Raw genomic sequence first — 275647 nt, 5'->3', positions numbered from 1 at the left:
TTACGCTATACATTTATTTATTTCCACATTTATTTAATTTTGTTTTGCCTGTACATGTTTTTTTGACTCTCAGAGTGACGGTAGCCATTGACTTGCATTGTATGAATCATCAAGGACTACGGTTTCAGCTAAAAATCTTTATTGTTCTACTGAAGAAAAAAATACACCTACATTATTAATTGAGTGTTCATCAGAGGGGTCCAACACCCTATGACTTTTGTCGCACTTGAAGCACGAATACACAAAAAGTTTTGTGGTTGAAATTTTAAAAAGTAATTAAATCCTTTCCTCGCGGGTCAATTTGACCCCCATAGGAATTAATGGAATACGAGGAACGCATAGAAAAACCTAAAAATGCTCAAAATTCAAAATAAACTTTACATTTAATTTTTTATAATGTCTACAGTCTATGATATGAATGCATACTGAAGAAAAACGGACTTTATGACCCAGCGGAACAGCTCATTTGCTCCAAATAGAGCTATAAGGCCATCTAGTGGCAAGAGTCATAAAATATCATGTTATATTATTTTTTTCGGCAAAGACATATGTAAGATATTTTGAGCTGAATTAAAAGGGTTAGGCATTTAAGTTGAAACAATGTGAGGAATGTGCTTAAATTACTATTTATTTATTATTTATTGAATAAAGAAGTAATTTTAGGGCTTCATGTGCATTTTAAGGTGTAGCAGTGTAAACAGTAGCAGTGGCATAAATTATTTGTCAAGGCGATAACAGATTCTTAAACATGAGAATCGGTTTAAATGCTGCAATGAATGATCCACGCTACAAAATGGAAATGCTTATTGTTGACAAAACACGATCACATATTCGAAACGGGAATGGCCTTAAATTTGAAATAATTCAAGGATTATTTTGCATAGTTATTTTGCATGTTACATTTCAATCAAATTCCAATGCAATACTTCTGTGTCCAGAGGCAAATGAGCAATTTAAATGAGCATCAAAGATTGGTTTCAGCAACTTGTTTTTTGACCAATCTGTTCATTTAATGGTTCTATTGTTCACTCATGAAGACAGTAGCTTGTCGCCACCTACTGACTTAATGATGCAAGTTGCGCAAACACTCCCAATGCTGATACTAATGAAATATAACATATTCAAGGACGATATAAGTCATTAATATTTATACAATACTACTATTATGGCATTTTAATTGATAGGTGCTTGTGTTTTTAAATTGAGCTTATATTTTATTATCAAAGAACATTTATATGTGTTAAATAGGAATACATTGTAATAATGTTAATCTCATGGGCACAGTATGCAATATCTGCTCTTCCTCTCTCATTTCCGTCACATTCTCTCTCTCTTCTTCTCGCAATCTCCTAATCTTTACCTGTATATCTTATCTTCCCAAAGCTGAGCTTTGATTGATACAGTCTTTGCAAACTGATTGTTTCTGTTTCTCGTTTAATACTTCTCTCGTAAACAGTTGCTTGGTTTAGCTAGGCTACTTTCATCTCGAAGGCCTGACTCGCACTATATGACCGTTAACTGAAAGCGTGTCGTGAACTCCAACAGGCTAGTTGTAATTTTTTTGTTATATTGTAAATTTAAATGGAATATTTACTGTAATTTTAGATAGACTCAACCTTCATGTGATAGGCTATGCATTAAGCTATTTGAATGAAATGGAAACAAGCAGTCCAGTAGTCTAAAACCAGCCATGTGACTTCCCACACTAGAGGAAAAACAAGATAACAAATGAAGAGTTCAGATGCAAAAGCCTCTATGTGCCATCCGAAATTTTCTTCTAGAATGATCATTTTGATCAAGCTTGTATATTTAAGTTCAATAATTTCACTTAAATGGCAATGCAAATTACCTATTAATTGTCATTTAAGTTAAATTACTGAACTTAAAGGTATAGCAGAGGATCTTTCCTAATTTTAGATAAGACCCGCCCTCTCCACTTTTTGAATAAGTTTGATTGATTCACCAGAATGATTGACAATTAGGAGGACCAATAGTATAGGTGATCCACCCGGAAGTAAAAAATCCTCCGCTATACCTTTAAATATACAAGCTTTATAAAAATGATCATTCTAGAAGAACATTTCGGATGGCACTTCAAATGTGCTCTGAGATTAGTGAGGCATCCACTCTCCACAAAAACATTTGGGAGAAGATAAATGTAATTTAATAGTCACACACCCCACTCTCCTACAAGTGTTGAGTTGGATTTATTTGTTTATTAGCCTTAATTAGCAAAATGTTCATCTAAAATGTAAAACATCTTCATAAAATGAATCTTAAATCTAGATAAAATGTTATAAGATATTAAAATAACAAATATATTCCAAGAACACAACACTTTTTTCCAACCAACATTTTAATGGTATAATAAGATAAAATAACAAATATTATGAATATATTTCAATATTTTCAAGAACACACTTCACATAAAATTGTAATGGTATTTTACAAAACTCAACCAATATTTATTTACATTATATTGTGGCCTGTGTATTTGTTGCTTTGTTTTGGTGGCCAAATGCAATATGATGTCATTGACAGTGTTTCTGAATGCTTGACTAAGTGTTGCCTTTTTGATACGACTGGTGAATACTGGTGATACTAAAACTGAATTGCCCTACGGGGATAAATAAAGTTGTTTGAATTGAATTGAACTGATTATAGTACCCCACTGGTAGATTCACAAGTGAGGGTTGTGTAAACAAGACACACGGATATTTCTTCCGTCTCGTACTTCCTGCAAGAAAACTCCCATGTCCTCTACTCTTTGAAAAGTGAAAAGGAAGGGAGCCCAAATTTCTTCTTCACACCCTTCACCTTCATAACGCATGGAGTTTACAAACAAGTTCAAGTATCACAACATTGTGATAGCCAAAAAGGCATCATCCTTCATCCTTAAGATCTTTGGCAGAGCAATCTTCCCAGTAAAGTGGTGTTGGTTCTCCTCCACCCACTCACAGGCCAGCTGAATGTTTCTCAATCACTGCTGAGTCCTGTGTGCAATATAAGAATTCCAATAATAATGTAATTAATGAAGTGCTGCTCATAAACACTTTTATGAAACAGGAAAGGTGAATACATAAATAAACAAATCACGCAATACATAAACATTCCCTCTACACACATAGATATCCGGTGTTGGGGTGATCTCCATGACATCCGACTCAGGTGGAGTGACTTCCGTGTCATCTGGATTTGGTGGTATTTGTTCCGTGGTAACTGGTTGTGGGACTTGACTGTGGGAAGTGACAAACATTAAAGTGTTTTTAGGCATGCACTGCTTTATTTTTTTCTGGAAATGCACAGTATGGAGGTTTTAATCAAAAGTATAGTTATCAATATCATACCTTGTCAGAGGAAATGTCTGAATTAACTGATAGCACCACCACTTCCTGATAATAGGTATGTCAAACAGGTAAAAGATATCAATTGAAAATCGTTTTTTGAAATTTTGTTGATGGTGTTCTCACAGTCCTTTTTGCTTTACAAATAACCATAAATTGATGCAAACTCACCGCAGCAAAATCAAATGGCTTTGAGAGTATAACAGAGTGCATAAAAATATATATATATATAAAAAGACCACTAACCATCAGCATGAATATCCCACAATCAGTTCCTCCTAGCTGAAGAGGGGCACCCTGTTAATTATAGACAATATACAATTAGACCATATACAATCAATACAGTATATAGCTGTCACATCCGGTGATTGTTTTTTGTTTGTCTTTTGCAATGATTCAAACTAAATAATATAATGCAGAAAAACTATAACAACAATACCAGAAGTGAAGTATTTGAAACTAAGACTTCCCAAAGGTTTCACAACAAAATAAAATATTAGCCTAAATGAACAATGTTTTTAGTTTTAAATGCTAGGAAGAAATTACTATGACATGCAAAAACAGAAATGTTCAACAAACATGTTTTTCACACACAGTATAATTAAAATAATTCACATACCTTCTTGTTGCACTGCATTTCGCACGTGATTAGCTACATGATTTCGGAGCGCGTGTAAATGGGTATTTACGCAAAAGTATTGTCTGATGCATCTGTGCAGGTTAAACAAATATTTAAATAAAATAAATAAAAACTATGATTAATCACACTACGTACCACTTGTGGGGGATGGGACAATGCTAGCACATATTAGCAATCGATAGTGTTTATCGCGAAAGTTAACCTACTCCCGATTAATATTTCAGGGAGTCAGAAAATAACAATAACATTAATAGTCATGTTGAGACACCAATACATGTAAGATTAAGATTTTATATACATATCAAAGTTCAGTTTATCTTTAAAGTACAGAGTTTTCTTACCGTGAGATAGACGTTGCACAGGTAGTTCGAACGGACTATACCTCCGGCCCCGCCCACTAGATACAGCGAGGGGAAGCTGGAGCTCTAGCTCCTCCCATACACTGTAAAAAATTATCGTAATTTTAACGGTAAAAGACTGTAAAAATGCTACAGTGAAAAACTGTTAATTGGTTAACAGAAAGTTTACGTACTATATACGATAAATAACTGTGATAGATCTAACGGTACATTTAATGTAATTTTACTGTAACATACCGTTAAATTTACAGTTTTTGAAAGTGAAAAAACAACTCATTGTATCATTTACAGTGAAAAACCGTAAATTGACATTCCCACAATTCCCTGTGACACTTCACATTTGATGTATTTTTGTTGAAATAACTATGTTTGTTTCTTCATAGTTTTCTTCGTTTTTTCTAATCAGTTATGTACATTAGGGGTTTATGTTACATTTAATGTTGTTAAATTAATGTTTATTACATTTTTAAAATTTCATGTGTTACCATGATGGTGTTCAATGTTTGTGTGAATGACACTGTGCAGCTTCTATACTGTATATATTAGTATTAACTCTCTTGTGGAAGAACTGCTCATGTTGAGCTTTGATTGATCATGTGACTCTCATCTCTGCTGTGATTGGTGGTTATCAGTGAAAAAACAGATATTAATACTTCAATAGGACGGTAAATTATCATTATATCATGTTACCGAAATCCAATGTTAAATATACAGTTTTTTTCCGTAAAAACAACGGGAAGAAAGACCATTTTTTTACAGTATTTTTCTGTTTTTTAACTGGAATTTTCTGGCGCCCCAGCTGCCAGAAAATTACCGTTTTTTTACGGGTTTTTTTTTTACAGTGTACGTTATCAGTTGATATAATAATCATTATGATTCAATAGTGTGTCAACCCTATTAACGCCACACTTTTTTTTTTTTACTGCCCCCCAGTGTCCTCTGGCTAGTACTACACTTTTTTGAAAACCAACCAACATCAACCGATTGGCACCAATGCAGCAACTACTATACATACAAGCCATAAATAAATGACCATTGTGTGTGTCGCCAGTCACAACTGTTAGCTAACGTTACCATTAATCACACGTGTGAGCCAGTCCCTTTACATGTAGCTCATTCACTTAAGTCAGTTGTTGATCAGGTTAACTTCTACGGTTTTAACGTTATTCTTATGACGCTGACTTGAGATATGTTCAATGAATAAACGTTCACGTTAATTACCATTGTAAAATCAAAATAAGCCACGGGTAAACTTATGTTCCCTTTTGCAATCGGTCAGGAATTGATTAACGTCGACATATTAACGTTAACTTACCTAGTGTAAACTAAGCACCAGTTAACATTTTCAAACTAATGTACATGTACTTATCTACCAGAGAAAGTCAGTAGTACGGAGCCCCCCTAGTCCCACTGTGTCAAAAAAATTAATTATAACTATCTCGTGGCCTCAAGATAGTAACTTGTGGCCTCAAGATACTATCTCGTGGCCTCAAGATAGTAATTCGTGGCCTCAAGATAGTATCTCGTGGCCTCAAGATACTATCTTGTGGCCTCAAGATAGTAACTCGTGGCCTCAAGATAGTATCTGGTGGCCTCAAGATAGTAACTCGTGGCCTCAAGATAGTAACTCGTGGCCTCAAGATAGTATCTCGTGGCCTCAAGATAGTAAAGTGTCTGACACATGGACCCTTTGTTATTAAACTGGACCCTGTAGTGCAATACTTCACATTCTGTGCAATATTCTCTGTTTTAATATTCAGTGTGCAATATAGTTATTTATTATTCTATTTATTTACTAGTACTGTAAATCTTGTAAATCTTGTAGGCTGCATATCCATAGTCCTTTATAATTCTTCTTCATATTTTATAGCCTATATTTATTCTTTTTACCTGTATATACTTGTTTATTTACCAACTTCTATTATTATTTATATTCCTTTAAATGTCTTGATGTGCACATCAACTGTGACACAATAGAGTGCGGATCGGCCGAATTTTTCTGTCCGAGCCCAGTCCGCGTGCGACAGAGCAGTAACCGAACCCGACCCGAGCCCAACATGCATAAAGATATTTATGTCCGAGCCAGACCCGAGACCGAAAGTTAAAATCCCGTTTTTTTTCTCATACTAATGACACATGTACGTTTGTTTGTGTGGAAATCCCGCTTTTATTAAGCAACTGTAGGAAGGCATTCAGAAATGTCAACAGGATGAGTGCATCAGCGCGCACGGAGAAACAAGCGCACTTAACACAGGCGCGCATGCACGTGTTTCGTTGTCACGGCTACATAAACAAATTTCCGCACACAGGAAGACAAATGTTATGGTAATATTTTACATGTATTTTAATCACAAAAACGAACGTTTGCATCAAGTGAAAGCACCAGGCACATTGGCTACCTACATAATAAGCTGTTTTAAATTTAAAATGTTCAATGCCTTATCGCGCTGATGTGACCGAGCCCGACATGAACCCGAACATAATTTCTAAATGTCTGTCCGAACCCAACCTAACCCGGCCCGGCCCGTCGGGCTCGGGTCGGGTATCCATCCTGTGTGTATGACACAAGAATGTCCCCCGGGTTATCAATAGCATCAGTAAAGATCAATAAAGTATTTCTGATTCTGATTTTAAGTTAGCCTATAGTGGAGTGTGCATACTGGTTCATTAATTATTGAAGTGTTTCACATTTTGGTAGTTTTGAATGTAAGAAAATCATGTGTCCGTGTAGCCTACAAAAAAACGTCAGCAGAGGGCGTTCTAGGACTTAGATCACGGTAGGCTACCTCCATCTGGCTGCATTTCCATGTGTGTATTTCCCGGTATTTCCCAGTTGACGGCAAGACATTTAAAGGAATATAAATAATAATAGAAGTTGGTAAATAAACAAGTATATACAGGTAAAAAGTATAAATATAGGCTATAAAATATGAAGAAGAATTATAAAGGACTATGGATATGCAGCCTACAAGATTTACAAGATTTACAGTACTAGTAAATAAATAGAATAATAAATAACTATATTGCACACTGAATATTAAAACAGAGAATATTGCACAGAATGTGTACAGTTTTTCAACAATCAAAATTTTTTGAACAGACATTGTTTAATAACAATTATACTTTAGGTCAGTCACCGTTAAGACTAACATTACATACGCTCTGACATGATGCACAGAGGCCCCTCTGAGTCAGAGAACGACAGACGGAGCTGAGAGAGAGAGAGAGAGAGAGAACCACTCTGTGATTTTATATTATAAGCAATTTATTTATATACTTTTAAAGAACAGAATGTTTTTCAACTTTAGTTAAATTAGCAATATAATTATTTTATATATTTTAATTTATATACTTTTAAAGAATAGAATGTTTTATGTAATATATTTTTTATTCTTTTGTTTATCTAAAACTGAATTTTAGTAAGATATTATTGTATATTATTTGTGTGAAATAAAACATGATTAGGGCAACTCTCTTTTTCTCACTTTCGCTGATACCTCAGGAATGTGGAGGGGATCATGGACACGTGCACAAACACAAACAAACACACAGACACATACATCCACACACACACACACACACACACACACACACACACACACACACACACACACACACACCTTACTCTGGCTGGTGAGGCATTTAGGAAAAACAGTCTTTTTCTTCTCACTTTTCCAAAGGGGCTTACAATGTGCTCAGGAATGCGGAGGAATGCTGACACATTTCCTATATATATATATAACAGAGCCTTCAAACTTTCTGTCAAAATCACATGATCTAGGGCTAAAAAGGTTCAAATAGGACAAAACTTTCTGTCAAAACACATGATCTAGGGATAGGTAGGTCAATTAGTACAGATATCTGTAATTCAGTTTTCAATGAATGAAAGTTAAAGATATCTCAAACGTCATTATGACTAGTGCAAATTATTGTGCATGACGCTGCTCTATTTTAGATATCCATAAATAAGTAATTTCCCCTCCCTGCCATTATCAAAGAAGAAGTGGGTTCATTTCCTTATTTCTATGAATGGAAGAAGAAATTAAGAAGCAGTCATGGCGTTGGATGTAATTGAAAAAAACACCAGAAAATGTTTTTTTAAAAAAAAAAAAAAAAATAATGTATATACAATATTTTATATACAAAAAAAAAATGTTGCAATGCTATGTTTATGATCATGCTTAAAATTACGTAGGTTATTGTTGACGTAAGATTTATGCTTTTAAATGCTTTTAAATGTTAAAAGGGCTTGCCATACAAACAAGGCTAGTCACTCACTGACCTTTTCCAAACCATAAAAAAACAGATTTCCCTGCTCTGCCTCTGATTGGCTAGAAGGGCTCTGACCCAGATGGCAACGAGTATTAGCCAATCAGAGGCAGAGCAGGGAAATCTGTTTTTTAGCCAATCAGAGGCTCAGAGAGAAGAAAATAGCCGGAAATTGGAATATTATTAAATGTGACGTTTGATGCGGTACAGAAGATTTTTCGATCTTAAACTGAAGAAAATGCCGAACGCCGAAGTGCAAATGACAAATGGGCATTGTGCTGGCGTAGAAAACACGAGAGAAGGTGCAGGTGGAGGAGAAAATGACTTTTCTCACTTTTGTGACGAGCGCGGTTACTTGAACCTGGTCGACTACATTCTGGAGCAGGGAAGGAGCAAAGGCGACAGGACAGGCACTGGAGTGATCTCTGTATTCGGGACACAGTCCAGATACAGTCTCAGAGGTGAGACAAACGTGTTTCATTAACACTTCATAGCATTTAACTTCATGACAAATTATTATAAATTCAAGTTTAAGAGGAAAACAGACCAGCACAGGTATAAAAACGAATAAAATGTTTTTATGTTATGAGTAGCCTACTTATGACACAACAGAGATTAATATGCCTGTTGTGTTTCTCTATGTCAGAGGCATAAAAACTTGAATGGAAAGCAACAGGTTAATCAAAAATGTATTACATTTCGGATCCTAAACATAAAATAACGGTAACAAAAACGTTAATTTCAAGTAAAATGTCATTTTCTACGGTTAAAATGTGTGTTTTTTTTGTTTTTTTTGGACAAGACATCATCATCATATCATTTGAGAGAAGGCTTTTAGGATTAAAGCATCAACTACTGTTGAAATGTTATCATTATTCAAAAATTTGTTTCATCATGCAGGTCAGTTTCCTTTGCTGACAACCAAAAAGGTTTTCTGGAAAGGCATACTGGAGGAGCTGCTGTGGTTTATCAAGGTACAGTAGGAAAATACTCCAAACTTTTTGTATCTTATTTCTGTATTTCTTTTTTCTTTGGTTTTTGTTCATTTCGCATTTTTTAAATTGCTTTTTGTTCATCCAACTTAGGGTTCAACAAATGCCAAAGAGCTGTCACAAATGGGTGTAAGAATCTGGGATGCTGAATACAATGACATGCACACTGGTAACTATCCATATCTCTCTCTCTAATATATATATATATTAGGCTATATATATATATATATATATATACATACATACATATAGGCTATATATACATATATATATATATTAGTGCTGTCAAAGTTAGCGTGTTTTCTGTTTGACCCGTGGCCCAACCCTTAGTTGGAGAAATGGAGATAGCGATGTTTAGCTATGTTTTCCCTTCAAAAAAGCGCCCAAACCTTATTTCGCTTCTGAGAATCGCCTGCCTCTCTCTCTCTCTCTCTCTCTCTCTCTCTCTGTGTGTGTGTGCGTCTCGCGGCAGAGAAGAGCAGCGCTTTAATTCAGTTAAACCAGAAGTTTCACTCTCAGTAAACTTCCGGCTTCTGAACTGGTTGCAGTTCCACTCTGATTCCATATGAGGGCGCTCACAGGACGAGTGCAGAATGAATGGAGGTCTATGGCTATCAAAATCCACTTTTCTCAGGATATAATTTTTTGTCTAGTAATTTGAATGTTGTATTCGAAAGGAGATGCAAAGAAATTACACATTGCTGGGTGTTAGATTTTTTAGAGTAACTTATTTGCTGTAAAAAGTCTTTTAAAGTGTCAATGACGTACGACCAGAGATACTGCTTTACGGCAATCCTTCAGTCACTTTGGTGCTTTCGCTCTCTGCACTTTCTTTTCTCTCGAGGCATCGACAACACAGCTGACACAGGTAAATACACGTGCTTTTGGTCCTGCATCGGATGCCACGATGCCATCAAGCGGTATCTCTGGTCGTAATCAGTCCTTCACTGACCAATCAGCGTTCATTAGCAGAATGCTAGCGTGTTATGGGCAACAACAACTCAACCTGTAAGAAATCGAAAGGACATAAGTACTCGTTCATTCAACTTTCGACCTATAACCCATGTTGAACTTGCAAAACCTATATTCAAATCTGAGATTTCTAAACGGCAATCGGGTGAAAGAGACAGATTTAGCCGTCTAGCCCCATAGAATCCCATTCATTTTGCACTCATGGGCGATCGCCCCCAGTGGAACTCTGGTGGAACTACAACCAAAATTCGGTACAATAGGACTTAATAGGGAGTGGGAAGGCTCTCCGTAGACGGGCTCTGGTTGAACACAGATATTATGTTGCCTCTGTAATTTTACATGCAAGTATAGCCAAAATCACAACACAGATATTGTCTTTATCTTATGTGTATTTGCTTTCATCAGACGACGGCTCGATTATCAGGATTTTTGTGCAGATTAACATCTTGAAAGGGAGAGCTGGTTATGTCTTAATGGGTCGCGTTTCAGTCACTATTTCATATCATTCCGTTGTTTGACAACAGAAACAGTAAAATATACCAATGAAAACAGTTTTATTGACAATTTAGCTTCATCAAAATGGGCACAGAGACAGACTAACTAATGTAATAATAAATAATAAATGAACATTTAGCATTTTCAGTAGAGCTGCCCTGTCATGCAAAAATCTAAACATGTTTGTGTTAGTAAATTGCTCAGTGCAAAGAAAGAGAGGTAATGGGAACCTGGCATTTCTTTGTTCTTTCTTCATGTGTCTAATAGACATGAACAAGTTCTTTGAAAAACATCTATGATCTTTGAAACATGTCTCGTCTTCATGCTCTATGTTGACTGGTTTCAATAATAAACATACATTTGCATAAAGCATCCATATTTATCCATGCCCATGTTGATTAGAGTATTACAAACTTGAAAAGTATTAAATTAAGGTACATTTAGAACAAATAAAAAATGTGCGACTTATTGCGATTAATCGCGAGTTAACTCATGACAGCCATGCGATTAATCACGATTACATTTTTTTTAATCGATTGACAGCCCTAATATACACTCACCTAAAGGATTATTAGGAACACCATACTAATACTGTGTTTGACCCCCTTTCGCCTTCAGAACTGCCTTAATTCTACGTGGCATTGATTCAACAAGGTGCTGAAAGCATTCTTTAGAAATGTTGGCCCATATTGATAGGATAGCATCTTGCAGTTGATGGAGATTTGTGGGATGCACATCCAGGGCACGAAGCTCCCGTTCCACCACATCCCAAAGATGCTCTATTGGGTTGAGATCTGGTGACTGTGGGGGCCATTTTAGTACAGTGAACTCATTGTCATGTTCAAGAAACCAATTTGAAATGATTCGAGCTTTGTGACATGGTGCATTATCCTGCTGGAAGTAGCCATCAGAGGATGGGTACATGGTGGTCATAAAGGGATGGACATGGTCAGAAACAATGCTCAGGTAGGCCGTGGCATTTAAACCATGCCCAATTGGCACTAAGGGGCCTAAAGTGTGCCAAGAAAACATCCCCCACACCATTACACCACCACCACCACCAGCCTGCACAGTGGTAACAAGGCATGATGGATCCATGTTCTCATTCTGTTTACGCCAAATTCTGACTCTACCATCTGAATGTCTCAACAGAAATCGAGACTCATCAGACCAGGCAACATTTTTCCAGTCTTCAACTGTCCAATTTTGGTGAGCTCGTGCAAATTGTAGCCTCTTTTTCCTATTTGTAGTGGAGATGAGTGGTACCCAGTGGGGTCTTCTGCTGTTGTAGCCCATCCGCCTCAAGGTTGTGCGTGTTGTGGCTTCACAAATGCTTTGCTGCATACCTCGGTTGTAAAGAGTGGTTATTTCAGTCAAAGTTGCTCTTCTATCAGCTTGAATCAGTCGGCCCATTCTCCTCTGACCTCTAGCATCAACAAGGCATTTTCGCCCACAGGACTGCCGCATACTGGATGTTTTTCCCTTTTCACACCATTCTTTGTAAACCCTAGAAATGGTTGTGCGTGAAAATCCCAGTAACTGAGCAGATTGTGAAATACTCAGACCGGCCCGTCTGGCACCAACAACCATGCCACGCTCAAAATTGCTTAAATCACCTTTCTTTCCCATTCTGACATTCAGTTTGGAGTTCAGGAGATTGTCTTGACCAGGACCACACCCCTAAATGCATTGAAGCAACTGCCATGTGATTGGTTGATTAGATAATTGCATTAATGAGAAATTGAACAGGTGTTCCTAATAATCCTTTATGTGAGTGTATATATATATATATATATATATATATATATATACTATATATATATATAGACCATTTACATATAGCAACAATGTATACTGAATTATTAACATATTTTAACAGTAAACTATATTTTAAAGTGCCCCATTATGCTATTTTATAGGTTCCTAATTTTGTTTTGTAGTCTCCTACAATATGTTTTACATGCATCTAAGGTCAAAATACACTATTGACATATTATGTCCCTTTTCACAAGATGTGTTATAAATCTATGATGTCTCCAGAATGTTTCTGTGAAATTTTAGCTCAAAATACCCCCCAGATCATTTATTATAGCTTGTCATAATTTTGCCCTTTTTGGGTGTGAGCAAAATTGATCACTATTTGCACGAAAATATTTCCTCAGACCATATCATGCGCTAAGGCTGTAGTAAAAACATTAAAACACAGCATGCCACATGAAAAGTATTCAAAAGCATCGCATCCACTACAAATATTTTTATGATTGTGATTTATAAATTATAATATTGTAATATAATATAAATTATTTTTATTTTAATATAAAAATGTTGTAACTTCTTGGTAATGATTTCATGTCATTTAAGTGCTTAACTCCATTAATGAGAATGACATTTAATATAAATGTGTATATCAGATGTAGCCTAAAGCATGGTTTAAATCATTATTTTATTTATTTAAACTGTTATTGTGAACATGCACTGTATTTATGATTAGGACTCATAATGAAGATTTAAAGTGGTTTTCCTTCATCTGCCGTCAGTCACCCAGCTCACCATCGGTGTCGCCAAACTGCTCCGTCTCCAAAATGTTGTACGCATGGGTCAGAGTTTGCGTGCAGGTGCGCAAATTTTCCCATCAAGTTTGTTTTTATAAATCACAACTTATGCTTTGGAAGTGGCGTACGCCTCTTTCAGGGCCTGTTTTGTGCGTACGCAACGTTTATAAATGAGGCTCCTGATCAGCGGCTGCGCAAACACAGATCTGAATGTTGCAGAGTGATGATCATACTTTCAGAGGTTAACTATCCTGGCCTTAGTTATAGTTTACTTTGTCAATACTGACACCTTGAGGTCACTTTAAGTAGTACGTCGCCTTTAATAATATATCAGCCATTTTGGATTTTAGAGCTCATGGTGGAGAGTATAAAGGTGCATCTACGTCCATCCTTCTTGTTTTACTCTTGAAACGGCACAATCTGTAAGTTTAAAAGACTAATCTAAGCGGTAAAATAGGATTACATGTATTCTGATAGGTTATGTATATGTTCGAGAGCGATTTGCATGTGACATGTTAAAGAGCATATTGCAGGTTAGAAGACCCAATGAGTCAATGTATAGAAAAATAATGTAGGAAGTAGATTTTCTTTAAAAAAAAAACCTTCTAAATACACTACAGTGGCTTCTGGAGTCGTTTTTGTGAGAAAATTTTACTTCCGCATCTGAAAATGGGCGTGGCGGGCGTGACGTAGCACGAAGAGAGTGCTGCGGAATGCGGAAGAGAAATCCCGTCTCTTCACCTGCACAAATCGCACCCAGGCACGAAAGATAGCACCGTCCCTTTTCTTGTTAGGAAACCGGTGGACTCGATGTCCTGACAGGCTGGAGTTTTTGCAAGCTCCACAAACACAATAATTTACCATGACGATGATAAATTGAAATACAAAAACTACTGAAAACACACTGACTCACGTCCGCTCTTACTGACTACCAACCTACTCTGCACTGAGCACAGTACAGCACACATCTCCCTCTTGTGACGTAAAATGACGCGATGTTGAAAAAAATAACGTTTTTTACGAGCAGTCAAAGAAACGCTCACTTTATCTACTAAATTGGTGTCCTTATGTCGTTTTAAAACATTTTAAATCCTGCATTATCTTTTCATATGATATTTTCATACAAGGTTATATATTCATTTTGATTTTGATTTTTTACCTGCAACATGCTCTTTAAAGGTCCCATGACATGAAAATTTCACTTTGAGGTTTTTTAACATTAACGTACAACACAGAAGTGCTGCGCTAAAACACTATACGTGAACTAACTCGAGGCCCAGAGAGAAGGAAATGAATAGTGGAATAAAGTCATTATTTTTGTTTGTTTTTTGCGCACAAAAAGTGTTCTCGTCGCTTGATAAACTTAAGATTGAGCCACTGTAGTCACTTGGACTATATTAACAATCTCTTTAATAACTTTTCTGGGCCAGCAAGTTTCAATCCCTTAGAAGCTTATGGAGGAGTGATCCAGCTCTCAGATTTAATCAAATATCTTAATTTGTGTTCCGAAGATGAACGAAAGTCTTACGGGGTTGGAACAACATGAGGATGAGTAATTACTGACAGAATTTTCATTTTTGGGTGAACTAACCCTTTAATATGAGTTCCCCTAGGCTGCCTATGGTCCCCCAGTGGCTAGACATTTTGATAGGCGTAAACCAAGCCCTGGGTATTTTTGAGAAAATGAAAGCTCAGACGGGCAAATCTAGAATCTTCCACTTATGTCGTCATCAGGGGAAAGGTCACCTCCCCTTTCTCTGCTTTGCCCGCAAAGAGAATTTGGCCCGCTCATGAGAAAATGAGCTGCGCGAGGGCAAAATAGTTTTTTCCTGGAGAGACATCATGGCTTGCGAACGAGCGAAGCATGGCAGTTGCTTAGTGTTTGGATGTACAAATGAACACAAAAGTATTTTTTTAGTTCCTTCATCCGAGCCTCTGAAGAACCCGTGGGTTATGTGAATTTCTGATGTGCAATTGTTCAAGTTCAGACAGATAATCTTTCTCAAAATCGTTCAATACTGTTTATGCATCAGTAAATCAAGCCAGTGACTAAAATATCAACTTCACATCATTTCTCTTGGTAGGATGAAAATAATCTTATTTAAACTGTGATAAAAATATATACAGAAAGCGATCAAAAAACAATCCCTTTCCAATCTCCAAAGCTGTCAATCACACAGCGCGAGTTTATCTGGACACTTGCCAAAACTCATTATAAAATCAATGACGCTGTTACGCTGCACAACGAAGCTCTTACTGTACTTACCTCATGTTTGCATTGGTGAAAGCATTAGTGAGAGTGCAGACTGCATTGCAATGATAAGATCTTCATTCACGCGATCAACAGGCTGTCATCTGCTCAATGCTCATCACTGCAACCTTTTATGTGATGGGAATAGATCTAAATACTTAAACTTCTCACGATTTGTTAATCCCGATAGCTGTAATAGTAAAAACGTATAATAGCTGTAATATTAAAAGTATTCGAGAGAGTTCCACATGTAATGCTAGTTATTTCATATGCAAGCATGTCAGCCAATCACAGCAGTGGGCGTTTACACTGAAGTCTCACACAGACACGCCCCTTCGAACAGAGTGTTTAAATCAGAGGCTAAAATCAGGCTAGGAAAAATGCCTTTTATTTCTAAATTATTAAAATTTTTGATCTTAAAAACATACTAACATTATAAGGGTACCCCAGGAAACATTATAAAATAATAAAATAATCCATGTCATGGGACCTTTAAATGTAGCCGAGGCACATAATTGTGATGCTTGATTGCTCTTCTTAACACAGCTATCTTCTAAGTTATGTAAGGGTGATTTATGTGCATCTTAAATATTGTTTTGATTTATGTGAACTGAATGTAACCGTGTAAGAGATATTTTTTTTTAATATCATTGTTCATTTGTGTTACAGTTTCACAAATTGGGCTTCAGTAAAGAAAGTTTGACCCTGACAACTGTCTACGACTTAACTAAGCCTTTGTTAAGCTCGCTGCAAAAGCAAGCATAAGCTGAAGGCAGAAGATTAACCAAAGGCCCTTAAGTCTTTGTCTTGTCTCTTTTGTCTTTATACTTTATTTTGAACAAATAAAAATATAGAAACACAATAAGTGTGTTGCAACATACCCTAGAAAAAAACAATATCTATAAATATGATAACATCGGAAGCGTGACGGCCGACACTCTCATTCATTAACATGGGCAGCGACAAAATATGCGCTGTTCATGCTCCGCTGAAGCTTGCCATGTGAAACAGGTGTAAAAAGACATAGCAGAATCATCGTCATTTAGGCATAAGATCGCGAGGGTGTTTGAATCGAGGTCTTGGTCTTAAGGATTAATCGTGCAGCTCTACTTACAAGTGTGAATCCTGAAATGTTTTGTTCACTCAAGAGATTAAAGTTGCTGCTTGAGTATGTTGCAGAGAGTACATTTCGTAGTCTCGTAGCCTCGCACTCACTGAAGCTCGTTTAAAACTGAATGCTGTGTGAACGCAGCCATATTAGACCCAAATTATGGGACTGACAACCATAGTCTAGTGCTGTGTAAAAAAACACTATAATTGTTCAAATACTTACACTGTCATCTCGTCGTCATTATTAGGGATGACCATAAACAGCGTCACATTCCACGCAAATCGACTAATTCACATAATCGATTACATCGCCGCTTCGTTCCAGCCCTAATTCTTAAGGCACATTCTCACCAAGAATGATAACTATAAAATAACTATAACAAGAACTATATTAGAGTCCACACCAGCAGACGATATCGTTCTGTTTATTCTAAACACGTGCTTGTCTGCCGCTTTAAAAGCTTAAGCTTGTTACAGCAGGATGGATTCTGATTGGCTGTCAATGTTTTTATCGTTCATCAGCTTGATAAAATTGTTCTGAAAGTGATTTCAACAATATCGTTTCTCTGTGCCGTTATCGTTATAGCTGTGGTCTAAACGCTGCTATTCGTTAATATCTTCATAGTCATTGCCCTTGGTGTGAACTGGCCTTTACTCTCTTAACCCCTCCTCTCTGAGAGCTTACTCTGCTCTGATTGGTCAGATGGCCCAGTCTGTTTTGATTGGTCTACTGCTTACAGCACATGTTGGAAACAAGCGGCAACCAGAGCCCGTCTACGGAGAGCCTGTCCACTCCCTATTAAGCCCTATTGTACCGAATTTTGGTTGTAGTACCACCAGAGTTCCACTGGGGGCGCTCGCCATGAGTGCAAACTGAATGGGAGTCAATGGGGCTAGACGGCTAAATTTGTCTCTTTCACCCGATTGCCGTTGAGAAATCTCAGATTTGATTGTAGGTTTTGCAAGTTCAACATGGGTTTTAGGTCGAAAGTTGAATGAACGAGTACTTATGTCGTTTTGATTTCTTACAGGTTGAGTTGTTGTTGCCCATAACACGCTAGCATTCTGCTAATGACGTCAGCATTCTGACGTCATTGACATTTTGAAAGACTTTTTTAAAGCAAATAAGTGACTCTAAAAAATCTAACACCCAGCAATGTGTAATTTCTTTGCATCTCCTTTCGAATACAACATTCAAATTACTAGACAAAAAATTATATCCTGAGAAAAGTGGATTTTGAGGGGTATACCGCCATTGACCTCCATTCATTCTGCACTCGTCCTGTGAGCGCCCTCATATGGAATCAGAGTGGAACTGCAACCAGTTCAGAAGCCGGAAGTGTAGTGAGAGTGAAACTTCTCGCCATATTAGACATTCTCTGCGGCAACCTTCCCGGTCTCTCTCTTGAATCACAGAAGTGACTTAAACTGTAATTCATCAACTGGCCGCTAGAGACAGGCTCCAAAAGAGAGTTAATTCCATATACCCCGCATGTTATTTTTTTTACAGCCTGGTAGGGGTGTGCGATATTGACAAATGATTATATTTCAATATTTTCTGGGATTTTCTCTAATGATTATTAGATGATATTTTGCTGAGTGTGTTTATTGTGTTGGTACTTTGACAGGTTTAGGACTGTCGTGGATAGCCGACTCCTAAAGTTTTTGATATTCTTCATACTCTGTGGTGGTCAGTTCACAGCAGTGACAGAAATAATAGATTTTTACCTAATATGGGCATTTTTACCTTTATAAAAAGCCATTTTTTAAACCTAATTAAATGCATGCATCATCTTTTGTGTCAATTTCATAAATTTTATCAAATTCAGTTCTAAAAATAAGACACAATAGGGCTGTTACCAATCAAATGAAATCAGTATCAACAAAAATGAATCTTTTGCAATATTTAATATTGATATTTAAAACAAGAAAATATACTTTAAATGTGAGATTGAAACAGCCAGTAGGTGGCAGCAAGGCACTGTTAATAAGCGAACCATTGAGATTCATTCAAACGGCTGATTCGTTCAAGGAAAGAAGCATTTGACTTAATCTATCTTAATCTATCCTAGTCAAATGATTCGTTCAAAAAGCTGATTCACTCAGTAAGGAAACACTGCTGTGTGTGGCTTTGTTTTAAACTATTTTCGTTGGTGAAATAGAGCAAAAACAGGCAACATGGTGTCTAAAATGTAAGTCACTTAATATTAATTTCTTGTTTATTAAACTTATCAAATCAATATCATGATATTTGTAAAAAAAAATGCACTTGTGATATTTATTGCTAAATGATATAAATAAAGACTAAATCACGCAGTGAAAGCGTGCACTAGTCTAATCTACAAGACTAAATCACGTAGAGTATGCATGCACTCTCTGTGTGTGTGTGTGTGTGTGTGAGGGAGGGATAGGCTATACTCGACAATGTCAAATGCACATCGTTAAAACAACAATTGTGATATATATCACACACCCCTACAGCCTGGTACAAAAAGTGGTTTGTTTCTTCATGACAGCTGTGAGGGGGGTGAATTTTTTTTTAAACTCTGAAAAAGTTCTGCATAATTAAGTGTGTGGCCACTTGAGTGACAGGTGGATTGCTGCTGCTGTCACTACTAGCCTTTTGTCTGCTGTCTGTTAGCCGTCACGTCACCTCAGCTAATCCCGCCTCTTTGCCCATTTTTGTTTATCCGGAAGTGACGCACAATGACTCGCTGCCAGGATGGCAACGGCAGGCTCCGCCCACTTTGGGCTTCAAAATGCTCTTCAGAAACCTACTGGTGATGTCACAGACACTACGTCCATTGTTTTATACAGTCTATGGTTGGAAACAAACCGCCCATTTCCATTCCTGAATTTCAGCTCTGGAGGCTTCCTCAACTTGATACACAGTGATACGAACAGTAACAATGGCGTCAGTTTTACTGTATTAATTCGAGCCAGAGTTCTCTTCTCAAATTGGATTTGCTTTCACAGCGCTCAAAACAGCGTCTTCTCGACAATACAGTGTTTGAGGGCAGGTTCAAAGTAGACATTGTTCACGGGCAACCAAGGAATACCATTGATGGGCATTATGCTAAATTGTTACAAACTTACATAGGTTCATGCAGGAAGTAAGACTGGAATTACTGATGACTCGTTTCAGGCAGCTGGTCAGAATTGGTTCTTTCATTTCGGAGACAATAACTCCATTTATCTGCACTTTGATCTTTGAAACTTTGCAGACCTTCTACATTCACAAACAACTATATTGCAATTCACACTACATGAAAGGTCATATCTGCAAAAGCATAATGGGGCACTCTAAAATTGTTGCATAATTGTTATCAGGGCAGGTCAAGCCATTAGGTTGCATAGTGTAGGTGACTGTAGACACCGATTATTATTCATACAGTATTTAAGACCTCATTAACTGAGAGAAATTTGAAATTTCTTTTAATGTATGTATGGTAAGAATTTGTGTTTTCTTCTCTCTATGAAGATTACTCTGGGCAAGGTGTTGACCAGTTACAGAAAGTGATTGACACCATCAAGTCAAACCCAGAAGCAGTGTTGGGTAAGTTACTTCAAAAAAGTAATTAATTACTAATTACTAATTACATCATCAATATTGTATTTAAAATAATTTTCTAATTACTCTGTCTGAAAAGTAATTGAATTACTCAACAAGTAATTAAACAAATTACTTCTTAAAATCCCTATAAACCTCGACCGGATAGATAGACAATAGAAATGAAACTCTTTTAATAATTAAATATGAGTCAAACATGGAATAGTTTTTCTTTTAAAGCATTTTAGCTTTATTTAACATTTCAGTAACAAATGTAACCTTTAGTTAAACAGAATTCCTCTGCTACATATCTGAATAACAAAAAAGCTTAACTTAAGAGAAGTTAAATGACATGTATCAAGCTGTAAACATGAAACTTGCTTTCAAAACAACGAGTACCATATTATATTTCATACATAATGTATCCTATGTAGTCATGTGTTTCAACAAAATGAACTCATTTCTAATTCACTGTAACCTTTAGTTAACGGTCAGAATTCCTCTGAAAAATATCTGAATAACAAAAAATATAATTACTATTATAATTAATCAAGCTGTAAATAGTTCATATTTCAAAGCAATGAGCAACATATTTCATGCATACTGTATGCGGTCATATGTTTTTCAACAAAAACTAATTTCTACTGCTCAGTGCTCAGCTGACTGTGCTGCCTCCTTTTTGAAAAAGTGGTTGTATCTCATTAATGTAAGTCTCTCAAAACGTTTGCTTGACAGTCGGTTTCTCCTGGGGGTGAGCACAAGATTGCCCAGGCTGAAAAGCCTTTCCACTGGTGCGCTTGATGGTGTGGCTGTGCTGTACCTCAGTGAAATGACCTTAATCCTGTTTTACTGTCTAAGAACACCCAGGTCAGACCTTGCAGATTTCAAATATTCCATGACCTCTGTTTCAGCAGAGTAGGTACAATCCTCCTCCTCAAATGAAAAAAAGTCATCAGTGGAGTCAGCATGCTTGTTGTGATGTTGATCATTATGCTGTTGGTCTTCAAGAGGCAACCCACGGCACTCTGTAGTAAGCATTGCCCTAACAGTGTCTTTTTTCTCTTCTTCTCTGATCCAGCGTAACTTAAATTTGGGCAAAGTGACTGCAGCCAGGAGAGCTTTTTTATTGTCCATCATAGAGGAAAAGCGTATCTTGATAGCCTATGAGGAAAAAAAAATACATCAGACACTTCACATTATACAAGAGTATGACATATAATATAAAAATGGATTTAAGCCATGGGTAAACCAAAAATCTAGCAATTTGTATAAATATCAGATTACCTGAACAATGACATCAGGGAGAGATGATGTCATCCTAAGCTCATCCCGCAGTGCCAGCGTCCTGGACATTAGAATCTCGAGAGTTGGAAGAAGGCGGGTTCCAAAATAGCAGTTATCTTCTCCTTGCAATATGTCTAGCACTACAGTGAGTGGCTTCAACACAATACAATATTCCTTTAGGAACAGATACTCCCGATCATTGAAGCATTTTATTCCAAACTGAGCGCACACAGTATTTAATTCAGCAACTGGAATGTCAGTGATCCTGGACAGGGCATAGTGAAATGAATTCCATCGTGTTGAAGTAGGCACTGAGTTTTTTCCTGAAAAAATTATCTACTAACTCTGAAGCCACAGAAGAACGGTTCGCTTTTGTCCACAGTGCAGAACACTTTGAAATAGCACTTCTGTAGATGACTTTTTTTACTTTCTGAATTATATAAAAAATATATTTTATTTATAAATGAATTTCACTGTATATAGTCTAAAGTATGAAAGAAATGTATGTACAGGTTTAGAATTGACACAACATCATTAAACACAACAATACGCCATCGCATTCACGACTCTCCTGTGATTAAAGGCGACACTTCCGGTTTTCTTCCCACCGGAGCCTCGCTTTCGATTTCAAAATAACGGCTGCGTGAAATCAGCGTATTGACAGCGGCCGATAGTTTTTTCTCCCCAGGACATAGTTTACATTGTACCGTAATGTTCTTGTCTACCTGTGTCAAAAAATTGAAATAATTGGAATATTTCCATTTACTAAAACAACCACTCGCTTCTGCCGACAATTTCCACTTCAGACAACGTAACCAACTACGCGCAACTGCACTACAGCTAACGATTTTAAAGAGGCAGCGTTCACTTTTACCTTTGGCGATACATTTAGATTTTAAATTCAATATTGATTTATGCAAACCTGTTGAACTAATTTACAGTATGTAACGCAAGTACATTATAAGTAACTGTAATTAAATTACCTAAAAATGAAAAGTAATCCCTTACTTTACCTTTTCAGTGGATAAGTATTTTAATTATTTTAATATTTTATATTTTGAATTTGCTTTTATTTGTTTTCAGTTTTCATTTAATTAAAATTTTAGGATGGTAATTTTAAGTGCTTTTATCATTTTTATTAGTTTTTTTTTTATATATATTTCTATTTAGCTTTCATTTATTTTTAAGTTTTTAAGTTGAAGTTTTATTTACCTTTTCATTTTTAAGTTAGTTGCTGAGGCAACATTTTTAATTTTCGTTTGTTTTTCATCTAATATTTTATTTCACTGTTATTTTAGTTATAAAAATGATTTGTAATAGTTTGTTTTAATTTTAGTTGGCAACTAGTATAGTATCTATAGTTCAGTTAGTTGCCAAGGTTTACGTTTTTATTTTATTTTTTATAAAGTTCCTTTTTAGTTTAAGTTTGTCAAATATTTAAGTTGAAGTTTTTTTTTTTACAGTTTTTTTTTAAATAAGTCTTTTGGTGACACTTTACTATGGTCTTACTTACTAAGGTCTTATTTGTTAACATTAGTTAATGTATTAATTAACATGAACTAACAGTCAACAATACACTTGTTACATATATAAAAATACAGTTTGTTCATGTTAGTTCACAGTGCATTAACTAATGTTAACAAATTTGGGTTTTAATAATGTATTAGTAAATGCTGAAACATTAACTTAGATTAATAAATGCTGTAGAAGTGTTGTTCATTATTAGTTTATGTTAACTAAAGTTAACTAATGAAACTTTATTTTAAAGTGTTAACAGTTTTTCATCTAATATTGTTTTATTTGACATGTATGCATGATGACAAAAGGATCCATTTTATTGACAGATCTCCCTATGATGGCATTGCCCCCCTGCCATGCGTTATGCCACTTTTATGTGTCAGACGGTGAGTTGTCGTGCCAGCTGTACCAGAGCTCTGGTGACATGGGTCTGGGTGTGCCATTCAGCATTGCCAGCTACGCACTACTCACCTACATGATTGCCCACATCACTGGACTCAAGGTGAACATATTTCAAAATCTGATGATCTGTAAAAGGGCATCTTCCTGCATACTGTAAATGTAAGGGATAACGTACACTTATCTGGTAATCATCACAAAATCCATTATTATGCATGATTTGATGCAACGTATAATCATTTAAATAGCTACTCTTGTCAGTTGTATATGGACATTTAAAAGGTTATTTCACCATCAATGAAAATTGTTTCATCATTTACTCTCCTCATGTTGTTCAAGTACCGTAAGACTTTCAAGGTCATCTTCAGATTACTAAGGAAGATATTTTATTGATGACAGAATTTTCATTTTTGGGGGAACTAACCCTTTAATATTGTTTTAGGGAAAACTAGTAACTTGGAACAGATATATAGGTATACAGATTAGGGGTGGTACGGTACATGAAAAACATCCGAACCGTTCGGTTCGCTTGTCTTGGTTCAGATCGTGTGTGCGTCGCACGGTTCGACGCATGCGCAATGTAGCCTCGTGCCCGTGCTAATACAATGCTAAATCATAAATCAGATGTATGTAGAATAACATTACGATGTCCAGCAATCGATTTAAATAGTACACTGGGTTTACTTAGACATTTAATAAGATCTACTCCACTATATGTTGTTTTTTCACGTGAATAAATACATAGATCGACTGTTTCACAAATGTGAAATTAATGGTCCAGTGGCAGAACTTTTGCCAAGCGTGTCAGAGGTTCTGAGTTCTAATCCGCACTCGTATATATTTTTTTTCTTTTTCATCAAAACCGATTATGTTTATCAGTGGTTGTATATCAACCAGGGACAGATTTGTGTACATTTTGTTTTGTGATTTCACCGGAACGAATAGAGAGTCTCCTCAACGGATTGAAGCGCGTGTCCGAGTGAAGACTGTGCGGCGTGTGCGCGAGCCACAAGAGAACACTGTATCAGCGCCACTGATCGCAGCGGCAACGAGCACTTTGATCACTTGATAAAAAAACACATGTCAGCGCTAGATTGCTTCTTATTTAACAAATGAACGAAACAAATACTTTGCTAGTTAACTGGAAATGTTTTATTTATTTGTATTGGTACATCCGTGCCGTGAGATGTTTCAAAAGTGGTGGGGACAATATCGACCCTGGCAAAAAGTGGTGCATGTCACACCCGCAAATTACGCCTATGATGACGAGACACGAGGAGAAATTGACAAAGTACTGTCCGACACAGCCCACGTAGCTCTCACTACAGATGGATGGACCTCCAGGGCCACTGAAAGTTTCCTCACGGTGACCGTTCACTATATTACTTCGGAGTGGGAAATGAGAAGCTGCATTTTGCAAACACGCCCCATTTATTAAATAAATAAATAATTAATTAAAAAAATAATCTATATATCATAATATGCTGAAGTACATTTTTGGAGTGTTAAAGATTAAAAGAAAAAATAACAAGAACCATACAGAACCGAAAACCGTGACCCTAAAACCGTGATACGAACCGAACCGTGGGTTTTGTGAACCCCTAATCATGCCACCCCTAATACAGATGTATATCAGTTGAGTTATTTATTAGACCTCAGTATGGAAATTTTGGTTTGTGTACCAACCCTTGTAACAAAAAGTGCACTTAAGCATACTTAAAAAGAGCACTTATTATGGAAAAAAATATACTATAAGGGTGTGTTTACACTTGGCATGTTTGGTTCGATTAAAACAAACCCTGGTGCGTGCCATCCGAACCCTGGTGCCACCAAACAAGCGGATCAAGACTGCTGAAAAGATGGGTCTCAGTCCACTCCCAAACAAACTCTAGTGCGAAGACAACAAAGACATGAAAGCGAACCAAAAGCAGGACTTGATGTCACAAGATGTGACCCTAGAAAGGACAGAATGCTAAAGCATATCTGTTTTTTCTCATCATAGTTGCGATGTTGCCCATCACAGGCACAGGTACAGGCATCAGAACGCGTCTCCTCGTAGCAGATCTTCGTTTGTGTGTGTGACGCTGTTTTGACTCCTTTACACATTTTATAATGTCTTCACAAGACCTCAGCTGGTCAAAATACCATCATATGTAGGCTACGCACACAAATATATGTAATAAAAGCCGACTAATCAGGTTGTGAACATATCCCTATACCTTTAGGTTTGGTATCAAGCGAACCAAAGAATAAAAGAATATTCTTAAGTGGGAACTGAATGTAATGTTTTCTGACAAATTTCAATTAAATGAATATATATATATATATATATATATATATATTAAAATGTCTTAAAATACATGTATAATAAAAACTAGACGACAATATTTGGTTCAAATAAAGTATCGAAAACAAGTAATCATGGTTTTATAGAACAACTCTGTTAAAAACATTATTTACCATACACAATCATCTTATGTTACAGCAGATCAAATCCTTTTTCAATATAAGCCAAATGACTTTTAACTCAAATGGTTATCTAATCTTTTATATTGGCCACTTTTCTATGATAGAAATTGTACAGCCACTGAGCTCCTGCAATTTCTTGAACAAGAATATATGGACATAAAAACATGCAAACTCATAGTGAGGGGTTTAGACTTATTTTGAAATCACGATGAACAGTTTGCATATTTAAAAAGATATTGACTTATTCTCCTGTGTTAACATAGGTTTATAAATGATTTACCTTGAAAATCTGATGAAATGGCCACACTACGTTCCCAGAAATACGTTATAAGCAACCCAAACTCACAGCATATGCAGAGATGGAGTTGCTCCACGCATGTAAAAGATAAGAGTTCATGTGGAACAGCATTTACTGTGAACAGAGCCACTCCGAGACGCACGCAACCTACACGCATATAAATAGAGTGCATATATATATATATATATATATATATATATATATATATAGCACTTTATTAAATCTGTAGGGCATATATTTATGACCGCCGCTAGCGTAGCTAGCGAAAGCGGTCATATAGGGATTGTCAAAGTTTTTTTTTTTTTTTTTTTTTTCGTCACCTTACTGAATTTTTCGTCAACGATACCAGGGACACCGAAACACCGGGGAACATGAAATTTGGTGGGCATGTAGCCCCACTAGACTTCTAAGGAAAAATTTCGTTTGGTCCCCGGGGGCCACTCCCCCCCCGCGCTGGGCCCCCCCAAACCCCAAAAAATGCAGTTTTTCCTAAATAACTACCTGAACCGTGGCACCGAGGATGAAGAAATTTTTATGGTATGTTGGTCTACTAGACTTTTACGGAAAAATTTCGTTTGGTCCCCGGGGGCCACTTCCCCCCCTGCGCTGGGGCCCCCTTAAATTTTTCGTCAACGATACCAGGGACACCGAAACACCGGGGAACATGAAATTTGGTGGGCATGTAGCCCCACTAGACTTCTAAGGAAAAATTTTGTTTGGTCCCCGGGGGCCACTCCCCCCCCCGCGCTGGGCCCCCCCAAACCCCAAAAAATGCAGTTTTTCCTAAATAACTACCTGAACCGTGGCACCGAGGATGAAGAAATTTTTATGGTATGTTGGTCTACTAGACTTTTACGGAAAAATTTCGTTTGGTCCCCGGAGGCCACTTCCCCCCCCGCGCTGGGGCCCCCGTAAATTTTTCATCAACGATACCAGGGACACCGAAACACCGGGGAACATGAAATTTGGTGGGCATGTAGCCCCACTAGACTTCTACGGAAAAATTTCGTTTGGTCCCCGGGGGCCACTCCCCCCCCCGCGCTGGGCCCCCCTTAACCCAAAAAAATGCAGTTTTTCCTAAATAACTACCTGAACCGTGGCACCGAGGATGAAGAAATTATTATGGTATGTTCGTCTACTAGACTTTTACGGACAAATTTTGTTTGGTCCCCGGGGGCCACTCCCCCCCCCCGCGCTGGGGCCCCCGTAAATTTTTCGTCAACGATACCAGGGACACCGAAGCACCGGGGAACATGAAATTTGGTGGGCATGTAGCCCCACTAGACTTCTACGGAAAAATTTCGTTTGGTCCCCGGGGGCCACCCCCCCCCCCCGCGCTGGGCCCCCCCAAAACCAAAAAAATGCAGTTTTTCCTAAATAACTACCTGAACCGTGGCACCGAGGATGAAGAAATTTTTATGGTATGTTGGTCTACTAGACTTTTACGGAAAAATTTCGTTTGGTCCCCGGGGGCCACTTCCCCCCCGCGCTGGGGCCCCCGTAAATTTTTCATCAACGATACCAGGGACACCGAAGCACCGGGGAACATGAAATTCGGTGGGCATGTAGCCCCACTACACTTCTACGGAAAAATGTCGTTTGGTCCCAGGGGGCCACTCCCCCCCCGCGCTGGGCCCCCCCAAACCCAAAAAAATGCAGTTTTTCCTAAATAACTACCTGAACCGTGGCACCGAGGATGAAGAAATTTTTATGGTATGTTGGTCTACTAGACTTTTACGGAAAAATTTCGTTTGGTCCCCGGGGGCCACTTCCCCCCCCCTGCGCTGGGGCCCCCGTAAATTTTTCGTCAACGATACCAGGGACACCGAAACACCGGGGAACATGAAATTTGGTGGGCATGTAGCCCCACTAGACTTCTACGGAAAAATTTCGTTTGGTCCCCATCACTCATTTGTGATTTGCGCCCCTCCCATAAAAAATGAAAATGCAATATTATTCTGCTTTAATCGCCCCTATCTTCAGTGGAGATGTTCAGAACTGCACCATATTTCATGTGTATGATTAACTTGCCATCCTCTGGGGGTATCCTCTGCTAAGTTTTGTAGAATTTCATCAATGGGGGGGTATAAAATAAATTCATTTCTGTGCACATTTAGTGACTGTACACTCATCGGCCTGTAGATGGTGCTGTTGAGCGAAGGGTTGCTGGTTTAGGATGATACTGTCACACACACACATGCAGGAATACAAACAAACACAAGCATGCACACACACTGACATCCACACGCACAGACACACACCCATACACACACATACAAATCCACATGCACAGACACACACACACAAACACACACGCGCACACATGTACGCACACATACATACACGCACAGACACACACACACACACACAGACACACACATACACAAACACACACACATACACACACACACACACACACACACACACACACACACACACAGACAGACATGCACATACTATTACTTTTTTTAGGTATATACATAAACACGCAATACAGCCAAATTACTCCACGGCATTTATTTTTGTGGAAAGCCAGTGCAGGCCTGAGCGGCGGTCATATTTTGTATATCTAGTTATTTAATTGAATCACAGCCATTGTGAGTTCACAATAGCAAGCCCCATGCTATAGGTTTCTTTTTTTAAAGGAGTCATAATGTTGTTTTAACTTTGGTACCCAATGCTCTATTATAGTCTTTCAGGCACTTCTAAAAAAGAAAAGTGGAAAAAAAATCAACACAGACCCTTATTTCTAAAGGCATTATTGTCTCGCGAGATCTGATGCGATGTTTTGGCTGTCGTGGACGGTCATTATAATAATGCAAATGAGGGGCGCGTTGATTGGTTGCAGGAAGGAGGGGGGTTGACACCGCAGGTAACTTCAGCATCATTACAAACTGACATGGCGCAAGTTGTCAATGAACCCGACCCGGCCGCGACATATGGGATTCAACCGTACATGTTTGAGCCGGACTCTGAACCAGAGCTGGAAAGGGAAGATGTAGAGTTGTTGGATGCACGTCTACATCAAGATGTCTCTGAATGGTAAAGACAATCATTTTGACTGAGACATACATTAACATCAGTTCGAGCAAAAACGTGTGTTGCTATTTTCTCCCACATAAATTTACCTTTTATTTAATGTAGATTATATTAACGGAGATGTAGGTTTTTTTTTTTTATCAGCTTACAGTGGTTTTGAGATTTTTACTATCATGTGGTGTTTTTGCCTTGTTTCACGTTGTGGTTATTTAGACATTCAATATGTTTCTTCTTTAGACATGCAACGTGATGTTATACTTGCATTTAAACAGTTTTAGCCACTGAGCATGGACTCCTGTACCGTCACTACTGTAGCTGCTAGTGTAAAACAAAGTGGAAAGATGTGGCTAGCATTCGTAGAGTCCATTCCCCGTGTTTACCTCGAAGGTAACGTTACATACAATAGCCGCATTAGCAGTTAGCTGCTATTTGTTAACCACAGTAGAGCAATAAAAACACAGTCTTACCTTTTCAATTTCTGGCAAGTCCCTGATGGTTGGGATGGCACCTTTTCCCAAACGGAGCTTCGAGGCCAAGTTCGCCTGATATTGCCCCAAATTTGTAAATGATTCCAGTGTAAAATGTTTAGCACACACACCTAACGATACGCCACTTGAAAGAGTTGTTGGGACAGCGTCATTAAAAATGAATTTCCTCCACTGTTCCCTGATAGTTTCGTCCGTTTTTGGTAGATAAAACACATTTGCATGTTGTTTGTGGCAGTCACCCACAGAGCATCTCAAGTGTAGGCTACACTCGGTTTCTCCATCTTTCTCGAGTCGACTAAACTGAATCTGAGGGGGAGAGGGGCGGGCTTCCCGCGGCATAGGTTTGCGGTGTCCATATTTGGTATATCCTCCCCCGTCTTGACGTCAAGAGGGGGAAGAAATCAAAATCTCGTTTTTTCGTGCGCGTGCACGTGGCCTATTTTACAAACCCTGAGGTAAACAAACGCTTCACTTTTAAATATCGGCTTCCCGGCCAGTGTACAATCATTATGCAATCATAACATACATTGATTCTCGTGGAAAAGTGAAATTTCTACATTATGACTCCTTTAAATGGTTATCATCATATGTCGTGTAGCCTTAGAAAATGGTCTAATAATGCGGTTCATGGATTCTCATCTGTGGAATGCACCACTTACGGTATTTTGCCGGTTACTCAACGTAATCGAGAATTTTTTTTGAATCGAGAACTCAAATTTAATTGAGGAATTGTGACAGCCCTAGTATTATAGTTTAAATTTAGATGCAGTTAACTTAACTTTAGAATAAGCATTTATTTGTATAAGTTGTATATGTTAATTTTGCGTACTTTAAGTACACTGATTGCCTTTTATTTCATTAATATTATATTATCTGCAAATGGGTATATCTTATGTACATTTAAAAAAAATAACTATTTAAAGTACACTTCAAATGCACATCAATTACAATTAAACACTCATTTTTCACAAAGGAAGTAAATATATGTGTATGTGTGTATATATATAATATATATAATCTCTATCTCCATTAATCATAGCTTGTGAAATCTGCATTCATACTCTTTTATGGACAGACTAACCAAACTTGAATCACTGAATATATTTTTCACTCATTTTTTTTTTCCCTAGCCTGGAGATATTGTGCATACAATAGGTGATGCCCACATCTATACCAACCACATTGAGGCTTTGAAAGAGCAGGTATGTTTCATAAATTCCATAAAACTAATCTATCTACATTCATCTACAGTGGTGTGAAAAAGCCAAAGTACACCCCATTAAAAAGTGTATTGTGTGTTGTTTTTCCTCTCTCATTTCTCAAAACATTAGGGCATATAGATATTGGAAAGGGAGGACAATTCTTAGTCCATGTAAGAGATTGATGATAAATAAGAAATAACTGTAGGAAGTTACTTCTGGGGATCTACTTATCTTTAGTATCTTTAATAGGCATTTGGATTTCTGTTGGTATTTTTGAATTAAACTTTCATTGTTAAATTATTTCACCTTCACCCATCAATAACTGTACAAACAAAATTCCAATATCAATATTCCTATATATTATAAACATATTTGATACGGTTGTGTAGGGAGGAGGAGAGGTGAGGATCTGTTTGCAACAATAGTTTATTGAACAAACATATAAACAGTCATGACAATGACAATAATCCTAACAGTGAAACATGAATCCAAACAGGGAAGAAGATGATAATAATCCAAATGGTGGAACAGAAACACAACAGCTTCATAAACATGTATGAAAAGGCAACTGAAACACAGGGGTATATGTATACACTGGATAACAAAAGCCTAACAAGGAACAGGTGTGGGTAATAAATTGCCATGGAAACAAACAAGGGTAACTATAGAAACAAAGGCAATCAGGAACTGTCACAAAGACATCCAGAGTTCTTCAAAATAACACATGGAGGACGTTAAATGCCATTTTTATTTTTATTTAAGTTCTCCCAAGCCAGTAAAGTGCAAGGTGCTCACAGGTGCCAAAGCATGAAAAATTTTAAAAGAAAAAACAACAACTTCAATATACAAAAAAAAAAAAACAATAACCTTGCATCAGGTCTAATACTTCAATCAGAGTACTCAGCTGATACAGCATTCACTACCACCAGTCTTAGCCCCACTTGATCACTTAATTATGTGAGAATTTATACACCTGGGTACAACCATTTCTCAGCAATAATCACATGGGGAAGTAATAAAGACCATGAACATGTAATAAATATCAAGTAAAAGTATTATGTGATCAAGTAACTCCATTTCCCTCACCACACAAATTTAAATAACAGTACAAACTTCAATAAGTAAACTTAAGCAATAATTAGAAGAAGTACACATTAACATCAAACAATTCCCCCTCCTTTCCCACCATACTTGGTATCTCCCACTCCCCATGATGCAACACAGCACAGGTATAAAAAGCATGAGAAAAGTCCATTCCAGTCTTTTACCCAAATCAAGATGGCCACCACCATGTATGCTGATCCAGGTGACAATCAACAGTCTGTAGCAAACTTTAAATGTCCTCTGGGTTAGTGCTCAGGTGGCCAGTCTGAGACACAACAGTATAGTTGTAGGTATATTTGTGTGGTTAATCCATCTCTCCTGTTGCTGGTACACCACGGTAAATAAAGAGTCTTTTAAAAACCAAGTATGTTCATGTGTTTTGTGAAAGGGCTAACAAGGGGTCACAAAGAAATGAGGGTAGCTCTGTGACAGGAACAATAAACAGGAAGTGAACAAAGGGATCATTGAAAACATAAAATAGACTTCAAAAATAAAAGTCCTAGAACACACAAGACACAGGGGAAATCGTGACATAATGGTGTGTATACTTATCTACAGTGTAAAAAGAGTGTTTCTAACATGTCCTGTACCCACAGATTCAGCGAGAGCCACGTCCATTCCCCAAACTCAAGATCAAACGCAAAGTTGAACAAATTAATGACTTCTCTGCGGAGGATTTTGAGATCTACGACTATGACCCCCATCCTTCAATCAAAATGCAAATGGCTGTTTAGACTTTATAATCATCTTTTTAAAAATGTGTAAAATAAAAGAATGTTACTTTTTCCTGATTTGAAATATATTAACATGATTTTGACCAATATTTACATAGATTTGTCTTCATTCTATATTTATGCTGACATCCGATTGGTTGTAAATAGCAGACCCGGAGGTGATACTGCCTAGTCAACCAACCTGCCTTTAATGATTTCGCTATTTGTCCAACTGATCTAGTTGATGCATGAGAAGGGTCATTGGGTTCCTACGCACTTTAGAAAAGTATGGAAAAAAACCTGTCACTTTAAAGGAACACTCCACCGTGTAGTAGAATTAATTAGATAAGATTAATTATGTTACTAACCATGAAAATCTGAACTTAGATTTTCATCTTATGATAAGCTTTTTATTACACTTCCCATTTTCTATGTCTGATGGTGACTAACTTTCCATTCCAGATCTAACAATAAAACAGGATAACTTTTACTTCCTTTTATTTAGGATGTAGCCACCAGGCGAACTTTCGATATGATCTAACCTTCTAACAAACTTTTGACTCAATGTAACCTGGGTCGAATGGAACTTTTAGAAAGGACTCATTGTTCTGTTTATTTTGACTGTATTGTGAAATGATTGACTGAAATATTAACCCCTTACAATGTTTTTGATATTTTGCTGATGTAGCTAACAAAGGGTAATGACAAGGGGGGGCTTGCTTTAAACAATTCAACCAATCATATTGATAGCGCATGACATGTTAGTCATGATGATTCTATTTTGATATGTCTGGCTTTACCCTATTGTATTTTTATGTTGGGCCGAGAATCTCTGAGTATTGCTCGAGAACTCCCGGCCGTTTTGAATAAACCATCTGAGGGACATTTACTGAAGTCTGTCTCGTTTGTTTTTATGCTGCGCAGCAAAGAAGTTAGGTTAGTAAACACAGCCAGTTGTCGACTGGAGACGCAAGAGCTAGAGTATAAAGGGTATTAAGTGTCGATTGTAGACGCTCTGTGTCGATGAGTAGACGCAACAGTTTTATTTATTAAGTGTCGATTAGTAGACGCTCTGTGTCGACAGTAGACGCAACAGTTTTATTTTAGATAGTCAGATTTAAGAATTTTCCATCACAACCGTTTTTTGAAATAGGGCTTATTCACCTTCTTTCCTACATTTAGATAGGTGGGCAAATGCATTTTTGTCTCAGTGCATGCATTGATTTAGTTTGACAGGGTCAGCGCTAGCTTAGCTTAGCATAATGAATGGAATCCTTTGTTGCCAGTGTCGTGGAGATTTTAAACTGTATATTAAACTAATCATGTTTTTAACATCTAACCTTATTTAACATCTAACATTGGAACAGGATGTACTGTACGAAACCAATGGAAAACTTGTGTCTTTGACTGTGTGCGTATGTATGTAAAAATAACTTAGTTTTGGGAAATGAAACTAGACAGTCTGTTAGGATCTTGTGATTACAGATGAAGTCACCGCAAGATCAGAGTTTGCTTTACCTAGTAACAGAGGGGTTTGCATATGAAGAGCCAATCAAATAGTGGGGAAATTATGTAATGCAGCCTGACATTTTGTCATACCTCTATACTATAAAAACTGTTGTATATGTGTTTTACGGTGGGATTCTCAATGGAATTTGCAAGAGATCCTCCGGCCTTGATTCTTCTTGGGAGAGTTCTCTGAGAACTGCTCGAAGACTCTCCCGGCCGTTATTAAAGCATTTGGAGGACATTTGCTGAAAGTCTGTGTTATTTCTGCTGCGCAGCAGGTCAGTTTAGGGAATCAAGTAAGTTAGGTTAGTAGACTCGGCCAGTTGTCGACTGAAGACGCAAGAGCTAGAGTATAAAGGTTATTAAGTGTCGATTGTAGACGCTCTGTGTCGATGAGTAGACGCAACAGTTTTATTTTGGATAGTTAGGTTAAGGGAAAATTCCTTTACACCAGCTAGCATGTCCTGAGTAAAAGTGATATAAAAAATAAAAAAAACACCTAATTACTTCTTGTGGCCTGCGTATTCACAACAAGTACAAATAGTTAACACTAGGTGATTTCCTAGGCAGATATTGACTTATATATTAAGGACTATATTAGGGGGAAGCACAGGCGAAGCACTGCTACTTGGGCGTGATATCTCTGAGCCCAAGTAGCAGTGCTTCGCCTGTGCTTCCCCCTAATATAGTCCCATGTCAATATCTGCATAGGAAATCGCCTAGTGTTAAAGGAGAACTCTGTAACTCTAGCGAACTCTAGTCACTTCTTCGCTGATTTTCCCTTTTGTTGTCGCATGTTTTCCCCACGAGCTCCCCCTACAGCTGTGGGGGGGGCGTATATTTCACAACACAGTCGTAAAAACTCACTTGCGGCGGCCTCCTCCCCCTCTCTACCGCTGCTCATGTGCGTTTGTTTTGATCAGAGCAAGCCAACTGTATCGCGTGGAGCTGTCTACCCAGGTGGGTAATCTGGTAATACATCATACATGCGTGTGTGTTTATGTCGAATTGCCGTAAAGCAATTTGTGTTTCGCGCTCGTTCTCGTTCTAGTTCTCGCTTCTCACGAGACTTCCAATTTCTATCTTGCCGGGACGGTAGTGCCCAAGTTGCAAGGTTGGTTTTCTGCCTGGGAACGCTGGGGGGAGCGGGGAAAGTCACCAATATCACCAGAACAGGTTGTTTAACCATCCAAATGATTTCTAGACAGTTTTATTAAGTTAAAAAAGTTACCAAGTTCTCCTTTAATCTGCATCGCTATTTGTACTCGTTGTGAATACGCAGGCCACAAGAAGTAATTAGGTGTTTTTTTTTTTTTTTTTTATATTACTTTTACTCAGGACATGCTAGCTGGCAACAAAGGATTACATTCATTATGCTAAGCTAAGCTAGCGCCGACCCTGTCAAACTAAAACAATGCATGCACTGAGACAAAAATGCATTTGCCCACCTATCTAACTGTAGGAAAGAAGGTGAATAAGCCCCATTTCAAAAAACGGTGGAGTGTTCCTTTAAGAGATAATGCACGGATCTAATACTTTTACAAAACAAGCATTTTCTTTCTTTTGCGTTTACCTGAATACTCGCTGAGATGGCCATTTTACATAATGTGTCTCACAATTTGCCATCAGAGAGAAGAGAGCGAACGCACAGTTGGTATCGGTACTGAAAATGTTGAATATGCCTTAATGTTGAATATGGTCTGAAAATTCTAGAGAGGTTTGGAAATTTTAGCTGGAAAAGTAATGTGTGGGAACCCTGGCAGTGGCAAGAGCTGTCTTTCTACTTTGCAATGTTTGAAATAAACTTTAAATACCAATAAATCATAAAAGGGTTGCATATTTGTACTTTGCAGAGTGAAAATTTGTGTTTTAACATAGCCTATATTTAAAGGGAAGCTATGTAACTTTTTTACCTTAACTGAACAGCTTCGGAGTCAGTGGAATGGTTATATTACTTATTTCGGGTTGAATGGTGGTGGTTTCGCACCCCCCTGGTGCCCGAGAGCGGAAAAAACTCACTTGCAACTTTGGGACGCGGGTCGTGTTCCAGGAAGTATCGCGTGATATCAGGTCTCGCGATGCAACGAATTGCTTGACGGCACTGCACACGTACACGCCCCCATTCAAGCACCGGCTATGTATAAGCAAAGGGCAACGATAGATTGAGTTATGGCTGAGCCTGTAAAAAAGAAGCAGAAAGCTAGGAAATCTTTGTCGGAGGACCAACGAAAGAGGAATCGGGACACTGACCGAGCAATAAGTCAGACTCGAGTAAATATATCGGACCAGCTTTTTCAGAATGGTGAGAACTGAGAGAAACAGAAGCCTGCAAAACGGATGCTGACCTGGCTGCTGTTGCACTTGTAAGTATCTTTGGAATAAACTGTGTTAAACTTCAAGTAATTGTGACCTCAGGATGTTTGCTATTGTCTGTAAATGTTTTTATTATGATCGCTGTCTGTTACGGGCTTACTAGTACGCTTCGTTTGATACTATAACTTTGATGTTAGGCATTGTCATTAGCAAACACGTTTGGTTTCTGTAGTAGTTTGGCCGTTCCTCTGTAGGTTTTATTTGTGTAACTTGCACTTTTATTTTATGTCACTAAGTCAACGCGTCTGATAATAGGCAATAAACATGTAGCACATATCATGATCGAGCTAGAAAAAACGTTCTGATGTTTTCTTAGACAAGCAAAGGTAAACTGTCATTCTACCAGATGAACTTATAGACCATTTCAACGGCCTTTCGTCTGTTTAAGGAAGTGACGTGTTTGGCCCTAGGACGGTTCCGGTTAGTTGTCGAGCGCATTCAAAACAATGGCGGGATGCGCTTGATGTACAGTGGGATTGCCATAATTTATATAATCCTGCTATTTAGAATATCTAAATTAAAATTATGTCCTTGTTGCTCGTTAGTTGGGTCCTCCTTCTGGCCCGAAACGAACTTTTTATTGGAAATTAAAATGTTTAAATTCCTGAAAAACGCGCCTGGATTGCATCAGTGAAGCGAGAAGGCTGAATACGCAACTAGCAATATACAGCACACATTTCGATCCTGGTAAGTAAAACTGTTCTCTTTACTTTTTTTTTCTCTCTCTACTCTTAACGTTAACTGTTTATGTATGCTGCAGCATAATTTAAGATGGCTCTGTTCGTTATTGTTTACATATAAACCTAGCATTTTGACGCGTGTAATTTAGTGAAAATAGGCCAAGCTTTTATTTCCGTCTTTTCCCCTAAATGTTTTGTGGGCTGTAATTAAGTAGGAGTTAACATTTGTTGGCTAGCTGTCTAGTTAGTTGACAACTGCAGTAAGTAACACATTACAGAATGTATACTGTATAACAGTTACCACCTGAATGGTGTGCTGCAGTAGTTTACAAAAGGTAACGGTAAACATTTTTCATCACTTAAGCTTGGCTAATGTTAATTCCAACATTTACTATAGTACACAATAGTAGCATTAGTTCTTAAATATTGTGCATTAACCATATAAAGTTAATAGTTGTTTTTCTGCTTTTGTCTTCAATAGGAAAGCCATCATTTGTAATTTAAGACGTCCAAGACTACTACAGGGAGACAGGAACAACAGCCAAACCACATGTGACCATACAGTGTGGGCAGAATTATTAGGCACCTTGATTTTCTGATCATATTTTGTTTTTTACCAATTCAAAACCACATTAAGCTTAATAACTACTATTCATTTTGTATTTAATATATTTAAGGGATATGTAATTGTACATGAAGACTGGAAATGAAAACGCCTTATATTCAGGTGTGCATAATTATTAGGCACGTTTTCTTTTACAGATAAAATAAGCCAAAAAAGAGATTTAACTCAGACTGAAAAGTCACTAATTATTAAATGCCCATGAGAAGGAGCATGACCATTGGACAGTGAAATCCTCATTGGGTCAGCAGGGTCAGACAAAATCAGGTGGAGAAGAAAAGACACATGTTAACTGCAAAATAATTAAGTGGGAAACCATCAGGAACCCTTTAGTCTCCGGCGCCACCATTTTTCAGAACTGCAACTTACCTGGAGTCTCCAGAAGAGCAAGATATCAGGATCTCAGAGACTTGGGTTCACAAGCTGAAGTGTAGTAAAATACATGAAGATGAAGATGATGTTTTTATAGGCTTTATGGACAGACAGATTGGGACTGACTCTTAAAGGACCAACATCACATCCTCTTGTTCCACTGTTTGAAGAATTCATCTTCATCATTAAGTTTTGGGAGTTAATTTTTAAAAATGAACTCCTAAAACTTAATGCCAGATTCTGGAAGATTAATTCTTCATGTATTTTACTACACTTCAGCTTGTGATTCTTAAGTGTGGGGCATTTTTTAGTATTCTTTACCTCTCTTTTTTTGGCTTATTTTAACTTCAAAAGAAAATGTGCCTAATAATTATGCACACCTGAATATAAGTTTTTTTTTCATTTCCAGCCTTGATGAACAATTCTATATCACTTATAAATTATTAAATACAAAATGAATTGTAGTTAAGATTAATGTGGTTTGGAATTGGTAAAAATGTGTCTGGAAAAAAAATATATGATCAGAAAATCAACGTGCAAAATCAATAATTCTGCACACATATGAACCCCCAGATGTGTTCGAGACCTTGAGGATTGATATTGACCCCCTTTGTTCAGGGACTCATAACTCCATTTCTGTTTGTCAAAAAAAGTCTGTGAAATGTGTTTTATGTTGTTGTCTCAGTTGTTGAAGCAGATTATGTTCATACAAGAATTTATTTACACATTAAGAAATTTGTTGGAAATAAAAGCTGTTAAAAGTGAGAGGATGTTTCTTTTGTTTATGTATTTTTAAATATATACAGTAGTAAACATTTGAAGTGGATAAAAACCTTTCATCAAAGTTAACATTAATTTGGAACAATACCTGTTCTTATCTTATAGGAACTTTTTTGATCCACTTTAAATGTTGACTACATAAATACACACACAGCTAGCAAATCTGTATGTGACTATACTAAATAGTATACCATATAACATTTTCCCTTCAAGGACCTAAAAAGTGTATTCTGTATGTTTTATTCTTAATTTTACAATTATTAATCTTCACGTATACATTTCTCTTAAATGACTAATACAGGTTTATGCATTAGAAAAAAAAAGACAGCCAGCATTACATTGCTTTCACCTTCTGTTTATTTGTGACCACATGAGGGGCTCAGATAGGACATTTAAATCCTCTCGCACACATTTGGAAACGAATGAAATGAGTACTGGCATAACTTACAGCAATTTTTACTGAAGTCCGTTTACTAGCGTACATTTAGCGTTGTAATATACATGCATGTTCTGTAAAGCTGGTCTGAAACGATATGTATTTTGAATAGCGCTGTACAAATAAATATGAATGTTTGCATAGATATGCCAGCAAATGCAAGTGAAATGCCCACTCGTAACCTCCTCGGACAAACCATGATAAGTACGTTTTCGACGCTGTTTGACTTGCTTCATCTTCACCAAACACAAGACAGATGTCATCAACATTTTACGAACGAATGTTCCCAACCTTTCTGTAAGTATCCAGACTGCGATAGGCTTTTATCGCATCTCTCGTGTACACGCAAGCAGCCGCAACACCCAATCGGACTACTCAGGCAAACGTTGTTCTGTGTAAAAAGTATACGCATCAAAGTCTTATTTAAAGAGTCCGGTAATTCCAATCATCGTTTATTTTCAGTTTTTGGAAATACTTTAACTGTTGCCTTTTCGCTAGACGTAAAAGTTACGCGCTTGTTTTCACAGACCGGATATTTAAAAACGCCGCCACCGGAAATGCTTCAGGGCCAGACATGCGCAGTAGCATTCCAACGGAATGTTATTGTTTACATCCTTGAAATGGTCTATAGACCTTGCTAATATAACTTTAGACAAATATTAGCCTCCGATATATATATATATATATATATATATATATATATATATATATTATGCTCATGCCCACTCTCCCAAAACTCTCTCACTCTTCGTTCGTTCCCAGTAAAAATACTAAAGTTAGTATGCATGACAACCTATTTTTTACAGTCTATGATGACAACACAATAAAAAAAAAAAAAAATCGCCATCAGTTGGAAATAAAATATTGCCTTACTTGCCTCGGTAGACATAACTGGTTTTGAAATAGCCGGTTCCTCTGCTCAGCTGGATTGACAGCTGATCAGCTGGGTTGCTCGTGGCGAGGGGGGAGGGACAACAGTTCGTTTTTACGACAGAGTGTTTGAAAGCATTTACTACCAGACACTAGGGGGAGCTTCGTAGAGAAAAAAACACTCAGACTTGCCTGGTGTCCCTTTAATTGAGTTTGAGATTTCATGTAAAAATCTCCCCCCTGCAACGTACATGAGAGGAATCCTGGGATTTAATTGCAACAACATAACATTTTTAACACAAAGTGGTTATATTATAAATATAATTTAATTTAACTTTTTAGAATTAATTAAAACATTTATCTTTATTAGGTCTATATTTTAAGAACTTTTCCCCCCCAAATGTTTTGTCTGTGGTGTTACAACAATGGATGTCAGATTGGACTATTTTCTGTGTGCAAAGGTCATTACGTTGGTTGATCTGTGGGGCGCATGCTGAGTTAATTCATTCTTATTAATTTTCATAGATTTTGCTAAATTTCTAACCATTTCATGTGTAGCACTTCATTAGTAAGCCTATTTCCCTAAAATTATTCAAAATAAAAAATAAAATTTTAGGTGGTGTTTGGCTCGAGGTCATGGTGCAGAGGCCCTTAGGTTAATTTTACTCCGAACCATCCCTTTAAATCTAGTTCATACTTGGGCAAGCGCTTCAGAGTAGAGTTACACATGACAAAACATGCTTAGCAAATTATATATTTTTTTACTTCTACTTTGCTGCCCCCTTTTGGCTTTTAACAATATATTTAAAAGAGCAATGGAGTTCTGCATTATTTTAATGCAATAGCTTTCATAACTAGTGTATACTCAAAGATAAACATAATGCTAAACATTCAACACATTTATAAGCTCATCTACAACACTGAGTACTGGTACTTCAGTACTTTCAAGACTTCATGTACATTATAATAAATTAACTTGCTGATAGACTGGCCCCTTTAAGAGTGTATGGACAATAAAGATATTTTGTAGTATTTACTAAGCATCATGCCATGCATGACTTTCAATTAACTTTTTAGTTAAACAGGTGAGTGACACAAATTACCAAAATCTGAAATCCTGTTGTTTATATGCATCATTTAACAATGGTAGTGATGCACATCACCAAGTAGTCATTTGGCTTGTCAGTATACCAAGTTGTTATAAATTGTACTAAACCTTACAGATTTCATAATCCTCTATACTGCATATCTATCTATAAAGTTGCACCGGTATCACGATAAGACGTGAAATAATCACGTTGGTCCCCTTTGGAAAACGTGTAGATGTCACAGTTTAACTAGCCTGGTAATACCAGACTCTGCTACTTCACTTTGCTTCGTATACAGAGTCTGGAATGGCATAATAGACCTTTCTCACAACTTCCGTATTTGTGACCGGAAATACGCAATCGTCGTGGTAATCTACTTCCTCTGCAGTCAAAGCAACATAAAAAATGGCGCAAGCAACTAGCAAGAGCTATTGACACGCTAATGATGTGTCATTTTAATTAACAGTTCAGTAACAGTTAGCCTCGCTCTCTACTTACCTTGATATTTATGGACAAATTCCGTGTGGAATTTTTTTTACCCTTTATTTCGTTTTTTCTTTTTGGTGATGGAGTTTTCCTCTACGAGTCGTCACATCAGCAAATGTAATATTTGGCAAATCCGTTAATGAAGTTGTGTAGACTCTTTGATCCATTTTAAACTTGCCCGCGTTTATGTTTTTCTGGTGTGTTGACGCTTGACAGGAACTCCGCTTCCACAACCATTACGTATTTCCGGTTATTGTGAAAAAGGTCTATAGAGAAGTGTTTTCTCTCTTACTAGGGGGCGCTTGTCTGACGTTTAAAATCATTGGTTACCCGTAAGCCAATCACATGACGTTTGGTTATGGCGTGTGTTATGCGCATGCTCAGCCGCATCTAACTTCCACTGTAAACACATGTAGTATGATGCGAAAACAAAACCATCGAGCGGAATACCGGAGTGAACATGGCTGTGAACGACTTTTGCAGATTATGTGAAGTAAATCTACGCATCCACGGTACAATCAGCATCCTCGTCACGGCTCTCAGCCCGCCCTCTGTTCGTTGATTGGCCCGGCCGTCTGAAGGCCGGTGGAAAACTGAAAGATAAGCTGCTATCTTATGGAAGGCCAAAAGGGCCAAACGTGTGAAACTGTCGTGTAAACACGTAGTTACGCGTTAACGTATGGAAGGCCAAAAGGCCCAAAACGTGTGAAACTGTCGTGTAAACACGTAGTTACGAGTTAACGCGCAATTTACGTGTTAACACGCGATTTACGTGTCTCAGACTGACTACAGAAGCGAAATGAAATTGAGCGGAAGTAGGAAGTCTGACGTAGTCAGGCTACAGTTTAACGCCCTCAAACGTGAATCTTACACGTACCCTCAAACGTGAATCTTACACGTACCATTATCCCGGGACGTTTGCTAATCCTACCCCAATCTAATCATAACCATTTCTTAAAACTAAGTTACGTAGGCTACAATTATAAAGAAAAACAACAGACAGACAAGTATAATCACAATAATTTATTTATTGAGAAAATGTCAAAATCGGTACCAAAAGTTGTTCACGTGACGATGTGTCGCAGTCCTCTCTGGCAGTGGTTTTCTATGAGGTAACAGAGCAGAATTTTAAGTTATTAATTCAAATCCATGAAAATGTTAATCCGTCTTCGGTTCGGTAGTTCGGTTCGCTCTGAGGGCTGCGCGCTTCATTTCAAATGTGAATGTGCATGACGCAATCTGTGACGAAGCAGGCGAGGTGAGAGCCAATGAGCGTTTGATATTGCCGTAACCATAGTAACCTTGAGGGCGCAATTTTTGAATTTGAATTCATAACAAGCGCGGGGTTTGACGTTTACGGTCAAGATGACGATTACTGGATAAAGAGCTGAGTTTGGATCTTTTTCTTGCAAATAATATATAGATTCTGAAGGTTTGGATTACATCAAGCTAATAAAATTGATGTATTTTGTGAATCGATGTTGTGTTGTAAGGTTAGTATATTATGGTTATTAGGAACGATAAATAAATTATTGTGATTATACTCGTCTGTCTGTTGTTTTTCTTTATAATTGTTGTCTAGGTAGTTTTAAGAAATGGTTATGGTTAGGTTTAGGGGTAGGATTCGTGGCTCAAACTATCTTTTAATGCCATATTGTTCATAAAAATACAATTTTCATACACATATCTGTCCATACGTTTTATCATTTTAATATTGTCCATAAAATGGGTATGTTTAGGTGTGGGAGTAGAAGGGATCTTACATTTAAAATCTATAAAATGGTAAGGAAATTGTACAGATATCTTCAATGGCAAACGTGTATGATTCACGTTTGAGGGCGTTAAACTGTGACATCTACACGTTTTCCAAAGGGGACCAACGTGATTATTTCACGTCTTGTCGTGATACCGGGTTGCAACCACAGGAATGTCTGTCTGTGTGTGTCTGTTATGGGCACGAGTAAGTGCAGTGCAAAATTTGATGTTGTTTGGATTAAAAATGCAAAAGATATTGTTAAATATATGGGTAAAATAAGCACACATTGAAGATGTTTAGATGATGGTTAGAAGGTTGTGGTTTAAAAATAAACATTCTGACATAAACACTCTGTCAGCTAAACATTAACAGCTACACTGTTTACTTCTGAATATTATATTTTATTCTGGTGCGCTTAACATTATCGCTACTGTATAATAGTAGCCTATGCTATTCACACCAAACCAACAATTACTAAAAACACACATAAAAACTGATTTTGCACGGGCACTTTGCACTAGTACAAATTAATAACCCAACTCACAACTAGTATATTCAGTTTTATCTGCATACAGCACACTCAAATAATCAGTTTTTAAACAGGATGAGATGTAAACATCCTTTAAGCACGTACCAATTAAATCCTTGGTCTTGAAATTTGCAGGTACTTTGTTGTTGCAGGATAGGATTGGAATTATGGGAGACAGAAATGTCAATAAATATGGGAAGGTATATGTACGTCATCAGGTGGGCACCCTCTTTCACTGATGTTTCGTGAATGAGCCCATCTCATCTCCAGAGGGCTCAACAGTGATAACTGGTGTCACAGGAACCCACCGGGAGTCACTCGCCGGTGGTAAAGAATTGATGGTAATATGTTTTTCCTCAAGGGTGGGGGCAAGGCTCTTATGACTAGCAGCCATATCATCCTGTAGCTCAAGACTGGTTGCCCACTGAACTAAGCAGAGTTGAGCCTGGTCAGTACCTGGATGAGAGACCTCCTGAGAAAACTAAGTTACTGCTGGTGAGGGTGTTAGTGAGGCCAGCAGGGGGTGCTCAAGTTCAGTAATTAAAATTCAGTAATTCAGTAATTTCACTTAAATGGCAATGAAAATGACCTATTAATTGCCATTTAAGTGAAATTATTGAAATTAAATATACGAGCTTGATAAAAATGATCATTCTAGAAGAAAATTTCAGATGGCATTTAGAGGTTTTTGCATCTGAACTCTTCATATAAACACATAAGAAAGAGATTAATGGTCTAATGAGCATGAACAATCTGAATTTGAATTCAAGAATTTGAACAACTAGTGCAAAATGCCCATGCAAAATCAGTTTTTGTGTGTGTTTTTAGTAATTGTTGGTTTGGTGCCCGTCAAAGAGACTGTGAACGCATTGAATTCAGGGAGCAGGCTACTACAAATGATGGCCGTGAATAAACTATAATATTCAGAAGTAAACAGTGTAGCTGACTGAGTGTTTATGTCAGAATGTTTATTTTTAAACCACAACCTTCTAAGTGCTTCTTTTACTGGTATTTTAACGATATCTTTTGCATTTCTCATCCAAACAATGTCAAACTTGGCACTGCACTTACTCGTGCCCGTAGCAAGACACCTGTCAAGTTTGAACTCTGAGAAAACGCTATGCTTGAGGAAACAGTTTGTGAATAGGCTACTACAAATGATGCCCGTGAAAGAGACTGTGAACGCATTGAATAGGATATGTTTAGTTGGTGAATAGCATAGGCTACTATTACACAGTAGCGATAACTTTAAGCACACCAGAATGAAATATAATATTCAGAAGTAAACAGCATAGCTTACTTTCAGATTCAGTTAACATCCACAAATGAATAAGCGTGTCGATTCAGGGAGCAGTGCAAAGTGCCCGTGCAAAATCAGTTTTTGTGAGCTGATCGCCTATGGAGCTTATAATATGACAAAATGATTTGAATTTGAATTGTGTAAATTTGAATTTAACAAATTGAAATGTTTTTATGGCTGAATTTTATAGACGTATTTTCAAACAGCTAGTTTTTTTGTTCTGAATTCTTATACTGCAAATATTCAGTTTAAAAAAATACAGATTCAAGTTTTCAAGATGAAGAAATTCGGAACTTCAAATTCAGTTTTCTAAAATTCAATCTCAAAAATTCAAACTCAAAAATTCAGATCTTACAGAAAGTAGGTCACAGGTCATCCACAGGGAAGAGTAAAGGATCTCAGATAAGTCGAACGGCAAACAATCATTTTGGCTGCACTGCAGTAGTTTTCTGCCGCAAACGCGGTGGTGGTTCAAGAGAATCCGTGTATCTTTTGTTCAGTCGTTTTTTTATTATTTAATATTAAGAGTAGAAAAATGAGAAAACAGCTTGAGTATTAGATTTCTAATATTCTAGTAATAAAAGTCCGCTGCAGCAGTTGCACGGAGCTTACAAAACCTAATGCGTGTATTGCAACTATAGGCTACATTTCATTTTCTCATCAAATTAGACTAACGAATAGCTCGGTACAACAGAAGAGCCTAGAAAGGGCTTTTTCTCTGTGTAGACCAGCAGTTGGTCTGAATTTGCTATAACCTCTATAGGCCAAAGTCACGTTTTATCATGAAACACGCTGTGTTCTCTTACGAGAGGTCTCTCGTACTGCGTAAGATATCTTACGCTAGGGGAAAATCCTTTTTCCGCGAGATATTGAAGCCAAAAATTATCCTTAATTTTGTAATAATGCAAAACGCGTTGCGGCAGCATGCAGACATAGGCGAGACAGCTCGCGCGCCTATTGGCTGCTCTGCGGCAACTGCAGCAGCCTATCGAGCGAGGCCTGGCGTGACGCCAGACCCAATCAGGGCACTTCGCGCCCGCTGCGTCACGTCCCGCCGAAATGGGCGTGGTCTAGGCCTATAAATACCGCTCGCAGGCAGCTATTATCTGATTTTTCATCCTTCAAGCGAAGCACACGCATCGCTGGAGCCGGAGAAGAAGCCGCGGCTGAGAGAGAGCACCTTCAGCGGGACGAGTCACTGAAGTCGCTGGCCGCGCCGCCTTCCTGCCTTCCTGCTGCGCTTTCCGGCGCTTATATCCTTTCTATTACTCTGTACTTTTGTGTGTGTGTGTCGCCGCCGCGACACACATTCTAAAAGAGCTAGCGTCTTTTTAAAGATGCCTTCCTGCGGCTCGTGCAGAGCCACACTCAGCGACGGGGACCGCCACGTGATTTGCGTTTCCTGCCTGGGTGAGGAACATGCAGCTCTCGCGCTCGCTGACGGCGGCTGCCCTCACTGCGAGCTGATGGCAATGGCGACTCTGAGGACTCGCCTAGCCTTCTTCACCGAGACTGCTCCCCCGCCCGCCGCGGCGTCGCGCCGTAAAAAGCGCCGTGCCCAGCGGGCCCCGGAACCCTCCCTCAGCCGCCAAAGCTCGCCGGTTCGCCCGCTTGCTTCCCCGGCTTCGTCACCCTCGCTTCCTGACGGACAGCGGCCGCCGTCTGCCGCCGCTTCCGTTGACATCGTGGATGAGGAAGCCCTGCTGGGAGAGGATGATTCCTGCTCTATCCTGGCGTCAGGCAGTGAGGATTGGGCGGGCTCTGAGGACTTCAGGCAAGAGAGCGTCCATCGAGACGGAGCTCATGCGAGTACTCGCACAGGCCGCGGCGAGCCTCGGCCTCGAGTGGTCTTCGCCTGAGCAGCCCGCTCACAACCGGCTGGATGGATTTTTCCTGCCTGGGGAGCGCGCTTCGCCTGCGTCCAGACCGGCGCCTTTTCTTCCTGAGTTACACGAAGAAGTCGCCAAGTCCTGGAACGCCCCCTATTCGGCTAGAGTGCGTCCTGCTGTTTCTTTGGCATTCTCCGCTGTTGACGATGCCAAGAACAAAGGATACCTTTCGCTGCCGCCGGTCGAAGAGGCGATAGCGGCCCACTTATGCCCGCCCTCTGCTGGACGGCGTGCTAAGTCGGCCCTACCCTCTAAAGCTTGCCGCACGACGTCAAGCCTGCTCCGCCGCGCTTTCTCCGCCGCCGGGCAAGCTGCGTCAGCGCTGCACACCATGGCAACGCTTCAGATCTTCCAGGCCGATCTCCTCCGTAAGCTGGATGAGGAAGGGCCTGACGCGATCTGCGTGCCGGACTTAAGGAGTGCCACGGACCTCGCTCTCCGTGCTACTAAGTCTGCAGCGCAAGCCATTGGACGGAATATGGCCTCTCTCACCGTGACTGAGAGACATCTTTGGCTGACGCTCTCGGAAATGGCCGAGTCTGAGCGCACCGCGTTCCTCGACGCCCCGCTTTCCGCCACAGGCCTCTTTGGATCCTCCGTCAAGGATTTCGCGGAGAGATTCGCAGAGGTACAGAAAGCGTCACAGGCTATGAAGCACTTCCTCCCGAAGCGCTCCAGCTCTGCAGCAGGCCGTGCGAAACCGTCTGCTCAGAGCTCACAGCCACAGCCACCGTCCACTGCCGCCACTTCACAGCGCCGCCAGGCCCGAAGCGCGAGACCGCGCTCCCGCTCATCCGGTCGCCGCCCCGCTGCTCGTGGTCCGCGACCTAGGATTACGGTGAAGCCCGAGGCCCCGAAGTCGTCCTAGCACAGCTAGGAAAACGACGGTGTTTGAGTCCCGCTGCGGCCAGACTCACACCAAAGTTATTCGCTCGTCCAGTTCCAGCAAATGTGACTGTTCCAGTGTTTTCTGCAGCCAACAAGTCGGTTCTGTCACCCGCTTGCCTGCACACAAATGCCGTTTTCACGGCTACCCAGATAAATCCCCAAAAGAGTGTATTTTCTGGTGTCCCGGCTACGGTCGATGGTGTTTCATGTGTAGTAAGAATGCCCACTGCCCAGTGCCCATCCCTACACACAAGCACAGCCTGTCACACAGGGCTCGCGCACATAAAACCGACTCAGATCGGTTGCGCTTCAAACATGGTGAAAGTGCCCACTACCCAGTGCCCACTAACACCGCGTTGTGCATGTCTCACGGTTTCTGTAAAAACGAAACCAACGTGCACTCGCTTCACGCAAGCGAACGATGTTTTCGGTGTGATAAATGTGCCCGCTGTCCCGCGCCCACATCCACACACAGACATGACAGTTCCCACGGGAACCGCCCAGCCCTCCCCCTCGCGGCTGACCACCGCAGAGGAGTCGAGCGCTGGCAATCTGCCCGCTGTTATCAGCGCGCCCCATGCCTCAAATGTCACGAGCGCGATGCTTGTGTTGCAGCACGCCGAAGCCTCTCCATCGCTGAGCGAGCGGAGCGCGCTTCGTATTCAACCCCTAGCTATCCATGCAGACGCATGGGCAAAGCTGCCCGGGGTTTCGAAGTGGGTGCTGAACATTATAAAAAGAGGCTATTCGCTGCAGTTTCGCCGACGCCCTCGCCGCTATGTGGCGCGCGTCGAGACCACGGTAAAAACAGAAGTAGCACATTTACTTCGAGCCGAAGTGACGAAACTATTGAGCAAAGGGGCCATAGAGCCTCTCTCTCAAGTTCAGAGCGAAGGAGGGCTATACAGCAGATACTTCCTGGTACCGAAAAAAGACGGGGGTCTCAGACCCATACTAGATCTAAGGCAACTGAACAAAGTGCTTGTGAAGCGACAGTTCAGGATGCTCACGACCAGACAAATCCTTGTGCAGATTCGCCAAGGAGATTGGTTTGTGTCAATAGATCTGAAAGACGCGTATTTTCAAATACAGATAGCGTCACGTCACAGGCGATATTTGAGATTCGCCTTCGAGGGCCAGGCATATCAGTACACAGTCCTGCCATTCGGTTTGTCCCTGGCACCCCGTACATTTACGAAGTGCATGGACGCGGCGCTCGCACCCCTCAGAATGAGAGGCATACGAGTGCTGAACTATTTGGACGATTGGCTGATTCTAGCGCAATCTCGCGCAGTGCTCATGGAACACACGACCATTTTACTCGATCACCTCGAGGATTTGGGTCTCAGTGTCAATTGGGCGAAGAGCTCTCTGTTACCCAGTCAGAAGATATCTTTCCTGGGCACAGAATTGGACTCGCTGTCCATGATAGCGCGACTATCACCACAGCGCGCGGTAGACATTCAGCGCACAGCGAACGCGTTTCGCTGCGGCGCGTCTGTCCCGCTCAAGAAATTTCAGAAGATGCTAGGTCTCATGGCCTCAGCATCGTCAGTGCTCCAGCTGGGCCTGCTCCGCATGCGCCCGCTGCAGTTTTGGCTGAAAGTGCGAGTCCCACGCAGAGCGTGGGCATCCGGTTCGCTTCGCCTCAGGGTCAATCAGAAGTGCGTCACAGCTCTGAAACCTTGGAGAGCGAACGACTGGTACCAATTAGGTGTAAGCCTGGGGACTTCCTCGAGGGTGAAAGTGGTGTCCACGGACGCGTCCACCTCGGGATGGGGAGCGCTGCTCGAGGGCAGACCGTTCTTCGGCCAGTGGTCGGAACGGGAGAAGCTCCTGCACATAAACTGCCTCGAAATGCTGGCAGTAGACAACGCGCTGACGCGTTTTTGTCCCCAGATAAAAGGACGCCACGTCTTGGTCCGTTCGGACAACATGTCTGTGGTGTCCTACATAAATCGCCAGGGCGGCCTCAGGTCCAAGAACCTGTACAGGCTGGCAGAACGCCTCCTGGTATGGGCTCAGTGCAACCTGCGCTCGCTCAGAGCAGCGCACGTGCCAGGGCTCCTGAACATAGGACCGGACAGACTGTCCAGGAACAATGTTCCGGCAGGCGAGTGGTCCCTACACCCACAGACAGTCCAACTGCTGTTGAAGAAATTCGGCAGAGCGGAAGTAGACCTGTTTGCGTCTCAAGAAAACGCTCACTGTCAGGAATTTTTCTCAAAGAGCAGGAGCGCGCTGGCCCATGTGTGGCCCCGCCGCCCGCTCTATGCTTTTCCCCCCGTCTCTCTCCTGCCTCAGGTGATAGAACGGATCAGGGAAGAAGGATGCTCAGTACTGCTGGTGGCACCGTTCTGGAAAAACCAACCTTGGTTCCCAGTCGTGATGCAGTTAGCAAGTACTGCCCCGTGGCCAGTACCAGTGAGGAGAGACCTCCTCTCACAGGCCCACGGTTCGATCTGGCATCCTCACCCGGAACTGTGGTCCCTTCATGTCTGGGCCATCAACGGGTACATGTTGGACTCCCTGAAGGAGTATTAAACACGATCACGCAGGCTAGAGCTCCGTCTACGAGACGACTCTATTCCTCGAAATGGTCAGTGTTTTCGGGCTGGTGCACAGCCCGTGGTGTGTCACCCACAGACTGTGGTGTGGCGGAGGTGCTTTCCTTCCTACAAGAGCTGTTGGATGGGGGCAGGGCCCCCTCCACGCTCAAAGTTTATGTGGCGGCTATAGCAGCGTTCTCAGAAACAACGCTTGGTCAGTCAATAGGAAGGAACGATTTAGTCATCCGCTTCCTTAGAGGGGCTAAGAGACTGAATCCTCCCAGACCTCCCTCAGTCCCCGTATGGGACCTTTCTACGGTTCTGGAAGCCATGAAAGGTGCGCCATTTGAGCCTTTACAGTCAATCGATTTGAAACACCTGTCTTTTAAGACGGTGTTTTTGCTGGCTCTCGCTTCGGTGAAGCGCATAGGGGATCTGCACGCGCTCTCTGTGAGCGCGGCGTGCATGGAGTTTGGGCCTAATGACTCAAAAGTTATACTCAAACCTAAGCACGGTTATGTTCCGAAATCCCTCAACACACCGTTTAGGGCGCAGGTTATTTCCCTGTCAGCCCTACCGGTCCCTGATGAGGAAAGAGACGCGAGCCTCCTCTGCCCAGTCAGGGCATTACGAGCTTATGTGTCTCGCTCGTCTGGTTTCAGACAGACGGAGCAGCTCTTTGTTTCGTTTAGCGGACGTTCTAAGGGACTAGCCGCGTCGAAACAGAGCCTATCCAGATGGATAGTTGATGCTATAGCGCTGGCATAAGCCTCCAAGGGCATGCAGTGCCCGTTGGGTGTCAGAGCGCACTCCACGAGAGGCATGGCCTCTTCGTGGGCCTGGTCAAGTGGGATTGCCTTGCAAGATATTTGTATGGCGGCAGGCTGGGCCTCCCCGTCTACATTTATAAGGTTTTATAACCTAGAGGTTCCCGCCCTGCAGGCCAGGCTGCTGTCGGTCTAAGTTTACCAGTATTATCTGACCTGATGCGTCAGCTCAGAATGCTGCGTCTACTGAGCACAGCTCAATGTTCGACAGTAAAACAGTAGCAGCACGAGATGTGCCTGGGCAAACTGTGTAAGACCCACATTCCCCCATCAGTTCAGGCCGTACCCCGCCCTGTCTGTATGATGAAATTCGCGTCTCAGCGACGCTACCATATGTGGAAGAGTGCGGCTTCGCCCCTCCCTCTTCCTGGACTCCCTGTGAGTTCCCTGAGTGATTGTGCACTATATGTACCCCGGGCTTTCGCCCTTGGGTCTTTGGTGTCAGATCTCAGCATGCACTGCGTTTTGCATTGGGTCCCCTAGCGTAAGATATCTTACGCAGTACGAGAGACCTCTCGTAAGAGAACGTACTCGGTTACTAACGTAACCTCGGTTCTCTCTAGAAGAGGGAACGAGTACTGCGTATCTTGCCGTGCATGCACACGCTCTGGTTGCTTCGATGATGAAAAACCAGATAATAGCTGCCTGCGAGCGGTATTTATAGGCCTAGACCACGCCCATTTCGGCGGGACGTGACGCAGCGGGCGCGAAGTGCCCTGATTGGGTCTGGCGTCACGCCAGGCCTCGCTCGATAGGCTGCTGCAGTTGCCGCAGAGCAGCCAATAGGCGCGCGAGCTGTCTCGCCTATGTCTGCATGCTGCCGCAACGCGTTTTGCATTATTACAAAATTAAGGATCATTTTTGGCTTCAATATCTCGCGGAAAAAGGATTTTCCCCTAGCGTAAGATATCTTACGCAGTACTCGTTCCCTCTTCTAGAGAGAACCGAGGTTACGTTAGTAACCGAGTACGATTTATTCCAAAGTGACTCAGGCATAATGCATTTAAAGTCCCTGTAAAGGCAATTCTACAAAAAAATTCTAAACACATTATAAGTGCTAGAAATGTATTGCTAAAACATGTTACAAAGACTGAGAACTGTGAAGTACTAAATTGTGGAGTTAGACCGTTTAACAGTTTTTCACCCTTGCTGTGAGCCGGATTTTTTGGGCGGGGCTAAAACGGGGGCTCGATGACGCACTGCGACCCCCTGAGCTTGATTGGGCCCCTACTTGATGACGCACGGAGTCACTAAGCCTATCGCTCAATCGCGAGTTACTATCAGACAGCCTACAGTTTGCTAGCTACTATGCCCACGGCTCTGGCTATGCCTTCGTCATGTAAATGCGTATTCCCTGGATGCAATCACTTAGAAAACAGATCGGTGTCCTTATTTAAATTTCCGAAAAATGATCATATCAAGAAGAGGTTGATTTAACTTGTGAAGAGCTAACGTTACCTTGATGGAGAGCTGATGATCACCACCACACCCGCCTCTGTAGAGATCAGGATAGTTTACTTTCGTTGGAGACGACTGGAATTCACTGATAATCCGCTGTTACTGGTGAATGGGGCCGAACCGACTATATCCCGCTGTCCGCTTCGGCCTTCATCCTCCCGTCGCGCCGACATGCACGAGCTGTGCGCGAGTCATATTTCCCGCGAGTGGGCGTGGTTTCAGCGCAGCCAGCGGACACGCCCCCAGCGTTTGAGAGCTGAGACTACTGCTCATTTTTTCGAGATTTTGATAGCTTATTTTATTTACTTGGCGGCTTTTTTAATCATTGAAATTGGGCTGGGTGGCTAATAACACATTTTTCGGTGGTATGACAAACTCAGAACACATACTTAATTTTGACTTTACAGGGACTTTAACGTTAAATAATCTAAATGTTGACTTTCAAAAGTAGGCGCGCCAAGAAGGCTATACGCTGCTTTCACGCAGCCGTTATTTTGAAATCGAAAGTGAGGCTCCGGTGGGAAGAAAACCGGAAGTGTCGCCTTTAATCATAGGAGAGTCGTGAATGCGATGGCGTATTGTTGTGTTTAATGATGTTGTGTCAATTCTAAAACTGTACATACATTTCTTTCATACTTTAGACTATATACAGTGAAATTCATTTATAAATAAAATATTTTTTTTATATATAATTCAGAGAGTAAAAAATGAAGCAGGAATGAACTATATACATATCCTATATTGGATATTAACTTCCAATAGTGTAAATCGCGGCAGCAGCTTCAGGTTGGTAGTCCAAGGCATTGTTGTTTATCTGTACTTCCGGGGTTCTTCCCACCGGAGCCTCACTTTCGATTTCAAAATGGCGGCTGCGTGAAATCAGCGTATAGGCTCTATGCACGATCGCTTCCGCGTTTTGTCTCAGCCCGCCCAGTTACATCCGGTGCTGCGTTGGAAGCCGTTTTTGCAGTCGGTGGAGATAATGGTAAATTACACTCGCTGTTTACAAGAACTTCCAGCGGTTAACGTGAATGATGTTAACAATATTGTGAGGCAGTTAGGTGTCACACCTAAGAGTAAGAAAGAGAAGGACTTTAAATTATATATTTCGAGCTACATCGACAACTTTGAGGGTGAGTATTCTCTCATATCATGCGAACTCCAACTAGCGAAATTGTTTCTAAAATCGTTGTCTCCGTTTCTGAGAAAATTAATTTTATGAAAGTTTTGCCGCTAGTACACTTCGCTACAGAACGCGCTATGCGGAAGTAAAGACGCTGGCTGAGATTCTACCGGAAATACGTCAGCAGCGTTCGTGCAAAGAGTGTATTCTCTGTATTTTGGTTCATTTTTGGTGAGCGCCAGAAAGATCTAAAGAGACCGAGATGCGCTAAAGCAGCGCATCATGTTGTTTTATTTATTTTTCAATGGCATGATATTTTGTAGTCATTTTGAATGTACACAAATAAAAATATACATTTTACTGTTTCGAATGATGTCATATTATCTGTATGACTATAAATAACAGAGTATTAAGTTATTTCCCAGCAGTGGAACAAATCCAAGTGATGGCGCAGGATCGTTCAAAATGAAACACAGTCAACCAAACATATAAAAAGTTATTCTGCCTAATTTAATTGGTCTGTTGTACAATATAAAGGGCAAGCTGTGCCGCACACAGTACTTGTTATTCCAAACATTTCCCTTACTGTGAATACGCTGATTTAGCCTATAGGCTACGTGTATTTTGGGACTCGACTGAAGTATGACGCCTTTTTATTTGTATTATAATATAATATATTAAAATACATAATCTTCTGAGTTTTATGATGTAGGCCTTGTGTGTTTTATTTTAATTAAAATGTATTATAATTTAGGCCTACATCTCAAAAGGATGCGCTTTGTGCATTCTCTGACATTACATTTATTTATTTCATTAATATTGAGTATCAATTGATGTTAAACAAAATTTATTTTCTCTGGCAACTAAACTTCCAAAATAAATAATTATTAAAAAATTATTAAAAAAAAAAAAAAAAAAAACTTCCAAAGCAAAGCCATTGTGCGTTCTCTCCGCGCTCCACAGCTTTTCCACACAGATTTTGAGAATTGGCCCGCTAAAAAAAAAAATAGGCCAAAGAAGTAGACTAGACTAACGGCTAGTGTCTGGGAGATAGCAGGTACTGTTGTCTCAAAGTAAACAGTAAGTAATGCACTCCACCGCCATGGCCTGTATGCACGCTCACCACGCAAGACTCCATTACTGAAGAAAAAAGCATGTTGAAGTTCATTTAAAGTTTGCTGCACAACATTTGGAAAAGCCAGTGAAATACTGGGAGAATATAGTGTGGTCACATGAGAGCAAAACTGAACTGTTTGGATGCCATAATACACACCATATTTTGGAGGAGAAATGGCAGTGCACGTTACCCTAAAAACACCATACAACTTGGTGTTGGCTCTTGGACAACTCTTCTGATTATTCTTTTCACTCCTCTATCAGAAATCTTGCGAGGAGCACTGGTCAAGGCAAATTTATTATGAAATTATTGTCAAACACTTAAGTATTATGGCCCCAAAAGTGCTCACTGGACCATTCAGAAGCTTAGAATGGCGCCTATAACCAATGCCATCATTGTGTTTTGCAACAATTAGGTTGCGAAGGTCTTGAGACAGCTCTTTGCTTTTACCCATCATGAGATGTGTCTTGTGTGACACCTTGGCAATGAGACCTTTTTGTAGGCCATCATTTGGGACTGAACCAGCTGTTATTAATTTCCACTGACAGGGGGCTGGATTGCTTTTTAATTACTGTAAGTTTTCAGCAGTTGTCTTGGCTTTCAATGCCTTTTTGCACCTCCCTTTCTTCATGTGTTCAATACTTTTTCCCTGTGTCATTTCACGTTATTACACATAACTTAATTTCTGAACTTATTTTTGTTTGTTTCTTTGTATGAATGGGTACTTGGGTTGTTACCAACATCTGGTGAAAATTTCATGTCAATAGCACCTTTGGAAATATATTTACTGAGAAAAATGATGACGTGTTCAATACTTATTTCCCCCGCTGAATATATATTCACATTGAAACAGCTGTTTTAAAATGTAATAATATTTCACAATATTACTTTCATATATATATATTTTTAATCAAATAAATGCAACTTTGGTGAGCAGAAAAAACATTAAAAATCTTACCGAGCCAAAACTTTTGACTGGTAGTGTATCCCATAAGGTATAATACATTTACAGTGTTTACTGTATATCTTTTTCTCGTGCTTCTATGGTCATAATTACTAACATCCTAATGTTATGTTAAAATACATTCACATAAACCTGCACAACAAGTGAATATCAATTAAAGCTGCTCAGTTTAAGTCAAGAAAGAAGTTTTGGTCAACAGTAAAAAAATATACAAGGCAACCAATTGCATTCAACAAAACATTTAATTGAATGAATGAAATGAATGAATGAATGAAAGAAATACACTTTATTGCCCCCAATTATATATTATATCTGGGAGAGGGTAGGTAAGTTTTCCTTGAATGTTCTGTCTTCAAAGAAACTCGTTCGACTCCTACAGGGAGAGAAAGATGGCAGAAAGCAGGCCAGAAAAGGAATACAAGTGTTCACAGAAGCCATTACATTCTGCCACCGACGCTGTAGGATAATCTGGAGACCTGGGGTCTCATTTATAAAACTGTGCGTAGGATCCTTACTACAAGTGTACGTGCGCCCGAAAGCCAAAAATGGCGTACGCAAAAAAATATTCGGATTTATAAAACCGTTCGTACGCCAGAACCTGCGCAGAATTCACTTTATAAACCCCAGTCAGCGGAAGATTGTGCGCACATGCGTCTCCACCCCGAAATAACCATATATGGAGCTTACAACGCCTAGTTTTACTATGCAGATCCTCATCTGCATATCATTTGCATATGATTATTCATCCACGTGATAACGTTTAACGGTACAAGACACACTACATTAATAAAAATCAAGTAGTTGCCTATCCTTGCCTTGTTTTTGAATACATAAATCAAATAGTGTAAAATACATTTCAGAGAAAGTTTTTCTCACTCTTTTCCACTGGCCGAATTGTATTTTTAATTGATATTTTTAATGGAAACAGATAGGCCTTGGGCATTATTTGCACGAAACTATTTTCTCAGACAATCTGGTATTATCATGATAAGCAATTATCTCTGTGGTTAAAACATTAAAACACAGCACGCCACAGGAAGTGTTCAGAAGCATCGCATCCACAACAAATATTTCTACTGACTGAATTTGAATATAAAAATGTTGTAACTTATTTGGACATTTGTCATGATTTCTGCTATTTTGACTCTATAGGCTACTCCTGTACATAATTTGAAATTAAATGAGAACAAATATATATATATATATATATATATATATAAACCACTATTGTTATCCAAATTGTTATTCTTACACATCAACATTATGGAAGAAGCTGGATGATTATTTTGCTCATCCAACAAATTATGCAAATTAGGGAAAATATAATTTTATATCTTTATTGTATTATGATACCGTATATACAAAGCTTAGCCATAAATTCTGCTTTTCTATAATGTTCAGGATTTTTTATACTGTCATAGAGGTGTAACGTTACATTCATTTACACATTTTAGCATTGAGGTCTTATTTGTGGGGGTGCTGCTGCTGCTGTACTTATTTGCTTTATATCCAGATGTATTTCTAATATTCTGACCACCTCATGTATGTAAATAGGGTTGACAAAAAAACTCTGAATACAATATAGTGCAACATCACATTTAACTATGACTTCAGTATTGAATTTACACATTTCTGACTGGTAGCTAACGTTAATGAAGTGTTGGTCATGTAAGCTAGCTGCAATTAACTATTATCTTCCAATAAACATTAACTAGTTGGCTACATAAATTGCAACTCAATTCATGAGAGGACGGCTAATGCGTTCAAATGTCACAAATACAGTAATTTCTTCAACTTAACAGTGAGCGTACTTCGGAAACACTGAAAATGAATAAGGTTCAGTGCTGGAACTATCAGTGTTTGGAACTATCGGCTGCTCCACGACACGCGTTACTTCCGCATTCCAAAGTTTCCATGGCAGTCTATGGGAGTGTCGTAACTCTGCTCTGGTAATGACGGCTGTCACAAATGAATGAAGCTGCAGTCAGCCAATTGTAGAGTATGATTCAAATATGACAGATTTTATTTATTGTGAACCTAACATTGCATAAGTGCTAGTAATAGATGGCACGCAGTTATCACACTGTTTACTTACATAATTCACTTCTGTTGGGCGGTAATATGACCAGAATACTAGCCGACAGCATAGATATCATATATAAAGGCTAGAGCTGTGTCTGAAATCGCTCCCTATCTACTATATAGTGCACTATTTAGGGTGTCGGCCATTTTGTAGTGGTGTCCGAATTCTGAGTGAACGACATCATTCCCTACATTCGTTCACTACTTTTACCCACAATCCTCTCTGAATTCGAGTGTACATCCGATGTACACTTGCTGAGACACTTGCTGTGTCTGAAACCGCTCACTCGTTCACTCATTCACTAATCCCTACATAGTGAATGGCAGTTGAGTGCACTACATCAGCAAAGAGTGAACGAAAATGAGTGAGCGAATTCGGACGCTGACATAATTATCACGCGCCAGAGAGCTCAGACAATTTCGTCATAAACATTACCTACCCATCTTTAATATTTCCTTTTTTGGCTGTATGAATTGTATGTAACAACTGTATGTATGTATTTTTCACGTTTATAGGCCTATGTCACACTTCCTGCTTCCGGAACGCGGAGTAGGGATTCAGAACTTCCGGTCAACAGTATTTCTCCATAAGGATTCAGATTATCAGCCATAATGTCTAAACCATCCGAGGTAGACTGACCACAAGCTATGAGGTTGTGAAACGAAGGTTTTTGCTCCTGTAGAAGCTATAAGTTCGTATGAAATCAACCTTGTTTTAAGAAAAACATGTTTTATCCGTGATCTTATGAAAAACAACTACACTACCCACAATCCTAAGCGTAGCAGCAACGTCTGCTGATTGGTCCAACTCGCTGTTACCATAGAAACGTTTACCTTACTGGCGAACGGCCCGCCGCTGTTGTTGTAGTGTACCGGGTTGCTCTGCGTCAGGACGTAGACAGCCATACCTCAGCTTTCACGCTTTTCCACTTGAGAGTTTTTATTTACCATCCGAACCACATCGTCATATGTGACTTCAGGCAGGTTGCGGAGAGATTTGGTCCAGCGGTATCTATCGGACTCCGCCATTGTAAAAAGCTAACCGGAAGAGCCGTATCCCTACTAAAAGACGTACTTCCGGTCTTCAATTTTTTCGTGACATAGGCCTATTGTGTTATTTGATAAAAAAAGATAATAAAAACACTTGCTTATCATATTTATTTACTTTTTACATTTATATGTGAAAATAAAAGAGAACAAAACACTACACAGCACATTTGTTTTATTCAAATATAGATATAACGGTATATATATAAATAAATAACCAGGCGTCTGGTCTTATAAATGATTTGTTTTCTATCTCGCGTGCGCCGTTGCCATGGTGACATTTTTGTTTATTTTTCATTCGCGCTCTATCGCCTTATCGTGTTGGATTGTGGGAAATAGTGTCTCAGCAAGTGTACATCGGATGTACACTCGAATTCAGAGAGGATTGTGGGTAAAAGTAGTGAACGAATGTAGGGAATGATGTCGTTCACTCAGAATTCGGACACCACTACAAAATGGCCGACACCCTAAATAGTGCACTATATAGTGGATAGGGAGCGATTTCAGACACAGCTACTATTTCCCACAATCCAACATGATAAGGCGATAGAGCGCGAATGAAAAATAAACAAAAATGTCACCATGGCAACGGCGCAAGCGAGATAGAAAACAATCATTCATAAGACCAGACACCTGGTTATTTATTTATATATATACCGTTATATCTATATTTGAATAAACGAATGTGTTGTGTAGTGTCTTGTTCTCTTTTATTTTCACTTATAAATGTAAAAAGTAAATAAATATGACAAGTAAGTGTTTTTATTATCTTTTTTTTTATCAAATAACGCAATAAACGTGAAAAATACATACATACAATTGTTACATACAATTCATACAGCCAAAAAAGGAAATATTATAGATGGGTAGGTAATGTTTATGACGAAATTGTCAGAGCTCTCTGGCGCGTGATAATTATGTCAGCGTCCGAATTCGCTCACTCATTTTCGTTCACTCTTTGCTGATGTAGTGCACTCAACTGCCATTCACTATGTAGGGATTAGTGAATGAGTGAAGGAGTGAGCGGTTTCAGACACAGCTTAGATGTCTCGTGCGCACTGCTGGCCAATGGAGGTCGACGTCCGCACGTGGCCACCATCTTGCGACAGTGTACTCGCTCACTACTTCAATGGTGCATGTACTTTTAAATAACCATAACTTGCTCATTTTTCTACCGATTTTCAAACGGTTTGGTTTGTTATAAACGTCAGAGATGTAGTTATGACACTGCATACATACACTGCATAAATATGAAAAATTATAACATACATGTTCAAGCATTCGGAATTATAGCCACGTTAATAACGTTTGTAAGAAACCAAACCGTTTGTAAATCCGTCAAGATTTCAGCGAGATAAGAGGATTTGTGTGCGTGCTGATCATTCACCTTAATGCACAGAGCACTGTGACAAGATGGCCGAACGATGATGCCGGAAGTGACTGCGCCATAAGACATCTAGCGTTTATATATGATATCTATGATGATATCTATAGAGCATCACAGTCCCGCCCACAGCCGGTGCCGGAAGTAAAAATTCAATACAATTTCTCCATTGACAGTTGGGGTATAAGCCATAAAAACGTAACCATACATGGTAGACTTAAAACCAGCTACGGCAGTACTAAGCGATTGTATTTGCTCATATAACCGCCAAAAGTTCATGGGGCACTAACCTTGTTTTGAGATAAATGCCTTTTATTCGCGATGTCTTGGAGAAGTACTTCATTACCCACAATCCTAAACAATCCCACAATCCCACAGTGATGCATCTGATTGGTGGAGCTCGTGTAAACCCCGCGAAAGTACGTGAAGACTCAAGATAAATAGAAAAAAAAAAAAAACTGTTGCGTTTTTTTGCACGGTATCACTGATGTGACATTTGAACCGAGGAGTCTTCATATATGGTATGAGTCATATCAAGCATTTTATGATGCCACTGTCAAAACAATATTTAGCTTAGGCATACCCAGAGCCATAGAGAGCTCTTCATGCATTTACTGAACATTTGTGTAATAATTTATGGCAAGTTAATAAACTGAATATGATGCACTTTCTGGTTTGCTGACCTTCACTTTTTAATTTTCACTTGTTGTTATTAAGAAAATACATTAAATGTTATTAAAATTAAGGATGAACTATAACTTCATGAATAAAATGAGCATGGACCACAAGTGGGAAATTGTTGAGGCATTTGTCAGCAACCTGCCCGTGGGCCGCTGAAACTGATGAGCAGAACGCCGCGCGGACTGCCAGATCTGCACCCGTGAGCCGCGGACCGCCAGCCATGCTTTCCAGTCTATTTACACAATTACTACTGAAAGAACTGCTATAAACGGCACAAGAAAAAGTTCGCGTGGCTGTCGTCAGATTTTAAAGTCGCTCTAAAGGCTCTTTCGCGGTTGTGGCTTCAGTCGACTTCAGTGAGGCGCGGTGGTTTATGGGATGAGTAGTTCCTTCGCTCGGAAATGAAAATATGTACACAGTCTTGTACCTTTGACTTTTTTGGATTTTCTCGCCGTTTTTTCACTCGAAATGATATGTTGTATGCCTATGAGTTCAGCCGTAGCTGGTTATCCTCAGACATGCTCTAAAACTCTTTAGATACGGATTTTCGAAAACGTCAATGGGAGAAATGAATGGGAAATTTACTTCCGGCACCGAAGCGCTCTCGGGCTGTGGGCGGGACTGTGATGCTGACAGCCTGCCATGAACGTGATGACGTTTCACGGCCAAATCAAATAACCAATCGGAGGAGAGCTCTCTAGCCAATCAGACGCGAAAAAGGCGGTACCTTCCCCCAGAGCCATTTAGATAAGAGAACCGCGGGAAATTTGAGTATAACGCCACAAAACTCTGAAAGAAGAAGAAATTGGAATATTAAATGTGAAGTTTTGCGCGCTATAGATTTTATCTGCAATATTTTTTACTTTGAGTTCCATCTTAAACTGAAGAAAATGCCGAACGCCGAAGTACAAATGACAAATGGGCATTGTGCTGGCGTAGAAAACACGAGAGAAAGTGCAGGTGGAGGAAAAAAGGACTTTTCTCTGTTGTGTGACGAGCGCGGTTACTTGAACCTGGTCGAGTACATTCTGCAGCAGGGAAGGAGCAAAGGCGACAGGACAGGCACTGGGGTTAAATCTGTGTTCGGGACACAGTCCAGATACAGTCTCAGAGGTGACACAAACGTGTTTCATTGACACATAGCATTTAACTTCTTGACAAATGATTATAAATGCAAGTTTACGAGGAAAACAGGTAAGCACAGGTATAAAAACAAATGCAATGTGTTTTCTTATGTTATGAGTATCTTATTGAGGATCTTCTGTGTGCGAACCTACTTTGATACAACAGAGATAATCAGAGGCATGTATTAAAAACTTGAATGGAAAGCAACAGGTTAAACAAACATTTATTACATTTCTGATCCTAAACATAAAAATAAAAAAAACAGTAACAAAAACGTTAATTTCAAGTAAAATGGCATTCATACATTCAGAGTGACTTAAAGGGAAAGTTTACCCAAAACCAATCGCTACTACAGACATTGCAGACATCCGCGTGCCCTCCATTTTTTTGTGACCGCGCGCGTTTAACTTATTAGGTTAAAACCGCGAAAGAGATGGAAATAACATGGACGCCGAATTTGAAGAGAGGCTGTGCGATGAAGTCCATCGTTACCCGCACCTCTACAATCCATCTTTAAAGGAACATAAAGACAGCCAGATGTGCAATAATTCCTGGAGAGAAATTGGCCTGAGCGGACCTAAGCATAAAGTATAAATACAAGTAACTTAGTCAGCGTCCGAGCTGTGTACGCGTCCAAACTGGAGTATAACGGTGCGTTCCAGGCAACCTGTAACTCGTGTTTTTCCAACCTTATACCCGTGAAGGTGCACTGGAACCGCAGTCAAACCAGTGACTTACCACCCGTGAACTCGTACTAGATCGATGTACTCCCAGTTACGAGCTCTGACGTCACATAGCCCGCGAAACCATACAAAACAACAATGGCAGCCCCTACGGATGCAGTGTTTCTGCAGGGGTACACGGTGAGAATACACTTTAGGACAATATAACGTTGCAGTCAAATTAATAATAATAATAATAATAATAATAAATAAACAAGGAGTAAGCACCTTTGGCGACATAAATTATTACAAATGCGCATAAGGTCCGCCATGCTGGTTTGTTTACATCTAACTTAGCTAACGATTACCACAATTCCTTGCGCTCAGGTAGTTTGGCGTGACTGGCCTGGAACGCTACAAAGTCGTGAGTCGTGGTTTGAAGTCGTGCAGCATAACAGAGACCAAGGCCCTGTTTACACGAGAACGCTCGCGGGTGAAAACGTAAAAATATTTTATCAGATGTGCCTTTCGTTTAGACGGCGACGGCGTTTTGGGGGCTTAAAAACGCAAAAAAGTTAAACCACCCTCCAGAGTGGAAATCTTAAAAACGCTCCACAGTCGCGTTCCCGTCCCCTAGACAGTGAAGGTTGTAAGCTGGTCGTAAGCACAGACAGTAAAAGAAATGGACACAGCGACCCCATTGGAACTCAATTGAGGCAAGTGAAGCCCATTTTTAGCGATTTCTTAGCACTTCCTTTCCTGACGCGCAGACTCAAACCGTGCAAAGCGTTACACGGACCACGTGAGCATCCCGTCTGTCTTCTAGTAGCTGTGCCAAGAGAAATCGGAATCATTCCCTTACGAATCTTGCAGAGACGGAGAGTGTGAGTAGGAGCTGTCCATGAGCTTGGAGCAGGAGCAACTTTTGCTAGGTATTCTGATTAATTATATTGTCATTTTGCCTCCACGTCCCCCCGATTGCCCGCGAGCTTCTCCTCCTGTCCATACGGTAATCTCTCTACTGTGCGACAGAGAGTCGCGTGGTTATGACGCAATCGTTAGCCTACTTTTACAAAAACTGCTTCTACGGGGCCATAACATAAACTACAAGGTAATGGAGCATTTTATACATTGTCGTGTTTCTTTAGAAATAAATAATGGACAAATGGAGTCTTTAAACGCCTCAGATGTAAAGTTATTCGCTGTCAAAGTGACGCCAAAATGAATGGGGTCGTAAGCAGGCGCGCGGACTTGGTGTTGTTGTGTGGCAGTGCTTCACATTGCCACCTAGCCGCCTGGAGTGCATACTACATCGAATTTCACACACTTGGGCGTCACCATATGCACGCAGATTTCCCTGTCTATGAGATTTACCCCTCATAAAGCTAGTCTAAACGCAGAATAAAAAGTGATAACGCAACGCCACTTTTGCGTTTTCTCTTCAGATCGTTTCCGTGTAAACATAGCCTAAATTACACAACTGAAACTTTTGACGCTTCAAATAGTTAATTTAAAGAGATTGTAAAACTAATTTATATGAATTGAGCGGTTTAGTCCACATTTTCTAAAGAGACTCGATCTCTTTCTATGATGAACAGATTTAATTTAGGCTTTTATTCACATAAACATTGATCAGTGAACATGAACATAAGCTCAACCAAACTTGCTTGACACATGAGAATGAATGAACCTCATTGGTTCTCGCACGTCAAGCGAACGAGCTTCCATTACCACAACTGATGTGTGAGTTGATGAATGTTTAAATGTGAATAAAGCCTAAATTCAATCTGTTCATCATATAAAGAGATTGTGCCTCTTCAGACAATTTGGACTAATCCGTTCAATTCATATTAATTAGTTCTGTCATCAAATTATGACAGAATTTTCATTTGTGGGTGAACTAAAACTCTTTAACTCTATAAAGTCTGACAAATTAAATAAATATATATATGTGTATATATGTATGTATATATGTATGTTTTAAATGCAACAATTTATTGAACATTTAGACAAAATATAAAAAGATATCTTAAAAAAAAAGTTTGCTTGTGGTTTTTGTTGAGTATCATATTTGATACATCAGACTTTTATGGCTCATATAATATGATATAGGCTTGTGAGAATATGGAGCTCATACTCAAGGAGGATAAAACCTCGATTTAAAAATCAAAAGAACCAAACTGAGAAAAAATATGCGATTTGATGCAGTTGCTGACATTTTAACAGGATTTTTACAAAAAATGTTGATAATCAAGTAAACCTATGTTGCTTCAGTCCAGTAAGTGTTCATCTTGAAATATTAACTATATATATATATATATATATATATATATATACATACATATATATATATACATATATATACACTTATGCACAAGACGACATCATCATTTCATTTGAGAAAAGGCTCTTTAGGATTAAACTACTGTTGAAATGTTATCATAATTCAAAAATTGGTTTCATCATGCGCCTCGCAGATCAGTTTCCTTTGCTGACGACCAAAAGGGTTTTCTGGAAAGGCATACTGGAGGAGCTGCTGTGGTTTATCAAAGTACAGTAGGAAAATACTCCAAACTTTTTGTATCTTATTTCTGTATACAGTACTTTTTTTCTTTGGTTCTTGTTAATTTCGCATTTTTTAAATTTACTTTTTGTTCATCCAACTTAGGGTTCAACAAATGCCAAAGAGCTGTCACAAAAGGGTGTGAGAATCTGGGATGCTAATGGCTCCAGGGAGTTTCTGGATAAAAATGGCTTTACTGATCGTGAGGAAGGAGACCTGGGCCCAGTGTATGGCTTTCAGTGGAGGCACTTTGGAGCTGAATACAATGACATGTACACTGGTAACTATCCATCTCTCTCTCTCTCTCTCTCTATCTATCTATCTATCTATCTATCTATCTATCTATCTATCTATCTATATATATATATATATATATATATATATATATATATATGACAGTTTACATATAGCAACAATGTATACTGAATTATTAACATTTTAACAGTAAACTATATTTTAAAGTTCCCCTATTATGCTATTTTGTAGTCTCCTACAATGTTTACATGCATCTAAGGTCAAAATACACTTTAAAGGTGACATATTATGCCCCTTTTCACAAGATGTATTATAAATGATGTCTCCAGAATGTGTCTGTGAAATTTTAGCTCAAAATACCCCCCAGATCATTTATTATAGCTTGTCAAAGTTGGCCCTTTTTGGGTGTGAGCAAAATTGCACCGTTTTATTGATCATTATTTGCACGAAATTATTTCCTCAGACCATATCATGTGCTAAGTAATCCTCGCTGTAGTTAAAACATTAAAACACAGCATGCCACAGGAAAAGTGTTCAAAAGCATTGCATCCACTACAAATATTTATTATAATATAAAAATGTTTTAACTTCTTGGTAATGATTTCATGTCATTTAAGTGCTTAACTCCATTAATGAGAATGGCATATTTAATATAAATGTGTATATCAGATGTTGCCTAAAGTATAGTTTAAATCATTATTTTATTTATTTAAACATGTGAACATGCACTGTATTTATGATTAGGACTCATAATGAAGATTTAAAGTGGTTTTCCTTCATCTGCCGTCAGTCACCCAGCTCACCATCGGTGTCGCCAAACTGCTCCGTCTCCTAAATGTTCGTACGCATGGGTCAGAGTTTGCGTGCAGGTGCGCAAATTTTCCCGTCAAGTTTGTTTTTATAAATCACAACTTATGCGTCGAAAGTGGCGTAAGCCTCTTTCAGGGCCTGTTTTGTGCGTACGCAACAGTTATAAATGAGGCTCCTGATCAGTGGCTGCGCGAACACCGATCTGAATGTTGCAGAGTGATGATCATACTTTCGTATCCTGGCCTTAGTTATAGTTTACTTTGTCAATACTGACGCCTTGCCTTGCCTTGCCATATCAGCCATTTTGGATTTTAGAGCTCATGGTGCAGAGTATAGAGGTGCATCCACGTCCATCCTTCTTGTTTTGCTCTTGAAACGGCACAATCTGTAAGTTTAAAATACTAATCTAAGCGGTAAAATACGATTACATGTATTCTGATAGGTTATACATGTTTGAGAATGATTTGCATGTGACATGTTAAAGGTCCCATGACATGAAAATTTCACTTTATGAGGTTTTTTAACATTAATATGAGTTCCCCTAGCCTGCCTATGGTCCCCCAGTGGCTAGACATTTTGATAGGTGTAAACCTGGGTATTTTTGATAAAATAAAAGCTCAGACGGGCGAATCTAGAATCTTCCCTTTATGTCGTCATAAGGGGAAAGGTCACCTCCCCTTTCTCTTCTTTGCCCGCAAAGAGAATTTGGCCCGCCCATGAGAAAATGAGCTGCGCTAGCGCGATACTGTTTTTTTTCTCGAGAGACATCATAGCTTGCAAACGAGCGAAGCATGGCAGTTGCTTAGTGTTTGGATGTACAAATGCACACAAAAGTATTTTTTTAGTTCCTCCGAGCCTATGAAGAACCCGTGGGTTGTGTGAATTTCTGATGTGCAATTGTTCAAGTTCAGACACATAATCTTTCTCAAAATCGTTCAATACTGTTTATGCATCAGTAAATCAAATCCAGTGACTAAAATATCAACTTCACATCGTTTCTCTTGGTAGGATGAAAATAATCTTATTTATACTGTGATTAAAATATATACAGAAAGCGATCAAAGAACAATCCCTTTCCAGTAGCCCAAGCTGTCAATCACACAGCGCGAGTTTATATATATATATATATATATATTTATTTATTTATTTATTTATTTTTATATTTTTTTATATATGTTTTTTTTATATATATCATTTTTCATTTGTGTTACAGTTTCACAAATTGGGCTTCAGTAAAGAAAGTTTGACCCTGACAACTGTCTAAGACTTTTACTAAGCCTTTGTTAAAGCTGCATTCAGTAACTTCGGGATTTCTTCGCTGTATTCTCGCTTTTTGCTCGGAGGTTTCTCTCTAGAGCTCCCCCCACAGCTTCGGAATAGATATTTGACAACACTGTTGTAAAAACTCGTTGGCTATTCTCAGACACCAGAGGCTAGCAGATCAACGACATCAAAGCAGATGGGATATTCTTTAAAACGTCTTCTTCATTCGGGTTCGAACAGCGTGAGGGAGCGCAATAATGACGGCATTTTAGCAGATTTCTTTTGGCCGTAAAGCAATTGTTTACATCGCGAGACCTGATATCACGCGATGCTTCCTGATGCGGCGGCCGGCTGCCCGCCGGCTCAAAGTTGCAAGTGCGTATTTTCCGCTCATGGGCACCAAGGGGGTGCGAAACGACCACCATTCAACCCGAAATAAGTAATATAACCATTCCAATGACTCCGAAGCTGTTCAGTTAAGGTAAAAAAAGTTACTTAGTTCACCTTTAAGCTCGCCTCAAAAGCAAACATAAGCTGAAGGCAGAAGATTAACCAAAGGCCCTAAAGTTTTTGTCTTGTCTCTTTTGTCTTTATTCTTTATTTTGAGCTAATAAAAATATAGAAACACAATAAGTGTGTTGCAACATACCCTAGGAAAAAACAATATCTATAAATATGATAACATCGGAAGCGTGACAGCCGACACTCTCATTCGTTAACATGGGCAGCGACAAAATATGCGCTGTTCATGCTCCGCTGAAGCTTGCGATGTGAAACAGGTGTAAAAAGACATCATAGTCATTTAGGCATAAGATCGCGTGGGTGTTTGAATCGAGGTCTTGGTCTTTTAAGGATTAATCGTGCAGCTCTACGTAAAAGTGTGAATCCTGAAATGTTTTGTTCATTCAGGAGATTAAAGTTGCTGCTTGAGTATGTTGCAGAGAGTACATTTCGTAGTCTCGTAACCTCGCACTCACTGAAGCTAGTTTAAAACTGAATGCTGTGTGAACGCAGCCATATTAGACCCAAATTATGGGACTGACAACCATAGTCTAGATAAAAAAACACTATAATTGTTCAAATACTTACACTGTCATCTCGTCATCATTATTAGGGATGACCATAAACAGCGTCACATTCCACGCAAATCGGCTAATTTACATAATCGATTACATCGCCGCTTCGTTCCAGCCCTAATTCTTAAAGTCCCACTCCGATCATATTTTGAGCTATTTTTAAACATTCTCAGTGGTCTTTAAATGATGATTATGCCGTTTTTAGCCAAAATCACAAAACCTGTGCCGTTTTCTGGGACTTTGCTTCAGCAGAGCGGCAGTAGCTCATTAGCAATTCGCCTCTGTGTTGTGGGGGGAGCCGTTGGCACGGAGACGACCCTCCCCCTCGTTCACACCGCCGCCGACTTCCGAGAAAACGGAGGAGAAGCTGATCATCGCCGTTGCTGGGTTTCCTATCATTATCGGATTAATTGCAGTTTAACCATCAGGGCGGCCAGAGCTTCTTTGCCGCTCAAGTCGGCGGCGGTGTGAACGTACAGTTAGCATTGCAACCCGCTACCGCACATAGGTGTTGAGCCGCCATCATCTTCTCTACTCCTCAGAACCTGAGCCGCGCGGGTGGGGGCGGAGGGGAGTATGAGCTTGTGGCACCGCCCAGTGGAGTTACTACGTCACAACTCCAGTCTATTTTAGCTGGCATTTTAGCGTCTGCTACTGATTCACAGCCATTTGAATGCAGAAATACTCAGAAATACAACTTTGAACTTATTTTTCTCAAGATATGTCCTCTAACATCAGAAAAATGCCACAAGAACATGTTAACACCTAGAAAAACATGATTTTCATCGGAGTGGGTCTTAAAAGGGATACTCCACTTTTTTTGGAAATATGCTCATTTTACAACTCCCCCAGAGTTAAACAGTTGAGTTTTACCGTTTTCGAATCCATTCAGCCGAACTCCGGGTCTGGCGGTACCACTTTTAGCATAGCTTAGCATAGATCATTGAATCGGACAAGACCATTAGCATCTCTCTCAAAAAAATGACCAAAGAGTTTATATATTTTTCCTATTTAAAACTTGACTCTTCTGTAGTTACATCGTGTACTAAGACCGACAGAAAATGTAAAGTTGCGATTTTCTAGGCTGTTATGGCTAGGAACTATACTCTCATTCCTGCGTAATAATCAAGAAACTTTGCTGCCGTACCATGAGTCCAGCAGGCATAATGATATGACGCAGCGCCTGAAAATAGTCCCCAGCTCGTAACTTCCAACGTGACCGGGATTAAGTTTGTCTAACCTATTAGACGTATTTTCAGGCGCTGCGTCATATGCACCCATGGTATGACAGCAAAGTTTCTTGATTATTATGCAGGAATGAGAGTATAGTTCCTAGCCATATCAGCCTAGAAAATCGCAACTTTACATTTTCCGTCAGTTTTAAATAGGAAAAATATCGAAACGCTTTGGTCATTTTTGACTATCTTAATCTATCCTAGTCAACTGATTCGTTCAAAAAGCTGATTCAGTCAGTAAGGAAACACCACTGTGTGTGGCTTTGTTTTGAACTATTTTCGTCAGTGAAATAGAGCAAAAACAGGCAATATGGTGTCTAAAATTTAAGTCACTTAATATTAATTTCTTGTTTATTAAACTTATCAAATCAATATCACGATATTTGTAGAAAAACTGCACTCTTGTTATATTTATTGCTAAATTATATAAATAAAGACTAAATCAGGCAGTGAAAGCGTGCACTCTAAATGCGCTCCTGCACTAGTCTAATCTACAAGACTAAATCACGTAGAGTATGCATGCACTCTCTGTGTGTGTGTGTGTGTGTGTGTGTGTGTGAGGGAGGGATAGGCTATACTCGACAATGTCAAATGCACATCGTTAAAACAACAATTGTGATATATATCGCACACCCCTACAGCCTGGTACAAAAAGTGGTTTGTTTCTTCATGACAGCTGTGAGGGGGGTGAATTTTTTTTTTTTTTTTTTTTTTTAACTCTGAAAAAGTTCTGCATAATTAAGTGCGTGGCCACTTGAGTGACAGGTGGATTGCCGCTGCTGTCACTACTAGCCGTTTGTCTGCTGTCTGCTAGCTGTCACGTCACCTCAGCTAATCCCGCCTCTTTGCCCATTTTCATTTATCCGGAAGTGACGCACAATGACACGCTGCCAGGACGGCGACGGCAGGCTCCGCCCACTTTGGGCTTCAAAAATGCTCTTCAGAAACCTACTGGTGACGTCGCAGACACTACATCCGTTGTTTTATACAGTCTATGGTTGGAAACAAACCGCTCATTACCATTCAGCTCTGGAGGCTTCCTCAACTTGATACACAGTGATACGAACAGTAACGATGGCGTCGGTTTTACTGTATTAATTCGAGCCGGAGTTCTCTTTCTTTGGAAGTGCATGCAAATTGGATTTGCTTTCACAGCGCTCAAAACAGCGTCTTCTCGACAATACAGTGTTTGAGGGCAGGTTCAAATTAGACATTGTTTACGGGCAATCAAGGAATACCACTGGTGGGCATTATGCTAAATTGTTACAAACTTACATAGGTTCATGCAGGAAGTAAGACTGGAATTTCTGATGACTCGTTTCAGGCAGCTGGTCAGAATTGGTTCTTTCTTTTCGGAGACAATAACTCCATTTGTCTGCACTTTCATCTTTGAAACTTTGCAGTAGGGGTGGGCGATATAGCCTCAAAATTATATCACGATATTTCAAGAATATTTGCGATAATGATATTTATGATGATATAGAAAAAATTTGGACAATTTTTAAGAGTTTACACAACACAAGGAAGCTTGATTTCAATCTTTGAATTAAATTGAAAAAAGTAGCAAAAAATATATACAAAATAATTAAAATACAAATAAAAAGAAAAGTTTTTGGGTAGGTCTAACACTAGCATTCAGAAATACTAAAGAAACTGAATAAAGTCCTGGCTAAATTAAAGCTGGTAGGCATCCCTACCAGACGCCTACGATCAATCAACGAGCGACGTCTCGTGGTTCCATCACAGAAAGCCACAAAATCACTTTCCAGATCATTCTCATTCACAGTTCCATGCTGGTGGAACACTCTCCCCACCCTCATCCGGAATGCAGAATCCCTGACAACATTCAAAAAACAGCTGAAAACCCATCTCTTCCATGAGCACCTAAACTCATAAAAAATAAAAAAAAAATAAAAAAAACCTTTCCCTTAAAACCCCACTTATCATTCTTATGCTACTCTGAATAATGCCTGAACTTCGTATTTTGAACACTTCTTGCGTTGTTGTTGTTTTTTGCCTCTTCATGATGACTCGCTTAATTTAGTCCTGATTTGTAAGTCGCTTTGGATAAAAGCGTCTGCTAAATGACTAAATGTAAATACATAGGCTATTAATTCTGATTCCTTACAATTAAAGCTATCTTTTGTTGTTTTGACAACAACAATAATGACAGACACATATGGCTGCTGTCACTTTTAGAGCTAGTGCACGGATCATTACTGTTCTCATTATACTGTCTGTCACACTGTCACGCGCGTTTTAAGCTTATTTCAGACATAACCGACTGTTTACGAATACTAACCATGACTGGAATTTGTACACAATTTTGCGGGGGTTTTTTTATTTTATTTTTTTTTTAAGCGATATAATCCGCAAAAAAAGAACTTTTGTTACTCGCGAGCTGTTTGTGAGACGGCTTTACTGTATCAGTATACTATGCACACAGAGTAAACATCTCTCAGAGAGCGCGCGAGAGTACTGAATAGTTTAAAATCGCAAATGTTTAAACTGATAAGACTAAAAAAAAAGAAGTGAAAATGATAAACTTTAGTTACGATGCAAGTGACAAAAGACAATGTACATGCTAAAGTGAATCAATGTTTGCGGGGGAATTATAAGTGTAAATGATAAATTACGCATTATAAATGGTAGACCTGCGGGAATTATTAAAATACTATTGAAGTAGCTCCTTTTTAGGTACTAAATTGTCATTGGAGGCTGACTTGCTGCTCTCGCGCTCAGACAGGTGTTGTTGTGCGTGCTAGGGAACGTAATGCGCCATACGTCATTGCATCGCTATATCAGTGATGTCGCGATATGACACATTTTTTTTTTTTTTTTTTTTTTTTTTTTTTATCATGTAATAATTTATACCGGTATTATCGTGGACGGTATGATATGGCACACCCCTACTTTGCAGAGCTTTTACATTCACAAACAACTATATTGCAATGCACACTACATTAAAGGTCATATCTGCAAAAGCATAATAGGGGCACTTTAAAATTGTTGTATAATTGTTATCAGGGCAGGTCAAGCCATCAGGTTGCATAATGTAGGTGACTGTAGACACCGATTATTATTCATACAGTGTTTAAGACCTCATTAACTGAGAGAAATTAAAAAATTTCTTTTAATGTATGTATGGTAAGAATTTGTGTTTTCATCTCTCTATGAAGATTACTCTGGGCAAGGTGTTGACCAGTTACAGAAAGTGATTGACACCATCAAGTCAAACCCAGAAGACAGGAGGATCATCATGTGTGCTTGGAACCCCAAAGGTCTCAATCAAATATACAGTATAACCTTCCAGCAGTGTTATTTTAATATAATGTATATACTTATATTGTATCTATTAATATTTTGAATTTGCTTTTAGTTGTTTTCAGTTTTCATTTAATTAAATTTTAGGATGGTCATTTTAAGTGTTTTTATAATTTTTATTTTTTATATTTCTATTTAGCTTTCATTTATTTTTAAGTTGAAGTTTTATTTACCTTTTAATTTAAGTTAGTTGCTGTCTGAGACAACATTTTTAATTTTCGTTTGTTTTTCATCTAATATTTTATTTCACTGTTTTAGTTATCAAAATGATTTGTAATAGTTTGTTAGCTTTAACTATAGTTCAGTTAGTTGCCAAGGTTTAATATTTAAGTTCCTTTTTAGTTTAAGTTTGTAAAATATTTAAGTTTTTTTTTTTTTACTTTTTTTTTACTTTTTTTGTCTTTTGATGACACTTTACTATGGTCTTACTAAGGTCTTAATTATTAACATTAGTTAATGTATTAATTAACATGAACGAACAGTCAACAATACACTTGTTACATATATAAAAATACAGTTTGTTCATGTTAGTTCACAGTGCATTAACTAATGTTAACAAATTTGGGTTTTAATAATGTATAAGTAAATGCTGAAACATTAACTAAGATTAATAAATGCTGTAGAAGTATTGTTCATTATTAGTTTAACTTGTAGTTAACAAAAGTTAACTAATGAAACCTTATTGTAAAATGTTACCAGTTTTTCATCTAATATTGTTTTATTTGACATGTATGCATGATGACACAAGTATCCATTTTATTGACAGATCTCCCTAAGATGGCATTGCCCCCCTGCCATGCGTTATGCCAGTTTTATGTGTCAGACGGTGAGTTGTCGTGCCAGCTGTACCAGCGCTCTGGTGACGTTGGTCTGGGTGTGCCATTCAACATTGCCAGCTACGCACTACTCACCTACATGATTGCCCACATCACTGGACTCAAGGTGAACATATTTCAGTAAAGTATTTTCAAAGTAGAAAATTTTAGTCTAGGCTTTTTATTTATTTATTTTTTTTATATAAATTTTTATATAATTTATTTTTTTAAAGAAAGCAACAGTCAAATAGCAGGGAAAACTTTGAAACAGAAAATTCAACCTGGGAAGAATGTTCATCCTTATTACATTAACCTTGCCTAGAAATGAAATGGGGAGATTTGACCAGTCGGACAAGTCCTGACTAATTTTGGTAATTAAAGGGGTGTAATTAGCTTGAATAAGTCACACAAATCGGGTGTAATATTTATTCCCAAATATTGAAAACCAGAGGGAGCTAGGCGAAACGGGGATCCCAAACCAGCTTCAGGGGGAGCATACAAGTACAAGGCCTGAGATTTCTTTAGGTTAATTTTATATCCTGAAAATGTGCTATATTCTCCGATAATGGAAAGAATTGCATCAACCGAAGTCTCAGGGTATTTCAAATATAATAACACATCGTCGGCATAAAGTGAAATACGATGCTCATCTGAGCCAACTCTAATACCCAGTATGCTTGTATTTGCCCTCATTACTGCAGCCAGGGGTTCGATGACCAAAGAAAATAAGAGAGGTGAGAGAGGACAGCCTTGACGGCAGCCTCTGCCAACAGGAAATCTACTAGATATTAGCCGGTTTGTATTAACTGCCGCCATAGGCTGGGAATATAACAGTTTAATCAAGTTAATGAAATTTTGAGAGAACTCGAATTTAACCCCTTAGCCGGCGGGACACCCCCGATCAATTTATAATCAATTTACTAAGCAACCACTGAATGGAACAACACAAATCGGTATCATTTTAAAGCTTAGAATCTCAGCTTTTTAATGCATCCAATCACTTTGATCAACTCCTAACTAGTGCTGAGTTATTCCTCTAAAAACGAGTGTACCCCCCCATAGGCGCCACCTAGCTGCGAAATTAATAATCATAATATTTTTCAAAAATATTACCTTGATCAACTTAAAATAGATGTCATTTGAAAGCTTAGAGTCTGAAATTTACAATGAATGTAGCCAATTTGATAAATTCCTAAGTAGTGCTGAGTTATTTGTGGATAAATAGAAGAAAAAAAATCATAATTTATAAACTTCTTTTTTGTACTACATACTGCAATATGTCAAAAACATCATACAGCTCAGATAGTCCTGTGTCATATGTCATTTGAAAGGTCTCAATGAGTAGAATACAACAAGCATAATTGTTTCAGGCTTTTTACTAAACTTAACAAGGTTTTTGTAAAATAACCCCTCAAGAGACCCATGGGTAACCATATGGATGCTGAATTTTATGGCGCTTTTCCACTGCATGGTACGGTACGGCACGCTTTGGCGCTTTTCCACTGCATGGTACGGTACGGCTCGGTTCGGTACGGCACGCTTATGGCGCATTTCCACTGCATGGTACGGTACGGTTCGGCTCGCTTTAAATGGTACCACCTCTGTTGAGGTTCCAAGCGTACCGTACCGGTACTAAAATGTGACGTGAAAACACTGAAGATCACTGATTGGTCAGACAGAATCGTCACTACCAGTGTCATTGTATTTGCGACACGAGACCATGCACGAGACAAACCCGCTAGATTTAAATAGCCAGTAGACAACAGCCAACGCTGTAGTGTCTTGCAGTTAAAACGTTTCTTGTAAACTGTTTCTTGCAGTCAGGGGCGGCGCCGGATAATTTTTAACGCATGTGCTGAGGGCACACACACACACATATGTGTGTGTATATATAATATATATAATTAATAAATGAGAAAAACTTGGCCACAAAATATTTAATATTCAATTATTTTAATGATCACAATTAAAGTTTTAATTTTATTAAATTGAACAAGCGCAAAATTCAGCATTCAATCAAATATTCAAAAAGACTTAATAATAATGTTATTTCTCTCTATAGGCGCATTTACTACGAATATGGCGATCGTCAACTTCATCTTTGCCAAACACTGACAGAAAACACTATTTTATAAATAAAAATCAGTGCACGCGTCCCCGGATTTACAAACGCACATCTTGCTTGTTGCACGCACATTATGTCGAAATAACGAGATATTATGTTGAAATAACATTATTATTATTATTAAGTCTTTTTGAATATTTGATTGAATGCTGAATTTTGCGCTTGTTCAATTTAATAAAATTAGGCCTATATATAGCCTATATATATATATATATACTATTAATAAATGAGCAAAAATTGGCCACAAATTATTTAATATTCAATTATTTTAATGATCACAATTAAAGTTTTAATTTTATTAAAACGCGTGCACTGATTTTTATTTATAAAATAGTGTTTTCTGTCAGTGTCTGTGCATGGCAAAGATGAAGTTGACGATCGCCATATTCGTAGTAAACGCGCCTATAGAGAGAAATGCACATAATGGATTACATAAGAGAGTAGCCTATTTCTTTTTGTTTTGAATTATTTCGTTTAAAGACATTTCAAGCTTTGTGTATTTGAGGATGAGATGCGCTCCAGTTAACGTACAATGCAAGTGACCGCTCGGGCGCCTCAATGGTTAAATTGTCTATTTTGCATCTTATTCAATCCAGGCAATTGTTTGATGAAAAAATTATTAAAATTAAGATACAATTTATACAAAACGAAATTCACTTTAAAGAAAACAAAGTGAACAAAACTTAATGAAGTGGTCAAAATTATGTCTGACTCGCTCCATGTCTCTCTACTCGTCTCGTGCTGTTCACTTTTCATAATCAACATAGACAGATGGAAAAAAATAACATAACATTAACATTAAATGCGCTTTTTTAATGGCAGTAGTTTAAAACAGTAGGCTACATTAGGCCTAGACTCTCTATTTGTAAAGATTGCTGCACATTCATTTAATTCTGAATTTTGCACACACAAGTTGAAAGGCATTTGTTCAAATCAAGTTCACGGATAATTGTGCGTGCATTTATTAATCATTATGATACTAAAATCATAAACTAGGCTATGCTATGTACAAAAAATCAGATGAGCCCAGAATATGAACGCAACGTTTAATTACACGTTAAGAATTTTCCTTCCATATAGTAAACCATTATAAGAACGTTTAATTTAATTTAAAAACATCCACATGCCGAGAATCAAGAGCACCATCCCCTGTGTTGTGCGTTTGAAATGTGGCGCGTTTACGATGATGTCATGGCAGTAGAGGCGGCAACTATAACGATCAGTCCCACCCATTTTTAAGCGGTACTAACTGCAATGGAAAAGCAACCGAGCTAAAGCGAACCGAACCGTGCCGTACCGAGTCGAGTCGTACCACGCAGTGGAAAAGCGAAGCGAGCCGAACCGTTCCGCGCCGAGTCGAACCGTACCGAGCCGAACCGTGCCATACCATGCAGTGGAAAAGCGCCATTAGACCCATTTCCACTTGTAACTTAATGAAACATGCTCCGATTGTGGAAAATGACACAACATTACAATATTTACAGCAGATGATTACAATTAAAATGAGTCCAAACTCAACATAATCCATCACTCAGAACTAAAGATATTCCTCATGCAGTTCTAATACACACAAAATCCACAAACGCACGTAACCAAGCAAGGTAGCTTAGACTTGGCCTTTTTACTCGTATCTTCATGAAACATACATCGATCATGAAAAATGACACATCGTTATTTACAGCAGGAGCTCACGATTAAAAAGAGCCCAAACTCAATATATTCCATCAATCAGATCTAAAGATATTTCCTCATGGCGTTCTAACACAAAAATACCTCAGACGCGCTTATCCTAGTATATAAGTTACTCATGAAGCACTCGTGATTGATTTTCACTTATAACTTCACGAAGCATACACAGATCGTAGAAAAATGCACATAATTATTTTCAGCAGACTCTCACGATTAAAAAGAGCATACTCAGCATAATCCATCACTCAGATCTAAAGATATTCCTCGTGGAGTTGTAAACTCACGAACCCCCAAATGCGCACATAGAGCTTTATAATAGATGAAGCACTTATGTCACGTTCTAACTCATAACTCAATGAAGCATGCATCAATTGTGGAAAATGGCACATCATTATTTACAGCAGATTGTTAAGATTAAAAAGAGCCCAAACTCACCATAATCCATCACTCAGATCTAAAGATATTCCTTATGGCGTTCTAACACAAAAAATACCAGAGGCGCATCTATGAAGTTGCAATAGCAGTGATGCTATGTTGTTTTGATGTGACGTTTCAGCTCATAACTCAATGAAACATGCATGGATTGTGAAATATTGAACATCTTTATTGACAGCAGATCCTCACGATTACAAAGAGCCCAAATACAACATAATCCATTGCTTTGATCACGAGATATTCCTCACGAAGTGATGCATACTTGGCTAAAAAACAAGTCTCATCTTTCCGGGGTGCAAAGTGTTTTCCAATTTTCCCGGAACCGTGCGTGCTCGTTTTCAAACGTGGAATAACACAAAATATGCATCATCTTAAAGCTTAGAATCTCAGCTTTTTAAAGCATCAAACCACTTCGATCAACTCTGAACGAGTGCTGACTAGCCGCTCTAAACCGGAGTGTACCGCCCGCGGGCGCCACCTAGCTGCAAAAATATTAATTATTATATTTTTCAAAAATATTCCCTTGATTCAAACAAAATTGGTGTCATTTGAAAGTTTAGAGTCTGAACTTTACAGTGAATGTAGCCAATTTGAAAAACTATTGCTGAGTTGTTTGCTGATAAATAGATTTTTTTTTTTTTTTCATAATCTATAAAATACTTTTTTGTACCATGTACTGCAATGTGTCAAAAACATCATACATCTCATTAAACATTCAAAAATTGTTGAAAATGGCACATCATTTTTTACAGCATATTAATACAATTAAAATGATCCCAAAATTAACTTTATCTATTGCTTTTATGACAAGATATTCTTCATGGTGAAACAATTTTAAAAATGCCCATGAGGGGGTGTCAAGGTCTCAACAAAAAGGCTATTTTGGTTCCAAATGCTCTAACTTTTGATTACTTTATCCAATCAGCACAAAATTTTATTCAGATGCAGCTCACATTTAGGGGTACTTCCCCAAAAAAGAATATTTCCCCTACCGTATTTCCTTCCCGAGTTATTGCATGTCAAACAAGAGAGATATGCAAAATCATAATAAAAATTATATATATATATATATATATATATATATATATATATATATATATATATATATATATATATAATTTTATTTGTATTTATCAGCAGTTTCTCGGCAGGAGAATGCCCAAATGTAATTTATATTTTCAAAAAAATTGAAAAGAGTTCTATCAAACGATACCTACCTTTTGACTCTCCTTGTTATAGTCTTGGAGTTATGAGTCTTTAGTTTTGTGTGTGTCACTCAGACAAAACAACTCGAAAAATGCCTTCAGGGGTTAATTGAGGAATCGTGACAGCCCTAGTATTATAGTTTAAATTTAGATGCAGTTAGCATAACTTTAGAATAAGCATTTATTTGTAATTATACATTTGTAATGATGAATTGGCAATTTAGTTTAATTTAGTGTACTTTAAGTACACTGATTGCCTTATATTTCATTAATATTATATTATCTGCAAATGGGTATATCTTATGTACATTTAAAAAAAATTACTATTTAGAGTACACTTCAAATGCACATCAATTACAATTAAACATTAATTTAAAATTTCTAGTATATGTGTGTATGTATGTGTGTGTGTGTGTATATATATATATATATATATATATATATATATATACTAGTACTAGTTTAACTAGTTTTATTTAACATTTGTGCCTTACAATTTCATGAAGATCATAGCTTGTGAAATCTGCATTCATACTATTTTATGGACAGACTATGAATATATTTTGTACTCATTTTTATTTTCCCTAGCCTGGAGATTTTGTGCATTCAATAGGTGATGCCCACATCTATACCAACCACATTGAGGCTTTGAAAGAGCAGGTATGTTTCATAAATTCCATAAAACTAATCTATCTGCATTCATCTACAGTGGTGTGAAAAAGCCAAAGTACACCCCATTAAAAAGTGTATTGTGTGTCGTTTTTCCTCTCTCATTTCTCAAAACATTAGGGCATATAGATATTGGAAAGGGAGGAAAATTCTTAGTCCATGTAAGAGATTGATGATAAATAAGAAATAACTGTAGGAAGTAGGGGTGGAACGGTACATGTATTTGTATTGAACCGAATCGGTACGGGCGTCACGGTTCGGTGCATGAATTTGCACGGAGAATACACGGTACAAAAATAAATAAAACTCGCGTGCAAATTAATGTAATGTGGAACTACTGTTAGATACGCGGGTTCTTTAAGGACACCTAATTTGTAGCCCCGCCTTAAGATAGGTTTGTTTCGCCTGCCTCCGCAGTGCGAGCCTCTGCTCACCGCGCGCGCTCCTCCCCAGATGGACAAGGCAATTCTACTTCGCGTTCGCTGGTGTACTATTCTTTGAAACGACAGGGTGCGACTCAGTGTAACTGTCATCTAAACCATCAGGAATCAGCGGTGAGAAGTAAGGTACACTCGTGAATGTTTATTTTAGTACAACAACACTTTAGTACACCAAAACCACACTACAAAATAATCGTGTAAAGCAGTAAACCAGATTATTCCTTGACATTAGAAAAAAAATGGATATGAGAATGTAACCTACAACTAAATTAACGTTATCTTACATCATTTCTAAACATTTTTATTTAGTTTTGTGAACCTTTTTATAAAACATGGCCATTTATTTTTATTTAAATTATGTCTGCTATTGTAGGCTCATTTTGTTAATGTAAGCAACTAATTTAGACGCAAGAACTGGGTGCTGGTGTTGTGCCGAATTTCGACCCCGCCAAATTATTACCCCCCTAGCATTGGTAGGTTTAGGATTAGTTGTGGGAGAGGGGTTAGGATTAGGCAATCAGGTACTGTCTTCAACTAGGGGGGTAATAATTTGGCAAGGGGTCGGAATTTCGGCACAACACCGGTGCTGTGAGATGGACATGCTCGGCCAGATTCGGCTCGAAGTCGTGCGTCTTCGGATGCGGAGCCGCGCGCGTTAAAAAGCCGTGCACTGCACACCGCCACGCGAAATGTGGCCTTGCGCATCGCACCCAACGCGCACGACCGCCCACACTGCAATGACGACAATTTTGCCGCGCGCACCCTCGCGCTCGTGCGTCCGCACATAAATAAGAGATGCTTTATTTTCAGTTTTATAGCTGATTGTCTTATTTTGTTTACATCTTACTTTACACACTTCAGGGCAGGCTGTTGCAGCTAGCTCAGGGGAGAGACTGTATGACACTAGGTGGTACAGCCTGAGACATGCACAATAAAAAAAAATGGCCTTCTGCATTTTTGTTTCGCTTTTCCCTCCATTGTACCGAACTTGTACCGAACCGTGATGTCTGAACCGAGGTATGAACCGAACAGTGACATCTGTGTACCGTTCCACCCCTAGTAGGAAGTTACTTCTGGATCTACTTACCTTTAGTATAATCTTTAATAGGCATTTTGATTTCTGTTGGTATTTTTGAATTAAACTTTCATTGTTAAATTATTTCACCTTCACCCATCAATAACTGTACAAACAAAATATCAATATTCCTATATATTATGAACATATTTGTTACGGTTGTGTAGGGAAGAGGAGAGGTGAGGATCTGTTTGCAACAATAAACAGGAAGTGAACAAAGGGAACATTGAAAACATAAAATAGACTTCATAAATAAAAGTTCTAGAACACACAAGACACGGGAAATCGTGACATAATGGTGTGTGTTAGGGCTGCACGATTTGGGGAAAATGTCATATTGTGATAATAGAGGTCAATATTGTTATTGCGATATGAAACCATTTGTTTATTATATCGCATGAGTCAACTTGCTTGGTTCTCAAGGAAAATAAATGCACACACAGATTAGTGATAATCTGCCTAGAGAAAAAAGTTCTTTAGTCAAGAGCAGTGAGTGTTTTTCTCTGTTCCCTTTGTTCTGATTAACTTTAGCGACAGATATAATTAGTGGCTACGGTGTACTGTCCCTTTAAGACCCGCTGCTGCTGTCAGAGACGCGGATCTCACACGCGCCTCATTCTCTCACGAGTCACAACTCTTCACGTTCATCATAAGACTACTCTTATGTTATGAAGATACTCGACAAAAATACATTTTGGCATAATTGTGTGTGTTATTGTTCGTTCAAGCTCGAAAGAGAACTGTATTCTGGCATACTGTTTTGTGCGCACGCACGATATTAGCGCGAGTCTTTCTGTGTGTCACAGTCAGGACATTCACAGGCAGCGCGTTCATTTTGGGCATACGTGTGTTGTTCGTTATACCGCGAAAGAGAACTTGATACGTCTGTCTGTCTGTCTCATTCACTGACAGCGCGTTCTTTTTTGTCTTATCGCACATGAATGGTTTAAAAGCTTTTGCATGAATAAGAGCGGGATCATGTAATGCTATAGCCAAAGGATGGCAAAAATTTACAGATGCTGCGTTAATTGCATTAACAGCACTAATTTGTTTATTTAATATAAAATCGCAGCATTTTGCGTCATATCGCGTAGGCTTGACATCGCGATTGTGATTGCGATACGATTAATCGTGCAGCACTAGTGTGTGTACTTATCTACAGTGTAAAAAGTGTGTTTCTAACATGTCCTGTACCCACAGATTCAGCGAGAGCCACGTCCATTCCCCAAACTCAAGATCAAACGCAAAGTTGAACAAATTAATGACTTCTCTGCGGAGGATTTTGAGATCGAGGACTATGACCCCCATCCTCCAATCAAAATGCAAATGGCTGTTTAGACTTTATATTCATCTTTTAAATTTAAAATAAAAGAGTGTTACGTTTTCCTGATTTGAAATATATTTACATGATTGCCCAACATTTACATAGATTTGTCTTCATTCTATATTTATGCTGACATCCGATTGGTTGTAACTAGCAGACCCGGAGGTGATACTGTCAACCAACCTGCCTTTAATGATTTCGCTATTTGTCCAACTGATCTAGTTGATGCATGAGAAGGGTCATTGGGTTCCTACGCAGTTTGGAGAAGTATGGAAAAAAGCTGTCACTTTAAGAGCTTATGCACAGATCCAATACTTTTACAAAACAAGCATTTTCTTTCTTTTGCGTTTACCTGAATACTCGCCGAGATGGGCATTTTTACATGTGTCTCACAATTTGCCTTCAGAGAGAAGAGAGCGAACGCACAGTTGGTATCGGTACTGAAGATGTTGAATATGCCTTAATGTTGAATATGATCTGAACATTCTAGAGAGGTTTGGACATTTTAGACTGGAAAAGTAGCAATGGAATTTTGAGATTGAAAATGTGTGGGAACCCTGGCAGTGGCAAGAGCTGTCTTTCTACTTTGCAATGTTTGAAATAAACTTTAAATACCAATAAATCATAAAAGGGTTGCATATTTGTACTTTGCAGAGTGAAAATTTGTGTTTTAACATACATATTTAGGAAGAATCCTGGAATTTAATTGCAACAACATGACATTTTTAACACAAAGTGGTTATATTATAAATACAGATTTAATTTAACATTTTAGAATTAATTTAAAAAATTGCTTTTAGGTCTATATTTTAAGAACTTTTTGTCCCCCAAATGTTTTGTCTGTGGTAAACGTTAACAATGATTTTTTGTAAAGATGCGTTGATTCAATGTGTATTATGAAAACGTGCTATCAAAATTAAATTGACTTGATTTTACATAGCAATAATTCTGTCTCATTTCAATTGAAGAATAACCCATAACAGGTGAATCCAAAGCCAGCCAAATTATTATGGGAATTGCCTACCTACAGTAGTTTCTTTAGGGAAAGTTGCAACACTTTTCACCCTACAAATGAAATCATAATGGTTTTCCTGTTTTGAATCCTGAAACTATAAGTAAATGTATGTCAGAGTATGTCAAACCATCACAATGCTTTAACAGTTGTTGTTATCTAGTTTTCTTGACCAAACATTAGAGTCAAATTTAGTTGATTAGTTGTTCAGACAAACCACCAACTTGTTCATTTTGGAAAACCGAGAGATGTGGGTGAAACTCTGCCAGCTTGGTTACCCATCTGCTTCATTAACATCCCATCGTTGGTTGGCATCAATCATTGAACAGATCAGAGGTCTTGTAAACCCCCTGCCAAATGCAGCCATATTCTTAGGACCAAATTAATATTTTAATTGAAGTGATATGTGGTTGAAATGTCTGAATCTTTTACTTTTGACTTATTAGTCAACACCATTTGACTCAGAAGCACCAAGTTGTTGCATCTACGAATGTCATTTTGCAAATCTGCAAAGTCGAGGTCACTTCAGTGGTTTGGGGAAAAGCACGTAATAGTTCTGGCAGAAAGTGATCACAAGGATGTAGTGTAACGACGTCTAATATTTTGTTGGTAGTACCAGTTTGCCATAATTATTAGTTAACACTAAGTTGTCAACACTTCAGAAATAATAATTTGTCGTTACACTACATCCTTATGCATCGCTTTATGCCAGGACTTTTACGTGCTTTTCACAAATCACTGAAGTGACCTCGACATTCGGGTTGGCGGTAGCATGAGCCGTCAGGCAAGTGTTAATTAAACTCCTGATTCAATGCCTCATTTTATGAGTACAGAACCTATTTGTACTACTGTATAATTTTGGTACCATTCTGAGCATTATTAGTAGGGTAATTTATGAGATGCATCTGTTGATCCGTTAGCACCTGCACTAAGCCATTCGGCTGATATTTCTAAATAAGCTCAAACATTAATAATGCACAAGTTTCTCTAAGTCTTGTCTGGAAACAAAGCATCTTATTCTTGCAATATTTTTCAGATGACAGTATGCTGATTTAATTATTGCTTTGACATGACTACTGAAACTCTAGTGTCACACCAAGATTCCTGACTTTATTTTTAGTTGTTTGACCCCTAGAGTGAAGGTATGCGTTCACCTTGAGAATTTCATCTTTGTTTCCAAATGCAATGAATTCAGTTTTGTCTTTGTTTAATTGAAGAAAGCTTTGACACATCCAACTGTTTACTTCATCAATGCATTGGCACAGGGAGTCAATGGGGCTGTAGTCGTTAGGCGATAGGGCTAAGTAGAGCTGTGTGTCGTCTGCATAGCTGTGGTAAGAGATTTGGTTCTTTCTCATTATTTGGCTCATTGGGAGCATATACAGGTTGAACAGGAGTGGTGCAAGAATTGAGTTTGAGGGACTCCGCATGTCATGGATGTCCACTCAGACTTATGGTCTCCTATACTCACATAATAACCTCTCCCATCTAAGTATGACCTGAACCATTTTAGGACTATCCCAGAAAGCCCCACCCAGTTTTCCAGCCTGTCAATAAGTATGTTATGATCGACAGTGTCAAATGCAGCACTGAGGTCGAGTAGCACCAGCACTGATAATTTGCCTGAATCAGTATTTAAGCGAATATCGTTTATTATCTTTATGAGCGCTGTCTCTGTGCTGTGGTGCGGTCGGCCTAGGTTAATTTTACTCCGAACCATCCCTTTAAATCTAGGTCATCCTTAGCCAAGCGCTTCAGAGTAGAGTTACACATGACAAAACATGCTTAGCAAATCATATTTTTTTTTTACTTCTACTTTGATGCCCCCTTTTGGCTTTTAACAATATATTTAAAAGAGCAATGGAGTTCTGCATTATTTGAATGCAATAGCTTTCATAACTAGTGTATACTCAAAGATAAACATAATGCTAAACATTCAACACATTTATAAGCTCATCTACAACACTGAGTACTGGTACTTCAGTACTTTCAAGACTTTTATATCAAGACATTATAATAAATTAACTTACTGATAGATTGGCCTCGAAAAAGATGTAAAATCCCCCATTTGGAACCTTGAGTGTATGGACAATGAAGATATTTTGTAGTATGTACTAAGAATCATGCCATGCATGACTTTCAATTAACTTTTTAGTTAAACAGGTGAGTGGCAAAAGGCAGTTCTCCTCTGGCCAATGAACGAACAGTGTAAGATTATGATTCAAGCAGCATTATAGGTCAAAAGTCAGATTGGATTGGAACAATCAGAATATTATCCAGTTCCATCTGGTTTATTATTAAGGACTTGGTCATGACGCCACGTGTAACGACCCCGGGTGAGGCTGACTTAACACCCTGCAGTATGTGCTTGAGCAGTGCTTGCATCTTCACCCAACCACTGATGGAGATTAGTTGGTGTTGGAATGATGTTTTCTCCACCCTATCCCACCATGTCCACTGTCCTTGTTTACCACAGGAGACTGCCTTAGCCCACCTTGCTGCTTTCTCCTGTCTACGTGTTTCCTCCACCACCATCTTCCTCAGCACTGGTGCTATGGATTTGTTCCACTCTGGACGTCTCGTTGTTAATCCAAGGCCTCCTCTCCCTTGCTGAACATGCCCCACAATGTCCGCATGTTTGATTGCTGCTATCGCCTCCTCCACTGCACTGGCTGGCCTCCATTTACGAGCTGCTGCCAAGACTGGTGTATTGTTACTCAGCACTATGTCTCGTGATTCTTTCAGAGTCATCTGAAGTCTCACTTTAGCGAGAATGAAGGATGAGATGAGATCCTAATGCTAGGAAAGTGGTTATTTATTTTCATCTGTGATTGTCCCAGTAGAGAATTATATGTTTGTTCTGTACATTTCACTGTGGATTCTTTGGTAAATCAGTCACAATATACAGTATATATATATATATATATATATATATATATATATACAGTATATATATATATATATATATATATATATATATATATATATATATATATATATATATATATAAACACATAAGAAAGAGATTAATAGTCTAATGAGCATGAAGAATCCAAATATCCTTTTAATTTGAACAATGATATTACCCCACTATTTGCTTAAGTTGCACTTAGGTTGAGTATGTTATGCACACTTCCTTGTGGATATAATAAATGTCATATTTACCTCATAAAGAACAGACACAAGCATTTGTTACTAATTAAGGCAAACAGAGACATATGTCCAAATGAGCCATAAAAGCAAACAGGTTATTGCACAGGACAAAACTGGATAGGTTATGACTGACACTACTTGACGCAGTATACCAATCAACTCTAATTAAATATATATTAGTGTGTGTGCATAAGCATAATTCTTTTATGGGATTTCTCTGCAGTTTCCAGAATCTACCATCGTCAGACATTCGATTTCCTTTTCCCCTTTTCAATAGACTCGACAGTCTTACAAATATTAAAACCACAATTAGTTTAACAATATGCAACTATTGCATATCAACGTGAAACATTCACTCACAACCGACAATGCTTATTATAGTTGCCTATTTATAGCCAAGAATGCTTTGACGCGATATCACAGTGCATGATTCGTAAAAGTGGACCATCTGACAATTTTTCCAATTACGTTAAAATGTCCAAGTTTGAATTAAAATTACTTTTAAAGGGGTCATGAATTGAGAACAAAAAAAATTATTTTATCTTTTGACATGTGAAATGTCATTGTATTACAACTCAAACCTTCCTCGTTAGTTCAAAACCAGCTTTTTCTTGAAACCATGCTCTGAAAATGGATAATTTTGGATTTTGTCACATTATGACATGATAGTGTGACGAAAGACCACCTTTGCAGATTCTACATCATTGCTTCTTTGGCCCGGCCTATTTTCATCTATGAATGTATCAGTAGAGCATCATTTGTGTGTTCGGTACATTTAACTGTGGATTCTTCGGTAAATCAGTCACAATTTCGATACAGGTCTTGCAAACAGACTTTTACTATAAGATATGGACCCGACAGTAATCCCACAACATGTAAGTTACCGTGTTAATTGTAATGCCTGTTAGAATTACTGTGGTCATTGATTTCTTATATGTAATGATTAATGTACAGTCAGACGTTCTTTGTCTCAAAATCGTTTCAAATTCAATCTGTTCATCATATAAAGAGATTGAGTCTCTGTAGAAGATTTGGACTAAAGCGCTCAATTCATATGGATTAGTTTTACGATCTTTTTATGAACTTTTTGAAGTGTCAAAGTTTCAGTTGCGTAGCTATCAATGGAGGGACAGAAAGCTCTCAGATTTCATCAAAAATATCTTCATTTGTTTTCCGAAGATGAATGAAAGTGGCTAACTAACCCCTTTATACCTCCCTATATACAAGTACAGTACACAATTATAAATTACTGTAATTCACATACTATTTCAGTGAAAGAAACTGCTTCAAACGATTCAGCGCGTGGGTGAGCTGTCCTAATGAAACAGAATCGTAAACAATTTTAGACCTTTTTACAAACAGATTAGATGAGAGTGATTCCTTCGCAAATCGTATAAATTACGTCATATGCTCTCATTGACAAATGCGGAACAATTAGTTAATGCGTTCATGACATCAAGGCTAGATTATTGTAATGCTCTACAGGGTGGTTGCCCTGCACGCTTAATAAACAAATTACAGTTGGTCCAAAACGCAGCAGCTCGAGTTCTTACCAGAACCAGGAAGTATGACCATATTAGCCCTGTTCTGTCAACACTGCATTGGCTCCCTATTAAACATCATATAAAGTTTAAAATATTGCTGACTACTTACAAAGCACTAAATGGTTTAGCTCCGCAGTACTAGAGCGAGCTCTTAGCGCATTATAGTCCTTCACGTCTATTGCAATCTCAAAATTCCGTCCAGTTAATAATACCTAGAATATCAAAATCGACCGCTGGCGGTAGATACTTCTCCTATTTAGCACCAAAACTTTGGAACAGTCTTCCTAACGTTGTCCGGGAAGCAAACACACTCTGTCAGTTCAAAGCTAGACTAAAAACACATCTCTTTGACTTAGCATACACATAATACATTATAGACTTCTATAATTCAATGTCAGGCTGCATAGATTAGATCAGCCGGAACCGGGAACACTTCCCATAAATCCTGATGTACTCGTTACATCAAAGAAGAATGGCGTCTACACTAATATTAGTCTCTCTGAGGTTTACCGCAGTCCGCCGGATCCAGGGCGTATCCAGATCTGATAAAGGACCTGCACCTGGACGCGACGACAACGCAGTCCTGAAGTGTCAACTAGTCTCTCCCTTGTGATGGCCTCCTTACCTTCCCTTTACCTCTGTACAGATAAAACGTTGTCGGGATAATTCCGGTTTGCGTGGCTACGCCGAAGCAATACAAATTCTGTATTATAAATTTTAAGGCCAGACAAGTAGTTTGTTGAGGGTTGGTTTGTAGAAGAAGGACTACACGCCTGCGCACATATTTTCAAACGCACATACCTATAGACTGAACTTGTAATATGCATGTGCACGCCATCAGCGTTCTCACGGGTTCGCGTTTTTGAAGTATGCGCAGTAATTTATGATAAAAGTGCTTGAAACAGCTCTGCGGGGTTTGACGCACAATGTAATGACGAACATGGTTGCCCAGCCCTCTTTGTTTGAACCGCGAGAGGCGTCAATTGCCGTCATTACGTTGTGCGTCAAGTTCAAGGTTTACCCTTGTGGTGTAAATCGATACGTACGGCCGTCTGCCGGAAGCTATTATTTTAGACGATAAAGTTTTAAACATGGATATTTTTCTTACACGAATGCTTCACTTCAGAAGGCCTTTATTAACCCCCGCAGAGCCGTTTCGAGCACTTTAAGCATGATGCGCTTCTAAAATCAAACAGCCATTCACTCCCATTATCAGGCTTGGAGCCAGGACATTTTTAAATGTAACTCCGATTGAATTTGTCTGTAAGAAGAATGTCATATACACTAGGATGGCTTCAGGGTGAGTAAATCATGGGCTAATTTTCATTTTTGGGTGAACTATCCCTTTAAGTTAAGATGCTTTTGCAAAACAGCCTGTAAGATGATTCTTCGATCTAAAGTCACCATGAAATCTTCCCTATTGTCATTCTTCTCTATTGTGACGTATATATCAAAAACGGCTGCACAAACAACAACAAATGTAAGATAGGATTTGATTTTGTCTATGGGGAATCTCATGTGAGTGACAGGTTGCCCCGCCCTCGCGCCAGTAGAGAGAAGAGATGTCAATGCAAGAGGGAGAGGAAGTTATTTTAATTAAAGACCATGAGGACACATGTATTAAAAAACAATAATAATGATGTACACGGATAAAACATTTATAATAAAAAATTACAGCAGTTTTCCATAAAAAAAATAAAAAAAAATAACAATTGTCCATTTTGACTTCATGGTGACTTTAAATCATGAAGCCTATATGATTTTTAACACCTTTTGAATCATATGTTTAATGTGCACTGAAATGAAAAAAAATTATAAAATTAAACTAAATGGAATTAAAAATAAACCTATAAATGTTTGATTATTATTAATTGATTGCTATTTTATTTGAAGAAATGATTTGCATGCACTACATACAGTATGTCGTATTGAATATGCTAATTAAGAAAGATAAAACTACTACGAAAATATTTACTAACTCAAATGAAGCAGCAAATACTATTGTAAATATTTTTATAATTTCATAAAATGGGTCCTGTATGGAGATCACTGTACTTTCCCTTCCCATATATGGAGAAAGGAAAAGTACAGTGATCTTTCCATCTCTCCATAGTAAGGGAGGATGACGTCGACAAGATCTCTAAAGTGGGGAGTGAAAAGGGTCCAGAAGAAAGGGCAGGGGGAATAAAACTCGCGATAATATAATGAGAGATGAAGACAAATGATAGCTCGTTTCAGATCCGTTCGACTGACATTATATGGAGATCTGAAGGGAAAAAATAGGATCTACGCTGTGCTCATAAGGATAACAGAGTGACGCGTATAAAAGTTTAAAGAGCAGCCTTGGAGAGAGTCTTAGAGCGAGCTTGAGATTTTCATCTCATTCTTGGTTGCAGCCTCCACTGGACAGCAGCCGTAGGTATGTGAACCACTTCATTATAGGCTATTCTGTGTGAAATAATTCAGTCTGAGATAAAAGTGGGTTGTTTTGAGCTTGCATCTGTTGGAACATTTGAAGCATTATCTTATAAAAAATAAAGTCAGCGAGCTATCAGAGACACCTGATACTGTAACAGAAGAAGATAATGGAGCGAGAACAGTTTGACCTTCAAAGACTGAAAGTTTTAAAGACCTCTCCGTATGCGGTTAGGGACGATGGTTCTAATCGATTAAGATCTAGCCTATTACTACTAATGTATATCTTTATTCTACAGAATGATGACGAGCAGCAAAACGACTCTTGCCCTCCTTATCTACGGGCTCCTCGTACAATGCAACGTGTGTTCGCCTCTGAACCATCCGAACATCAGGTACGGAAACTGCACATCTGGCTCGGCGAACGCGCGGATATCTCGACGATCTTGTGGATTTCGGGTAGTGCAGCTGGACGGCGAAACAGAATTTTTGGCTATTAAGGCTGTTAAAAAAGTGTCACACATTTTCAACAGATCTTGTTTTGTTGGCTAAACACTCTTGAAAATAAACGTTCTTTATTGCCATTGTTCCACGAAGAACCTTTAACGTCCATGGAACCTTTTCAATGCACAAAAGTTCCTTTATAGTCGGAAAAAGGTTCTTCAGATTATTCAAAAATAAAAGATGAAATGAAAGGCTCTTTGCATGGGGAACCCAAAGGCATGATTTGGAACCCTTATTTGCATGCTAAAATGATTACGAACCGTTTTAAATAAGTAGGCTTTTTTTGCATGTGCATGCTTTTTTCGCGTAGAATCGGACGATTTAATAAAAAGTGTGACGCGCTTGGAATGTATACTCATTTTTTCTTTTATTGATTTGTGTATGATTGTAAATAATTCTAAAAGACACGACTATAATCTTTCTTTTCTGACTTATGGCGGATTTCACAATATAAACAAGACAAAATATATAGCACTGATAGCCTATTAATTATCTTAAGCAGTTTTACAGAAATATCTCCTATATCTTGTTATTAAAGGTTATAGACTAATATAGGCTAGTATTCATTTAAATAGCTATAGGCTACTTAAATATTTAGAGCATATATGCGAATAAGTCTTGAAAGTGCAGAGTGGCCTTATACTTCACAATAATTACTTGAGAATGAAATGACTTCATGTCTTACAGAATGGAGACTGCAGGATTTGACGAGGAGGGCAAGGGATTAACGGATCTTACCTTTGACAGTGACCAGATCACTATTCGAAGCTCTCCTTCAGTCACTGAAGACGCATACACGTTATATAGTCCTCCCTCGATAAGGTGATTATACTTTTCCATAACCTGGACTCCATTCTTTTTTCTAGACATTCCCAATTCCCATTCCCATATAGACTATTGCCTAGTTATGTTTGTTTATTACTGTGATTGTTCTAGTTACAAAGACATTCGAGGCTTGTTTGAGTTGTGTCGAGTTGAATTGCGAAATAGAATAGCCTAATAGAAAGTGTTTCTCAACAACCGGCCTGAGGATGTTATACGAGTGCTATAATTTAGGAATATTGCAGCTATAAGGCTGACCTATTATTAAACCTTCACTGAAACGTCGTTGTACAATCTGGTATTTTGTCACGCAGATTGGAAAGGCATGCTGACGGGATGTTTAATAAAGCCTACAGGAAAGCGCTTGCTCATTTATCAGCGCGGAAATACCTGCATACACTGATGGAAAAACGCGTGGGGTAAGAACAGTTCCTTTCTCTCCACCTATCTTGCTCTCTCTAAAAAGTAAATATCGCTAATTTGGTTTAGGGTTAGTCGCTATGCCTAGTTTATAGTTATTACTATGTATCCAGTTATCAACATTCATTAGATTTGTGGAAGAATAAGAGGGCGTTCACACAGGACGCTTTCCGTTCGTTCTTCAGTAACAGTAACGTTTCAGTAAAGTTTTCTGGACTTAAATAATGTTCTCAAAACATTAGAACTAAAATTATACACTGTTTATACAACTTTTTTCCCCCATGAAACATTTTAGTTGGATGTTCGTGTAACATTTTTTTTTTTATGTTAGCCTACTAATTGTTTCAGAATGTTCAGAGAACATTCAAAAGTAGCTTACGATACCAAAATATTTGTAGAATGATAAAATGGAATGTTCCCTTAAATGATTCCACAGAAAAATAAGTTCTTAGAACATATTTTGTGTTAGCTAGGATAACGAACCCTGTGTGGAACTGGCCATTGTCACTTTTTTATATATATTATAAAAGTTTTTATATACAAAAGCATATACAACTTATTTACTAAATGAAACAAAGTTTTTTGTATTTATTTTTTTAAATGAATATTTGCACACTTAAAGGGACAGTTCACCCAAAAATGAACATTTCTGAACAAAAATGTCATCATTTGCTCACTCTCAAGTTGTTCCAAACCTGTATGAATTTCTTTCTTCTGGTGAACACAAAAGAAGATATTTTGAAGAATGTTTGCAACTAAACTATTGTGGGGCACCATTTAGTACTATGGAAGTCTAACTGTTTACTTACCGTCACTCTTCAAAATATCTTATTTTGTGTTCAGCAAAAGAAAGAAGTCCATACAGGTTTGAAACATCATAAGAGTGAGTAAATGATGACAGAGTTTTCATTTTTGGGTGAACTATCCCTTTAAATCCAAACAAATGTGACTTTTTTTTTTTCACTAAGTCAGTGTCAAGTGTTTCTGTAATATTCTAGAACGCTTTGTTCTTTTTCTCTAATACAGAGGAAGGACCACAATAGACGACGACAACGAGCCGCTCTCAAAGCGTCACTCGGACGGGGTTTTCACGGACAGCTACAGTCACTACCGGAAGCAAATGGCCGTAAAGAAGTATCTGGCCACGGTCCTGGGCAAAAGGTATAGACAGAGATATAGAAGCAAAGGACGGCGGCTCGCCTATTTGTAGCCTTTTTCAAATTCGTCTCTAACTATCATGTACATGTACAGCTCTTGTAGCAAGTTAGTCATCACTAAGACTACTGTGATGATCATTTGATCGCACCTGTGTCACCTTTATAAACATGTATTTATGTATGAAGTAAAGACATTAAAACGAATATTTTGATAATAATATTGTTTTTCTTTTGTACTGAAGCACCTGATAATGCAACGATATGCCTTGTGGACCAGTCGTTTAGCTTGAACAAAATAACAATTTGTTTGTTTGTTTATTAATTCATGCTTGCTTCGATACTTTGTCTATTAAATACATCAGTCTGAATATGAGTAAATAAATAGTCTCAAAGACAATCATTACATTGAATGATACCTTCCTTCTTTCACTCCTGAAATTAAGAAAGAAGTTTTTTTTATTTACAACAGCCCTGACGATATAGATTTGCCAAAAGACATATACTTTGGTGAGCTCCCGGATGGGGATGAGATAGAGGCAATTTTGTTGGATTGGCTGACACAGTTTCCTCCTGAATTCCCGGTGAGTTTCTACGGCTCGGTGAGGAATGCCTCTCGTCCCTTCCACGCTCTTTTACTCACGTCAAGTTCTTCCCACTGTCATCTATGGCTTAAAATCTCACAAGCCGTTCAACACGGTTTCCTTTCTTGCACACACCTTTCAAATATTATTAACACCTTAACTTCTATATATGTATCTGAAAAAAAATGAGCTCTTTCCTGTGCTTATAAACTTAAATTAAATCTGCATCTTCAAACACTCTTTCTTAAACACTGTCCAATCCTTCCTGCTTTTCACTGAGCATGCATCTGTTCCCTTTTGAAATCTCACAAAAGGAATTGAAGTCCCTGTCTATGAGTGTGTGTGTGTGTCATGTGCGTTAGAATTGATTCCAGTGGTTCAGACCTTCACTACCTTCGGAAAGTCTGGGGTCGGTAAGATCTGTTCATGTTTTTGAAAGAAGTCTTCTATGCTGCATTTATGTGATTAAAAATACAGAAAAGCAACAGTAATATTGTGAAATATTATTACAAATTAATATTACTGTTTTCTATTTGAATATATTTTAAAATATAATTTATTCCTGTGATGCAAAGCTGAATTTTCAGCATCATTACTCCATTCTTCAGTGTCACACGATCCTTCAGAAATCATTCTGATATGATGATTTGCTGCTCAAGAAATGTTTCTTATTATTATCAATGTTGAAACAATGTTGTGCTGCTTCATATTTTTGAGGAATCCTTTTTCCAGGATTCTTTGATAGATAGTATTAATTTGAAATATAAATCTCTTTACTATCACTTTTGATAAATTTAATGTCTTAATGTTGTATCAAAGTTTAAAAAAACCTACTGATCCCAAACTTTTGAAAGGTAGTGTATATATGGTATTTAAAAATTTCATAGAATTTCATTCTTTTATTTGTTCTGTTTTCTCAGTTTTCTATCTTTCTCATATTGCACACATATCAGTGTCAAATCTGTTATTTGTCCATTAATCAATGGAGATATGCGTCTCTGCATTTTGAAGTTCAGAGTTACCATTTTCTGTCACATCTACTGTATGTGGTTATACATATCAGTAATTGCACAGCTGTGTAGGAGCTTGTTGGGTATGACATAAAGAGGTATTCTGTAATGATCCCTCTATGCATGCAAGACAAAGAGTTTTCCCAAAGGTCAAATGAATGGTGCAACGGTTTGAGGTAAAACCAACTTGCATAATTTACAAGTTTTTGACAACGTTGTATATGCTTAAGCTTGTCAGTGATATGTACATGTTTGTTTGCATGTTAGTATGTGCAAACATGTGAAACCAATCTGTTTAATTCTGCATTCTCCTGCAGGCTTTGTGACACAGGAGACAGCTAAGCGGCTTGGGTGCCTTTGCTTCATCTTTATAATGGCCACCAATTTCAGATGGCATATTAGTGGCCCTCCAAATGCTGCAATCATCTGCTCACACACCTCCTATTTCTCACATAACATAATTTGTTAAAATGCCACCTGGCCCTGCCTTTCCATTTTTTTTCGATTGAACTTCTTTATGCATAGTGTTGTAGTTATCTGTACAGCATTCATTAAACATTCTCAACCTTGAAACGCATTTTGTGTGCAGAGACTGATAGTGCCCAAAGCCTTACTTAAATGTTAAGATAAATCTCTGTGTCTTGTGTTGATCATTAGTACAATATAACACATGGGAGCCACACAAGGTCACCATTATATGTAAGAAAAAACGGAAAAAAAAAACGAAAAAAAAACTGTGTTGTAAGATTTGTATGAATAAATTTTTGTAAACAATACAATTTCGTCTAATCTTTGAAACTCTTCCTAAGCTATGGGGAATGACATGTACTCAATTGTGTTACAATACAATAACTATAATTGTGTTATTGTATAATAAAATAATTGTGTTACAGTAAAGGACCTGTTGCAAGTTCGCTCTTCTCTCACAGACACACTGCGCGAGCGGCAGCAGCGGGAAAACGTAGTGGGCGTGGTCAATCTGTCACTTGGATCCAGGGTGACCAATAGAAAAGGGCCTTTCATCCGGGTTGGTAAAGACCGCCCACTGAGACAGCCTCATTTCGCAAGCAAAACTTTTCAACTTACAAGCAAAAGATTTAGACCCGCAAAAAATACAGCAGAAAAGAGAGAACAATTTGTGCGTTTGTGATGAAAAGTGTTCGGAATGCACAAAGAAAAATAAAGGTTTTCAAAGATTTACATGCACTGCAAATAATTTTGTTATCAACTCCTTAAGAAGACTTTTTTGCAATATTATTATTTTTTAATTAAAAAATAATTAGTTTTCCTCTCAAATGCAGTATGTTTGATTGAATAAAAAAGACACAAAGGAAACTCCATAGGAGTGGACCATAAATACATGTACAGTACAGAAAATATAACACACTTGCAAGATCTTCACAATCAAAATGCCATCAACAAAATTTCCAGAAACTATATGATGCATCAGAAAAAAATAAATAAAATAAGCAGAAATATTATACGATTAGCAAAAAATAAAGTGGTGACAGTGCCGTCCTTTATTTTGAGATGAAAATGAGGGTTTCATACTAATGCTGTATAATACAAAGACATATTTAATTGTTTAGAAGAAAAGGTTGTAGAACCTTAAAGGATTCTTTTTCATTTTTCATTATCATTAATCATTATGGATTTACTTTTAATCAAGTGATAGTTCACCCAAAAATGAAAATTCTGTCATTAATTACTCACCCTCATTTCATTCCAAACCTGTAAGACATTTGTTCATCTTCGGAACACAAATAAAGATCTTCTTAATGAAATCTGAGAGCTTTCTGTCCCTCCATTGACAGCCTATGCAACTACCACTTTCAAGCCCCCCAGAAAGGTAGTCAAGAGATCATTGAATCCATGTGATTTAATATAATCCATGTGACTCCAATGGTTTAACTTGTTTTATGTTGGACAGTTGGAGTTTAATATTTTGTTAATAAAGTGGTAAATTGTGCTTATTTTGCACAAAGCACTTGTGTCGCTTCATAAAATTGAGGTTAAACCACTGGATTCATATGGATTACTTTTATGATGTCTTTACTACTGTACCTTTCTGGGGCTTGATAGTGGTAGTTGTGTAGACTGTCAATGGAGGGACAGAAAGCTCTCAGATTTCATTAAAAAGTTCTTCATTTGTGTTCCCAAGATGAACGAAAGTCTTATGATTTTGGAACGACATGAGGGTGAGTAATTAATGACAGAATTTTTGGGTGAACTAACCCTTTAATTATAGTAAACACACACACACACACACACACACACACACACACACACACACACACACACACACACACATATACTGAACCTTTTTTCTAAGAGTGGGAGCCGAAAGTATGGCTGACAAAGAAAGGCGAAAGAGAAAGAACATGTCTACGAATGTGTATGTATTTGTGTGTATTCTCAGGCTGTGACTGGTGTTATACAGAGACACCTGGATAAGGAGAACCTTTTAGTTCCCGTCAGAAAAGATCAGAGCTAATAATCTCACATTGGACCCCTACAAAGTTGTAGCACAGCAGGCAAAAACACTGACCTTTACAATCTCTATTACATGTCCGTTTAGCTAGTTGACTGATCGCATGTAAACATGCATTGTACACAACGTCAGAATTTTGTAATGTGGGTTAAACAGGATGATTAGTATTAATTTTATTTAAAGGTTCATAATCGCTGAGCAGGTGTTTGGTGGCTCGCCAATGTGATTGAATTCTTCTAATAAATAAAATAAGTAAAGAAGAATTTATATATATATAAATGGTTTGCCATGAAGACAAATGGGCCAAAATCAATAGCTGTTTTTCCAATGAGCCCAACGAGTCCCAGAGAAGAGTGTGATATCACAAACTGGGTGTGGCACTAATGAACGCTCAACACGTGACAAATGAGTCATGTTCTTGTCAAATGAGTCATGCATTTCTCTCTCTCTCTCTCTCTCTCTCTGTAATCATTATTGCATTTACACAAATACTTGTGGTGCTCCTACAAGCCTCCATTGTTAATATCAACCCAGGCTCATTGGGAAACAAGACTGTGGCGACATTTTTGCATTATGATTTTGCATTGCTTCTTGCATTTTCAAAGCGAAATGTCTATTGCTTGGTGCTAAAAGCACGTTCAGTTTTATCCAAAACAGATAGGCCCTGTGCCAAATGGCACACTTCATGTGCACTTGCGGGTGTCCCATTTGTCATTTTAGGTTTCAGAAGGGTGCCCACTTTGCAGCCGATAACATCCTCGGAAGGTCCCCTTCGTTTCGCGTCCTTCATTCAGCTCATTTTGAAGGATGCATCAAGTGTAGTCTCAGCCTCAGATGTTGGGTAGTCACACCCATGGACTGTTGGCTGAAAGTCTGATGCATTATGTGCCCCACACTTTGAGAACCACTGCCCTAATGAAAGAAGTAAAGAAATCTAATTTATTAGATGCATGCCTGTCCGTTATAGTATGGACTTTAACATTTTCATACCCCTAAACATGACGTGGAACAAAACAAACCGTGATTGGTTGCTTTACATGTCGGTCCTTGACCAATGAAAGCTGCGATGGAGTCCAGACCCTCTGCCGTCAGTCTGAAGGACTGAATGACGCTGCAGGCTCCGTTTGCGCACGAAGGTACCTCATGAGATTGATTTCGGACAGACTTCTGAGGCAGCATAACGGTTTAATGATCTACAGCAAAATAGAGGGAGCTTTAGTGATAACTTAGCAAATATTTAAAGTCCACATGTAGTTAATAATTTTACCCCTTGAAACTCATCTTTGATCACCAAAATTACATATTTAAAAGTTTTTTCCTCAAATTTTTTTTTATTCCTGCCTTAAAATAGCTTGAATGTAACTACACCCTTGCTTTATTTCGTATACGTGGATCCATGAAGATGCAAATAAGGCCCGCCTCCACTCACTCACACAGGCTCGTCTACAAGTCGATGTATCAGAATGGTAATGCGTTTTATGTAGCTATCGCTCTTTACAACGTTGGACACATAACGGTTATTAATATAATTAGCCTTTGGCTTGACTACGTTATCAAACAGCTAATAATGTGTTGCTAATGTTACACAAGCCATGGTCCCGTTCTCCATCTCAGAGTCAGACAGCTGCCTTCTAAAAATCAGCTTCCATAGAAAGCTTTGAACAACTCAGAACGTCAGTGGAGAAAGGCATATAGTTCATCATAACATCGTAGCATCATATACATAATTTCCCCGCTATATTGCTAAATGTTCCTGATTTTTCATATCAACAAGAAAAGTATACCAGGATAACCTGGCTTCTCTTGAGACTCCCCTGCTAGTTTGCCATTAATGATATGCTAAAGCCCGTCCTGCACATTGACGTGATTGGTTCCGTTCCTAGGTATTGTGACGTCAGAAACACGGGCGATTTTCTTTTTTCACTGCAGTTTTATGGACAAAATACTCAGCAATGGTGTTGACTTATGAATTTGCACATGGTTTGTCTTAACGTATATTAAAAACACCACGTAGACATATAAACAACATTAAAAACTTGATTTTCACCACGGGGTCTTTAATTACTACGATGGTAATTTCTTGCTAGAAATGATATCAAAAGTGGTAACCGTTGGTCAAAAACATAGGGGTGAGCGGGACACAAACTAACGCTAGTTGTAACACACTTGTTTTAAATACATCCACACATGCTAGCATGATGAAACTTATTTACTAGTTGCTATATCAACACTATACAGAGAAAATACCCGTGTGATTTTATTTTGTCAGTTATTTTTTCATTCGGTCACATTCACCACAATTCACAACAGTTGCACAACACTACAGTTCAATTTCAGTATTATTGGTTATATGTGTATGTTATACACCCACCTAAAGGATTATTAGGAACACCTGTTCAATTTCTCATTAATGCAATTATCTAATCAACCAATCACATGGCAGTTGCTTCAATGCATTTAGGGGTGTGGTCCTGGTCAAGACAATCTCCTGAACTCCAAACTGAATGTCAGAATGGGAAAGAAAGGTGATTTAAGCAATTTTGAGCGTGGCATGGTTGTTGGTGCCAGACGGGCCGGTCTGAGTATTTCACAATCTGCTCAGTTACTGGGATTTTCACGCACAACCATTTCTAGGGTTTACAAAGAATGGTGTGAAAAGGGAAAAACATCCAGTATGCGGCAGTCCTGTGGGCGAAAATGCCTTGTTGATGCTAGAGGTCAGAGGAGAATGGGCCGACTGATTCAAGCTGATAGAAGAGCAACTTTGACTGAAATAACCACTCGTTACAACCGAGGTATGCAGCAAAGCATTTGTGAAGCCACAACACGCACAACCTTGAGGCGGATGGGCTACAACAGCAGAAGACCCCACCGGGTACCACTCATCTCCACTACAAATAGGAAAAAGAGGCTACAATTTGCACGAGCTCACCAAAATTGGACAGTTGAAGACTGGAAAAATGTTGCCTGGTCTGATGAGTCTCGATTTCTGTTGAGACATTCAGAGTCAGAATTTGGCGTAAACAGAATGAGAACATGGATCCATCATGCCTTGTTACCACTGTGCAGGCTGGTGGTGGTGGTGTAATGGTGTGGGGGATGTTTTCTTGGCACACTTTAGGCCCCTTAGTGCCAATTGGGCATCGTTTAAATGCCACGGCCTACCTGAGCATTGTTTCTGACCATGTCCATCCCTTTATGACCACCATGTACCCATCCTCTGATGGCTACTTCCAGCAAGATAATGCACCATGTCACAAAGCTCGAATCATTTCAAATTGGTTTCTTGAACATGACAATGAGTTCACTGTACTAAAATGGCCCCCACAGTCACCAGATCTCAACCCAATAGAGCATCTTTGGGATGTGGTGGAACGGGAGCTTCGTGCCCTGGATGTGCATCCCACAAATCTCCATCAACTGCAAGATGCTATCCTATCAATATGGGCCAACATTTCTAAAGAATGCTTTCAGCACCTTGTTGAATCAATGCCACGTAGAATTAAGGCAGTTCTGAAGGCGAAAGGGGGTCAAACACAGTATTAGTATGGTGTTCCTAATAATCCTTTAGGTGAGTATATATGTGACAAAGTGGCAAATAAAACATTTCAAGTGTTACAGTAAATGTGTTGATCTAAGTAACTGCTAAAATGGTTATTTTAACAAAATGTTGTCTTCTTCTATTTTATCACGTTTATCACTATGTTGTGTTTTATGTGACAACAGTCGTCCGTGAGGGGCTGCTGTCTTTTACTTTCATTTTGTATTTGTTTATTTATTTATTGAAGTATTTTAATGTTCGCCGGTTCCCGCCTCCTTCTTCTTACAACATCTAACTGCATTACAGGGTCTTTTTAGACCCATGTTGTGCATTAGAAGGGGTTTGCATAGCTTTTGCATCAAAGGGTTAATGCTTCGCTAACCAGCAGAAGACACTAGCAGGGTTTTAATCGCAGTTGTGCAGGTGGGGAATGTTGTAACACTGCGTTACAACGTGCCCCTATTAGAACTATGCAATTCTGTTCTATACTTTTATGAATTCTAATGAGAAACTATGAGAAAAAGGTGAATAAAGACTGAGAGTCCATGGTCAGAATTTATTAATTATTATAAATTTTTGAACTATGCTGTATAGCTGTGTTTTCCAATGTGTTCGTTGTCAAACTCCAAAAAATTATGTTTAATTATTAAAAAAATGCCATTATTTTATATAAAAAAGTTAATAATTGTATTTTATTGATAAAATATTTTAGTGTGTCTATTAGATCAGATAACATTTTAAGCTGTCATATGGTCATGTTACAATATGTCCCTCACATGTTACAATGTACCCCACCTATGGGGCATGTTGTCACATTTCACGTCACATTCACATTATTCACATTATTTCGGGGTAAATCAAGAAAAAAAGAATACATTCTATTAACTACTAGACTGTCTCATTCTAGCATTTTATCTGAGGAGGACAACACGCCTAGGACTGGACTAGTAAGGACACAGTCTCAATAGGATGCAGCCTTCCATTTGAGAAGCACCCATTAACATTTTATTATGTTGGTTGTTGTTAGTTTTTTTAGATAAAAATGAGGTATTTTACTGCTAGTGTCCATGTCAGAAAACTGTGTATAGGTGTTTTTTGAGTTTTGCAAAAATGTAGCCACATAGACTGTTCTAGAATTATGTTACTTCTCTGAAAAGTGGTTGCTTATAAACTGAAGCAGAGTACAGTGCATGGCTACAACAACAACAGCAAATAAATAGTGGCACCATTTCCAAATCTTAAATAATAAATAAAGATGGTGCCACAAAAATGAGGCTCTTTCTGAAAATGAAAGTGCATGTGATTGAAATAAAGTGCCTTAAGGGAAAACAAGCTCTTTCTACTTCCTTTCTCCTCTTTCTACCTTCCTTCTCCCCCTCTTCAAACATTGGCTGTTCAGGTAAATAAACCAGCCTACACTGAAAAAAATGTTATGTTGACTTTACTTAATTTTATTATGTCAAGGGGTTGCACGAAATAAATTTATCTAAATCCAGATATTTTTTTTTTATTTGAGTGTACTTATATTTTGTAAATTGGTTGTAGTTATATTTTATAAGTAATTTCAGATTAATTATATTCATAATTTTAGCTAAACTATTTTGAGTTGAATTTACTAAATTTTTTCAAGAATCAGCCTGTGAATCTCAACAATGGTGACAATTATGAAGCATGTTGCAGTGCATTCTGGGTGCCACCAATCAAAACTCATTCATGGCTCCCATCATGCATTGCTGCATGAATAAATAATGAGCTTATGATCAGAGGTGATCTGTTTGTCACCATTGCTGAGATTCATACGCGAATTCTTGATGTCTGTGTGTGCCTACATAAAAACTTTATTTGAAGTTTTTTTTTATTGATTTGATCATATGGATTTCATTGAAAAGGCAAAAAATATTATGCTGTACAAGGACAGAGCTGCTATAATTAATAAAGTAAACCTAACTCAGAAATTGGGCTCTATATGAATTCAATGATTCAGGTCAAATGATTGTGAAATAATGATTATGTTAAATCACAACCAACACCATTAGATCACCTTTTCTATTTGTTCATCTGGCTGTTATAACTCAGGTACAGCAGCCAAACAAAATCTAGAGTTGACGGTTTAAGGGTAAAGAGCCCAACTAAAACACACACTGATCACCATAATGGTAACTTAAAATTACGGTTTTAACATTACGGTTTTCTCCTTCAGTGATTCTGCTTGTTAACATCAGGTGTCTTCAATGTTGGCAATACAAAACAAAGAGTTTTTAATTAATCTTTGACATCTGTCTGTTATTCAGATATTCTTGTTTAAATTTTTTTAAACGGTTAACTTTTAAGGAATTAATTTTGATTAATTAACTCAATTCTAATGTGTTAAATTTAATTAATAATATCACAATTTTACTGAGTATATATAGCGTATTCATTTTACAGTGTATATGGAAATTAAATTAAAAAAAATTCTAATTACTTTTAATTGAATGAAATTAACTTGTGAATTTCAGTGAATTTGAAAATTAATAATAAAAAATAAGTAGGATTAAATAACATTAAAATCAGTGAAATTAACTAGATAAAAACATGTAACATTTACAAGGGGTCAGAATCATTTTTTTCAGTGTACCAGAACAGAAATATTTATTTGCGCATGATAAATTGTCTTTGTCTCTTTCTTATCCTCCACTTCTTCTTTCCCCGCTCTCGTATTCCATTATCTACTCGTTTTAATCACCAGCTTAATGAGCATTTTAATTATTAATTTCCACAGCCAGTGTGTGTGTTTGTGGGCTGTGCAAATGCAGCTAAGTGGGTGGATTTGTGTTGGGCTCTATGCTCTAATATTGATCAATGGGGTACATGCATAAGGTGTCACTGTCAAACTCTTCCATTTTTATTTCCAAGAGTTGGCACATCCTTATCAAATATTCATATGAGGGCATCCTCTCTGCACTCATCATGCAGAGAGCCGGTCTCATTTAATACCTCTTGTACTTAAGAGCTGTGGCTCTTCAGTGCCAGTGTGATCTCACTTGTCCAGCAGGACCAATTAGCTATAGTTATTTCCAGCTGAAATGAACACTAGTGGCAATAAACACACATTTGGTTACAGGGGCAGATGAGATACGAGACCGGTGCCACCGATCACGCCACCGGCCTCGCTACGTTCTCACGGCACTCAGCCTCATCCAGCTCGCCATACTCTTCTTTTCACAGCTTGCGCAATAATACTATGTTACAACTTCAATACACTTTTACCATTGCAGAGACCACTCGATCATCCAGGTTGCACTACACAACATCAAGAAGATCAGGCCTTTCCTAACTAAACATGCAACACAACTTCTCGTCCAGGCCCTGGTAATTTCTAGGCTTGATTACTGCAATGCTCTTCTGGCTGGCCTTCCATCATGTGCAATTAAACCTCTACAAATGATCCTGAACGCTGCAGCACGTCTAGTCTTCAACGAGACCAAAAGGGCCCACGTCACTCCTCTGTTCATTTCTCTGCACTGGCTACCACTCGTTGCTCTATCTATCACAGGCTCAGCTCCCTCCTACTTCCACTCGCTCTTACGGGTCTACATCCCTACCAGAAGCCTACGGTCGGTCAATGAGCACCGGCTCGTGGTTCCATCACAGAGAGCCACAAAATCACTCTCCAGAACATTATAATTCACGGTTACTGGTGGAATGATCTCCCCACCCTCATATGGAATGCAGAATCCCTGTCAACTTTCAAAACACAGCTGAAAACTCATCTCTTCCGCGAGCACTTAACCTCATTAATTTTTTTCCCTTGATTTCCTCCCTTGTCTGGCTTATGCTATAGCAATGTCTGAAACTTTGTCTTTTGAATACTCTTGATCGCGCAACTGGAGTTCAAATAAAGGTTCTTGAAAATGGCGATGAATCGTGGCGGGACGCCATATACAGGTGAAGAATACTCCACAGCAAATCCCAATGGACACTATCAAAGGCCTTCTTGAAGTCGATAAAATTAATGGAAAGGAACCGCTTGAACTTGATGGACTGCTCAATGATATTACGGAGGGTGAATATCTGTTCACTGCACGACCGTCCTCCTCGAAATCCAGCCACAGGAGTCGATCAACAGCCGTCTGCAGGCGTCTTAAAGTGACAGCATCCTAATAATCCTGCCACTGTCTGCGTTTTAAATGTTAACAAAGGACAATAAATAAGTAAGTTCACTCACTGCTCTTGAACTTTAAAAAGGATATGAAGCCTATGCAGTGTTATTTATTTGATTTGCCTACTTTATTAAATTCCTGTACCTGAAAACTATTAGAACTGACTGAAGAGCACTTCATTTGTATGTATATTGTATTGTATTGTGCTTTTGCTTTTAATTTGATTGTTTGTTCTTATTTTATTACTGACTGTTTACTTGTCTTTAAAAAATGTAGGCTATTAAATTTATATTAGTTAAGCTAGTAGGTTTAGGTGTCAAATTGAAATAGAGGAATGTAAATTTTCACTGGTATCAAAAATGTTGGTGTCATAACTGCCTGTTTTTGTATCATGGCTGGTATTAAATATTTCTGGCCGGTAAATTTTGCCACCGGCCATTGGCAGAATTTAAGCCCTGCATACATATTTAATCAAAATTAGCTACATCTGTATCTTTCTGTCTTTGTTTCTATTTCTCTTATACACAAATCTGTGCCTTATTTCAGATATTAAAAACAGTTAGGTGCTTTTAACATATCCTGTAGTACTATAGTGAATCCCATCATATTGAAAGTAATAGAGCATTTTAATCAACTGACATAGTTCTGCGCCACATCAGTTGGGTCATACCGTGTGTGTGTGTGTGTAAAAATACCGTGTGTGGGTGTATGCATTAACCTTCATGCGTAGAGATTTCCAATTCCATAATTGGAAAGTTGTGAATGACGCAAGATTTTAAAAGATTACTTTACCAAAGGCTATTACGATTAACATGGACAACATTCAACAATAAAACATTAATTGTGGGTTAAGGACTGAAAGAGCTTCATTTGGTATTTACATTTACAACACAATATTACAATACTGCAATACTAAGTTTTCAATAAGCACTTTATAACATCTGTGATTGGCTATATATATTTACTCAGCAAAGTTACATTAAATCTAGTGTACACACAACTACAAAACCATTTTTGAATATATCTAAATGTAATATCCTGTTATGGTAGAGACAATATTTTTATGGCCACAGAAAGTCCACTTCAATAAAATCCTTGCAGTGATGTAATAAAACGACTCCCAATGAAAAGCAAACAAACTTATATCAGTGTTCATAGACGAAGAGAGAAATACCTCTTTGAGAAGTTTAGTACTTTTCAGTATCAGTGTTTACGTGGCGATCTGAGAAGCAATATGCTTCTCAATTGATTTTTATAATTTATCAGACAGTAACTTGCGTTTAGACTTACAGTTATATAAAGGTTTGCAGAGAGCTGTCAACAAAGCTTTGTTATAAAAGATAGCTGACTCAGGACAGTAAAGGGCGAGGGTTTGAGATTAAACAGGATAATTAACCTTTAGGAGGTCATTACAGAGGAATAAAAGACTCATCTTGCTGGAAATGTCAATGGTATAACATTTGCAGGAAAGAAAGAAGCCCTAATGACCGAGACCTTATCCAAAGAGAAGTACTCTTTCTTCTGCTACACTTTCACCCCCTCTAATTGTCAGCCCCTTAACTTCTTTCTTTCCTTTATATTTTTCACCATGATTTACTTTTTCTCACTGAGGTTTTGTTTTAATTTACGGTCACATCTCAGGATCTTCTTTTTGATTCTTTTCCTCTCCTTGTGTCATGTCAGTGTCTTTGACATGAATATGAAATAGAAATTACAAACCATTTAACTTACATGATGTGATGTATTTGAAAAGTGTTCAATACCGTAATGGGCACTTGATGTCCAATGTAAATATGGAATAATAACATGAAACTGAAAATATGAGGTTTCTTAGAACCACATCAAAGCTCATTATTGCAAATTAACAGTCACCACATTGCAACAATCATGCATCATTTATTTATATGGAACACAAATATTAGGAAAAAAACCTGTTATATTATAATTTTTAAAGTCTGCATAAAACGGAAGTTGAGATAGTCTATTCTTCCGGCTTATCGAACAAGAAAAAATGGGGCGGGGTTTGATTTTGTTCATGAGGAATTGATTGGATGGTTGTGGTCGTCGTAAATCTTGAATGCTAAATCTAGAGGTTTAAATGGATGGTTCGGACTTCGGAGTAATTTACAACCTAGTGTCCTTTGCACCATTGCACCATTCCCAGTCCACTTTTAGACTCGCACTTGCGAACTTCCCTAAGCACTTCCCCTCGGGGAATCCCTGCCGCCATTTTGAAGTGCGTTCTACTTCGTGAAGTGGACGAGGGAAGTTTATGGACAGACCCTCATTCCCTCGATTTTGACAGAGGGAGCGAATCAACTTCATATCAGCTTTCTGCCAGGACTTTTACTGGCTTTTCCCAAATCACGGAAGTGACCGGAAGTTTGGCTCGAGGTCACATGGCAAAGGACCCTAGGTTGAAATTACTCCGAACCATCCCTTTAAGTTTGATCTCTTTTCAAAGACGACACTTGGCAAATTACTTCTGAAGTGAAAAAGTTAAAAAAAGTGAACTTAAAAAAAGTTGCAGAACTTTACATTTATTGTTATGAAAAATGCACAAAAAACTGTTTTCAGTTTTTATATAAAATATATATTTAAAAAAAAATCGTTTTACTCTAAAACTGCAAGAAAATCAAAGCCATAAAGATAAACAAGTTGTGTTCCAAATTTGAGTTTGATATCTCAAAGAAATGAGCTTTCAGTAAGATTTTGTTTGGCCGCAGTACCAAAAGTTTTCACTAGATGAAATTCGTCTCCCATTCATTTCCAATGAGGTCATTTGGAGTACAAGTGTGACTATTGTTTTCAGGACCATTTAACCTTTTCGAATCATGTCCATGAAGTATTATTATTTTATTTTTTTCACACAGCAAGTGCCAAAACCTTTACCAAGTTTCGTACCATTCCGATGAAGTAAAAAAAAAAAGATAGAAGAGCACCAGAGGGTTAAAATAATAATAATGATGTGCATGGATAAATCATTTATAATAAATACTGCAATATTCCTTTAAAAAGTAAGAATTGTCCATTTTTATTTCATGGTGAGTAAACCCTCATACTGTGTGTGACATTTCAGGCTATAGGAGGCTAATTGGCTAATGGCATTTAACACACTGTTCAGAATGAGCAGATGATTGCACTGTGGGATACTGAAACACAAAAATAGGATCAGCAGCTGCATGCTGGGAGAAATACTTAACGGTCTGATTTACACTCTACCACCAATCAACAAAGAAGGACATCTTCATGGCATACCAGTTAACCAGGTAATAGTTCCCTTGTAACATTAATTTTTTTGAGAGATGCTCTTACTGTATATAAATTATTTATAAAACGTATTATTATTATTATAAATTATGAATAAAGTATAAATAAGAAAGACTTTCTGTGGAATGACTGCTGCAGTTACCACTTATTGCTGCAGGGATGATGCATTTTTGTAAGCCAAAAGCCAGAAACGAGTTAGCATTTTAGCACTTCCCAGCTAACAATTTTTGGTTCCCATAACGTTAGTTTTTGGTACCCAGAACATTCTCAGAATGTTAGTTTATGGTTCCCAGAACGTTATTTTTTATGGTAACCACCCAGCAACGTTCTGGGAACGTTATTTTATTGTTACATAAAAATAAAACCAAAAAAGAACGTTCCCCTAACGTAAGTATTTGGTTCCCAAAAAAATAACCAAAAAATAACATTAGGGGAACGTTCTGTGTTAACTGGGTTGTTTCCATCGTCCTGAGGTCAATGCGGGTTTTTGATTTTAAATGCTTGAAATTAGGTTTGTGGTGACCACAAGCTCAATATATGTTCATGTTTTATTCTACAACATAAAAATACATCAGTAATAGGGGAGAGTGGGGTGAGTTGTGCCAGTTTTTACTCAAAGTGACTTTTAAGTGAGGCCATGGCAGTAATGCCTTCAACTTAAGGATGTACATATATTTCAGGATGTGGTGCATCCCTGAGAACAATAACTTTGGATCTGAAATAAATTTGGGGGAATACATTGGGGGTAAATTGTGCCAGTGATTTCTGAAGTAAAACAGAACATTTTAATGTTATGAACCGTAATGCTATATGAAAGCAAGATAAATTCAATACAAAATGACTAATTTAAGGTTTATTTAGATATTGTCACCCTGGAATACCATAGCATGTGTTTTTCCTACTATGGTCAATTGCATAGGGATTTTGTATTGAACATAAAACTGGATCACAGTGTCATAGAGACAAGGGGGCGGGCTCATTTTACTCAGACGACCAATCAGTCTCTCAGGATCATTGTGAAGCTATCAAACTACGCCCTAGCAACCATTTAGAGCACCATAGCAACACAATATATGATATTTGTGAATCATTTCAGGCAAAAAGGCTTTGGCAATAGATGCCTGTTGACATAGCGCTGTCTGTCAATTATGTAACATATAAGAATAAAGTGACTAGGCTAATTTCTAAACATCCTATTGTGACATAGGCCACTTAAAAACGGAATAAAACTTCTTTTTAATAACATAGTGCAAACTCAAAACTGAAATCAGTGTTAGCTAAATTAAACAAATAGCAGGCAGGCCTAAGTCAAACAATAATGAGGCATGCCCATCTCCTCACTTCTCAAGATTGTCCCCTGTGAGTATGTAGGTCTAGGTGGTCTGGATCTGGCACAACTTAACCCAGGCCCTTTGGCACAAATCACCCCAGACCCACAAGTTTGAAAAACTAGCATGATCCAGCAGTTAAGAGCTAACATCATGCTAACTGTATAGACTCATTGTGTAGCCTACTAAAGCACTAAAACATGTGTGAAATGTTTTCAAACTTGTCTATAATTGTTCAGACACTACAATCAGAAAACCTTAATCATAGAAATTTTACTTTGAAAGGGAAAAAACAGTTTTTTGCACTAAAATGTGCTTAACTCTCATGCCATGTGTCTCTCTTCTTTGGAGGACAAGTAAAAGTGATTGCTTTTCAAAATAATGTGGTCACATGACCAATTTCTTCTATGGTTTTCCAGAAACAAGGGTGGAACCACTCCCCCCCCCCCCCCACTCTCCCCTACCCCCTTGTGATTAAAAAGCTTTTTCTTGATTTGAATAACAAGTAGCAAAATGGGACGTCAGAGGTTGATTAAAACGTCATCATAGCGTTCTCATCAAACTCATCTCACCAGTCCACTTTTACAGCCTCGTTGTGTTTATAATCACGCTCTTGCAAACTATTATGATTTATACTTTCAGGGAAAATGTTTTTAAAGACTGAAAGAGTTGGAAGCTTAAGTGATGGTGACGTTGAAATCATGTGTAGTTCGTTTATAGCCTACAGTTAGCTTTTTTACTTCTGTCTTTGTATTCAGGCACATGTGAAGATTATCATAATGTACAAAACATGTAAGAATCACAGAGCTTGTTTTCTGCAATAATCCAAAAGCCAATGGAAAAATCCTATGAATCTCGCATAGGTCACATCGTTTTGTTATCTAGTGTGCTGATGCTTTTCCTGGTCGTCTTGTAGAAAGAGCTGGAACATATTCATAATTTACTCAAAACGCGTGGTTGGCACTAAAACAAAGACGCTCCCTCTTTTACAGGATCCTGGAGGTGTTGTGAATTGTGATGGCTTGCATGGAGGACGTGCTGTAAAAGGAAGAGCTTTTCACATGGAAGTATGTGGAAGTAAGTTACATGTAGTTCAACTTTATAAGATGCCTGTCCTTTCTTATTCATGCGTTGAGCAACACTTGAGCACAAGAACAAGTCCAATTTGACAGGCTCCCAATTATTCTTTATCTGCAGTTAGAGGAAACTTCTCTACATGAGCTGCCCTTGTGAAAAAGAAGTGAGCTTAATTGTATTGAATGTGCAACTTGCAAATAAGTGAACTTGCAGACAATATAATATCAATGGAATAAACTAATACTTAAAGTCAAAGAGCACTTAAGTCACCTAAGGACAGTGTCAAATTAAACGTTTTACTTTACCCATAGGACAAGAGGTTTGAAGAATGGATGGATGGACTTTTAAATCAGATGTTAATAATTTTTAAACATTTATGGTTAATATATTTTAGATGCACTAAACTGCAGCTTGCAACAAATTACATTTAATCATTCTTTAGTTTACCATACACACTTGACAGTTCACTTTAACCATATTTCAAACACAAAAGAAGGTATTATAAAATAACGTATAAAAATGTACTTAAGTGGGTCAAAAAAGAACTTTAAATTTCAGCTTATTGCATTTATAAATTTAAACATTTTCATTTCAGTGCTATTAACATGCAATTAAATCGGAAAACATTCAGCTTGCACTTGAGTTTATTCTTTTAAAGAACATCATTTCTATAAGTACTCTTTTTTTATGCTAAAGTGTATTGCTTTTTTTCACCATGGTGTGCAGCAGTGAAAGTGAATGGACTGTGAAGTCTAGTGTGACCATGATATAGAAAGAGATATAGTTCACCAAAATGAAAATTCTGTCATCATTTACTCACCCTCATTTTGTTCCAAACCCACAACTTTCCCTCATATTTGGAACTAAAATAAAGATATTTCTAATATTCCCCCATTATTTTTGTCCATCCATTAAAAAAAGTCCACACAACTAAAATGTTCACGCTTCAAAAAATGCAAAAAGGTATTGTAAAAGTAATCCACATGAATCGAGTGCTTTAGTCTTCTGAAGAGATATGATTGCTTTATATACATATAAACAAATTTAATTTCAAATATGGTAAACACCGAAACTCCTTTTGCTCTTCACAGACATATTTGTTTTTGTGTATAATCACATTCTTGCACATAAATGACTGGTTATACCAGTTATATTCCAGGATGCTTTTTCCAGTCTAATACACTACTGTATTGACACTGTAACATTATGACTTTCTATAAAACTGCTTAGAAATGATGTGTATTGTGAAAAGACTTGATTTTGTATGTGTGTTTACATATATTTGAGCACAAACTTCCTCTGTATTTCCTTTCACCGTAATATGTGAATTAAAACAGGAAAGAAACATTAAACATTAAGAACAAATCCTGGCTTATATATGCGTGTACGCAAATGTTTTGGCAGACAGATGCAGATAAAATATTGACTCCTTTCCTCACTCTGAGGCGTCTGGTACTCCAGTGGGAAGCACATGTCCTGATCAACACGCATAACCACAAGGTTTGCTGTGTTTTGTAACTGAATTATTGAATTTGTGTTGGAATGTAACATCAAAGCAGATTTTTCTTCTCTGTGCGTGCTTGAAATGATATTTGACATGAGTTTTATGAGTGATTTCTATTAGGACTGTATGGTTTCGTATGATAGCCTATCAACAAGCAACACCTTTTACATTATGATCTGGACTAAAACGTGCATGGACAGAAAAGATATTGGTTGAAAATGTTCTGATTCTTTATTATTGTTATTTATAGTTGTGTTCTTTTGCTCTTTAATGTCAAATTAAAAGTGATCGTCAACGAGTGGATCTCTGAGCTGGTGTGAGAGTGGAGGCGGGGCTAATTTGCATTAATGAGGCAAGGGTGTAGCTATTTTAAGGCATGACGAGGAAAAAACATTTAGATATTTTATTTATTTTTGTCATGCATTCAATACTGAAAAAAAGTTGCTTGAACAAAGATTTAGTAGGATAAGTCACAAGAATACTCTAAACATTAGTTGCTTTGATGACCTTATTTAGATCCAAAATTTGTCTAAATGTTGTCCTTAAAGGGACAATATGTAGCTTTTTAGGTATTTTATTATCTAAAATCAATATTTGTATTCATAAATATGCCCTCAATGGTGTACAAATACCTATGCCAATGATCAGACTAATCCTCGTAAACGAAGAATTTATTATCTTTATATACATGAGATATAAATAACGCTGTAGTTTTTTTTTTTTTTTTTTTTATTAAACAATGTCATGTACAAACAACATGGCAAAAAATATATATGCAATTACATAATGACAGTAGAATCAGGTGCAAAATTGTATTACCAAAAAATAAAATAAAAATAATAATTAAAAAAAAAAAAAAAAAAAAAAAAAAAAGGGCTAGGGTTTACTTTTCAAGTCATATTCTTCTATTATAGCAAAAAGTTTTTTAGCATTTTTACTTTTCATCATTTTAAGGGAATTTGTATAAGAAAGAAACTCATTGTGAAATACACAGAATTTAGGATACACTTTCAGGTATTTAGATTTGTGTATATAGAATTTCACTAGAATAAGGATGCTATTAACCAAAAGAGGCAAATAATGTTTATCATGTAGATAGCTTTGAAAATCAAACAGAATGAAAGAAGAGGAAAGAACAATGATTGTAACCGCCTGCATTGCTAAATGCCAAACAATCTTTAATTGCCTTGACATTAAAGCTGGGGTAGGTAAGAATGGTCTAAAAAACTTATTTTTCAAATTTGTTTAAACTTTATGTATATATCAATACATAATTAAAATGTAAGTATTCTGAAAAAGAAAGTATAAAAATCGAGTGTATGTAGACCTCTAACGACTGTTTTAAAGACAGCTCATTATTTCCATTCGGGCTTCTTTTATTTGGTCCACCCTCTCCCTTCTGGGGTCCTTCCAAAGCCACGCCCCCAAAACACATGAACGCGCGACTCCGACAGCTGAGCTGGAAGACGCATTATTTACCTGAGACGAGCGGAGAGGAAGGAGCATGTAGCATCATGTCAGAATCACATGTAATAAAAAAATCTAACTTTATCATTATGAATATAAACAAATAAGATGTATTTTAGTGGCCTACTCACTATCAAGCTATCATATTGATATTGGTAAAGTTTAAAATATATATTTTTTGATTTGCTAACGAGCTAGTTATAACTATAAGGCAAAGCTAAAAACAGGTTGCATTAATACACGTTTTTCCATTTCCATTAGTTGCACTGTGATGAAGATGAATTTCGTGTAAGATTCATAATATATAACGTTAGGCCTACTAGCTGTTAAACATGTATTTTGTTATGTAAAGTTCCCCCCCACAGCGGAGCCTGCCGTGAATGTGCAGGCTAGTAAACATGCAGGGTCACCGATGACGACGGATAAGGTCGCTAGATATAAGGTTAGCAGGTTTCAATTGTTGCTTTGCACAGTGCGTGACATTTGCAGTGATTGACAGTGATTGGTCAGAGTTTTTACTGTCCTGCAGCTGCTACAGAGTTCTGATTGTTTTCATTCCTTTTTCTGAACACATAATTATTGACTACTCTCAGGATGGAAGGACCATTTCACCCAGTATAAAAAAAGTGTTTCTGAACAGGATTACCTACTATAGCTTTAATTTTAAAGTTCAAAAGACTCATTACTCATTAGGCTACCTATTACTATTACCTATTATTAAAAAAAAAAGTATTTGAGTTGACTTTAATTGGAGCAAATTAGTTGAGATAAGTTAAATGTGATATTTTTATGCATTGACTAACATACTAATATTATTCAATAATACATTTAAAGTTCACATAGGCCTAGTTTAAATGTATTAAATTTATGGATGCACAATATATATCGGCCACCATATCGGTATCGGCCCATATATGTTCATTTTTAATGTTATCATTATTGGCCCAATAAGAAAATTTGGCTGGTACTGTATATTAAAGCTGATAAATAATGGATTATGTCCTTCAGCTGAGACAGATGCACACTACTCGTGGTTTTGAATTGCTTGAAATGATTGGAATCACTTCAATAAAGTAAAATATACAGTTAAATGCAACATGTGCTGTCATATCGGCTACATAAAATTATACTGAGAACATTATAATTGTGTGCTTTGGACATGTCTTTTAATGGTGAGACTTTTGTTTTTGTAATAGGGCTCTAGATTTTAATAGGGATTTAGATTTATGGGCCAATATATCGGTTATGGGCTTTCAAATATAAAGAATTATCGGTTATCGGTATCGGCCGAAATGTTTATATCGGTGCATCCCTAATTAAATTGCAACTTCGTAATTAGAAAATAGCCTAAATACATGACATACAAGTTTCAGTAGAATTTACAATAAAGCATATTTTTAGTTTGCCATCAATGTTTGTCTGTATTTAATAGTTCACTTTAACCATATTTCACCATAAGAGAATAAAAGTAATATTGAAAGTATAGACATAAGATGTACTTAAAGGGGTCATAAAATGCCATTTTTGTACAAGCTAATATGATTCTTTAAGGTCTAAATTAAAAGTTTGTAATATACTTTAATTAAAAAATCTCATTAGTATTGTAAGAAAACACTCATTTTACCTGGTCAAAAACAGCTCTGTTTTCAGCACGCCGTTTAAGTGCATGTGTCTTTAAATGATAATGAGCTTTGCTCACCCCGCCGCTCTGTTCTGTGCGTACACCGTAACACAATAACACAATAACCATAACGCGTTGTTCATTATAAACGTGGGATTATGAATTATATTGAGAACGTCGTACACAGAAAACATGCCGTAATGTACCCTGAGTGTAAACAGCCGCATTCATCGTGAAGCGTGCAGCAAGCGATTTGCAAAGATTAATATTAATATTAATATAAAGGTTAATAAAACGTTACACTCACTTCTTCTTCTGGAGGTGCAGCAGGAACACGAATAGTTGGTACCGATCCTTTTTTCAGGAGCAGCTTCTTAGCAAAACCAGCTTTATATTGACCTCGTTTGTAAAGCAGTCTGGTGTGTGAAATGATTCGCGCAAACATGAAAGCATTGACATTGATCGTGGGGAATATTCCCTTCGAAAACAAACTCAGCCACTGCGTCTTCAGCGGTTCGGATTTAGGAACATCAAAATGACTGCTGTGTTCCTTATTACACCCAAGAACAGAACACCACAATCGCTTAGATGCCATAGACAGTGCTCTGCTCCAGCGTATCAACAATGACCGCGCGGACTATGATCGACAGCTCGCTCACGAGCGAGGGCGGGTCTGTGTTGAAACGCTGCTGTCAATCAACAATCGTGGGAGGGGCGTCCGACCGTGTGACGTCACAAAATCGAACGGCTTGATTTGAGACAGGGGAAAACATATAAGAAGATTAAAAAAAAAAACTGGATGGATTTTTATAATTTTATGATGGTTGTGTACAGGCACTGCCAACACACATTTCAGTACAATCAACTTGTAAAAGTGCATGTACCATTATATGACCCCTTTAAGTAACTGGGTCCTCAACTATAATTCATTTTCTTTTAATTGCACTTAACATGCTGTCCGAAAACATTACATTTAGTTTGCACTGAAATATATCCTTGTGAAGTATATTATTAACAAGTACGTATACTCATCATAACTAGCCTACTCATTTTAAAAGTATATTAAAGTGCACTTCTTTTCACAAGGGATCACTAAAACTCATCTTTTTAACCTGTTTTTGTAATGTAAATCAGTACTATGTAACCATGATATTTTTTCACTCTAGCCCGGACGGTGGACACTGAGAGACTATTCTAAATACGAGGCACATTCGTGTCTTTTGCATCATAAAAATGTGATCGGCATGTGAGAGACCTTGTATTGAATTAATGATCAGCTAGTTTTGATAAGTGTTCAATCATTTGAAGTATTCCTATAAACTATATGACAAGGTGTGACCTCAAACAGGGGTCCACCACCCTATAGGTGACTAGCAATTTTGTAGGTGAAATTTTCACAAACAAGGACTTTTTTTTTTCTTTGTGTGCATGTCATGTATTCTGTTCATGTGCTCACTGCAAGTATTTTGCTTCTAAGTGACTGAGACATTCTGAGAGAAAATGTATTCTTGACCTCCATAGGGGCACGTCAAATGGTGTTTGGAACCAAGAGGCGTCTGATGTGTTGGATTCTGTCAGCTGAAAGAGCTCCATGGGGTTGGAGGTCAACAGCAGTGACAAGCCTGTCTCGCTGAGAGGCATTCTGGGACATTTGCCCTTCTGCATAGTGAGAAAGAACCCCTGTTGCCACTGTGGGTAGATACACACTCACAAGTCACACACATCTCAGTCGCAACACAAATTTAATAAAGGTCTCCTTGTCATCTTCATTTCTCCAAAATATGCACACATATAGACGATGTACACTTTATTTCTGTGACACAACCACCCAGTGCAGGCGTTTAAAACATTTGCAGTTTACACTCGGAATCTGCAAAATACTGATAATTCAAAAATAATAAGAGGGATCAGAAATTTCATATTGTTTTTTTATTTGGGACTTCCCGGAAAAAGCTATTTCACATAACCCACATGACCAAAAATAACTGAATGTACACAAATTTAAAAGTTTGCCCAGAAAAGATAGATATTGGTTGAAAATGTAATTTTTTATTGTGTTCTTTTGCTCTTTAATCTGTTTGATATCTGTTATATTGCGTATTGCTTTATTGCATTTAAATGTTCATGGTTATTTGAAAAATGTTTGAGAAAAAGAAGTTGAATGCGCACTTGTAGTGCACTTCAAATCCTAAATGTACTTAATAATATTAATAAAATAAAAGACACAAGTGTATCAGTGCGAACACTCATTTAAACAACACGCATTTGACTGCACATCACATTTTTGACATTATTGATGTATGATTGATACGGCTTTTAATCATAATGCAATGTCAATATTGCTTGTTGATATTGCAGGAGTTAATTGTTTTATGGTATTACTTCATTCACATTGTGCTATCTTACAACCCTAACTGACATCGAAATGGAAAATATTATCAATTCTTTTAATGAAAAGGGGAAGCAGACACAAAAAGCCTGTTCTCATTAATAAGGGTTATTTCAGGTGGAAGTGTCAAGCAATGGATTTCAGTCATGCATCAATGATTGTGAAGTCGGCGTGTCCTGTCAATCATGTCGACAGCATATTTATTTATTTGTTTATTTCAATTAAACTTGCAATTCCATGTCCACCTGTCTCCACATCAATTGACAGAATGTCAGGTCTTAGAAACCTTTCACTTTCGCATTGCTTTGTTTATTGTTTTTGAGAATAAGGGCATGATGGCATTTGCCAACTTACAGGATCCTGCCCTAAAACAACAATTCCACTCTTCTGGATTTATTTAGGTTCATAGAGAAAAAAAAAAGGAAATGTATAGTGACTATAGATAACATTAAGTTACAAATAATTTATTAGCCTAGTGAATTTCTGAAGATGATTTAAAAAGATTTTAAAAATGGAAGAGATGCTTGTTAAATATATCATCATGCACGGCTCATGGGGAATGTGGATGAACCTTATGAATGGGCTTTGGTCACAATTCAAAAATGCCCAAAAACAAAATAGGAAAGATAGCTAATGCATTTGTTCCCCTAGCAATATCAAATAAATGATTAGAAAACAATTTAATAAAAAGTTCACTCTCAAAATATGGTGACAAACCTGTACCTTGACTTTTGAGTCATGACAAACTAAAAAAATCAAGAAACGTCATCATTTTATATTATGAAATAGATTGAACTGATTTTGCACATTAAAAAACACTTCACCTGCTTGAAACAAAAACCTTGTCTCTTTCATTATGTATTGCCTCTATATTTCCATATTATAAAATTATATATATATTTTTTATAAAATGTAGACTAGTGTCAGTGTAATGTGTACTTAGTAAATTTGCCCAGTTTATTTCCTTCTCGAGTTCAACATAATTTGCTCTTTTCACACTTGCCCATTTGTTTTATGCCTATTTTTCTAACATTTATTACCATTTATTTAGGCTATGTTTAAAAAAAACGAGAGATTGTAATCTCAAGGAATCTGCTAAAATAAAAGTGAATTAATGTATCAAAAATATTTATAATTCAATCAAATTTAAGGCATCCTTTACTCTAAAATGTACCATAAAATGTCACAGCCTGTATAACTTAACCAAGACTGGTGTAATATACAAACAAAATGATAAAACAGAATAGAACTAAATAGTGGAAACAATATTGAAACAACCACAGCACAAAAATAATTACATGGTGTTTTCATATAAAGTTTAATGGCAAATTTTAGTTAAAGAAGTTTTACAGTAAACATTTTGATCCATAATTTCTGCAACCATCATGAGACAATGGAAGTCAGACAGTTAGCGCACAAAGGGCAAGTCCATTTGTTAAACTAAAAAAAACCCACAAATTTATTTCTGAAAATACCATAACATTTCTGACACACATACTTAAAAATGTTTCTAAAAACAGACACATTATTGGAAGGCCAAGTACAATCCCAACTACCAGGCTCGCAGAAAGGAAAAATCCTTATTGTGGAGCCCCATAACGAATTGCTAAAATGTATGTAGTAAAATACTGACAGTACTCTTTGCATACATTTTTATACAAAAATATTGTTGTTTCTGCTTGGTATAAAATACACTATTCAGACGAAAAACACAATTGTACTGCATTTTACATGGTGAACTGAAAGTTCATATCCATGTATATAATACAAACTTTCTTGTATTCTTGTAAAAAAGTCCATGAGCTACTGTGTAAGTGTTTCGGATGTCCTGGCCGGATCCTCGGCCCTCTCTCTGGTAAAATAGCTGCTGTGCTGGAACTTGATGACTTCGTTTCCCCAGCTGGTCCAGTCACACTGGAGACTTCGGGCAAACAACTCTAAACACTTGGGCTTGTGGCTAATGTACGGCTTGAGCACAGCTGTAGTACAAAAGAGAAAGAATTAGCACGCAAGTTAGAAATCAGGGAAGTTTGCGGACCCGGACCCTCAACATCAGCAGGACAAAACGTCCCATAGATACGCAGAAGATACACTTGTGTGAAAAAGAAGAGCGCTTAATTGTATTGAATGTGCACTTGTACTTCAAATCTTAAAAGAATATTGTTAACCTGTACTTGCAGATAATATAACAGTAATGAAATAAAAGGCCACTTAAGAGTATTTAAAGAGCACACTTTCATCACTGAATCACTATGTTTCTTAAACTTAAGTACACTTAAAAAATGCAGTTTGTAAGAATGTCAAATTAAAAGTTAGGTCATGTTTTGATAATCCTTTGTCATGCTTTAAAAAAGAAGTGTTGTCTTACATAGCCTACTAAAGCACATGTAAAGTACCTTATTATAATTTCAACTGTAGCGTGTTATTCAATATTACATTTAAAGTTAATATAATTATTAATAAATGTTAATAAATATTATTTTAACCCCAGTTTCACAGACAAGGGTTAAGCCTAGTTTTAGATCTTAAACAGATCTTAAAATATGTTAATGTCATTGTTTTGTCTCAAGATGCACGTTTATAAAAGCATCTTATTTGTCCTAATTAAACTAAAACCTAACCCTGGCTTAATCTAAGCCCTGTCTGTGAAACCAGGCCTATATGTACTAAAATGCAAGGTCATTACAAATGTGTAATTACAATTATATTTAAATACATGACATTTGTACATTCATCAGTATACATATTTAAATAACAATACAATTAATTATAAAATTACATATCAAAATGTACTCAAGTCCTACTTAAATTGGTCAAAAAGCACTTTGAAGTTCAGCTAACATTTTATTCATTTAAAATATAATTCATTTCCATTTGATTGCAGTTAACATGCAGATCAATTGAGTCTCTAAAAACATTAAGTTTTTTAAAGTGCATTATCTTCGTGAGTACAAAAAGTGCTACCTTTTCAAAAGGATAGGCAGGCAGAGACCAAAATGAAGTATAATCTGATATATGAACCACAGATGAGCTTATATTGCAGAAGCACAGATTTGTTTTAAGCGTGTGCACCTGACAACGAAGGCTTATGAGAGTGCAGCACTGAGGGGACGCTGATCAGAAGCCGTTGCTCTGGAAGCTCATCCACTGCTAAACACCTGGAACACACAATTTCGGAAGCTTTGGAGATTACGATACAAAAAGATGGAAGGAAAGAAGACTCCAATGTGAAACATACACACATTACCTGACTGTGTGGTCAGTGCGAGAGCGATACCTGCCAAGCACCAGCACTTCATAAGGCTTCTTGTGCTGCGAATCCAGAGGAAACACAAACTCCCCTGTTCGGGTGACCTGGAGATTCAGACAAAATGTCACAAGCTGAGCAGTGTTGGGGACTTTTACTTTCAAAAGTAACAAGTTACATTATTGCAGCCCTCCTTAAATCAAGTAATTAATTATTATGTTTTGTTGTTACTTCATGAAAACCGATTAGTTCCTTCAGAAGACTCAGATTAAACCGCTCAATCGCTTTATGAACCTTTTTGAAGCGTCAACATTTTGAATGAACTTTCAATGGATGGAAATGATGGATAGAAATCTCTCAGGTTTTATTCAAAATAACCTGATTTGTGTTTTGAAGATGAACAAATGTGAACATGAGAATGAGTAAATGATGACAGAATTTTGAGTGAACTGTCCCTTTAACCATCTGGTGGTTAACCATCATGTTAGTTGAACAACTTCAACGTTTTTTTTTTTTTTACTTCATCAGAATTGTTTGAAACTTTTTTGGCGATTGCTATATGAACGCGCGTGTGAGTGTGGAAATGATTAGAAAAGGTAAAAAGGTGAAATGGTATCCAAAATCTAATAAAAGTAATTATGTCTGAAAATACTATTATAAGCAACAAAGGAATACACATCCCTATATATATATATATATATATATATATATATATATATATATATATATATATATATATATCACTGAATTAATTGAAAATATTGGAAAATATTTTTCTAATATTTGTAACATTTATTTTATATCGATATACATTGTGCATCATTTTGGGGTGAATGTTGTCTAGTACAACAAAATTCCCTTCAAAATACAAAATAATTAAAGAATTTTTTTCTAAATATGATTATTGTCTTCAGTCTATTTTGCTATTTTGATCATAAGTGTGACCCCTAAGTGAGGAATACCAGAGGGTTAATGGTGTTTCTTCCTCCTAATTAGTGTTTTAGGGTACTTTTCCTCTTCTTGTGCAGTTGTGTTCTGTGTGTACCTTGACCCAGAGCCACTCTGCTAGCACTTCAACTGCCCAGTATGGGTAGAGCTCCTCTTTGACGAAACGCAGATGCTTTGCCCGGTTAGTTACCCACGTAACCACCAAACATTCTGGAGCAGCCAGTGCTGGCACAGGAAGCTGCTTGAGCTGAGAAGACGGCAGAGGACTGTATCTGTCAATCATACCATGATATGATTTCAGGCCAGAGCAGTTTCTTATTGCAGGCAGAGAATGAATCATTTCATTAGCCACATGAACAGGTATGCATGCATGTCTATGTGGAGTCACGTTACCTGTTGCTTCTTTTGACAGATTTGTTTTCCCATGGCGGATCAAGGATGATAAGGTCAAACTTGTCTCCACCTGTAGCCAAAATGCAGCAATAAGCAAAACTCACTAAACAAAATGATGCAAAATTGGAAGCATCTAAAGTAATATAACAAAATGACTAAAACAAACTAAAATTGGTAACACTCTGCAATAAGTTCCCATTAGTTACTTTGGTTAATGCATTAAGTAAGGGATAATGTACATCCAGCCGGTGGTTCTCTCAAAATAACCCCAGAAAGGGTGATGAGGACCTCCGCTTATTACACGGGTACTTGCCACGAAATATTGATCCGAGTTGAAATATTTTATTAGGCATTAAACGCAAAGCTTCCGCGGAGAGCAGTTGCTAGTGGGAAAGTTCAAACTAGATGGACATTTGAGAGATACGGTATAGGCTACAGTCATACCACTTATTACACAGCATTTCACCACATAAATAATTATGGATAAGATATATTGATTTCAGATTAAACTGTTTTAAATTCGTACCTGTTTGTATCTCATAATCCAACAGTGTACAAAACAATAGTCACAAAACGGCAGCAGCTGCGTTTGTATGAAACGAGAGAGCGAGTCCACGATACTGGACGGCATAATTAAATAACTGTATGCAAAATATTGATTCGACTGAGTTTTAATACTTTACTAGTTCACCAAATACAAATACATTGTTATCTGGCGCTATTGACCAATCAGAATCAAGTATTCCACAGAGCCATGTAATAACTAAGAATAAGTAACAAATATGTTACAGTATTTAATAATCTTTGTTAATGTTAGTTTATAAAAATACAACCGTTTGTTAATTCATGTTAGCTCAGGTCCATTAAATAATAACAACAGATACTTTTGATTCTAATAATATACTGTATTAGTAAATGTTAAATGTAATTTTACCTAAGATTAATAAATGCTTTTTCTTTTTAGTTAATGTTAACTAATGCAATTAACTAATGTTAACCAATGGAACCTTTGAAATTATTCAAATTAAATTAAATAAAAACTCATTCAAAATATTAATAAATACTATAATAGTATATAAATAATCCTAAAATAACACTGGTCTTGAAAGCTTTAAGCCATTTAGCTGCTCTACATAACATAGAAAATACTCTATTATGTAATAGAATAGTAAATTAAAACTCACTGTTGACAAGTGGATGCATACGTGTGATGTCAGACAACAGGAATCGGCTGCGGGGGGGCAATAGATACTTCTCCCTCATCAACGTGACCTCATAAGCACAGTCGAATGGGTTTTCTGTGATGTATGAGAATAGGTCAAGTGGTGGATCCAGACCATCTCCGTTCAGCGTCTGCACTGGCGCCACAGACTCGTCTGTTAATGGGAGCTGTTTGGCCATGTCACATAAGGCAGCAAGCTGGCACTCGTGTGTTGGCAGGGATTCAGGGGGTGGTGTGTTCAAAGCTTCGGTCAAGTATCCACACTGACGTCCAGCTTCCAGAAGAGCCCGAGAGCCCTCCAGAACCACTGACCTGACCTGAGAAGAAAAAAAAATCAAAACAACGCATGCACAAAAAGAGTGTGTGCGAGAGGAAATCTGTATGCTGGAACGGCAAACAAAAACCAAATCCTAAAGGATCCGTTTTTAGTATGCACTGAGTACATGAAAGATTCACAACATTTATAAAACAAGACAAGCAATATGGCGAAGATGAAAAAATGAGGACCTGATGAGGTGGTTAATATGAGCAAGGGATCAAATGTCATTTAAATGTTAGTTTCAAAAAGTCACATTTTTAGGTCATTAATGCAGTTGGTTATGAAAGTAAGTGAGGTAGAATGAAATTCTGAAAGCTCACAAAAAAAAAAAGAAATCCGTCATTAATTACTCACCCTAATGTCATTCCAAACCCTTAAGACTTTCGTTCATCTTTGATCTCATAATTTAGCACTTTATTTACAAAATATTCATATCCAACACGCAAATCACCCGCGTCACTTCATAAAACTAAGGTTTAACCACTTTGGTCATCTGGATTACTTTAATGATGACATTACTACCATTCTGGGGCTTGGAAGTGGTAGTTGCATAGTTGTCAATCAATGGAGAGACAAAAAGCCCTCAGATTTCATTAAAAAGATCTTCGTACAGTGTGTAACAGTTTCCGTACATAATAAAATATACTTTTGTGGCAAAAAATGTGTCCTTTTTATCCTATTGTCTACTATATTTATTTGCTAGGTGAGTGTCGTTGTGGGTTTTGGTTATTTTGCTGTTGTTTTAGTCTGGAAGGACCTTTGAAAAAAACTGAAATCATTTAGCAAAGTGATATGGAACTGTAATGCGGTCGAAACCTGCCTGCAAACTACTTTAGCTGTGCGTTTAACTGAAAATAATGGCAAACAAATATTAGACAACATCCAAAAGAACTCTTAAAAAATATATAATAATGAAACAAGATTGCCAAATTTGATCTAATATGTTCCCATTATGTTCCAAATGATGACATTGTTATGAAAATACAACAGAAATCTGTACAGATTCTTTTTAAGTTTTGTTGACACGGGGTATTTAAGAAAGAAATAAAGCATGTCACCTTTCCATGATAAATATGGGCATCTACCTCCCCTGCATTGAGATCACGCTGCTTTCTTTTTCGTTTCTGCAAATAAAAAAACAAACTGTTAAGAGTCATACAGCAATCTCCAAAGAGCACAGTATCAATTAAAATAATAACAGCAACAATAAATATGCGGCTGTCTTGCTTTGCGTCGCTTTTTTCCGTTGTATACCTTTCGTGTTTGAAGATCAATCTTTGCAAGTTCATCACCAGTGCTAGTTTTTGCCGTGTGTAACGGAATACTGCTTGTCAAGATACCTGTGTTTTGTCGAATTTGAACGTGGGGCTTCAAAATATTAAAATATTCCCTTTTGAAACAGTTTTTGAAGTATGTGGGCTTTTCAAGCCCAGCACTGTTATAACAAACACAGCGCTGCAAACCCTCATCTATGTGAGTGCAAGAGTCCACCAGCCAGCCCCAGGAGTTCCCACACACAACAGACATTTACACAATACTAGTATAATGACTGTCAAATTATTCCAACGGTTTCATTCATAATACTATATATATAAAAAAAGGTTTCATCTCATTTCAGCAAACATAAATGCTGCTGCTGCTTCTTCTTTTAATGTTTAATTGCGGTTGGCAAGCTTGCTTTTGGCGCATTACTGCCATCGACTGGACTAGTGTGGAGAATCAACGTCAAGCCAGAATGGGGGGAAATCATGCTTTTGTAAATCTCAATTATAAAAAGTAATAATTATGACATTAAAAGTATGACATATTAAGTCATAATTATGAGATTAAAAAGTCTAAATTACGACATGCCGAGTCATGACAGACATTTTAAAGTTAAATTATTAGAGTCGAAATTATGATAATAATTTTGACCTTATATGTCATAATTTCGACTTTTTAAGACATAATTAAAATTTTAATGCCATAATTATGACTTTTAAATTTCAACTTTTCATCTCATAATTATGACTTAGTGTGTCATAATTAAGACTTTTATATTTTATATTAATTTTATATGTCATAATTATATATTTAAGAAGCATGTTTTAGGCAACTCCCCAAGTGAACCCGTGGTCAATCCTCAAAGACGAGCAGAAGTCCACAAATTGTGATCAACTCCGAGCGCTAATAAGGAATGGAAAGTCACCTCCAGTACATTTGGCTATTATATAAATTCATTACATATCTTACCTTTACACACATTGGATGCTATATTCTAACTATAAGAGGTCATTTACAATGATTTTTTAGCGCATTTTCGAACAATCTTAAAACAGACAAACAAAAAAAAAAAAAAAAAAAAAATTTGGGAATGCAAAATATTCTTAACTTTATTCTTACATTTTTAAATTAGAAGAAAATAGCAATTAAGAATAATTGTATTCGTTATAAATGTTTGCATATGTATTATTATTGTATAAATGTATATATAAAATAATTGTATAATAATAACATCAACATTCTTCTTCTTCTTCACACTCCATCCCGGTAGGAGGCGGTAATGCATCAAAAGCTTTTTTACTAATCGCCATGATAAAATACTATAGAAGAAGTAACGAAAGGATGCTGCACACGAACTAGAGGAATTTTGGGTGATGTTCCTGGCGCGAAATCTTTAAGTTTATATCCTCCATCAAATTACCTCGTTACACGTGAATATTAGCATATATATTAGCCTGGTGAACGACAGAACAAATCTAAACCTCAAGATAAACATGTCAGTGAGGAAGCGATGAGTTTCTGTTTGTTTCTGTATCAGAGGTAGCTGGCTACGCAGTAACGTGTAACGAAACGAACATGACCGAGGCCGGAGCGGAGAGAGACTGGGGGAAAAAGACCTCGAAATCGGTTTGTGTTTATGACTGTCGCCCGGACAGCAGCGCAGCGCCGGAGAGGACGCTAGACATCGCGAACATCGATTACAATGGCTTTCTTCAGGCTCTGAGACAGGTAAAACAGCTGCTCTGTTTACCAGGGTAAATTTACCCGCACGCAGTTGCATGACATCTGTCATACTTGTTAACAGTTATATTTAGCAGTGACTGGGTTTTCTTTTCATTTTAGGAGTTTTCACTGTCGACAAACGAGGCTTTCGTTATTAGCACGACGGACCGAAAAGAGATTGACGAAGAACTTTACAGTAAGAGCTCTGAAAGCTATCATTTTATTGGTTGCATTTTTAAAATGTACATATATTTGCGTGTTAAAACGGTAAAAAGTATTGTATTTACATATGTAAACAGTAAGAGCTTTCAACGGTTTTAAGTATATTATATTTATTTATTTTCATTTTCATATCATTTTTATTTTATTTCAAAACTGTAAAAAATTCATGAAAATATTTGATGTTTTTAAGTTAAATATTGTATTTGACTTATTTTCATTTTGTTTACAGTTTTTCAGTGTAGTTTTAGTTTTATTTTAAAAATGTAAAAGTAAATAAAGTGTTTTTTTATTTACATATGTTCATTTTTTTAAAATATACAGTATATTTTTCAAAAATGTATTATAAAACTGAAAATGTTTGATTTTTTAAAAAATGTATATTTAAAATGATTATTGACATATGTTAATTTAGTTGTTTTACATATAAAAATGTAAAAATAGCCTAGTTGTTTATAAAAAATGACTTTCTTATGCACTGATATGGATTTGTTTGTGTTTTGATGTAACAGAGGAGCTGGTTGATGGGAAAACCTTGCAACTGTTGAAGTCTGTGAATCAGGAGCTGACTATGGCGACTCAAGAGCGGATTGAGTTTCTGCCGCACTACCATACTCTAGTGCAATGTGGCATGTATGAGTACTACGCTAGTGAAGGACAGAAAGCGTTGCGTAAGTTTGCACACTTCACCTCTGCCATGCTGGCATACATAGTCAAATCATCCTATCGTTAGTGTGTGAGATCGCTAATATTATCGTGCAGTGTGTGTGGGGGGGCTTTTTTTACTTTTCTGCTCTTTTATTCTATCCTTAATTTACTTTTTTATTTATTAATATAATTGATTATTTGCTTTTATTATCATAGGAAATGACACAAAAAATGTGAATAATTTTCCATCAATTTGCGAACTAAAAAGATAAAGTTGATGATGAAGAAAAATGTCAAGTCACAATATTGGAAACATTTCAGTTTTAAACCATGAAGCGAGCCAGTGGATATCACACAAGCAATGTGCAAAATCTATGAGAGAGTTATGCCGGTAAAGAAGTCTCAAACCACAGTCGAATTATTCATTGCAGAAAGTGAAAGTAAAAAATGACTAAGCTCATGCTGCATTAACAGCGCATATTCTCTCAGAGACGACGAGAGATAAATCTATTTAAACATATGCTGATAACGGTAGGCTATATAACTGTCTTAATTAATTTAGTCTCTTGTGGCCCATACGTACTGAAAAAATGAGAAGAGAAGTATATTGTGTTAAACAAGTTGTTTTTAAAGGTCAGTGTTTGAAATAAAGCTTGCCTATGACCTTGGAGCTGAAACCGAGAATGCTCGACCCCCACATAGACTTTAATTTAAATGAGGGTTGCTGAAGAGTTCAAGAATTAGAAGAGCGAAGAGACCGAGTTGGAGTATACAGAATAGCTAGGTTACAGAGATATGTCAAATTCAGTTTTAAAATCGATAGATGCCTTTATGGGAACATATTGCAGTTTCTTAATGGACATATCAGGAAGACCAGAGTGAAGTGCATTGCAATAATCAAGCCTAGACATAATAAAGGCATGGGCAAGGCGAGAGTCTGGCAATATTTCCAGTTTTTCAGATCATTTTTAATATGGGCATTTAATGTCAACTGTGCATCAAAAATAATGCCTAGATTGCGCACTTGAAACAATGGAGATACTGAATTGAATCAGTTAATAAATTGAAATTAAGTTTATGCAGAGCCGTCTGCATTCTAACACGTAGACTTTCAGTTTTTGACTCATTGAGTTTAAGAGAATTTTCTTGCATCCAAGCTTTTATTTCATCCAAACAATTTGTGAAAAGTGTAATTGTAGAGGTTATTCAGGGTGCGTAACTGCCATAAATCTGTGTATCGTCAGCATAATGACACCCCAGACCAAACCTTCGAATGAAAATAATCTCATTTAATACAGTTATAATTTTTCAATGTAAATTATTTAATTTGGTTGGTAACATTGGTAACAGGTAGGGCTACAAAACGATTAATCGCGACTAATCGTTTGCAGAATAAAAGTTTTTGTTTACATCATATATGTGTGTGTACTGTGTATAATAATTATGTATATATAAATACACAAACATGCATGTATAATTTTAAGAAAAAAAATCTATTTATATATTAAGTATTTATAATTATATATAATATAAATTATATTTAAATATAAAAAATGTATATAAACATGTAAATGTTTTTACATATATACATGCATGTGTGTGTATTTATAAATACATAATTATTTTACACAGTACACACACATATATGATGTAAACAAAAACTTTTATTCTGCAAACGATTAGTTGCGATTAATCGTTATGCTGCCCTACAGGATTGGTATTTTAATTGAATATATTGATCAAATTTAAGAATTTGAAATGAAAGATGGAGCATACATTTAATAAAATTAGGGGAAAAATGCCCTTTATAAAGGTACAAAAAAAGTAATTTTGCCAAAAGAAGAACTTTTATTTTAAATAAATTATATATAATTTATATTTATAATTATATTTATAATTATATATAATAATCATTTTAAATCAACCTACTTCAGTGTGCTATGTTGCCATATCATCATGCTTAACACTGAGAATTTGAATAATTGTAATGTGATGAGCAGATGCAGATCTCTAAATCAAAGAATATGGGCGGTTTGTGCACCAAAGTGCACCAGATTAATGAATTTATCTTCAAAATGTAATAAAAATTCTAGAAAAACCCCTAGAGGTACCGAGCTCCACCCATAAAAATAATGTGGGAAACACATTAGGCTATATGATGATCTATGAAAAATACTAATTTAATTACCTTATTATTAAAATACATTATTAGGATTTGACCACCTCCCCCTCATTTTGAGCCAGGGAAAAACCCATGAATCAAACACAACACCAGAGATGCCTGTCCACCCACGCATCCTTTTAAGGAGGATGGAATGACATACAGTGTCAAATGTAGCGCTAAAGTCTAACAAAACTAAAATTCTGCGAGCACCCGTGTCAGGTCAGATAAGGTGAGAAGGTCATTCGGACAAGAGCGGTTCTGTGTCCTGAAAGATTATTTGTGGACCGATATTTCTGTAACTGACCAACCACAATCTGTTCGAAGACCTTTGCCAGAAAAGGTAGATTCGCTATAGGCCTATAGTTGCGTAAGTATCAGCATCACACCCAGGCTTTTTTTAGGAACTGGTGTGATTGACGCTGTCTTAAGGGTCAATGGAACCTGCCCAGTCATTAGAGAATGAATTATGATTACAGTAATGGAAGCTAATCTATCTAAGCTTTTATTATCCTTGCAGAGCGTGTATGCGGTGATTTCCTATGAAATGATGGCACGACAAATGAATTCTAATATTAATTTTGATAATAATAGTAGCCTAATAATAATAATTTAATACATGAATTGAAATGCCAAATCCTCTCGATATTGCCTATAGCTGATGCTTTTGATGATATCTCTGGCAATCGTCGATACACAATATTATTGTCTATATCGGCATGACCCTTATGTGCACTGTGCCAGTTTAATGTGTGCTGTGTTTCTCTTTTTGTTGTGTTGCAGCCTATGCTTTTGCTGAGCTCATTGATAACGCGCTGTCAGCCACAGGAAAAAACACGGGAATCAGGAGAATTGAAATCAGATTGGTGAGAATTCAACACTGACCCTCACACTTTATTACAAACCCTAGTGAACTGTCTCAGTGTCAGTGGCATACGTTATGAAGGTGTGACTGGAAGACATTCATTTTCAGTAAGACATTTCTGAAAAAAACTAAACAAAACAAACACACCCGTAACCAACAGCAACACACCCTTCCCTTCATTTTTCCGCTCCCCAAATAATGAACAAACTGCAACAAAGGCAACAACTAAAGCTGCCGCATCAGACAGCTTGCTCAAGTATGGATGAATTGTTATTCAACAACAACAGCATATCTTGGTTCTGTGAAACTAGCTAAACTAATGTTACTCACATATCGAACAGAAACAAAGCAACCTCGTCATCCATTTTCAGACCTTTCTGCTCTAACATCTTATTAATATTTATTTATTTTTTGTGCTGGAAAGAATTTAGAATTTTTTTTTATAAAAAAAAAACTCATAAAGGAGTGTAACTTTTCTGCCTGTTGTTTAGAAAAACATTATTTAGCTATTTATTTTAAAACAGCCAGGCTGCTGGTCGTGCTAATGCATTTGACTGCATTTTCTCTGCAGTACCACATTCAAATATCAGATATTACTCATTTTATTGTTATCTGAGAAAAATAGTATTCAGTTCATTCAGTGAATTATGCAGTAATCTACTTTTTGTGGCACTTATTGCACATTGACCTACTATTAGTTTCCATGATCCAGATGTTTTGTTCTCTGTGTGTTTTTCAGCTTTTCGATGAGTCTCAGGGAGGACCTGCTGTTGTGGTGATAGATAATGGATGTGGAATGACATCTAAACAGCTGAACAACTGGGCCGTTTACCGTCTGTCAAAATTTATACGAGAAAATGATATGTGAGCTACTCCAAAACTACTCATAATTCTATTCATGCTGGTACTTATAATGTTAAAACAAGGATATTTGCATCCAAAATGCCCTCTTCATATTTGAAATAATATCCAGCTGACCTGTGCTCATTGTATGATGCCTATTATAGGCCGCATTTACACTGCAGGTCTTGATGCTCAATTCCGATTTGTTGACTAAAACAGATTTTTTTGGATTACCAGCTTACATGTTCTTTTAAAAGTGACCCAAATTCAATATCTGCATTTACACTATTCACTTGGCTTAACAACCAAAGATAGACGTACTTACCTGGAAAAGCTTAGGCCGTATAGGAAGTAAAAATGACGCAATGGACGCATACGAAATGATAATACAAGCTTTTGCTTTCCACACCATCTGTAAAGGTCAGCAAAACATAGGAGAGCCCTTTGTTGCAGCCTGGGCGAATGAAGCAATGATCACTGCTGTAACCGCTGTGGTTTGTGTCCACCTGAATTGATGTGTCCACCATTGGTTATCCGATCTGTCCGCTTACATGGCAGACGCAAATCCGTGTATCCGATTCAGATCAGATTTATTTCCCCATATGAATTAAGGCCTGAAACCAATCTGAGAATATCGGAATCCATGTGCTTTTTTCCTGCCTACACGTTCATGGGTAATATCCGATCTATGCCACAGTGGCGGAAAAAATCGGAATTGGGTCACTTGAGCCATGTAATGTAAATGGGGACATAGATTCAAATACTAATTGTCTTATAAAGCTTGCATTGATAACCATCAGCTTTTTTTTCTCTTTGTTGTGGACATAGCGAAAAACCCGGTTATGTGCGACCAAGTCCAGTTCCACGCAGTCTGAACAGTGACATCTCATATTTTGGAGTCGGAGGCAAACAGGCTGTGTTTTACATCGGCCAGTCTGTCAGAGTATGTTTGCATGCATTTTTTCAACAAGTATCATACTTGCAAATATTCAATAAAGCAGCACAGATATGTCCATTAAGGAATGGCAAATTAAAGACTTTTGTTAAAATGATCCATAAACCAGGTTGGTTTAAAGGGGTGGTTGATTATGATTTCACTTTTCTAACTTTAGTTAGTGTGTAATGCTGCTGTTTGAGCATAAACAACATCTGCAAAGTTACAACGCTCAAAGTTCAAAGCAAAGGGAGATATTTGCTTTTAAAGAAATCGTTTTTTAAGGACTACAACAAACGGCTGGTAGAGACTACACGACATTCCTCCCGGGTTAGGGACATCACCAACCCTAAAATTTACATAAACCCCTCCCCCGGGAACACGATTTATAGGTTATCATTACAGAATATGCTAATCAATGACTAGAAGATAACTACACATAAGCTACATAAATTCATCAACTAAACATTCAGAAATGTCCTGTTGCTTCTACATGTTGTCACTTCTTCTTGAGTCTCTCCATCATTGTCTGACTCCGGTTTGAACATAAAACATAAAAAACACATTCTAAACCTTTTTGAAATGTTCAGTGCATGTGTGTGTGAGGTAAAAGAACACGAGCTCTTGAAGCTCCGCCCCCTGTGCCGGGATCAGCAGCTCATTTGCATTTAAAGGGACACACACAAAACGGTGCATTTTTGCTCACTCTCAAAAAGTGACAATTTTAACATGCTATATAAAAATATCTGTGGGGTATTTTGAGCTAAAACTTCACACACACACTCTGGGGACATCAGAGACTTATTTTACATATTGTGAAAAGGGCATTAAACCACCCCTTTAAGCGGTCTGATCCACATATGTGTGTCATGGTTTCAGGTTTTGTTCAGCTCAAGCCCACTGACTGTCGACGCTTGAGTTTTGCATTATAGTGAATGCTTCAGTTAAAATCAACCAGGCAAAGTTACAGTGAAAAATAAGAGTTTTATTTTGCAGTGTAGTTTTATAAATTGTTTGTGAGAGTTTGCATGGACATTCAGTAAGCTCACACTGAACTTGAACAAACCATGGGGTGTTTAAAACAGGTAGTGATTTTACAAATGATTGGTTAATTGTTTTTTTTAATAGTTTATATGGTGTATTTAAGGAATAGTTGACCACATTATTTACTCGCCCTCATGGTAGTCTCTAAACACTTATGCTAATGCATCTCTTTACATTAAAAAAAAAAATGTTCACAGTGCCTCCTATGACTGTCAACCTCCAAAAAGGGGAGAAACACCAAAAAAGGGCTCTATAAAAGTTGCATAGTAGTTTTAAGTAGACTCGTCATTGATTTCCAGGCCTTCGGAAACCATACAATGGCTTTGTGGCAGAGGTAAAGATTTTGAGTTAATAACCTTTTTGTCACATGTTAAATTTTTTTAATGAAATATTCTTGTAATGTGTGTTTCAGATGATCAGTAAACCTGCAGGCTCTCCAGATGTTCATGAATTTGTCATGTCTAAAGACGACTTTGAGCGCAAGGAGTTAAAAAAGGAAGATATTTACTCTGGCTTCATTAGAAACAGGAAGGTGAGGGAAATACAAGTCATCTCATGTCATTGTTGGCTCCTGGATTTTGTTTTTAAATGTATGTATGTGTGTGTGTGTGTGTGTTTTGTTTGCTTTTGCAGCCTGGGGATTGCTCGCATGTGAATGTCAGCAATGAGCAGTTTCTGCAGTCTATTGTGATTGAAGAAGATGGGAAGGAGAGTTTCACTGCAGTTGTCATCACTGGAATCCTTCCAGAACACGTCACCTACCTCAAACAGTATTTCTCTCTGTGGACCAGAGAGTTAGCGTACGTCCCAAAAACACATACACAAACTCCTCCTTTAGGGGGCATTTAAACCACATCATTAGCAATTAAAAACGTAAAACTTTTTATCCGTTCTGGCCATTCATTTACATGAGAGTGGTGTTTTGGGGGCCTGAAAACGCACGTTTTTAAAAATGACTCTCTTGGAATCTGCAAACAAATATCTGTTATGAGCCAATTATTTTTAATGAATTAGTCTCAAACTCATTCAGTTGTGTGCAAAAAACTAACGACTACTATATTAATAATAATAGTACATAGTTGATGTGTCCTTAAGAACTGTGAGATGTGCATCAGTTCTGTATTAAAAGTGATGTACACATAACAGTATGCACTACTCAGTCGTCTGCAGTACATGGTGCTTCTATAGCTAGCATTTATTTGTATTTATTTGGTAACACTTTACAACAAGGTCCAATTAGTTAACGTTAGTTAATGCATTAATTAACGTTATCTAGCAATGAGTAATGCATTTGCTACAATATTTATTAATCTTTGTTAAGATTAGTTAATTAAAATACAGCTGTTCATGTTAGTTCAAGATACAACTTTTGATTTTATTAATGTATTAGTAAATGTTGAAACTTAAATAATATTCAATTGAAATTGAACTAATTTTCATTTAGTTTTTTCATTGTTAGTTCATGTAATTTATGTAGTTAACTAATGTCAACAAATGGAACCATATTGTAAATTAACAATTTGAGTTTTTTGTTTTGTTCATTTTGTGCTTTGAGATTTCTGTGTCTGTTGTTGTTTGATTAACATTAAAACGGACTGTAGCTGATTTATTAGGCAGCTGTCACTTTAAGAGCTGCACGGAGCCAGTATACTGTTACACAACCGTTTTTATTTCTCAACTGTTTGTGTTCATTTACAAGGATACTTGGCAATATGGCCATTTTGACATTATTTTGTGTGAAAATGTCCTTTTAAGTGCAACAAGATTTGAAAGAGAACTCGAGTCATCTTGCTCTTGAAAAACAATGCAAATGCTAAACTTTCGTGATCGGGCGAGTGAAAATTCCGTCAACTGTCCGTAGCGTCGTTCATGCGGGCCCCTGGGCTTCAGGCAGTCATTATTGTCGAGCCCTGATAAAAGCTACAATTTATTTTGAAGGCAAGCCATGGGCCATTTAATACTGTTTGTTTTATTTCAGGCATACTTACCATTATTATATACACGGAGCTGATGGAAATGACACGAGAAAAAAGAGAAAAACTGACCATTCCTCTAACATTGACATTCAGGTATAGATGCTTATGTATTTCTGACACCAAATGCATTGATCAAGGTTTTTTTGTTTTTTTTCTGAAGCTCTCTTTTTCTGTTTTCTCAGATCAGTTTGTTTGAGCGTTCCACTCGAGTTCCCCGTGTGGTGAATCTGAGGGAGGTTGATAATGACATGCAGACTCTGTATGTCAGCTCCAGTGCTTCTACTTTTGAGTTTAAAGCCACCGGCGCTAGAGATTCCTTAGTGGAGGGATTGATCCGATATCACCCGTTCCTCTACGATCAAGAAACATACCCAGTGGATCCATATGCTGCCTCAGCAGGTATTGTAAATTTAAAGGGTTAGTTCACCAAAATTTTTATTTCAGTCATTAATTATTCACCCTCAGGTCGTTCCAAACCCAAAAGACCTTCGTTCATCTCCGGAACACAAATTAAGATATTTTTAATGAAATCCGAGAGCTTTCTGATCCCTCCATAGACAATAATTTAATTATCACTTTCAAGGCCCAGAAAGGTACTAAAGACATCGTTAAAATAGTCCATGTGACTCCAGTGGGGATTCCGTAGAACCCGGAAGTGCTGCACTGTTCACACTACGTTAACAGCGTAGGAGAATGACGTGGAAGAGAAGAAATTGACGAATAAAGTCGTTTATTTTTGTTTTGTTTTTGCGGCCAAAAAGTATTCTCGCTTCATAAAATTAAGGTTGAACCACTGGAGTCACATGGACTATTTTAACAATGTCTTTAGTACCTTTCTGGGGCTTGAAAGTGATAATTAAATTGTAGTCTATGGAGTTGTCAGAGAGCTCTTGGATTTCATCAAAAATATCTTAATTTGTGTTCCGGAGATGAACGAAGGTCTTACGAGTTTGGAATGATATGAGCGAGTAATTAATGACTGAATTTTCATTTTTGGGTGAACTATCCCTTTAAAGAGGACCTATTATGCTTTCTTACATTTTTCTTTTTCTTTAGTGTGTAATGTTGCTGTCTGAGCATGAAAAAGGTCTGCAAAAATGCAAAACACAAAGTTACTCCAAAAGGACTATTACTATATTATGAAGCACTGTTTCTGAACTCCCTGAAACACCTCGATTGTAGTCTTGAGTTTTCTTCCGGGAACGTACACGTCACAGTATTTCTCATTTAAATAATTCCTGCCCAAGACGTGCACCAAAAAAGGGGTTCAGTTGCGTTAGTAGTTGATGTGATGTGATGTAAATTTCATCATCAGGATGGTCCACAAACATGCTGTTCCAAGAACAGTAAACAAAGCAGAATATCATACGCATTGGTTGCATGAAATGGCAGATCCGCTACTTTTCTTCTTCTATCCTTCCGAGCGAATGTCCTGTAAAAGAAAAGGAAAATGTACTGCACATGTGTCAAACTCAAAATCTGGCTCCAACAGCACCTGTTAGCTTAGCTTCCAAACAAGATGGCGGATATTACTTTTAGTTTCTGCAAGTGAAGTCCCACCCACTGATCTGTAATAGGTCTGTAGCGTGAGTGGGTCCCACCCCCTGGAAAAATGAGGAATGAGTGTTTGTAGTCTCAACCCCTCTACAAAGATATGGGACTTCCTGCTTAGAATGATGCAAACTGACAATTTTTACTTCATTATAAGCAGGAACTGCAACACCGAAATCCGTATTTCTCCCGTCTCAGGGGAAAATGAGGGAATAATACATGACCATTCAAAAATATGACTGGGTTTCAAACGATACAAAGCTTAATGCAAATGGGTGAAGTGTCCCTTTAAGTATATCCGGGTTTAAACAGAGCAAGACTGGGAAGAGAGGTGCTGCAACAAAGTAAAGTATGTGAAAAATAAAAAATGTTTTTTGAACATTGAAGCATGGAAACTGTAGGAGAATTTACAGTTAAGACCTGAGGACCAGATATTTGATGAATGAAGACCAGGAGTCAGAGACTTTTTTTTATTATTTTTTTACTAAAGAATAGTTTGCAGATTCATCAGCAAAAGTCAGCTTTAACACTCAGCAAGGAGTTCATAGGCTGCTTTGCGTACACATTATATACAGCAGCAAGTATACTCTTAACACAGACCACTAAACTATGTCATCGCTTCAGGTTGAATGATTGTGATTGGTTAAGAAATAGATCAACTTAGAAAATATCCACATATGGGCTTATAATCAGAAGCATATCTCCATTGATTTTCCGGATGACAACCAAGTTCCCGGTTTAGACACAAAGTGGCCCACTGAGGTCACAAATCTGAGTTTCTAGGCTCCAGTTTGTCTGACACATTGTGTCTGTACTCGCACACACACACACACACACAGACACAGACACAGACACAGATACACAGCGTCTTCAAGGCTGGAGTTGGTCGAGCTTTAGCCCTGATCAGGAAACTTTACCAAAACATATTGACAAGATATACTTTCTCTCAGTTAGAGGTTCAGACATTTTTAGTCATTTATTCTCTAGTGATTAAAGTTGAGAAGTAAAGTAAGAATTGGTCACGTAGGAGACAGGGCTGAGTGACCCCAGTGACCTAGGCTGTCAGGGCCAGCTGGAAGAGTAAATATATGTTTTAACATGTGTTGGGTGCTTCTCCCACAAAAAAAGTGCGAGCACGCTGTTTCAGTGAATAGACATGTAATTCTATAACTACGTAAATCTCAAAAGCTTGTAAAAGTTATTCAAATCATTTAATATTTTGCAGGATAAATATTGATTAATAGGCTAACTTACAAATCACTCATAACAAATCAGTCAAAGGATATATATTTCAGAATCCACCACTTCAAACCTATTCTAATAGACCCCAAAAACAAAATCAAGTCTTTGTAAAAGGGCATAATATGGCCTCTTTAAATATTTTCTGGTTATTTGGGACAGCAAGTTTTCATTTACACTTTCAATGTCTAGATTAATAGAGGAACAGCCATAAATCTGCGGTCATTGTAATGTTGGAGTAACATACGCATAAACATTTTGTCTTTGTTTAAATTGTAACTCCTGTTGTTTCAAAAAGTATTAGCACACCTCTTCAATGAACAGTTTACTGGTGCGCATATATAGACTTGCTCTGTAATGCGTACCATAGAAAAATGACAATAATAATGCAGTAATAAATTATAAACTGTCTATTCCACACTAATGGCAGTGATGAAAGAGATGCTATAATAATAAAATAGCTGATTCCAGTTTGACTGCTAAGATAGTTCTTTCTATATCGGTCTGTGTGGTTGTATTTTAGGTCCTTCAGAGGATGAAGATGAAGATTGTGTAGTTTTGAATCCCGAAGGCCGAGGCAAACGACCAATCTTTGAGTGCTTTTGGAATGGACGGCTCATTCCCTACACTTCTGTCTCGGAGTAAGTTTTTTTTTCTTTCTTTCTTATTCTTTATTCTTAAATTCAGTGGTCACATTTTAACTTGCATTTCTGTATTTCTAAATACTACTTATGGCCGTTTCATAATTTTTGTGTCAGTTTAATCTCTCTCTTTTTGGCCCATTTTACTTGTAGAAAAATAATTATGCAAATAATTATGCACATCTGAATATAAGGCATTTTTCACTTTGGTTTGGAATTGGTCAAATGTGCATGGAAAATATATATATAAAATTAAGGATCATGTAATAAAAAAAGATTTGCCATGACAAGAATAAAAAAATAATATTGTTTTTTAGATATAATATATTCATTCAAATAGAAAAGTTATTTTAAATTGTAATAATATTGCACAATATTACAGTTTTTACTGTGGTTTTGATCAAATAAATGCAGCCTGGGTGAGCATCAGAGATTTATGCATGGAAGGGGCACTTATTGATGGGGCTTTTGGAGTGATTGGGAAATGCTGCTTTATGGTACATTCACACAGGACATGTTCTTATGTTCAAAAACAGTTAGATGGGGTGGAGCAGAGCATTTAACTTGAAATGCAAATTCTTTGAACATATAGACCAATAATAAAAAATAAAAAATAGTGCTGAAGGCAAACAAGAACACATCTTTACAGAAATATTTGACATCGAAATGCTAGAAAAAAGCTATCAGAAAGATAACAATATTTTGAACAATTATCCTTTTTTATGTTCAATTTCACCTAACATGAATAACAATTTGTATGTGTGTTAGGTTTGAGTGGTGTAAAAGGCCTAAGAAAGCAGGTGCGGTGCCTTTTGAGTGTTATAACCGGATTTCAGGAGTTCTCTTCGCCAACGACCGATTCCAAGTCAGCACCAACAAACTTACCTTTATGGACCTGGAGCTTCAACTCCGTGACAAAGAGACCATTTTTACCAGAGTGAACAATGGCCAGGTACAGAAACACACTCCTGAACTCTGAAAGACACATGGTTTAACACTGCTTACATGCACTTGATTCAAAGCCCAGTAAACACATTCTGATCTGTTTTATCCAGGAGCAGCGAGTGAAGATTGAGAGGGAGTTTACTATCTGGATAAAAGAATGTCATGAGCGTTATGATAAGCAGGTATGTGTCTGCTAGTGTGAGGCCATGTGTGAAAAGTATGCAAAGAAAAAGCAGATGTAACTACTCGATCAGTGCTTTATGTATGGTTCCATTGAACATGCTTAATGTGCTTTTGCATTATAAATATTAAATATTTGGTGAGAAAATCACCCAAATCAAAGGCATTATATTTATTGTGACAGATGAAATCTTTAAATACAAGACATTTAAAAAAGTGGTTTTAGAAGTCATGTTATATTGTTTTTTATTATTGTTATTATCATATGGAACATAAGCCTTTGTTCTCAGTAAATACAGATAAAATTTTTTTTTTTTGAAGCTTCCATAGTTATACTCACTTACTCCCTTCATGTATTTAATTTAACTTTAGTAATTATAATAATATTCAGTATGAAAATATAAAATACAAATACAAGGTTTGTGTCACTGTTTTGTTTTGTCCTCACATTTAGATGGCAACAATTGATTGTCTCTTTGTGTGTCTGTGTTTTTGTGTGTCTTTGTTTCTGTGTGTGTGTGTGTGTGTGTGTGTGTGTGCAGGTGATGTTTCAAGGATTTCAGGGTGTGATGACACGTGAGGATGTCCCGAAACGGCTTCAGTCACCCTGGGCTCAATTCAAGGCCATTAAGTGGGACGGCAAGACTTACAAAAAAGGACAATTAGTGAGTGATCTAGTAGTTTTTACATTTTCACACAGTCATATACAACACCAGTGTAGGGGAGTGACACTTTTAAAAAAGTAATATGTTACAATGTTACATTACTCCCTAAAAAGTAAAGTTATGTCACGTTACTTTTAGGGCTGGGGTGAAAATATTGTTTTCTGGAAATCGATTCTCATTTTGATTCTCAAATCCCAGGAATCGATGCGTGAATAAATGCCTTTGGTGATTCCATGTTGTGTGTTAATTTAATTTAAAGTCCCCCTGTGGTGAAAATCACTTTTAAATGTTGTTTATATGTCTATCTGGTGTTTTTAATATGATTTAAGACAAACCATGTGCAAATTCATAAGTCAACACCATTGCGGAGTATTTTCTCCTTAAAACTGCAGTGAATCAAAGACAGTCTCAAAAATCACAGTTTGAAATTGCTGGTGTTTCTGACGTAACAAAATACTTTTTAACCAACCAATCACGTCTTGATTGGTTGATTTGGGCTTTAGCATATCATTAACTATGTTACGAAGCAGACGAGTCGCAAAGGTTATCCCGGTATATTTTTTATATGAAAAATCGGCTAGGCTACATTTAGCAATATAGCGTGTGAATTATGTATTATGATGTATATTTGAGTGTTATGTCGAACTATATACCTTTCTCCACTGATGTTCTGAGTTGTTCAAAACGTTTCTAAGGATGCTGATTTTTTTGAAGGCAGCTGTCTGACTCTGAGATGGAGAACGGGAACATGGCTTGTGTAACATTAGCAACGCATTATTAGCTGTTTGATAACATGGTCAAGTCAAAGGCTAATCATATTAATAACCGGTATGTGTCCGACGTTGTAGAAAGCGATAGATAAAACGCATTAACATTCTGAATCATCGACTTCTTGTAGACAAGCTTGTGTGAGTGGAGACGGGGCTCATTTGCATATTCATGGTTCTGCGTATACTGAATGAAGCAAGTGTGTAGAGTCACATTCAAGTTATTTTAAGGCATGAATAATTGTTTTTTTCACTGGAATTTTTTTTTTATATGTAACTTTGGTGATCAAAGATGAGTTTTAAGGGATAAAATTATTGACCACAGGGGGACTTAGATTTTTTTGAGGTGTTTCACAAAGCCAGATTGTTCAGCTACTTAAAGCGTTTTGTGTCATTTCTGTTATGTTTATTCGCTATGAAGTAAAAAAGCTGAATGAACACCCTTTAAGAGTCAGGGCTTGTAAGACATCATACTGTTTATAAGTGAGTAGTTACTATCTTTGGTAACACTTTACAATTAGGTTTCATTAGTTAACAACATTAGTTAACTACTTTAGTTAACATGAACTATCAATGAACAACACTTCTACGGCATTTATTAATCTTAGTTAATGTTAATTTAAACTTTTACTGATACATTATTAAAATAAAAAATTGTATTTGTTAACAACATTAGTTAATGCACTGTGTACTAAAATGAACAAACAATGAAGTACTGTATTTTTATTAACTAACATTAACAAAGATTAATAAAAACTGTAACAAATGTTTTGCTCATTATTAGTACATGTTAGTTAACTAATGTTAACTAACTAACATTAAATAATGTTAATAAATGATACCTTATTGTAAAGTGTTACCGCATCTTTAGTAGTGTCAGTAAACAATAAATAACATGAAAATATATGTATTAGTCAGGCCATTGTCTTTATTTTTATGAATCAGGTTGTATTTCTAGTGTTCTCAAATGTGTTTCTTTCTCATTTTCAGGTGAAATCAGTGAAAACTCAGCCCATCTTCTATGGCTCTATAGTTCAGTTCTTGCTTTACGGACACGTTGAAGGTGATGTGTACGCCACTGGAGGACATGCCCAAATTGCACTGGTGAGGAAGGATATTCATTTATTTATTCACTTTTAGGAAGATTTTGTCCATTCATCCATTCACCCTCATGTCCATCCAAACCTGTATTTTTTTTTTTTTTCTTCCTTGGTCCACAAAAGCAGATGTTAGGCAGAATCTCTCATTTGTAAAGGAGAATTGTAACCCCAACATTAACAAAGTACCATTTATTAATCCTCAGGAGTGAATTGAGTAAAACAGATAGGCCATCGTTTTGTTTCGTCTGTCCAATGGATGTCTCATCCAGAACTTCACTTGCCTGGATCGGTCACAGGAACGTCAAGCAATTTGAAAATGGTCTTGTAAATGGTTGACGGTGCTTTGGTAACCTTCATTCTTAGATCCTGCGATCAGCATTTTAATAATCATTTTTGTAGTTAAAAGACATCCTAAAATGGCCTAGACAATATTATTGCAGTTCTTGTCAGTTTAGATTTTTGTTTCCGATTCCGAATGAATGTATGACCAAAGAGTTATAGTCGTGACTCGTGACTAAACACTGCAGGACAGAGTTGCTCTCGTTTGGTGTATACTGTATGCATACGTTTCTCCAGTTGGACAATTATTCAAAGCTGCACATAGCCAGCAAAGTTTAAACCCTTGTTTTAGCGCAGTGGTTAACTGACAGGTGAGTAGGAGGTCCTTCACTGCTGTTCAAACTCATCCGTCCACATGAATGTTTGTACTATGTGTTTTGTACTTGTACAACATTTTGGATCTTTTGTGGCTTTTTTGGTTTTGTATAAGTCTCTGTGATGTGTTCCTGTAGGAACCGAAGGAGTTGTATGATGAGGAAAGAATCATTCCCATCTTTAAGATCGACAGACAGGTCACAGCAGCAGCCATTAAGGAACACATTGATAATGAGCTCACAAAGTAAGACTCACCATTTATTCTGTATTTCACCTTAACAGTCAAGGAGGATTGTTGAATAAATTATAATATATATATTTTTTACCATAAATGATTTGGTATTATTCATAGTTATTAATTATTCATAGTTTTTACTTCCAAAAACAATTAATTGGACAGGTTTTTACAGAAAAATGACATATAATGCAATGTTAAATAATTTACTATTTTTTTCCCACCACATATGGTAAGGTAACAGGAAACGCTTAACGCTTGAAAAGCGTGGATGCCGTTATTTTTGCGGCTGACGTTTTTGCATATGCATTTGTAGGAGTTTCCCTTTCTGATGCAAAATTCATGGGAGAGTATTTAAATAAATCACACAACATGATTTACTAAGGTTTGCGCTAGTCAATTTACTGGTATTTGCTCCATTATTTAACGCCCCCAAAAAGCATGTTTTAACCGATTTTGCGCTTGTCATGCTGCGATAGTTGCTGTCGGAAGAATCGCAGAGAACAGAGAGTGTGTGAGAGAAGGGAGAGAATTTCTCCTCTTGTGTTCGTTTATTTGGAATGCTAGAGTAAGACGTTATTTGGACATATCGTTCGCCAAGCCACGTTATTTTTAATTTGCTGCGCCTGTGGTGTTTGTAGATCTTTGCTTGTTTGCGACCCTACGCTAATTTGCGCTGCTCTTGATAGATTGCCCTGTTTAGTAAATCTGGCTCTTCGTTTGTGATTTAATTACTTTTTCTTATCATCAGACTTCCAGACCAGTTGAGGGTTACATGGCCTGAGGGAAACGCTTGGGCTGAGAAAGATGCTCGTCCAGCTGGGACACCCATGGGTAAACAAACTCGCACACATACAAACACTTTGCAGTGCTAAACTTACATTATATAGATTAGCCACAGGTAATAACCTTTACTTCATAAAATTCAAAATATACTCTCACAGGCCTATGCCCTTATTTTTACAGACAGCACAAAGTTTTTAGTATAAATCTGTTCTTGTCCAGGTCCGATTAAAGTGGAGATATTGAACAAAAATGGAGAATCGATGTCTCGACTGCCTGTGGCCGGCAATTCTAAGAAACTGAAAGTTGAACTGAAAGTCATCTGGCACTGTGAGTCACATTTTTTATATTTTTTATTATTGTTTGGAAACTGCAGGAAAAGTAATAGTGCCGATACATGATCTCCATCTGCTGTTAGTCGGCTGACCAGCAGGTGGAGCAAGCGCATGTTGACGAAGACTAGAGCAACGGGTAGAGATTCATTCATTCATAAAAATGGATTTACTGAAATGGAGCAAGCAATAAGTATTTGTGATGATTATCAGGGCCTGTATGGAAAAGCTGATAAAGACACAAAAGCTGTGTTTACATTTAAAGGTGCTCTAAGCGATGTCACGTTTTTTTAGGCCGAAACATTTTTGTCACATACAGTAAACATCTCCTCACTTTCTGCTAGCTGGCTGTCCCCTGAACACACTGTAAAAAAACGCGGTCTCTGTAGACAGCCCAGTCTCCACAAATGGCAGCAAAAACAAACTGGCCCAGCCTGGACCATGAAACATAACAAACAGTGTTCCAGCCAGTAACCGCCAAGAATGATGTGGGGTTGGGGGTTGGGGGGTTAGTGCGCGTGCACATGAAGGGGGGTGTGGGGAGTGGAAGAGAGAGAAGCATGAAGAGGGAAGTTAGCTAGAGGAGAGATGTCCTAGACAACGACTAACGTTAGAATTATATTCTCTTGAATTTTGATATGGCCGTCACACGACCAAAGAGACGTTCCGATGAACAAATAGCAAAGAAGAGGGAAAAGGAGAATTATAATGTTATTCCTCGATGCTGATGTACAGATCAAACGTTAAACCTGAGGTAGACAAATATTTCTCTTGTTTGTTTAGTTTCCTTAACTTGCTCTGCAGTGCAGCTTTAAGGGCATCCCCTTTATGAAAAAACAATCCAGAGAATTGTGGGGATGAGAGTAAAAAGTATTATCTCTGCTAATAGGGTGCAGCTCTCTCAAAATATTCACCAGACCATGATTCGTACAAATATTATGTAAAGTGTACAAGGATTTATAGCCTGTTGAAACCTAGGGTGAGGAATTACCATTACCTCAAATTACCATCCAGTACGCAATTGAAATCACCCCCTAAAAATCCCATACTCTTACAAAGTTGGTTAAACTTTAGGACCACATGTGACAAAATTAGGACAGTCTATATTTGGAGCATATACAGAATCATTCACTGCATGCTCGAGAATGAATGGGGTGTTTTTATTAATAAGAATTGCAGTGCCCCTACTATTTGACGTACTGTAAAAGAAGAAAAGTAAATTGGTCAGACACAGTCTCTTTTCAACTTATTGGGCCCTATTTTAACGATCTGAAACGCAAGTGTCAAAGCGCAAAGCGCAAGTAACTTTGTGGGCGGGTCTTGGCGCTGTTGCTATTTTCCCGGCGGGATAAATGACTCTTGCGCCTGGCGCAAATCTAAAATGGGTTGGTCTGAAGTAGCTTCATTATTCATAGGTGTGGTTTGGGCGTAACGTGAAATAAACCAATCAGAGCGACATCTCACATTCCCTTTAAGAGCAGGCGCGCTTGTTCTAAAGCGGATTCCTATTATAACGGCGGATTTGCCAGACGCACGCGAGGAGCGGTTCACAGCCGAGGAGACCGACGTTCCCGTCAGGGACGTTGGGGATGGAGAAACACACCCAAATTAACTTCGGTTAAACAGGCGTATGATAATTTGGGTAAATGTGTAAGCTAGATGTATGCTTTTGTAATAAACTATCTATCTATCTATCTATCGATCTATTTATCTTTCGTAATAATGTATGATTTGCAAAAATTATAACTGCTGCGTCTGTGTGTATATGAGAGAATCAAAGTGTATGCGCATTGTGCACACGCTACATTGATTAAGGCCAAGCATGCGCTCTTAAAATAGCATATGAATAACATGCGCAACGCGCCACTGACTTTAAACTGTTTTTTTTCGGTTAGTGGCGCAATTGTTTTCTAAACCTGTAAAATAGCATGAGGGAACGTTTGCGCCGGAACACGCCTCCTCTTTGCGCTGAACCGCCCCGGGGAGCGCAAGTGTATTTCTTAGTTAACCGACGTGCTTCTGTGGAGGGAAAAGTCCGCTTTGCGCGGGTGCAAAATAGGAATGATACATGCGTCGGTGTACAAAGTCAATTGCGCTGGGTGCAAGATAGGGCCCATAGTGTTCCGTATTGGACAGATGAGCTGCTTGTAATAGTGCTATAGATATATGCTCTTTTTTTGAGAAATGTTATAATTTTCTTTGTCATAATTACAAGACCTATGGCCTTCACATTCCAAGTTATTAATTTAAGAGCATTATGCACACAAGAAATCAAGATGAAGTCAAATCAAAAGAATAAAAGCATACAAAAAATACAAGTTAATAAAATGTCAATATTAGATACTGTTTTACGGTGTGTACTTTACTCTTAACACCTTTTACCTATTTATTTATTATTCTCAGGTAAGGTAAAGAAAGTCAAATCTGACCTAAACCGTAAGCATTCAAAAGGTACTTACAATTTGGTCAGAAGACTCCTCTGTGGTATGTTCTCATTAAAAGTCTTCCAGCATCATAAATCTAAGTCTCAGTAGGCAGATTTTGTAATCAATTAAATTTATTTTAATTGGTTACTTTTCTTTTTATAATAAACAAAAATATAAAGGCGAATACAACTTCATCGTTTAAGTATACAATACAATAATCACATTTTGAATCAAAGGTGTAGTAAGCTCTGGGCTTCTTATCTTCTGCTTGGGGTTTCTTGTCCTCAGCTCTGGGCTTCTAGGCGTCGGGGGCACTGGCGTATTAGTATCCCCCGAGGCAGTAAGTTCATCAGTCTTTTATACTCCTTGTTTACAACAGGCATTTGGTTGACACTCCTCCAAAGTTTCCCAGATCCTTCTCCAGGCAGGTGCAAGCGGTCCACTTCTTCATGTCCTTGAACTACAGTAAACTCAGCTAAGATTGCTGAGTTCATTTAAAGTTCTAGGAGTTTAGCACACACACATAATCACACTTTTCTGCTCCTCTTAACATGGGTTGGCACAGTCACATATACATACATAAACCAATTACTGTACATCTATGCCAAAACAATATAAGCCATCTTTTACAAACAGAATAAATAACAACATTGAATGCATTGCATTATATCCAATACATTGGCTAAATATGTGTAACAATAAAGGCATCTATAATAAACAAGGAGGCAGGTAATTGCATTTTCTTGATATTATACAATACCCCCTTCATGCAATTATCCTGACTCTTTATCCTTCCTTCTCATAATTGTTGCACAAACTTTGTTCACTTCATCAAACTTTACCAATAACATGGACATTTGTCCATAATTCTTAAATAGATTGGTTTGTTGCGGTTCATGCAATATTTCACCCAGTTTTGTTTTCTGTTTCCCATAACAGAAATAATCAATTATATTTCTTTTGTAATTGTATTAAAATTATTTATTTATCAAGGGGCAAAACTTTGTGCTCTGCTTGTTTAACATATATTAGGCCAATTTAGATCTCAAATAGAATCCAGTACTTCAAGCACCCGGTCTCCGCTTAGAGCCGCGGCTCCACCCCTAGCCCAGCTAGGGGATGCGCTTCCAGGTGAAGTACCTCGGAAACGTTAGCCGCTGACATCTCCTAGGGTCTTTTGGGCACAAAGTCAGTATCTGGGGTATGATGGGTTTTCTTGCCCCAACTACAAGTTTAAACATCCCCCTTGGTTTGAACCAGTCTTGAAACTTCTTCAATGTTCAAACAGTGCACAAGGTTTCTTTTTTATTATTGCTTGTAAACGTCCAGTTCCAAACCTCTGGGTCAAATATTTTCAAGCAACTCATTTTCTCATTCAAATATCTTACACTAAATCCAGTAATCATTTCTTAAGCATTAAAGGAGAACTCCGGTCAATTTTAACATTGAGCTCATTTTTTTGTACATTTGGAGTGCTGTCAATACAGAGAACAACGACAAAAATCGGTGTTGCCTACACCGAGTTATTCTATTTTTAAAATTTGCACCCTATTGACTTCAATGGGGCAAGTAGTAAGCCTGCTTTTTAGCCTCTTAGCATCCTTTAAGTGTCATTACAAGTGCACAGAAAATGTGAGTGATTCCTTCCGAGTGAACACGGGTGGATCTGACTGCAGTAGATGTTAGAGATATTAATAAAAATGAAGTTAATTCAGCCAGCGCTCATACCTTTGTTTACATCCTGTTTTCGGTGGAAGGCCATAGTAATCGATTGTCGAGTTCACGCGCATAGGTTTAGTACCTATGATCACGCGCGTGAACTCGACAATCGATTACTATGGCCTTCCACCGAAAACAGGATATAAACAAAGGTATGAGCGCTGGCTGAATTAACTTCATTTTTATTAATATCTCTAACATTTACTGCAGTCAGATCCACTCGTGTTCACTCGGAAGGAATCACTCACATTTTCTGTGCACTTGTAATGACACTTAAAGGATGTTAAGAGGCTAAAAAGCAGGCTTACTACTTGCCCCATTGAAGTCAATAGGGTGCAAATTTTAAAAATAGAATAACTCGGTGTAGGCAACACCGATTTTTGTCGTTGTTCTCTGTATTGACAGCACTCCAAATGTACAAAAAAATGAGCTCAATGTTAAAATTGACCGGAGTTCTCCTTTAACAGATTCTCAGATATCATAATTGTACCATCAAATATAACAAACCCCTTTTGTAGTAATTGTTGTTCCTTTAAATAATCTTTTCTAGATTATCAACATTTTTGGGGTCTTACAGGTTGCCTCTTAGTTGGTAATTTACTAGCTTTCAAAGTTCGTACTCCTATACCCAAGCGTACGAGTGCGGAAGCGAATGGGCAAGCATTGCTCAATCGACCGTGGCCAGGGGTCGATGGATCAATGCCCCTAAAATGTTGGGCGCCATGTTTTACGGTGTATACTTTACTCTTAACACCTTTTACCTATTTATTTATTATTCTCAGGTAAGGTAAAGAAAGTCAAATCTGACCTAAACCGTAAGCATTCAAAAGGTACTTACAATTTGGTCAGAAGACTCCTCTGTGGTATGTTCTCATTAAAAGTCTTCCAGCATCATAAATCTAAGTCTCAGTAGGCAGATTTTGTAATCAATTAAATTTATTTTAATTGGTTACTTTTCTTTTTATAATAAACAAAAATATAAAGGCGAATACAACTTCATCGTTTAAGTATACAATACAATAATCACATTTTGAATCAAAGGTGTAGTAAGCTCTGGGCTTCTTATCTTCTGCTTGGGGTTTCTTGTCCTCAGCTCTGGGCTTCTAGGCGTCGGGGGCACTGGCGTATCAGTATCCCCCGAGGCAGTCAGTTCATCAGTCTTTTATACTCCTTGTTTACAACAGGCATTTGGTTGACACTCCTCCAAAGTTTCCCAGATCCTTCTCCAGGCAGGTGCAAGCGGTCCACTTCTTCATGTCCTTGAACTACAGTAAACTCAGCTAAGATTGCTGAGTTCATTTAAAGTTCTAGGAGTTTAGCACACACACATAATCACACTTTTCTGCTCCTCTTAACATGGGTTGGCACAGTCACATATACATACATAAACCAATTACTGTAGCCTACATCTATGCCAAAACAATATAAGCCATCTTTTACAAACAGAATAAATAACAACATTGAATGCAATGCATTATATCCAATACATTGGCTAAATATGTGTAACAATAAAGGCATCTATAATAAACAAGGAGGCAGGTAATTGCATTTTCTTGATATTATACAACAATACCAAATACAAACGGAGAAGTACGACAAATAAAACATTCAACGAACCTAAAATACAGACCACGAGATGCTAGAGCTTTGCTCACTGCCCGGAACTCACAACGTTTCTGCAACAAGCCAGCTGACAAATCAGAGTAGAAACGAAGCTCCGAACCGTTATGAGTAATCATCGTCTTCAGGGCCGCTTTCAGGATTGCTTTTTTGTCAGTGAACCGTAGAAAACAAACTAAAAGAGTAATCTTTTACATCTGGATACAGGTCGCATGTTAATGCCAAGTGTAAACGCAGCCATAGTCTCATAGCGCACCTGCAGAATGCCGCTTAATTGATCACATTTTTAAGACTGCATCATTATATTTTATGTAACTATGTAAATCCAATGAAATGTAAATTGTTGTTATTCTTTTGTATTGTTCATGTAGAATATGCTACTGAAAAAAAAATGATGGGCTTGCATCCTTTTCTTCCTTTAGCTCCTAAAGGAGATGTCGAGACTAACACGTACACTGGTGTGCATTCATCCAAATGGGAATACTGGTTCAAGGCCATGGGTAAAAATCAGTGAATCATCACATATGTTCAGTCACGTGACTTTTTCCACTCCTCTAAATTTATGACCATGTGCATGTTATTGTATTTTTACTAAGAAAGATGAATAAATATGGCAACAAATGAATTCCTCATTGTCAGTTAATATTAGTTAATGCATTAAGGGAGTGTTTTTTCTTCCAGAGAATCTCAGTAAGCTTGGGATGTACACACTGCATCTGCAGACAATTCTGAGTGACAGCCAATCCGAAGAATGGGCTGGAAAAAGACTACCCAATTACACCCTCAATTTCTCGATTAAAGGTAAAACACAAATTGGCCATTTACACTTGGTTTTAAGATCGGTCCCGGGTTATAAGAGGGATTCTTTTGTGTTGTTAGGAGAAATTTATATAAATTAAATTTTTCCGATTATTTTTTTGTTTGTCATGATGACTATGAACTGTTGTTTTATGGAAAATAGCTGTTTAAAAAAAAAAGTATAAAAAAAGAAAAGAAAAGTTGTTGATGTGATTAACGATTAATGAATTTTCATTTTTGATCATCATTTAAATAGCTAAATTATAAAATATTCTGTTATGAGAGTAAAGCATGGTTATTGTAGTTAACTACAACGTAAAATCTTAAAAACATTTTTGTTTCTAGTAATAAAATAAAAATGAACTGAAATGAACTTTTCAGTTAGTTATCAAGGAAACATTTCTCATTTTCATTTGAACTTGATGTACTAAAATAACTAAAACTCAAACTGAAGATAAAAACTATATAGACATTTTTTTTTTTTTTTTTTTTTTGAATGAAAATACAATAGTATCCAAATTATAATTAAAATAACACTGGAATGAAGTAGAAATAATAATAATTCCTGTCAGATTCCATGTTTAATCTTTGTCTCTTGTCTCTGTGTTTCTCCAACAGAAGGTGAAGCAGTATCTTTTAAGCTAGGCATCGTTTCTTCTCCTGTCCACGTAGGAGTTCCCTTCAGTATTCCTCTAGACTTTAAGGATGAGTTTGAATATCCCACTCAGCCACCCTGTAACATTAAACCCCAGCTGGAATGTAGGTAGGTCAAAGTAGATACACACGTGCTGGAGTACATACTTTAGAAATGTCCTTGTAACAATGTTCATAGTTCAGGAAAAGAGGAGGCGGGAACCGGCAAATGATCAATGGAACTTTAATTCACAAAATAATAGGGGTGTAGCGATACATACTCGCGATACAGAGTTAGTTTTATCCAATAATCAGCTTATTGTATTTATAAAGTATACTTCACCCAAAAATTTTAATTGTCACCGTGTACTCACCCTCATGTCATTTCAAACCTATAAAACTTTCATTTATCTTCCAAACACAAGTGAAGGCATGGGCTTGTGAGAGAGATTTCTGTCTCTCCATTTTAAGTCAATTCTCCTAAATCTTAAAAGATCTAAAACAAGATCATAAAGGCATCGTAAAAATAATCAATCGAGTGGTCTAATCTAAATCCATGTCTCCTGAAGAGAAGCTATGGCTTTATATTATGAACAGATTTACAACGTGCATACTGTTGTAAACACGGATGTTCAAATGCGTGCATAACGCGCAAAAACAACATGATAGGGAGTAAATGAAGAGAGAATTGTAATTTTGGATGAACTAACCATTTACAAGTTGGAAATAGGTATTTTGACACGCTTTCTTGCGATTAGAACTGTCATTGATCATCTGAAGCAAATACGCGCTGGAGCGGAGTGAAAGCAAAATTTAACTCACCACATTGCGGTTTTTGTTTTGGTAGTATGATGATTCAAAGCTTTTCAGATTGTTTATTCTTACCATATAAGTAAGTGCATTAATCTGCGCGGGTGGCTTTTCTGTGTAAAAACGTGCCTGCATTGAAAGCGCAAGTACTGCGTTAGAAAAAAAAATAAGTTTACAGATTTTCAGTAACTGTACTACATTAAACTACTTTATTTAATGTCAAATATAATTTATAATAATGCAATGGGGCAATATTTGTGGATCCTGATAATGCCAAATGTCAGATTTTACCAGGAAAAAAGGGCTTACTTTATTTATAGTCTATGGATAGAAGAATTCTATATTTTCAGGTTCAGAATCATGAATACTTTTATTCTGGTGTCACCATTGTTTTACTGCTTTACCTGTTCTCTTTTAGGTTTCAGCTATCCTAATTCTAATTTCATAATACAATTCAGTTTTATTGTTCAGTGACACACCTAGTCAATTGTTAATTACATACAGAAGGTTCAATATATATTTTTTTTATTAAGTTGTATGTACAACAAAGTTATTGAAATTATTAATTTCAGTTAAATTTTTTTAAATTTTGTTCAAAATATTGTGATATGTAACGAATAGTGAATCCAGTATCGTGATATGTATAGAATCGTGAGCTGAGTGCATCGATACACCCCTACAAAATAAACAAACAACAAAACGATAGTAAAGCAGCAGCCTCTCCCGGACGACTGCCGCATAAACTAAAACAAAACAGCAACATAAAGTCCAGGCCTGGTCCTCTCTTGTCTTTCACTGTTGTCACTCCTCCTTTTATCCTTCCAGAGCTCCTCCATGGGACTCGAGACGCTCATTAGCAGTTGCTCCCCCGACCTCGCTCCACTTTCACGGCTCTCTGCCCCGCCCTGCTCGTCACAGTTCTAATATTGTCTGACCATTGATTTACCCTTTACTAAGCCTTTCCTATTACTCTTCATTGCTTTTTACTGCTATTAACCAATGTAAGTCCACGGGTCAATAAAAAGTATTAAAAGGTAAAAAAAATTATTTGCTGAAAATTAAGCCAAAATAAAAGGCCCAGTACTCTCAGCAGAGTACTCTTATTGCTACTGGCATAGCACGAGTTCACCTATAATGGGGGTTATGTTTGCATTATGTTTGTTGATGCGAACATAGCGCCAGCAGGGGTCACTCATACTTGAATAAAAACGGAACTATCCTTTTTATAAATATACATACTGTATGGTCGTCTTATGCCGAGTTCACACTGAACGATTTAGGCCCGATTTTCTCTCGCCGACAGGTTTTGAGAGATCACCGACAAATGCCCGAAATCATTGGCAAAACGGTGCTCGTTCACGCGAGTGACATTCACGCAGTGTGAATGATCAAAGAGGCAATCTGAGAGAATCGCCAATGAGTCGCCAACGCCTGTGAGATATTTGGCATGCGATTCAAAATCCTGCTGTGTGAAAGTGTTCTGACTGAAAACTATATCGGTTAAGACCTACAGCCAATGAGAGAGCAATACAGGGCAGCGGGATGTTCGGGGAGGAGTTATAGACCAGAATATCAGTATTTTAATAGATACATTTACAATTATATCAAACAGAAACAAAGCACAAACATTTGCTTGACCAGCAGCACATTACAAAATTATTTATTTACCCACAACTCTCAATCCTTGCTCCCCTCGTCTCCTCAAACATTTCCTCCTGCATAGTCTGTTTTTCTTTTTCTGCTTTTTGCTGCAAATCAGCGCACAGACAATTTGGATCGCAATCATTTTTAATGACAATTCAGTCTCGCACGAGAACTCCTGTCTCACGCACGTGTTATCTTGCGTTATTTCCTTTTAACTTCTCACGTCCGTTTGGTTGTGAAACGTAGTTTGTGGACCACACAGAAGTTGTCGGTGTGAAACCTCTTGTCTCCGATCCATCGTGCAGTGAGCACACACCAGCAACTGAATGCTACCCCAGATAGTCGTGCAGTGTGAAAAGAACTGTGACCCAACTACTTTGAAAATCGTGCAGTGTGAACTTGGCATTAGGAGAAGTCACACTGCAGGACTGTGAGTCCAATCTTCTGACACTGCCAGAATTTCGTCTGAGATAAAATTTGATTGCAACGGTCATTAATCGGCTGTCTGTGAACATGTCAAACTAATGTTCAAAAACTTTAGATTTTAGGATCAGAGGATTCTTTTAGGATTTGCGAAATTTGTCTCAGACGGCCAAATCGTGGCCAAAATCGCACAGTGTGCTGTTCACCCAGCTTAAATGTGTGTTTGTAGGTGGCTACAGATCATTTTCTATCTTGAAATTGACATTTCCCTGTGTTTTTCTGATGATAAAATGTCTCTTTCTCTGTAGTTCACTAAACTTGAGTTATGAAGGGATCGCATTCGGGACCACTTCTATCATAAAAAATGTGAGGGTCATGGGAAAGATCAGTCGTCAAAGCAAGGTAAGCAGTGTTTTACATAATTTGATCATTCTGGGCAAAGTTTACTCGACCAATTCGGCATTGAAACATTGACTCAACCAATATTATCTGTTTGTATGAAGTGTTTTAGTTAAACTGAGTTTGCTATTTTTAGCCTGCATTGTAACATTTGCAATGTTGGTAGTATATGTAAATGAACAATGTTTACTCTTTCTTTGTGTTACCTGGACGGAGAAATTCAAGTTTAGGTGCATAGGTTCACGCATAGGTGGTCGACGCATGACGTCGTTCTGGCAGCTTGGTTTCAATAAATACTGTTGTACTAACTGGGAAGTTTTAAGTTTTGAAATTTACAGGATTTTTTTTTTTAAGTCCAGAAAGATCGGTTCCTTCCAGCTTAACACTTGTATATTAGGCTGCTGTCTCTGTCAAGTAAGCCATAAGTGACTCTGTTTATGAGGATACTCGCCAAGACGGGACATTTTGACATCATTTTGCATGTCCATTCAAGTACAAATAGTTGAGAAAGAGAACAGAATTCGGTGTTTGCGTGCTGTCTGTGCTGCTCTCCGTGTGTGCACAGAAAACAGCGTACGAGTTCAGAATTGAGTTCTCTATCGTGTCTTCATGTAGCCTGGTAAAACCAAACTCTGCTACTTCGCTTTGCTTCGTAGACAGAGTCTGGCATGGCATAATTGAAAAGCGTTTTCTTTCTCGCGGGGAGGCGCTTGTCTGAAGTTTAAAATCATTGGTTCCCGTAAGCCAATCACATAACGTTTGGTTATGGCGTGTGTTATGCGCATGCTCAGCCGCATCTAACTTCCACTGTAAACACATGTATGATGCGAAAACAAAACCATCGAGCGAAATACCGGAGTGAACATGGCTGTGAACGACTTTTGCAGATTATGTGAAGTAAATCTACGCATCCACGGTACAATCAGTGTCTACGTCACGGCTCTCAGCCCGCCCTCTGTTCATTGATTGGCCGGCTGTTTTCAGGCCGGAGGAAAACGGAAAGCTATTACGCTGTCTCAGACTGAGTACAGAAGCGAAATGAAATTGAGCGGAAGTAAGAGCGTAGTCAGGCTAGTCTTCATGTTCTCAAATGGTTTAAAATCGCTTGAATGTTTAAACTGACAGGACCTAAAACTTAATCAAGCATAGTCAATGTGAATATAGCCATTTATGTTAAGTTATTCTACTATTGTTTCATGTAGTTGACTGTGTGTTTGAAGAGGCTTGTAAGAGAAAGGAATGTGCTCACAAATGGTGACCTGCTAAAACGTATGGTGAGCTGAGGGCTTTATTATAAATAGGTTGAGGCCCAAACAGACTAAAAAGTAGTGGCATAGTATGAAATGTACTGGTGCGCCTTGGGGTAGAGCTTATGGAAAACCATATGAAAGAGAAAACAGACTTTATAATTGCTCTGCAGACCAAGTTGGCTTTGTATGTTTGATAATGAAATCTGTCCTCTGGCATCAAATCCGCAGCAGACGCCACAACAAAAGAGGTATCTATGTTTGTTAATCAAGAGGAAAGGGGTCAATCTACTGTTATTACTGTTAAGTCTCAAGAATGTATTTTATGTACATATATAATGAGCATATTATTGCTAAACCGATGAATGAAGGGGTTTTGGAGAATGAGGAGAGAGGAATGAGTGTACATTACTGGTCAAAAGTTTGGACAGTAGACTCTTATGTGCACCAAGACTGCATTTATTTGATCAAAAATACAATAATATTTTGAAATGACTACAAATAAAAAAAAAAACTGTATTTTATATTTTTTATATATATTTTAAAATGTCATTTATTCTTGTGATGGAAAAGCTGAATTTTTAGCATCATTACTACAGTACTCTTCAGTGCCAGTGGCACATGATCCTTCAGAAATCAGTCTAATGTGCCGAATTTGTTGCTCAAGAAAATTAGCTAAATTAATCAACAAAAATGGTTTTCAATATAGAAAATGACATTTTTGAGTACTGTACCACTGCTACCACAGGGTTCTTTTAGGCTTTTAGGCTTTGTACAAGAGATCTTCCATACATTTTACTTGACAAAACACCTGAATCTCATCAGTAACAGCATTATATTCAGCAAACGACTGAAATTCAAACAATGCACATCCCCCATAATGCAATAAATAGATTAAATGTGCGCATAAGACAAATGATGTGGTATAAAAAGAGTCCCTGTTGAATAGTCTGTCTATATATCACACACACACACACACACACACACACACAAAGAAAAGTCCAAGCAGATAAGAGTCCACACACAAAAATAGCCAGTCCAAAAACCAATAATCCCAGCAAAAAGAAAAACCAACTGTCTCGACCACATTGGCTTTTGGACTCCGGGGTTTATGAAATTCAACAGCCAGTGTCACTTAAAAACAAAGTAATCCACAAGAGATCCCAGAAAGAGTTTAAGTTTAAGAGTTTCTATTTAAAAAATCTTATTTGGATGATTTTAGCTAGACTTGTTTATATGTAATAGTCATGTGAAAAAGAAAGTACACCCTTTTGAATTCTATGGTTTTATGTATCAGTACATAATAAAAAACCATCTGGTCTTAAAATTAGGTAAATACAACACATGACATATTAAACACTGTCATTTATTTAACAAAAATAAAGTAAAAATGGAGAAGCCATGTGTGACAAACTAAGTACACCTTATGATTCGATAGCTTGTAGAACCACCTTTAGCAGCAATAACTTGAAGTAATCGTTTTCTATATGATTTAATCTGTCTTTCACTTCGTTGTGGAGAAATTTTGGCCCTCCCTTCTTTACAACGTTGCTTCAATGGGCTTTATGCACAGCTGCACTACTTCCTGAACTTCAGGCAGGTCCTTTGTTTCCTGTCTGCCATTATTGGACAAACTGATTAATCCAGGTGTGCCTGACCACCTGGATTAATCAGTTTGTCCAATAATGGCAGACAGGAAACAAAGGACCTGCCTGAAGTTCAGGAAGTAGTGCAGCTGTGCATAAAGCCCATTCAGTTGGTTTTTTTGCTGCTTCTCTGAGCCCTGCAAGATCTGACCTTGGGGTGAATCTCCCTAGCATTGTGTTAAACAAGAACAGATGTTTCTAACTTGAGGTACATGTAGTCAGACCTACATTAAAAACACTTTTGACAGTATGCAAACCAGCTCTTCTATGGAAGTTTCACAGTACAAATTCAGCATATTAGTATGATTTCTGAAGGATCAATGGAGACTGAAGAGTTGGAGTAATGTTGCTGAAAATACAGCTTGGCATCATTACATGTAAATATATTAAAATCGAAAACTTCACAATATTACTGTTTTTATTGTATTTTTGATCAAATAAATGCAGCCTTACGGGACTTCTTTCATTCAAAAATCAATTTGGGCTGCATAAAAGAATGTTACACCAGACTATCTCCGCTTTAGTACTTGTAAAAAATGTTTTTTAGCCTCAAAAGCCAGAGACTGAGAGGGTTTTACCACACTAAGATGATGGACAAGTGTTCGGAAAACCTCTTAAATAACTATTTTTACACAGAACAGAACTTGGATTTGCGTGTGATATTTGTGTGTTTGTGCATGTGTGTTGTTAACAGATGTACACAGTGACAGTGCACATCCCAGGACTGAAGGAGAACAACCAGTCTCTTCAAATTCTTCTGCAACCCGGTATGACCAAAAACACAGAAACAGCAAGAGAAAGAAGACCTGTAAATCAGAATGTAAAATCCAGATGAAATTTATCTTCCAGGCCCGCCGCACACACTGGTGGTGTTTCCGGATGAAGATGTGCTCTCTATCGAGAATCGGACTCCAGCAAACTTAAGAGTGGAAGTTCACGATGAGTACCAAAATATCACCACTCATCCTAAACTCGTGGTCCGCTGCCAGGTAGAACTCATGAACAAACATAAAATAAATGATACTATCAAATTAATACAGACTCATTGTAATTATAGCTAAAAATCTACCCTCCAACCCTAAACCTAACCCTAAACATACCCCTTTTCATAACATTTCATTGTTAAAATTCTTTAAAAAACTGAGGAAAACAAACAGGATGACTCTGGTGAGCTGTTTGCATTATCACTAGGTGGAGATAGTGAAGCTTAAAAAGTGAGGAAAGTGAAGTAGAAGAAGAGCAGTACTAGTGAGACATCAGCGATTTCAGAGGGAGGGGATCTGATGACATCCCGAATGACTGTTTCATTGTAGGGGGTGTAATTAGTAGGGGTGTGGTTTTTAGTACTGCGGGATGCAGTCTGACACATTTGGAAAGTTCTGTCAATGGTGGGAAGAAGAGTTAATAAAAACTTTATTGAACATTTATAAAAAAAATCTATATCACATTTGCAATCAAGTCAGTCTCCATTTATGTAGCGCTATCATGCTTATATTTATGAAAACAGCTCTCTTGCTCTTGTGATATTGCTTAATTACATGTATATGTTATTATAAAAAACAAGATCTCATAAAAGTACTGTTTTTCAATCATATCTTGAATTTTTTGGGCATTTGTAATAATTTTGGTGACTTTTTGACACAATCCCCCTTTAATTTCTGACCTTTTCGGAACAAGATCACATGAGTGTTTGAATCGAGATTGTGACCTTTTAACGATAAATCGAGCAGCTTTGATGATTGTATAATTCAACTTTTTAAAAATTGAATTAAATTGATTAAATTACATTGAATCAGAGTTAATTTGGCACAGGATTAAAGTTCATCTTCTGATTGGTGCAATGTGTGTTTGTAGTTGCTGGGAGCCCCTGATCTGCCCGCGGATTTGGTGGACTGCAGTAACACTGGCTCTGGACTCATGCTGACCAAACCACTATTGCTGAAGACAGTAAACACTGAACAAATCCTCACTGCTAAGTTCAACATTCCTGTAAGTTGGAAGCAGATACATTTATTTTTTTTTTCTATCAAAAAATATATTTTTTACTTTGCATTAAAATTTCAGTGTCTGTTTTTAGTAATGGACTATTTATTCAGCCACACTGATATGGGTTTAGAGCTGCTCGATTACAGCAAAAATCCCCTGAAAAAATGTCAATATTGCATTCACAATTATTTAACACGGTTATGAGTGGGACATATTACCAAAACCTTATGAGTAATTTTTATTAACAATATATCAAGTATATATTTGCTGGAAATAAGGTTGCTATGGCAATTTTTTATAATTTCGATATCACAGTAGAATACTGGACTCAACTAATGTAAGGAAAAAAGTTATCAAATGATTGAAAATAAATAAACAGTCAGTAATACAATAAAAAAAATATGAATGAAACAAACATTGCTTTAAGTTTTTCATGCAAGCCTATAAATATTCAGCTTACTAAATGAATAAAATAAAACACGGCATAGCCTGCATTGTAAGAATTAAATTTGCCTTGATTCTTATTAAAACTACTAAAGTCATTCAGTCAAGAGCAGTGAGTGATTTTCTTATTTTCTTTTTATTGAATTAACATTTAAGGACAAAGACGGCAGCAGGCTTATTAGGCCGCTGTCACTTTAAGACCGAATACACAGATCCAATATATTGTTACACGTTCTTTTTTCTCTCAGCTGTTTAACTTAAGACATAATCGACTGGGTTTTCGCGAATACTCGCCAAGCCCTGCATTTTGACATCACGCAACCAAAGCTCAAAATTTTATGCATTTAATAATAAGCATGTCCCATTTTATGAAACTCACCTTACATGATTTTACTGATTTGCACAATAAGTTTGGGCTTTTAAGGAGGAACGGAATTGAGCAAATTATTCGTTTTATCTCAAAAAAAAAAAATCGACAATGTCAATAAATTATTTTGTTTATTTTTTTGGTGAATAGTGTTTTTGATTAATTCAATCATAATTGTTTTCCATCTCCTTACTTATGGCAAAGTATATTAACTGTTTAATCTGCTTAAACCGTTCCGTCTCCTTACTTATAGTAAAGTATATTAACTGTTTAATCTGCTTAAACCGTTTAACTTGATATCCACATGATTATATTTATGTGCACATAGAACCATAGAACAGTGGTGTGTGTGGAACGTCAACTGCGCATCTTGCCCAGCACACAAATATCTCGTTTGGAGGTCTACAGACAGGAAGAGGGCTCTGATGATGTCATGGTGCTGCAAAATTCAGAGCGCATTGATTGGACGGCAGGAGACACACTAGGAAACCTGCACTTCAGACTGTACGATGAGGGCAATAGACAGGTTCCTCTTCTGCCAAAACTTACCAGCAAGATTAAGGTGTGCATTTGATTATATATGCGATTTGTTTTTGTATTTTGTTTCATTCAGGTTTATTTCTAGAGACTGGATCTGTTTGCACTAACATACTATTGTACTCAGTTGTGTGTAAGATGTGTGTCTTTGTGCTTGTCTTTCAGGTGAGTTGGACCGCAAATCTAAATGCAGAAGAACTTTCTCAGGGAAGACTGCCACAGTTATGTGTCCCACCTCAAGCACAGAGAGAGCAGTACTACAATGTGTCTTTCCAGGACCAGTACATGGTCAACATGTCATTCTTTATTGTGTAAGCTACACACATGTGCTGTTTATGTCTGTTTTTCATTATATACCTAAATATTCTTGCAGAAGCATATCTCTATACTGTATGTGTGTCTCTCCAAAGGCCTCGTCCAGATGAGCCTGAGCGTTTGCGGGTCAACCTCAGTGAGTCGTCTGTCAAAATGGGCGAAATTCTGTCAGGAAACATATGTAAGTACCATCTATAGGTTTCGTCATAATTAATAATAATAATAATCATTTGATTTGTATTGACCGCCGCAAGAACCTCCATTGCCTGGTAGAAAAGACTACTTTCAAATACATTAACAAATCTTACTGACCTCAATCTTTTGAATGGTAGTGCAAGTTTGTCACACAAATCTATTGAATGACTTCAGGCAACTTGTGATATAGCACTCAAGTTGTATGGTCTACTGTTATGAAACTTTCCTGATACTTTATGTTGCTTTTGCTAAAGCATCACACTTAGTTAATTGTAATTGAATGGAGAAGAGTACATTGGTCAAAACTGCTTCTTCTATGATCCACAGATGAAAGAAATTCATGTGTTTGGAAAGCCTTGTAAATCAATCCAGTCCTTGATTCTGATTGGTCAATAGCCAATATGTCAATAATGGTTTCAGACACTTGATTGCATGTTAATTGCACTTAAATGAAAATGTATTATAGTTTAAATTTATATTTAATACAATAAGTTGAACTTTAGAGTGCCTTTTGACCCACTTAAGTTGTTAAGTACATCTTTATATTATGTAATTTCATAATTCTATTGTCTTGTTTACTGCCGAATGTACTGACAGGCATTTATGATAAAATAAAGTGTACTTTAATTTCTATTAAAACTAAATGTGTGTCGCTTAACAGACACTTCATGTGTAGATCAATCAGCAGTTTTGTGATTGTTAAAGAAGATTAAACTTCTATTTCCCTCCCAGATGTAGAAGTGATTGATCACTACGGGAATAAAACAGACTGTCTAAATGCTGAAAGTGTGAAGACTTTGAGTGTGTCTGCGGATGACCTGGATAAAGAAACTCTGGTCGTAGAATGGCAGGTAAACACAACCACAGGCACAAACAAATGGATATTTTTATCACTTGAAATTACATTAAAACAAATCAGACTACTTCAGATGCGAAATTGTTGTTTGTATATGATATAAATTTGTTCTTGATTTGCATTCTGCCAGCCAATCACTGTGTGTACTACATGGCATGAGAGGAAATATTTTTTAAATAGTTTTATGCATTTATTTGATTGCCACCATTTGTGACAATACATTTGTATTAAATTAGAAATGTAGAAAAAAATAAAACCGACAACAGAATTTTTGAAAAAAAATGAAACATTACACCATTATTGTAAAAAGATGTATGAAACGTACATGAAATTTATTTTTTGTAACATTTTCAATACATTAATCCAGAATAAACAAAGTCCCTTTCAAGGAAAGTCTGTTCACTCGGCGGCTTTATTTGCAACTCCTCCGGGCAACTATTTCAGGCATCCATCACCAAGTCCTATCTATTTGAATAGAGGAATCCTCTATTCACAATAAACTCACAATTAAAGGGGAAATTGGCAACTATTTCAACTTAATAAAACCGTTTAGAAATCATTTGGATGGTAAAATAACCTGTTCTGGTGAAAATGGTTGACTTTCCCCACTCCCCCCAACATTCCCAGGCGGAAAACCGACCTTGCAACATGGGGACTAATGTCCCGGTAAGATGGAAATGGGAAGTCTCGTGAGAAGCGAGAACGAGCTAGAAACACGAACTGCTTTACGGCAATTCGACATAAACTCACACGCCATATGATACTGTGTATGATGTATTACCCACCTCCCATGGAGCAGCCAGTACGCACGTGCAGTCCTAAACACAAGTTTCAAAACACTGACTGTTTCTATAGCAACCGGAAGCTTCTAACAGCAGCTGCAGTGACCAATCAGCGATTGGCTCTTTTATTTACAAAGCAAGACTTATTCCTCCATGTTGTCTCCCATTCATAAGTAATATGAGTGCACTGTATTTCTATGTATAAAGTCTTAAAAAATCAAAACAAACAAACTTTTCTTGCAAAAATGTACGTCTTTATTTTTTTTATTTTAGCATTTCATCTTATTTATTTGTATGCCTTTTTTTCAGGCCAGTATTGGAAAATTGTCCGTACGCGGTGTCCGATTCAGGACAGGATCTCTTGGCCCAAAAGAGTTGTGCTTTAAATATCAGGACATGATGGAATTTGTGCGAATTGAAGTTACTGCGGGACATCCGGCAAAGATAATTCTACTGGAGAAGCCAGAGATAGTATGTCACACATTTGAAACGCAATAAAATAAATTCATGGGTCAGAATATTTATATAATATAAAACTTGTCTTTTTAGCCTTTCCAGGTCATGAAGGGCCATGGCTTGGACACACCGTTGGTCATGCAGCTATGCGATAAATGGGGAAATCCTTCACCAGATCAGCGGGTTGAGATTGAGATGAGGACTCTGTACTCAGAGTTAAAGGTACAGTTGAGGGAAGGGAGGCTGGTGGATTTGTGTTGACAAACATTTATTTTTGACTGTTCTTGGAAAGTACTTGTTTTCTGAACATACAGTATACAACAGAGGTGAGTAAACCCCTGTGCAATATCACTAAAATGCCAAAAGATACAAAATTGTATCACCTCTGTTGACAACTAGAGTATTTTCTCTAATTAACAATCAAAAAACAAATGCTTTAGAAAAACTATGTTGAAAATACAGGCCCCAAAGAAAAAACTCTATGCAAAAAAAGTGTGTGATTTGTTATATCTGACATATAATTCACTATGTCTGATCACTGAAACCTGTGATTTCCTCATTGCATGAACATGAAACATAAAATTACCATCACTTTCTCATTTTTGGACTTATAGTCTAATTTGCATTTCTGCGTCATGGCTTCACATGAAAAAACGAATCAAAACAAAAGTTCCTACAGAGTAGGACCTGAAAATCTAAACTGTGAGTTTGTATCTAAACATAAGAGCTCATTCCCTACTGATCAACTTGGATGTAATGCAATTACTGTATTTAGGTGATACAATTTTTGAATCATTTTTATTTTTCTCTTTCAGATAAAATCCTCAGTGATGTGTCAGCCTGTAGATTCAGAAGGAAAAGCTTGCTTCATACTAGAAAGCATAAGTGGTCCAAAGTAAGTACATATTTAGCGCTATGAATTCAACACATTTCTACAGCTTCTAACTGATCAACATGATGATAACCTGAAAAGCCAGTTCAACACATCATTTACTGAACACAAGCAACTTTTACTTTATTATTTAAAATCATGAATATTAAATATACATCAGGCTTTTGAGGATCATTTGTTCATCTCTTAATCTCATTGCTAGACTGATCTCACTGATTTTCATTTCAAACTATAAGGATTACTTTTTGGCCATATAAATATCAGCATCTGCACCAAATTACATAGTTTTCTTCAGTTTTGGCCTCAATTTTTTTTCGTATGAGCTCCCTTTTCTTCTATATCAGTGTTCCAACTTTTGGGTTGCGACCCACCGGTTGAGAAACATTATCCTATATTGTACTCTATGAGCCATAAAAGCCTGATGTATCAAAACTCAACAAAAGAAATGTAAAAAACACATGCAAACTTTGTTTTTTTAACAGTTTGTCTAAAGGCTCAATAAACTATTCCGTTTTATTCATTTATTTATTTTTACATGCTATTTTAAATACTGCAAATGGTAAAAAAAAAAAAAAATACACTGTTGTCCTTCTCTTTCACTGTCTCTTTCTCTCACTCTCTTTTTCTTTTATAGAGGGGAGCATCATTTGAATTTCAGGGGATGTTTTGGCAGGAAAGATATTCCAGGGCCAGTAATAAAACTAAATGTGATTCCTGATCCCAACAAACCTGTTGAACTCTGCATTGAATACGACAGCACTGCCACCTTATGTGCAGGAGATGTCTTCCCAGGTGTGTGTGGATGCATAGTAAAGCCTTTATCGCAAAACTAGTATAGGGTACAATGTGAATCACATTTTTCTACTTTCTGAAGTATTTACAGTGGTTGTGATGCCTGAAGAGGGTGGGCCAGTGAGAAACATCTGCCCAGCAAACCTATCAATGCTGCTCTGGAAAGGCATAGCATCAGGGTCATGTCCACCCGCTACAGTGAGTGAAAAAACAAATTCACAATATTTTTCATAACCCTCCAACGCTTTTTGAAAGTTGGTCACACCTTGGCTGCTCGCGGGTTTTGACCAGGAAGTTTGTAAAATTAGAAAATTAGAAATTATACAATCAGATATATATTTAGACATATTCTAATTGTTTTGTCATTGTTAAGTATCTTAATCATTGTGAAGTGTTATTTTTGCAATACTGCAATGCAGTATCTGCAATCTGTAATAGTGTGCAAATCTTTTCCACTCTTTCATTCCTATGTGTTTGCTGATACATAGATTTTATTCAGCACATATTTAAAAACAATTGCTCTGAGTTAAGAGGCTTACCCATTAATTTCCTATGGTCGGTCAGTTTTGACAGTGAACCACAAAGGTCTGACTTTTTTTTTTTTTTTTTGTACTTTTTTAAATCACAAAAATGTCACCTTTCAGGAAAGTAAAACAATTCATTATTAAATATTTCTCTAATACACATTGGCCACAATAATGGCACCCTTTTATTCAGTACTTTTTGCAACCTCATTTTGCCAAGATAACAGCTCTGAGTTTTCTCCTATAATGCCTAATGAGTTTGGAGAATACCTGACAAAGAGATCAGAGACCATTCCTCCATACAGAATCTCTCTAGATCCTTCAGATTCAAGGTCCATGTTGATACACTCTCCTCCTCAGTTTTCTATAGGATCCAGGTCAGAGGACTGGGATGCCCATGGCAGAACCTTAATTTTGTGCTCAGTAACCTGACCCATTTTTTGAATTTGGTGTTTGTTTTGGATCATTGTCCTGATGGAAGATCCAACCACAGCCCATTATAAGATTTCTAGCAGATTATTTGTCTGTTTATTTGATAGAATCCACGATGCCATGAATCTGAACAAGATGTCCAGGACCTCCAGCAGAAACATAGAAATACAATGTTTATTTTGTGAAGCTCAACAATCTTTTGACCATATGTTTGTTCAAAATAATTGCATATCTTAGTCACCAAGGTCTGAACCATTTAGGAAACCATTTTTTATTAAAGGTTATAAAGATGCTACATTATATTCAGTCAAATATACAAACTATATTAAATATACTATCAACAACATTGAAGTACTGTTTACATGCCTGATAGGATAAAGCCACTGGCATTTTTGATCAGGCATTATAGTTAGGATGCACTGAAATTTTGTCTTCCAAATAAACTACAACAGTTAAACATGTCAGCTGTGTGGACTGGGTTGACAATATTGATTACTTAATTTTAATCAATACTGATATGTATTCTTAAATGGATTCTTCAAATTTTGTTGCTTTTATCAACAAATTCAAACAGACTAAAGTGTGATAGCATGCCTAGAAGGAGAATGCATAATAAGAATTGTAAATCGAAGTGTTTTTTGTTTTAACTTAGGCCACTGCTCTGAAGTGTAGTAAACGCAAGGACACTGAAAAGGACGAGTGCTTCTGCTTCAGGTAATATATACAACTGAGCACATTACATCTCATTAAAAGCCTGAAATAGACATATGATGGATGGATGATTGGAGAGATATAGACAGACATGATGGATGGATGATTGGAGAGATATAGATGATTGATAGAGTGACGGTGAGACGGATTGATACGATAGATGGATGGATGAGTGTATACAAAATTGTAAAGTACATAATTTTTTTTGTCTTTGACCCATGTGTTTTTATTTCCTTTTTTTTTTTTTTTTCAGGGATAAGCTGATTCCAGAGCTTGTAGGAAAGTATGTCGTCCAGTTTGTTTTGGCTTTCGACAAAACCAAACATCTTTGGAGCAAACAGGTGGGAACATAAAATGTATTTCATCCAGTTTGTTGTAAACGCTACTTTACTGTTTCTTGCTGTAGGATACTCATTTGTGTTTCTATCTTAGATTGAACTAAACGTTGTTCCCAATAAAGCAATGAAATTAGCCCCTGAGACTCCACCTTCAACTCCTGTTGTCTCCAATAGTAACATTCGGGCCAATCGCACACTGGTGGACCGCTTGATTCTAAAGATCATGGTGAGTCTCTTCTAGAGCTAGTGTTTGCATGTGTTAACAGATGATGTTGAACTTCATTTGATGCCTAACACCACCTATTGCCTGTAAGAACCCAAAACCCCTTGTTCCTTATTGCTTTCAAATCAAATGCAAATCTGAAAATTCTGACCTCTTAATGAGAAAACATTTGTCATTTTTACTTTATTACTCCTTTATTCTGAGCCTTCATGCAATGCATTTTTGCTCAGGGCTCAACTGTAAGTCAGATTTTTACCTGCCCTGCTAAAATATTGATGACACAGACAGCAGCAGGTTTTTTAGGCAGCTGTGACCTTTATTTTGATGGCGCTGAGAACGGCAGAGGCTGAGCACCCAGTGCTTGCATTCTCCGTGTTCATTACTTTACGATCTGTCTAAAACGTTATTTGATAGAACTGTTATACATAGAAAGTAGACAGTTTATAAAAAGGTATTAGCGTATGCTGTGTGGTTGATGTCCAGCATTGCTAGCTGAGCAGATACACATAATCATGTTTCGCTTGGTCCCTTCAAAGTTGCATTGGAATTTTAGTTTCTGGAGTAAATATATAGGCTATAATCTGTGTGTTCACACGGCTTTATAAAAATGGTGTTTCGCGTGTGTTTCGGCCAATCAGTGTACGCTTACATCAGTAGTTGTAGTTCCTATAGTGCTGGGTTAGACCCTACTCTGAAGTAGGAGCTAAATTAGTTCCTCCAAAAGGAGTTCCTTCCTAGAACTTAAATCATTCCCAGTTCCTGCGGTGCGAACACGCCAAAATCCAGGTACTTCACCAGTAGTTCTAGGAACTATGAAAATGTTCCTCCGGTGCGAAAGCCCCTATTGCCATATAACCACAATTTCACCAGATGATTGGGGTAATTTTGTAGCGGAGGGTATCTGTATAAAAAATGCTATGTGATTGGCTATAACCCTGCAATGTGATTTATCACGTACATTGCAATATCGATGCTAAAACTATATATTGTGCAGCCCTAATCTTATTTTCTCTTTACTCTTTACGTTCATGTAACACTTTTTAACTCATTTAAGTTTGTGCTTACAAGGATACTCGACAAAGCGGGAATTTTGACATCATTTCGTATGTTTTTGTTTAGTTTTTGAGAACTCAATGTGGCGCTGCCGTGCTATCTGATGCATTCTGTGCTTACCTTTCGGATGTTTGTTCACAGAGAGCTGCTTCACAGACAACACTTCAGTACAGATTTGAGTTCTTTTTTTGCGTCAAATGGTTTAATAGCACTTTACTCTGTAGTAATTGTTATAATTTGGAATTAGTACTGATAAATGCCCCTTTTTTACATTTTACCCTCAAAGAATCTCTCTACACATCCCTGTATACATTGGATTGATTTTAATAACTTTTTTGTACTTGAAGTGTGCACAAAGCACTAGTAAAAAATAGTGGATCGGGACTCTGTATTGGCAGACACTCAGTATTCAATGACTCGTATCGGATGGGGCACAAAAACTTGATCGGGACATCCCTAAAATGTGCAACAGGCCTACAATTGTGTGTTTTCTTCTTACTTTGCAGGACCAATATGATAACGCTGCTGGTGACGGTATAGATGGAATAGTGGTGGTTACAGTTAATGGCACTGGAGACATGGTGGTTCCTTTGTTTGAGAATGGAAAAAAAAGTTTGTCATACAGCCTTACTAACGGGGAGACTCTCATTACTGTGAGTGTTTACTGTATATACTGTATTGAATTAGCTTTTTTATTTTATACAAATTTAGTTTTTTCAGTTCATTTCCAGGGCAATACTTCAAATGTTTGTTCTATGTTTTGTAAGCAAGTTTTTTTTTTTTTATCCAAAATGTATTTTCTTTTTTTCTTTTATTTCAGCTTTATTTTAATGAACTAAAACACTCAAAGTTTTCGTTAACCTTGTATCAATGGTGATAAATTCACCTTGATTTGACTTGATTTGAAAAAATAAAATAATATATATATATATATATATATATATATATATATATATATATATGGTTAATTTTTGTTCAAAACATTTCGAAAGACCGAATTTATTATTGTGATTTTATTGTAACATTTGATTTTTAAATACAGCAGGACAGATAAAGTCTTTTAATTTTATTTTGCATGTTATCACATCCTAAAGTGATAGACCCTTTTAAATAATGTTTACACATACACACAAATTTACACTTATCAGATTTCTTCTTTTTCCTAAAACTGGTTATTAAAGCAGCCTAAAGATTATTATGGACATGAACTCTGGTTTGAAAGAAAAACCTATCCTGTTCACTGGTCATTTTTGGTAAATGTGTGTTATTGTTTGTATCCTGTAGGATTTGGTTCTTTTGGAGAACAGTCCTGGTGAGGATGGAGCTGAGTACATTCTCCAGTTCCATCCTGAGTTTCAGAAGACTAGCGTTACCATCACTCCGTACAGCCTGCCTTTCAGATTCTGCAATGGTTAGTCAGCAGACAAAGAGCCCAATATTCGTTACATTACTAATGAGTATGACAGTTAAGAGCTAGACATTATAATTGTAATATTGCTGTAACCGATCAATTTTAGTCCATATCATAATAAAATCCATATTACATTTTGTTTTTTAAAAATGAACTAAATCCATAATCAAAGAGTGTGACAGGTTTCTTACGACAAGTAACATTTCTGTTTAAATATTATATAATATTATATAGCAGGGGTGTCCAATCCTGCTCCTGGACGGCCACTGTCCTGCAGAGTTTAGCGCCAACACCAATTAAATACCTGAGCCCGATGATCAAGATCTTACTAGGCATACTAGAAACTTCCAGGCAGGAGTGTTGAGGCTAGCTGTGTTTGGCTCAAACTCTGCAGGACAGTGGCCCTCCAGGAGTAGGTTTGGACACCCCAGCTTTATTGCAAATCTCAACGTCTTGATTGTTTATCATTGCAAAATGTGAATTGTATAATTGCAGTTAGTTACCTGCTTAATGCAACTATAAGGCAGGAAGATATTAAGATTTTATAAACGCAAACTTCATGATTTTCTGTAAAGCTGCTTTGAAACAATGTGTATTGTTAAAAGCGGTGTACAAATAATTTGGACTTGACTTGAATTTCATACCAATGAGATTTTACTGTGTGCGGTGCTACCCATTATGATGTGAAGTCTTGTTGGAGTGATTGGATTTACGAGTTGAACACCTATAAATGCCACCATAAAGTCACAATTTTGGGAAACTACAACTGTTAAATTCTTACTACAAATTATATTTTGATCTATTCCAGATGCAGAATATCAGGAAGTCATTGCGAATCTCAGTAAGAAGAAAGATCACCTTTCCAAAACCGTTTTGATGTACCGGGACATCTTTGAGACCAATGAACAACTGAAATCTGAACTTGAGTGTAGGTCATTCATTCTTTCTTTCTTTCTTTCTTTCTTTCTTTCTTTCTTTCTTTCTTTCTTTCTTTCTTTCTTTCTTTCATATATATATATATATATATATATATATATATATATATATATATATATATATATATATATATAATATATATGTGTGTATGTATACAGTGGGTACGGAAAGTATTCAGACCCCCTTAAATTTTTCACTCTTTGTTATATTGCAGCCATTTGCTAAAATCATTTAAGTTCTTATTTTTTTTCTCATTATTGTACACACAGCACCCCATATTGACAGAAAAACACAGAATTGTTGACATTTTTGCACATTTATTAAAAAAGAAAAACTGAAATATCACATGGTCCTAAGTATTCAGACCCGTTGCTGTGACACTCATATATTTAACTCAGGTGCTGTCCATTTCTTCTGATCATCCTTGAGATGGTTCTACACCTTCATTTGAGTCCAGCTGTGTTTGATTATACTGATTGGACTTGATTAGGAAAGCCACATACCTGTCTCTATAAGACCTTACAGCTCACAGTGCATGTCAGAGCAAATGAGAATCATGAGGTCAAAGGAACTGCCTGAAGAGCTCAGAGACAGAATTGTGGCAAGGCACAGATCTGGCCAAGGTTACAAAAAAATTTCTGCTGCACTTAAGGTTCCTAAGAGCACAGTGGCCTCCATAATCCTTAAATGGAAGACGTTTGGGACGACCAGAACCCTTCCTAGAGCTGGCCGTCCGGCCAAACTGAGCTATCGGGGGAGAAGAGCCTTGGTGAGAGAGGTAAAGAAGAACCTAAAGATCACTGTGGCTGAGCTCCAGAGATGCAGTCGGGAGATGGTTGTAGTAAGTCAACCATCACTGCAGCCATCCACCAGTCGGGGCTTTATGGCAGAGTGGCCCAACGGAAGCCTCTCCTAAGAGGGAAAGATGAATGCGGCCAAGTACAGGGATATCCTGGACGAAAACCTTCTCCAGAGTGCTCTGGACCTCAGACTGGGCCGAAGGTTCACCTTCCAACAAGACAATGACCCTAAGCACACAGCTAAAATAACGAAGGAGTGGCTTCACAACAACTCCGTGACTGTTCTTGAATGGCCCAGCCAGAGCCCTGACTTAAACCCAATTGAGCATCTCTGGAGAGACCTGAAAATGGCTGTCCACCAACGTTTACCATCCAACCTGACAGAACTGGAGAGGATCTGCAAGGAGGAATGGCAGAGGATACCCAAATCCAGGTGTGAAAAACTTGTTGCATCTTTCCCAAAAAGACTCATGGCTGTATTAGATCAAAAGGGTGCTTCTACTAAATACTGAGCAAAGGGTCTGAATACTTAGGACCATGTGATATTTCAGTTTTTCTTTTTTAATAAATGTGCAAAAATGTCAACAATTCTGTGTTTTTCTGTCAATATATGGGGTGCTGTGTGTACAATAATGAGGAAAAAAAATGAACTTAAATGATTTTAGCAAATGGCTGCAATATAACAAAGAGTGAAAAATTTAAGGGGGTCTGAATACTTTCCGTACCCACTGTATGTGTGTATATATATATATATATATATATATATATATAGTTTCACATGTATCTATACATGTATGTATCTACACACATACATGTATGTATGTATGTATGTATGTGTTTTTTTTTTTTTTATGTATTAATGCATTTATTTATTCATTTATGCATTAATTAATTTTATTAATTAATTTAGGATCAAGATCATGTGTGATATATATATATATATATATATTTTTTTTATTTATTTTTTTATTTTTTTATTTATTTATTTATTTTCTTTCTTTCTTTCTTTCTACAGGTCAGGTGCGAGATGCATCCCACAAACTACATGAACTTAAACCAGAGCTCATGAAAAGTGGCTTAGACATCTCAGAACTAACCACTGTGAGTCTGGACATGCACACACATGAACACTAACATAAATGCTGTTTCATTGTTGTTTGGTCTGTGTAGAAGCATGCATTTTATTCCAGTCATCATAGATGCTTGTTTGTCTTTTTGTTTACGTATCTTGTCTAGGTATCAGCAATAAAGAATGTAATAAATGCCAAGAAAGCAATTTTGATCGAGATGGCGAATCAACCTAGACGGAAATGTAGCATTCCTGACCCTTTCAAAGGCAGTCCGCACGTTCTGGGAAAGGTATGTGTTTGATTTTTGTATCATGTGATCCCATCACAAGTGCACATCCAGGAGTCAGCAGGGTGAAATGAGTCTTGGAAAAGTTTCATGCTAATTGAAACATCAACACTGGCCTGTTAACATATGTTATGCATAATTATAACATTTAAAAAACATTTTATTACGACATACTAAGTCATCACTGACATAAAAAGTTGAAATAAGTCATAATTATAACAAAGTCAAAATTATGACAAAACATCAATCTATATGTGGTGGAAATGAGCTTCCATACTTGTGTGTAGCAATGACACATTTTTCTCAAGCACTTTATTCCGTTGTCCGGTCTCTTGGTTACTGGCGATTATTCTCTATTTATTTATACACCTCTCCCTGATATGAGGGTTTTTATCTTATTTTCACTTTAAATAAAATGCTACCTTTTTTTTTTTAAAATAGTTTTACAGTATCAAAACCATGGTACAGGTGTCTCATATAGCGGCATATACAATCATCCATCAACTGGTAGTTCAAGGATCGAGTGAAGGGTAATAGCACAAAAAAAAAGTCAAGAAATAAAGACATTCAAGATACATTTTCAAGAAAATTCCAAAGAGGGGACTAAATATGCTAGAAATCATTATACCTTCGGTAGGAAAAAAGCAATTTGATTCAACCACATATTAACAGAAGATTAAATGTTCTCGCTAAGTAGGTCCTCTGAACAATTTCATGTATCTCTTTCCAGTACACCTTGATCATGTCACAGCTCCAGAACATATGCATCACAGTACCAATATTAGACTTACACTTATTAGAGAAACACAATTGGGAAACATTAGAAAAAAAAAATCTTATGGAGACGAACCGGTGTTAAAGTCCTGTAAATTTACTTTTTAATTAATTAACTTTTTTTTACGTTTTGCTCGTGACTCGATATTGAAATTGCTATAATTTCTAAGTAAACATGAAGATTCATTAAACTCCCCGTAATTCATACCTTGATAGCACGCAAATATTTCTGCCCATTTTTGCTCTTGTGATTGTCAGCCTCTGCTTTTCCGCTGCAGAATGAAGCCGTTGTGAGTGTATAACACGTCGAGCCGTTACTTGTAGCTAATAAAAGTAAAATACTTCAATTTTCTGATGTTAGTTTTTGACTTGTTGGTGCATTTTACAGCCCTTCATCAACACACAGCCCACCTCAGATTTTAATAAAATGATTAAAATCGTAAAAAATAGAAGAACATATCTGTGCCTAAATTCTAAATTCACCCCTGCCCAAGCCTAAATCTGGCCTCGGACATTCATCCAAAAAAGTTGAGAACCACTGGATCAATCTGTGAAAGACATTTCAGTTCATGGGATGATGTTTGTGTAATGATTTGTAGGTAGCTCATCTGGCACAGGTGGAGGATGATGATGCAGCGAAGGTGATCTCTTGGCATATCCTTGGTGACATGGACTGTGTGGTTACTGAAACAACATCTGCTGCCAAGAAAATCTATGATGATACACAAGGACGACAACAAGTCTTACCCCTCGAGACCGTCTTCTGGAGACCAAATGACAGGTACGCATTAGTGTTGCACGATGTACCGGTACTAGAAAGGTATCGCGATACCCTGCTATTAAAAACTATACGATATTAACTTTTATTAGTACCGGTACTTTAAGAGTGACAGTACTCTAAATAATATACGCGCAGCACTTGACAAAGAAACTTGCATGCATGAGAAAATAAAGCGCGGGACGTGCTCGCGCTGCCGGGCTCAGACCTGAAGCGCGCGCACAAGCCGTTCAGACAGCATGCGATCGCGACTTCAATTCTCTTTCGCGGATTATTAGGTTTGAATAGTCAAAATGATATGTAAAAATGCACGTCCTGGCGAGTATTCACGTAAACACAGTCGGGTATGTCTTTAGTGAACGTAAACCGTTTGTAAAAAGAAATCGTATATGTTCCAATGTATTGGATACGTGCAGGTCTTAAAGGGCCGGACCGGCAGCGTAATATTCTGTGCGATTAATGTTAATCCAACAACAAAAGAAAATAGACAGTCACCCAATGCTTGACTGAATAATTTGCTTTTTTGCTTATTTTTAATAACAAAGATACAATTAAATTAAATATCTATATTATAATTATAAAATTACATTTAAAAATATTAAATGACTCGTATCATGAAATAAGATTTTGGTCATCCCAACCTGTTCAGAGTTGTGAAAGGTTTGTAAATGTTAGCATGATTGATAATAATGTGATTGTTGCAAACATCTCGGTAAGGACGTTCACACTGACATGTAATTATTATTATTATTATTATTATTATTAATAAAGGGGAGGGAATGGTCATAAAGCAGGACAGGAACATGCTGGTCATGTGAGTTTTTAACTTTTTAAAATTAATTTATAAAGTTCTGTCATATTTTTCTATTACTTTTACTGTTTTAGGTTTTTTGCCGTGGTATCAATTCAGTATCGGTATCGAGGTATTTTGGTCTGGTATCGTATCGAAGTCATAATTTTGGTATCGTGACAACACTAGTACGCATACATGCATTCTCAAATATCCAAATATTTCCAGATACTTAGTGTTTTTTAGTAGGGCTGAGAAGGAATTTTAGTGCACCGACAAAAGTAATGATTATGAATGTGTTGGAAGGTGCTATGGAGCGGAAAAGAGAGTAGACGTGTTTAACCCTCTGGGGACCAAGCTGTTTTTGGGGCCCTTGAGATGTTCTGACATGCTCTGACATTTGTGCTTTTTTCAGTTATTTATAAACATGTTAATGGCAAAGGTGTAAATTCACTCTATATAGCACAAACAGGCCTACCATAATATGCGAGCAACATGTATGTAGATGTTTGTATTTTTAAGAGAATAATGTTTATGCGTGGTTATTTAAAAAAATAAAAATGAAAGTTGCTGAAATAAGACCACAAAACTCATACAAAATATGTGCCCACAAGACTTTTGACTAATGGATGTTTTCTATTCGAGTTCTAGCTTCAAAATTATGTGAAAATAGTCTTGCTTTATCGTTCACAAAAAAAAATACATTGATTTAAATGGTGTAAAACAGGTTTTGCTTGGAAAGCCAATATGCGAGGGGGAGGAGTAGTTTACACCTTAGATTACCCAGTCCCACCCACTCTGCATAATGACTCTGCATAATTAGCCATTCATTCAGGTGTGACACTGACTGAGCCACAATGCAAGGACAAAATAGCCTATATATTTAGAAGAAGACTTATATTGACCATTTAAGATTTTGCTTACATCTATCTTGTAAATATGTTTTGCTATTTTATTAAAAAGGTTACAATTACAACAATAATTACAATTTCAGCAATATTTCTGCAAAAAAAGTACTCTTTCTTTGTAAAAAAAAAAAAAAAAGATTATAGGCCTACATTTTATCATATGTATTCATTAGTTTGAATATAGCCAACATTGGAACATCTTAGTCTATGACTTTATTTTTGACAAAATAGTATTTTATATATATGAGCAGAAAAGCTTATTTGATGTGACAGTATATTCTACAGTAAAAACTGTACCCAAATCTAGTCAACAAAATATTGTCTTTCATACTTCGCCTGACTGTAACGTTGTTTTTATGAAATATTAGGGCATAGCCTATAAATGTTAATTTGCAGTTTAATACGTTGCTTATACAAATACATTTTATTTCAACATATTTCAGTCGATTTTTACTCATCTCAGTAGGCTCTAGCAAAGCAGTTTATTCACACACAGACGCGCGATTCATATTTAGGCTAAACAGTCTTTACAAATATGTACCCTTCATTCATCTCACAGAAACGCGATTCATATTTAGGCTAAACAGTCTTTACAAATATGTACCCTTCATTCATCTCACAGAAACGCGATTCATATTTAGGCTAAACAGTCTTTACAAATATGTACCCTTTATTCATCTCACAGAAACGCGATTCATATTTAGGCTAAACAGTCTTTACAAATATGTACCCTTCATTCATCTCACAGAAACGCGATTCATATTTAGGGTAAACAGTCTTTACAAATATGTACCCTTCATTCATCTCACAGAAACGCGATTCATATTATAGAAACGCGATTCATCTTTTTGTTTACATAGGCCTACACTAACGTTATTCCATAACGTTATTCCACATTAACACTTGAGAAAGGATAACTTAGCCTACCTCACTCCTCAGCGGGATCTGCTCCTCATATCAGCACGGAAAATTTTCTCCATAAGGTAGGCTATATTATGCCTCTTTGTTTACAGTTGATGTGGGGGCGTTTCACAGACTGAAATGGTTCTCAGAATTTGCGTTTGAATAACACGCGCTCTCCGGGGCGTGGTCAAATTACTGTGAATCATCTCGTAATGAGCTCGACTGGAGTCGCTCTCTTTTTATACAGATTACAGAAGCTGATAATATTTGTTTTTTATATAAATTACTTCATTTAAAAGCTGCGATCTCAAGCTTTATGCCCGTGGGTCTGTTTCCCTGTTTGACTGAATTTTCGCGGAGTTATAGATCATTTTCGAACGCGTTTCAAATGGGAGTTTACTGACAGAGAGAAGGCAGAAATAGCATCATGTTAGTTTTTCTTTATTTGTCAAAAAGCAAAACACTTTATTTTTATTGTGAGTATACAGAAAAAAAATAGAAACTGAACAGGATCGATTGATGTATTACACGAAAATGAAAGATCAAAATTAACAGAGCATTTTGTGTTTATTTTTCATTGCTAAAAAAAAAAACGAGCAAAACGCGCGGGCGCGTTTTTGGTCCCCAGAGGGTTAAGAGAGGCTCCACGAAATAACCAATTCTTTTCATTAATACTAGCCATTTTAATTTTTTTTATAAAAATGAATGTGTTGGAAAAAACAGCTAGGAAACTGACTGAATATTTTAACAATTTATTAATAAACTTGTGTTTTCTGAGTAAATGTCGGCTGCAAAGATGAAGTTGACGATGCCGACTCGTCATCTCCGCAGTATAGTGGACGTGCCTTTAGAGAGGAAGGCTCATTAAGTTAGGCATGAAGTAAACGCAGTACTAATTTAGCTTCCACACTCCACACAAACACTCAGATATGTGCTAAATAATGGCACACATTTATCATTTATCTAGTTAACGTTTGAGCGAACGGCCATGTAAAGTGGATAATGTTAGGCTTATACTTGCATGCCTCAAATGATATGCCATATTTGAGGTTGATGAATGATAGGTGAATGTTTGGATTTCCTGCCCTACATAATTACCATATGGACCAGCTGTGTTAACGATCTGTCCGTCAAGAACTGCGTGGCTTCGCCAATTCCTGTGGAAGTTTTTTTTTTTTCTGCGACTAACCGAACCGACTAACCGGCAACTCTAGTTTTGAATGATAGAAGTGATTCATTACATATTACTTGTCAAAAGTTTGGAATAATTATAAAATGCTGATTTGCTGCTCTGAAATTTAAACAACCAACCAACTACTAGGGCTGGATTAACAATATCGATTTGCTTTTTGTATGCTTTTTTTTTTTCATGTTTCTTAGGCAATTGCCTCACATCAGGAATGGCTCGTCTCTCTTCCGTCCAATTGGAAATCCTGTGTTTGTCAAAGATCTGCTCATTTTTCCTGAGCATGTAGAAAGCTGCAATAAAGGCAAGTCATTCACACTCACTTACAACAGCATACAACACAATGGTAGATTTAGAGTCAAAAATGAACTTTCCGTTCCTGCCACATTCAGACATAAAATGGCAGATTATGTGCGGCTGCTGATATATGAATGAATAAAAAATAAAAAAGTCAAGTATTCAATTCAATTCAATTCAAATTTATTTGTATAGCGCTTTTTACAATACATATTGTTTCAAAGCAGCTTTACAGAAAGTGAAAGTACCTTATGATTCTACAATAAAAGCAGTTTGTTTCAAAAAAACATAAAATGAATAAATACACCAATAAAAAACTGCACAATGTCTTTGATCCCCCATGAGTTTTTTTTTTTACTTGAGTTTTTAATGTTGTTCTAAAGCCATATGACCTTCTGTCTTTTTCAGAAAACAAAAGAAATTTTGAAAAACGCGCTGCTCGTCCATTTAATGGCAGTGAATGGTGACCTTCAAGCTTAAAAATAGAATGCCAAAAAATAATGTCATGCAACTCATGCTGTATATGGCAAATGTTTTGAATGCACACTATAGGGTTTGTTCAGAAACACACCGTAAAGTGTTATTTAGCAAAAATCTTGACCTTGGCCTCTGATCTCCTGTGTACGTTCATGTAGAGTGTGTGCTGTGTGCGGAAGAGAGCACAAAAAGTACACATGAGAAAATAAGATTAATAAACACACAACACAAGGCCTTTAAATTCTCCAGAAAGTATTTGTGTACTATTATCTGTGTTGTGTCCCGGTTGATAGTTGACAGCCAGAATGACAGTTCACACGTGAACTAGTTATTAATAGTTGTTATAGGCTTTTTAACTCAATATATTGTCCTTTATTTACTTCTGTTAATAATTAAAATGATTTAATTCACAACTAATGTAATCATTTAAAAAACAATTATCTTATTTATAATAAATATTTTGGCATTTACTAGGCAACCAAAGTATGGCAACTGTCATACCCTGACACCCCTGCTGCACTTCCAAAACAATTCCATCTGTCTCATTTACTAACCAAAGCCAATTTTCACTCTCATTTAGTGCTCACTAGGTATTAATCTGGGATCCTGGTTATACTGATGAAAAATAGCATGATGAATTTTCACTACAGGGATGCAAAACAGATTTTCCAGAAAATAACTCATGATTAACAAATTAATAGATTCATTCACATTTGAGGGAAAATAATCAGAGCATGAATGACATGTTTGAATGGGTATTTTGAGTTTGAGAGCGTGAATATGAGCTAACACCTCCCTCTCCCAGCATGCATTCTATTTGGTGTCTTAACTTAGTTTTATATAGTTTTGTATGCATGAACATTGCACTTTCTTAAAATCTTTCCAGAATACTGCCATATTAATGTCATAGAATGATGTAATGGAATTTTCGTATTTGCAGTCTTTCTTCACAGCTAAGTGTCTTGGCATAGAGGCTATATTGGCAGTATCAAATGATCTAATGGTGTGCGCATGTGTGTGTATTGTATTGTATTGAGCAATCATATTTGCCTAAAATATTTGGCAGCCTGTAAATGTTGGCATGGATTATTTTTAAAACTTGTAAATATGATCAGGCAAACATAATCAAATAATGAAGCTATTGATGTGTTCTGACTCTTTTCAGTTTTTACAACCTTTCTTGGAGACACCATATTGATTGATGATTTGGATTCTGCTAATCACTATCGTCGGGGGGTAAGAGACTGAGTGTATGTGTTTGTGTTGAAGAATCTTCAAATATTTACCACAGCGTGTATAAACGTGAATATTTGGTAGGTGGTTCAAAATAAGATGCAGTGCCCCACGCTCCTAACGCGTCAAGGGGAGCGGATACGCAGCAACGGGAAGTTTGGTGGTGTGCAGAACAAGGCTCCACCCATCGAGAAACTTCGAGGGCAAGTCTTCGGAGCACCATTTCCCAAAGAGTACAACCATACATGCCTTCAGATAGGTAACTAACATACTTTCTCTACTGGTGCAGTGGAAGAAATTTGATTTTTTTTTTTTACTCTACTTAGTATGTTTCTCTCTCATATTAAACGTAACAGTTAACCAAAAACAAAAGTTGTGTTAATCATTATTGTATTGCTTCGGTATGTTGGAATGCATATATTATTCTTATGGTACTTCTTATTCTTAGGCAAGACACTATAGGCAAAACCACTGTTTTTTCATTAACTGGTCAGTTTAGAGATTTGGGGCTATTTTGCGTCCATAATGCATCTTATTTCAGACTAGTGGAAAGAAAACATCCAAAATGCATATTTAAAGGAATAGTTCACTTAAAAATGAAAATTCTGTCATCATTTACTCGCCCTCAAGTTGTTTGAAACACAAGAAGATATTTTGAAGAATGTCTGTAACCAAACAGTTGATAGACCCCATTGGCTTCCATAGAATTTTTGTTTCCTACTATGGAAGTCAATGTGGTACATCAACTTTCTGGTTACTAACATGCTTCAAAATATCTTCCTTTGTGTTCAGCAGAAGAAAGAAATTCATACAGGTTTCAAACAACTTGAGGGCGAGTAAATGACAATTTTCATTTAAAAGTGAACCTTTGTGTTTATTTTCTTAAACTTTATCTACAGTATTTCTGACTGATTTCAATTACAATACATATCTTTAAAGGCTTTTTTCTCAATATTAGATTTTTTTTCTGCACTGAACCAGAAATATCCTCTTCAGTAGCTCTTACATGCGCTACATTTCCATAATTGATAAAGATTGATAAAGAGAGAGATATTCAAAATCCCCTCTGTGATGATCTCTAATACGACAAGAAAATGAAAGTAATTGTTCAGTGTTCAGATTTTAGTTCTGGAAATATATGCAAATTGGTGCATATTTAATTAACCCCTTAACGCCCACTGTCGCGAATTTGCAACAAACCCCTTCCATTCAGACTGCAGGCGAGATAGCGTGTGTTTTCCCCCAATGCCTGTTTGTGCACATTCGATACATACCTAGGAACATTTTGCACGCACTGGTTTATCGTAGGAGCGGTCGGAGTGGGAACTACATCCGGTTCACCGAAGCTAATATTTTGTTTTGCAAAATCCGCATATCAAGTGCGCAAATGTGGAGAAATTTCCCAAAATGAGTTAAGTTGTGCTAAGATAAAAATATGTACCAGCTTATTGATTGCTTCTATAGCTATGTTATTCATATAGACTTCATGTGACGAATATTTTTTACGTACTTTGTAGATTTCTGTTTGTAGCAAATTTGCGACATTGGTCCATAACGGCTGGATTGGGCTAATGGCTACATATTATAATAATGCTGTATTTAGATGGTTTCAATCCAAAATTATTTTTTTTTTTTTCCCCACAAAAAATAGCATGTTAGGATATAACACTATAAGAATATATAATGTATGCACTGGAGAAACAAGGAAAGAGTTAAACAGAGTGTAACATGGAATGTATAAAAACTACTGTCAATGTTAGGGAGTAGGAGAGTGTTTTGTTTCTTGCTGTTGTCAAGATTCATTAATTTGTCAAAGTTTATAAGTATAAAGTTTATAAGTTCTAACAACTTTGTGCCATGAATAAAATCTACATTCCTGAGATGGGAAAATGTGTTTTATTAATTTTTCCATTTTGTAAAAAAATACCCTAAATGCCCACTGTCGCAAATTTGCAACATACCAAAAATACCCTAAATGCCTGTTGTCGCAAATTTGCAACATACCAAAATTTCTATTTATTTGTTGTGCAAAAGTGAAATTGATAATCTCAACATTATTTACCATCTACTTAAAGTCAAAAACACACAGAATTTTTTTTTTTATATACAGCTTTATAAATTCAGGCGTTAAGGGGTTAAATGATGCATACTTTGCACATTTAAACATAACATTTTAGAAAATCATAATACCCTATTCACCTGTGGTGTCTTGTCATAAAAAATGCTTGCATGAGGAAAGATGATGTGTCTCATAAAAATGGATGAAAACTGTATGTAATCTCTGTCTCTTATATTTGAATGTTCACTTACAGAGTTATTACAGCAGTACAGTGGTGCAATGCAGAAGGCCTCTGATGTCGAATCCGAATATAACAATCATTTTAAGTACCTGCAGAGTCCTCATATGAAACAGAAACAACAAGAGCTGAAGCAGCAAGAGGAAGAGTTAAGAGAACTTGAGCAAACCCTTGGTATGTGTTTTTACCATTGTAGATGGGTATTTCTCATGCACAGCATGCTTGTAATGCAGTACTTAAGTATTGAGAGTTTACATGAAGAAACTACAGCCTTAGTACAACAGTCTATTATTATATGACATCATTTAATTCAGGTTTAAGAAAAAGTCTTACTCTGCAAGCTTGGGGTTAAGTTTATTGGCCAATATCACAGTGATTTGGAAGGGGATCTCAACATTAGCCCAGACCCTTAACTGGATGTGGCTGGATGGACATTTCAACTTTTGTTGACTAGATAAGGCTGCAACATGCCAACATTTAAAAACAAATGAAGGGATCTGAATACTTTACTGAACGCATAACCAGACTTTTGATGATTTGCTTTTGTTTTGTCATTGTGTGGTATAGAATAGATTAAAAGTGTAAAAAATGTGTTGTTCATGTGTATTTTAGCATAAGGCTGCAAATGATCAAACTGTGAAAAATGGAGGGGTCTGAATACTTTCTGAATGCAATGTATTTGCAAGTGTGTGAACTTTCAGCTCATTTGATGCTTTTTGTGCCTTAGCAATGGCAAAACATATTCCTTCAAATGGGGATAGGAATGATTCCTTTAACTTCTACGTACTCAATACTTTCTGTAATTTGTGAATTCTGACTGAAATGTGTATGTATGTGTGTTTGCAGCCAGAACTCCTCAAAAAAGAGTGAAACGAAGCCTTGAGCCTGAAACGGCTGAGCCCTCAGTCCATCCTAAACGGACCCGTCGCAAACCTTGCAAACTGGGTAAATCAATGGTCATCTGAAGTGTTTGCTTTCCTGTTTCACACATGATGTGTTTGCAGTACTATGTGGTGCAGAAGCTGCACGCTCATTGTGCTTTTACATAAGATGCGTTTGCAGTGTGCAGTTGATCCACGGCTTCTATAGAATGTTTTTTTTTCCTTGTGAAATACAATACACTCTTTATTACCTAAGAAACAAGGTGACATGAATGACACTAGTCTGAATGTGGAAGTGGAATTTTTTTTTTTACATTTATGACCTGCAGTATTTCTTTTACAAAAATTTGTCAAGAAAAAAGCATGGGAGGCAGTTTGCCTGGTTGGTAAGTTTTAATTAAAAAAGTTTGTGATACTACATTTTCACGTAAGAGAAGTACCATGTTTGAATGTTTTGCCACTTGCCTGAGCAAATCTATATAAAAGTAATGAATGGAACATTTTAGGAATGGAGTTATTTTCTTTTAAAGAAATTGCTTTTTAAGGACTACAACAAATGGCTGGTAGGGACTACAACAAGCTTCTTCCCGGGTTATTGACATCACAAACCCTAAAATTTAAATAAACCTCTCCCCCGGGAACACGCAACACTGTTCTATCTTCATGGAGCATATATGGAGCGATTTATAGATTATCATGACAGAATATGCTAATCAATGACTTGAAGATAGTTAACTCCACATCAGCTACAGTACAAAAATTCATCAGCTATCCATTCAGAAACGTCCTATTGCATTCTACATGTTGTCACATCTTCTTGAATCTCTCCATCTTTGTCTGACTCCGGTTTGAACATAAAAGGCTAAAAGTTTTTGAAATTTTCAGTGCCTGTCTGTGTGAGGTAATTGGAGCTGCTAACACACAAGATCTTGAATCTCCACCCTCTGTGCCGGGAGCAGCAGCTAATTTGCATTTTAAGGGACAAACACAAAAACGGCACGTTGGGGTATTTTGAGCTAAAACTTAACATACACACTCTGAGGAAATTAGAGACTTATTTTACATCTTGTAAAAAGGGGCATTATAGGACATTAAATTCCTTCCACCCTCCACCATGTCATTTTCTTATGACTTTGAAAAAGGTGCAATGTGAACTCAGCGTAAGGGTAGTCAAAAACTGGACTAGAAAGTGGACTAGATTTGTTATGAGATACTGAATGACCTGGATGTGGTCAGGCTGCCTTGGCTGACATGCCTGTTTAACATTGCATTGGAATCATGGACAGCACCTGGCTATTGGCAGATGGTGGTTCCCATATTTAAAAAATGGGACTGGATGGTGTGTTCCAATTATCAAGAGATCACACTTCTCAGCCTACCAAGGGTAGGAAAACCTTTGCCAGAATACTGGAAAGAATCCGTCCAATCGTCAAACCTCGGCTGGAGGAGTAACAAATCAGATTCTGTCCTGTATGTGAAACAGTGGACTAACTTTTTACCCTGGCAAACATCCTGGAGTGGGCATGGGAGTTTGCTTATCTAGACTACATGTGTTTTGTGGATTTTAAAAAGGCTTATGACAATGTTCCTAGGGGTGTTTTGTTTTGTGTGGGACACTATTGGTTTATGGGGTACCGGTGCCGCTTATGCATGTCATTCCAGTCCCTATAGAACCAGTGCAAGAGCTGTATCAGCATTCTCTGTAGAAAGTTAAGTATGTTCCCAGTGAGTGTTGGACTCCACCATGGCTGTCCCTTGTCTGTGATATTCCAGGTGTAGGTGTTCTGTGCAAGTCCATCTAGCAAGAGACCCAGAGGCAGAATTAGGATGTGCTGGAGGGATTATATCTCTTGGCTGGCTTGGGAACTCCTTGGGATCCTTCAGGGGGAGCTGGGGGAAGTTGCCAGGGCATGTGGGGGGTACTTAGCCTGCTGACACCACAACCCAGTCCTGGAAGTGGCAGGGGAATGGAAGAAAGATACAACAAGTAATTCAGTGATTCAATTAGGCTGTGTTTATTCTCTTTGTAAAATTTTCCACAGATACATTTTTTATTATATATATTTTTTTTACAACAAAGCAAAGCTATTTACAATTCAAAAAGTCCTGTAGATTCAACATTGTTTTATAGTAGGTTGGTAGTAAGTCTTAGACCATGTGGTCTTGCCTGGACACTCGCCCTTCAGGGGAGCTGAAAATGTGCAAAGCATCTTTAGCACATCATACTGTAGGCTTCTTTGCATCACATGTGGTAGGACTCTTCCTCTTTCTTTAGAATAGAATAGAATAGAATCGGGCATTTATATAGCGCTTTCATATGTACTACTGTACACCCAAAGCGCTTTACAATCATGTCAGGGGATCTCTCCTCAACCACCACCAGTGATCTTTCTTCCATCTCATCCAGACACTTTTGGTTCTCAGAAGGATTTAGGATGTAATTGCAGTATGCATCCTATAATCACAGTGACCAAGAGACAGCATTCAGTACTCAACAGCACTCTCCATCTGGATGGTTGAATGCCAAAGGTCCACTCGACAACCATGTAATCTCTATTGTGGAATGTAAATATATATACACTACCGGTCAAAAGTTTTAGATCGGTACAATTTTTTATGTTTTTAAAAGAAGTATCTTCTGCTCACCAAGGCTGAATTTATTTGATTAAAAATACAAACAACAACAGTCATATTGTGAAATATTATTACAATTTAAAACAGCTTCTATGTGAATATATAGTAAAGTGTAATTTATTCCAGTGATCAAAGCTGAATTTACAGCATCATTACTCCAGTCTTCAGTGTCACATGATCCTTCAGAAATCATTCTAATATGATGATTTGATGCTCAAGAAACATTTATGATTATTATCAGTGTTGAAAACAGTTATTTACGTTTTTATTTCATGATGCTATGATGAATAGAAAGTTCAAAAGAACAGCATTTATCTGAAATGGAAAGCTGTTGTAACATTAAACACTACCCTTCAAAATTTTGGGGTCAGTAAGAATTTTAATTTTATTTTTGGGGGAAAGAAATAAAATAAATCAATACTTTTATTCATCAAGGATGAGTTAAACTGATCAAAAGTTACAGTAAAGACATTTATAATGTAAAAAAATATTATATTTTAAATAAATGCTGTTCTTTTGAACTTTTTCTATTCATCAAAGAATTTTGAAGAAAAAAATTTGTACAAAACTGTTTTCAACATTGAAAATAATATTGAATGTTTTTTGAGCATGAAAATTCAGCTTTCATCTGAGGAATAAATTACATTTTAAAATATATTAAAATAGAAAACATTTTAAATTGTCATAATATTTAACAATATTACAGTGTGTGTGTGTGTGTGTGTGTGTGTGTGTGTGTGTGTGTGTGTGTGTGTGTGTGTGTGTGTGTGTGTGTGTGTGTGTGTGTGTGTGTGTGTGTGTGTGTATTTTTAATCAAATAAATGCAGCCTTGGTGAGCAGAAGAGACTTCTTTTAAAAACATACAAAAAATCTTACCACTCTAAAACTTTTGGCCAGTAGTGTGTGTGTATATATATTGATAAACCAGTGGCCATGAGAACGACTCAGGAGGATGTGGAACCAGAATTATGCCATTTAAGTTGAGCATACAGTCCCCTTACTGTTGTAAAGAAGCATGCAACACTAACACCAGAAGGTCAAATATCTTCTACTCCCACACCACCTCCATTCCTCCATTATCTGCACAAATAGCAGATACCCCCATCAAACATCCCAGAACACCGGCCCTAATGTCTAAAGGTTGACAGAGACAGTAAAGGAGAAGAGTTATATATCACCAAGTCCAGCAGACAAACAGCTACTATAACCCACGCCACAACCGCAGCTCCACCACATGTACCGTGACAGGACGATGGGAATTTACTATTTTGCCCTTGGTTTAGTGCCTAAAGTTAACAGGCTTAGGAACCAGAGCTGGGCACACATTTATATCCTCAGCTACCTTTCAGATCTGGAGTTAGAGGATGCAAATCAGCGACATCAAGCCACACGTACCCAGCCCCCATAAACAACAGGATTTCTGGCATTCCACCCTATCACCTCCTCCCATGAAGTCCAGAGCCATCATCCTCACCATCTAACACCTCCTCTAACTACATCCTACCATCAGCATGGATCAGAACAGGATTCCTCTCCTGCGCATCGCTAATTACTATAGTTTTACATGGTTCTATAACACTAAATACTAATAATTTATTAATTCATAAAAAAAAGAAAGAATTCTTCTGTTGAAAATAGTTAAGTAAAGTTATTCTGTAGGTGTAAAGTTTTTCTTTTTTCTTAATGTCACCTACATCTATTTGGTCCCACTTTTTTTTTTCCTTTTTTTTTTTTGTGTGTGTGTATTTAGGTACTGTTGTCACAAAAAAGGGGTTAAAAAAACACATCCACACTGCTATAATGTAAATATGTGCTGCATGCTTTCCTCTCAAAAACTAAATAAAAACACAAAAATGTCAGCAGTGAGAAAAAGGCAGTTAAGAAAGCATCTGATCATAGTGATGTGGATATCAAATCATGTCACATTTATTTATATAGCACTTTATACAATGGCTTGTTTAAAGCAAGCAGCTTTACAGTTTTAAACATGAAAAAAAAAAAAAAAATCAGTATCACTTTCAATAAGAATTAGAGCTTAATTTTCTACTACAATGCAGCTCTCCAGTGTGTTCATGTTTTTACTTCTGTCTAAACTTGACCTTGACTGAACAGAAGAAATTAACCAGAGATTTCCACGTCAAAGAAGGCGGAGCTTCAGAGCCACACCTACCTATTACGTTATTATCATGGGCAAATTGTAGTTTGTAGGCGTTTACCAGCCAAACTTTTCCACAAAGTTTGCTTTGTCAAGCTGTTTCTAACTCCAACCGAATTTCGTTTTGACCCAATTTTCTTTTTATTGATTCAGAAGCCGCAGATTAGTTACCCACTGCAAACGCATCTTGTGTGAAAGCACGATGGCTGCTTCCGTACCGCAAATGTACTGCAAACGAATTGTGTGAAATTGGCGTAATCGTTTTTTTTCTGTCTTGTCTGTTCCTTTTTCACTGAAGTTAATAGTTTGTTGTTGTTTTCCCCCCCGCAGATTCATGATGCAACGAGCTGACAGCTGAAGCAATGCTTTTTGAGTTTATTCAGAGTATCAAAGATTGTTTTGTTTTCTTTGTAAATCCTTTTTTTTTACTTTACACTCTTTACACATTGTTTTAAATTTCAGGATTTAAGCAGAAAGCAAAAAAAAAGTTAATATATTTTGTATCATTCTTTGAGAAAAAAAGAAGAACTTTTTTCAGTAACATCAGGTCCTGTCATCCTTTTATTCAACAGACCTTCCAGCAACCACACTTTTACTAAAGCCATCTTTTTCCTGTGACTGTAAAGCCCAATGTATACTTTGGTTATTGCACACACACACACACACACACACACACACACACACACAGTGTACACTAGCATTGCAATGTATGCTCCATTTAATTTGTTAATTTTTTTTTTACATGGACATTACAATTACATTGAACGAACCATATGTATTTGCTTGGGTGTTTTAGCACACATGCTAATTTTCAACACCTGTCCACGGGAGGCTTTTAGAAAGAAAATACAATAATAATACTGATAACAAAAGTAACAATAACAATACTAACAAAAAAGGATAAAGAAATTATACCATTTGATTTACAGATGCAAAAAAATAAATAAAAATAACATATATTCAAATTATTTACATAAGTTATAACGCAAAAGCATCATAATCAGAAAATATCTCAGTAGTAGGTTATTCATGCGAGCACTGTTGTTTTGTTTTTAGCCTCCGTTAAAAGCATTGCCATCGGTCTCTAGTTTAGTAGGTAAAGCATTCCAGAGTTTTGGCCCCTTTGCAGAGAAAGCAGACTGACCAAAAGAGGTCTTGCACTTTGGGACAAGACAGTCACCTCTGATAGTGGCTCGTGTGTTCGCCCTGTGAGAACTTTGACGCCTACTGACTAATTTAGAAAACAGTGGTGAAACATGATTATTTAGACATTTAAAAGATAATTAAAGATTTGCATCCTCTTAGATAATTTGAGATAATTAAAATCAATAAAACTGTCAAAGCCAAGAAGCTTATGCTTTCTTAAAACATCACAATGATGCCTCTCATAGGTTTCCGGTCCATAATTTTTATTGCCTGTTTGTAAATTTGAGAAAATAGGTTTTAATTTAGTTGGACAGGCTTGTGACCATGATGTGACGCAATATGATAGATGTGAAAATATCATTGCATGCATGTATAGTTTTGCAGTGTGACATGACAAATCCCGAAAACAATTTATGTTTGGTTTGACCTTCTTGCAGATGTACTTAAGATGATTATCAAATTTGACATCTTTATCCAGAATAATCCCAAGGTACTTGACTTCATTCACTGCTTCTATTACTTCATTTTCAATCTGCACCTCAAATATATACAGGCCTATTTCGTATGGAGAAACACATGGAAACTGTTTTCTTAACATTAAGAGATAAATGAGATAACTCAAGCCATTTAGAGATATTCTGTAATGCCTTTGTCAGGTTGTTTTAGTGGAAACCTGGACCACAGTGTCATTAGCATACATCTGTCAGTTGACAACCAGACAGCATTTTGATATGTCATTTATGTACATTGTAAACAACAATGGGCCAAGTACAGACCCTTGTGGTAAAACCCTCCCCAAACATCATACATTCACAACAGTTGTCAACAAGAAAAAGAAGATTCTTCAGTTCATTGTAGAAATTTACATCGTGACATGGAGGATTGTAAAGCACAACTATGTTAAATTTCATTTTTGGAGGAAGAATTACATTCAATGTTCACGTTCAATTCAAGTTCTAAACATTTAAAATGCTCCCTAATATAAATTAAAACACCCCCTCCCCTTCCTTTGGCCCTATCTCTCCTATAGCAAGTGAATTCTGGTATGTTAATTAAGTCAGTAGGAACATTATGATTCAACCAAGTCTCAGATATCCACAAAAAATCCAAATTAGAATCAATAAGTAAATTCTGTATCTGGCCTATTTTTGGCAATATGCTTCTTAATATGTCCTCCCAATATTCCTTTGGGTTTGAGTTCCAGATGATTCTAGCATGATTAACAGTTTGAAAGAGTCTTGACTTCCTCTGTTTCAACATCGCGCGATTTATTGCAAGTCTTTCGTCCGCTATCACTGACGGGCCACCACGAAAATGACAGCTTTTAGCTGGTATACTACATGGATCAATATGAGGCACAGAACTCACCCCAGTGTCCATGCCAGTGGTCCCAGACTGATCAAACCCTACTGCTGCTGTTGCTACTCCTAATAGACACTCTGAGCCCGGAGTTTGTAACCTTAACCGCTGCTCGAGTCCATCCTGTTCTCCCAGAGCTCCTGTGGATTCCCAGCCATGTCTATAATGTCTATAGGATGATGAGTTTTTATTGGCTTCTGTAGCTTTTTCTATTGGCTTTGATCAACAAAGGTTTGATTCTCAAAGAAGCTAAATGTAGGCTATACTGCAGTTGCATGACTTCAACATCACTACCATTAAGCTTCCGACAACTCTTTCTGTATTTAGAAAATATTTTCCCTGGAAGCATGAGTTAGAATTATATTAAGAACCCCGCAATCACAAACACAATGAGGCTGTGAAAGTGAACTAGTAAGTAGACGAGTTTACTTGTTCAGTGTGATGTTTAATGTCCCCGACAACATCTTTAGTCCCATTTAGCCACTTATTAGAAACTGCCTTATTCTGTACTAGTAAAAGTGGACTGATGCTGTGTCAGAATATGCCTGCTTCCATACTATATGTGACCCTGGACCACAAAACCAGTCACATGGGTAAAAACATTTTTTAATTGAGATTTATACATCATCTGAAAGCTGAATAAATACAACTATTTGAAAATCTGGAATCTGAGGGTGCAAAAAAATCTAAACATTGAGAAAATCGTCTTTAAAATTGTCCAATTATGTTCGTGATTGTGCTTTATTCACTCACAAAAATAAATGTTTTATATATTTACGGTAGGAAATGTGTTCATGGAACATGATCTTTACTTAATATCCTAATGATTTTTGGCATAAAAGAAAAATCGATAATTTTGACCCATATGTATTTTGGGCTATTGCCACAAATATACCCGTGCGACTTGTTGACTGGTTTTGTGATCCAGGGTCACATATGACCTACTACTTCCGGTGAGATTCTGAAATGTGCTTTCGATGGACACTTTACTATCCCACAGGAGAGGGTTTTGTGAATGGAAGTGAAGCAACGCAACTGATGCCGTAGGTCACATGACAATGACAAAATGGCGGATGTAGTATGTCTGAATTTCATGCATATTACACACATTTATAATAGGTAGAACATACTTTTTAATGGTCGCAAAGTACAAACCACATTTGAATTAAACCTACTATACAGTATGCAATTTTGGACGTAGCATACGAACAGTATCTCACGAAAGTGAGTACAACCCTAACATTTCAGCAAACATTTTAGTATCTTTTCAAGGGACAACACTATAGAAATGAAACTTGGGATATATTTTAGAGTGGTCAATGTGCTGCTTGTATAGCAGTATATATTTACTGCCCTCTGAAAATAACTCAACATACAGCCATTATTGTCAATATAGCTGGCAACAAAAGTGAGTACACCCTAAGTGATAATACCTGTACGTCGTTTAACCATGCAAAGCCACATGTCCTATTCATCATTTTCATGTTTTTGTCTGCTTGACAGGACCATACAAATTTGTGTATCTTGTATTAGAGCAGTTAAAATTTGTGCTTCGAGTACAATTCTCTCATACTGACCACTGGATGTTCAACATGGCACCTCATGGCAAAGAACTCTCTAAGGATTTGAGAATTAGACTTCTTGTTCTCCACAAAGTTGACCTAGGCTATAAGAAGATTGGTAACACCCTGATACTGCGTTACAGTGCAGGCCAGGGTCATACAGAGGTTTTCCAAGACGGATTCCACTTGGAACAGGCCTCGCAAGGGTCAATTAAAGAAGTTGAGTCCTCGTGCTGTGCGTCAGGTGCAGAAGCTGGCTTAAAAAAACAGACGCATGATCGTGCCAGCATTGCTTTAGAGGTTGCAGAAGCGGAAGGTCAGCTTGTCAGTGCTCAGACCATACGCCGCACTGCAACAAGTCGGTTTGCATGGCCATCGTCCCAGAAGGACGCCTGTCTGAAGCTGGCTCACAAGAAAGCCCTCAAACAGTTTGCTGAAGACAGCCTGTCCAAGAGCATGAATTACTGGAACCATGTCCTGTGGTCTGATGAGACTAAGATGAACTTGCTTGGCTCAGATGGTGTCCAGCATGTGTGGCGATACCCTGGTAAGGAGTACCAAGAAGACTGTGTCTTGCCTACAGTCAAGCATGGTGGTGGTAGCATCATGGTCTGGGGCTGCATGAGTGCTGCTGGTACTGGGGAGCTGAGCCTCATTGAGGGAAACATGGATTCCAACATGTACTGTGACATTCAGAAGCAGAAAATTATGCCCTCGGCATGATAACGACCCCAAACACACCGCCAAGATGACAACTGCCTTGCTGAGGAAGGTGAAGGTGATGGAGTGGCCAAGTATTTCTCCAGACCTGAACCCTATTGAGCACCTGTGGGGCGTCCTCAAGCGAAAAGTGGAGAAGCGCCACGTGTCTAACATCCAGCAGCTCGGTGATGTCATTATGGAGGAGTGGAAGAGGATCCCAGCAACAACCTGTGCAGCTCTGGTGAACTCCATGCCTAGGAGGATTAAGGCAGTGCTAGATAACAATGGTGTTCACACAAAATATTGACACTTTCGACATAGTTTTGACATGTTCACTTAGGGTGTACTCACTTTTGTTGCCAGCTATTTTTTCAATAATGGCTGTATGTTGAGTTATTTTCAGAGGACAGTAAATATATACTGCTATACAAGCAGCACATTGACTCTAAAATCTATCCTAGTTTCATTTCTATATTGTCCCTTGAGAAGATAGTAAAATGTGTGCTGAAATGTGAGGGGTGTAGTCGCTTTTGTGAGATACTGTGCGTGTGTGTGTGTGTTTGTGTATATATATATATATAGGAAACAATGAATGAAGGGGGCCAAAGTAAACTTATCAACATGTCAGCCATCAATGACCTACTTTAATTTTTTCTTTTACTTATTTGTCCAAACACATTCCCCCCTCATATAAATAAACCACCTTCGTTTAGAGTGCTATTCCAAAATCAAAAATAAACGTTTTGGTTTTCAGGTAACTTGCTTTACAGGAAAGCTCAGTCTCTACATACTTTTTGTAATGCTTATTATGTATTATAATAGTTGCCTATGTGCTGTAAAGAGTGTTGTATAATAACCTACATAAAAACACGTGATCCACACCAAAAGGTAGGCTACTTATAAATAATAGGTAAGCTACAGAGCCCATGTATTGCCATTTAAATAGTATCAATTAAATAGTCATGTGGTGTCAAATTAACTTTTAAAGTTACTAAAGATTACAGTTTTGCAATTAATATCATAAATATGCTAAATAATGATACAAACAAAAATTGTAGATAGAGTAAACTGCGTGTCAGCAACCCAAATATCAACTGTTTTCACGGCTAAGATTTTTTTGACTAGGGTTTCCTGAGAGAAAAGCCTACGTTTAAAAGAAATGGCATAAACAAAATAACCACGTAAAAAGCAGCGTCTAATAAGTATGTTTTGTACATTTTATTGGGAGAACAGTAATGAAGTTGGGAACCTGATACCGCGCTTTGTAGCATCCAGTAGAAAGCTGCGCGCGCTCTGCGGGGCGGGAGGAAGCTCGAGCGAACTCGCGACACTGTCACATTTCACTGCCATCCTTCTGTCAAGAAACTTTAAAAACAATTTTAGTTGAGCTTATATTAAATACTCGAATAAGGTGGATGCTGACTCTGGTTGAGTGATTTGAAATGAAGTGCGTCCTTGGGTGTTACGTGCACTTCTGTGCAGGGGTTATTATTAGTCTTATTACCTTTCCTTTGGCGCACGGGACTCCGTCGAGGTATAGTCTGTTCCAGGGCAGTGCTTATTCCAGCTCTGTTTCAAGACAACGAAACAAGTAAGTAACCCTTCTGTTCTCGAGCTGGCATTGGGGGGAAAACTCCGGGGTTTAGTTATCTCAATGAAATGTTTTGAGAATAAATATAGGCCTATGGGATTCAAACTTTAAAACAGGATAGTCATGCAACTGAACTTGATTGTAAATGTCAGCATATTTATGCAAAAATATGCCATTAATTAATAAATGCAGGAACAAATGAGTACAGTATTACCATTTTTTAACTAGCAAGATTAACGAACTAGAAATAGCATGCCTCTGGAGAACTAGTAAGAAACTTGATACAGTTTCGTAATTAATGTGAAACTGCAGGACAAATGACTATAGCGCTACATTAACATTTTAACCTGTTAACGAATAGCTTACACAAGATTGTTTAAGTCATCAACAGGTAATAGCAGACCTTTAATTTGGGTAAACTGTTAATAATTAGTTTATTTCCTATATAGAACTACTAGCTATGGATAATTTCTAAACGAGTTGGTTTTTCCCCTTCTGAACTTCATCCTTATTTGTCGGCCTATCTATTTTCCCCTCACATTATTATTATGCTACTATATGCCCCACTTAAAAAGAAGACATGTAGGTCCTTTTCTCACTGAATCCCTAGTCTTAGAGACTGCTCTGTAACATTTCGAGTCATCAGCCATAACCTTAAATGCCAAAAAAAATGGTAACCTATGCAGTGATTTATTGATTTAAGGGGAGACCTGGTATAGTTGTAACATGGGGAGAGTTGTAACACAGGATTACTCACTTCCTCACAGATCCCATATGAATGCTTGTCAATGCTATAAATAGGAACGTATGCAGATTTTATAAAGAAAATATATATATTTTGAGTTAAGAATGTACATTTTTTGACCAACACTATATTTTGTTTACTTAAACTTTTGCAGATAAAATAATTGAACTTATATTAGATTAAATAGTAGTTTATCAGGCAAAATATGAAGCATTTTAACCTGCTAATTTCCAACCATTATGCTAATATGGCTAGCTAGACACTAGCTGACAGGGGTGGGGTGGGGTGTAACACATCTTTAAAAAAGTGTTACAACCACCCCCTTATATATAAAACTAAAAACAGTTTCTTATATAAATAATTGTACAGAATGCCAAGTCAGTGGAAAAGAAAGCTAGATAGAGGTGTGCCTGCCAGTATTATTAAAAACAAAACTGATGAGGTTTCAAAGAAGGGCAGGTCAGTCAGATCAGTTGCAAAGACAAAGTTGAGGATTCTGAGACCTTGGACAACAAAAACTTTTGTGTTATCTATGGAAGTGTGGGTAAATGTGCCTTATGCAGTCTCTGGGCCCACCAAGCCTACACTTCAGGGTTAACAACATTCATTTTTCACCATTGATTGAGAATATTCACAGTCACACACTGACACACAAACTCAAAACACTTTTTAGTCGAGCCGAGTGTTCATTACGCATACAGTAAATACTGTTAAGGAAGTTTGTTCTAGTTGACTAAATTACACACACATGCACACACTCTTGAGTCAAACAGTAAGTGTATTTGAGCTGTGATCAATCACAGAAAGAAAGGCATACTTTTGGATTGTTTCACTAAACCTGTTTTTGAAGGATGTTGCATGGTGTGGCCACTGCTTTTGCTTAATTGTTACTACTTACCCCGATCGTGGGGTAGATTGTAACAAAGGCACACCATAAATGTGATATTCTTGCAGAGGTTTGAATTGGTGATTTGTGGGTATTTTGTATAAAAGTCTGAGCACTCTAGCTCAAAATCTGTGAGTTACAGATGCTGAAGCAAGAAGTGTTATGACCATACCCGGTTTCCCCTATTCCTCACAGACATATGGTTTCTTCTGTCTTGCTTCAATTATGCTTTTCACTTCACTTCTGTTCCAAATAATTAGTAATTTCTTCTAAAGGATTTGGTAATGGGTGCTACCCAGCTAATAAAATATGGTCTAAGAACATTCTGTTAACATTCCCATTAAGCTGTGAAGTTTTTTTTCTGAATGCTATCTGAACCTTCAAAACGCCCAGTTTTTAAAAGGTTTTAAAATCTTTTTTTTTCTTGGTTCTACAAACATTAAATGAGCATTACATTTTATCATTGTGCGAACATTATGGGAATGCTACTTTTGAATGTTCTCTGAATGTTCTGAAACAAGTATGTTCTGCAACATGTTTAAAAAGTTAGACGAATATCCAACTAAAGAAAAAAGTGGAACGATTTAATGTTTTTGCCTTACGTTTTGAGAACATTATTAAAAACCAGATAACTTTGAACAAATGTATTTTCTTGGGTGTACAGTATTTGTTTTGATTGTTCTTTACTCTTTTGCAGAAACTGGTGTGCATTTGTAGTGCATAAAAACGTGACATGCACTGTGCTGGCGGCGAACGAAAACGTCATGGAGCCGCAGCTCTTGCCCTGTCCGCCGCATCATCCTGACTGCACGCAAGGGGTGATGTAAGTGTCTCTGGAGAGCGTGCAGTAGGCGGGGGGTTTGCATAGACACTTTTATTGCTGGAAGTGACCAGAGATCAGATTAGATGAGATCAGAATGGATTGAAGTGGAATTGCTCCTAGTAGAAGAAGCAATGCAGTTAAATTGGACCCATCGACTGGCAGGTCATTACTGTTTTATCTGTATCCAAATTATTTATGACCGCTGAAGTGCTAGGGGGCTTGTGTACATTTTCCTGAGAACTTTTAAGAAATGTTGCAATTAGAATGTCCCGCATGTTCATGCACATCTTGCTTTTAAAGCTGCACTCCAGATGTGTGTCACTGTTGGAGTAAATCATAATAAATTATGTACGTAATTCTGCACTTTGTTTATGTTTGCATGGCTCATGAAAAAAAGGAATGCCTCCTTTTGCGGACAGAGTGGTTAGACAGCGAATTAGTAAGATTTTTCAAATCTCACCAGACTAATGTTGTCACTTTGCTCTCTCTGAAACATGCAGCACACATTCAGGAGATGTGCTGCTAAGTGGTCGGTCGTAGTATAGTAGTATAACTTGTGGTAGACAAATGTCAATTGTGAATTTTTTCATGAAAGGTATTTTTGTAAAGGTATTCGAGGTGTAAGGAAAATGTCATTACTTGATCATTACACCATAAGGCAGGACATTTCTTGAAAATGGTAGAAAGGTTTTTCAAAACAATATGAAACCAAGATGACCCTTGTGAAGAAGTACTACTTAGCACACTTTTAAAAAGAGCACTTATTAAGGAAATAATATACTTTAAAGCAATATACATAAGTGTGCACTGAATGTTATGTTTTCAGACACTTAATTGCATGTTAATAGAAATTAAATGAAAATATATGATAGTTTAAATTTATATTAATGCCATTAGCTGAACTTTAGAGTGTTTTTGACCCGCTTAAGAACATCTTTATGTACTTTCATAATTGCTTCTATTGTAGTTTTAAAGTGTATTGCCAAATGTACTGACAAGCATTTATGATGAACAGAAATATACGTAATATGTCATTTCTATTGAAACTGGTATGTTAGTAAATTTAAAATGTATTAACTTTAAATGTAATATCAAATAACACACTACAGTTAAAATTATAATCAAGAACTTTACATGTGCTTTAGTATGTTAGTCAACAGTGCAATTTACTTCTTTAAAGGGGACATATCATGAAATCTGACTTTTTCCATGTTTAAGTGCTATAACCGGGTCCCCGGTGCATCTACCAACCCTGAAAACATGAAAAGTTACAACCCAGTAACTTTGTTTTGGTAAGCCTTTCTCTGCAAGCATGTAAAAAAATAAGCCGATCAGATTTCGCTCCCCTTCTGACGTGGAAGGGGATCATCATCTTATAATTCTGCACGTTTCCACGCACGGTGCCGCCATTTGGTTTCGCAAGCGACAGTGTAACCAGATCTAACGCAATGGCATGCAAAGTCAACTTACAGTCATAAAACCAACTGTAAAGTGTTCATGTAGGTGCCAGATATGATGCACACTATTAGATTTTTGATATTTAATAAAATAAACTGTCAAATCATGTGTAGGCCTACATATTGCTATTTTTTTCAGTGCCATATGAGCTCATATTTATTTTTATATCAACTATCTAAAAAGTGTGCATCATGTCTGGCACCTACATGAACACTTTACAGTTGGTTGTATATGACTGTAAGTCATTCTCTTCAAATGCTATTGAAGTTAGAAACGTGTGTACCAATGTCATGTGTAACTTTAGAGACGTGTCAGGCGAACTTAGCGTGAAACTTTGCGCGTTACATTCATATTCTGGTCCATCTGCTTGCCTGTAGCCTATATCCTACATCCCCAATAAGGTGGGAGTTTGATCTTTTATATCACTGTATTTTGTCCATTGAGTTACTTTGAGTGTCCTGAGACCGCAGGGGAATCCTGGAGAGTGATGTATTGAGGGAATCCCCAGTTCTGCAGCACAGCTCCGCAATATAAAGTTAAGAAAACTAAACAACCGAGAGAAATATATGTCTACTACCTCAGATTTAACGTTTGATCTGTACATCAGCATCGGGGAATAACATAATCTGTGCAAAACTTACATGTACAAAAGTAACACAGCTATCAGCTTTTCTATATTATAATCATCACAATTCATCGCCCTTATAATAATCACAAATAGCCTACTGCTTGCTCCATTTCTGTAATTCAACGAATGAATGAGTCTCTCACCCGCTGCTCTATAGTTTTCTTCATCAACAGCCGCTTGCACCCTCTGCTGGTGAGGCCGACTAACAGCTATGGAGATCATCAATCGGCAATCTACTGATATTCCTGCCGTTCCCGGATGTCAAATGTTGAATTTTCTGTCAAATTTGAACCACTGAATTTGTGGAAGCGAGTTTGTAAAACGAAATAAAATGGACCAAAAATTGTCGGTCGAATATTATAGGTTGTATTTTTAAACAGAATGAACATTTTGGAAGTGAAATCTGAAAGGTGAATATGGATTATTGAATTTTTAATAATGAAAACGTGTGTGAAATGTTTCGAATTGAAATATTCACAGCTTAAATATACAACCATGTTGAATTTCAGCCCATAAAAATGCAAGCCCTGAAAATACAATGCATTAAAATGCAAGCAGGGTTAATGCAATGCATATTTTTTCGAGTAGTGCAATTCAACAAGCTTTTTTGTTTCAAAAACATTTGTCATTATTTTACTTCCATAGAAGTGCACATTCAATATAATTAAGTACACTTCTTTTTCACAATAAGAATACAAAAAGTGCATTTCTTAAAACTTGAAACATGTGTAACTAGATTTTTTTTAAAGATTATTTTCTCAACCTGGACACTTATGTCAATTTATGGCATGACTTTAGGATACCACTAGTGTCCCTCAATGTGGTATGTTGAAAATAAGGAGCAAAAGGTGCCCAGTTGGTATATGTTCAAAGTGTGCATCTGTGAATGCTTTTTGCCTAATGTTCCCCACAACCCTTGTGCGGTGGGAGAGATTTTTTTAATGTTAATGTGGTTACAGAAAAGTCAGGCCAAAACAGTGTATTGTATTACAGGTACCTGTGAGGTGCATACTTTTAGTTCATAGTTCAAATTGAATCGTATATCTGCTTTTAACATCACAATTCATAACTGTCTTTCTAGGTATCATACTCCCCTGAGACCCATGTACAAAATAGGCTACAAACAAGTGACTGAACTGGAATGGAGGTGTTGCCCAGGATATCAAGGTCATGACTGTACAGAGCTGAAAGTTACCCCAGAGAAACCCAAAGTTGTTGAGGAGCCACGTCCAGATGCTCCTTCCGACAACAGTCAACAACAAAGTGTACTGGGTACGTATTTTTAATTACTTTGGATTTGGAAAAAAATGAAATGAGCAATATCTAAAGCTGCAGTCCATAACTTTTGGCACTGTAGCGGTTAATAAACAGAACTGCATGCATCTTGCGGAAGAACATTGTAGCCCGAGCTACTTCTCTCTGTTTATTTCTATGACGAGTCACACAGGTACTGGGCTACTCCACAGTGGGACGACCCGTCCCAGTCTAAAATAGTCCCAATATTTATGTTATATTCTGTTTATTAACCGCATAAGACATGTAGATTAAAGCTGCAGTCCGTTTATAAACACTTGTTATAGGTGTACCGTTTTGATTCAGGATAAGACAAAAACACGGTTTGGAATATGGATTCATGATGTACTCGCTTATATAAATTTAGTAAATGTTTTATACAAAAAAAAGTTACGGACTGCAGCTTTAATCCACATTAGTACACTCATAAAAAGTAATTCAGGTGACCAATTACCACAACTTCAATTAATCCATGGTTTCAAGCAATTTAATTGGACCTTTTTAGTTTTTTTAAACTAAACGTTATTTTGATGAGTTCTGTTGACATAATAATGTTGATTATTACATAGGTTTGGGTATCATTTGAATAATAATGATTTCGATCCTGCTTATCGATTCCTATTGTTATTGATTATAATTTCGATTCCATTAAGGTAAAAAATTACTTGGAAATCATTCACATTTATTCTAAGTCTTACTGCAATACATTTCATTGTTGCTGAATACCATGAACAAAAATCAACAGGCTAAATAACACTTACACAAGGAACTTTTGCCTGGTTTAAAAATACAATAGCAAAAACAACTAGCCTAACTAATATGATTTTTTAAGCATTAATAAAGACAAGTAAACACTCAGTTATTAAAAAAGAACAAATAAATTAGCAATCGCACAAATAAATACATCTAAACAAAGATATGATTGAAATGAACAGTGTTTTTAAGATTTTCAGGTATTTTAGATACATAAAATGTAAACTAACACTGCACTACATAAATAAAATATACATTAACGTTATTATAGAGACGGCAGGAGGAATATTAGGCTACTGTCACTTTAAGAGCTGCACGGCTCCAATATACTGTTATGCGTTTTCTTTGTCAACTGTTTACGTTCATTAAAGACATAACGGACTGTGTTTCCGAGAATATTTTGACATATTTTTGTGTGTATTTGTCCGTTCAAGTGCAAAAAGACGCGGAAGAGAACTCAGTTCCGTATCGCGCACTATTCAGTATGAGAGGCGGCTTTCCGCCCAGCAAAGAAAACAGCACACAAGTCTTCTTGCGCTAGAATGGTTTAAAATTCCATTTTCTTTTCCAAATAACTTTTTCTGTGCTGCGCACACATCCAAAGCATGTGCACAGAGAAAGTTATTAACAGCGTGCGGGTGGTCTTGTGGGAGGAAGCGCAATCTCACATGTTTTTGAACATGGACTGCTTGGTCCATGCTTGGATGCAACTAAACTTTCGCTTGTGATTAGAAGAAAAAAAAACTGTCTATATAATGGCATATCTACACTACCAGCGCACTCGTTCATAATACAACATGATTGACAAAAAAGGACAGTGAGATATATCTAACTGTAGAACCACAGAACAACACGTCACAACAGTCTGAGGACAGCAGTGCCAGGGCAGCAGCATAAGACCCAAAGTAAGGCTGGCGCTGACGATCACGTATCCCTCCCCAACCACTAACCCAACCCTTCACTATAACTATAAGCTCTACCTTAACAAATGCCCGAATCTCGTGGCTTAGCTTAAGTATCGTGATAATATTGTATCATGGGGCCTCAGGTGATTTCCACCCCTAATAAGTGCATGCAATTTTGGTTTGTTCTAGGACCAGAAGTGTTCTCTGAGGCACATCCATGGTCTCGACCTGGGAGGAATGAGCATCACAACACTCAACTGGGAGGTTATGGAGATCGCCAACAGGAGAGTCACAGAGTTCAGGTATTAGAAGAAGAGGTGGAGCGTCTTTCTCAGACAGTACTAGACCTGCAAGCTATGACGTCAGCCAATGCAAACTTACGGTTAGATTTACAGGAAGATGTTACCAAATTCATTCTAAACACGTTGGGGAATTTGCAACAGCCACAGGGTGTCAAGGCGGGTGAAATTGAGACCATTGTGTTGCCATCAGACCTCCGTTTATCATCAGATACTGATGAACTGCAAAACCATATTACCCAGCTCTCCAACACAATCAGTTCCAATACTGATAGTATCCAAGATCTGCAGATTAGGATCCAAAATATTGATGGACAGATGCACCGACTAACAGAATCAGCCAGTACTGGACCACTTCAACCCTCCTCAACCGCTGCAACCAATGAGTGTCCATGTCAGGCATACATCAATGAGAAGCTTTCTGCCCTTCGTGAGGAGCTTCTTCAAGGAATGGACATCAAAATAGCAGACATGAAGAATGCATGTGACTACAAAGTGCTGTCTGTTCAGGAGCAGTGTGAGGAACAAGAAACCTCTTACTTGAGCTTGGCCGAGCTCCTTGATTCTAAAGAGACTGAACTCCGCAAAGAGATCCAAGACTTGCGTCTCCAACTTCCCATTGGAAAAGACCCAGGGGTGGACAATCATGAGGTCCAGAATCTCAAGGACACCCAGCAGATATTGAAAGATGCCATTAGGCAACAGAATGCCACCCTTGCACAGATTGATGCACAAGGGCATATTCTGGAGGCAAGGGTTAGTCTTGCGGAAAAGAGTGCAGAGGTACATTGCCTCTATCTTGAGGAGAAACTAAGAAGGGAAAGACTTAAGGAAAATGAAGATCAAAGCATAGCCTTGGAAGAGAAAATAAATGCTGTTCAACATGAAAACATCACTTCACAGCTACTGACCACAGTTTTAGGTCATGATCAACGCCTAGATGCCTTGGAGAAGCATACACAGCAACTGCAGGACAAGGTTGGCTCTCTTGCACAGCAAATTAAGACCGAGATCTCTGTACCAGACCTCAATCAATCCATAACTTTTGAAATTCTGCTGCATCGGGTGGAAAATCTAGACGTGGATTTTGGGCGAAGCCAAGAGCAAGTGAGGACAATGAATGGCTTGCTTAATGGTCTTGATGGACGGGTGGCTGGCATTGAAGGCATTTGCGGACGGTTTGAGCCAATGTCTGATAGTCTCAAACGAATTAAAGACGGACTGAACAAACACGTTACCGGCTTGTGGACTTGCGTCCGTCAACTGAACAATACAGTTCTAACACATACAAGAGACATCAATGTGTTTAAAGTAAATTCACACCTTTCAAAAGACAGGCAGGATGGGATCACTAATTCACCTACAGGTAAGCAATGCTCCTCTTGGGACAACATTTATATTTATACATTTGGCAGATGATTTTGTCGAAAGTGACTTACATTGCATTCAAGGTACACATTTGATCAGCTCTTGCTTTCCCTGGGAATTGAACCCATGACCTTGACATTGCTAGCGCCATGCTCTGCTTAATGAGCTCCAGGAAGAAAATTACAAAATTGTAATTTTGCAGTCTAGTTTATCCAAAGAAGCAGTGCAGTATTTGCATGGGCAATCGTACTTGAAGGACTTGGAGTTTAAGGAGCCTATTTCTATTGGAAAATTGATGGAGGGTGTTTATTTAAAATGAGACAAAGACATCAGTAGAGAATTGAGATTGTCCTTCTCCACCATAATATTTAAGACCGAAGGGCTGAACAACTAGTTTACATGATCAATTCAACAGAAATTGAAATGGACAGTACAAAAAGCCACACAAAGCACATTTTTGGAAACACAACTAACAAAAGATTGTAAATCCTAAAACTATAAGTCTTCAATCATGAAGAAAAGCAAAGACGGTGGTGAGATGCAACAGACAGACACAGCAGTGTCAAGTCGGAAGTCACTCCTACTTGTGTGATCAAGTCAAAGGTTAAGGAAGTATTAGAAATTGATGTGAACCCAACTATTTTTTTTTTGTTTAAATGAAGAGAGGACTGTTTTTGTTTTTATGTACCATTTTCCATCATCTATCTACGCCATATTCCTAATCCTTAATGTTAGTACTCACTTTTTCAGGTAAATCTTTCTAACATTATTCAAGAAAACCTGTCTATATGCATCTGATTTTCTTGCATTAAACTTGCTTGTTGATGCATTGGCAACAAATTATAACTTAAAAAAAAAAAAAAAAACTTTTTATAGCATTTTAACTGTCCCTTAATTATAAATATTAATTTGGTCTTTCAGAGCTGTGGTGCAGTGCATTGTATATTTGCTCTTGACATGCTACAGCCAAAATCTGATTTGACTCAATAAATAAATCATAGTAAATTAGTGTAAAATTTCCAGATTTACTTTTTCGGTAACTACACCACATCTGTTGTTCACGCAAACAACAGCATTCAGTCTTTTTGCTGTTAAGATCTCATTCACACATAATCAGCACCAAAATATCAGTAAACTGTGTTGTCAATCATTGGAAATGATCTTTAAACACACTGCGCCCTTTTCTTCATCTGCACAAATGAGAAGCACTTTTGTTTCACTATCTGTCCAATTTGACAACTTTTGTTGACTTTCGCTTGACAGATGTTACTGTAAAGAGCGTGCAGTAGTCACATCATATCCATCAGATCTTTATGATTGGCCAAAGCAGACTTCTTATACACCAACGCATCCTGACCTCGGACTTGCTCATACTGGTAATCTTGTGTTTTGTTCACACATAGCATCAAAACAGTAATTTACTAGTAAAGTTAAAACTTCTCATCACTGAATTATCTAATAAAGAGGCAAAAAGTCTATAATGTCATAACACTATATGTGGCCAGTTGCATAAACTGCTTGGACTAGTCTTACCAGTTAGTCATGTATTTTTTTTATTTATTTTTTTATTAAGACTTGTCATAATTTATGAAACTGATCTAGATCAATAGATTGATCTATTTTGATTTCCCCTTGGATAACAGCTAGTTGTTCAGACTAGTTCTTAAGACAAAAAAGTAGCTATATGTTGATGCAACTGGCCCCTGGTTTGTTTTTGTCAGTACTACTAGTCAAAACTATATATCTCGCTGGTCTGCTTTTGGTCTTTGGAAGCTTCTGCTGTTTGAACTCCACACTACAAATGTAGGCTAAAGTGTACATAAGGTAGTGTTTTAGAGGGATTTCCTTTAAATGCAGAAGAATGTTTATGTATTGTGAGCAGGTAACTCCCAGGGGAAGTAGTATTTCCCCTTTACGTTTTAATTGTACACACATGTTTCAACTGGACAGGCTTCAGAGCAATGTCTGGACTTTTATGGGATTATATTGTGTGTCTGTGCTTGTGTGAGCATGAATGTGGGCATCTGCTTCTCATTTGGTGATTTTGTGTTCGTAATTTACAAGATGTTCTGGACACATTATCTTGCAGTTTTACCTAGAAGCATTCAGAATAATGTAGAAAAATCCAGTGGCATAAGACATGGCCACTAAGTGATTTTTTAAACTTAGCTTTGTTTGAAGTAAATCCAAAGGACAAACCCAAGTGCTCTATAAAGAAATCCAATGCATCATGTGCCTGAATATAAGGCAATTTGTAGTACACTGTTACTAAAAAAAAAACAAAAAAAACTTTTTTTAAGTGGATCAAATTCATTCAGTCCCTGTTGAGTGAATAATATTGTCTGCTGCTACAACTAAAACATTTCTTATTATCTTATGTTTAATTATGGAACAGACCCTACATTTTATCCTGTGTGAGCAGCTGTACTAGTTATAGTAATGCACTCTTCCTTTTCAGTCACTTATTCTTCTTGACCTTTGACATTTGACCTGTGAGATGGTAGTTTCCTTTCAGCATCTCTCAAAGCTCACACATGTATTTATATAGATTTATTCTGGAGGTCTATTTGTGGGACTCCATTCTGGGAGAGTGGACGTTGATATAACCACTGCATCATTTGGTGTCCCATAATTTAAAAAAAAATCTCTCTCTCTCTCTCTCTCTCTCTCTCTCTCTCTCTCTCTCTCTCTCTCTCTCTCTCTCTCTCTCTCTCTCTCTCTCTCTCTCTCTCTCTCTCTCTCTCTCTCTCTCTCTCTCTTTCTTTCTCTCTTTCTCTCTCTCTCTTTCTCTGGGTCAATTGGCCAATATAAGATCTGAGAGATTGATTAAAAGTGGAGGATGTTTGTGAGTCACTGCCACAGTCACTGAAAGCTTTTGTCAGTGACAGTGATGCGCTCGGTCAGTGGGAGGATGGGTGTGAATATGGTTTCCCAAACCTTGACGTTTCTCTAACAGTGGAAGAGGGCCTTGGCATAGAGAATAGTTTTCTTTCATTTTCAAATGTACAGCTGGGTTCATTTGAAGAGTTGGACAAGAAAAAAATGTATATTCTGTGTGTGAAACTAATCCATCTGAGATCTTTGGAGGGAATGAAATCATCAAGGTGGTTTGATGTTTTTGGCCCAGATCAGTCCGTGAAAGGCTGTTGGAGATCTTTGTATAAGTTACCAATTGATAAACGAACAGGAGATCTCCAGTGGAGAATAATACATGGGGCGATAGCCACCAACAAACATGTAGCACATTTAGACCCCAGTCAAGGGGTGGAATGTCCATTCTGTACCCAAGATGAAACTTTGGCTCATTTGTTTTGTGGATGTTGTAGGTTAGGAGAGTTGTTTCATTTATTAGAACAGTGGTGCTTGATTTGGGGTGAATGTTTTTCTTTTTCTTTGTTTATTTTTGGACCAAAATATTCTGTAAAGAAGAAACAAAAACATGTTTTGATGAATTGTGTGTTTGGAGTGGCTAAACTTTCCATATGGCTTTCCAGGAAACACATGATTCAGAAAGAAGGGTCAAAAGAAGTGGTTGGGATGTTTTTAGGATTATTAGCATCTCGCCTTAGAATTGAATATGCTTTTTATAAGTTGACAAATAATTTACAGTGTTTTGTCGAAAAGTGGTCTGTTGCAAATGTTCTTTGTGAAGTTGGTGATGATGGAGAGATGGTTTTATCTTTTTAATAACACAAAGTGTGTGTAAGATTGTTGTAATAATGTTGATGTTTTTAGAATGTTAAATTAGGAATTAAAGGATACTTTTCAATCTCTTTCTCTTTCTCTTCTCTCTCTCTCTCTCTCTCTCTCTCTCTCTCTCTCTCTCTCTCTCTCTCTCTCTCTCTCTCTCTCTCTCTCTCTCTCTCTCTCTCTCTCTCTCTCTCTCTCTCTCTTAAAATTGCCTTCATGTTTTAATTGCCTCCGAATGTTGTTTTAGAACATTACAAGTTGCCGAGAAATTCCAGTGAGGCAAAGAAACAACAGAACTATATAAAGGCTATTCACATGAGCATGTTTCAATTAAAGGATTTATACTTTCATTAATTTGATACTTTACTCCACATAGGAAGAACAGACATGCCAACTAGTTACTAACCTGATGCAGACACAGCTGAAGCGGATTGATATTTTTATTAGGTTTACGTAAGGTAACGTAAAAATAAGTGGGCAGTCTAAAAATCTGCCCCAATGGCTCTCAATTAGAGCGTGCTGCAGTTCCATTTTTCACCACAGATTTACATTGGATAAAAGTGGGGCGCTGTAGAGCTGGGGAGGGCTGTCCCACTCAGTATCATAATACATCCATGCAGAAGTCATGTGTTATATTTTAACATATCCTGCTCACTTTATGACTTAAAATAGTCTAGAAAATCCCAAAAATATATATTTCAGAATGCTGAACACATTTAAAATGTATTATTGATTCAGTTTATATGGAGGTCTTTGCTTTGGGTGAATATTTTGGTGAGGCACTGCCCCAAGTGCCCTTACATATGGGACATTTACATTTAATCATTTAGCAGACACTTTTATCCAAAGCAACTTATAAATGAGGAGAACAATAGAAGCAATCAAACCAGCAACAATTGCAACAATATGGAAGTGCTGTGTGACTAGTTCCAGTTAGTCTACCACAGAGTGTTTTTTAAAATAGATATAAAGAATAGTAAGTGTTCGTATTAATGGGTCAAGTGTTGATGAAAAAGATGCGTCTTCAGTCGTTTCTTGAAAATGGTTAAAGACTCAGCAGCTCAGAGTTTAGTTCGGCAGGTCATTACATCTGCATGAAACAGTCCATCTCAAGGGATTTTGTGCCTTTTTGGGTTGGCACCACAAGTCGACCTTCACTTGCATAACGCAAGCTTCTGGAGGGTGCATAGGTCTGAAGTAGTGAGTTTAGGTATAGGGGTGCAGAGCCAGTGGTTGTTCTGTAGGCTAACACCAGTGCCTTGAATTTGAAGCAGCCGGCAATTGGCAACCAGTGCAATTTTATGAGAAGAGGTGTGCCGTGCACTCTCTTCGGCTTTCTTATATTTTCTTTGAGGGTTATGTTTAGGGGTGTTGTTAGGGAACAGAAAATATGATTAGCTCAGTATAAAAACCATTACACATATGGAAAATCCTTGAAATAAAAGTACCAACGTGTGTGTGTTTCAGCACAGAGGGTTTTTTTGTGTATCACTGTGTATTGTTCACTGCTATGAAGTTGATGTGTCAGAGATCTGTCACTGGATGAGATCATGTGAACAAGCGGGTGTGACATGTAAAGCTGCTCCCTCTCTATTTCTCTCATTGTTAGGGAGAGACTAACTGGAAGTAGTGTATAGCTTTACACTGCAACTTGTTGGAAACAACATGGGAGAGTTACATTAAAATTACTTTATTTAAATCACACTGCTTTACGTACAAGCAAGCTACTTCAAGGCAGCGCTTCAGTGGTTCAATAAAGCTTACCTTCCAAAGTAGCTTTCCACATGAGCTGTAAAATAACCAAAAATTACAACAGGAATAACATTTGAGTTGCAGCATTCGTACCAATTTAATTCATAGTAATTCACAGTATCAGTGCAGCAACTCCCAAAATGTCTTGTCAATGTCATATAAATTTTTGTTCACTGTTAACCAGTTAGCTCTCAGCTGAACTTATTTCAGGGCTTCTAACAATGCGGTCTAGTGGCCGAACGTTGATACTATTAGTTCATTCTTAGCCAAAAGATATGTTGTTTCATATGTTTCCATTCTTATGTTGATTGTTGCCCCAGCACCTTATCTTTAGAAAAGTTTCTTATTAGAAAAAAAAAAGACCCTTTTTTTTAAAACTGTGCCCTTCAGGACTTTTCTACGTTAAACACCTGTGTGCATAAAGGTACACAAGCAGTAGCTGAAGAGACCTTAACTAGACACAATGAGCACAATGTTGGACTAATTACGGGTTTTTGAACATAAAGTATTTGGTGGGAAATACACAAAAAAACACCTGGACTCTGAGGCAGTTACTCCAAAGTACCTTTAAGGGAAATCAGTTTACTTAACAGCTATCTTGGTAACACCTCCACCAGCTGTTTTTAAAGTGGGCTAAATAACAGACATACAGCCCCTATCTTCTTAAATGGGGAAAGACATAAATCTCCAAAACTATTTGTCAGAAATTCAGTAGGGCCTTTCGAAACAGTGGTGTCATTTTTGTTTCTTTCACTCAGATCAAATATTAATAATAATGAGCAGTCCTCACCACCATACAAACCATCATATACGTTGACATTTATAATTATTTTATTATTAAGATTACACAGAACTTTTTAAGTTTATGAAGATGTAAAACTTTTTTTAAATGGGTAGAAGCATTTTTGATTTGATATATGACAGTCACACCTGCTTTACTTGTTATTCTGTCCTCTCATAAGCATTCTTCTACCTTTCTCCAGGTGTTCATAAGGATTTTCTTTAAAAAAAAAAATTCAGAATGAGACAAAATTTGCCGTACATCTTCAGGTTTCAAGTTTTGTTATGTTCAGTCTTGTTAAGATACAGTATAGAATCAAATAGTCAAAATAGGCCACACCTTTTCACCAATGCATTGTAATTCTTTCTCAGACAATTCTGGGGCCCAATTTATTTGAGCTGTTTTTAAGGTTGCACTTTATTTTACATACTTGCAGTGTTCTTATCTAAGAAAGTACTGGGTGATATAAGGTAACTACATGGGTTAAGATTATGTTCAGGGATAGGTTCAGGATTAGTACCTAGTTATTACTCAGTTACTGTAATTGCTATAATTAGTACATAATATGTACATGGGGAACAGGACAGTAAAATAAAGTGCTACCATTTTTAACTACTATGTACTTGCATCAGACATACAATGTACTTATTGTGTTCATGTTGCATTGCAAAACACTTGTGCTTCTATAGAGGTGGGATATGGGTAAGGTTAGATTACGGACAGGTTTAAGGGAGGGTCAACAGAAAAATAATTAATTTAATTACTGAAATTAATTACAGCAGTAATTATATGCAGGTATTTTTTTTCTGATTTGTACTTTATCGATTTTCTCATTTGCAAACAAGAAATTATATAAACAATCATGTACTTGTCATATACATAAATATGCAGGTATTTTTTAAATCAGGGGTCGGCAACCTATTGCTTGTGAGGAGGGGGATAATCATTGGCTTAAGAGGTGTATGCATTTAATATAAAGGTCATTTAACTTGCATATGGACATACATTTTTAGGTAATTCCTCAATCACATAGCCTGTTTTATTTTAGGTGCTATAATACAATTAAAGTGTGAGATTTTAACCTGATCTTACAATCCATTCGCATGAATGAAGGAGCGTGCTTCTGTGATTATTAAATTTAAGATTTCTCTGATGCATTTCTATTGGTTTTTATGCAAATCTTAGCACAGAATTTAACATCAAGTCACTTTTACTTTCCTAGTTAATTTGTGTCTTTACACAGCTGAGATGCATTGAGAATCATTTCGGAGTCAGATTGTTTCACTGAATTAAAAAGAATTCTAAAGAGAACCAGATGTTGATTACACTGGTCTACAGCCAAAATGCTTCTAAAATAAATGTAGTCAAACTGTACTAATTCTGGGTCGCTGAGAACGAAAATGATGCTTAAAATTGTTGATTGGTTTTCGAGATATGCAGTTGGTCAAGGCCTCAAGGGATCTCAATTTAAACCAGAAATGACTAAAATACATCTTTGACTGGATCTAGGAATGATGCAATCTGAATCTAATTGCGTCATTAATTGCATCATGTTATTCCCTGAAGACATGGATGATGCAGACTAAACTAAGCTTACATCACTCTGCTGAACAAATTGCCCTATATCAGCTCTAGAAATCATACAGCAGAGTGCAAAACTCAATTCCTGGAGGGCCACAGCCCTGCTACAACACACATACCTGAAGTTTTCAAATAAGGCTACGTCTACATTAATCCGGATACATTTGAAAACTGAGTTTTCATTTCAAAACGCTCACCGTCCACACTAGCGTTTTCAAGTGTTTTCCAAAGGATTCTCATCCACCCGAAACGTAGGAAAATGCTAAATGGACCGTACAGCGCATGCATAAAACCTTATAAAAGCTCACTGAGATGATACAGACAGAACAAACATCATAAAGTTATCACGCTATTCTTCTGGCAGGATCATTTTATTTAGCAAAATATCTCACCATACATGCGTCCAGGTTGCACTCACTCATCATTATATGTTTGGTCTGAAACGCTGCTGCTCTCATGTTTTGCAGCAGGACAGCAATTGCGAATACATTTCATGTTTGCAGGACTGTGAAATGAAGAGTGTACAATAACATATCTTTAGAGGGAAAGTGAATAGCACATAACAGGAACAAAACGGAACAAAACGGGTATAAACATAGATATCTATTGGTTCAAATCAATATGCGTCACATGACTAAACGTGTCATTGCTTTCAAATACCTCAGTTCAGTCCACACTATGCGAAAACGCCATTTTCAAATGTATCCACTTTGGAGTGCGTTTTTAAAAAGCGTCGTTTTCACGGACAAAAACGCAGTCTCAGTGTGGACGGAAGGCCAAAATGGAGAGAAAAAGATGCGTTTTCAACGAAAATGTATTAGTGTGGACAAGGCCTAAGCCTTAAGGACTTGAGCTGGATCAGGTGTGTTTAATTTATTACTGGGAGACACAAGGGTCTGTGGCTTTACCATTGGAGAAAGCGTAATGGCTAATTTGGATCACATGTGCCTTGAAAACCAATCACATTAAAGCCTGGACGTCATTGAATTTCAGGCAACAGTCAATCACTGGTTTTGGGAGAACACAGAAATGAATGAGAAGTGCCATTAGCTGAATCATACCTGTCATACAATTGTCCGTAACTTCTCTTATAAAAAAAAAAATTCTGTTCTTTTTTTTTTTTTTTTTACCTTGCAGGCTTGCCTCCAAATGGCTTTGCTGTGGCCCTTCAGGAACTGAGTTTTGCACCCCCGTCATACAGTGTCGTGCCCTCTCATTTGTCAGTGTTTGATTTTGTAACGGGACACATTTCTGTTTAGCCAAAGTGAGCAGAGATGTTTCTTACTTGTGTGAAGAGTGCAGATAACTTCAAATGGAGCCCGCCTATGCTTGCAGACTATTGCTGGAGAGTGACAAGAGATGCTCCATTTAATGAATACAAGAGACAGACCAAGAAGTGCAGAGTAGACACTGAATAGGACTAAACTATGTACATAACAGTTTTTTGCCTTTTGTTTGCACAAACAGGACAGGCGACAGGTACTGTCTGCAACATTGAGGTAAAATGTAAAAACTTAAATATACTGGAAACAGTAGCCAGTTTTTTTTTTTTTTTTTTTTTTTTTTGTCATATTTGAATTCAGAACATCAAAGTACATAATAAAAAGCAGACGACTTCTAAAAAATTGTTGTCCAGTCACACCTGTTAACTGTCAGGCATTCTTTATTTCTTCTCATCCATCACTCTTCTACCTCTCTCCAGGTGTTTCTGAAGGTACAGCAGCTGTAAAAGTTTCCATGGAGGGATCTCAACCACTCCCATCACTGTCTGCCGTGGCGTCTGGGGAAGAAGGGCCTCGAGTGACCAAAATCTCATCTCGCACCCCTCAGGGGATCAATGGGAGCGGGACATCCATTACTGGCTATGCAGGAGCACCAGGTAATTGTGTTCAGATATGTGTGTGTTTATGTATTGCAAATGTTTGAGTTCTATTACAAAGCTGTTTACAGTAAACTGCTGTCTCACAGTATTTGTTGTATTGTTCTTGACAGGTTATCCTCCGATTCCTGCTTCTGCCCTCAGTCCTGATTCTGTTTCTGGTATTCAACACTCTATTGTAGCGGAACTCAGTGTTGGGGAATTACTAAATAAATGAAACTAAATGAAATAGCTGCAATTGCCAATTATCAGAGTTTGAGCTTTTTGATACATGGGTAACACTTTACATTAAGGTTTCATTTGTTATCATTTGTTTACTACGTTAGTAAACTAACCAGGAACAATACTTCTGCAGCATCTAAGCTTAGTTAATGCTAATTTCTATTTACTAATACATTTAATTTTAATTAAATGTTGTATCTGTTAACATTAGTTAATTGCACTCGGAAATAACATGACGAGACAATGGACAATTTTAATTTGACTACCTAATATTAACAAAGTCCCATAAATGCTGTAAAAAATATTTACTAATGCATTAACTAACGCTAACAAATAAGACCTTGTTGTGTAGATTGTAAATATAACATTTTGTGCAAACCATTTTTTATTTTTTTTTCTAAAACATTCCTCACAGAAATGGATACATTTGATTCTGGGGAAATAGTTTTATGATATCAATGAGTGATTAAAAAAAAAAGAGTTGAAATGACTTGTTCTGCCAATTTGATTATATTTAAGCCAGCAACTCAACTTAAGTTTTTCAGTTGAAGTGGGTGAACTTTCTTTTCTGTGATCCACTGGTCCTTAAGCTCATGAAATCACCAGATCCAGGGGGATTCCATGTGTGTGGTCAGTTTTCGGGGTGTATATTGGTTATTCAATGCTATCATCCTAAATGAGATTTGTCTTTGTTCTTTTGAAACCAGCCATTGATTTTGAGACAAATAGCTCTAAAATGAATAAAAAAATTACATTTTATTGTCAAATAGTTTTATATAGAAAAATATGTTGATTTTTCTTGCTACATTTTGCAACTTGCAGTGTAGCACTACTGTTAGTAGTGAAGCTAACTGGTAGTTACTTTTTCAATACAGTAGCTTGGCTGTAGTTTAAGTTCTATGAAACTGTGGCTTGCCATAATTTAAAGCAGCTTCCCCAACACTAGATGAACATTCAAAATATGTTGTTATAAAACTGAACAGGATTTTTACAGGATATTTACAATATGCCGTATTTCCATATCTACAGCACAGATTCCACTGAAGACCATTCAAATGGCCACAGGTAACTAAACCTCACATGTATTTTACAGCGCTGTATTGTCACTGAGTGAGGGGAAAGTGAGTGTGTGTGTGTGTGTTTATGCAGGAGAAGGGCGTGTAATGACCTATGTGTCGTTTTCGGCTGGTCTGACACTTGTGCCATTTCCTGGAGAAATCGGTATCATCCGATTCAACAATGTTCTGTTAAATGATGGAAGACACTACGATCCACAAACAGGTACACAGTTTTAAAATCATGCTTTTTTATCATCCATTTGTGGTGTTTGCTATCGCTCTTGTGAATAAAAGCACTTAATTGTTTTGAATGTGCACTTGTAGTAATAAAGTAAATAAAAAAAGTAAATAAAAGTTTAATTTCATGACTATCTTTTTTAACACACTTAAGTACACTCTTAAGAGTGCACTTTGTAATAATGCCAAATTAATAGTTTTATTTAAAAATACATTTAAAATAACTAATAATCTTTTGTTGCGCTTTGAAGTACACTTATTTTGATTTGTTGACTAGCATACTAAAGCACAAGTACTTTATTATAATTTTAACTGTTCATCTAAAGTTAATATATTTGAAATGTACTAAATTGACACTTCCTCATTACAAATGTGTAATTACAAAAATATTTAAACACATGACCTGCAGGTTTTAAAAGAAATGACATGATAAAGTATATTTTAGCTTATCACAAATGCTTGTCAGTGTATACGGGAGACAATAGAAGTAATAATGAAATGACATAAAGATGTACTTAAGTCCTACTTAAGTGGGTTAAAAAGCACTCTAAGGTTCAGCTAGCTGCATGTAATATAAATGTTAACTAACATGCAATTAAGTGAGTGAAAACATTACATTCAATTTACACTTAAATATATTATTTTAAAGCGTATTATTTCTCTAGTACTCTTTTTAAAAGTATGCTACACTTGTGCATACATACATACAGTATGCCTTTGCTGTAATCTGAATCTTTATTTTCACAGGTGTGTTCACTGCACCCATGGACGGACGGTATCTTCTCAGCGCTGTCTTGACTGCTCCAGCAGGAGAAAGAGTCGAGGCCTTTCTCTCAGTAGCCAATCGCAACGTCCAGAAGCTTTACACTGCTGGGACGGGGAGCAGAGGCTCTGAGGACTGTGTCTGTGGTGGGTCGGTCACTGCAAGTCTTGCTCTTCATTTGAAGCGGGGCCAGAGGACGGGACTTGTGCTCACATCAGGAAGGCTGGCGATTTCAGCATCCAGTGAAATTCTGTCTTCGTTCAGCGGAGTTCTGCTTTACCCAACGGTAGCCAAGCGATAGTCGACAGCCAACAGCAAACATTAAAGGGGTCAGGAACTGCATTGTTTTATTGTTTTATAATGTTTCATAATGTTTCATGTGGTACATTTATAATGTTAGTATGAGTTTTACATCAAAAATTGTCATAATTTAGAAATAAAGGTATTTTAACTACCCTGATTTCAGCCTCTGGTTTGAACGTTCTGTTTGAAGGGGCGTGTCTGAGAGACTTCAGTGTAAACGCCCACTGCTGTGATTGGCTAACAGCTTGTATATGAAATAAGTATTACAAGTGGAACTCTCTCGAAAACTTTTAGCACGCTTTTACTATTACAGCTCTCAAGGTTAACTAATCGTATAAAATGTTTTTTTATAGTATTATATTTAGATCTTTGGCATTATATTTATATCGTGGCATGAAAGGTTGCGATGATGAGCATTGTAGCCGATCACAGTGAGCGCATGAATGTGATCTTGTCATTGCAATTCGATTTCTGCACACCAACGAATGTTTTCATCATAACTAGTGCAAACACGATGTAAATAAGAGATTCGTTGATTATCCAGAACTCAGTCACTGAAAAACACCCGCTGTTTGATTGACAGCTACAGCGATTGCAAAGATAGCATTCTTTGATCGCATTCTATATCTAATTTAATCACAGTTTAAATAACAGATTATTTTCACCCTACGAAGAGAAACATTGTGAAGTAGACCTTGAGTCACTCACTGGTTTGATTTACTGACACATAGACAAAGATCATCTGACTGAACATGTATCATTACATATCAGAAATCACTGGTCACAAATCAGGCATTAGAATTAACAGTTACTTACATGTTGTGGCATTACTGACGAGTCCATATCGAAAAAGTCTGTTTGCAAAGCCTGTGCCAAAATTACGACTGTTTTACCAAAGAATCCACTGTGAAATTTGTGTGTACAGTGTACCGCATACAAATAAATAATGCTCAAGAGAAACATTCACATTGTTGAAAATAAATAAAATAACCACATTCCTAGTATTAGGATATTTTAGAAGTTAATGTTATTTGTGGTCCATCCTGCTCTCTGTAGTTTTGAAAAATAAGCTTTTCCCCATTATGGTTGAATCACGGAAGCTACACCAATTATTTCGCCAAGAGATTTATTATTTATTTTTATATGCATGTGTCAGACATACGAGAGAAACAGTCATAGAAGAAGAGGAAGGTTACAGGCGAGGTGGTCTTCATTCCAGATTTCTAACCCTTTCCTCTCACCCCCTCATGCCAGCTATAATGTTTCTCTGGGGTTTCTCTTCCGTCATGCCTCTGTGTTTATCTGGGTGCTACACTATAAGGATTGAGCTTATATACACCACTGAGGGACTTACAACTTCCTTGTAAGGTAGAAAATGATGTTGCTTATGTTTAAAATGGAACGTATACCTCATGCTTACACATGGCACAATCCACTTTCCATATTGAGAAACTATCCCTCAGTGTATACATTTGTGGTACAATTGCATCAGTGGAACATTCTTTTCCTTGTAAAGAATATGCCAACTATACACATTTGAGGTATCGTCATCAGTGGAACATGGTACATTGCACACATACTTTTATGCAAAATATAACTCATCCCATATCTCTCCTCAGCACACATGTACAACATACTCTGACTTCACAAAATACATTATACAAATTATTATGAACATTAATAAAGAAAAGTAATACTGTAAAATAACATTAAACAGTAACATTTTAAGTCTTCTCTCTCCTCTCGTCATCTCAACAAAGTTGCGACGATATGAAGTAGGCGTTGATTTTCTTCTGGTCATTCACTACTCTATTACGTCATAAAGAGGCACATTCCAGGACAAGTCGTTCGCTGGGCTTGGTAACAAAAGTTGTTTTTGGAATAACAAGGAAGTTTTCAGTTCTGTAACTTACAGGATATTCTTACATGATGAACTCTTATACTGTATGTCAAAAGCTCAAGGAATTTTTTTTTCTCAGATCATGACCCCTTTAAAGTTAGGCTTGATTTAAGATAATTTGGTTACTCTCTACTTGAAGACTTTATGTATAATGCATTATAAAAGAATCTATAATGTACGTTGCAGTGCATTATATCTTTTCATTAATAATTGTGAAAAATCTTTTCTCTTAGAAATTAGTATAATAATTATTATATATACAGTCTATGGTATATTATAGCAATCTTCACCCCAAAACAGATGTTTTTTAACATACACATGACTTCAACAATAACACTATTCACAACTGTTTAATTACATCACCAGGCATAAAAAAGAATCCGTCTCACCCAATGACTAAATGAAAACTTTCTCACTGTTGTTCAAATCCAGACATTCCACCCTTTCCACCCACAGTTTTTGACCCAAGACTACATTCAGTTCTAAGATAATTGATCTACATTAGAACCTTTTTTTATATATATATATTGTATACATTTATGGAAGATATTATGTTTTGTGTGAAGAACATGTTCATGCTTACACACACAAGACTTTTGTCTTGGTGACAGGAGCTTCCAGTTGGATATTTTATCAATGGCATAATCATTTGTGATTGAAATGTGTGCAAAATGCTACGTATATTGTAGGCTGTTAACATGAAAATCACTGCTCCGTGTTATTTTTATTTACAGTAGATCGACTGTAATATTTTGTAAACTACCTGAATAGGTGTGTTTTATCTAACAATTTATGGAATTGTTGTTATCATATTAAAGTTCACTGTCATTTCATGTACAGAATCATCATTGCTACCATCTTCATATCTGTTGTGCAGAATTTCTAGAGAAATAGATACAGAATAAAAATCAGCTCAATCATTTTCAAACGGCTACACAGGAGCAGAATGTCAGAACTGGTGCTTTTCATCTACAAAAGTAAATGTGCAAATAAATGTCTGTTAAAATAAATACAATTATAGTCTTGTTTTTTTGTGTGTTGATTCTGAAGAGTTAACATCTGATGAGTGATTTGAGTTTCTTCAATAGCTTGACTTTTCACAACGACATATCTCTATCAATTTGTTGTTTGTGCATGCGCACATTTTAATGTTCAGTTAAAGTATTGAAAAAGGTGTTCTGATTAATATAGAACGTGAGCAACAGTTGGAGAATATGATTACATTTCTCATTTCTAGTGAGAACTCTAGCTTCTGCATTTTAAAGGAAATTCATGTTCGCTTTAGAAATAGAGTATATGCATAATGTTTTGCTACAAATGCTGTTCTTAGGAGATAATGAAAATCTGGACCAGTATTAAGTGAAAAACATGGTGAAACAATAACAATAACTGAGGTGTTTTATCAGTTTTGCTGATTGTCAGTAATATATTCATCACTCAATTGTTTGGATGTATATTTTATTTAATCACAAATAAACATGCAGATTACATATTCATAACATTTACATGTAAAATTAAATTCAGTGATATTTAATAAATCTTACACTGTATTATTCTAGTATTCAATTAAATGTTAATGTAGCACTACTTGTGTTGTCGCCTCCCTTATAATTGATTCTGCTTGTTTTATTTTGAAAGCTGCTGGCTAAATGAATAAACATCTATGTAACGTACTGCAAATTTAGTGCACTGCGTTTAAGTGTTTTTAGCAACGTACCTAAAGGATATAACGCTTTCACTAGGTGGATCCTACAATGAAATGTAAGTGTTACATTCATAACTTAGCGAGTGTTTTTTTTTTTTTTTTGGAATAAAGTAATTTTGTGCATAATAAGACCAGAAATTAAAAGTAAAAAGTGTCTATTTTTATTTCATGTTGACATCAAAGCACTACGATACCACTAACGAGACATGGTGATGGAAAGAATATGAGATGGGATAAGAAATGATTTTGCATTTTCCCGTAAAAATATTGCTTTCACTCATTCTTTCACAAACCGATTGCATTCTATCACAAAATTATTGCATTCCTCCTAGAAACTTTGCCTTCTCTCGCAAAATGATTGCGTTCCTCAGAGAAACTTGGCGTTTGCTTTCAAAAGTTTTGCGTTCGCCCTCGAAACTTTGCGTTCTTTCGCAACACTATTGCGTTCATCAGGGAAACGTTTAGGTTACGTATGTAACCGGTTCCATAAGAAGGGGAACGAGATCTGCTAAAGACGCTATGGGGAACGCCATCAGCATGACCGGTGTTTGAAGCATGAGTGACAAACATGCCAATTTATTGGCTGTCCATGACGTCACAAGTGGGGCACCTGTAAGTATAAAAGGGTGCCTTTAATACACGTCATCAACTCTTTTGTCTGAAGGAGACTTGCAGGCAAGCCCTAAGCATGGCAACGAGACGCAGTGTCTCGTTCCTCTTCTCAGGGAACCAGGGTTTCATGTGTAACCTAGACATTCCCTTTTGAAGTGGAACTTCAATGCCGCATCTGTTGAAGGCGCTATGAGCATAGCATGATTGATTTTACGGATACTAAGCCGGAGTCAGAGCATGCCAACCCCGAGGACTTACATAGACTATATTGTGGTATTACACCCTAGGCCAGTACCTTCTAATAGTAGGACATGATCCCCAAGATTCTATGCTCTATAGCCGGGGTGTCCAATCCTGTTCCCTGGAGATCTACCGTCCTGCAAAGTTCCGCTCCAACCCTGATCAAACACGCATGAACCCACTGATTAAGATCTTCAGGAACACTTGATAATTACAGACAGATGTGTTGGAGCAAGGCTGGAACTGAACTCTGCAGGTAGGTAGATCTCCAGGAACAGGATCGGGCACCCCTGTTCTATAGCAAGGGGAGTCCCGGCCTTTACAACCTTCCTCCCTCCCTCACGGAACAGGAATAGCCTTATAAGCCCCCGAGAGCAGACCTCTAGGAATAATGGCTAAGCTATGTCAGCTTCTTCTTTATCTATAATATAGATAAAGCTCTTAGGAAGAACCAACCAAAGGGAGAATATCAACTTGACCTTTAGTAATACCACTACATCCAGGGGGAGATTGCAACCTTCATTTTAATCCACAAGGAGGAGTGCAAATACAAGAACGGCATAGTATAAATGCCAAAAAATCTTGCCATCTAAACTTAACCCACTATAGGGAACCTGCAGGGGAGAGCACTCACTCCCTGCACGCAAACATCTCCTGGATCGATAAAAGACTCACATTCACTCATATAACTTATAAATATATCATTTATAGCTAACAAAGGGGAGATATGTCTCACAACCTTCATAATAGCCACTGTTGCAAAAAGGGGGGAACCTAATACTATTTCACTTCCATATGAAAAAAGGAAGCAATGAGATCAGGATAAATGCAGTTTACTGCTGGATCAGAGGACGGCAAAGACAGTGCATCCTGATCCAACTGATCACTCAAGCCCATTACAAAGGAATGAGAAAGATCAATCCCTCTCTCATATTCCTCTGCCAGCTTGACGTGTGAACCCCATGACCCCTTTGCTGAGCCATGAGGCGCAGACGCTCGTTCCTGATTCCTCGAGAAGAGGGCCAAGTGTGAGAGGAGCTCTCGAGTGCTGAACGTGCTCCACTCCTGGAAACCTAGTACACAGAGGCACACACTTCCTGAGGCATTGCTTGGTTCCATTGTTCATTCGCTTTCACCACTCACTACTCAAACAAACAGCACCTGAAGACAAAACAAATCTTTTTTATACTTTTATATTTGTGGGCGCTCCGCTTGTGATGTCATGGACTGTCTCAGCCAATAAATTGGCATGTTTGTCACTGATGGTGTTCCCCATAGTATCTTTGGCAGACGGAGCGTCAAAGTTTCGAAAGGGAACTTTGCATTCTTTCACAAAACTATTGTGTTCCCCGAGAAACATTGCGTTCCTTCGTAAAAGTATTGTGTTTTCACAAAATATAGTTTTTCCTCTCATATTTCCAGCACAAAAGATTTCAGAGCGAATGCAGAGTTTGTTGGGTTACACAAAAGTTTTGCGAGAATGCAAAAGCATTGAAATATATATATATATTTTTACCATCACTATGTCCCTTTAGGGGCTCCGTAAAGCACTGATGATCAGATAGTTAACATGCTAAAGCAGGCATTTGAGAAGAAACACGCATCAAATAACCTCTAAAACAAGAACTAACATGGTTACAATCCCTATAGCAAGTGCTACAACAACAATACAGTTAAACCGTGTCCTCAAGCATTTTTAAGCATCTTTCATTTCACACACATTTCAATCCTCGTTTGCAGTTTCAAGAGCTGCTGTAGTTTCCTCTGGGCTGGGCTCCGGTTCGGATGATGATGTGGTTTCCGGTGCAGTTGTAGAAACAGGTACATCAACATGGTCAGTGTGATGTATGGGTTCAACCGCCTCTGTAAAAGTGGTATTATCTGATTAAGACGCAGAGTCTGTATGAAACAAAACCTGTAAATTATACTTTCCCAACAAACACTCACTTTCACACACAAAGCCACATGGTTTGTCAGGATGTATGTAAAACGTTTATGTATGTCTTGTGTATTTCTGCACCCTTTCTCACCTTCCAGCATTGCTGTTATCATCTTATCGTCCATTGAGATATTTGCAGATTTCTCACCTGGTGTGGGAGTGAAGGGTTCAGGAGTGGATGTATTTGAGATTGAGGAAGTCAGATTAGCTGGGTGTTGGAGAATAGGGGTATCTGAGGTTCGATTTTCAGGGGTTGGGGTACCTGGGGATTGATTTTTTGGGATTTGAGTTGGTGGGGTTGATGGAGTTGGCGTACTTGGGGTTTGATTTTGGGGGTTTGGATTAGCTGGGGTTGGTGTTTGAGTTGGAGTGACTGGGGTGGGTGTTGTGGGAATTGATCTGGTGGAAGGCTTTGTTGAATGAGAAGTGGGTACAGGAGTCCCAGGTCCAATAATCACGTTTCCATCTGCATCAGCCAGATATGACATCACACCATAATCACCCATGTTTTCAATCGCTTTCAACTGGCAAGAGCAAGAGGCACAAATTACACGGATGTACATATGCAATCAATCATGATTTCTTGATTAAATACTATAAATGATCAATCCACATTACCATGAAAGTGTCAATTATTTTGGGGTAGTGAAGACTTAATATATATGTATGTGTGTGTGTATGTGATCTAAATAATATCACTTACCAAGTTTACATAAATATAAAAAGTTATGAAGATTAGTTACATTATTGCAAATCTAACCCTACGTCTGTGTTTTTAGGAAAAAATGTGAATATGTAACCGAACTAATAAACTATAGTGTTAGGTGCAAATTATTTACATTTTCACACTTAACCAACTGTTGCCCGGCTTCACAGTTAAGGCTTAAGCCTAGTCTCAGACTAAAATGCATGTTTGAGGTGTTTAACCTGAAAGCAACTTGCACTGTCATATCTTAAAATATGTCAGTGCCATTGTTTTGTCTCAGGATGCATTTCTAAGACACATTTATAAGTTACTTAAATGTCTTAATTGAACTAAGGCCTAATCTTGGCTTAATCTAAACCCTGTCTGTGAAACCAGGCCTAAAACTCTTACTAAAGGCTGCTTAAACTCAGATATTTGCCTTGAATTACAGTTTTGAGTCAGTGCCATTTCCCACAAGTCAGAGCCAGTCTGCAGATTTCACTTAAAATAGTGTAGTGTATATTTTTTTAGCTTCAGACTGTAATTCTATTCAACCAGAGGAAATCAAACATGTTGGATTGTTACTTTGATCTGATCTCATGCGTCTCCTAACACAAGTTTGTTGCTGGAAAGTTGGGAAGAACTTGAAAGTAATGTAGTGTGTGATCATTTGTTTAGTTGTAGTGTATGATGGTTTTCTCTTTAACCATTTACAAAGTTGTTAAGTGTGATGCCTAGTGTTTCAAAATCTGTTCAGATTTGAAAAGTCGTGTAGTGTATTCCAGTTTTTTCCCCCCCAGATTTTCATGACTTGAATTTAAGGATGCACAAATCAAAGTGTTTTTAATTGTGTCATAAATTATTATTTAAAAGTAGACCCTTGTATGTTTTTTTTTTCAATGCACTAAAAAAGTTTTGCACAATATCCACTGGGATGTTAATAAAAACTAATATTATGAGCATGTTACATGTAGTATTGTTCCTATGCTATTCTACAAAGTAGTTATTTACCCTCAAATTTATTCTGAACATTTCTATTAGGCTATGAAAACAAAAACAGTATTTGTGAAGTGGGCAGGTTAGGTCTGCAGTTGAGGGTAAAAGTTAGTGACCGTGTTTAGGTTGGTCCAGGTGTTCAGACGACGGGACAACATCAGCATCTCAGATGCAGGATTCAGGAAGGAGGGATGTGAAAGACGAGGACAGTGTGGAGAAGAAACAAGGGACACACTGAAACCACACAGAGAGGGAGTTGAGAGAATATGTGCTCCGTTTATTGGACATAACACAGGAAGTCATATCATTATCTGTGAGGTAAAACAGGAGGTGAAGTCATAACTGCTATGCACAATGGGATCATACGTGCAGTGATTTATTAGCAGTGTGAAGTATCCATAGAAACCTTGCAGCAGGGCCATTGATTCATTTAAACAACATTTAAAGTCATCTTTACAGCATTCATTGTAATGTGTAACTTTTTAATGTTTTTTTGTGAATCTAAGCCCCTGCTTTTCAGGACAGAATAATGATAAACTGTACAAAAACGGAGCGTCCATTTGTCCCTCAATTCAAAACCGTTGATCTTTTATGCACATCAGTGCATCTGTTTCTTCTTACAGTAAAACTACATACGGAAAGCCACTCACAATACAATCTGCAGTCAGAACGGCATTCATTTTCAAATCTGGGCTTTAAACTATTTTACTAACACTACAATGGAGAAACGGTCAAGTAAATAATGCTGGTTGACAATTATTATGAAGCTAGATCTATACAGAAAAAGACTGATTAAAACAGTTTGTTTCCAATTAGAGCACTATTTTGTAAATGTGGGTACTGGTGGATTAAAACTTGGACCAACACTTTTCAATCTGCAACCAAGAAATTAGCACCATTTTGTACACTCCACTAAGGATATAAAACAGTCAAAAGTTTAGAATACTGATTTTTTACTAATATTTTTGAGCATTGTCTGATCAAAATACAGTAAAAATGATTTTATATAAGGGTCATGTGACACTGAAGACTGGAATAATGATGCTGAAAAATCAGCTTTGTATCACAGGAATAAATTCCTTTTTATAAAATATATTTATATAGGTTGTAATAATATTTCAAAATATTACTGTTTTTACTGTGAGCTTTGATCAAGTAAATGCAGCCTTGGTGAGCAGAAGAGACTTCTATCAAAAACATTAAAAAATCTGAATTATTCCAAACGTTTGACTGAGTGTACCTTGAGATATTCAATATAATAGGGCATTATTGTTCAAACTTGTTCTAAATCTTTCAGAATCCTTTCAAATCTTTCATTAATCTTATTGATTTTGTGATTTTCTTTATTTTTTCTTGCCGTGTTCCTCGTCTGGGATGAAGACACTTACGGTGAAATCGCCACTCTCCGTACCGTACTTGTTCTTTACCAGGATGCTGTACTTTCCGGAGTCAGCCGTATTGACGCTGGTGATGGTGAAACTGGCAAACTTGCCTGACTCAAACTTCAGAATGTAGTGATCGTCCGAAACCATCTCACGTTCATTCTTCAGCCAAGTGACCTCTGGTACAGGGTCGCCCGAGATATTGCAGGTCAAGTTCAAAGCCTATGAGAGAGAAGGGAAGAGACAGATGGAAGCGATACTGAAAACTGTTGTTTTTGTGGGAAAATTCTGTGCAGAAATGTTATTTTCAAACCGTGTGGAGAACCATGTACAGTACCTTGCCCTCTTGGATGGTCACAACATCAGGCAGACCACCTGCCACACGAGCACGATCTGAGGAAAACACAAAGATTACAAATATCCGATACACTCACACCACCTTTCAGAAGATACAGTTAAATTGATGTGTTAAACAAGCGTGCATTTCTGCATTCATCTACTCACTTCTTTCTGCGATAGCTGCAGCCCTAAGGAAGATGGGAAAAGAAAATATTTGTAGTTATTCAATTTAATTATTCAGTCAGTCAAGCTGAATATTATCCATCACAAATCACAAACCATTTTCAGCTTAAAGGCACTTACTTGAGTCTTTGAAACTCAGCATATGCATCGTCAAATGCTGAAAAAAAAAAAAAAAAGATGTATATGCATCATTATTTATTGGAGCCACAACTAATCGGACACTTTTGCACACTTAATAAATGAATCATGGTTGATGGCAAATAGCAGATTTCTACAACACTAAGAACATGTTGAGATCTTCGAGTGCATCCTGAAGAAAGCTGTGTCAAGCCGAAACACGTCGATCAACACTTTTAATGTTTTAATGACTAATGACTTTTTACGTTTAACCACGTGAATGCCTTGGAAAATGTTGTTGTTCCATCTGATATGTATCTCTCATGTATCCAATGAGCACCAGTGGTTGTGTGTTTATACCCGGTTCCCTTGATCTTGAGAGTACAGTTTGCTTTAAATCTGCTGTTTGCAACATTTATTGTGAACAGTGTTACAGAAAAATAGACTGACTCTCGTGAAAAAGAAGTATTTCTTTAGCATACTTTAATAAAAAAATTTAATTATAACGGAAATATGCTGAATGTAGTTTTCGCACGCTTAATTGCATTAGTTTAAATTTATATTAAATCCAATTAGTTGAACTTAACCTTAAGTACATCTTTATATGCAATTTTATTATTACGTTTATTGTCTCTTAAAAATGGTTAAAGTGTACTGCCAAATGTACTGACAAGCATTTATGGTAAACTAAAACCATAAATGAAACTTGAATGTCATGTATTTGTTTTAAACATATTTGTTATTACACATTTGTAATGATAAAGTTGCAATTTAGTACATTTAAAATATATTAACTGTAATGTAATATCAAATAACACACTATAGTTAAAATTATAATCAAATACTTACATGTGCTTTAGTATGTTAATCAACACATCAAAATAAGCACCACAAAAGATTATTAATACACAGTGCTGGGTAGTAACTGATTAAATGTAATCTGGATAACGTAATCAGATTATTATATTACATTTTAAAATCAGACTACAGTTATTGATTGCATTATTACATGGTATTCTCACAATGGCAGTGAATTATTCATAATTTATTGATTCTCCCTGCTACTACTTTTTAATATTTTAGAAATTTAAATGTAATTCTAAAAAGCCTACCGCTTATAGATCTTCAGAAAATTGTGATATAATATTTCTGCAATATCATCCACCCTAGTTTTTTGCGCAGAGCTATTATATGGTGTGTGTATGAGCATGCGTTTCCTCACCTTGTCCAGCCAGTTCCACAGTTCTGCGCAAACCTCCTTTCCCGTCGAAGAACTCAATGGCATATTTGCCTTTATCTTTCTCGGTGGGCTCAGAGATCTGCAGCCAGAGCTGCTCACCCACCACACCACTCTTAATGCGCTCGGTGAATGCGATCGCAGCATCCCTTTAATAAAGCACACGCACACAGTAAAAACCATACTCTGTCTCAGTCACCAGTAAAACCATGGGTAAAGCGTATATAATATACAGTATTTACAGTAACATTGCTTGATGAGACTCTTACTTGTGATGCCAGGTGACGTGCAGCTCGTCGTTGTAGTAGTTGACGAAGGAGTAGATCCTGATTCCCTCCTCTGTGCTCTGGATCTTCAGTTGAGTGGAAGAGTTTGCTGGACAAAATGAAAGTCAACATTTGTCCTGCATTGCTAAAACTACATGTTTAAATGTAAAGATGTACTGTGGAGATTTAGAAGACATTTTCAGTTGTTTGCTATATCCTCATAAAAATCATTTACGCTTGAAAATGAGGTTGTAAATCTTACCGATAACACTGAAAACCTGATTCATCAGGTCTTTGAATCCTGGAAAACAGAAGTTAGACATTTATTTACAAAAGATCGAGTATTATTAGCATCTTTAACATACAGATAAAATCAAGAAGAAATACGTTTCTTCACATTTTCCGCACCAATTGTGGGGAAAAATCTGTGAAATTCTGGGATATGGATTTAAATAGGATAAAATGTTTGGTAACACTTTATTTTAGAGTGTCTATGCTTCACATCTTACACGTACTTACTATAGTAATATCATCAGTAAATTATGCATAGTTGTTAAAATAAAGTGCATAAAGTAATTCTGGAGAGTTTAATAATAGTAGCTATTAGTACTTTTAAATCATATTTCTGCCGTTACCTTGGTCAGTAAGGTTGAGGGTGGAGGTGTCTTTGCCTCTGTCATCCTTCAGAACTACTTCATATATACCAGCATCCTTTTTCGAAATCTGCCGTTGACACAGAAACAAACAAAATTAATCAAAACAATTACATGCCTAACAATTTAAGTATGTGTGGGATCTCTAATCTAACACTACAATCTGACAAAAGCAGAAAGAAAATAATGTAACAAGCAAGAAGTAAACTTGAAAGAGTATGAAGACAGATGCACAAAACAAAAAAAACATGTATGCAAACAGATATTGCTTGAGTTAAAATGATCATGGGAGAGAAGGACTGAAAAGCCAAACTGATAATATGGGATAGAAAAGGTCAGAAAAATAAAATCACAAACAGAAATGACAATGAGCAAAATGGAGATATTGTATAATATGTCAAGAAAGTACGAGAAAATGTAACAATGAAAAGTGTCGTGGAAAATGTTAAAAACCCATATACACTATCGTTCAAAAGTTGAGGACTTTTTAATCTTTTTGAAAGAAGCCTCTTATTCTCACCAAATCTACATTTATTAGATCAAAAATACTGTAAAAAACAGTAATATCATGAAATACTATTACAATTTAAAATATATTCACATATTAAACAGGTATTTATTCATATGATGGATAAGCTTGAATTTTCAGCATTATAACTCCAGTCTTCATTTTCTAATATGATTTGCTGCTCAAGAAAATTATTAATTTACTGTATTAATATCCCATATTTTATATTATTAAACATGAAACAGGTGTGCATATTGAACCATTAAAAGTGGTAGACTAGTTTCATAATATAATTCTAGTATGTTTTATGTCAATATTGTAAGCACATTATTTACTTTGTCACAATTTTACATTTACAAATTAAAATAATGTAAGTCATGTGTTGTCTGTCCTTTTTTACCAATTTTATTTCCATAAAAAAGTTTAATTTAGAAATCATTGAGCATGTTTTATCATTGTTTTTGTCCTGATTTGAACTAAAACAAGAGAATAAGTAATACGTGGCAATGAATGAACAACAACAGAGTTAATTAATACAATTATGCTTGTAACTCGTGGAACCGATATGGTATATACAGTATAGTCAAATTTATATTCAAATTGAATCATTAAATAAATACTTCTAGATACATATTAACTAAATGTTTGTGTAACTTGCTGACAGTATTTTGTGAATTTATGAGGGGTAATATCTGGGTAACCCACTATAAAAAAAGTTTTTTTGAAGATTACTGGAGTCCGTTTTACAAGAAAATACTACAGCACTTCAAAATTTAACATTTAATTCAGTGAGTTATTTGCCGTTTCTTGTGAAATTGTTTCTACACCAAATAATTTTCTCTGCATGAGTGAAATGCTTTCTCACCTGGGTGATCTCCAAAGTTAATACTCCTTCAGAGAAATCCAGTTTCTCATTGACCTTGACCTCTCGTCCATCCTTATACCACAGGGCCACGGAGTCTTTCTTCATATTACCAACCTAGATCACAAGTTAATATGTCACTAACAAAGAAACAGGCAGTGCTACAGTTGTGTTTCATTAGAGAGAAGACTCACCTTGCACTTCAGTCTTACACAGCACTCAGGTGTGACTTCATAACCAAGATACTCCACGAAGTGTGGACCTTACAGTGCAGAAACAGCAGTGAATAATGTACAAACACAGAGGGTGCACAGTATCTGGAATGACATACGACCATACTATACTACTAGTACTTTTTACAGTATAATATGTACATTCAATGGATCCATGGAATAACGAGGCCATGTGATGATGCATTATATTACTGTTTGAAACATTTAACACATTGTTCACAAGCTTTTTAAAAAAGAATAATATTACAGTGTTTATACAGTACTGTAAATATACTCGTACCTTGCTTCCTATGCCATTCTTTTCTCTGGAACTCGGATTCCTTCTGTAACTGCTTGAACACTGAAGGAAATGAGATGCTGTCATTGGTACAAACTCTATAAATGAGATACATATATGTACGTGTATATGGACTTTTAGATTAGTACCATCTCCAATTAGCACTAGACTGGACTGGTTAGTGGCTTTGCCATCCTGAAGCTGGAAAGTGAATGTTCCCTCGTCCGCATTTCCCAGAGACTCCATGAACATCTCAATAATGCCAGTATTTTTATCAAAGTTCATCTTGTATTTCTACAACACACAAAAACTATTAATGCAGAAGCAAACCAAATGAGTGTTTCCAAAGAATTTCACGAGTCTGTTTCTGCATTCCTCTCACCTCTCCCTGGGAGATCATATTGTCATTGAACACGTATTCAACTTTTCCATTGGCAGAGATTTTCTCAGCCTGCAACCAGAAGCGAACTCTACCCTTCTCCAGCAGCTCCACGGCCAGCTCTGATTTCAGAGGGATGACTGAAGAAGAGGGATGAAAGTGGATAATAGAAAGTGTAATGACAGAACAATAGAACAAAACAAGAATTCGGTCCTGCATAATGTTCACTGTATTGGAGGCCTATGATGGAATGGAAACCTGGATACTTATGCTCTGGTTTGTATTGAAACGGCGTCTTTAGCAGGCATGATGCAATAAAAGTGACAAGCGATGCATCTTTCAAATGTAACCTAACCATCACTTTGTCCTAAGCAAAGAATAAGCATCACATGACGTGACGTTTTTTGTCTATCTCATTTAAAAAAATCCTACATCACAGAGCTGTTTTTTAAATATCAACCAAAACGTACTGTTTAGGACACTGTGTAAGGGTGGCACTGTGTAATCAAATACATTTTTTATATAACTATCCTTGTGAAAAATAAGTGTGCTTAGTTGTGTAAATCTTAAAAATATTCATATAAAAAAAGAGAGTGCTGTCTTTAAGCACTTTCATGATTATGTTCCTTAACACACTTTAAGTACACTTTTAATAATGTCAAGCTAAAAGTTTTACTTTAAAGTAAATTTTAAATAATTACGATTTAATAATCTTTTGTCATGCTTTAAAGTACACTTATTTTGATGTGTTGACTAACACTAAAGCACATGTGAAGCACTTGATTACAATTTTAACTATATTCTCATTTTTTAATTGTACTAAATTGCAAATTTATTATTAGAAATATATTTAAATTAAGTGTCTGAAAACATTACATTTCCATTCACACTTAACTCTATTTTTTTTACTGTATATTATTTCCATAATAAGTACTCTTAAAAGTATGCTAATGTGCACAGGATAGAGCAAGAACATAAAAAAAAAAAAACACTGTTAGTGTGAAACCTTATATCATGTGTACTCACTGGGGAATTTGTGGTCGTGGCTGACCTTCAGGAGTTCTTTTAGAGCTGTTAGGAACAGGACAGTGGAAATGTCACAATCAATAACAATGTTAACTTGGCACATTTTAAAATACCAAAATGAAAAAGGGAGGTAAAGTTACCTTCTTCAGAGAGTGTGTAGCTGGCAGACTCTCCATCAGTGTGTGTCACGAAGCAAGAGTAGATGCCCAGGTCATCTTCTGAAAGCGTATTAAAGATGGCTTTGGACCTACAGATAAATATTGAAGAGTTACTACAAAATTATTTCATGCTAATCTATTTTTTGTTGTTATAGCCCTAGAAAGGTGATTCAATTGTTACATTTCATAAATAATATATTTCTGTAAACAGTCAAAGATTTATAAATATGATTGATCAGAAGGTAAACAAGCTAGTTGAAGGGATATAATTCACCCAAAAATAAAAATTCAGTCATCATTTACTCACCCTCATGCTGTTCCAAACAAAAAATTGTATGAAAAATATTCATTTGATGAGCAATATTGTGCTGTAGACTTGGATTAAACGGCTCAATTCATATGAATTACTTTTAGGATGTCTTTATGTACTTTTTGAAGCTTGAACATTTTGATTACACTTTCAATGGATGCACAAAATTGTTTATTAAAAATATCTTCATTTATGCTCAGAAGATGAACAATAGTTATGGGTTTTGAATGAGATGAGGGCAAGTAAATGACAGAGTTAAAGGTGCAGTAAGTGCCACAACACACTTGTAGCCAATCAGCAGTAGAGGGCGTATACACTCATGATGGGGGAGGAGAGAGAGCGAGCAAGAGGAAGATTTGAAGAAGGACTGTAGAAAGAGAGATGGCTGAGAGACATTACAAAAGAGAAAAGGTCAGAGGAAAAAGAAGGGTTATGATCAGGCAAGATCTTTAGGACCCGCGTTAATATTAGAAATGCTTTCCAGCGCTGGAAACAGAAGAGGGAAGGCCTGAAAACTGACGCTGAGGTTGCGTTGTTTCTGCTCCATACGTGAGTGACATTAGTTTTGAGTGTGTGCTGCTGGCGACTAACAACACACTTTTGCTTGTATATATTCTTGTGTACTGTATGTTCATTTTTTGTTCTTCTTTGTCATTCGTTCTCTTCGCTTTATTTTGCTTCGATTCAGCTATGATAAAGAAACATCCTTGCATTGCGTGTTTGTGCATTTTGGATGCGAAGCAATGAAGGGAGGGGTGTGACTGTTTGGATTGATTTCAAATATCAACAGTGTTCAACGATGATTCTCAGAAATCGCTTACTGCACCTTTAAGACATTATTTTAAAGACCCCTGTCCTGTGGTGAAAATCAAGTTTTTAATGTTGCTTATATGTCCATGTGGTGTTCTTAATATGCTTTACTGCTGAGTATTTTCTCCTTACAACTGCAGTGTCCCAAAGACAGTCTCGAAAACACGGTTTGAACCGTCACAAACATGTAACCAATCCAATCAACGTGTGGGACGGGGCTTTTCCTATCATTATTTTCAGGGATGCGGATTTTTAGAATCAAATAAATAAATAAATATCGATACTCTTTGAGAACCGATACAGTATCGCCAAACATAATATCACGATATTCCGGTGAATCAATATTTTCTTACACCCCTAATATGCATAGATCTGCCTAAATGAAGCTATTTTAAGGAATGAAGAAATTATTTTCACAGTAATTCTTTTTTTTTAAATATGCCATTGTGATTATCATAGATGAGTGTTAAGGGATAAAATTATTGACTGCAGGAAGACTTTAAACTCAATAATTCGTTATTTAACTCATTAGCAAGTAAATACTTACTTGTTACCCTTGGTCTCCATGGTCATGCGTTCAAGTTCTGTCATTTCCACGTAGTTCTTGGACCAGACAAATTTGGAGTCAGCATTGAGGTTAGAGCACTCGAAATTTAGTGAAACGATGCCATCATCGTCAACATTCACAACTATCTCGGCAGTACCTGAGAGAAAGAAATAGTTTGTAGGCTTTTGTTGAGGCTAGTTAAGTTTAGTTTGCTTCAAGCTTAGCCTGGATTTAAAAATCACTTTAGCAAACAGATTACTAGGTAGCACAATGTTTATTATGTACAGATTATTACGTGTTTGTGTTAGTTCCATTCCTGTTGTTCACTCTGATATACCCATATAATAATAATGGGAATAATTATATCCATTAGGAATTGATTGGGTCATAAAAAGTGTTTGGAGGATATGGTCGGAAAAATAAGAAGTAATGGTGGTGTCATCCAAAAAGGAAATCATTTCAGAAGCAGATCAAGTTATTACATTTTGAAGAAAGATCATGAAGAGAAAAGTATTAATCTTACACAAACAGGACCAGGAACATGCATTAAGAAAGTACATTTTTATTTCACACTGATTTCAATTTTATCTTCGGTAGCTATTTTGCAGTACAATAAAATGTTACTCGCAAAATTCTTGTTTGATTTCATTTAGTCCAGTTTAGTACCTGGTTTAGTCACTGCCTCCACCGTTTCTGTAGGCTCTGATGCTTTTCCTACACCAGCCTTGTTCTGAGCGCGTACACGGAAAACATACGACTCCCCCTCCTTTAGATCCTTGATCTAGAACAATGAAGAGGAACAACATTTACTAACATAAACCTACCCTTGTGGAAAAAAAGAAGTGTGCTTAATTGTATTAAATATGCACTTGTAGTGTACTTTAAATCTTAAAAGTATATTTATTAAAAAACTGTACTTGCTGATAATATAATATAATAATCAAATAAAAGACCACTTAAGTGGTGTCTGTGACTAATCTTTAGTGCCCTGAACGAGGACCTTGAGAACAGGCTGTTTGTATTGGAAAAACAGCTAACAACCTAATAGAAGAGGGCAAGCCTGAAGAAGACCCTCATCAGATGACACTATGTTACAGGGGTCAACCTCTACGTGACTTACGTGATCTGGTTCACAGAATTGTACTTCATTTATGTGTATTTCTCTAGAGAATAAAGTGAACATTATCTGTACTTCTTCCTGAGGAGGGAAGGTTTTATCAGTCTGTCCTGATAATAATGAGCGCAGGACCTCTACAACCTTGGAAGAACTGCTATTCCCTTGTGCTTTTGTTTATGCGTTGAATGCTCTGTACAGGTCTCGTGATATGTAGCAGCAGACCTCAAGACGCCTTTCGACGACCTCCGGGGTCAAATCATGGACTCGGATGACAATTATCTTGATTAATGTCGACGTACCCTACTATCTATCCATAAGTGAATTGATAAGAATTGATTAGACTTTATGTTCTCTTAGCCAATCAGAAGTAGCAATGATGTAATGTATGTCCTTGGGAAAGGTATAATTGGTGTGAGATTTTGTGTAAGGTAGAGTTGGCTTGCGACCTCCTCGTGAGACTTTGACGCTGGCTCTACCGATGAAACTGCAAATTATTCTTCAGTAAAAAAAATCTCTTTTTGATTGAACTTCACGACTCCTGGTCTTCTTTCAACATATCTGGTCCTGGGTCTTACAGCTGTTATCCCCCTAACAGTACGCTTTCATTACTATTTTTCTTAACACACTTAAGTATGCTTTTAAAAAATGCAGTTTGTAATAACACCAAATTAAGTTTTACTTTAAAGTACAAAACATGTTTTATTAATCTTTTGTTGTGCTTCAAAGAAGTACACTTATTTTGATGTATTGAACATACTAAAGCACATTTAAAGTTACTTTATTATAATTTTATCTGTAGTGCGCTATTTAAGATTACATTTAAAGTTAATATATTTTCAATGTACTAAATTGCTTACTAAACATTCTTATTAAAAATGTGTAATTACAAATATATTTAAATACATGACATACTGTACAAGTTTCAACAGAAATGATTAGTATATTTGATGAAATCACAGATAAATATGTAATTAAGTCCTACTTAAGAGGTTCAAAAAATGCTCTAATGTTCAGCTAATTGTATTTAATATAAATTTAAACAATAATACATTTTCATTTAGTTGAAGTTAACATGTAATTAAGTGTCCGAAAGCATTACATGCAGTTTGCACTTCAGTATAATCTTTTAACTTTTTTTTAGAAGTATGCTAAACTCTACTTCTTTTTCAAAAGGGTCAGAATATTTCAAAACTGATCAGGGACAGGTTATCATCCCAGTCTGCTTATAAAACTAGTACTAGTCTGCTCATAGTCTGTAAAATAACTTTTTTTGAATGAACACACAAAGATTAAGTCCTACTTAATTTGGTCAAAAAAGCACTCAAAAGTTCAGCTAATTGCATTTAATATAAATTTAAACTATAATACATTCTCATTTAGTGTCCAAAAACATTACATTCAGTTCACACAAGTTCTTTTCAAGTATATTATTTCTGTAATAGGTGTTTCTTTTTCACATGAGTATGCAAATCTCACAACCTTAACAAGCCAACTCCACCGCCCCGCGGCTTCCACATACATACAAACCTTCATGAATATCTTGTCATTAGCTTTCTCATTGACCCCTCTCCACATTTCAAAGTCTGCTTCAGCCTCCTTGATGTCGATGTAGTATCCATTGACCCCATCTCGACCCTGGTAGACAGGTGGTTTCCAGAGCAAGACCAAAGAGTCTTTACGCACCTCCTGTACTTGGAGGTCATGGGGTGGTCCTGAAAAAAATGTTTTAGCATAGTTTAAAAGCGTATCAGTCAGAGCTGATGTGATGAACGAGAAAATGTTCTGGACTTTGTCATTAAAAACATGCAGTAGAGTCTGCAGAATTCTGAAGGATGTACTTTAGATCCACATGTGTATTTTATTCTATTGGAATGATAATAATCCTATTGGTAACTATGGGTTCTAAAAGATCTAGTTTTTGTTTTGTGTCTTTTTTGGAATCGGTATCTTTAAAGGTGCTCTAAGCGATGTCACACGTTTTTTAGCAACACACAGCAAACAACTCCTCACTATCTGCTAGCTGCCTGTCCCCTGAACACACTGTAAAAAAACGCGGTCTCTGTAGACAGCCCAGGCTCCACAAATGGCAACAAAAACAAACTGGGCTAACCCGCACCACGAAACATAACAAACTGTTCCAGCCAATAACCGACAAGAAGGATTTGGGGGTGGGGTTTGGGGGGTTAGTGCATGGATGAGGAGGAGGGAGGGTCTAGCTAGCCTCCATTTTTTTTAACAATACTTAATCGAACGTCAACAAGAAGTGACGTCACCCAACATCACTTAGAGCACCTTTAAGTAATAGTTCCAAATTATGGTTTTAATTTCGATTTTTGACTGAAGATTGCAGATTATCAGTGTTTACTATCCCCTTGTGAAAAAGAAGTGTGCTTCTTTCTTCATACACCCGGCACAATGCAGTGCTTATTACACACACAGGGAAGCGCAGCATCACACAAACCAAATATTAAAAATAAAAGGATTACAATGTAAAAGATTAATATTGTGGTACATAAAGATATGGTGGAATCCAGCTTGTCCCGTAGATGGTCTGCTTGTGTGCTTTAACCTCGCGCACGAACAGATCCGTTTCCTCTTTGGAGACGCGTTCAGTCTTTCCGCTTGCAAATTCTGTCATGTAAATAGCGAATCCGCCATGGCCGCGAGCGCAACTGGCTTTTAAAGGGAATGGGAAATGAGACTCTGATTGGTTTATTGCACGTTAAGCCCATAACACACCCATTACTCATTAAGAGAATAGGGACAACACTTTTAGACCATGGCGACCATTTTCCCCGTCGTTAAACTAGCAAAAGTGGATTCGGACACGCCCTATGTGCACTTGCGCCATGTGCTTTAGACCATGCGCTTAAATCGTTAAAATAGGGCCCTTAAACCATATTTCAAAAGATTATTATGAAATTACATATAAAAATATGTCCCACTTAAGCGGGTCCAAAAAGCACTACTTTTTCACAAGGGTCACCTTTATTGTGGGTAAGCATTACAACTCTGATAATAAAAAAAAAAAAATGAATTATTCGAATTAGTTTGTGCCTACCCGGTACAGCAATAGTCCACTCCTCACACTTGAATACCTCGCTGGCAAGAGACGGGATGCCCACACCAGCCATGTTGGCAGCACGCACCTGGAATTGGTACAGCATCTTTTCCTTCAGCTCTGAAACCTAGACAGAAAGAAAAGGTTGGAGATCAAAAATTGCACACCTATTATTTTGCCTGTTATTACATATATATGCTACTTACTCTATAGGCTCTCTCACTGACAGACTTAATGTTCGCCTCATGCCATTTTCCCGGGACTCCATCGATGACCTCACGGTAATCAACAAAGTAACCAGTGATGTCAGCACCACCGATGAAAGTGGGTTGTTTCCAGGCTAGTACCATCGAGTCCCGCACACATTCCAACACATTGATGCCATAGGGTGGAGCGGGTGAAGCTGGCATAACAGAACACTACAGTTAGCAGTGAAGCACTTTTACAGTGTAAAGGAAACTAATGATATGAGCGTGTACCAGCGTATGTGGAGCAAAATATCCAAACCAGGCACAGAATTGTAAAAATACTGACTGGCACTATATGACATTGCAAGTTGGTGAGCCTAAGGAGTGTATCGTGTAGTAGGGAGGGTGTCCAGCATATTGTCAGTTGTTGCTGGTGGCATAAAACAAGCCAAAGAAGATCCCTGGATGCATTTGTGAGGATAGTGATGTTATTTAAGGGCTTAAAAAGGCCGTAGCTGAGAAGACTTACCATATATAAAAGTTCTCTGAGAAGATACCCCATTTAAAAAAAAAAAAAAAAACTGATTGTACCAGCATGAAACTATAAGAAACTGGTTTTAGCTTGATTTTCCAATGGGGTTGACTGACCAGTCAATTGCCGCAGTCTATCCAGAATGTTATATTCTGTATAACCACAGCATGACTACAAGGCTGTTAAAACAACTGCAATATGCTAATTTCATGAGAGGTCTTATGTCCCTTGTGAAATAGAAGTGCGCTTAATTGTATTGAATGTGCACTTGTAGTAAAAAATTGTACTTGCAAATAATATAATATTAATGAAAAGGCCACTTAAGTGAACTTAAAGAGTGTACACACTTTTATGACTCTTTCTTAAGTCACTTAAGTAGACTTTTAATAGGTGCTTTTTTTCATAATGTGAAAAGGTTTACTTAAAGTACATTTTAAATGATTATGTTTTAATATTTTGTCATGCTTTTATCATGCAAAAGTACGCTTATTTTCATCTGTTAAATAATAAACTAAAGTAATTGATTATTTAATTGCAGTGTGTTATTCAACATTACATTTAAAGTTAATATATTTCAAATATGCTAAATTGGAACTCCATAATTTCTATTCATGTTAGAAATGACAAAGTATAATTTAGTTTACCATAAAAGCTTGTCAGTGCATTCATCAGTTCACTTTAACCATATTTGTAATACAGTAAGTGGATCAAAAAAACATTCTAAAGTTTAGCTAAATGCATTTAATATAGATTTAAACTATAATGCATTTTCATTTAATTGCAATTAACATGCAGTTAAGTGTCCGGAAACATTACATTCAGTTCACACTTAAGTATGTATTCTTTACAAATAAGTGCTCATTAAAATAAAAGTATGCTAAAGTGTACTACTTCTTTCACAAGGGACAATAAGACTAATTGAAAATAATTAGCACATGAATGATTAATGAGTGCACTTTATAGATTGTAATAAAGTGTTTAAAAAAAATTCAAGTTGGAAAATGCAAAGAAAAGAATTAAAAATGAATGGAGGGAAAAACAACAACAACAAGAAAGGTGAAAATGGAGACAGGCCGACAGTGATGAGGGATGCCGATGGACGACGTTCAGGAGAGTTGGCTTTCTCTCTCTCCTCACCTGAGCCTCTTCGTCCTCTCCCTCGCTCTCCTGCTTTCTCTTGTTCCGGAGGAGAGTTTACCGACGACTTACGATTTTCCGGCAATTCTGTTGCTGACTCCTTTTGGATGAGGTTGGGCTTTAACAATTCATTGCTAGAGTTTTCAACCTTTTTAGAAGTTTCGGTATCCTGCCCACAAGCAGGTTCTGGTGCCCCCTGACTGGCCCTCCTGCCCTGTTTTCCTTCATTTAATGCAACTGGATGCCCTGTGTGGCCAGTGTTGTGACCCCCTCCCTCAACCCTTTCACTAACATTAGCTATGCGTGTTAGAGGCGTGTCAGCAGGAGAGTGAGGCGCCACATGCCTGCCCACTCCACTAGTGCTGTGCTGGGTTAGTCCGACCCCATTACCCCCCGACTCCAGACACACACCATGAGGAATACCGCCCCCTAAAGGAGTTAGCAGAGAAAACAGCAAGAGAAAGCATAAATCAAATTCAAACACTATCACATTCAAAATGCTTCACATTTATTTACTTTTATCTAACTAATCAAGTTCAGTGGAAAACTTAAGCAGAAATCTGTTTGCATGCAAGAGATAATCAACTTTGTTTTTTTATTGTAAAGAGGCGATGAAAGTTTTATTTAGAATACATGAGCAAGGAGAGATGAAAAGAAAGCTTAGAAAGTAATTTGGGAGAGAGGATGCAGTTATTTAGTGTAGGTTATGCATGTGAATGTCACAGAGGGGATTTGTGCTGACTTTGTGCTGAACCTTTATGAAAAAAGCATCACACAAGTGTTACATCAAGGCACATGAAATTCACTGAAAGACACAAGATGCTACACGCTACAACATGTTTGCATGCTGACTAGTTGACCAGCAACCAAAAGTATATTAACTAGTGAGTATCTATATTTTTATACTTAGTGGTTCTCTAACTTATTTTATTTGATCTAATTAAAAACATGCAAGACACACTAAAGTATTGTGTAAAAACGATTTATTGATTGTCATATAAAATAATGACAATTTTTACTGATTAAAAATAAACTAAAGCGGCAGCATAAGCATGTGATCAGCCAAGGACAAAAATTACTACTGCTGCTAATAATATTATTAATAATAATTATTATTATTATTTATATTATTCAAAATATTTATATTGTATTACTATTTAAATAAAAAAACCTAAACAAAATAAAATAAATATTACAATTGCAACAACACCGTTGTAGTGTAAAATAAAAAAATAGCGTTATAGATTTTTATTATTCTTATTTATATTTAATTTTTTTATATTATTTTGTTATTTTTTATTATATCAAAATAATAATAAAATTACAATACTTATATTTATATATTAGGTTTTCTATATTAGCCAATATTTTTACTCACATTTGTTTATTTTGGCACTGCTAGTTCTTGAAGTTGGAAGCTATATGTTAATCATGCATGAAATACGTGTATTTTTAATGTATTTGAAAATGCAGCACCCCCCAAAAAATCTAAAGATATTGCATTGCAGCCAATCAAGCAGAGACAAAAACACTATGAAAAAGTAGCGTTATGAGGTTTTAGTTTATGCTGTTTTATGTTGAATTGTGTTTTATTGTTGTATTTACTTTACATTTATCTGTAATTGAGTTTTTTTGCCATAAAATACTGTTTTGATTAGAAAAAAAGTGTGCATAATAAATGTGCGTTTCATAAAGGATAAGTGAACATGACTTAACACAAAGTCTTATGGTTGTTAAGGTGCATGAACGTAGAAAATGTGAAAGGCATGCAGAAGGGACAGGTGTGAAAAGACTGAGGGAGTGGGCAGGGGTGTACGAGGGTGAGCTGGTTTGTAGTCACCACTACGTTGGATCAGTTGTGACCCAAACTAGAGGAGGTCTACAAGTCCTGAACCCGTCTACTGGGAGAAATGCAGGGAACGGAGCTGGAGTTTGGTGGTTGTGGCCCTGACACTGAAGTGCCATTTAGGACGTGTGAAATGCGTAAGTCAAGAACAGTGGGCAGAATTTAAAGTGAAAGTTGGAATTTAAAGTGAAATCATATTTCATAGATCTGAGTAATATCCAAGTCATATCAATAGGAGTTCACAGATGACTCACCAATAGCAGCTTTAACTTCAATGGCTTCTGATTCTTGTGAGAATTCACTGATTCCAGCAGCATTGACTGCTCTCACTCGGAAAACGTAACTCTCGCCTGTGGTCAAGCCGTGACAGACAAACCTGCATAAACACATGTGGACAGATATTAATATGTTACAACAATTAAAATCTCACACAAGCAATTATGGCATTTATTAGTGGGGCTCAGTACGACAAACATAAGTAGTACTGTTGTTCATACTTCAGTTGATTTAACAGACCCTTAACCCTAATTGCATGTTCACTCCAATATGAACGTTTTTCGCGAAAATACTTCAAAGGCCCCCTGGTGGCTGGCAGCAGTATAGGTCATAAACCCTGACCTCGTCATGTAATCGAATGGGACGCAAGCCAAAAAAAAAAAAAAAAATTTTTGTCCAAAGATGGTTTCTGTAATTGTAGGTAGTTCTCATCACACTGATGCTTTTCCAATAAGCAGTGATGTTTAACAGTGATGTCTATTGAACACCGCTGTAGCAGGGCCTCAATTGTAATGAAACTGGAGAGGCCCCCGAGAGGAGGGAGCGTTGCTTACCCAGCTGCTGTAAGAATGCAAGTCATACAAGAGATAGAGGCGGTGAATCTCGCATTCAGTCGCTAGTAACAGTGAAAGAAAACCCGGTTCCCTAACACAATATACATCGCAGGTAACAATGCTTGACTCAGTTAGTATAACACAACTGAAGTAGAATAGCACTGTTCAAGCGGTGCCTCCAGTCGCTACAGTGAAAGGAAACGGTGAAAACTGGTTCACTAACACAATATAAGTTGTAAATAATGCTCATTCAGGGGCACAACAGCTGCTGTAAATAGCTTTAGAAATAAGCAGCAAATCCCACCGCTTATGAGGAAACCATAACGTATTGCAGCAGAAGCTGTCACAGAGCGTGTATGGGGCAAAGCAACTGTGAAAGGGTAGTGTTCCCCGTAATTGGTTCACTCAGAGCAAAGGCTGAAAGGGTTATAACCTGGGCTCTGAACAGAGCTTGAACGGAGTTTGTATGTCGTCCACTCGTTCAACTGATACGAGTGCAAGGAAAAGCGTAGTCTTGAAAGAGAGCACCTTTAGTGGAGCCAACTGGAGCGGCTAGAATTCATGAACACGTCAGGGCTTTCAAAACTAAAGCCAAATCCAAAGTGGGGATTGTAGGCGGGTGAGGAGGGTTTATCGGTCTCGCGCCGTGTAAAGATTTGACCACCAGGTTGTTCCTGCCAACTGGCCGACCATCAATTCCTCTATGAAAAGCTGACAGAGCGGCAGCGTATACTTTGAGAGTAGAAGGCGCACGGCCGGCATCTAAGAGCTACAGCAAGAAGGACATAACTGTCCTGACATAAATCTGGAATTTTAAAGGTTCCTCATTCCTGGAGCTGCACAAGCTCTCAAAGACTTTCAATTTATGAGCATAGAGGCACCTGGTAGAAGGGGCTCTTGCTTCAGTACTCATCTTTAACATGTGCTGTGGCAGTGTAACTTATGCCCGCAAGCTGATGCCAGCGCCAGACATGCAGATTCCATAATACTGGATTGGGATTCTAGACTGAGCACCCCACCTGAGATAGGAGGTCTTTCCTCAGCGGAATGGACCAAGGGATATAAATATGACGGTGACAAGCTGTTGTAGCGTCTGTATACTTGAGCATGGAGGGCATACAGTGGCCGTATGGACAAAATGATTGACACGGGGCAATTCACCAGTGCCGTAGTCCCGTGTTCTACATCAGGTAGTAAATGCAACTAACATAAGCAATGTCAGAAAACATCTGAGATGAGAGGCTATTTCAGTGCGCAAGTGTGCTTTTGTGTCGTAAAAATGTGATCGGCAAGCTGAGAGACCACGTACAAAATCAAAAAAAGTACTGTAATTATCAACTGGAGCATTCCTAGAAACTATCCCTATGAAAAGGTTTTTCATATCCATATTTGACCTCAAAGCTTATAAGGGGCAGTTAGGATCTTCAATGGCTGCTTTTCCGTGTGGGCGCGGCACAGGCAGAAGACAGGGAAGCTCGATTGATCCCGTGCAGATCGAACAAGGCTTATAGCCAGCTATCTTCGGTTTATTCTCCACCAGTGCGCATAAGGGGATCAGTGAAGCGTATTCCGTAATCCACTTTTACCGATGAGTAGGCGCCATTTAGAGGCGCATTATATAGGGGGCGTTCCCACCTCTAATTTGCGTGCTCGAACACCATTGGCTGTCGTAGAACAACGGCGTTATTCCAATCAGGCTTCAGTATTTCTAAGAGAAAGTTGTTTCCCCATAATGTCAGCTTCTAACGTAATGTGGAAGTGACCGAAATCAAAAGGGAACATATGTGGCCTATTCACGTATTTGTCAGACTGTAAACAAAACTGTCACTACTACAACTATTGAAGTAAAAGCTACTGAGCATACACAAATGGCAGAGCATTGAATATTACTACATAAAACAAAATGAAAAATTTCCTAGGTCAACAAATTCAAAATTCAGCTCATTGATATCCATGAAATAAACACGTTTTATACCACCAGATATAAATATGTCTTAGATACACTATTTCAGTGGGTTTACCATGAATACATACAGGTTACCATGATACCACCACGACCAAAAGTAATTGTTTCAGTTTTACTATAAAACAGTTATCAATTATCTTTTTTTTCTTAACATGAAAAAAAATTAAATAATCATCATACCTTTAGCCAACTCAGCATAGAGCTGCATTCTTTGTGTTGTGGGAAGTTCATGTGTCAAGTGTGCCAATCGAAATGAGACTGCGAAACAGACTGTCCTTAAAAGAATGTTGCTATAATAGCCTAATATAAATGCTAGGAAGCCTATGCACTAGGTAATTGTGATTTTTTTTGTGTCTATTCTGTTTCATCATTAAAATCCATTTTCACAGTCATCTTCTTGACTGAGGGGGCAGGATAGTCTGGCGCCGGCCCTGGGCGGGACCTTGATACCGCGGCTCAACCACAGGATCACTACTGCGCAGACTTGGCTGTCCATTTTTTTTTTTTTTACAGTCTATGGTTCAGACCAATGCGTAAAAAACAGCTGAAATACTACAATTTCGCTCTGGGACAGTAGGTGGCGCTTATCGAAAAGCAGAAATATCTCAGTTACTCGAAAAAACTTGAAACTGAGCAATTTGTGTCTGAAATGTAAAGGCTGGGACACAATTAGCCAACAGTCCGGCGTCGGGCAATGTCGGGTCGTTTTTGTTCATCGATCGGCTTAGTTTTTTGGTGTGTTCCGCACCGCTGGTTCTAGTCGGATGCCGTCTGGGTTTTTTGGGCTGATTTAGCATGTTGAACGGTCGTCGTTGAGAGAGGGAACTCTGATTGGCTGTTCAGCCAAGAGAACGAGTCAGTGCACGAGAATAAATGCGAAAGTGATGAAAGCGAGCAAAGGAGTCAAGACGGTACAGACAAGAAGTCTGTTATAATTTTACGTCATAATTTTCATAATAGCATGAGCCGACTGGAATGAAGAAAGTGATCAGCATGATTGATGTTCAAAATGGTACGCAAGCGCTACTTTGTTTACGGTTTGTATATCTGCAGTGCTAGTTTCGGTTTCCCTTTTTGAATGATGAAAATAGACTAGACAGATATACACATACACGCAGGCGCAGAACGCACGCGCTAGTTGACAGTCATTTTACAACAAGACTTGAATTATTAATTATACTGTATGTGTTGTTATACCTTGTGCCTTTAACTGGTTTGTTGTTGCTTGGCTCCCAAGTATTGCTCCCCACAATGCTGTTCTCAATGTAGTAGCCCACCAGCTCTTTAGCTTCACGTGACCCTTCCCATGAAACCACCACAGATGTGTCTGTATTGCGGGTAGGCACCACACGGCCAGGGGCTGATGGGATATCTGGTGGCAGGTGACAAAAAAGTTGATTACACCGTTACACATTATTTACGCTATAATAGAATTCATGTTATATTCAAGTTCAGCCAACATTTATCTGCATGCTGTAATTATAATATAATATAGTATAATACTGTGATATAATAACACTTTACAATAAGGTTTAATTTGATAACATTACTGTAACAACATTAGTTAATATGAACTAACAACGAACAATACTTCTACAGCATTTTTGAATCTTAGTGCATGTTAATCTCACAATTTACTACTTTTTTGAGATTCAAAGTTGTATCAGCTAACTTTAGTTAATGCACTTTGAAAATGAACATGAATTCTTCATGTTAGTTAACTTATTTATTAACTAATGTTATTAACAAATGTTATTAAATGCTGTAAAAATATTTTTCTCATCGTTAGCTCATATTAGTTAATGTTTTAACTAATGCAAACATATAAGACCTTATTTGGAGTGTATAATATAATATAATATTACAAATGTATGGGAAATAATGAGTGAATGGAATATCCAGATATAAAGTAAAGGCTACTTGGTAAAGTAAAGGCTAACATAAATAACTGGATAAAAAATATTGAGTTGAGTTATAGGGATAATGTACATTAATCCAGCTTTACATGACTACTCACCAAATAAATAATGACATGCACATGAAATATTGATTTGAGTTGAAATTGTTTTAAAATCATGTAATATCCTAAAAAAATATTCCACTAAGAAAAAATAATCCATTACATTGTCCTCCAATTTTTCATAATCATCAGAAATTAAAACGCAAGATGGCACTAGTTGCATTAGTATGAAACAAGATTCAAAGGACATGAATGTTGTGCAGGTTTCAGTTATCCAGATGAGCGAAGAAGGAGATATCAGAGCGATGAATGATGAACGATACACCAACTAGAATCAAGTATTCCAGAGAGCTGCATAATAAAATATGAACTTAACATTTTAATATTTTAAAGAGTCAATATACTAAATAAAAAATAAAAGTTCCAAAAGCGGGTTTTTGCAGTAATGCCGTAGAAGGGCTATTTTAGGTTTCATAAATAAATTTTCAATTACTTTTTTTTTTTCTTAGTGTGAAGAAATTTTCAATAATCTAAAGAAACTTTTTCCACTCTAAATGACCTTTTGTGCAATGGAAAGCTTCAATGCATGTTAAAGGTTTTTCATGGAACCATAAATGCCAATACAGAACCTTTATTTTTAAGAGTGTACTTAAATATTTTGATATTTGATATTTTGCTTTGCAAAGAGGCTGTTGTTGTATTTATCATACCCAGCTTGTCCCCAACCGTGGTGGCTTCTGTCGGATCTGATGGTTCTCCGACACCAGCTGAGTTGCAGCAACGAACGCGGAAACGGTAAGACTTGCCCTCAGCCAGATCAAAAAGTGCAAAACGTGGAGATTTCACAGGGATTTCAGTGTTCACTCGTTGCCAGCTGTCTGTGCCAGACACACACTACACACACACACACACACACACACACACACACAGACAGATATTATTGCTAAACCAAACAAAAAATACAACATACTGTATCACTTAAGGCCTATTCCCTTAAAAACCACTAAAGCTTTATCAATTGCCACTGGCAGTGGTTATGCAGTTAGATTGAGTTTTGTACACTGACCTTCTCCACGTAATACATAACCCCTTCATGGCCTTTATCGCCTGGGGGCTTCCAGCTCAACACCACATAGTTTTTAGTGGCTTCAATGACAGTGAGTTCACATGGTCTGCCAGGAACCACTCCCTCTATAAATGAATTAAGGATAAAATATAATCTTATATTGGTTCTGTAGTGTAATTGATCAGTTTTAGGTAATAAACTGCAGTGTGGTCAAAGAGAATGTCAAGGACATGTCAAAAATACAGGTAGAGTATTTGACCAACACAGATTTCCAGTTGTTTGTGATTACTGTATAAGGATTTAAAAAAAATAATTTCATAGAGATTCCAAATGGAAGCCATTTTCCACCACAACGGAGTAAACATATGACTCTTTAAGACATAATACTAACAAAACATATAATGAGATAATGACTAAACATGATCATTTTTTATAAAGACTTAACATCGAAATAATGACAAACATAATAATGACTTTCTCATTAGTACGAGATACTTATGAGAACGTTTCTTATTATTATGAGATGTTAAGCTGTTATTTATAAAGGTTCTTAATTCAGAGATATTAAGTATTAATAATAGGGCTCCAGACTATGGGGAGTGGAAATAGCTAATGTCAATAAGTGCTCCTCTGCCGCCATCTACTGGTTATAGTGATCATTTCACGTATTTAAATAAAAGTGTTTGTTTGCCACCAAGTGTTAGTTTTCCTACATCTTGAAACTTTTAGTTTTACAAATGGAGACAGTCTTTGGAGGATCAACATTAAAAATAACATTTGAATTGGATAAAAAAGTTGTGTGAAGCACATTGAAGTCCTCGAAAAGGACATGATTCAACATGCGATTCAACATGCTCAATATGAGAAGGTTTCTCATTATTATGAGATGTTAAGTTATTATGAGAAAGTTTATTATTATTAAGAGATGTTAAGTCATTATTATAAATAGGTTTCTCATTATTATGAGATGTTACATTGTTATTACGGGACAGCCTCTTATTATTACGAGATATAATAATTGTGTGATTTTCATAATAATGAAAAACTTTTGCATCATTTTGAGTTAATACAAGCCATAATCATAGGAAAGGTTTTCATTATAGTGATATAGGGAGCCGTTATGAGAATTTTTCTTGAAATTTGATATACTAAGTCATAATAGCTCAACTGTGGTGGAAACCAACAATTTAAAGGTTTTTAATGATAGTGAGAGCCCTAAAAAATAAAATAATTTTAATTTGAAGCTCCTCACCCACAGGTTCCTCTTCAGTTACAATTATTTGTCCAGTCCAAGGAGCAGAGGCACCTAGAGAAAGAAAGTATATTGTACTGCTATTTTGTTTTCATTTTGTTTTTGTGTATTTGCCGTGCCAGTCTGGTTACCTTTTCTTGTGCGGTCTGCAGGGTCCATAGCGGCTACTGGTTCAGAGACACGGGACGGATGGCTCATACCAGCCTTATTCACAGCACGCACACGGAACACATAGCTTCGTCCTTCCACAAGACCAGTTACAGGGAAACGTGCAAACTTAACAGGAGTGTCGTTACATTGTGCCCAGTGTGTAGTGCCAACTTCACACCTACACAGGAGAAAAGTCATAAAGGGAAATAAAATTGAATGCATGAAGAAATACAATCTAATGTTACAAAAGAAAATCAGAGAGCAGGGCTGTTTGTTAACAAGCAATAACAAAACAGTCAAGAAATGGTCTAGATCCTATTCCACCACCGAATAAAAATTAAAGTAATTGCGACGTTTTATCTCACAATTCTGACCTTTTTCTTGCAATTGCAGTTTATAATATCCAGTTCTGACTTTTTTCTCAGAGTTCTGAGATATAAACTCACAATTAAAAAAGTAATTGTGACTTTATTTCACAAAAATATATATTTTTTGTGAGAATTGTGAGAAATAGCGAGAAATTGCAAGATTAGTCGCATTTTTTTATAAGAACCAGAACAAACTACTTGTAATTTTATCGAAGATTATTAAGCTATAGTTGTTAGGACACTGTATACAGCGTACAGAGAGTCTCTAACTTGTACGACATTCCTATTACATTTGAACAAGTTCAAAATGTTTTAACTCCATGTTTTAGCTGGATTTTCCAGTGATTTGAGATTTAGGGTACGTTTACATGACAAGATGTACTAAAAATGGAAGAAAAAAATTTGTTTTTCGCTTACAGATGACAACGTTGTCAAAAGCGCCTATAGACTGACCACGTGCATGCATGATGTCACCGTTTTTTGTAGTTTACATCGAGACAATAATGGTATCGTTTTCAAAAACATGCACTTTCAAATCCCAAATTTTCAGTCCCCCAAAACTCTGTTGTCGTTTAAATGAAAGGCTAAGATGCAAAAACAGGGGCCAGTTGCATAAACATAGCCATTATGTTAAGACTGTGTCTTAAGAACTAGTATGATCAACTAGAAGTTAGTTAGGGGTAATCAGTCTTACTGTTCGGTGTCAAATTAGACCAATCTACGTTTTTATGTTACTGACTTTGAAAAGTTATTAACAGTCTTAAAGAATAAAATTGGATGACTAACTTGTAAGACTAGTCTTAACAGTTTATGCAACTGGCCACAGTTTTCTGTCATTTAGTTGAAAACGTGTCGTGTAAACGGCCCCTCAGTGTTTGGTTCTGGCGTATATGATGTTTATTTACACCAGGGGTTCTCAACTTTGGCCCTCGATATCCACTGTCCTGCAGAGTTTAGCTCCGACCTTGATCAAAGCATGTAAAAAATGTGTTAACTTTCTGTAAAACTCTGTTAACTGCCTGTAACTTTCTAGTAATGCTGAAGTCCTTAATTAGGTTATAGGGGTGTGCGATATTGACAAAAAATTATATCTCGATATTTTCTGGGATTTTCTCGATAACGATTATTAGACGATATTTTGCTGAGTGTGTTTATTGTGTTGGTACTTTGACAGGTTTAGGACTGTCGTGGATAGCCGACTCCTAAAGTTTTGGATATTCTTCATACTCTGTGTGGTGGTCAGTTCACAGCAGTGACAGAAATGATTTTTTCCTAATATGGGCATTTTTACCTTTATAAAGCCATTTTTTAAACCTAATTATATGCATGCATCAACTTTTGTGTCAATTTCATAAATTTGAGCAAATTCAATTATAAAAATAAGACACAATAGGGCTGTTACCAATCAAATGAAATCAGTATCAACAAAATTCATCTTTGCAATATTGAATATTGATATTTAAAATTATTTAAAACAAGAAAAGATACTTTAAATGTGAAATTGAAACCACCAATAGGTGGCAGCAAGTCACTGTTAATGAGCGAATCATTGAGATTCAATCAATTCATTCAAACAGCTGATTCCTACAAGGAAAGAAGCATTTGACTATCTTAATCTATCCTAGTCAATTGATTCGTTCAAAAAGCTGATTCACTCAGTAAGGAAACAACGCTGTGTGTGGCTTTGTTTTGAACTATTTTCGTTGGTGAAATAGAGCAAAAACAGGCAATATGGTGTCTAAAATGTAAGTCACTTAATATTAACTTCTTGTTTATTAAACTTGTATAAAATCAATATCACATTTGTTATCATGCTGATATTTGGAGAAAAACTGCACTCTTGTGATATTTATTACTAAATGATATAATAAAGACTAAATCACGCAGTGAAAGCACTAGTCTAATCTACAAGACTACATCACATAGAGTAGGCCTATGCATGCACTCTGGGTGTGTGTGTGTGTGTGTATGAGGGATAGGCTATACTCGACAATGTCAAATCACACATTGTTAAAACAACAATTACAATATTATCGCAGACGATATATATCGCACACCCCCTCAGGTGTGTTTGATTAGGATTGAAACTAAACTGCAGGAATTTCCCACTTCCAACTTCATTCCCAGAGTTGAGAACCCTCGATTTACATTATACATATTTGTATACAGATGCAGTGACCTATCAACAAAGTAGCCCAAAATGGTGCTTCCGCCGTCCACAGCAGGCTGTTTCCAGGTAACGATGACATAATCCTTATTGGCATCCTGACAATACACATCTAAAGGAGCACCAGGAGCACCAGCAACCTCACCATCAGCATCTAGCAAACACACAAATAAAATAAAGTCTGATATATTCGTTTAAACATGTACTATTAGTTCAAATTCACAATATCACATGCCATCTCTTCTGAAAAAGAAGTGCACTTAGTTGTATTGAATGTGCACTTGTAGTCTTAAAAGTATATTTTCAAAAAATTAGATCACTTGAGTGTACTTAAAGATAGTGCACTTTCATGATTGTTTCTTAACACACACTTAAGTACACTTTTTAAAAGTGCACTTTGTAATAATGTCAAATTAAAAGTGATACTAAAGTTTATTTTAAATCATTCTGTTTTAACAATCTGTTGTCGTGCTTTAAAGAAGTACAGTCATTTTAATATGATGACTAACAAACTAAAGCACTTGATTATAAATGTAACTGTAGTGTGTTATTCAATATTACATTTAAAGTTACTTAAATGTACTAAATTGCAACTTCATTACAAATGTTTAACAAATATATTTCATATACATGACATACAAGTTTCAATAGAAATGACAGTATGAAATCGCATATACATTTGCTCTTAACTTCTACTTAAGTAGGTAAAAAACAAAAAGTGGTAACACTTTATTTTAAGGTGACGTCGTCACACGTTACATGTACTTACTATAGGAATAACAGTGAATTATGCATAAATACAGGTAACCAAACCCTAACCGTAACTCTATGGTAAGTACAGTTAATTAAAAGTAGTTCATTAATATTCCCTATTTAATTAAGTACAAAGTTACTACGTCACCTTAAAATAAAGTGTAACCAAAAAGGCTCTTTAATTCAAATCTAAATGCAATTCAAGTTTTAGAACAAGTGTTGAGAACCTCATTTGTCAAAACAGTCTCACAACTCCTTCATTTGAATGTCATGACAGCATAGACATGGGACGACAAGGATAAATTTAGAATGAAACATGAGCTGTGAAGGGAGGCTCAGAGAGACATGCAAAACTCACACAGTACAAGCCAAAAGAGTTAGCCTAAAGCTCTTTTTCTTGTAAAACAATTAGCACAAAACTAACTGTGATATTACAGTTATCTGTAATAATTTAGAATATTTTGAAACAGACCAACCACAAAAATAAAATAAAAGTATAAAATCTGCAATTTAAAATAACAAAATCTATCAATCTTTTCCTAATTTTGCTCGTTGAGAAGAATCAAATCAAATTGATTAGTGGATTTCTACAATACCAGTAAATGTTTCAAATAATTCAAGAGTGAAATTTGCACTTGTTTTGTGACTTGTAACTTTCCCAAGGTCATACCAGTATTTTAAAAAGTAGAATTATGTGAGTGTGTGTGTCTAAATGAACCCCCGCAAACGGCACTTTCTAATATTTACATATTCCATTTGTAGTAACAGAGTTTTTAGTGTGCCCTAAATACTCTTCATTTAACACATAGTTACTGTATTACCAGCATGAATAAAGTGGCTTGTAATAATGTAGCTGGCTGAGTTAGAAATAGTGCACTGTCGTAGTCCTCACCTCTGACAAAGACATATGCAGAATGTGTCTCAAAGCCAGACTTGGTTATGACACGAAGTGTGTACAGCCCCTCATCCTCCTTGTTGAGGTGTGTGAGAGTGAGCGTGGCTCTGTCGCCGCTCCAGTGCGTCTGAACCCATTTTGATGGCACCAGCAGTTTATCTGACACACAGACACATCCATGCATTATGAATCACAAGGTAGCAATAGTAAGCACTGCAGGGTAAGCGGAAAATACATTTAGGTATTTAAAAGAAATTGTACTATACCGATCAAAAATTTGGAATAATTAAGTCTCTTATCTTCACCAAGGCTGCATTTATTTGACAAATAAAAAAAAAACATTAATATTGTGAAATGTTATATTAAAAGTGACAGTAAAGACATTTATAATGTTTAAAAAGATCCCTATTTCAAATAAATGCTGTTTTTTTGTTATCAGCATTGATAATAATAAGAATCATTATTAATAATTGAGCACCAATAATAATTTATAATTGAGTATCAAATCAGCATATTAAAATGATTTCTGAGGGATCATGTGACTGAAGACTGGAGTAATGATGCTGAAAATTCAGCTTCGCATTACAGGAATAAATTACATTTTAAAATATATTTAAATAGAAAACATTTCTTTTAAATTGTAATAATATTTTACAATATTGCTGTTTTAATTTTTGGTGAAAATAAGAGACATCTTTCACAAACATAAAAAAAAAACCATAATTATTCCAAACTTTTGACTGGTATGTGTAATGCACCAATTTCCAAGAAGTAAAGATTAGATATGTAATGATAAATTGATATCAGGATCACCCAATATTATCAATATTATCTGATTACATTAATTTTGCAAAAGATCTTATCAGGGCTTATTATTATTTTTCTCCCAGACTTACCATCTCTGTACCACTCTATCTCAGGCTGGAAGCGTTGCAGTGAAGGGTAGATGATAACAGAGCAGCCCAAACTCAACGTCTCACCCTCACGTCCAAAAGACACACCAAACTTCTCCACAATGTGCGTCTCGAATGTCACACCATACTCCAGACATGGTGCTGCAGTACACACACATATTCAATTCAGTATTATTTTATGAAAATTCAATGTCGCTGGATAAGATTGGCTCCAGGATTCATCATAAACACATTTGTTTAATGAAACACACATATGTGTACAATGATTTATTACTCTGGGAAGGGTATGAAGGGTTTTCACATGAATATAATTTCACATCAAGAGTCGAAAGAAGACTGACAGCAGGCATCATTAAGTGAAATATTGGTTTGACACCAAATTCATAAAATACACAAGACACAACAAGAGAAGAGTGAATGTTAATGAAAGATATTTGCATTAACAATGCTGAATGCATGAAGACATATACAAACACACACTGAAACTGGAAACTGAAAGATATTGTATGTTCTCTGACATACACATCATTTGTCAAAACTTTTAGAGAAGAACTTTGCATTTCTTTTTTTCTTTAGGCCTATTGCCAATATGCATTGAAGGAATATTGTTAAATACATCTTTACAGTAATGCACTTTTAATGAAAGTTGAAGTGTACGATTACATGTACATTACCGTAAACATGCTTTTGTTTTTTTTGTTGTTGTTGTTTCAATTCATTACCCCTTTAATATTTGGATAATATCAATGCAGTTCTCAAAACAGCACATTGTGTCTAACTCGTCAAACCAATCCTGAATGTTATCAACACAATCGGTAAATATGTTCATCAAATAAACAAAGATAGAGAACAATGAGAAGGGACGATCATGCACTTAAGATGATCAGGGAAACCAGACGAAACTAAAACATCACAAGAACATTACAAAAAAAAAAAAACCTTCACCAAGGTTACCTTTAAAGCTGACCTTTCTGCTTTCTGCACCCAGCGAATTGGAGACAAAATAGCCATTAGCCAGCTGGTATTAAAAACTTTAGTCTCATGCTCAAAGCTTCACACACTTAAGCAAAGCACATTTACATTAACTGTGAAATAAAAGAAATCAGCTTGTATCCTGAATTACTTACGGAGTCTGGGAGATGGCAGAGACTCATCAAATTCTCCTTTGAATCCTAAACATCAAATCACACAAAAGAGAAGATTTTTCTTTCTTTCTGTTTTATCAAATAACTGGGAATGATCCATTTGCCAACTATTCCTTCTAAAGAAAATTGTCAGCAGCATTCAAATTACTTCATTATTCACCTGTTTCAGATTAAATTACAAGGAGCTCCACCAAATAATTACATATTAAATGCGTGTAGAAATGTAAACAGAAAGTACAGTAGGTTATTTTGAAACTCTACTCTAAAAGTTGCAAACATTACTATTTGATGAGTTCTCATGTTCTTAATAATAGATGTAATTTAAACTGAATTGTCTGTGTTAATAGATTTTTTTTTATTAAGTTGTAGTAACTTAATGAAATTGTCTTGATGACTTTAGAAATTGGGTTGAACTCATTCAGTTTAAGTTCAGTTTGATATAATCTGGGGCCAGTGACAGTGCATAGTTAAGGGTAATCAGACGTACTTTTCGGTATCAAATTAGACCACTCTGCATTTTTGTGTAACTGGCATAAAAACAGTTGTGAACTGTCTTAAAGAAAAAAAATGTCTTAGCAGTTCATGCAACTGGCCCCAGTTATTGAGTTCATTTAACTTTTTTTCTTAATTTGCGCATTGTCAGTATCTCCCGCAGAACTTTCTTTCCACACCTATCGGTAATGTAATCATGGAATTGCGTTCTCGTGCTAATTTGTTTCTCATAACTAACTTTTTGCTGAAGAGTAGAGAGCTTGATTGTGGGGGTGGCAATACAGAGTAGACTATATTGTGTATATTGCTCTATGAGCAATGACTGCGCTAGTGCCTGTGACAAGTAATATCTTGCGCGTTCTTTAAATTTACATGCTAAATTTGGAATGATCTATGCTAGCTGTTAATTTGAACTTAAATAGAGAAGATCAACTTGTTTCACGGTCACCGCTCAATTTAAGTAAATTATGCTAGTTGGAACAACTTAATTTAACTTAATAACAACTTAAGTAATCAACTTAATAATTTGTGTTTATGCTACAAATAATTACGTCCCTCTAACAACTTAATGTAGTTTGTTGGTTGAACATAATTTTATTAGAAGTTATCATAACTTAAAAAGATTGATGCATTTTATTTTATTGTCATTTATTGTCAGTCATTTTATTTATTTTTTAGGCAAAACATTTGTTTTTAGAGTGTGGTAACATACAATTTTTCATTTGAATGAAACTATTGCTAGAATGAACAAGAGAATAACAGGATTCTGATTTTGTGATCAAAATGGACCTATTTATTAAATGTATATTTTAAAAAATACAATTCTTGTATTGAGTTAGGGTTAGTAATTTTCTGTATTGATATTTTAGGTAACTACAGGACGCAGTTGCAATCATTGTTTAGTGTTCTAGGACGGTATTAAGAAGAGTTTAGGATGATTTATTTCAGACCTACTTTTGACGACAACAGAAGCAAAAGCAGAGTTCTCGCCCTTGCTGTTCATGGCTGACACTCGATATTGTGCGGTGTCATCAAAATCACACCTGGAATTAAGAGACAGATGTGTTACTCACACAACCATTGCAAATCACTTTGACTGTGCACTTTGAAGTCCATGTGTGATCACCTGTTAATCTCCAGGGAGTGGACATTATAGCTGCTCTCCACTTTGTACTTTCCTGGCTTGGACATAGGATCAATGCTAACATTGTTCTTGTACCTGAGGGAGGAAAAGGATGGATTGAAATACAGCTGGATAATGCAGTTTTTTTGACTGAAAAGTGGAGGCTGAAGGCCAAGCTCACCCTCACTGATCTGTTCATATGGAAAGAATTTGCATATAAAATGCTACATTCGAAGTCCAATTGCACCACCACAGCACAATAAGGGCTGTCCCAAATCAAAGTCTCCTTAATAATGTGGCCTCGAAATGCACCCTTCGTTTTGCGGGGAATGAAAGTTACAACAGACGGAGCTAGGGCTGCAACAACAAAGCCTAATTGAAAAAATCGACAATAATCGATAATGAAAATCATCGACAACGAATGTCATTATCAATTAGTCGCGTCTCCCCTCCGTGCACTCAAAACTTCCGCTAGTCCACGCATTTCTATGGGCAAAATGCATCTAAAAATAGTGACGGAAACAGAGTGAGCTGCTGCGGGAAAGGTATGTGATCCAAGCTGCCCAAAACACGAGAATTCTTTATTTTGGTAGATTGCGTTAGTCATAATGGTCCTGGAAATGAGCTGCTGCGCCAGTTTTCTTTAAAGTAGATCACGCTCAACAGCTAGAGAATACCCATAATGCACCGCGAGGCTCATGCTGAATGAATTCCATAGCGCACGCAGCTGAATCATTCATCCATCTATTTTCCCAAAACCTGGTCCAATGTGGCTATAAATTCATATTATTATACATATATAAATTATTATTCATTTGTTTAATTAAGGTTTATACATGCTAGTTTCAATGACAGATTTTGAGATAAATCTTAATTATAGCCTATTGGAGATGCCAGTTTGCTAAGTTTCAAATGACTATTAAAGGTGCAGTATGTAAGAATGACAACTAGAGGTCGAAATAGGTACTGCAGTCGAATTCAAAATATTGGAGATCGTCGTTTCTCCCACCACCTGCTCCTCAGACTGGACGGCGCTCACACTGGTTGCCAGTTTAGCACACGCAACAGGAACAAGCACAATGGACAATGAAAATTGCCAACGTGCAGTATCACAGACCAAAACAAAAACAAACATTCCAGCCTGGAAACGCACATTTCAAAGTAAAATAACTGGCTGTAGAAGTGTTTTTCAGGGAAACGAGTATTACCCCTTTACCACCAAGGCAGTGCTGGTGCCGGTTCGGAGCCCGTGCCTACTCGCGAACCAGTTCTTTGTGTTTCGACAGCCAAAGAACCGGTTCTCGGCCAGGAAAATTGGTTCCAAAGCAGCACCAACTCTTTGCTGGACTAGAACCGTTCTTTTACAACATCATGCTTACGTCGGGGGCTGGGGGCGGGGTTATTGTCAAACTTCTTCTCGAACGTAACCTCCGTCTATAGCAGGGATAGGCAACTCCGGTCCTGGAGGGCCACTGTCCTGCAGAGTTTAGCTTCAGCCCTGATAAAAACTCACCTGCCTGTATCTATCTAGTAATCCTGAAAACACTGATTGCCTTGTTCAGGTGTGTTTAATTAGGGTTGGAGCTAAACTCTGCAGGACAGTGGCCCTCCAGGACCGGAGTTGCCTATCCCTGGTCTATAGTAATCCAGACGAGCAGCACAAATGTGTTCTAAACGTCTTCTTCTGACCCCAATATAGGATCGCAAAGCCAGGAGAAACATTTGCAGAAAGACGATGTAGTCCGCCATTGTAATTGTTATGCTTGAAGTTGGCGCAAGCGTTTCTGGGAAAGCTAAGACATATCGCAACGTACACAGTGACGTAACGACGTCGTTCGCTGGGTTCTCTAGTCAGTGGAAAAACAAACAGGTTCTGAGAAGGTTCGCAAGTTGAACCAACTTTGAACCAGCACCAGTTCCGAACCAGTTCTTTTTTGATGGAAAAGGGGTAAATGTGAACTTAGCATGTTTCCTAAATATCTGCAAACATATGGTATTTTTATGCTTTAGTAGAGTGAAAAAGTATACAGCAAGAGCAAACTATGGAAAAGCAGCATCCCTTCCGGCGCACCCAGTGTCCGAATTCGCTCACTCGTTTTTATTCACTCCTTCAAGCGGACTATATTAGTGGAGTAATGAAGGGAATAGTGAATGAGGGTATAGGGGGCGAATTCGAACACAGCCGCATAATTAATTTCCACTCCCATCTGTACTTTTATGGGATTGTGGTCTCACACTAATTTGCCCTGTTTAGTAAATCTGGCCCAATGTGTTAAAGGTTTAGCTTTTTTTTTTTTCTGCCTGTATGCAGTTAATGGTAATATTAACAAATTCTGTTTACTTTTGTATGAAAAAATATTTTGAAATGTAAATGTAAAAGAAAAGAAGAAAAAGGAAGAAGAAATACCACAACCACTGGCCTAAGTGGCGATACAAATGATAAAACATTTAAGAGGTAGAACATGTTACATATAAGATTAGATAAAAGACAAAACATATTTTTCTTTGGAGTAATGTGCACAACAGGGCTTGAATGTATTAAGAAAGTAAATCTTAGTCAGTTTTGATTCCACGTTGACTTTAAGGCCAGTAGCAGTAAATTAAGAACAAATGGAGAAGACAGAGATTTGTCCCTTGTCTCCATGGTTATTACAGTCAACTAAACTAAATCTAAAACCATTAAAAAAAGTCATTACTTGAAATAAAATAAAATATATATAAAAAAAAAAAAAAACAATGAGAAAAACACATACTATTGTCTACTAACTAAAAATAAAATGAAAACAGAAAATATGAAAATAAATAAGACATTAATACAAACTAATAGTATCTCAATTATACTAAAATAACACTGTCATATATTATTCTTGACATAATGCAATCATCATTAGTATTAGTAGTCTGTAAGCATGTGTGTTTGTGTATATGTGCATGCTTGTTTGTGCATACTAACTCACCACACGACGCGTGGTTCAGGCCATCCTGAGATGGTACAGTGCAGCCTCACACACTGTTTCTCCCAAACAGTGTGGGAACGCGGCGCGGTCACAAACTCGGGAGTGTGCATCAGGCTGTCCTCGTTCAGACGCTTATGGTACTCTTCGTTCTCATGGATCTGAGGGCATGCAGCCAATCATATATTGTTTAGAAAGTGGTAACATTCTTTGGTCATAAATGCATTACGAGCATGCTGAAAAACTAAATGTAAGGCATTTATGACCAAACACATTACTATTTTAAGATGCAAACTGCCTAAAAGTACGTTCTGTGTTCAAGGTAAGCTGAGAAGATTTCGATGAATCCTCTTGATTTGTAAAAAATAAAATGTATACTGTAATTCACTTATGGAAATCTAAAATTCAAGGAATTGCAAAAGAAATAAACAATAAAATACACTTTTCTGAAAATAACCACGAGAGTTAAACATTTGTTATGTGTGATTAGATACAATCATTGCTAAACTTGTTTATGCAATGTCAAATATTTCAGCTCATGTCATATCTATCCCTTTTGAAAAAGAAGTACACTTTATCATACTTCTAAAAAGAGTCCTTATTATGAAAATAACATACTTTCAAATAATTTACTTGAGTGCGAACTGAATATAATGCTTTCAGACACTTAATTGCATGTTAATAGCATTGAAATGAAAATGAATTATAGTTTAAATTATTTTAAATGCTATCAGCAGAATTATTAGTAGGACTTTTATAAATATAATGAATATAAATATTTGTAAATATTTGTAGAATCATAATTACTTCCATTGTTTTTGAAATATGGTTAAAGTGTACTGCTGAATGTACTGGCAAGTATGTATGGTAAACTAAAATATACTATTGTTATTTCTATTGAAACTTGTGTGTCATGTATTTAAATATATTTGTAATTACACATTTGTATAGATGAAGTTGCAATTTAGTACATTTAAAATATATTTACTTTAATTTAACATTGAATAACTACATTTAAAATTATAATTAAGTCATTTACATGTGCTTTGGTATGTTAGTCAACAAGTAAAACAAATTGTGCTTCTTTAAGCAGCTAAACATGATTAAACCTATAATTTAACATTGTACTTTACAGTAAAACTTTAAATTTCACATTATTACAAAGTGTACTTTTTAAAAGTGTACTTAAGTGTGTTAAGAAACAGTCATGAAAGTGTACACTTTAAGTACACTTAAGTGGCCTTTTATTTTATTAATGTTATATTATCTAGAGGTACAGTTTAAAAATATATATATACTTTAAAATTTTGAAGTACACTTCAGGTGCACATTTAATACAATTAAGCGCACTTCTTTTTCACAAGGGCGTGTTAAGCTGGTTTACCAGAAAATGATTGTATACAAAAAGAAAATCCACCCAGAGGAACTACATAGTAAACAGAAATTCATCCACTTATAAAGTAGTACCACTACTAAAAGAAAACTTTAAGGTTCACATTTATGTCCAAACCCCCCAGAATGCCTTTCCCCAAAGTCCATTATATTGTTATAATAATTCGTTACATTTATATAGCGCTTTTTCTGAGACCTCAAAGCGCTTTACATAGAAGGGGGGGATCTCCTCAACCACCACCAATGTGCAGCATCCACTTGGATGATGCGACGGCAGCCATATTGCGCCAGAACGCCCACCACACACCAGCTTACTGGTGGAGAGGAGACAGTGATGAAGCCAATCAGTATATGGGGATGATTAGGAGGCCATGATGGACAGAGGCCAAGGGGCAAATTTGGCCAGGATGCCAGGGTTACACCCCTACTCTTTAACGAAGGACATCCTGGGATTTTTAATGACCACAGAGAGTCAGGACCTCGGTTTAACGTCTCATCCGAAGGACGGTGCTCTTTTGGCAGTATAGTGTCCCCGTCACTATACTGGGGCATTAGGTCCCACACAGACCACAGGGTGAGCGCCCCCTGCTGGCCTCACTAACACCTCTTCCAGCAGCAACCTGGTTTTCTCAGGAGGTCTCCCATCCAGGTACTAACCAGGCTCAGCCCTGCTTAGCTTCAGTGGGCAACCAGTCTTGGGCTACAGGGTGATATGGCTGCTGTTATGTTATGACAAAGTTATGCATGTAAAGTTATGACTTTTGTTTTTACAAACTGGGATGAGTTATTGACAGTGGTATGCTATCCCTCACCACAAATTCTGTCAGAACAAAGACTGTAATATGGAACTTTTCTAATGAAGCATCTTCTGTTTACATAATATGTTGACAAAAATGTATGGAGCATGTATAATTTGTTCTTCACCATGCAGGACTCAGGCTGTTTAACAGAACAGGCAATAGGACCGAGTGCCTCCTTGCAGTCATTGCTTCTATTTGTCCAGTCATGTCAGTGTAATAATGATCGCCTTGAGGCTTCCCTCAGCTATCAGCACATCACTTGTCGACAACAGTAGTTTCATCGTCACTTTAACACGCACCACAGATTAACGCACACCACACATCCACATAAAACATTACAACCCTTGAAATCTGGCACCACGGTTGCATGGTTTGTTGGCACCAGGACCAGAACTAAATAAAGTTTGTGTCTTGATACTTTCTTGCTCTTTTTCCTATCTAAAAATAAGGAACGGATACAGGAGTTTAATAATGTTCCATAAAGCCTACAATGAAAGCAATTCACTAATGCAAGTCTGTTGCACAATTGGTTCACACACAAAAAAAAAAAAAGCACCTTTTTTGGTTGAGTGTGTAGGCATCATGTTTAGTAACATGGGAAAGATCAGTTTGCAAATGTATGAGTTTGTTGTAACAGTTTAAAACCATGAAATGCTACTAAAAATAATTATAAAGCAGGCTACATTTTCTGAATAAAATGTTTGGTGCTTGCTATACAGTTGCTATTCAGTGGCTAGGGTTGCTTCACGTGGTTGCTAGTGGATTGCTTACTGGCAGTAAACCGAGCCCACCTCTGAGTCAATGCTATTCTTGTTGCTAGATACAGCATTTTCAATTTATGTCAATGTCAGTATGAGATGTTTTTAATTGTTTTGTTATTCATTAAACATACAATTTAAGTCCATTGCACAAATTGTGCAGAACGAGTTATACACTGAAGTTTAATACATGGGTTAGGTGATTGTTCAAATAGTGATGCTTATACCCTTGTGAAAAAGAAGTGTACTTAATTGTATTATTAAATGTGTACTTGTAGTGTACTTTAAATCTTAAAAGTATAATTAAAAGAATGGTACGTGCAGATAATATAATATTACTGATGTAAATGGCCACTTAAGTGTACTTCACACTTCACTTTTATGACTGTTAAGTACACACTTAAGTATACTTTTAAATCAATATTATTTTAATAATCTTTTGTCGCACTTTAAAGTACACTTATTTTGTTGTGTTGACTAACATACTAAAGCACATGTAAAGTATTTGATTATAATTTTAACTGTAGTGTGTTATTTGATATTCCATTTAAAGTTAAAAAGTTTAAAATGTAACACATTGCAACTTTGTCAATACTTTTATCAACTTTATCAATGTGTTATTACAAATATATTTAAATACATGACATGTAAGTGTCATTAGAAATTGCATTTAAGTATTTTTTGTTTACTATGAGAAAATTCATTTTAAGTATTTATGAAATTACATGTAAAGATATACTTAAAGACCTACTTTAAGTGGGTCAAAAAAGCACTCTAAAGTTCAGCTAATTGCATTTAAAGACTTTATAATAGATTTTCATCTAAATGCAATTAACATGCAATTAAGTGTCCGAAAAACATCACATTAAATTTGCACTTAAGTATATTTTTTAAAGCATATTGTTTACGTTATAAGTAAAAAATAAAGTTTTGCTAAAGTGTACTTCTTTTTCACAAGGGAACTGTCAGACATGTGGTGCAGCTCAGTTCAACAATTTGTAGTTGTTATACAGTGGGTACGGAAAGTATTCAGACCCCCTTAAATTTTTCACTCTTTGTTATATTGCAGCCATTTGCTAAAATCATTTAAGTTCATTTTTTTCCCTCATTATTGTACACACAGCACCCCATATTGACAGAAAAACACAGAATTGTTGACATTTTTGCACATTTATTAAAAAAGAAAAACTGAAATATCACATGGTCCTAAGTATTCAGACCCTTTGCTCAGTATTTAGTAGAAGCACCCTTTTGATCTAATACAGCCATGAGTCTTTTGGGGAAAGATGCAACAAGTTTTTCACACCTGGATTTGGGTATCCTCTGCCATTCCTCCTTGCAGATCCTCTCCAGTTCTGTCAGGTTGGATGGTAAACGTTGGTGGACAGCCATTTTCAGGTCTCTCCAGAGATGCTCAATTGGGTTTAAGTCAGGGCTCTGGCTGGGCCATTCAAGAACAGTCACGGAGTTGTTGTGAAGCCACTCCTCCGTTATTTTAGCTGTGTGCTTAGGGTCATTGTCTTGTTGGAAGGTGAACCTTCGGCCCAGTCTGAGGTCCAGAGCACTCTGGAGAAGGTTTTCGTCCAGGATATCCCTGTACTTGGCCGCATTCATCTTTCCCTCGATTGCAACCAGTCGTCCTGTCCCTGCAGCTGAAAAACACCCCCACAGCATGATGCTGCCACCACCATGCTTCACTGTTGAGACTGTATTGGACAGGTGATGAGCAGTGCCTGGTTTTCTCCACACATACCGCTTAGAATTAAGGCCAAAAAGTTCTATCTTGGTCTCATCAGACCAGAGAATCTTATTTATCACCATCTTGGAGTCCTTCAGGTGTGCTTTCATGTGTCTTGCACTGAGGAGAGGCTTCCGTCGGGCCACTCTGCCATAAAGCCCCGACTGGTGGATGACTGCAGTGATGGTTGACTTACTACAACTTTCTCCCATCTCCCGACTGCATCTCTGGAGCTCAGCCACAGTGATCTTTGGGTTCTTCTTTACCTCTCTCACCAAGGCTCTTCTCCTCCGATAGCTCAGTTTGGCCGGACGGCCAGCTCTAGGAAGGGTTCTGGTCGTCCCAAACGTCTTCCATTTAAGGATTATGGAGGCCACTGTGCTCTTAGGATCCTGCAGCAGAAATGTTTTTGTAACCTTGGCCAGATCTGTGCCTTGCCACAATTCTGTCTCTGAGCTCTTCAGGCAGTTCCTTTGACCTCATGATTCTCATTTGCTCTGACATGCACTGTGAGCTGTAAGGTCTTATATAGACAGGTGTGTGGCTTTCCTAATCAAGTCCAGTCAGTATAATCAAACACAGCTGGACTCAAATGAAGGTGTAGAACCATCTCAAGGATGATCAGAAGAAATGGACAGCACCTGAGTTAAATATACGAGTGTCACAGCAAAGGGTCTGAATACTTAGGACCATGTGATATTTCAGTTTTTTCTTTTTTAATAAATGTGCAAAAATGTCAACAATTCTGTGTTTTTCTGTCAATATGGGGTGCTGTGTGTACAATAATGAGGAAAAAAAAAGAACTTAAATTATTTTAGCAAATGGCTGCAATATAACAAAGAGTGAAAAATTTAAGGGGGTCTGAATACTTTCCGTACCCGCTGTAAATTTAAGTGAGAAGTGTTATTTGACAAATAGTCATTCATTTAGAATGGTTATCAAGAGAAAAGAGATTATCACAACCGTAATCATGAGTTATGTGTTTAGGAACAGGACTTTAGGATCTCCACTGACCCTCTTGCTAAGGGAGATGCGCTCTGCCGACTCCCTCATGACGGTTCTGCGGGACTTGTATTCGGTGCGCTCCGACTCCACGCCGCTAGAGAAGAGGTCACGGCGTGCCAGATAGCCAGCACTCTCTTTAGCACGCGCTTCCTCAGTGTCTGATAGGCCACTTTGAAACTCATGACTGAGGGGAGATCATGTAGCATCACATTCACACACCTCATGAATTAAACAAAGCAATACAACACATATTCTGTTGCATGTATACACAAGGGTTTTTGAACAAAAAATGTAATGCCACTTTACATCTGTGTTCTTTAAGAGAACTTCCAATATCTTCCCATATACACCCTTAAATATAAAGGTTCATCAATGGTCCTTTGAAACAACTTTTCCTATCAAGAACCATTTTGGCCAAAGTTAGCTGAATGGTTCTCCGCAAATTAAAAGACTGCTCAATGATAGGTTTCATCATAGGCTTTCCCCTGTGAAAAAGAAGTGCACTTAATTGTACTGAATGTGCACTTGTAGTGCATTTCAAACCTTAAAAGTATAGATAAATAAAATTAAAAACATACTTGCAGATAATATAATATAAATTAAATAAAAGATCACTTAAGTGTACTTAAATAGAGTAAACTTTCATAACTGTTTAAAACACTTAAGTGCAATGTATATAATGTCAAATTAAAAGTTTTCCTTTAAAGTCCATTTAAGTCATAAGTTTTAATAATCTTTTGTTGTGCTTTAAAGAAGAACACTTGCTTTGTTGTGTTGACTATACTAGAGCACATATAAAACAACTTTATTATAATAAATGTGTGTTATTCAATATTTAATCTACAGTTAATGCATTTTAAATGTATTAAATTGCACCTTTATCATTACAAATGTGTAATTACAAATATTTAAATACATGAAATACAAATTTTAAAAAGAAATTACATTAAAGTATATTTTAATTTACCATAAGTGCTTATCAGTACATTCAGCAGTACACTTTAACCATATTTACAAGACAATAAAAGTAATTATAAAATTACAGATGGGTCATAAAAAGCACTCTAAAGTTCAGCTAATTACATTTAATATGAATGTAAACTATACTACATTTTCGTTTAATTGCTATTAACATGCAATTATGTGTCTGAAACTATAGTGCTAAGTGTACTTCTTTTTCACAAGGGTTAAAGAACCATGAAACCTTTCTTCAATGGGATTTGACTCTGACTATGTGAAGCCTTTTTGTGAGTGTAGGCAAATGGGACTTGTTTGAAGGCATGTGGATATTATTGCAGTGCCTGCTATTAACCCCAATGCATGCTAACAATGGAAAATATGAAGTATAGAACAGCTGCATCATGTGTTTTTTTCCAACACTAATAAAACCCATTGTTTTTATTACCTGCCCCTGAAGATGGGCACCACATAACCGATGATCTGGTTCTCCTTGTCCATGGCGAGATAGGTTGGCTTGGCTCTCTTGGGCAGAGGGCTAATCCCCCCCTCTTCTAGAGACGTGTACGTGGCAGCTCTAATGCTACAATAATGCAGAAATGGCAACATACACACACATCGGTGAGTATCCAGCACTTCTTTCACACACTATTATGATTTTTGGAAGGGGTGTGGTGTCGTGAAGAAAGACTGTTAAGGGAAGCGGGAGCGAGAGGAAAGGTTGTTAAAAGAGTGAATGGGAAGGAGGTTAATCGCCTCAGTGGTCCTATAACAGGACCTGAAGTGCATCAAAGCACCAAAAAACTTCATCAATGGTGAAACATTTTTAAAGTAAAAGAACCCCCCATCTATACTCACTCTTACAAGTCTATGAACTTTCACATTCACTGCCTTTCAATAGTGAAATGCTTTTCAGTGGTCCAATCTCCACAAAACATTGTACAAAAATCGACTTTTCTACTCTACTAAATGATTCAACACAAAACAGCATTTGCAACCCATTTTACTTCATTAACCCTTAAGAACCCGGATCTATATCTACCATGGATGGATCTCTAACTGCCGCAATACTATAAAGCTCTCCTGATATTTTAATAGCAATTACGAAAGAATAAAATAAAGTATATTTTGTTGCCTTTCAAAACTTGAAAGGGTTACTTTTGTGCAGATGCTTTTTACCATTGTCACTGTCATTGTCAGAGCTCATTTCCCTGTACATCAGACTCTTATTCGCAAACTCAAACATATTCTCAAAACTATCATTTTCAATGTCTTCAAAATCAATATTTTGATCGCTCACGCAATCATTGTGTATCAAACATTGCCACCTTGAGGAATAAAGGTGAATTGCACTTATTCAATCATCAGACTCAATTGTTATGAAGAAAAAATATATACTTACACTATTACATACCTCGGGTTGCTAGCGACCCTAAAATTTGTTAGAAAACAGAGATTATTTTATAATTAATAATGATTGTGTTATATTGTTCATAATGAATAGGTTGAGGACTACTTAGAAGTTTGATGTCTAACTTTTAAAAAAGAAAATGAGAGGGAGGGTACTAGTGAATGACGTCCTGGGTCACTAAAGACCTGAGGTATGCGTTTACTTAATTTTATTAAAAGTTCACTTGTAGTGAAGCCTACTTAAAATCTTTAAAGTATAATAAATTAAAAAAATGCTATGCAGATAATGAAATATTAGTCAAATAAAAGGCCACTTAAAGGGAGCACAATTTCATAACTATGTTTCTTAACGCTCTTAAGTACACTTTTAAAAGTGCACTTTGTAATAATTTCAAATTAAAGTTTTTCTTTGAAGGATGGTTTAAATCACTATGTTTTAATATTTTGTCTTGCTTTAAAGAAGTGCACTTGTATAAAAGCACATAGTACCTGTGTTACTGTGTTATTCGATATTACATTTAAAGGATATTAAATTTAAAGTTCATATATTTTAAAACTACTAAATTAAAACTTCATCATTCAAATTACATAAAGAAGTACTTAAGTCCTTTTGGGTCAAAAAGGCACTCTAAAGTTCATCTAATTGCATCTAATATAAATTTAAACTACATTTTCATTGAATTGCAATTAACATGCAATTAAGTCTCCAAAAATATAACATTAAGCTCACACTTGTATTCATTCAAGTGTCATTTCAAAACAAGTATCCTACTTTAAGTATGCTCAATTGTACTTCTTTTTCACAAGGGAATAGATATTCAACAGGATATTCAATGCGAAAATAAATAAACTTTTCTCTTGATTTGGATTTTGTGTAGTGCTTTCAATAAGACAAGTGGTTGGAGGGGAGGATGATGAGCAGCGATGAATTGTTTACAACAAGATGTGTATATGGAAACTATATGGGGTCTTTAAAAAGCTCTGAACTACACAACTACTAACTTTCTAGGCTGTTTGGAACTCGCGCTACTTGAATGACTTGCTTGTGTTATAATATTCCTCATTTGTACAGTAAGTTGGTATGGATAAAGATATCTGCTAAATGAAAATGTCTGGCCTGTGTGCATTCTCTGTAATAGCATACACAAAAAAGTGTTCATTAGTGAAAAAGCATATCCATTGCAACACCTGCAGCAATGCCTGAAGTTCACCACCAGAGGTCCTAATCACCTGAGCATTGATTCTCATGTTACATCAAAATAGACTGCTCAGATTTACATTTTGTGAATTTACATACTGTGTTTACATCCTGTAGATCCTTATTCCTCTGCCCCGTCCTTACACGCATGCCTTTAGAACAGTGAATCTGACAATACATCAATATTCAAAGGCCCCCTCTCATACACAATTTCTACCCATAAAATGTTTGAGAGCTTGGCATAGCTAGCATGTTCATTATAAAAAATAATCAATTAATAAGAAATATCTTGGTTTTTAGTCATCTTGAGCTCCCCTCGTAAGTTTGTTGAGGCACATAGTGGGTCCCTGCCCCCTGTTTGAGAACCACTGCTTTAGATGACATATAGCCGACACTTCATATATCCTTCACATATCACTATCTTATCCATGCCTCTCATGAGTGTGTATATAAATAGACATTCAAGGGTGCAGAAGAGATTGGGTGAGGGGGAACTAGGACAGCTAAAGTGATCCACAAAAACTATATTCTCCCAGCATGGAAAATATTTTAGTTTAGACAATAGTGGAGAGCATGAGTAATGGGATTTAAACAGGAGCATTTGTGCCGACCTGCCATCCTGTGACACCTCAAATCCTGCTTAAAATCCTCTACAGCACAGCTCATAAAAGAGGGATCTATTCAGGCTAAAAACAACTGTTTCAACGAGGTCTGTTTGCTTATCCCTTTGTGAAAAAGTATACACTTTAGCATAGCCTACTTTTAAAAAGAGTACCATGTAAGGGATAGTGTACATCCAACCGGTTGTTATCTCAGAGGGGTCTTGCATCAGCCTGAAGTAGGGGTGGGCGATATGGCAAACATATCATATCACGATTTTTTTCAGGAAAAAATTTACAGTTATTTTTTCATGTTGGTTTTACTATTTTGCAAGTGACTGAGCATTACAGCCAAACTAATATCCCTATTTAAAGGTTGTATCAGTGATTTCAGGCCCATATATTTTTTTTTTATCACATTCATCTAATCTTTCCTAACGATCCGCTAGCTGCCCGCCCCATAAGCATGCCGTCAAAAAAACGCGTCTCTGTAGGCAGCCTAGGCTCTGAGATCTGCACACAAAAACAATTGGTTTCACCAACCACTCAAAACCAAAACAAATAGTGTTCCAACCAATCACCGACAGGGGGAGGATGTTGTGAGGTTTTGAGCCAACTTCTGAGCCACAAAACCTCACAACACCTCCAACCAATCACAAATAGTGATTGGTTGGAACACTATTTGATTTGGAAAGCAGTGCTCAATAAGGCAACCTATCTTACATTTCCATTTATTCATTTGGCATAAGCTTTTAGGCTATCCAAAGTGATGTACAAATGAGAAATATAAGTGGTTCATCTGGAGCAACTTAAGAAGTGTTAATATACAAACTTCTACATTACAGTCTAGAATGGAGAGAAAAGAAAGGAATAATGAAAGATACTAAATAAACAAACAAATAAATACATACATTTGTTTCCTGCAGTTAAACTTTTCTTTATTTTTCTTTTCTTATTATTTTAGTTGGTTTAATTGTGAAATCAAGATTCTAGTATTGTGTATTCTAAATTCTAAACACTAAATTGTTGGCTATACCAGAACAATATGGATAACATTGCTGGAAGACGACTGTTTTTTACAACTCTGAAAAATAGATGGTTTCTTCTGCATTAGATATTATTTGTTATCCTTTTGGATATAATCCAATGACATTTTTTATAGATACCATATAGTGGAAAAGACATCTTAAAAAAAAAAATTGCATTGTGGCCTCTCTATGTGTAAATATGAAAAAAAAAAATACACTGTGCAAATAAAAATTTATGGCAGTACTTTATTTTAGGTAGTTTAGATGTAGTTACTTACTTAATATACTTACGTAATAACAGTGAATTATGCATAAATACAAGTAACTAACCCTAAACCAAACCCTAACCATAACTCTATAGTAAGTACATGTAGTTAATTAACATTACTCAGTACAATGCAACTAACTCAACTTAAAATAAGTTTTTTTTTCTCTTTAACTTTCAACTTTTCACAATTGTTTTAGCAGAAGAGTGTTAATATACGTTTTCAACTGAGACCTAAAACCCTTTATAGATGGAGCCTGCCGAATATAGAATGGAAGACTGTTCCACAATTTACTGTAAAAGCTCGGTCACCCTTTGACTTCTTGGAATGAGGGACTGCCAACAACATTAACTCTAAATCACACACACATACAGTAGGCTACATACAACGACTCCGATATTATGTAAATGCATAATGCATATGACACACATAATCAACATCTGCTTCTGTAGCCTCTATAAATACACCATGATGTCAAGAACACCAAATGAAGTGCCAAGTTATGTTATGAATGTTAATTATATTACGGCATGACATCGAGAACAAGAAACCAATAAAATCATGATTTTAATTTGTGTTTAATTCAATACTTGAGAGGGTACAGTAACATTAGTCCCAAACAAGACAGAAGATATAACCTTACATTCTGACATTCAGAGTGACCCAGTAAGCAACTGCTGAGACAAACATGAGCCAACAGTCACATGACCTGAAGTAAATCAAACAAAGTAAAGGCATGGATCCAAACCACAGAAAGGCCTAAAAAGATTCACAGCAAGTTTTGAATCAAGAAGCAGTCTATCTAGGAACCAAAGTGAAGTCTTAGATGCCCTAACTGTCCATTATTAAAACTCAACTTACATTTTTTTTACACAGGCACAACAGAACCTACTCCAAATGGCACTATTCTTTAAAGAAATGCTAGTATAGTAGGCCTACACCTTCTTAAATATGATAGTCAACCGAAGAACATTATGAGTATCAGCAACAAGCACACTGCATGCAGAATATACTTGATTTATTGCACGTTTTAGGGAAGTTTTAAGGTTGGGTGGGAAATACTGATTAGCTTACACAAAACAAGTGGGGCAACAGTAGTTGGTATTTTTGTGAAGGATAAAGCTGCGGTCACATTCGCGAAATGGCGGGAAAATTTCATGGGCAAAAAGTCAATATGGCATCTTGCGATGCATGAACAGCTCATGATCTGTGAGGGGAGTTTAAACACGTGGATCCCTATTGAAATGACTGGATTTCGCCCGCAAATTTTCACCGAGCAACGGTAAACGTGACCGCACCTTAAAGACAAGTAAGGGAATAATGATGAGCTGGCTGCTGGAATGAGTTAAGTTATGGGAAAGTTAAAGCTATGGGTAAAAGTTAAGGGATTTACAGTTGATCTGGCCATGCTCTCTTACCCCTTGGTGCTTTTGCTGCTATGGGAAGAATAACTACTAGAGTTCTGCTGGTATTGGCTGATAGCAGACTCCGTCTCCCGGCTACGGTAGCCACGATCGTAATGACGGTGGTGTTTCTGGTAGAATGGTATCGATCCCGACATTGTGTCCTCTTTAGCTCAGATACTGTCTTCAGATATGAATCTCTTTTAGTCAGAAGATTCAAAACTTTCTAACAACACATCAAATATGAATATTGCACCCAGTGACGTATCAGTAATAATTTCACAGTAAAGATTTATCAGCGCTTTAACTTCACAATCAAGTTGAACAGAATTTGTCAAATGTCAAATGTCAATTTGTAGATTACATTTTTGTTGTTCTTGCTCACGTACGTCTGCAAGTTAAAGATCTCTTTATCTAAAGCAACTGTTGTTTACTAACATCTGATAGACGTCTTTAAGACGGCAGTTTTACATACATTCTAAATCATAAACATCTTAAAGACATTTTCTCTCTCTCTCTCTCTCTCTCTCTATATATATATATATACAGACATGCATACATATAACCTTTTATATAGGCTATAGCCTACTGCTGAGTAAATACAATAAAACCACACTGGTAAGTACAACTAGCCTATATAATGAAATGGTGACTGAAAGGTTACTGTTCTCAGGACATTTTAATGTCACACATTGATATTGCATAGTAGCCAAATGCAATTTAGCTCTTTCATACTTGTTTTTTTGTTTAAATATCGTTAAAAAGATGTACTAGGCTACCTCATTCTAAATAGATAGATGTTTTTTTCTTTTCTTTAGATATTACTTAATATTTCAAACAAATTAAGAAAGCATCAGGTTCCCACTGCCACCATATGACAACATGCCCCACAAAAGTTCAGCCTGTTAAGAGGTTTTTTTTTTTTTTTTTCGACAGATAACCTCTTCCCTAAACTAGCACGGATTTAGTAGGCTATCAATTGCAATGTTCACGAGAACAAAAACTCCTGACAAATCTATTTCACCTGACAAACCTCAAGCGTTCATGCAGCGGATCATCTCACCTTGCCAAAGGTCTGCAAACAGCTCAGAGCCGGATCGGAGAGCAGCGCGTCAGGAATACTCAACCAAGATCCAAATCCAAGCAAAGACGCAAACTGGCACGGCGCTGTGAACGGGACCTGCTGTCCACACAACAAAAATAATATTGGCGATGGCAGGAATGTCCAGGCGACTCTCACGACCTTTTAGGGCGACAGGGGCTGTTAAATATAGCCATAGAGCACAGGAGTATCGGTACATTTTACGCGTATGCCTCGTAACGTTGACGACTTTTGACAAGTTATATTGTTTGTTTATATTAGGCTGGCATATCAGTAGGCTATAACACTTAAAAAAAAATGTGTTTTTACATTAGATAACAAATAACCAAGAATTTTGCCACAACATTGTGTTCAAACAAAACATGTCACAAAAAATAAGTTTGCAAGGATTTACATAAAACAATTAAAAATTAAGACTTCACACTGTGATCAACTACAGCTGTGGTTTCTTAAACCACAAGTCAAAAGCTTTGTAAAGCTTAAACAGAAATGCCTATTCACCTTGTGTGGAAATAATTAGTACACACAAACATTTATCACTACATAAAGTG

At 37.1% G+C, this 275647-nt stretch overlaps 7 protein-coding genes across 11 annotated transcripts; 5 read left to right on the top strand and 2 right to left on the bottom strand.

Annotated features, from left to right (window-relative positions):
- Nucleotides 1–8702: 8702 nt before the first annotated feature.
- LOC311287146 (thymidylate synthase-like) lies at nucleotides 8703–33940 on the top strand. The gene is made up of 7 exons (XM_084403772.1): nucleotides 8703–9073; nucleotides 9513–9586; nucleotides 9698–9773; nucleotides 20466–20540; nucleotides 23663–23838; nucleotides 31160–31231; nucleotides 32932–33940. Exons 1-7 carry the CDS (start codon nucleotides 8812–8814, stop codon nucleotides 33067–33069), a joined length of 873 nt encoding a protein of 290 aa, XP_084259898.1. The 5' UTR covers nucleotides 8703–8811; the 3' UTR covers nucleotides 33070–33940.
- A 28498-nt stretch (nucleotides 33941–62438) lies between these two features.
- Nucleotides 62439–84889, top strand: tyms (thymidylate synthetase). The gene is made up of 8 exons (XM_084403771.1): nucleotides 62439–62493; nucleotides 62655–62971; nucleotides 66123–66196; nucleotides 66314–66488; nucleotides 74027–74128; nucleotides 74938–75113; nucleotides 81029–81100; nucleotides 83825–84889. The coding sequence occupies exons 2-8, from the start codon at nucleotides 62749–62751 to the stop codon at nucleotides 83960–83962; spliced, it is 960 nt and encodes a 319-aa protein (XP_084259897.1). The 5' UTR covers nucleotides 62439–62493; nucleotides 62655–62748; the 3' UTR covers nucleotides 83963–84889.
- Nucleotides 84890–91756: 6867 nt separating this feature from the next.
- adcyap1a (adenylate cyclase activating polypeptide 1a) lies at nucleotides 91757–97334 on the top strand. 2 transcript variants are annotated; one of them, XM_084405618.1, is made up of 7 exons: nucleotides 91757–92076; nucleotides 92372–92467; nucleotides 93264–93398; nucleotides 93713–93817; nucleotides 94845–94979; nucleotides 95445–95556; nucleotides 96884–97334. In XM_084405618.1, the coding sequence occupies exons 2-7, from the start codon at nucleotides 92373–92375 to the stop codon at nucleotides 96890–96892; spliced, it is 591 nt and encodes a 196-aa protein (XP_084261744.1). In that variant the 5' UTR covers nucleotides 91757–92076; nucleotide 92372; the 3' UTR covers nucleotides 96893–97334. The 2 variants fall into 2 exon arrangements, with proteins under 2 accessions (XP_084261744.1, XP_084261743.1); XM_084405617.1 differs by lacking the exon at nucleotides 96884–97334 and having other exon boundaries at nucleotides 95445–95855.
- A 23364-nt stretch (nucleotides 97335–120698) lies between these two features.
- Nucleotides 120699–127258, bottom strand: mettl4 (methyltransferase 4, N6-adenosine). Of its 2 annotated transcripts, none has more exons than XM_084404566.1 (8): nucleotides 126780–127258; nucleotides 126584–126649; nucleotides 125169–125523; nucleotides 123985–124054; nucleotides 123689–123863; nucleotides 122644–122750; nucleotides 122469–122554; nucleotides 120699–121375 (listed from the first exon to the last, which is right to left on the bottom strand). In XM_084404566.1, exons 1-8 carry the CDS (start codon nucleotides 127050–127052, stop codon nucleotides 121200–121202), a joined length of 1308 nt encoding a protein of 435 aa, XP_084260692.1. In that variant the 5' UTR covers nucleotides 127053–127258; the 3' UTR covers nucleotides 120699–121199. The 2 variants fall into 2 exon arrangements, with proteins under 2 accessions (XP_084260692.1, XP_084260693.1); XM_084404567.1 differs by having other exon boundaries at nucleotides 122674–122750; nucleotides 126780–127195.
- Nucleotides 127259–128096: 838 nt separating this feature from the next.
- Nucleotides 128097–190917, top strand: smchd1 (structural maintenance of chromosomes flexible hinge domain containing 1). The gene is made up of 49 exons (XM_084403741.1): nucleotides 128097–128516; nucleotides 128631–128706; nucleotides 129242–129400; nucleotides 132322–132404; nucleotides 133143–133267; nucleotides 134075–134189; nucleotides 135637–135756; nucleotides 135858–136024; nucleotides 137203–137293; nucleotides 137383–137599; nucleotides 140514–140631; nucleotides 141400–141583; nucleotides 141687–141758; nucleotides 142299–142421; nucleotides 144179–144292; nucleotides 145080–145186; nucleotides 145929–146011; nucleotides 146183–146290; nucleotides 152480–152557; nucleotides 152739–152858; nucleotides 153474–153618; nucleotides 156674–156767; nucleotides 160352–160424; nucleotides 160507–160646; nucleotides 161512–161646; nucleotides 162783–163016; nucleotides 163157–163302; nucleotides 163402–163487; nucleotides 164234–164352; nucleotides 165449–165610; nucleotides 165689–165817; nucleotides 166411–166490; nucleotides 167122–167279; nucleotides 167362–167477; nucleotides 168888–168949; nucleotides 169200–169287; nucleotides 169379–169510; nucleotides 171067–171213; nucleotides 171845–171971; nucleotides 172780–172899; nucleotides 174723–174808; nucleotides 174944–175066; nucleotides 176437–176618; nucleotides 180597–180706; nucleotides 182342–182412; nucleotides 182494–182668; nucleotides 184722–184880; nucleotides 185553–185651; nucleotides 190707–190917. The coding sequence occupies exons 1-49, from the start codon at nucleotides 128364–128366 to the stop codon at nucleotides 190712–190714; spliced, it is 5919 nt and encodes a 1972-aa protein (XP_084259867.1). The 5' UTR covers nucleotides 128097–128363; the 3' UTR covers nucleotides 190715–190917.
- A 5532-nt stretch (nucleotides 190918–196449) lies between these two features.
- On the top strand, nucleotides 196450–218316 carry emilin2b (elastin microfibril interfacer 2b). Its single transcript, XM_084405237.1, has 9 exons — nucleotides 196450–196736; nucleotides 199065–199190; nucleotides 202358–202548; nucleotides 204417–205892; nucleotides 215401–215577; nucleotides 215691–215738; nucleotides 216829–216864; nucleotides 216949–217080; nucleotides 217842–218316. Exons 1-9 carry the CDS (start codon nucleotides 196588–196590, stop codon nucleotides 218156–218158), a joined length of 2652 nt encoding a protein of 883 aa, XP_084261363.1. The 5' UTR covers nucleotides 196450–196587; the 3' UTR covers nucleotides 218159–218316.
- Nucleotides 218317–221513: 3197 nt separating this feature from the next.
- myom1b (myomesin 1b) lies at nucleotides 221514–275302 on the bottom strand. Of its 3 annotated transcripts, XM_084403742.1 has the most exons (41): nucleotides 275058–275279; nucleotides 274010–274178; nucleotides 268539–268673; nucleotides 267143–267317; nucleotides 261444–261601; nucleotides 258490–258582; nucleotides 258318–258406; nucleotides 256854–256898; nucleotides 256681–256704; nucleotides 255709–255867; nucleotides 254810–254971; nucleotides 253177–253318; nucleotides 250611–250807; nucleotides 250480–250533; nucleotides 249228–249352; nucleotides 248872–249055; nucleotides 247399–247573; nucleotides 243660–243781; nucleotides 241560–241988; nucleotides 239909–240105; nucleotides 239703–239829; nucleotides 238169–238353; nucleotides 236191–236305; nucleotides 235525–235681; nucleotides 233840–233946; nucleotides 233700–233744; nucleotides 232677–232813; nucleotides 232444–232588; nucleotides 232298–232357; nucleotides 231979–232046; nucleotides 231788–231901; nucleotides 230397–230484; nucleotides 230024–230062; nucleotides 229765–229870; nucleotides 229481–229644; nucleotides 228262–228298; nucleotides 228124–228146; nucleotides 227957–228012; nucleotides 227626–227841; nucleotides 224648–225080; nucleotides 221514–224480 (listed from the first exon to the last, which is right to left on the bottom strand). In XM_084403742.1, the coding sequence occupies exons 2-41, from the start codon at nucleotides 274150–274152 to the stop codon at nucleotides 224341–224343; spliced, it is 5370 nt and encodes a 1789-aa protein (XP_084259868.1). In that variant the 5' UTR covers nucleotides 274153–274178; nucleotides 275058–275279; the 3' UTR covers nucleotides 221514–224340. The 3 variants fall into 3 exon arrangements, with proteins under 3 accessions (XP_084259868.1, XP_084259869.1, XP_084259870.1); XM_084403743.1 differs by lacking the exons at nucleotides 221514–224480; nucleotides 224648–225080; nucleotides 241560–241988 and having other exon boundaries at nucleotides 227434–227841; nucleotides 274010–274220; nucleotides 275058–275302; XM_084403744.1 differs by lacking the exons at nucleotides 221514–224480; nucleotides 224648–225080; nucleotides 241560–241988; nucleotides 256681–256704 and having other exon boundaries at nucleotides 227434–227841; nucleotides 274010–274220; nucleotides 275058–275232.
- Between the last annotated feature and the right edge of the window lie 345 nt (nucleotides 275303–275647).

The sequence above is a fragment of the Rutilus rutilus genome (assembly GCF_951802725.1).
Source record: "Rutilus rutilus genome assembly, chromosome: 3".
Taxonomy (NCBI): Eukaryota; Metazoa; Chordata; class Actinopteri; order Cypriniformes; family Leuciscidae; genus Rutilus; species Rutilus rutilus.
The sequence above is the reverse complement of the archived record's forward strand: the minus strand, read 5'-3'. Positions and strand labels throughout refer to the sequence as shown.

Excerpts from the sequence above, each read along its gene's own strand:
- LOC311287146 (XM_084403772.1), top strand. The coding sequence starts at position 8,812 with ATGCGGTACAGAAGATTTTTCGATCTTAAACTGAAGAAAATGCCGAAC. Across the intron at positions 9,074-9,512 it reads GTCCAGATACAGTCTCAGAG|GTCAGTTTCCTTTGCTGACA; the intron begins GTGAGACAAACG and ends TTCATCATGCAG. Across the intron at positions 31,232-32,931 it reads TTGAGGCTTTGAAAGAGCAG|ATTCAGCGAGAGCCACGTCC; the intron begins GTATGTTTCATA and ends CTGTACCCACAG.
- tyms (XM_084403771.1), top strand. The coding sequence starts at position 62,749 with ATGCCGAACGCCGAAGTACAAATGACAAATGGGCATTGTGCTGGCGTA. Across the intron at positions 74,129-74,937 it reads GTGTGCTTGGAACCCCAAAG|ATCTCCCTAAGATGGCATTG; the intron begins GTCTCAATCAAA and ends TTTTATTGACAG. Across the intron at positions 81,101-83,824 it reads TTGAGGCTTTGAAAGAGCAG|ATTCAGCGAGAGCCACGTCC; the intron begins GTATGTTTCATA and ends CTGTACCCACAG.
- adcyap1a (XM_084405617.1), top strand. The coding sequence starts at position 92,373 with ATGATGACGAGCAGCAAAACGACTCTTGCCCTCCTTATCTACGGGCTC. Across the intron at positions 93,399-93,712 it reads TATAGTCCTCCCTCGATAAG|ATTGGAAAGGCATGCTGACG; the intron begins GTGATTATACTT and ends TTTGTCACGCAG. Across the intron at positions 93,818-94,844 it reads CTGATGGAAAAACGCGTGGG|AGGAAGGACCACAATAGACG; the intron begins GTAAGAACAGTT and ends TCTCTAATACAG.
- mettl4 (XM_084404566.1), bottom strand. The coding sequence starts at position 127,052 with ATGTCTGTTGTGTGTGGGAACTCCTGGGGCTGGCTGGTGGACTCTTGC. Across the intron at positions 125,524-126,583 it reads CCCATATTTATCATGGAAAG|GTCAGGTCAGTGGTTCTGGA; the intron begins GTGACATGCTTT and ends TTTTCTTCTCAG. Across the intron at positions 124,055-125,168 it reads TATGCATCCACTTGTCAACA|GTGGAGACAAGTTTGACCTT; the intron begins GTGAGTTTTAAT and ends TTTTGGCTACAG.
- smchd1 (XM_084403741.1), top strand. The coding sequence starts at position 128,364 with ATGACCGAGGCCGGAGCGGAGAGAGACTGGGGGAAAAAGACCTCGAAA. Across the intron at positions 136,025-137,202 it reads CTGTGGACCAGAGAGTTAGC|GCATACTTACCATTATTATA; the intron begins GTACGTCCCAAA and ends GTTTTATTTCAG. Across the intron at positions 171,972-172,779 it reads GCCTTTCAGATTCTGCAATG|ATGCAGAATATCAGGAAGTC; the intron begins GTTAGTCAGCAG and ends GATCTATTCCAG.
- emilin2b (XM_084405237.1), top strand. The coding sequence starts at position 196,588 with ATGAAGTGCGTCCTTGGGTGTTACGTGCACTTCTGTGCAGGGGTTATT. Across the intron at positions 196,737-199,064 it reads GTTTCAAGACAACGAAACAA|AAACTGGTGTGCATTTGTAG; the intron begins GTAAGTAACCCT and ends ACTCTTTTGCAG. Across the intron at positions 216,865-216,948 it reads GACCATTCAAATGGCCACAG|GAGAAGGGCGTGTAATGACC; the intron begins GTAACTAAACCT and ends GTGTTTATGCAG.
- myom1b (XM_084403742.1), bottom strand. The coding sequence starts at position 274,152 with ATGTCGGGATCGATACCATTCTACCAGAAACACCACCGTCATTACGAT. Across the intron at positions 236,306-238,168 it reads ATGACAAGATATTCATGAAG|ATCAAGGATCTAAAGGAGGG; the intron begins GTTTGTATGTAT and ends TCATTGTTCTAG. Across the intron at positions 232,589-232,676 it reads ATATGATCTCCCAGGGAGAG|AAATACAAGATGAACTTTGA; the intron begins GTGAGAGGAATG and ends TGTGTGTTGTAG.